Source organism: Phoca vitulina, unplaced genomic scaffold (assembly GCF_004348235.1).
Source record: "Phoca vitulina isolate PV1807 unplaced genomic scaffold, GSC_HSeal_1.0 scaffold2, whole genome shotgun sequence".
Taxonomy (NCBI): Eukaryota; Metazoa; Chordata; class Mammalia; order Carnivora; family Phocidae; genus Phoca; species Phoca vitulina.
In genome coordinates this window covers 100550299-100823765 of record NW_022589705.1, presented here as the reverse complement: position 1 = coordinate 100823765, position 273467 = coordinate 100550299, and the positions used below count along the sequence as shown (strand labels likewise).

The 273467-nt window shown below is 57.1% G+C and overlaps 12 protein-coding genes and 1 pseudogene across 17 annotated transcripts in view; 8 read left to right on the top strand and 5 right to left on the bottom strand.

The window, feature by feature from the left end:
* Window positions 1–5602: 5602 nt before the first annotated feature.
* Window positions 5603–9052, top strand: LOC116639194 (annotated as a pseudogene).
* Window positions 9053–44653: 35601 nt separating this feature from the next.
* Window positions 44654–65450, top strand: SAMD11 (sterile alpha motif domain containing 11). Its single transcript, XM_032395868.1, is given in 15 exon segments — window positions 44654–45375; window positions 46526–46617; window positions 50540–50721; window positions 52120–52170; window positions 56180–56304; window positions 59569–59658; window positions 59832–59966; window positions 61860–62022; window positions 63192–63307; window positions 63540–63618; window positions 63702–64216; window positions 64442–64566; window positions 64954–65064; window positions 65179–65322; window positions 65324–65450. Coding segments are annotated over 15 exon segments (2547 nt in total). The 5' UTR covers window positions 44654–44858; the 3' UTR covers window positions 65426–65450.
* An 86-nt stretch (window positions 65451–65536) lies between these two features.
* NOC2L (NOC2 like nucleolar associated transcriptional repressor) lies at window positions 65537–80180 on the bottom strand. Its single transcript, XM_032395880.1, has 21 exons — window positions 80041–80180; window positions 79518–79658; window positions 78683–79082; window positions 78380–78532; window positions 76765–76939; window positions 76556–76678; window positions 75754–75874; window positions 75577–75667; window positions 74567–74645; window positions 74329–74439; window positions 73774–73887; window positions 72853–73041; window positions 72426–72565; window positions 71676–71787; window positions 69952–70065; window positions 69484–69585; window positions 68373–68516; window positions 68136–68249; window positions 67012–67144; window positions 66541–66642; window positions 65537–66231 (listed from the first exon to the last, which is right to left on the bottom strand). The coding sequence occupies exons 3-21, from the start codon at window positions 78706–78708 to the stop codon at window positions 66125–66127; spliced, it is 2250 nt and encodes a 749-aa protein (XP_032251771.1). The 5' UTR covers window positions 78709–79082; window positions 79518–79658; window positions 80041–80180; the 3' UTR covers window positions 65537–66124.
* Window positions 80181–80249: 69 nt separating this feature from the next.
* On the top strand, window positions 80250–86575 carry KLHL17 (kelch like family member 17). The gene is made up of 12 exons (XM_032395891.1): window positions 80250–80484; window positions 81357–81616; window positions 81704–81825; window positions 81974–82195; window positions 82681–82797; window positions 82995–83208; window positions 83532–83676; window positions 83761–83928; window positions 84356–84444; window positions 84556–84629; window positions 84834–85015; window positions 85281–86575. Exons 1-12 carry the CDS (start codon window positions 80375–80377, stop codon window positions 85507–85509), a joined length of 1932 nt encoding a protein of 643 aa, XP_032251782.1. The 5' UTR covers window positions 80250–80374; the 3' UTR covers window positions 85510–86575.
* A 350-nt stretch (window positions 86576–86925) lies between these two features.
* Window positions 86926–95287, top strand: PLEKHN1 (pleckstrin homology domain containing N1). Its single transcript, XM_032395904.1, is given in 17 exon segments — window positions 86926–87210; window positions 87315–87414; window positions 90135–90281; window positions 90374–90454; window positions 90579–90651; window positions 90995–91122; window positions 91204–91335; window positions 91715–91795; window positions 92584–92659; window positions 92780–92928; window positions 93065–93133; window positions 93135–93215; window positions 93399–93539; window positions 93711–93851; window positions 94008–94217; window positions 94507–94555; window positions 94640–95287. Coding segments are annotated over 17 exon segments (1857 nt in total). The 5' UTR covers window positions 86926–87127; the 3' UTR covers window positions 94756–95287.
* A 456-nt stretch (window positions 95288–95743) lies between these two features.
* Window positions 95744–99368, bottom strand: PERM1 (PPARGC1 and ESRR induced regulator, muscle 1). The gene is made up of 3 exons (XM_032418895.1): window positions 97343–99368; window positions 96648–96773; window positions 95744–96390 (listed from the first exon to the last, which is right to left on the bottom strand). The coding sequence occupies exons 1-3, from the start codon at window positions 99366–99368 to the stop codon at window positions 96266–96268; spliced, it is 2277 nt and encodes a 758-aa protein (XP_032274786.1). The 3' UTR covers window positions 95744–96265.
* Window positions 99369–115256: 15888 nt separating this feature from the next.
* On the bottom strand, window positions 115257–120207 carry HES4 (hes family bHLH transcription factor 4). 3 transcript variants are annotated; one of them, XM_032395855.1, is made up of 5 exons: window positions 119928–120207; window positions 119751–119846; window positions 119561–119648; window positions 117930–119463; window positions 115257–115472 (listed from the first exon to the last, which is right to left on the bottom strand). In XM_032395855.1, exons 1-4 carry the CDS (start codon window positions 120033–120035, stop codon window positions 119078–119080), a joined length of 678 nt encoding a protein of 225 aa, XP_032251746.1. In that variant the 5' UTR covers window positions 120036–120207; the 3' UTR covers window positions 115257–115472; window positions 117930–119077. The 3 variants fall into 3 exon arrangements, with proteins under 3 accessions (XP_032251746.1, XP_032251728.1, XP_032251737.1); XM_032395837.1 differs by having other exon boundaries at window positions 119751–120207; XM_032395846.1 differs by lacking the exon at window positions 115257–115472 and having other exon boundaries at window positions 116655–119463; window positions 119751–120207.
* A 12845-nt stretch (window positions 120208–133052) lies between these two features.
* ISG15 (ISG15 ubiquitin like modifier) lies at window positions 133053–134147 on the top strand. The gene is made up of 2 exons (XM_032395829.1): window positions 133053–133158; window positions 133582–134147. Exons 1-2 carry the CDS (start codon window positions 133156–133158, stop codon window positions 134086–134088), a joined length of 510 nt encoding a protein of 169 aa, XP_032251720.1. The 5' UTR covers window positions 133053–133155; the 3' UTR covers window positions 134089–134147.
* Window positions 134148–136435: 2288 nt separating this feature from the next.
* On the top strand, window positions 136436–170853 carry AGRN (agrin). The gene is given in 40 exon segments (XM_032395824.1): window positions 136436–136717; window positions 138894–139155; window positions 151785–151832; window positions 156196–156411; window positions 156482–156706; window positions 156795–157019; window positions 157212–157418; window positions 158440–158658; window positions 158734–158928; window positions 159016–159216; window positions 159300–159448; window positions 159529–159634; window positions 160304–160335; window positions 160337–160421; window positions 160504–160668; window positions 160851–160994; window positions 161099–161223; window positions 161297–161402; window positions 161501–161830; window positions 161911–162048; window positions 162464–162591; window positions 162744–162858; window positions 162943–163062; window positions 163188–163544; window positions 163819–164011; window positions 164167–164382; window positions 164818–165047; window positions 165133–165267; window positions 165483–165579; window positions 165688–165852; window positions 165972–166083; window positions 166302–166313; window positions 166543–166659; window positions 166832–167024; window positions 167115–167202; window positions 167418–167441; window positions 168080–168112; window positions 168358–168582; window positions 169067–169170; window positions 169543–170853. Coding segments are annotated over 40 exon segments (6207 nt in total). The 5' UTR covers window positions 136436–136510; the 3' UTR covers window positions 169701–170853.
* Window positions 170854–173444: 2591 nt separating this feature from the next.
* On the top strand, window positions 173445–185246 carry LOC116641243 (tyrosine-protein phosphatase non-receptor type 11-like). Its single transcript, XM_032418883.1, has 15 exons — window positions 173445–173500; window positions 179099–179221; window positions 180292–180489; window positions 181188–181374; window positions 181454–181573; window positions 181794–181907; window positions 182069–182165; window positions 182424–182503; window positions 182947–183102; window positions 183365–183496; window positions 184261–184415; window positions 184520–184587; window positions 184679–184827; window positions 184900–184997; window positions 185109–185246. Exons 1-15 carry the CDS (start codon window positions 173487–173489, stop codon window positions 185161–185163), a joined length of 1746 nt encoding a protein of 581 aa, XP_032274774.1. The 5' UTR covers window positions 173445–173486; the 3' UTR covers window positions 185164–185246.
* Window positions 185247–187005: 1759 nt separating this feature from the next.
* RNF223 (ring finger protein 223) lies at window positions 187006–187734 on the bottom strand. The gene has a single exon (XM_032415352.1). It carries the CDS (start codon window positions 187732–187734, stop codon window positions 187006–187008), a length of 729 nt encoding a protein of 242 aa, XP_032271243.1.
* Window positions 187735–192997: 5263 nt separating this feature from the next.
* On the bottom strand, window positions 192998–217275 carry CUNH1orf159 (chromosome unknown C1orf159 homolog). Of its 4 annotated transcripts, XM_032395785.1 has the most exons (12): window positions 217249–217275; window positions 215796–215918; window positions 204207–204307; window positions 204037–204125; window positions 201851–201926; window positions 199035–199196; window positions 198674–198739; window positions 197613–197678; window positions 196988–197122; window positions 195725–195750; window positions 195597–195627; window positions 192998–194225 (listed from the first exon to the last, which is right to left on the bottom strand). In XM_032395785.1, exons 2-12 carry the CDS (start codon window positions 215831–215833, stop codon window positions 194128–194130), a joined length of 888 nt encoding a protein of 295 aa, XP_032251676.1. In that variant the 5' UTR covers window positions 215834–215918; window positions 217249–217275; the 3' UTR covers window positions 192998–194127. The 4 variants fall into 4 exon arrangements, with proteins under 4 accessions (XP_032251676.1, XP_032251703.1, XP_032251693.1 ...); XM_032395812.1 differs by lacking the exon at window positions 195725–195750; XM_032395802.1 differs by lacking the exon at window positions 197613–197678.
* Window positions 217276–261534: 44259 nt separating this feature from the next.
* Window positions 261535–273467, top strand: part of TTLL10 (tubulin tyrosine ligase like 10) — a 38693-nt gene continuing 26760 nt past the window's right edge. The window contains exons 1-3 of the mRNA XM_032415339.1: window positions 261535–261715; window positions 262001–262180; window positions 264384–264557. Coding sequence (XP_032271230.1) covers window positions 261535–261715; window positions 262001–262180; window positions 264384–264557 — 535 coding nt within the window. The remainder of the gene's footprint in view (window positions 261716–262000; window positions 262181–264383; window positions 264558–273467) is intronic.

Genomic DNA, 273467 nt, shown 5'->3' with positions numbered 1-273467 from the left:
GGGGGACATTGCCTAAAATAGTGCATCCTTTTCTAGTAATTTCTTTTTTTTAATCCCCTCTCTGCCTTTAAAATCCTTCCCCTCCCTGCAGCTCAAAGGAGCCCCTTCCTTTTTGCTAAATGGGATGCTGCCTGTTTCATGAGTTGTTCAATGAAGCCAATGGGATTGGGATCTTTTAAATTACTTGGTTGCATTTTTATTAACAAATTACATAGTTTTTTATAAGTGGGATTGAATAGACCTCTCCTATAAGAATTCCAAATAATAGATGTAGATACTCAACCATTCATCAAGGAAATGGAGCTAACTCTCCTCTCCTAAAGTGGGGGCTCAGAGCAGTGTCTTCCTGCACATGGGAAAGAGTAACTTCCTGGTGGGGAACCTGACCAACGTTGCCTCAGCCAGGTGACCAACGTTAACACGGACCGTAACAAGTGTTCCCTTGTTATAAAGTAATGACAAAGCACTTTACCTCCCTGATCTGCTTCCTCAAAACCCATAACCCTAGTCTAATCATGAGGAAAACAAGTAAATCCCACTGTGGGACTTTCTACAAAATGCCTGACCAGTCCTCCTCAACACTGCCAAGGTCAATGAAACAGAGCAAGTCTGAGAAACTGTCACAGCCAAGGAGAGCCTAAAGAGACATGATGAGCACATGTCACTTGGTGCCCTGCGTGGGATCCAGGAGCGAGAAAAGGCAGAACAGAGGGAACCTGAATAAAATACGGACTTTAGCTAAAAATAACATATCAATATTTGTTCATTAATTGTGACAGTTTGTAGAAAACTAAAAAGGAGGAGAAATTAGGGCATCTGGGTGGCTCAGTCAGTTAAGCATCTGCCTTCGGCTCAGGTCATGATCCCAGGGTCCTGGGATCGAGCCCTGCATGGGGCTCTCTGCTCAGCAGGAGCCTGCTTCGCCCTCTCCCTGCCGCTCCCCCTGCTTGTACCCTCTCTCTCTCTCTCTCTGTCAAATAAATAAATAAAATCTTTAAAAAAAAAAAAAGAGGAGAAATTAAAGGTCAAATAAGAGAAACCTATTGCATCAGACCAGAAACCTAGAGAAAATGGGTTATTTCTTAGTAAAGATACACATTAACAAAATGGACCCTAAAATAATGGGAAAAAAACGAGCAGACCAATTAGCCTTCCAGGGATAATTGTTCTCAGTGAGGTTCTCCCCTCACTATTCCGGGGTTTTCCTCTCCCAGGACAGAGAAGGAACAGGGACAGAACTGTTCTGGAGCTCCCCTGAGACCTGACCCCACCCACTTACTTCGTCTCCCCCAGCCATGCTCCTCCCAGTGAGGACACCTTGCACAGAGAGTCTCAGGAACTGTGGGTTCTGATGTAACAGCTAGGATTTTTTGGCTTGCAGGAGACTGGACACATTGAAGTAAAATAAATTAATATTTTTAAACAGTAGAAATAAATTAATACTTGCAAGAGACAAGTTAAGAGTGGGTTTGGACCTGGCAGGCCCAGGGGCTAACACTCTCAGAATGTGATCTGGACCCTCTCCAACCTTCCATCCTGCTAAGTGCTCTGGGGTGGCCTCATTCACAGGCACAGTCTCTCTCACTGCATCTGGGGCCTCCCACAACTCCAGGCTAACACCCACTCACCATCCATTACTGGGAAGGGTTTCTCTTTCTCTTCGGTTCCACGAAAAGTCATGGCTTTAAGTGTCTTTGGCCTGGTTTGGTTCACACTCTCATCCTTGAAGCCATCAGAGCACCCAGAGGATAGAGCAAGGGATTGGGTAAACTTGGATCATACACCCATCTGTGAGGTGGGTAGAAAGTGGAGTCTGCCCTCTGGATCTGTTTGGATGGGAGGCAGATGAGATATGGTTCCCAAAGACAAGCTGAGGTGCTGGACTTGGACGTGAGAACAGATGCCAGGCTGGGAAAGCAGCAGATTCTGCATCACTGGTGACTGACTGCAAGGCTGTGGAATCTGAAGCCCAAGGAAGGAAGAGGTCTCTAGGGTCAGGGGCTGCAGCCGCCCATCCAGTGTTCTTGTTATTCTCCCATGATGGCAAGAAGCTCTTCCAACTGCTGAAAAAGCAAATTTGCTGTTGGTAGGAAACTCAAGGCTCCTGCCCTGGGCATTGGATCCTCTCATCTCAGAGACTGGAAGGCACACAGACCTCACTCGTGTCCCTGGGAGGAGGGAGCCCCGGAGTCACACCTACTCCCCCCCAACATTAATCACCCATCCCCAGAGAACAAACTGGCTCATTTTCCAATCTCTTCTCTCCTTTACAAAGAGCAGAAACCAAATGTGTGGATGGTAAGGTTAGGGTTAGGGTTAGGGTTAGAGTTAGGGTTAGGACAACCCATGACCCGAACCCTAACCACCTAACCATAACCCCAGGGCGAGAGATGTAACTGCTCTATTTTCTATCACAAAGGCTATGAAAGCTCTAAATATCAAATTTTTATAGGATAGTTACAGAGGCAAGTAATCACACACAGAAAAAATTTCCCTTTGTGCAACATCTTTCTCATGAAAGGCCTTCTTTATAAGGCTATTTTGAATACTGTTCAAACTTCATGATTAAAACAAATCTTATTAACACAGAAATCACATATCACTGTACCCTTTGTATATATACAAAGGTTGGCATGAGTGCGGCCAGGTGGAAGGCACTACTGGGGTGTGGAGATCGATGACACATTCTTCTGGACAGCAATCTGTCAGCACTTGGTGTGATTAAGCACACAAATCCCATGGCATGACACTCCCGCCCCAGGTCAGTTTGAGGGCTGTAGGAGGGTAGCTGGGAGGGAGCTCATTGCAGCTTTGTGTGTGGGAGTTAGAAGCACCTTCTGGCCCATCATGGGGGTGATGATACAATGAACAGGGATCAATACTAAAACTTTCCTAAGCAAGGGGTGCAACCACCAGATCTATAGCTGGATAATATGTACATAAAGGAAAAGCACGTATACACAAACCTCACTGCATGACATACAAGGGTACATGCATGACCAAAAAGGCATTAACTCAGGCGTCCAAGAGGCCTGGGGGGACGTTAGAAAGGGTAGGAAATGGAGGGGAAAATAAAATAAAAACCAGGCGGGAGGATGGCATGTTCAAAGAATTGTGAAAGAAAGGGAAAGAGATTTTACAGTTTTTACATCCACAGTTCAAGCTTCTCCTGACAGAATCGGAAGATTCAACAACACTGGGTCCAGGTGCCGTGCAGCAGCAGTCCACTGTCCCATGGGGCCACATCTGCTCTCCAGTCTAGCTGTGCCACCCACAGCCTCCCTCATTCCACACCGCAAGTCTGGCTCTGCAGACCCCTGAGGTTGCTTCTGCTTGAGGACGTGAGTTTGGGGGGAGGGGGGTCGTTTGTTTTATTGCCGCATACTTGACACACAATGTCACACTGGTTTCAGGTGTACCACGTAGAGATTCGACAACTCTCTGTAATACTGTGCTCACCACAAGGGGAGCTCCTACCTGAGGACGTGAGTTTTGATGCCAAGGACCAAACAACAAGGTCAGACGGCAGGATCAACAGGTGCATTCTGGCTGCAGAGGGAGCAGCTGCTTGTCACTGGTGCTGGGGCAAGATCAGGTGGGAGCTGGACCATTCTTGGCAATGCATCTGAAAGCGCTCTTGGGTGGTTCACAGATGACACGGGTGTGGAGAGTGAGGCAAGCGGAAATGGGGAATAAGATCTGCATTTCACTCTTAATTAGCTGAGGAGGTGCTGATCCTGCTGGCAGAGACAAGGCACACTGACAGAGTATCTCCCAGTGTGAAGACTTTGAGTGCCATCTAGGACATGTTAAGTTTTAGATGCCCTTTAAGGACTCTCACAGCACTGAGAATTCTGCTATAGAAATAGACAATTGGACAGTGTTTTTTCTGAAACACCAAGAGAGGTGTTTAACTCCTTTGTGGTGAGAGCTATTTGGGACTTCCAAACCCCACTATGCCACGATGCAGTCACTGACTGCTTAAGCCCAGCCTTAACACATCCATACTTATGTAGAAAGAACACGGCCCAGCTGGCTCATATTGTCCTGCATTTCCAGGACTGGAGCCTTCTGGGGGGACACCACAATCTTCCAAGTGCAAAAGGGGCCTTTCCTTGCTGCGGCACATCCTGGAGGGCTGAAGTGCACAATGACACATGGCATAAGGAGGACAAATGTACGAGGAGGACGTTGTCATCTGTGTGAACCAACATGGCCCTTTTCGGGGCAGAGGTGGATAACATTTAGTCAAGACATGTGGACCCCAAGCAAGTCAAAGAGACTGAAGGGTAGTGCTGCCCAGTGGAGCCCTCAACCCCCCATGCAAGATCTTCCTAGACCAGAACAACATGAACTTCTCGGAGCACCAGTTTGTACAAAAAGGAGAGATCTCCCCACCGAGAATCTGCGAAGCAACCAGTAGATATGAGGCAGGGAAGCTCAGAGATGTGGTTGAGAGAGATTTCTGCCCCTCCCAGGAGAAGGGTCACAAGAGAAAGTGTGTTACTGAGTCCAGTCTGGGAACCACATAGCCTGAGATGATATCTGAGTGCAGGATCTATTAATGATGGGCCAGGCGGCTGGGATCTCCAAGGACAGTCCCAGCTGGAGGTGCACAGAGACAGCATAGAGATGCCCACTGAGGCCTCAGTTATGACCAAGGCCATCCAGAGAGAGGGTATAAGAAGACAGGAGGGCACCTACTGCAAGACACAAACATGACTGACAGGCAGGGGACAAAGGCCTCTGAGGAGAGCAGCCAGAGAGTAAACTGAAGGCCAAGGGCAGAAGAGGTTTCAGGAAGGAACTGGCAGTCTCACGATCAAAGGGGAAAAAAAATACAACTTATATCAAAAATAAAGGGCTAATCTTTCTAATATATAAAAAGCTTTTTAAAAACCAAGAAGGGGAGGCGCCTGGGTGGCTCAGTCGTTAAGCGTCTGCCTTCGTCTCAGGTCATGATCCCGGAGTCCTGGGATCGAGCCCCGCATCAGGCTCCCTGCTCGGCTGGAAGCCTGCTTCTCCCTCTCTCACTCCCCCTGCTTGTGTTCCCTCTCTCACTGTGTCTCTCTCTATCAAATAAATAAAATCTTTAAAAAAATAAAATAAAATAAAATAAAAATAAAAACCAAGAAGGGGTACCTGGGCGGCGCAGCTGGTTGAACGGCTGGGGTCATGATCTCAGGGACCTCCTGAGATCGAGCCCCCTGTCAGGCTCCATGCTCAATGCAGAGTCTGCTTGAGACTCTCTCTTCCTCTCCTTCTGCCCCTCCTTCCAACGCGCACCCGTGTTTTTTTTTCCTCTCTCTCTCTCTCAAATAAGTAAATCTTTAAAAAAAAAAATCAAGAAGAGCCGCTGCAGGCAGCTCCAAACAGTGCTTTGCCTGGGCACCTTCGAGAGCTCGGCCAGCAGCCTCTGGGAGCGCCCGCCCGAATGCCCCGGGAGCCGGCGGGTGGCGGCCCTCACCGGGGACACTGCAGCGGACCCAGGGGGACACAAGTGGCTCTGATTCCAGCACAGGCACATGAAAGCAAGTTAAAGGGTTTAATATGAAGCACAGAAGCTGATAGTGCCAAATAGCCGTACCTGGTACACATTTAGTGGGTGCGGCAGCATTTCCCTCTCCCACTGCTGCTGAGAGGGCGGAGATTAGTCGAATTCAGTATGAAATGGAATACACCGAAGGTATCAGTCAGCAAATGAGGGTCCCGGAGAAATTAAAGGTAGCACCACCAAATGCCGACCTGGAACGAGGATTCCAAGAAGGAGTTCCAAATGCTAGTGTCATTATGCAGGTTCCAGAGAGGATTGTTGTAGCAAGAAATAATGAAGACATTCCATTTTCAAGACCAGCAGATCTTGACCTTATTCAGTCAACTCCCTTTAAACCTCTGGCACTAAAAACACCACCTCATGTACTTACACGAAGTGAAACACCACTAGATTTTCTGGATTTAGAAAGACCTCCTCCAACCCCTCAAAATGAATAAATCTGTGCAGTTGGCAGGCTAAAAAGAGAGTTCTCTTTGAGTGAAAATGCTGTTCGCCAAAATGGACAGCTGGTTAGAGCTGACTCCATGCATGGCGGGTCACATATAGATACAACAACTGAAGGAACTTCAGACGACATGACTGTTGTAGATGCAGCTTCGTTAAGATGACAGATAATCAGACTAAATAGACGTCTACAACTTCTACAAGAGGAGAACAAAGAGCGTGCTAAAAGAGACATGGTCATGTATTCAATTACTGTAGCATTCTGGCTGCTTAATAGCTGGCTCTGGTTTTCTGCTAGATGTAGCCTCAGCTCTCAAAAATACTGTCTCAACACAGGAAATATAAAGAATTTGCAAAAAAAAAAAAAATCAAGAAGAAAAATGCTTTTAAAAAAAAACATAAAAATAGGGTGCCTGGGTGGCTCAGTCAGTTAAGCATCTGCTTTTGGCTCAGGTTATGATCCCAGGGTGCTGGGATCGAGTCTCGCATCAGCCTCCTTACTCAGTGGGTAGCCTGCTTCTCCCTCTGCCTGTTGCTCCCCATGCTTGTGCACTCTCTCTCTCTCTCTCAAATAAATAAATAAAATCTTTTAAAAAATAGACAAAAGACATGAACAGACTGTTCACAGAAAAGACAATGCAAATAGCCCTTGAACATATAACAAGATGTTCAATTTCACTCACAATAAGATAAATGCAAATCGTATCACACTGACTTCTCATGACTTATTTCTCACTTATCAAACTGACAAAAATCCAAAATGTTGACAAAATGTTCCATGGGTGATGCTATGGAAGAACAGGCACTCTGGGCATGTTGGCAATGCAAAATAGTAGGTTACCAAAAAGAAGGTTCTGGCTCCATCTAGCAAAGTTACAGATACATCTGCCCTTTGACAATCCCACTACTAGGGATCTATCCTGAAGATTTGCCTCCACAAGTGAAAATAACATATGCATAAGCTTTTCACTTGAAGCAATATTTATTTGTAAAGGCAAAATGTTAGAAACAACCCAAATGCCTATCAATAGGAAACTGGTCGAATAAAGTAGTTACATCCACACACTACGGTACTATGCACCATAGCAAGAAAGAGGCGTGTCCCTATGTGGAAAGGGAAAGGGATCCCCGAGGTACAACCAAAGTACAGAGCAGACCACACAGCATGCTGCCTTCTGTGAGAACAGGGGAGTGAATAAGAATGTACATGTAGACATTTGCTTCCAAAATAAGGGTACACCAGGAACTGATCAACCGTGTTGTGTGTGGAGGGCAGGTAGAACAGTGCAGGGACATGGATGGAAGCAAGACCTCCATGAATTCATCTTTTCTTTGAGCCATGTAAGCAACTACAATACTGGACAAAATAGGAACAACTGAGAGAAGGGAATAAAATAGTGAGCCCTAAAATCATCTTGGCTTTCTTTCTGTTCCTTATCTCTGCTTGGGCCTCCCTTATTCTGAACACCCAGAAATGAGGCTCGTTTACATGAGACTTCTCCACTTCAGAAAAGAGAAATAGCAGACACAATTTAACCTTCTCTTGATGACAGCCATATGTAATTATGAGAGATCCCTCTGATGAGTACAAGACTGGACAAAACACTGCCAAGTGCAGCCATCACACAATAACCCATCCTGAGAGATCTGGATGGTTATGGACTAGGGCATTCCCTGCATCTTTGCCAAGAAATCTGAAGTGGCTAGCAAACCGAATAATAAAAAAAACTACAGAGTCTCTCAAATCTAGCTGAGAGGCCAGGATACAAAATATCAAATCGAGATGGTCAGAAATATGCTCATGACAGGGTAAAGCCAGTTTAAAAACAATGATAATTGAATCAAAACTATAGAAATCTGTCTGCCTGGGGAAATAATATGTAAACAAAAGGGCAAAATCAACAACAGTTCTATCTAAAAGAAACCTCAGAGCAGAGTTGATGCCTGTCACCAGTCAGCATGCTCTGGACAATGCACAACTCTAGGCCACCTCTTATGGAAAAGCTTGGCCCTCAGGCGCCACTCACAGATCAGAACCCTGAATTTGATTCCCACCACAGAACACTTTGGTCCTGTTTTACTAGTCAAGGGGTGCCATGATCGAAATGCTTGTGTCCCCCCAAAATTCACATGCTGGAATCCTAATACCCAATGTGATCATGTAGAAGATGGGGATTTGGAGGTGACTGGGTCATGAGGGTGGATCCCATCCCTCATGAATGGGATTAGTGCTTTTATAAAAGACACCCCACAGACTTCCTCACCCTCCCACCACGTGAGGACAACAGTGAGAAAGCACTTGCTGTGAACCAGAAACAGGGCCCTCATCCAACTAGGCTAGCACCCTGATCTCAGACTTCCAGCCTCAAGAACTGTGAGCACTAAATTTCTGTTGTTTATAAGCTGACAGTCTGTGGTACTTTGTTAGAGCAACCAGAACAGACTAAGACAGGAGGAGAGCCACAGAATATGCCTCTTTCTTTCTCTTTCTCTCTTTCTTTCTCTTTCTTTCCTTAATTTTTTTCTGAGTTCTATTATATCGCTTTATTTTATGGTTGAAAATCTATTTTTAGCTTCATTGAATTATAATTGACACAAATTGTATCATTAAAGATGAGAATGTGCCTCTTTCTTCCCGGCTCGTATGTTGGCTCTAAGCCATCCCTGCAGACTTGCACTTTGCTCCAAGGCCCATCTGTTGTTGACCAGAGGAAATGGAACAAGGAAGCCAGCTCTGAACTCTGCCTAAGACCTGGACAGCGAGCTGACCAGAGGAGGAATGTTTGGGGCCTGACATTTGCAGGTTGCTCCCTCTGAGTGTCTTGAGTTCTTGTGTGTCTGCCCCTGGGTAGAAATCCATGGGGAAAGGGTAAGATAGGAGTGAGGCGTCTGTCACTCCAGGGTCACAGGTGCTCCGAGCACTTACTGCAGCCAGGCCTTGTGCGGGGCCCTGTAGCTGCGTTATTTGCTTTAATCGTCCCACAGTCCTGCAAACTAAATATGGCCATTCCTATTTCCTCCCCAGGTGAACAAGCTGAGGCTCAGAGAGGTTAGCTGTCTTGCCTGAAGCCACAAATCTCCCACATGGCAGAGCTAGATGCTTACCTAGGTGGGGCTCCTGTCCTTGCTGCTTTCCTAGCCAGAGCCTTCTACCTGCTGACTCGCCCTTTGGCTCAGTCTCCAGCTGCTTCTCCATCTCACTCACTCCCCAAGTGACCTCATTCAGCCTAGTAGCTTCAAAAGCTATTTATATCCAGATGACTCCCAGATTTGTCCCTACAGCCTGGACTTCCCCAAATTCCAGTCACATATCCAAATGCCTACTCAACATTTGTATCGAGTGTCCAATAGGCTTCCTGAGCTTAACATACCCGAACCTCAATTCCTGAGGCTTCCTAACAGCCAGCCTTTCCCAGGCTTCCTGCGCTCAGGAAATGACTCCATTGTCTTCCTGGTTATTCAGGCCAAAACTCTTTTATGTCACACCCTTCATCCAATTTCTCAGCACAATGTGTGGGCTCCACCTGAAAACCGGCTCCAGGACGTGACTACTTCTCCTGAGCCCCATTGCTCATGTTACCGGTGGGAGAGTCTAGGTCGTGTGAATGGAGGTTTCGGTTCTTGGATCCCCCCATGAAAGAGTTACATGTTCGTTAATTGTGACAATTCTGTAGAAAACTAAAAAAGAGGAGAAATTAGGGGCGCCTGGGCGGCTCAGTCAGTTAAGCATCTGCCTTCAGCTCAGGTCATGATCCCAGGGCCCTCTGCTCAGCAGGAGCTTGCTTCGCCCTCTCCCTGCCACTCCCCCTGCTTGTACTCTCTCTCTCTCCCTCCCTCCCTCCCCCGCCTCAAATAAATAAATAAAATCTTTAAAAAAAAACAAAAAAGACAGTACACTCGCAAGAAGGGAGGGTGGGTAGGCACAGAATGGCAACTGCACTGGGGTTAGGGGTGTCTTTTCTTTTTATGTTTGCAGAGGTTATGGGTCATAGCCAGGGCAGTCTCTGACTGAAGTTGTTTCCAATCATCTAAGGGACTCCTACAAGGTTCTTGCTGGAACTGTCAGGGCCATCTTTCCCCATGGGGGAGGTAGAAACCACAATGTAAATATATTATAATGAAGCTATAGGTTACCCTGGGGCAGAGGTTGAAGAGGAGAGTGCAAGTTCCACACCTGTGGCTCTTGGTCTGTCAACCCCCCCGGGGTGTTGGAAGCCACAAAGTCAGGATGTTGTGCCCTCAGCCTTCTAATGTGTCATCTACTTATCACCACCTTTGCCTTCAGCTCATGTCTAACTAACTGCCTGCTCTATCACTACCACCTGGCCAAAACCAGTTTTACCTCTCACCTGGCTGGTGGCATTGATTTTAATGATGAGAATTATTAAATTGTGCATGGATCTGTCTCTCTACTAGGCACTACTCTTAATAATTCCCCCTCATTACCTCTGTAAAAATAAAATTCAGCTGAATAAATTTGAAGACCTAATTGGCTTTATCAAATGATTTATAAATCAGGCAGCATCCCATCTAGCAAGCAGAGGAGAGTTTCCCTGAGTTAAGCATAGGAAAGGTTTTTAAAGGCAGAGAGGAAGAAGGAAAAAGGAAACTATTAGCAAAGAATCTTTCATTTTAGGCAAGGTCACACTCCTAAGGGGAACAGAAGGCGTCTATCAGATAGTTTCCTAATGCTGACCAACCATGTTGACTGGTTAAAGGTGACATTCCTGGGGCCTTGAAGCTGCAGTTACATTAGGTAATAAGTCTTGGTTTACTGACTTGGGGCCTGGGTGGATACTATTGTTATGCTCAGTTTTAGATGGGGAGACTGAGTCATGGAGGTGTTAACTGACTTGCCCAAGGTCACACAGAGAGAAGTCTTGTTAAATAATAAAAATTCAACAGAGTAGGGGCGCCTGGGTGGCTCGGTTGTTAAGCGTCTGCCTTCGGCTCAGGTCATGATCCCAGGGTCCTGGGATAGAGCCCCGCATCGGGCTCCCTGCTCCGCGGGAAGCCTGCTTCTCCCTCTCCCACTCCCCCTGCTTGTATTCCCTCTCTCGCTGTGTCTCTCTCTGTCAAATAAATAAATAAAATCTTTAAAAAAAAAAAAAAAAAATTCAACAGAGTAAATTGTAAAGATCTAATTGGCTTTATTAAATGATTCATGAATGGGGCTTCATCTCATTTAGCAAATAGAGAGGGTGTACAAAATGGAAGATTTTTATAGAAGGAAGGTGGCCCAAGGAACTTATCAGCAAAAGCAACAGATGGTTCCAGGCCACTTTCCCTTGGGGGAAAAGCAAAGGTATCATGCAGATTACCTCATCTTTCTTTGGAGGATGGAGAGGGCCCACCTGGCAGACTCAGGGGTGCCGGCTGAAAAATCCCTGACTGACGGGTTAAGACTACACTTCTGGGGGAGGTTGAATCCGCAATTAGATTACGTATCCAGCCCCAGTTTAGTCTAAGTGACACCACTTGGGGCCTGTGGTTTTCTTTGTAACAGTTTCTTAACGGGCCCGCCTCTTCAGCCCTTGCCCTTCTATAGGCCTTTTTAAATACAGTAACCAGAGTCTTCCAGTTAAAACTACATCACATTTGGCACATATCCAGTTAAGTGTTTGTTATCTGACTAAGCAGCTGGTGGTCAAATGCTGTTGAACCAATGAATGAAATGGTGTGTGCGGCCCTCCGTGGGGTGGTGTCCACGTAGAGATGGGTGACACGCCAGCCCGTAATTTAGGTGACAGACACCTAATGTAAATGTTCCCACGAGGCACCTGTGAAGGGCGCCTGGCCCACCCCAGGAGGGAGGGAGCCCCCCAACCAGGCGAAGAAGGCGGAAATCTGTTTCGAGAGTGGGTACATCGCTGGCAAAAGCCAAACAGCCAAAAAGTAGAGGCCCAACTTGGATCCCCAAGGCTCCGTATAAAAAAAAAAAAAAAAAAAAGACTGAGACGCATGGACTACACCTCCCAGAAGGCTCAGCGCCACCTCGGAAAGGACACGAACGACGCAGGAGGCGCGACGTATTCTGGGATTTGTAGTCCGGGGACCTGCCGGTCTGAGCGACTCTTGGGACAAAGGAAGCGGATTCTTCTCCTCCGGTGGGTCCCCGCAGCTTGCAGATGGGTCTCAGAGATGGTCTCCGGGATGGTAGAGGAGCCGCGGGTTGCGGGAGAGGCGTTCAACAGATATTTATTGCGTTCCTTGTATGCCTGGCGCTGTTCGTCATAAATAACAGAGGAGAGCCCTGCCCTCCGGAAACTTGCATTGCGCAGAGGCAGAGGGACAAATGCGAAAGAAGAAAGAAGGCCAGCAGGGGGCGGTCCTCGGGCGGAGAGGGAGACTGGAAGAGGTGAGGCACCTGGCAGAGGGGGCGGGGGCGGGGGCGGGGGCGGGGGCGGCGGGCAGGGCTGAGAAGACCAGAGTCCCAGAGGGCAACCCGGACTGACCTGCGGTCCGACGAAGTCAAGAACAGGCTGCGGATGGGACAAAAGCAGCGTGGCCCAGGGCAGTGGCGGTGGACAAAGAGAGGGTCAGATTCCGATAGAGGGGTGTAGAGTGCGACAAGAGAGAAGAGTTAGCGATAAGGCCAAACGTTTGACCTGCGCGACATTCAACTCCATGACATGGAGGTGTAGAAACCGAGGGTTGAGAATGGGCTTTAGGCTGGACTTGAGCACAAGTAGTTCATTTGGGCTCAGGATCCTAGGAGGGAGGTGGGCAGGCAGGTTATCAGCGTGGGCAACTGGACTCAGTCCTTTTGGGGACCTCAGGGAGCTGGAGAACACGCCTCAGATTTGCACCCTAGCGCGGAGGGCTGGGAGTTTGTTCACTGAGCCCCATGCATCTCCGTTAGGAGGCTGTTTCCAGGGCAGGAATTCTCCGGCACTTTGGACAGGCACATTCCTGTGACCAGAGAAAGCCCTGAGTAGAGTGCAGCGGCTTGCAGTAAAAAGGCCTGTGTGAGTGTGGAGGAAAGGTGGGTGGGCGCCCACATCCATGTGGAGGTGTGAGCAGAGAGCTGGGCACACAGATGCAAGTCCATGCGAGAAGGAAAGTGGGAGCCACCAGCGCATCTATACCCGGATGAGATCATCACAGTCAGTGTGAACAGAGAAAAGGTCCAGGGGAGAAAGAAGAATCAGGAAAAGACACTGAGAAGCCACCACCAGGGAAATAGGAGAAAAACCCGGAGCCTGGGGCATCCTGGAAATCCAGTGTAAACCAGTAACTGAAGAAGAAGGCATCGACTCTATGGCATGTTGCATGACCTTCCAGTAACAATTCTGGGGGATTGGGACAGGAACCCTGACTAGAGGGGGCTCATTCTTTATTCCTGTAATAGCTGCTCTCATTAAAGTCACACTAGTAATTTAAACACTGACATTTGAATGTAAAGAATTGTTGACTAGGAGAGCTGGGTAATAATGAAGGGGTAAAAGGCTCCTCCACTTCCTCCTGCAGCCCAGATTTGTGGTCTCCACTCTTCTGCGTCAAATGCCTTTTCAAGTGACACCAGGTGAGCCTCTGTGACCAAGGCCTCAGAGACCACATCTGGAAGTCAGTAAGGGGAATGGGGGCAAATGCCGGCCTCAGGTCCTGAGCTGCCTGCCCCATTAGTCGCTGCCTTTGTGGCAACACGGGACGAACAAGGTCCTCAAGTCTCCTAGACACAGCAGGGAGGGGCTAGGACCCTTCTTCTGTGAAAGAAATGCCCCCAGACCACCATGACCAACCGTACCCCGGCCTACAAAGAGCACTCTGTCCACCCTCCAGACCTGTAGTCTCTGGAAAGGGTCCCAGGGAAGAGATGCACTTGGAAAATCCCTCCCTTCCCTCCAAGTGTGTGGGGAAGAGTCTATGCGAAAGGAGAGTCTGCATAGGCAACCGAGGATGAGTGGGGTGAGGTGATGGGGACATGGGCACGTGTGTGTTCGGGGGGGCGGGGTATATCCTGTGCATATAATCTGTGAGTGGGGCCGGGTCCATGTGGACTGAGTATTGTGGGGCAAGGATGTCTGTGAAGGGGAAGGGTTACCTGTATGTGTGTGAAGGGACGCCAAGTACGTGCAGCCCCGTATAAGAATGTGTTTTTGCGTGCGAGGTCTCTAAGGGGTCAGCGTGTGTGACACTGAACAGAGCAGTGGCTGGGCAGGTGATTTTATTTGCTAAGAAATGTCAATGTGGAGGTGTCCTCATGTGGCTGGGGAAGAGTTCAGTCTTTGCGTGCTCCTCTGGGTTGAGGGACTGCCCATGTGTGATGGGTGTGAAGCAGTCTGTGCTTCATCCTAAGAGGGGAGGAGTCTTGGGGGTGGCTGTGACACCAAGTTAACCAGCAGACCCAAGAAAGTGACTTAGTATCTGGGGTGCCATGGGGAGCAGATGGGAGGAGCACTGGGGGGCTCTCCTGGCCCAGGGTCCTAAGCTGCAACTGGGCAAAGCCTAAGTAAGGGGCTCCTGCAGACAGGTCTTCTGCTCACCCTCAGGGTGTCATCCTAGCCGAAGGAGGCTGCTTGGGCCTGGTGACCCTGCTCATCAGCCTGCACTACCCCGAGAACCATGCTCCCCTGCACTCCCTCTAAGTGAGTGGGCCTCCCAGAGGGGAGAGGAGTGGGTTCGTGGGAGCCGGTTAGTAGCAACCCCTTCGCACCTGAGTCTGGGAAGTCAATCAGGGTTCCCCCTTTGAAAGGCAAAGCTGGTTTGCAGGAAATGGTGTTGCATGTGGTGGACTCTGGGTGTATATGGGCTGCTGAGTGTTACTCACGGTATTCATTTACCAGGCTGCCATCACAAATACCACAGATTGTGCGGTTTCAAAAACAGAAATTTATTTTCTCACAGTTGTAGAGGCTAGGAGTCCATTTCCGTTATTCAAGTCACCCAGTCTATGGTGTTTGCTTATGGCAGCCCAAGCCACTAAGACAGTGAACACTGGTTAACCAAGAGAGTCACATTTACTCTTTGGGCCTCAAAGCATTGGAGACTCTCCATCCCCACTGTGAGACCCCAAGCCATCCTCTCAAGAAGGTTCAGCAGGGATGGTGTCTAGATGGCAGTCCTGCCTGTAGGGTAGGGGAGGTAAGGAGACAAGTGATCCCTGCAGAGAGGCTATTTGAGCACAGTTTTGGGGCAGCTTCATTTGGGACAGGCCAAGCCTGGGTGTCTCCAGCCTCCAGATGTGGAAGGTCAGTGGGGGAGGGATCAGTGTGAGGCCATGTGTAGGCTGTGCAGCAAGCGTCCTGAGGAGCATCGCTCCATGGACTTGTCCCACCGAAGTCCTACTGCACTTGCCTACGGGTCCACCTTTGCATGTCAGGTCCTGGTTTCTGCCCAGCATTTGCCAGGACCCCTTGGCCATCGGCACACTGGACACTTGTTCAAAAGCAAGGGGCTATAACTTGGAGAGAAAGGAGGGAGCAAGAGACAAGACCCACGTGGGGTGTGACCCTCTGGCCACTGTCCCCCACCCCAGTAGGAGAAGCATGGCCATGATTTTGTGAGACTGTAGCTTCCAATCTCTGGAAAAGCAGATTGATGTCCTGCCAGCCCCAGCAGATGAGCAGGGGTACCTCATCTGTTCTCAACAGAAACCAGGCTAAAGCCCACTCCCTCCTAATGCCCCTCAGTCCCAAGCCCCCTTCTCATTCCCTGGGCCCCCAACACCCCCCAGGTCTGAGCTCCTAAGGCCCCCTTTCATTTTCTTCCCAACAGCCCTCCCTGAGGTGAGTCATTGAGAGAAGGGGAAGGGAGGAGGGGTTAAAGATGGAAGGAGAGTATAACGCTACCCCCCACCCCAGGCTACGCTCTGGGCAAGAGGACAGCAGGGTGCTAACCGCTGATACACAAGCAGATACCAGCACAGTTCAAGCAACCTGAGAAAAAGACAAGCTGAGAAAAAGCAGCAGGTGAGGAGGGTCCCATGGGGGCAGGTACACGGTAGACTCCTCCCAAGGGCAGCCAGGCCTAGTGGGGAGCATCCTGCTGCGCATCTGGTGACCTAACTTCAGGCATTCCTGCCTCTGTAGTGCCGTGCAGGAGCTGAGGACTCAGCCATGAGCATGGTCCTATAGACTGGGTACCACAGTGACTTTGGGAGCAGGACTGGAGCTTAGACACTTCACCTGTATAAGGAAGGGAATGTAGTTTTTTCCAAAGGAGGAAAGGTGAGTTTGGTGGCAGGGGAGCCTGGGGAGAGCAGAGAGGGGACATGGAAACGATGGGAGAGTGACCTGGCATTTACACAGCATGCGACAGTCTTGGAGGGTAAGAAACAGAGGGAGCTGCTTCGTGGAAGCTTTGAGAGGCTCTGGGCACAAGCAGGGGGCATCAGCTCTAGGGGATGTAAGCCCCTCGTGACTCTGTCCCTGATCACAAGACCTGGGGCAGCCATCAGCAGCAGGGGCTGTGCCCCGCTGCACTGTCAAGATACTGATGGGAATGTGAATTGGAGAGGAGCCCCAGGGGATCTCCAGGTACATTTGAGAACTTGCAGCTGGTGTAGACTCCCTGCCTGCTAACTCTCCTCCACAAGGCCAGGCTGTTTGATCTCTACCTTGAAGCATTTCAATACAACAGACTTCCTCTGGTGCCTATTGTGTCCAGGATTGGGGGAGTCCAGTGCCTTTCCTGCAGCCTGCTTCATGCATTCCTTTTCTGGAAAGGTGGCTTCCATTCCCTCACCTCTCCCATCTCTCAACACTGCAGTCAGGATCTGGTGTGGTGATTAGCAGCCTTCATGCAGCCAGTCCCAGACAATCCTCCTCCCTGACTTCTGGGCAAGGGTCCTGACCTTTGCTCACCACACAATCCTTGTGGGATACTCTTCCAAATGTCCCTCTGGCTTTCCTCCTCTGCCCAGGGGCTGCTGCCCCCACAGGGAAAAGTTCCCTGGCTACCTTTAGAGCTTTGAACACACACACACACACACACACACACACACACGCCACTGGAGAATGCACCCGTGGCTTCAACCACTTGTGGCTTTAATTTGCTGATACCTGCCCCCCAAATATGCATCTATATACCAGACTCATGTTCTAAACTCCAAACACACATATTCAAACTGCCCACTCAACACCTCTGCTTGGATGTCCCACAGAGAAACCGAACGGACAGCTTTTAGTACCCATCCTCTTCCTATAATAAACTGTAACCGTGAGCATAGCAGCTTCTCAGTCTGTGAGTGCTTCCAGCAAATCCTTGAACCTTGGGGTGTTCTTGGGCCCCAAACTGCAGTCTCAAGCCACACTGTTCACTTGCACCTTCCCTACTCAGAACCCATCCTCCCTCACCTGGTCCAGTGAAATTCTCTCCCTGCCATCTCTCTCCCCTTCATTCTCTACACTCCAGCCACACCAACTTTCTCTGTCCCTGAAACATATCGAGCTCGTTCTGATTCAGGGTCTCTCCCACTAACCCCCTTCCACCTTCCAATGGCTGACTCATCATCTAAGCTCAACTCAAACATCACTTCCTCACAAGCCTTTCCTGACCTTACAACCTAAATCACCCCACCTCCCAGGCCCTCTTTCTGTCAAGCCATTGGTCAGGGTCAAGGTCTCATCTAAAGGCTTGACCAAGCTCAGTCATGTGGTTGTGGCCTCTTCATGGGGTTGCTTCACAACATGGTAACCAGCTTGCTCAGGGTGAGTATGGGGCCAAGATGGAAGCTATAGTCTTTTTTATTATTACTATTATTGAGGTATAATTGACATAAAACACTATATTAGTTTCAGGCATACAATGTAATGATTTGATATTTGTGTGTGTTGTGAAATGATCACCACAAATCTCGTTAACACGTGTCACCGTACATAGTTACAATTTTTTTCTTGTGATGAGAACTTTCAAGATCTACTCTCTTAAATCTACTCTCTCAAATATGCAATACTGTATTATTAACTATATCCGTCATGCTGTATTTTACATCCCCATGACTTACTTATTTTATAACTGGAAATTTGTACCTTTTGACACCTTTCACTCACTTCACCTCCCCCACCCTCCACCTCTGGTAACCACCAATCTCTGTATCTATGAGCTCAGGAGTTTTCTGTTTTGTTTTGTTTTTGTTTTTAGATTTCAAATATAAGTGAGATCATACAGTATTTTCTTTCTCTGTCTGACTTATTTCACTTAGCATAATGCCCTCAAGGTCCATCCATGTTGTTGCACATGGCAAGACTTCATCCGTTTCTGTGGCTGAGTAATAGCCCATCTGTGTGTGTGTGTGTGTGTGTGTGTGTGTGATCTCCCACATCCTCTTTATCCATTTTTCTGTCTGAGGTTGTTTTCATGTCTTGGCTATTTTCAATAATGTTGCAATGAACATGGGGGGGGGGGCATATATATTTTCAAATTAGTGTTTCTGCTTTCATTGGATGAACACCCAGAAGTAGAATTGCTGGATCATGTGGTATTTCTATTTTTAATTTTTTGAAGAACCTCCATACTTTTTTCCACAGTGGTTGCACCATTTCACATTCTCACAACAGTGTGCAAGTTCTCCTTTCTCTACATTCTAGCCAACACTTGTCAGGTGTGAGGTCATATTTCATTTTGCTTTTGATTTGAATTGCCCTGATGATGAGTGATGTTGAGCATCTTTTCATGTGTCTCTTGGCCATCTATATGTCTTCTTTGGAAAAATCTATTCAGATCCTCTGCCCATTTTTTCATCTATTGTTTGTTTGTGTTTGCTATGATTTGCATGAGTTCTTCATATATTTTGGATATTAACCCCTTATCAGATATATGATTTGTAAATATTCTGTCTGACTCCATAGGTTGCCCTTTCATTATGCTGTTGGTTTCCTTTGCTGTGCAGAAGCTCTTTAGTTCGATGTTGTCCAGCTTATTTATTTTTACTTTTGATCCCTTTGCTTTTGTTGTCAAATTTAAAAATCATCACCAAGGGCGCCTGGGAGGCTCAGTTGGTTAAGCGACGGCCGTCTCAGGTCATGATCCTGGAGTCCTAGGATCGAGTCCCGCATCAGGCTCCCTGCTCGGCAGGGAGTCTGCTTCTCCCTCTGACCCTCCCCCCTCTCATGTGCTCTCTCTCTCTCTCTCATTCTCCCTCTATCAAATAAATCAATAAAATCTTTTTTAAAAAAATAAAGCACTGGTCTAATGGAGATGCTTTAAAAAAAATTTTTAATAAATAAATAAATAAATATCATCACCAAGACCAATGTGAAGGAGTTTTCTGTCTATAGTTTCTTCTTTCTTTATGATATCAGGTCTTACATTCAAGTCTTTAATCCATATTTAGTTAATTTTTGTGTATGGTGGAAGAAAGTGATCCAGTTTCATTCTTTGCATGTAGCTGTCCAGTTTTCCCAACACCATTTATTGCAGAGACTGTCCTTTCCCCATTGTATATTCTTGCCTCCTTTGTAGTAAACTGATTGAGCATATATGCATTGATTTATTTCTGGGCTCTCTATTCTCTTCCACTGATATATGAGTCTATTTTCATTCCAATATCATACTGTTTTGGTTACTATAGTTCTGCAATATAGTTTGAGATCAGGGAGCATGATGCCTCCAGGTTTTTCTATCTCAAGATTGCTTTGGCTATCTAGGGTCTTTTGTGGTTCCATGCAAATTTTAGGGTTGTTTGCTCTATTTCTGTGGAAGAATATCACTGGAATTTTGATAGGAATTGCATGAATCTGTAAGTTGCCTTGGGTAGTATGGACATTTTAACAATATTAAATATTTGTGTGGGGACACCTGGGTGGCTCAGTCAGTTAAGTGTCTGCCTTCAGCTCGGGTCATGATCTCAGGGTCCTGGGATGGAGCCCCGTATCCGGCTCCCTGCTCATTGAGGAATCTGCTTCTCCCTCTCCCTCTACCCCTCCCCACACTTGTGCTCTCTCTCTCTCTGTCTCAAATAAAGAAATAAAATCTTTTTAAAAAACAATATTAACTCTTCCAGCCCATGAGCACAAAATATTTCTCCATTTATTTTCATCTTCTTCAATTTATTTCCTTACTGTCATAGTTTTCACCTTCAAATCCAAAACAGGTTCCATGAGCATGAACTATCTTTCCATTTGTTTGTGTCATCCTCAATATCTTTCACCACTGTTTTTATAGTTTTCAGAGTACATATTTTCACCTCCTTGGTTAAATTTACTCCTAGGTATTTTATTCTTTTTGATAGAATTGTAAACGGGATTGTTTTCATAGTTTCTCTTTCTGATGCTTCATTATTAGTGTATAGAAATGCAACAGATTTTTCATATTGATTTTGTATCCTGCAACTTAACTGAATTCATTATCAGTTATAACAGTTTTTTAGTGGGTTTTCTATATATAATATGTCATCTGCAGATAGTGACGGTTTTACTTCTTCCTTTCCAATTTGGATGCCTTTTATTTGTTTTTATTGCCTGATTGTTCTGGATAGGACTTCCAATACTGTGCTGAACAAAAGTGGTGAGAGTGGGCATCCTTGTCTTGTTCATGATCTTAGAGGAAAAGCTTTCAGCTTTTCATTGTTGAGTACAATGTTAGCTGTGGGCTTGTCATGTATGGCCTTTATTATGTTGATGTACATTCCCTCTATACCCACTTTGTTGAGAGGTTTTTTTTTTGTCTTAAATGCATGTTGAAATTTGTCAGATGCTTTTTCTGCCTCTATTGGGATGATCATATACTTTTTATCCTTCATTGTGTTAATATGATATATCAGATTGATTGATTTGTGAATATTCAACCATCTTTGCATCCCTGGAATAAATCCTGCTTTATCATGGTGTATGATCCTTTTAATGTATTACTAAATTCAGTCGGCTAACATTTTATTTGGGATTTTTGCATCTATGTTCATCACAGAGTCTGCTTGTCCCTCTCCCTCTGCTCCTCCCCTCATTTTCTTTCTCTCTCTCTCAAATAAATAAAATCTTTTAAAAAAAAAAAAATCTGTTTTGTGTGTATAAGTATAGCTATCCCAGCTTCCTTTTGGGTTCCATTTGCAGGGATACCTCTGGCCATCCCTTCACTTTCAGAGTGAGTGTGTGTGAGTCCTGTAAGCAGCATATAGATGGGTCTTGTTTTTTTATACATTTAGTCATGCTATGTGTTTTGATGGGAGAATTTAGTCTATTTATACATAAAGTAATTATTTGATAGGTGTGGACTTACTTATGTGTTATTAATTGGTTTGTGGCTGTTTTTGTAGTTCCTCTCTGTTCCTTTGTTCTCTTGCTCTCTTCCTTTGTCGTTTGATGATTTTCATTAGTGCTATGCTTAGATACATTTCTCTTTATCTTTTGTGTACCTACTATAGGTTTCTGGGTTGTCATTACCATGAGGCTTACATATAATAGCTTATATTTTAACAGTCTATTTTAACTTGATAACAACTTAAGTTTGAATGCATTCTAAAGCTCTACATTTTTAGGGGCGCCTGTGTGGCTCAATCAGTTAAGCGTCTGACTCTTGGTTTTGGCTCAGGTCATGACCTCATGGGTCGTGAGATAAAGCCCCAAGTCAGGCTCTGTGCTCAGCAGGGAATCTGCTTGAAAGATTCTCTCCCTCTGCCCCTCCTTCCACTCTCTCTCTCTCTGTCTCTCAAATAAATACATAAATCTTTTTTTTTCCTTAGATTTTATTTATTTGACAGAGAGAGCACGAAAGAGCACAAGCAGGGGGAGCGGCAGAGGAAGAAGCAGGCCTCCCACTGAGCAGGGAGCCCGATGCAGGGCTCAATCCCAGGACCCCAGGGATCATGACTTGAGCCGAGGACAGATGCTTAACTGACTGAGCCACCTAGGCACCCCATTACATATATCTTTTTTAAAAAATAAAGCTCTACATTTTTACTCTCCCACATACAGATTTTATGTTTTTGATGTCACATTTTACATCTTTTTATTTTCTGTGTCCCTTAACTAATTGTTGTAGTTACAGCTCTTTTTACCACTTTTGTTTTTTAACCTTCATACTAGCTTTATAAGTGATTAATCCACTATCTTTACATGTTTCCGGTGAGATTTACACTTTCATGTTTTCTTGTTCATACTTAACACACTTTCTTTTGAGCTTCAAGAACTCCCTTTAACAGTTCTGGTAAGGTCAGTCTAGTGGTGATGAACTCCTTTAGTTTTTGCTTGTCTGGGAAACTCTGTATCTCTCCTTTAATTCTGAATGATAATTTTGCCAGGTAGAGTATTCTGGGTTGGAAGTTTTTTTTTCTTTCAGCACTTTCTTTTTTTAAGTAATTTTTTAAGTAAGCTCTATGCCCAGTATGGGGTTTGAACTCACAACCCCAAGATCAAGAGTTGCATGTTCCATGAACTCATCCAGCCAGGTACCCGTTCAATACTTTAAATATATCATGCCACTCTCTTCAGGCCTGGCAAGTTTCTGCTGAAAAATCTGCTAATAGTCTTGTGGGGGTTCCTTTGTATATAACAAGATGGTTTTCTCTTGATGCTTTTACTATTCTCTCCTGTCATTAACTTTTGACAGTTTAATTATAATGTGTCTTGGTGGGCGCCTGGGTGGCTCAGTTGGTTAAGTGACTGCCTTCGGCTCGGGTCGTGATCCTGGAGTCCTGGGATCGAGTCCCGTATCGGGCTCCCTGCTCGGCGGGGAGTCTGCTTCTCCCTCTGACCCTCCCCGCTCTCATGCTCTCTCTATCTCATTCTCTCTCTCAAATAAATAAATAAAATCTTTAAAAAAAAAAAATAATGTGTCTTGGTAATGGTGTTTTTGAGTTCATCTTATTTGGAATTCTGTTTGCTTCCTGGATCTGAATGTCTGTTTCCCTCCTCAGGTTAGGGAAGCTTTCAGGCATTACTTCAAATAAATTTCCTGTCACTTTCTCTCTCTCCTTCTTCTGGGAGCCCTATAACATGTATGTTAGTGCACTTGATATTGTCCTAGAAGTCCCTCAAGCTATCTTTACTTTTTTTTTTTCTTCACTAATTTTTCTTTTTGCTGCACTGATTGGGTGAGTTCCACTGCCCTTTTTTTTTTTTTTTTTTCTAAGAGAGGGAGGAGGAGGGCCAGAGGAAGGGAGAGAGAGAATCTTTTTTTTTTTAATTTTTTATTGTTATGTTAATCCCCATACATTACATCATTAGTTTTAGACATAGTGTTCCATGATTCATTGTTTGTGCATAACACCCAGTGCTCCATGCAGAACGTGCCCTCCTCAATACCCATCACCAGGCTAACCCATCCTCCCACCCCCCTCCCCTCTAGAACCCTCAGTTTGTTTTTCAGAGTCCATCGTCTCTCATGGTTCTTCTCCCCCTCCGATTTCCCCCCCTTCATTCTTCCCCTCCTGCGACATTCTTCTTCTTCTTTTTTTCTTTCTTAACATATATTGCATTATTTGTTTCAGAGGTACAGATCTGAGATTCAACAGTCCTGCACAATTCACAGCGCTTACCAGAGCACATACCCTCCCCAGTGTCCATCAGCCAGTCACCCCATCCCTCCCACCCCACCCCCCACTCCAGCAACCCTCAGTTTTTTTCCTGAGATTAAGAATTCCTCATATCAGTGAGGTCATATGATACATGTCTTTCTCTGTTTGACTTATTTCGCTCAGCATAATACCCTCCAGTTCCAGCCACGTCGTTGCAAATGGCAAGAGGGAGAGAGAGAATCTTAAGCAGACTCCATGCCCAGCACCAAGCCCAATGTGGGGCTCGATCTCATGACCCTGAAATCATGACCTAAGCCAAAATCAAGAGTTGGATGCTTAACTGACTGAGCCACCCAGGTGCCCCACCACTGCCCTGTCTTTAAATTCACTGACCCTTTCTTCTGCTTCATCTAGTCTGCCATCAAACCTCTGTAGTGTATTTTTCAGTTATTATATTCTTCACTTCCATGACTTCTATTTGATAGTTTCTCTCTTTTTTAAGGTTCTCACTGTGTTCATCCTTTCTGCTTGCCATAATATTTTCATAACTCATCTCAGAAGTGATGCTCCATCACTCCTGCCATTACACAGAGTATGGGCACCATGAGGGGGTCACTGAGGGCAGTTTAGAGGCTTTCACAGGCTCTCATCTTCCTTCATGCTCTAAGTCCTGCCTCTGAGTGGCCCCTACCATCTATACACACTGGGCACTTAGGAGCTGAGAATAAATGAACACCCCACGTCTATGCACTTCTGCCAACATATGTTCATCTCCCTCCTCTAGACTGTTCCCCCAACTCCCAAATGCAGCTCATCAATTCATCTTCAAGACCCTCATCAGAGACCCCAGGGCCTGTCATTGGAAAGGAGTCCAGAGGCTGGTGCTCTTTGGACCCTAGCTCAGCCTCCTCAGGCCCTAAGTGATTTTATGATTTTATGATTTTATGTTAATTTATGTAAATCGATACTTTTGTGGAGGATAATTCATAAAGGTTGGATCTTTAGCTAGAAAAACATTTCTAGGGGCGCCTGGGTGGCTCAGTCAGTTAAGCGTCCAACTCTTAGTTTCAGCTCAGGTCATTATCTCAGGGTTGTGAGATCAAGCCCCACATCAGGCTCCCAGCTCAGCAGGGAGTCTGCTTTTCCCTCTCCTTCTGCTCCTTCCCCCGATCTCTTTCTCTTTCCCTCTCTCTCTCTCCCTCATAAATAAAAATAAAATCTTAAAAAAAGAAAGAAAAACATTTCTAAAATGTTCTAAATGCCAAAGACAAGGTTGAATATGAGGCTTGTGCATGGGGACATGGGAGAGAGTCCAAGCCAGAGAGAGATCCAAGGAGAGGGATATCACAAGCCCTTTCCTCTGCTGGTGAGGAAAGAACCAACACTAGAGGGGGCACCAGCAAGCCACAGACAGCATCACCAGTGACCAAGCCCAAGAAAGAGCTTGGATCTGGGCTAGGGGAACCTAGAGTTTAGCCCAAATGAGGGGTTCTCAGCGAGACAGATGTGGCTCTGGACTAAACCACTGCAGCCCAAGTTCCCTCTGTCAGTGCAGCATCACCAGTGACCAAGCCCAAGAAAGAGCTTGGATCTGGGCTAGGGGAACCTAGAATTTAGCCCAAATGAGGGGTTCTCAGCGAGACTGATGTGGCTCTGGACTAAACCACTGCAGCCCGAGTTCCCTCTGTCAGTGCAATGTTCTCCCAAGCAGTGAGAATAACTGGACCATGCAAAGCCACCAGGGCTCATGGATGAGCACTGAGCCAGCCACACAGGATGGTGCAAGTCCCAGTGGCCCCAGATCCTGGTCTACGGTTTTGTGATTGAAACAAAGCCTTCTACCCATCAGAGCTTCAACTGCTGCGTCAGCAGGCTCTTCTGGGCAGCCAGGAAGAGCAGCAGAAGGGTGGTAGGGCCTACACTAGGTCACTACTCCTCTAGAGCCAGAGCCTTGAAAACATGAGTGTGGAGGCTCCTTCCCACCCTCAAACCTGTGAGGTCCAAAGAAGCCCCTGCTCCCCGGAGTTTGGTGAGGCTCCAGGGCCACCTGATACCCCTTTCCCCATCACCCAAGAAACCAGGGCCCCTGGGGCTTGGGGATGCTGGGCCCATGTGCCTGCTCGTATCTACCTTTCCTCCTCCGGTACCTGGATGATTGAGGAGCTGTCCGCTCCCAACCTCCTCCCATCGTGTCCTGTCCCTAGATACCACGGCGCTTGGCTACTGTCCCTGAGAGGGCGCGGGTCCCCATCTGTGGTCCTGATTTCCCAGGGTGGACCCGCTGTGGGTCCTCCGCGAAGGAACACAGCGCCGCCACGAGGGGGCGCTGCTCCTCCTTGAAATGCCGTTCCAACCTTCCCTGGATTTCGGGCACACTGTTGAAGAGTTCCAAAAAATAAACATGTGGAAATGAAGGTGAGCAAAAAGGAAGCTTGGGGCGGGGGCATCATAGCCATGGACAGGTTCCCAAAATTCTGGTCTTATTCTAGACCCCAAATTCACAGAAAGGGGCTCACATTCCAGAAAGTGTCTGCCTATAGAAATTTGGTTCTGACATCTAACCAGATCCCCCACTTCTGGGTTGGAATTTTGTTGCCATGGCGTGCAGGTTTGGCCATTTGAGCCCATCTGGAGACCAGCCTAATTCCTAAGACTTATAGGGACAGCAGGGAATAGAGGAAAAGGAGGCTTTGGAATCAGCAAAATTCTCACCAGTAAGAAGTTGAATGTCCCTGAGCAAGTCACCCACTCTCTGTGAGGCTATTTTGTCATAGAGATAATAGTGCCTCCCAGAAGGGTTTTTAGAACCATCAGAGGCAATGTGTACAGTTCTCACCCCATCACCAGGCAGCTTGACCCTCTCCCACCCTACTGGTAAACCACTGCCACCTGAAACCACTTTTTAGCTGAGAAAACAAATACATAAATAAACCAGGTACCACTCCACATCCACAAGAAGAGAGATTGAAAAAAAAAGAAAAGAAAAGAAAAGAAAAGAAAAATAACAAGTGCTACTGAGAATGTAAAATGGTGCAGCCATTGAGGAAAACAATTTGGTGGTTCCTCAAAAAGTTAAACACGGAATTGCCATATGATCCAGCAATTCCACTCCTAGGCATATACCCCCCAAAGAACTGAAAACTGGTACTCAAATACATATACATGTATGTTCACTCTTCTCGATGGACAAAAAATTGAGACAACCCAAATATCCATCAACTGATGAATGGATAAACAAATTGTGGTAGATCCACACAACAGCATTGGGATGGAGGGAGGGAAGGAAGGAGCAGAAGGGGGGTGAAGGGGACATTATTCCTGAGCAAGAGACAGGATCCTGTTCAGCTTTCTCCACTGTGACTTTGGCCAAGTCCTTAGCCTCTCTGGACCTCCGTTTTCTCATCCACAACCTGGGCAACACAGTGATTGTTGGCTTCATGATTTGAAGGAACAGCACAGTGCCTACCACACTAATAATGCTAGTAAAAATAGTCATGGTTATTGGTATGTCATTCCTGCTACCCTGTGATGTTGGCAGGAAGGACAGGAAGTGGATATGGGTGCAGAGAACCTAGGGGGATGGAGCAGGGCGGTGTATGGGATCAAGGAATAAGGGGTGGTCTCCTTAGTGACCGGGGAGATGGCACTGGCCGCAGATAGGGCCAGAGGACCCAGCTGGGCTGGTCCTGTACCTGCAGCTTGCTGAGGCTGCCCACCAGGATCTCTGTCCCGGCAGTATAACCAGGCCCCAGGGACACTCCAAGCTCCGAAGGCCAGACTCGGCCCGCCCCCGCCCCGACTCCGCGCCAAGCACCCGGGCTGAATCACCTGGGATCCGAGCAGCCAGTCCCCTGGCCCGCAGCCCGACCTGGAGGGGGACAGAAAGGGAAGGGTTAAGCTACCGGCGCGCCGGGTTGGGGGTTGGAAGGGGGAGCTGCCGCCGCCGGCGAGTCGTCGCGATTGGCTCGGCCGCAGGACCCGGGGGCAGCTGCGGGCGGACGGCCGCCCAGACTTCCCGGACGCGCCTGGCGCCTCCGCTGCGCCGCCGGCGGCCTCCGGGGACGCGCTGCCCGGCTGCCTGGGGACAGCTCTGCTCCTGCGCCAGCCCCCCACCCTCCCCCGAAATCTCCCGGCCCCGGTGGGGGGCGGCGGGGACTGTCTTTCTTGGGGCTTGTCAACCGCGGTGACAGCGAGAGATTGTCAGCGCGCTCCATCGCGTGCCCCTAGGAAGGACGCCCACCAGCCAGCCAACATTCATGCTCCTCCCCGCAGACTCCTGTAGGGCTGAATCTGTTTGTCCTGATGTCTAGCCACGGGGCAATCTGCCAGGTCCCACGAAGCTGGGGGTAGGAGCTGATCCTTTGACTGATCACATCTAGGAAAAAGCGGGGTCTGATGCTTTCATTCCCCCTCCCAGACCCCAGGAACTTCTCATACCATACAAATAGGGGTGGGCTTGTTCCCTGGGCACCCTGTGCCTGCCAGCCCCCTCCTGTGGAGCCCTCAGCCACCCCACCGTGGCCAGAGACCACTCTCACCCTGGCCACCATTGGCAGCCATTCAAGCTAGAATCCTAATTGGAGCTGGAAGAGGCTCCAGAAAATCCCAAACTATAGGCTCTAAATGTGTGTGACAATCGTTGATAGTCTTGGTTGTTATTCTGAAAAGTGTAGGTATGCTCATGCTAGTGAGACAGACACTGTTGAAAAGGATATCAATTCAGAGAACGTCATTGCAAATAGAAGACAAGGTTAAGACTAAGATGAGGAAAAGATTATGGAGGTTTTCAGAGAAAAGTTTTCTCCACTTTCTCTGTCTGGACACTGGAGCCATATACCTGCACCACCCCCAATAGGACCTTGTGGGCCTCAGCCCAGAGCAAGATTTGGGGGAAGGACATGTCCACTTCCTTACTTGGGCCTTGCCCCCTTTTCCTCACCATGGGTGTCCTGGACCTAGTCTTCATCCTCTGCCTCCCTAACCCCACTCCCACCCTGGCCCTGCCAGCCACCCAATCTTGGCTTCTCCCTCCTCACCCCCTCCAAGGCTACTCTCCCTCTATAAAAGGGCAAGAATCTCCTTCCAGCCTCCCTCTCCAAGGGGAGGGAGGCACTGAGGCGATCACCTGTCCCACTCCCTCATCTATCACCCTGAACTGTGTTTCACGATAAAATTACTCATCCTCAGCCGGTGATAAATGAAATCAGTCTAGAGGCGACCACACAGAGTGGAGGTGGGGGTGACCCATTCAGGGTTTCTGGGCTTGGGTGAGGGAAACCCAGGGGAATTGTCTCTGTGTTAGCACATACCCTGGGCCAAGTTAGTAGATTTGTGTACCCTAATGTGTACTCTTGGTAAAAAAGACATGTGTGTGTGATTCTGTGTTTGTGTGTGCTGAGCCAGCCTGTCTGCCCTGCAGAGTGATGATGGTGGGGTGGGGGGTGGGGGCTGAGCCTTGAAGCAGCTGGGATTCAGAGTCCAGGCAAGGCTGTAGAGAGAAGAGGCTATATCCCCAGAGGAAGGGGCTGGAGGGATCAGAAAACTGTGGTGAGCCACGGAATGGGGTGCTGGGACAGACAGGAGGAGGGGCTGAGTGTCTATGAGCTCTGGCTGGTGCTGAAAGAAGGAAGCAGGCAGCCATGAGCTAGAGGTAGGACGACCAGTGACCATGTAGCGGCAGGTGAGCACAGCAAAGCAGCCTCCAGCAGCTTCAGAAGTCAGATGAACGCTCGCCCATACTAACTGGAGCCTCTGGACCTTGAGGTATCCATAGGCAGGCAACGCTCAGCACCAGCCCCAGGCAGCAGAATGACAGCCGATGGCTCCTCTGGATCCTTCTGGATCCCCTGCTTTCTTCCGCTTTAGGCCCAGGAATCCATGAGACCTCCTTAGCTGATCACTAAAGGATTAATTAATCATCAAAATAATGAGCTCAGGGGCAGGTCTTGGCCCAGAGCAGCTGTGGGCTCCTTTGCTAAAGCACAGAGGTCCAGAGGACCAGACCCCAAAGCTACTCCGCCACCTGCCACCTGGTCTGTGAAGGACGCAGAAAGAGCACCTACCACACAGGTTGCTCTAAGGGCACCTGAGATCACGCTTGTGAAAGGCTGAGTCATTGTGACCCTTATTTCCAAGGCCTCCTGAGGGCTGGCTGGCCCCTGGAGTAGAGAGGAGACCCCTCTGGGGCTCACAGTTCAGGTAGGAATAGCAGATTCCCGTGCAAGTCAGAGTCAGAGTTCTGGAAAGGCAGGGAAGTGTGCTCAGAAGTTCAAGGGACAAGGGACTCATTCAGACCAGAGAGATCCAGGAAGCTTCAAAGAGGAAGCAGCATTTGAAATTGGCATGGAAGGATGAGTAGAATTGGACAGAGGGGACTGGTGTCAAAGTGCTGTTCTGGAATGTGGGTAGTCCAGCCTGCTTCCTTTTCCGATTCCCACACCCGGAAGAAAGGGCCGTGTGAACCATTCACTTTAGTCCCTGGGGGGTGCGACACCGTGCCTGGCACAGAGGCATACTTAGAGCCGACTGAACAAACCAGGGAGAAATCATAAATGTGTGTTCACCTTGCAGACAGTGGAACCATGGAGTTAATGAGTCAAGAAATGACAGGTTGAACATTCTGGACGGTATGGGAGAGGCCAGTGGAGAAACAGCGGGATCTTACGAGGGCCGCCTACAAGGCCACACTCAGGGGAGGCCTAAGACTCTAAAGGGGAGCAGGAGTGGGACAAGGAGGGGTCTCATCAGACAGACAGCTCAAGCCTTGGGAGGAAAATGCCTGGGCAGGGAGTCGGTGGTGTCTGTGCTATTTGGGCACTGAGCTTCCCATAGTCACTGCCTTTGAAAATAGTGCCTCCTGGGAACAGATGTCACCTCCCAGGAGTAACACTGGCTTCTCAGCCCCCCCGGGGGTGGCTGGGGGTAGCATCCTTCCCCCATATGAGCCCTGATGTAGGCTTCCCAGACGTTCTACCTTGATGATGGCTGTGCTGAAGGTGGGTGGCATTTTTTTTTTTTGTGGGTGGCATTTTTTTTTTAAGATTTATTTATTTGACAGAGAGAGAGAGAGCACAAGCAGGGGGAGCGGCAGAGGGAGAGGAAGAAGCAGGCTCCCCGCTGAGCAGGGAGCCCGATGCGGGGCTCGACCCCAGGACCCTAGGATCATGACCTGAGCCGAAGGCAGATGCCCAACTGACTGAGCCACCCAGGCCCCCCTGTGGGTGGCATTTTGAGCTGACACCAGGTTCTCTCTCTGAGAAAGAGGTTTACCTGCCACTCAAAGAATGTCTGGCTCATTGGAGCCTTTGGGCCCAATATGTCCCCCAAACAGAAGAAACAGAGCCCAGTTCAAGACCAAGACTCAGGTGGATGGTGCCCTCACTCCCTTCCATTCTGTCCCTCCACCCTGCTCTGGAATATCCCATTCCTGATGCTGTCTGCCCATCTATATTCAGAGCTCGAAGCCAAGACCCCGGTTTGCCTGCAGGTCAGATGTCCACCTCCTCCAGGTACCATGCCCCAGGCTGCTTTTGGCCCGAGGGCCAGCCCTGATGAATTCCACCCCTCCGAGTTCCCTGTGTCAGAAACACCCTGTCCTTGGAATCCCTGGGCAATGACAGGCCAAGATCTGAACCCACCTCTCAATGGGTTCAGACAATGTCCACTCCTGCCTGTGTTGTGTGTATACACACATTAGCGAATGCATGCCCTTGTGTGGCACATGTGTGTGTTTATGACCAAAGCTGCTGCTCATACAGTCCACAGAGTATCCACTTTCAGGTAATAAAACAAACCGGGCATCTTTAAAGCTTCTCTCCACTCCCAGGGACTTCCAAGATTGAATTTCCTCCCCTAGAGGCAGCACCCTAGGGCACTGGTGATGAAGCCCTCCCAGCTGAGGGATGGACCCCTCGTCCACGGCCCATCAGGCTCTCCCCACAGTGGACTTAGCCCCCACTCCCAGCTCTTCCTGCTCCAGGCATTGGTGCACCTTTGCAGTTCATGTGCTGTGGCCCATTTCCTCTTTCTCTGTCCTCCTTGTCCCCACAGCAAAGCTACTAGTCACCCAAGGCAGCAGCGATTGAACGAAAGGTCCTGGAGGTAGAAGTGGCCAGTGGATACCAGGCTGGGTGTGCTTCAGGAGCTGTGGCTCCCAGGACCCTGACCACGGAATCCCCTCTGATGCACCCTCCCTGGGAAGTTCAGGATGGCCCAGCCTTTACCAGGCTGCGGTAGGTCAGCAAGTGATGGGGCCAAGGGTCTGTCGTGATACAGATTGTATGGGCCACGGAGCTGGGTCACATAAGCAGTCCAGGCATGCTCGGGGAACATCCAGGGAGAGCCTCTTATGTGCACCCGCTATGGAACACGTTGTAGGCACACTCGTGGGACAGACGCTTGGACAAGACAGAGCAGCCAGGCTTACCCTCCTGCCCGAAACAACTCAAACACCAGACAAAATACAGAAAACATGGCCCTCAAAACACCGGACATCAGGTGATGAAGGAGGGGGAGTCCCTGAGAGGCCCCAGCTCACTTCCTGAGCATTTCCAGCTGTGGTGCAGGGAGGGGACCCAGCAGTTCCAGGGGTCCCCCCAAGGGCAGAGATGGAGCTGGGAGTCCTAGAAAGCCAAGGCAGCTAGAGTCTGCAGGAGGGGGCACGGGAGACGAGAGAGTCCTAGAGATCTGCAGAGCATGAGGAACGTGCTTGAGGCCGGGAAAACCACAGAGAGGGCCACAGCGAGCCCTGCCCAGAGCTCACACAGGGCTGTGGAGAGTGCTCGGTCCAGCGGTCAGCCTGGAAGACCTCACCTCACTGGGGCGGAGTACCAATTGGGTCTTGCAACAGTAAAATGGGACAAAATTATCCCTAGACCAAACGCTGCTCTGGTTCTCCCAGCAAAGCTTAAAAGCAAGACCTGAAGGGACCAAACTTCTTCGAAATGACTTCCTGATGTCCAGAGGAAAGTACAAGAATATTTTTGAAAATAGTCAGCACCCATCAAAATTCACAATCCTAGTCACCTGATTAAAAATCACCAGGCATGCAAGGAAGCAGGAAAATGCAACCCATGAGAAAGAGAATCAGTCACTTGATGCTGACCCAGAAATGACAGGGATGGCAGGGTGAGAGCACAGGGCATGAAAGGGCCCACTACAACCGTCTCTGGGTGTTCAAGAAGCCAGAGGACAGGCTGAATGTGTTAAGTGGGGACCTTCTGGGACTGCTAAGAAGAGGTCAGTTCTGGGAAGGGGTGGACTGCTTGGATGCAGACAGAGTAGGATCTCTGCCAGGGGGACTTGGGCTCAGACCCAGACCCTGCAGGCGGCTGCCCAGCTGGGATGAGCCGTCTCCACCCCACCCTGCAGACTTGGGGTGCCTAGCACACAGCAGGTGCTCGATACATATTAATTGTTTTGTTTAATTCTCCTTCCCATTTTACAAATTGAAACTCAGAGAGGTTAAAGGTCTTCCCAAGGCCAGGCAGCCAAGAAGTGGTAGGTTCAGGGCCCTGGGCATTCAGTCTCAGGCACTCTGTGCAGCACACCTCCAACCACCAGGTCACACCAACCTGGTGGGTTTGGGGTAGGCTTAGGGGTGCAACACCAGTTCCCCAGGAAGCAAGCCAAGACAGGAGGCACATTAGCTGGGAAGAGGCAAATGTCAGTGCCCACACCCTGAGTCCTTCCACATCCTCCATCCAGGATATCTGGAGTCTGGAGCCCCCACCCCAATTTCCCAACCTTGCCTCAGCCTCCCCAGGTTGTGGGCAGAGACAGGGAACCACAGTGGACAGGCTGGGAGCCCTGCCTGAGGGTGCTCATTTCTGTAATTACCATAATTGCCTTAATCACTGCTTGGGCTGGAACACTCCTCTGCAGGCTTTGCATTCAGCCCCCACCACTGCACACCTCAGCAGCTCCACCTGGGGATACGGATGCACAGCTCAGGGGCACAGCACACACTCCCAGCCACCCCAACAGGCCCCACCCTGCTGCAGCTTGGGCACCGGGTACCTCCATCAGCACCCTTGTCTAGACTATTTGCTCTATGCCGGCCCACCAGACCAAGTGCCCAGTGCTGGACCCAGGAAAACAAAACCAGCCAGGGAGTGAATGCCATGCCTGCAGGTGCGCACACTCAGGGACAGGCGCTTGCTCTGAGTCCCACCCAGGAAGGCACGTTCATCCCAAGAGGAGCGGACACACACCCAGATACAGACCTTTCTTTTCCCTCGACCGGGGGGTGGGCCAAGGTGGAGAGCAGTTTGTGGACCTCTGTGGTGTTGCTCATAATGACCACTGCCCTTTTTGAGCAAGTACCATGGGCCAGGAGTGTGCGGTTGCTTGACCAACCTCCAGTGGTTTGGCTTCACTTACAGAGAGGGAGGGCCTGAGGCTCAGAGCACAAGAACTAAAACCCCAAAGCTCCCCTAGCTCCAGAATAGGCCTCAGTGCCAGCTGCAGCCCCTAAGCAGACCCTGAAGGTCCAGGGTCCCGCCAGTGAGGGGCTGGGGGAGGGGCGATGAGGGGCCTCACCCAGAGTCTCCCAACAAACAGCAGCTGAGAGTCAGGCCAAGGCAGGCGGTGGGACTGCCGCTGGCTCCTGCCAGGCTCCTGGCAGCATGAGCGATGGCAGGCTGAGCGATAAGAAACTAATAATTTATGTTTCCAGCTCCCGCGGCCCCGGCGCCAAGGGAAGGCTGGGCCACAGCCTCCTCCTCACACTGAGCGGCCGCAATCCTTTATTGCACAAATTATTAACGACCAAAGAATGAATGACTCTGTAATCAGATGAGGGCTGCCAGCACTTTTCATTTCGTTTATTTGTATAAATTCTGAAGCCAGGGTCTAGCCTGAGCTCAGAAAGCCAGTCTCATGCTAGACGGGTGCGCAGGGCCCCACTTAAACAGAGCACACCCCTCTCTCACCCTCACCCAGGACTCCACAGGGTGCTGAAGACAGAGGGTGTCGAGGAGGGGGACAGGGAGGTTGGTCTGACTGAGCTGGGCCCCGGGGCCAGGGTCGGAACTCTGTCCTTCAGCCTGCCTCAGGGCCATCTCCTACCCGTTCTCAGGGCCAGGGGCTAGCCCAGGGCTTGGTGGTGAGAGAAAGCTCCCCTGTCCCTGCATGAAAACCTCTGATCCCTACCTGTCTTTACCCTTCTTCCCCAGTGCCTGCTTCGTCACACTGATGGTCCAGGCCAGCAGCAGCCCCAGGCTCCGTGCCCCACTCTGTCCGCTTCTCCTGCCTGGCCTCCCATCCTCTTTCCCCTTCTCAGGCTGATCTCTCCCCTGCCCTCCCTTTTCCTGTCCTGCTGCTGGGCTGTGCTGTCCTCCCTTGGGTGCAGGGACTCAGGCCATGAGGTTCCTGTGGCAGCATGGAGGACTGAGCTGCCTATGGCCCTCTCACAAGCCCACTTTTAATCCCATTGACCTCTCGTTATACTACAGAGCATAAATTCAGATTTGGAGAGCTTATGTTCCATCATAAATTGGGCTGGCAGACTTCCGATCAACAAGATAAAGCTGTCTCCTGTGAGGTGGGTGTTTTATTAGTCTTGGCCTCAGTGCTGCAGGCACTGGGATTGGGGGAGGGGGGTGAGTCCTCTGCTCTGGAACCCTCCCGTGCTGTTCAGAGCAGCCTGATGGTGCCCAGGGATCTGAGTGCTTCCTATCATCATGGGCAGGCACCAGGAACCTAGGCATCCCCCGGACCTGGGCTGTAAATGCCCTTAGACCCCCATCCCCACATCACCAATCTGAGTGGCCACTACTCAATCCCCAGGCTGGGCACTCGAGGGTCAAGACAGAGGCTCGGTGTGCACCCAGGCATGTGCATGTCTGTGCCCCACCCTCCCTGGTAGACCTTTGAGAACCTGGCCAGAGCCAGAGTAGGGTTGGGGGATGCGGGAGGTGGGGGGCAGCTGGACCTGCCTGGAAACCCTGGGGGCAAAATGGCTGCAGGAGGGGGGCCCAGAAAGAGGGAAGTCAGCCCCCGGCTCCAGAGATGTGATGGCCTGGTCCGGCTTTACCTGCAGGTGTAGACACAGGCAGAGTCCCTACAGGCAGAGATGGGGAGGTCTTGGCAGCTAGGGCCACTCTGGGCCTGGGCTCCTGCCACTCACCCAGAACTGGGAGTGATGTCTGCTGGCCTTGCCTGCCCCTCCCTAGAGGTCAGGTCTTTCTTCAAAATCTCAGTCTCTGTCAACACCACCTCCCTCTGCCACTGCCACTTCCAGCCCAGCTTCTGTACCAGCCTGCCAGAATCACTTCTCAGTGAAGTCACCCAAATCAGCATCCCCAGGGGGGCTCCACTTGGCCCTTCTGAGCACCCTCGTCTGCCCAGGGCCTCAGCAACACAGTAAGAAACCTGTGAGTCCAGGGTATGTGCTGGTGTTCTGGGGTACAGGACACCCTGACAGGAAAGGAAGGTAATCCAGGGAGGCTTCTTGGAGGAGGGGTTGCTGCTGTAAGTTTTGAAGATAAGTAGGTGGTAGCAGGGCCAACATTACCACCATCCACAGAGAGCATAGAAACTGGATCCCTGGTGCTTTTAGAGACTACAAAAACATTTTACTTTTAATTTCCCTTAAAACCAGAAGGAAAAAAAATAATAATAATGAATATTGAATAATATATCTACCATGGATTATATTTGTCTTTATATCAATAGAGTTATAAAATATAATTTAAAAATTTTCAATGGAGGAAAGGACTCCCAAATGCAGAAGTTGCTACACAAGTGGTAATGGGGCCACAGAATAGTGATATTAGGGAGTGGCGCTCCTGGGCAAAGGCAACAACTCAGCCATGCTCAGACACTGAAGAAGACAGGGAAACAGGAAGTTGAGCCCAGGGGCAGAGGCAAGGCCTGGAGGCCAAGGGTCCCAGACCGTTCCCAAAGGAGCCCCTGGAGAGCAAGTTGGCCAGATGTGCCCATCAGGCACTGGATGAGTGGGGGCAGAGTCTGGGAGTATCACAGAAATATCATAGGTGAGAGGGGCCAGATTAGGTATTTGAAGGAAAGGGATCTAGAAGGGAGCACATATGAGGTTTGCTGATTGGCTAATAGGGAGGAGTATGGTGCCTGCTCTCTGAGGGACTGTGAGCGAGATGGGGATGACAGCATGGTGGTAGGAAAAAGACTCAGGGGGCTGTGGGGTGGATGCATAGGGCAGGCTATTATATTATTTTTTTCCTTCTGGTTTTAAGGGAAATTAAAAGTAAAATGTTTTTGTAGTCTCTAAAAGCACCAGGGATCCAGGTTCTATGCTCTCTGTGCATGGTGGTAATGTTGGCCCTGCTACCACCTACTTATCTTGAGTGTCTGGACTGAAGCTAGAGATTCAGGTTCATAGCCTGTAAAGGAAAGCACAGAAGTACTTATGAAAGAGAAGAGTGCCTAGTGTAGGACCCACCCACTTACCCAGTCACCCATCATCCACTCATTCACCCATCAGTCCATCCCCCCACCCATAACCCAGCCTATGTTTGAGGGGTGGGTGAGGCAGGAATGAGAGGTGAGGCTGATCTGAGGGGATGGTCTCAGGGCATGTGCCCATGAGTGAAGCTCATCTAATACATAGCAAGGCGTCAACTAGAAGCACTAAGAAAAATCCCAATGTATTGAGGCCAAAATCACGGTATCAAGCAGAAGCTGACAAGTTTGCTGAGGACCATGTTCCCGGATGGAAGATGGGATAACCCAGCAGGAGTTCTGGCTTTGCCCCTCACCAGTCATTAATCACCCTGTCATGTCTCTGAGGCCCCAGGAGCTCAGGAGCCCACATATACCTGCTGGACCTTAGACACACAGTTACTCAACTGCCAACATGTGGCAGACTCATATTTTGGCAAGGCCACCCAGTCTAGAAGAATGGTCTGTCTGTTCTCCTGGAAGGGGTCTATAGCACGCTGACATCTGTTAGCATCTGCATGTACACAGAGCATCAAAGATCAGGATCCTTTGTCCTGAGCAGGGCATGAGGACTCCACATTTGGGGATGCCCATATTCCTCTATGCAGAGGTAAAACCCCCTCAGACCAGCCCCAGTCTCTCCAGCTGCCTCTTCTGCTCCCACTTCCCCCAGGCCTCCAAGCAGCCTGGCCAGTCTGCAGGTGGGAAGGCCCCCAAGGCCAACCTGGGACTGTTAAATGCCCCGGAGAAAGTGCCAGGTTGTGGCCTTGGACAGAGCCCTGGAATTGCTGCCTCTCCCCTGCCGGAGGTAAGTGTGGGTCTGGCCTCTGCCGATGGGCTCTGCTCAGGGTCTCAGCCCATACCAGGCTGTGCTCTTCAGCCTACCCACTTCTGAGACTGCACCTGGGGCACCGTGCATAACTTCAAACGGTTGGACATCACAGAGTTCCTGTTCTCATGGCACAGTGTGCAGGGCCACTCCGTTGTGAAATCACAGACATGAGCGCAGAAGATGAGTTGACCCCATGGAGGACTTAGTCGGTTGCAGTAATAAAGGAACCCTCACACCCAGGGCTGCCTGGGTGGCTCAGTTGGTTGAGTGTCTGACTCTTGGTTTCAGCTCAGGTGGATCTCAGGGTCATGAGATTGGGCACCCGCATCGTGCTCCCCACTCAGCATGGAGTCTGCTTCCCCTCTCCCTCTCTGTCTGCCCCTCCCCCCACCAAATAAATAAATCTTTAAAAATAATAAAAATAAAGGAAACTTCACACCCAGACAGGCACTCACAAAGATGTCAGTGCACTCAGTGCACCCCACAGGGATATCACCAACTCAACCAGCCGTTGGAGGAATGGGCCCACTGGCAAGGAGGACTGGGCCTTGGATGGGGTCAGGCTAAGTCGATGACCTCAAAAAGCCAGACTGGGCTGGACTCATGAAATCGTGAAATTCACTGACCACCTCGGCTTGCTACTTCTTGATGTGACAAATCCATGCTGTCAAAGTGACTGTTGGTCTTCCTGGTGACCCTGATGGTGGGACTGTGTGTGAGGTACACCCAGACCACCCCTCCTCCCAGCGTAGGCAGGCGCAGAGCTGCAATCCTGCTGGAGCATAGTGGATGAGGCCTTGCCAAGAGGCTTGAGAACTTTCTCTCTCTCTCTCTGATGAAGAGGATGCCTGTGGCCAAACTCTTAAGAATCTTCTGGGGACAGCAGGGTATTCAGAGTCCTGCCTGGGCAGAAGCCCAGTGGACAGGTGCTGGGAGAAGAGGTGAGCAGGGATGGGGCTGCCCCAGGTCAGGGAGGCCAAGCTGGGCTGAGTGGGCCACACCAGGATGGACCCCTGTATGCAGCCCTCAAATGCTGACACGTGGGTATGTCAGAAAACAAAAGTCCTGGTCATAGGGAGCTCACACTCTGCAGGAAGTCCAACATATTAACAGTTGCTCCCAGAGCCAGTCTGGACTCCCTTGCAGCCTGGGAGTCTTTCAGAGCTGGGCCTGGAGACAGCAGCTGTAGCCACCCACCCTCCTAGCCCTCCACCAACTGACCCCCCACCTCCAGTTTCCCTCTGCCTCCAGGCTTTCTGTGCTGAGGGTCCCCACCTGAATGTCCCCTCTTCTCCTTCAACTTCCACCTGGCAGTCCTGGCAGAGAGCCCACCTGAGCCCATTCTGCCCCATCATGCTCATCATGCTCAACTCCAAGGCCCCTCCCACATCCAAGCCCACTCCTCCCCCAACACCCACTCCCCCCCATGGGAGCCTGACCGCTGCCCTATGACTCTGAGGATAGCACATCCTAATGTCTCTATCAGGACTGTGGTCACAGGTCTGCCCAGGCCAAGACAGATGACCATGCAAAGAGTAAACATGTGACCAGCCGAGTTGGGATTGACCCTCCAGGGCCTATACCCCCACAATGAGGAGCGTGGGTCCCTAAGGCCTTCATGTGGGATCTACGCTGACTATGAGCTGATGTGGACAGCAAGACTGTGGTCACAGGAGGAGGGAAGCACATTCACGTATAAGTACACAGTATGGACACACACGAGCACATAGGAAACCCTACACTCTCAGGTAAGGGTCTCCTCGTCTCTCACACTCAGCCCCTGCTGGCACATTCCTGGGACACAGGGGTGTAATGGGACTGGAGCTGAGTCTGCGTGCTGCACCCAGCTCTACTACTCCACTCTGGTCATCTCCCTGACCTGACATCTGAAAGAGGGGGTGACTGGTGCTGCAGAGGCTTGTGCCATGAGGGATGAGGACCACATGGGGCTTTGGCACCCACATCCGCCCAGCAGGGCACCAGCTGCATCCAGGGGTCCCCCCAACCCCATTTCCACCCCAAGCCATGTCCAGGCAGTAGGCCAGCAATGTCCACAGGGAGAGAAAGGGGTGACACCAGCCCTCATGCCCATTCACTGGGATAGATTCTTTTGTCCCTAGGGGCCCTGGAAGACTCCTGCCCTTTACTTGGCCCTACCTTGGAGTGGACCCCCCAGGTCCTGCACTCTGGGCCCATTTATGGAGAAAGCATCTAGGCTGTGCTAGGCCTGCCTCACCGTGCTGACCAGGACACATGTAGCCACATCTTGCCCTGACTGCTCTCCTCTGGGCCAAAGGGAACCCACAGATTTTGAGCCCCTATCTCATTTTTCAGATGGAGAAACTAAGGTCCAAAGAAGGGCAGAGAAGACTGGGTCATTCGGTGGCTAGCCAGGAGGACCCAAATCTCAGGCCCCTGAACAGTCTGCCGTCCTTACCACTGGGTCAGCCCACCTCAGCGTAACCCGGGCCAAAAAGGGTCCACAGCCCCCGGCGGGCTGCTCCGAGGCAGGTGCTGCTCTCTGTCCCCGGTGATGCCAGCAAGTGGGTGTCTTCGTTCCTCCTCAAGAGGGGCCAAGCAAGCAGAACCAGCGGTAGCCAGACTCCAGCCCATGTTGCCAGACCAGCAACTTCCTCTGTACGACATCAGTGTACCCAGCGCACCCTGTGTGTTGAGCTCATTTGTGTCATTGTATTTGTGTCTGAGAAAGTGTGTGTGTGTGTCAACTTCTGTGTAACACAGCAGGTGGGTATCATGTAACCAGTGCTCTGGCAGCGTGTGCCCTGTGGGTGCCCCAAGTCTGCACACCCACGGGAGAACGTAAGGTTGACCCTAGGTCCTATCTCTCTCTCCTTTAAATGGCCTATGTTAAGGTCAGTGAACAGACTGGGCTTGGAAACATCTCTCCTCCCGAGACAGAGACGGCATGGCCTGCCGCCAGCTCCTGGCTGGCCAAAGGTAAGGCATGTCCTAGCAGGGCAGCCCCTCCTGCGTCTGACCTGCAGCTGGAAACAGACACATTCCTCCCGGAAGCTCTGGCCACTCTTGCAGGGAGTCTGAGGGAGCCCCAGCTGATTCACCACTGACCTTTGACCTCACAGGTTAACCCTTCCTGAACCAGACGCTTGCCCCAGCCACGCTGTCTCAGATATGACAGCTACATCCATCTGGAGCTCGTGGTGCGGGCCTGTGTGTCTACGGATGTTTGTGCACGGGTCTTGTGTCTTTCCTCTTGGCTGTGGTGTAAGTGAACACACACACTGTCCGTGCACGTTTGTGGTCAGGATGTCAGCATCTGTGCACGCCCCCGTCCTGTGCGTGCGCCTTTGAGAATGTACCCTGCTGTCTGTATCTGGTGCTGGCTTTGGGTACCTGCCTGAGTGGATGTGTCCACTAGGATGTACTTCCTCACACATGTGTCAGCCGTGCTCACACCTGTGTGGTCTGTCCCTGCATGCCTTCCCGAGCCTGGCATGTCTGGGCCTGCTCTCCCACCCTGACAGTCACCCTGGATGAGCTCTGGAAGACTAAGGCTGAGGGAGCAGGCCCAAGGATGCACCTGAGATCTCAGAGACATACTGCTTTCCTCTGCATCTCCCAGCCTCACCTCTGGATTCCTCTCCCTGGGGTTCCACATCTGGTGCTCAATAAATGATTGATTGGTGAAGGAATGGATGAAAAGGGGCTCTAAGGGGCACAGTCTGGAGATGGGGTTAGGCAGGCACTCCAGGATGGGAGGGAGGCTACTGGCAGGAGCGCCAGTCGTGGACTGGGTCGGATAGCTCCAGGAGAGGCGGTCAAGGCTGGCCGAGCCCGGGTTGGGGGCAGCAGGGTCTGCGGGCCGCCCCCGCGCTCCCCGGGGACGGCTCGGGTCACCGTCTGCACCGCCCGGGCCGCGCCGCCCCGCGGGTTATTTATGACCCCCTCCCCCTCCCTGGCGGCGGCGGCGGCGGCGGCGGCCACGGCGGGGGCTCCGGCCTCGGCCCAGCGGCAGAGGGCCCCCAGCGGGGGGACCGCGAGCAGCGATGGCGCCGCCGTGGCCGTGAGGAAGGCAGGGGCGGGGCCTCTGAGGGCCGGAGGAGGGGTTTTGGCAGCCGCTCCCACCTACGTTTCCCAAGGAAGGTGCCGCCAGGCCTGAACTCCAGGCGGGGGGAGATTCTAGAGCCAACATTCTGTCCTTCTGACCTCTGGCTCCAGTCAGAAGCGCAGAGCAGGTGCCAAACCAGGACACAGGTGGACAGGAGGGAGAAAGTGAGCAGATCCTTGTGGCAGGGGTATAATGCCCAGGAGTAAAGATGCCTGATCCCTGTGGGAAAGTGGCTCTGATCCTGTGGGCAGAGAGGTCTATTTCCCATGAAGAGGGGGAAACAGGTAGGGGTGGGGGTAGGGGTGAACTGATCAGCCAAAGCCCTGGAAGGTGGTCTCCTGAAAGTCAGGGAGTGGCCCTTGGAGGAGAAGGGGTCCTGCAGGGAGCTTTGAACCCAGTCATGGTCATTTTAGGAAGCCCCCTTGATCCTCCAGAGAGAGGTGGAACCAGATAGTAGCATGGAGGTTAGGCTGGGTGAGCTAGGTTAGTTTAGCCCCCTTACCTTGCCAGCTGGGTCCCACTTCCGAAAGCCAGAGTTGGGGCCTTCTTTGCCCCTCCTTCACCACTGTGGGCCTGTTCAGGATGAAAGAAGTCAGGGGTGAGTCAGGGGTGGTCCTGCAGAAGGGAAGGGAGGCCCCCTCCACAGGCTACATGGTACTTTCTCAGATCTAGAGATAAACTTCACTAGCCTTCCCTCCCCAAACCTCAGTTTAAAGGTCAGGGGTTAGGAGGCCTAAGGGTCAGTGAATAGGTGCAGGCAAACATGAGAAGAACTGAGTGGAGGGGACCATCTTTTGAAAGCAGTGTCAGGGCTGTAGCCAGACAGTTGGCCTCACGCTGAGCCCTGATAACCTCTCCACACTGTGCCATGACCACAGATTAGCATGATGGCTCCTCTGTGGGCCTTGGCTCTTGGGCAGGAACAGCCTCCTGCATCCATTAGACATGGAGGCAGCACACCTGAGAGCAAGACACGGACCACAAAAGGTGAGTGTGCACCTAGGGTCAGGCATGTGCAGGTGTCCAGTTTGCACGGAGGGCAACTGGGCTGAGGGTGGCACACCATATAGGATCACTCACTTTCACACCCACATTCACACCTGGCCCCTTAAATCCCAGCAGGCAGACGTACAAAGAGTAGAGCAGAAGGGGCATACAGAGGTTTGGGTGCATAGGTTCCCAGACACGTTCCTGGTCTCAGCCCAGACCTTGCTCCCCAAGTCAGTCTTGGGGCTGGCTGGTGCCTCAGTTGCAGATGATCTTGGCAGTGTGCATCAGCAAGGGAGAGCAGAGCAGTAGCCAATGGTCAGGCTCATGCCCAGCTGGTGCAGGTGCCCGGGAGGAGGTGGGTGAGGGTGGTGTGCTCCCTCACTTCCATCACTCCCTTGCACAAGGTGCTCATGCAAGCACGCCTGTGGTCCAGCTCAACCCCCCAGAGCCTGGTCAGAGAGATGCCCACACGAATGCCGTGCCAAATGCATCTCAGTGGGGGTCTAGGCGCTGGGATGGGATCTGAGGCTACTTTCTAGCTTGTTCAGAATAACACATCAGAGAAAGACAAACCTGTCTCATCAGCTATTAGTAGGTTTCTGTTTCTCTTCCTAATGCTTCTACTGCAAGGCTGGCATGCTGGCCTGCAGGGAGATGGGGGTTGAACACCAAGGGACAAGCCACCCTCATGCCAGGACTGGGCCAAGGCTGACCTGCTTCCTCAAGGCACCAAAGTGGACATGAGTGTAGAGGGTTCCTCTTCCCCAGACTGGCTCATACTAGGGAACAGAAATGTGCTCAAGTGTGCAATCTCGCACTCATCGGCCCCTCTTCCTCCCCACAACCTCCATCCCTCAACCAGACTGCGTCTAGCCCACCTTCCTGCCCCACAGCATGGCTCAGATATTGTTTGTCCTGGAGTCAGAGAGCCTGGATTTAAAACAGCTGTATGACATCAGGAGAGTTACTTGACCTCTCTGTGTCTCACCCTCCTCATCTATAAAATGAGAATAATGAGGAGAACTCATATTGAGATGATCAAGTGAACTAAGGCATGTAAAGTGCAGAGTAATAAGGCGGCAATAATTGACAGCATCGTTGTCGTTGTTGTTGACAGAACATGAAACCTCCCCAACACATTTGCAGAGGCCACACACCACAAACCCACAGCCTCACACCCTGCAGATGCAGAGGAGACCACCCACGCCCGACACTGATGCCCACCACCCACCGCCGCTGTGAAAACACTCCTACCCAGAACCGCCAGGCCAGCGGGCCCCTCCTAATCACAGATCCCTCCTGCGCCAGGAGCCCACTCTCGGTCCTGGGCCCGCCCCCTCCCCAAGTGTAGTCCGGGACTCCCAGCTGCGCCCAATGACTCCCTCAACAATGGCGCGGTCCGTGCGCGCAGCTTCTCGCTAGCATACGCTCCTTCCCACACCCTCGCGCGCTCGGAAATAGGGCAGGGGCGCAGCCCTGTCCCACCGCCCCCGCCGCCAGCCGTGTGAGCCCAGTCGGCCGTCACGCACCCCCTGCTGGAGCCCGCGCCCGCCCGCCCGCCGAGCCGGGGCCGTTTAAATGGGCCAAGTTGTGGCGGCGGCGGCGGCGGCGGCGGCGGAGGCGGCGGCGGCGGGAGTCTCCCAAGTCCCTGCCGGGCGGGCGCGCGCCAGTGTACGCGGGTGCGCGGCCGGGGCGGCGGGGCGGCGAGGCGGGGCTGGGGCCTGGGACCCCCGGGCGGGGCGGGGCGCAGGGCCGGAGACTTCTGGACTCCACTGCCCGGCTGGGCCCTGCTGGCGGGCCAGCGAGCGGGGCCGCCCCAGGGGGCGCGGGCGCAGGTGGCCCAGGGCCCTGTGGAGCCCTGGGGCCCCGGGGCTGCGGCGCTCGGCAGGTCGATAGGGGATCGATAGGAGCTCCCGCAGCACCATGTCTCGGGCAGCCGAGGCCCCGGCAGCCGGCCGAGAAGCGGTCCGTGGTGGCCCGGCGGGCGGCGCGGCTGCAGGTGCCGGGGCGCAGTAGCGGGTAGGGCGGGCGCGCGGCCGGGAGACTCCTGGGCCCCCAGCCCTCGAGAGCCAACTCCAGCCCAGGCCCGAACAAGTTGCGCCGGCGGCGGAGAGCCAGGCTACAAGGCCACCGGCCCGTCATGCCAGCGGTCAAGAAAGAGCTCCCAGGCCGCGAAGACCTGGCCCTGGCTCTGGCCACCTTCCATCCGACCCTGGCCGCACTACCACTGCCGCCGCTCCCAGGCTACCTGACACCACTGCCGGCTGCGGCCGCCCTGCCCCCGGCCGCCTCGCTACCCGCCGCGACCGCTGGCTACGAGGCGCTGTTGGCTCCACCACTCCGCTCCCCGCGCGCCTACCTGAGCCTGCACGAGGCCGCCCCGCACCTCCACCTGCCCCGGGACCCTCTGGCCCTCGAGCGCTTCTCGGCCACTGCGGCCGCAGCACCGGATTTCCAGCCGCTGCTGGACAACGGCGAGCCGTGCATCGAGGTGGAGTGCGGCGCCAACCGCGCGCTGCTCTACGTGCGCAAACTCTGCCAAGGCAGCAAGGGTCCGTCCATCCGCCACCGCGGGGAGTGGCTCACACCCAACGAGTTCCAGTTCGTCAGCGGCCGAGAGACGGCCAAGGACTGGAAGCGCAGCATCCGCCACAAAGGTGCGGCCGCGGTGGGGGCGCAGGCCGCTACGGTCCCTCCCCTCTGCTCCCCGAGGACCCCTGGGTCCGGACCCCCTCATTCTGCCACCTGGGAGACTCCATCTCCGCCCAGAGAGGGCGCTGCGACTCTGGGGCTGCCGCAGGGACACTCCCCGCCCCCCCCCCCACCGCCCCCAGCACGGTCGCCTTGGTGGACCCGAGCAGAGCGCCCTCGGCCTCCACCGTCACCCCAGCTTGAGCCGCGGTGCTCTGGGCTCCCGGCTGCACACGAGCTGGCCCCTCCTCCCACTCGGAAGGTCTTTGCGGGATTCCTGGGCTATGTGGCCCAGGGGAAGTTTAGGGGAACTCGGGAGACTGCGGGAGGCCGGCTGGGCGGGACACAACTTCCCTCCCGGGTCGGGGAGCCACCAGGTTCTAGCGGGAGTAGAGGGGCACACGGGCGGCCGGGGTGCGGGTGCGAGTTGCTGGAAGGAAAGGGAAGGTGTAGGGGTGTCGTAGGCAGGTGGGGGCCGCGGGGGCGCGCATCGGGGCGGGGGCGCGCGCGGAGCTGGAACGGCGGCGGGGCTGGGAGCAGCCTGCTTGGAGCATTCAGGAGTCTGGCTCCGAGGGCGCGTTGTGAGGGCGCCCGAACAGGCAAGCGGGGGAAGCGCAGTGAGCGACAGGGGCGGGGGTGGGGGATCCTTAGAAAGTTAGGGACCCAGTCGCGCTGGGCTTTGAGGCTCGCGGCTCTGCTGTGGCCGCCCTCTTCCCGCTGAGGGCTCAGGCACAGCCCTGGTCCCGGCGGCGCCGCTCACCTGCGCGCAGGCTCGACCTTCGCGAACCCTGTTCCCAGTTCCCCCGGACCGGCTTGGAGAGAGGGTAGAGAGCGGGAGGAGGGACGCAGGGGGCGGGGAGGAGGCCGCCCTTGGTCAGGGGAGGGCGCTTGCCGGGATCTTGAGTTTCTGAGCTCCGCAGATCCCCGCGGCGTCCGCGAGGGTGTGGTGGGCGGCAGGGCCAGGTAGCGGGTTCGGAAGTCGGATGTTCACACACGTGCTAGGAAGGGGAACCGACCTTGCCGCTTACAACGCCCCGAAAGCGCGCCCGTGTGTGCCGGCTCTACCTGTGCCCCAGCCCTGCTCTCTCACCGGTCCTGCCTCGGCTCTCCTCACAGGAAAAAGTCTGAAGACGCTTATGTCCAAGGGGATTCTGCAGGTGCACCCTCCGATCTGCGACTGTCCGGGCTGTCGGATATCCTCCCCGGTGGTGAGATGTGGGAGAAAAGTTGGGGTTTTGGGTCTTCCTTCTCCCCTGTGGAGCTTGTGCCTGTTTTCTAGGATCCAGAGTCCTAACCTCAACCCTGCCGGTGTGCAGGAGTGAGCCCCCCCAGGGGCAAATAGGGGAGACTTTGCTTTGGGTGGGAATCCTGGGGCAGCCCTCCCCTCTTTGGATGCAGGACCTGACCATTCCCTATCTTGGAGCCTCTCCTTGGGAGCCTTGGAGCTGCTGCTTCTCAGGTCTTGGGGACAGCCTAGGCTGTAAAGGTCTCCTCCCTGGACAGTGCCATCCACCTGGGGCCCGGGGACCCTGCCCTGTCACAGGTCTGGGGTGGGGGTGGGGGTGTCACTGTGTCAGCTGGCCTGGCTTGGGAGAGGGGCTGGTCCTAAGGTAACACTTGTTCTGGCATGTGACACTGTTGGCTGGCCTGGATGTACATTCTGGGGTGGTCACAGCTTGGAGGTGAGTAACATGTGTCTCTGGTATGCCAAAAGCTAGAACCCTGCTGGGCAAGGCCCTGGATGTCCAGGAGAGTCTCAGGATACAACCCTGTTGGGGGCAGAATCTGAGCAGTGTGGGCCTTTGGTGTCAAGATCTGGAGTTGGAGGCTGATGTGGGACCCCCAACCCAGTGTAGACGTATATTGACGCCCTCTTTGGCCTAGGGGAGCAGCAGAGATTGGGGTGCTGGGCCTGCCCCTGAAGCACTGTCTTCCACATCATATGTCCTCCAGGCAGCAATAGTTGGAGGACTGATCTGAAGAAGAAATTGCATCTTGAGAGGAACCAATTTTGAGCTGCTCGGGGAGAGCCAGTTAGGGCCCTGGCTCCTGGTGGTGGTTGGGATTGTTGGCATGAGCAGCAGCACCCTCACACAGGAAGGGGTGAGAGAGGACCCAAGACTCCACCTTCAGCTTCTTTACTTTGGACTGGAAGTAGGAAGGAGGAAGGGATGTTTTGGTTTCCTCATGGACCCTGGCGGCGGGTAACCTGAGCAGGCGGGGAAGCCACAGACACACCTGTGAATACAGACACCAGATCAGACACACAGGTTGGACAGGGGAACAGGGATACAGCCATGCCTCTCCTGTGTGCCTACCCCACACACCTGTCTGCCATGAGCTCGTCGTCAGAGTACGTGTGCACAGGCAGCCCGCCTCTTACCTGCTACTGCGGTACCTGCCTGGGGCTAGAAGCTGAGCTCCCGCTCCACTTAACGCCGTTTCAAGCGGCTAGTACTGGAGAAGAGTCTTCGGGGCACCCTCAAGGCTAGCCTGGGGTTTCTGTTCGGGTTGGAGGGCCCCAGCCTGTCTTAGCGCTCCCTTCCGGAGGTCTCTCACAGGACTGTGGGGTACAGGTGAACTGAGCCCAGTACCAGTTTCCCCAGGACATTGCTTGGGTTGGGGAGGGGTGGGGAGGCCTGGCAGGGATGAGGCCACGACCTTGAACTGCCTACCTGTCTGGGGCTCCCTGGTCCCTGTCCTGCATGAGGGATGCCTCAGACCTGGGCCTGCCTCTCCTGAACCTGGTCCCTCCCAGGCCCATCCCTGTACCCTTCCCTTGGGAAGGAGCTACACAGACCCCCTTGTCTTTCCAGCCCCCACTTTTGCCACATAGAGGTTGTCTTCCTCCATCCCCCACAGCCAGGCCCGAAGGTACATACACACCTCACAGTCACAGATACCCCAGGGGCACAATGTGGGTACGCATATTTGGTGCAGGGATCATGCAGACATGCAAGATGGCTTTCCTGTACCCATCCTTGTGTTCTGAGGAGCCAATGGTTGACTAGCAACAGAGGTTTGTCACAGAGTTCTCAAATCTGTGTGCTGCTGAGCAGGGGTGAGTGGTTGAGGTCTTGGGTGTGCGTAGGAGGAAAGTATGCTCCCTGTCCTTGGTCGGGGTCAGGGCTGCCCATCCTGGTCCCTCTTCCTCAGCTCCCCTCCCACAGGAGCACCTCCAAGAGCCACCGCAGGCCAGCATAGCTGGTCTGGCCTCATCCCAAGTGGCAGTATTACTGCCCTCATTTTCCTCTCCTCCTCGTCCTACAGATGAGAAGCAGAGGGAAATGCATTTCCTTTTCTTCTTAAGAGAATAGTTCAATTAAAGCAGAACGACAGGAGAGGAGGTCCTGGTGCTTGGGCCACAGGCTAGAGAAGGGCAGACCTGAGTGGGACTTCCCAGCAGTGCACACTTCAGACAGGCCAGGGGTTGTTGAAAACACTGCCCTTGGAGCCCGATAGCTGGCACAGAGAGGCACGGGACCAGACAGGCCATCACACCTGCAGCCTCAACCACTCTCTGCTATTGCTGGTAGAGCACACGGCCAAGGCCAGGGTCCCAGAAGGGGCCACAAAGCAGGCCATTTCATCTCTCAGGCCTACCCTCAGACTCCACGGCCCCACCCCACCCCACCCGGCCCCAGTGCGGTCCAGTGTCTCTCACTGAGTATGTTGCAGAGAGGAATACGGAGGGTGTCCCAAGTGGATTCATAAGGGCAGGTATGGGGGAGACTGTGGCTCGCAGGGGGGGGCCTGGAGAGGGGGGTAATTGTGGTCCCCAGACCCAGCGAGGGGAGAAGACTAGGGCTCCCTGACCCTGTTGAGGCCACTGCCCAAATCTGGAGCTGGGGTGGGCTGGGTCTGAAGGGAAGGTCCCTTATTCGGGAGGGCAGGACGATGGTGGCTGCTTAGCAGTCCTTCAGGTCCAGGATGACACGGGTCCAGGGTGAGGCGAGACCCTCCTCCACACTTTCCTCCTCAAGCTCGTGGGTATGATGGCATTGTCCTTGCAACAGGAAAGAGGGTGTCCGAGAGTCCCCAGGTGACTGAAGAGATGAGAGAGAATTAGATAATCCCAAGGTCCCTGCCACCCCCCTGAGACAGCAACCCCTTATTAAATAAGAAAAAGTTTCCTGCCCACCCGAAAATAATCAGTAACTTTTCTTCTTCCACTGGGGCAGCAGGACCTAAGGACACTGTAGGGAGCCTTGGTGTATAGTGACCTTGTGTGGTGTGTGCATGTGCTCTGAGCACGGACAAGCTCGGTGTGGAGTACCCTCCATGTCTGTGCACAGGACATGCCTTCCTGCTCTGATCTCCCAGCACACAGCACACATATGAGCTCCACATACTCACAACATGGGTGTAGGGAGGGGAGAAGGAGGTGTTGTGGAAGAAATGGAATCTCTGTTTCTGACCCAGAGGGTAGGCTCACTAGGGGCCCATGGGACAAAGGGTCTAGGTTGGTAAGGGCTCCCCATCAAGTGACCTGTGAACCCCAGGCCTGCAGTTCGCAAGGGGTCAGCAGGATCAGGCCCCAGACTCAGGCTCCAAATAACCCTGAACTGGACCCTGCATGGCACTAGCAGAATAGAAGACAGGACTTGGCATTGGTTGGGGGTTCATGCAGGAGCTGTGTGGGATTGTCCAGCAGACACAAGCACACAGAGGTAACTGCACGTTGAACATGTGGCAGAATGCAGACATGCTGTGTTGTGCACACATGGTCCCTTGCGGCTCCCTGGGGCCGAGAAAGCTGGGGTCTGCCTCCAGGTGGGCATCCCCACACTCAGGCTAGAGTGCGGAGTCTGGACAAGGCAGTGTCACGAGGAGCCTGGCCAGGGCCTACAGCCCTTCACTCCACCCCCCTCCCTGGTGGCAGACCCAGGCCTCATCTTTCTGCTCTTGTCTTCAGCTCCAGCCACTGGGACCCATGTGGACCCTCGGGCCTGTCCTGTGGGCTAGAAGCCCCGTAGCGGGGCCAGTGATGGTGCCTATTTGATCTTAGCAGCTGCTCTGAGGGCTTCCGTCACCTGCACCCTGCCTGAGGCTTGAGCCTGGAGTGCACCCCTCCCAGGACCCTGAGGGTCCTGGCTCAGCCTAACCTTCCTCTCTTCCCTCCCTGTCCAGAACCGGGGGCGGCTGGCGGACAAGAGGACAGTTGCCCTCCCCACTGCACGGGTCCTAAAGAAGGAGCTGACTCCCAGCTTCTCATCCAGTGATGGTGACAGCGATGGCAGTGGCCCAGCCTGTGGGCGGCAACCAGGCTTGAAACAGGAGGACACCCCACGTGTCCGTATCATGAAGAGAAGGTACTTTTACTGGGGACCAGGGTCGGGGGAGGCACACGGGCTCTGGTCAGGACATCAAGACTGGTGTCTCCAGGTAGCTGAAGGCCAGGCCAGGGTGAGGACCCTTTGCCCTGGGGACAGGGCCCAGGTTTAGCTTGTCATGTCTTGGTATCTGCCGAAGCTGAAACAGCCTGAACCCCTGATGCCACAAGACCATAGTGAGAACCTACCCTGCCCCCACTTGGAGGGAGGGGGTCGATGAGGTTCCATGTGGGGAAGGAAGGAGGCTCTAGGAACGGCCAGGGGCTCTCGGAGGAGGGCAGTCAGGGAGACCCAGGAAGGGAGGGCCTGATACCACCACAGCCAGGCAGAGAGAAAGGAGCTGAGCAGCCCCCTTCCCGGAGCAGTCCCTGAAACTCTCATGCTCATTCTCCTTGGCAGGCGGCAGCTTTCCTGGCTACCCACTGTCCCTTCCAGGCTTGGGGCCACTCTTCCTGACTTCCCACCATCTCCTCTCCTGGCAGAGACACCTCCCACTGTCCACTCACCTCTTCATGCCTCCATCTATCTGTCGTCTGTCCATTCATTTGTCTGTCCATCCAGCACATATTACTCACCCCCAGAGTTTCTAGGCCTTTTCTCTTCCCACCTAGTCTTTCAACGTGTTCCAATATCTCCTACCCTAAAATAACCCTCCCAAACCCCCAACACCCCCACTTCCCAGCCCTCATACCCACGCTTGCTAAGGTGACACACCCACACAGGCTTCCAACCACCATCCCTCAGCCTGAGGGTCTTCCTGGGAACACTGCTATGAGTGAGGGGACAGGCACAGGGCAGAGCTGTTTCCTTACTTGACCTCTCGTTTTGGCATCCCTCCTACCTACAATGTGTGGTGGTCGCTTTCAGGAGGCAGACTGGTAGCAGCTGGGACCCAGGAAGCTGCACCCACCTGGGCTGACACTGGACCATTGGTGCCAGTAGCAGCCATGGGGCTTGCTCCCTGACCTGTTCCAGCCTGGCTGGAGCAGCTCTAGCAACTAGGAATTTGGTTCAGCTGCATGGCTGATGGGCAGAAGAGGCTGCAGCTCCCCTCCCCCCACCCCGCCCCCAGCACAATGTGGCAGCTCTTCTGGGTTCACTGCAACAAGAAGGACAGGTGTGGCAGCCTCAATTCTGTCCTTCCCAATTCCTTTGTCTGGTGAGACCAGGAGTCGGCTCCTGCCCCACGGTTCTATCCTGGTGGCAGCCACTGGCTGGTTGAGCTGGTACCAGATAGCACTGGACACAAATCCGAGCCAACCCAGTTCCCTTGGGGCCAGCGCTCTGGGGCAGATGAGGGCTATGCCATACACACACCCTGCTGTTCAGGTACCAGATCCTGGAGGCCACTTTGACCCTCCGCTTCTTTCCTTGCAGAGTCCACACCCACTGGGACGTGAACATCTCCTTCCGAGAGACGTCCTGCAGGTAGGGTCCGGGCTTATCCCCACACACCGTGCGTGGGCAGGATGGAGACTTGTTGCTCCATTTCCTGTGGGTCTGCTTCTAAATCTTTCCAGCCTCCCTCCCTTCCTCCCCTCCCTAGTCTGTGGTCTGTCGGTCAGTTTGTGCCCAGGCCCTGACAACAGCACAGGTGTGGGTTCTGGGCAGCCTCACCCTCCCACATGGGACTGACCGTTTGAGTCAATCTGCCCAAAGATGAGGCCACGACCTCTCCCTCCCACCCTGCCAAAGACCCACCCGGAGATGAGAATGGTGATGTGTGCATGGGGTCTCATAGGATGCAGAGGCGTTCACTAGGGAAAGAGGATGTCTGCAAAGATGTAGAAGAACAAGGGGAGGGGATGTGGCTCTGTGGGGGGCTGGCAGGTCTGGTCCAACTGAATGCTAAAGACTTTGGATGCTGAGCCTGTAGGACACGGTGCTCCAGGCAGTGAGGAGCCACCCGAAGTTCTTGAGCAGAGGGGTGATAGAGTGTGTGTTTTGATGGGGTCCTTCTGGAGGCCCTGCCCAGGAGGTTGGAGGTTTGCTCCAGTCTGCAGTGGTTCAGGCTGTGGAAGCATGATGGAAGGCAGGGGGGCAGCGAACCCAAGACATAGCAAGGAGATAAAAATGAGGGGACCTGATGAGGAAGTTGGGAGGGCACTGGGGAGACCCAAGTTCTAGATTCCAGATGAGCAAAGGATGGTCAGTCTGTGGATGGAGCCCAGGCTGTGGCTTCTGGTCAGTGGGGTCAAGTCTTACCACAGGGCTTCCAGGGAGGGTACAGGAAGGGCCCAGCCTAGGAGACAGTGGGCACCCAGCACAGGCCCAGCTTCCTCAGCCAAAGCTGAGGGGCCAGCCCCCAAGGTGGGAGCTTGTCCTCCCCACTCCCAGCCTGGTTCTGTGCCATATGTATTATTATTTACGTCTTTGAAAATATCTGGGTCCTAGAGCCGAATTACAGTGAAAACATCTTTAAACTTATTTCTACCTCATTTTGAAGTTGCCTGCTCAACTGATCATTTTTATGAACCGTTATGAACATTGATGACATTTTATGAGCCTTTTGCTTGGGAAGCTACAGGATGAATTTGTCAGTGAAGCTTATAGCGAACCCAAGGGAGGTTCCTCCACTCCTGGAATGACTCCTCCTGCCTCCGGTAGCCCTTTCCTCACCCACCCCTGGCCTTGTAAAGTGAGAGAAGGTCCCAGGTGTCCAGACAGAGGCTGCCCCTGGTAAGGGGCCAAGTCCAAGTGCATGTGGGCTCCTTCAGTCCTGCGCAGGCACTAGGGGTGTCTGGGATGATTTTCTGGATTTTCCCAGAGAGGACACTGCAGTTTGGGGGCAGGGGCGTAGCGTGGCCAAGAGGACTTACAGGCTATCTGCCCCCCACCTGCTGATGCGGCACTTCAGCATCGGGCCAAGGAGGGCTGCAGCAGGCAGACAGCCCGGCTTGTCTCTTCCTGGCTCCTTTTGGCCCTGTCCCTCTGTCCTTCATCTCTGGTCTCCTGTCTGTTCTTTAGCCTCTGTCCATTCATCTCTGCTCTTCCCATCCTTTCTGTCTCTGCGTCCATCCATTCAGTAGTGCCTGTCTGTTCATCTGTCATCATCTCTCACTTTGTTTGTCCCTCTCCCTCCATCCATTGGCCTTCACCTGTCTGTCCATCCATCTGTCCATGAGTTCCATCCATTGGCCCACTTGCCTGCTTGGAGCTCCTGCTTCAGCACCCATGCACCCCAGGCAGCTGGCCGGAGATGTGGTCCCTGCCCTCCTGGGGCCCCTGAGCTGGCCAGGATATGGGCAAACACTGGACAGTATGACAGTCGGCTGAGGGAGCCTGGAGGAGCCCAGGGTGCCCCTCGGGGAGAGTTGGGGTCGGAGGGGCCAGACCCCTCTCCCTCAACCTCCTAGCACACACCCTCCTCCCTGCAGCCCCTTCTGTCACTCAAGCTCTCCCCCTCACCTCCTGATACACAGCCCCACCCCATGGTGCCACAGAGAGCCTCCCAGGAACCCTCGTGGGCTTGGTCCCTCATGCACAACACGGTGCAGACACTGTGTTCAGGGCTGTGGGAACCTCATACTTGCGATGCCAAATGCAGAGTTCATGTGTTTTCAGCCTGGTGTTTCTTTGTAGTTCTTTACGTAAAACCTGGCATAATTTGTTCAGTGAGTGACCAGAACATGTTTTCCAGAGCCAGGCCAGGCTGTCTTGGGGCCTGTGGGGTGAACCTCCAAGGCAGAGAGCAGAGCAAGGCTGTGGTGGGCGGTGGTGTCCTGATTCCCACCGGGCCTCACCTCCATGGTTTCCCAGCACCACCTGAGTGCCTGAATGACTGACCGCTGAGTGAAAGAGCTGATGGCCATGGCAGTGGTGGTGAGCTGGGGGGTAGAGTCCCCGGTCCCTGTGTGGGCGCTGGTCTAAGGGTTCATGGGGAACAAACTGATGAGGCCTTTCCTCACCTACTCAGTCTCCGGGGTGATCCACTTCCTGTAGGAGTCCTGGGGACACCAGAATTGGACCCCTCAGGGGAGAACTTGGAGGCAGCCTCTAGCCAGCCCCCCCACCCCCTCCCTAGTGCTGAGGACAGCACTTCTCTCCTCAACACCCTCGCATTGATGAGGATGATAGAGGGATGAGAATTGCTGCCAATTAATCCCATAAAGTACTTACTCCCACCCCACCTCCCCTCCTCTTTGCATGGGGGGGCACCTTCTCTCCTCCTGGGAGAGGGGGTGGGGGTGGGGAGAGAACCCGCATCTGGGTCTCCCAGAAGGCTCTAGAGCCCAGCCCTGGAGTCTTTGGGGCTGAAACTGATCTGCTTAGGGGCCAGCCCGGATTAGCCTGCTCCAGCCGCCCAGGCCAGGGGGGCTGGGGGCTATTTAATGAGGTTCAGGGTCGGTTCCCAGGTCACTCCGTGGAGGCCCCCTTGCAGCGGCCCAGCTGGGAGGCTGCTCTATTCCAGGTGGGCCAGGGAGCAAGGGCACTGGGGGGGGGTGGGGTGCCCAGGGCCCCCCTGCTCCTCCTCTCTTCTGTCTTGACTTCCTGCTGCTCCAGGCGGCATCTGTAAGGTGGCAGGTGACTCTCCTCTATGCTAAGAACACCAGGAGCAGATGGGGGGCCGTTCACACACAGCCACACTGACATTTTCTCACTCCACCCTTTCTCTGGGACTCTGGTGTAGGGTTGAGCTGCGTTAGCAGAAAGAGAACTGAGGGAACAAAAGAGTTAAAGACATGTTTATTCCAGGCCCACACATGCCTGGCGGCTGAGGTTCTTAGCTGGGGGCCTTGGGGAGAGCAGAGTGTCATGAGCACACCGGGGGGACCAGACTCCCCATTCATGTTGTGTGTCTGCGTGTCTGTGTGCGTGTGTAGGTGCATGCTCTTGCCAGTCCTTGTGAGAGCGTACATGCGTCCCTGTGTGCGCACACATCTCATTGGCTGCAGGACTTCGGTCTGAACCTTGGTTTCCTTATTTGAAGAAATTGAGCGTCTGTGGGTGGTTGCAAGCTTTAGCTGAAAGAGTGCATGCGACTTTCTTAATGAAGCAGCTAACACAGGAGTAAGCGCTAGATGCATGTGCAACAGTGTGAGTCCTCTCTGGTCACTGTTCCTCATGAGCAGACACCCCCTTGTCAGGCGATTGCTCTGGTCACTATGGGGAGAGCATGGCAAGACTGAGCTGGGTTCCCGTGCCCTGCACACACCCTCCCTGGGAGCTGCGGTGGGGCCTGAGTGTAAAGCCCCATGCCAGGCAGAAGCCTGGCAGGTCCTAGTGGTCCTGGGTGAGACCTAGAGAGGTCACACCCACCAGATGTTTCCCTTGGGCCCTGCTATGGGGATGCCTGCGTATGGTGCTGTCACAGACCACACAGAGGGGGGCAGGAGGCATGGCACACTTGCCCTCTGGCACTACACATGCCCACACTCGAGCTTAATCGGGCACACAGCCTTTGGGGGTCTCACCTTCATTGTCTTGCTTGCTGCAGCCAGGACAGCGACCTGCCCACCCTCATATCCAGTGTCCACCGAAGCCGCCACCTCGTTATGCCCGAGCATCAGAGCCGCTGTGAATTCCAGAGAGGTGGTGTGGAGATAGGCCTGGGAGCCTCAGGTGAGGAGCTGGGGGGAGAGAACACGGCTGCCAGGGCCACTGCAGCTCAGCCTGAGGACAGCCTGCCCTGCCACCACCCCCCCCCCCCCCCCCCCCCCGCCGGCGTCTCTGCTCAGCAGCTCTGCATGCCGCCACCTCCAGCAGCCTTGGCTGGCAGCCAGGGAGGCCAGCGGAGGCGGGAGGTGGCAAGGCTGGCTGTCCCCCGGGGCTCCGTGTGATGGTAATTGTGTTAATCCCGGCCAGCCAGGGAGACGGGAGGCAGAGGCAGCGGCTCCACCGGCTCCACCATGGCTGCTTCTGGCTGGGCTTGGAGCGGTCAAGGCCACTGCCACCCCCTTCCCATAGGAGCAGAAGCAGGGAGGACAGTCAGGGATGGGCAGGCCTCACACAGGCTCAGAAATGCACATCCTGAATGGCTCACTTGAGGGCAGGGACACGTTCTGCATGCATGAGAGTGCCCACCAACCCCATGGAGCACAGGCCCCTGGAGGAAAGGGGTCCATCGCCTAAGAGATGGGGGGCTGGAGCCCGGACCTCTGCAGGGGTGGGGCAGGAGAGTGCTGGCCCAGTAGCTCCTGAGGTCATCTCAGAGGGACAGCTCCTAGAGGTAGCAGGAGCTCAGAAGGAGGGGGCAGCTGGGGGACCCAGGCCCTCCCCCCGAGGAACAGGCCGGAGGGGACTTGGCCATGAGGCTTTGCTGCAGAGAATGGGGCATGGCTGAGCTCTGACTGAAAGGGGAGAGGTCAAAGGACCTGGCAGGGGTCCCTTGCAGTCCAATGGACCCAGGGCAGGGAGGTTTCCAGCAGGGGCTACAGCTCTCAGGAAAGCTGGCCAGGAGATGGTCATCTCCACTAGTGCCCCCAGGCGTGCCTGTGCCTGGGAAGGCCTTTGTGGGTGGGTGTGAGGGGGCTGCTTCTGGAGCCTTGTTGGAGGCTGCTGAGCAGGCAGCTGATAAAATCTAATTGCTCCATCGATCGGGCGGAGCCGCGGGAGCCCCACGGTGATTGAGATATTCTGAGCCAGCAGGCCCTCCCCCTGCTGCCCGCACACATGGAGACCTCACAGTACACGGGCACGGGTGTGCATGTGTGAAAGCAGGCATGTGCGCCCTGCTCCCTGCTAGGGCTGCGTGCTTGGGGCCTTGGCATGGCCCAGGCACCCAGCTCACACTCTGCGTCTGGGTGTCACCATGCCACACACCTGTGGCCTCACTCTCACTTTTTGCTGAGGTGCAGGTCGGGCGTGCAAGCACGCCAGGGGTCACAGGTACTCTGCATGAACGGTCGCGTGTGTGCACTGTGTCCAGGTTTTGTGAGAGTTTGCTCTCTCCTTGGGGCTGTCGTCCCCCATTGGCTTCCACTTGCTCCTGTCGGCCCTTGGGTGGGGACATTTGCCTGCCGTCACCTTCTCTTGCTTCCCCAGGAGCCACATGTCAGTCCTATTCCCACAGGAATGGATCCTGGACAGGAAAGGCCGTGGAGGACTGTGAGGGGCTCAACCTGGGTCCATGCTGGTGTCTTAGGACTGTGTATATGTGTCTATGAGTGAACATGGCCCTTATCAGGGACTAGCAAACTCCCAGATCGCCATGGCAAGACCTTACTGCAGCCAGTGGGCTGGGTCTCACTGTGGGTCCTCCTTCCACCTCCAGAAGCACCTCCCCCCCCCCCCCCCCCCCCCCCCCAGGAAGGGGAGGGGGAGTTTCCACTGTGGAAAATGGGAATGGGACTCAGGGAAGTGAGAGTGCTGGGTTATTTGCTAAACCTAAAAGGGGTGTGTGCAGGATGGGGCATGGGCAGCAGGTATGGACCCAGCCCAAATCTGCCTCCAGGCCTGGCACAGCTGGATGTCATGGCTCTCCTACCAGCTGGGCCCTGATGCCCCAAAGCTGTTGGGAGCCAGCTTTGGCTTCCTCAAGGAGCCCTCATGCTGGTTGTGCCCCTCTCTGTCCTGCCAGGTCACTGAGGTAGGGACCCTTCAGCCAAGCAGTAAGGACCTCGTCCCCCTCGGGGCAAGGCCTAGGGTTGGGCTGCCGAGGTGGCAGCGAGGTGGCTGAGATCAATAACTTATTAGCACCATTCTGTCAGCTGTAAAGTGGAGATTGATCGGCCTCTAGCTGCTGCCGCACTTCCCCGGCCTGATAAAAATGACAGATTAAGGGAATAAGAGAAAGGAATTAGGCTCTGGGAATTAGGCTTCTGGGAAGCCTGCCTTGCTGAGGTGTCATGGCAGGCCTGGTTCACAGAGGGGGTAGCCCTCACCCCACCCACCCAGGCAGCCTCCTCAGGGTGGAGAGGGGGCCAGAACATGGGCTCTGGCCTGGAGGCCAGCACTGTGGTGGGCCCGGGAGAACAGGACATCTGCTGAGCTGTTCATCAGACACCCTATCCCAGGCCTTGAGCTCAGGAAGGAAGGATCAGGGGCTGGGATGGAGAGGGGTGGATCTGGGGAGACAGAGGAGTATATTTTGGCTGTAGGACCTGAGAGAGGTCTTCAGAGAGGGGTGGGGCCGTCCCCCCCCCCCATACGCACATACACTACTATGGCCAGGCTGTGTACAGCAGACCAGACTGTCAGGGGTGCCCTCAAGAGCTCAGAGCCCAGGGGGCAGGTGGGCAGTTGTGTGACAGGCAAGGCCAGGGTGCTGGCTCAGGCCTTCTAAGGGCAGTGAGGAGTGTGGCCTAGGTGGAGGTCCCCAGGAGTGGATGTGGCAGGTGTGCCCGACCTTGGGGGCTTCAAGGTGTCCTTGGGGGCCTGCTGCCTAGCGATTTCCCTGAGTGGATAGAGGCTAGGGTCCTCACCCCTGGGAGGGAAGGTGACTTCCAGGCTAAACCAAAGCCTTCAGTTCCTCTTCAGCAGAATGATCTGGAGGGCCCGATCATTAATTTCACAGGAGACCAGTCTGGCTGGATAGGGGCAGCAGGATGCCTGTGGAGTCCTGAGTTGCCACCTGAGTCTGCTACCACAAATCTCCCATCACATACACACATACCCCAAAGTCCAGGATCAGAACTGTCCCTTGACCTATCCAAACCCTGGCAAGATGTCCTCTGGCTGAAGGCCTGGGACCCTGGACTGGAAAAGGCTTTGACTTGGCCAGGACCCAAGGGCACCCGAGCAATGATGGATTAGGTTCTGGGCTGAGCTGGGGCTGGCTGGGACGGAGGCCTGGGCTGGGTCCCTCTCTGCCCCTGGCCCTCCCAGCCTCCATCCCCTCCAAGCCCGGAGATGCATGATGGGGCTCACTTTACCCTCCCCCAACAGGTGACCTGTTGGGCAAGAGGCTAGGCCGCTCCCCCCACATCAGCAGTGACTGCCCATTGGAGAAAAAGGCACGAAGCAAGTCGCCCCAAGGTGGGAGCTCAACTTGGAGGTGGAGGGACAGGCCACAAAGGAGGGAGGGGGATCACTCAGACCCCATGCAGGGCAGAATCAGCCCAGCAGCAGGTTCTAGGAGGGGAGGTCCTGCCTCTCCTGTGGCAGCATCTGAAGGAGAATCCCCTCACTTTATGCTCCCCCCAACACAGAGACTCTGTTGCTGCCAGAACTAGGGCCCAGCATGGCCCCTGAGGATCACTACCGCCGGCTTGTGTCTGCCCTGAGTGAGGCCAGCACCTTTGAGGACCCCCAGCGTCTCTACCACCTGGGCCTCCCCAGCCACGGTATGTGCCCCCACCCTATGGCACCATCCCTTACCAAGTGTCTACCCGTGTGTGCTGGGCTCTTGCTGTCCCTGGAGGCCTCTGCTCACCCTGGAAAGAGGCTCTGGGATCTTTGGCTGCTGACACCAAGACTGGGTTTGGATGCAGATCTGTAGGCCCTTGTAGGGGGGCACTGAGGGGTGACTCTCCTCCTCCCTCTGCCCAGGCATCCACTTGTTTGGGTAGATCCGGGGGACCCCCCACCTGCATATCCCTACAGTCCACCCCCACCATCTCCCACAGACTCTCTAGCAGGGCCACCCCTCACTTGTGACAGGCAAGCACTGTCATTTCACAGATGAGGAAACAGTCTGGGATGAGCCCTGGTGAGAGTGGAAGGTGGGGACTGAGCCAGGCCCACCCGCCCTCTCCAGTACATGCAGCTTCTCATTGTCCGCTGGTCCGTACGGCCTGTAGTCTGTAAGCTGCCATCAGGGTGGTGTGTGAGAGCGTGCCCCACACCTCACCTGGGGTCAGCTCTACGTGGGAGGGGCCAAGAGGGGAGCGGTCGGGCTAGGACATCCAGAAGGGAGGATGGGTAGCAGTTAGGATGTGGCCGCCAGGACCTGCCTCAAGGGGTGCTCAGAAGCCCCGGCTGGAGGCACAGTCCCTGCCCCACCCAGCTCCCCACCCTGTGCTCTGTCCATCTGTCCTTCCTGCCTCTCATGGACACACTTCACCCACCCACCACCGTCTGGCACCCTGACCAGCTGCACCCTAGCCTGGCAGACCCCAGCCCACGGTGCTGCCTCTAGCTTGGCTTTTCAGGCGTGAGGAGTGCTGGCAAAGGGGGCAGGATTTCTTCTCCTTACACAAGGCACTGTCCCCCAGGGCAGTCAGGCACCGAGAGCCTGAATAATTCACCAAATGTTAATAATTTAAAAATCTTCCTTTTTAATTGCTTTCCCTGCCCCGCCTGGGGCCCGCTCCGCTGGCCTGCGCCGGGGAGGGGGCGCCGGCCACCGGGGAGCAGCGCCGGGAGCCGGGCTGTCAATCATGGCCCTGCGCCCCCGCCCCCGCCGCGGAGCCGACTGTAAATAACCGAGGCCGCCGGGCGGGCGCGGGGGCGAGGGGCCCCGCTGGGATCGATGCAGGCGGCCGCGCCGGCTGGGCTCTGCGGGCTGGCACCCGGCCCGGGCAGGACCCACCTCCGCTTTTCGGGTAATTAATTTATAAACAGGCGGCGGCGGCGGCGGAGCCTGCACAAATGGGGGGCTGCGCGGGGAGGGGGGGACCCGGAGGCCCGGCCGCGGGCAGGACGGAGGGGACTCCGATGGGGAGCAGAGTGCTAGGCGCCTTGAGGGTGCACTGCGTGTTACCTAGAAGGGGGTCACCTGGGCATTGTCAGTACAGGGTTGGAAACCCATTCCCACTCCTCCAGGAGCAGGCCTGCGCCCTCACTCTTGGGTCTTTGCACAACCCCGTCTGCAGCCTTGCTCTCCACAACCTCTGAACTCCTGTCAATATCAACATTCGCACCACAGAATCCCCTGCCTTCGGAGCCTTTCCCTCCCTCCCCACTGCATTTGGGTTACTGAAATCCCCATACCGCTTTCAAATGCTTACCTGCCCCCCTCCCAATACAGGTGGGTGCCTCCCAACCCCCATTCCTAACACCATATAAAGCTAGTTGCACTGTAATGATTTGAGTCTCCCCTGTCCTGTGGCCTTCTGTTCATCTTTCTGTCCCCATGACCAACCAGCAAGGTCACTGTAAGGATGTGCTCTCATTGGCTTCTGATCTCCTTGGTGTCCTTGCCCAGTGTCCTTCACTCAGCAGGGTTGGGGTAGTGAGAGACCTGGGGTAGCCTGGCCTCTGGGTCACCACTGATCACCCCCCCCCCCAACTCCCAGATCTCCTGAGGGTCCGGCAGGAGGTGGCGGCAGCAGCTGTGAGGAGCCCCAGTGGCCTCGAAGTCCACCTGCCCTCATCCACGGCAGGTCAGCGTCGAAAGCAGGGCCTGGCTCAGCACCGAGAGGGCACCGTGCCAGCTGGCACCCCATCCTTCTCAGAGAGGTACTGGGGTGCCCACATCAGAGAGGCCCCCATCTTCTCTTTGCTCATTTCTTGGATACAAAGCTGGGGTGGGCCTATCAGAAACCTAGTACCTGGTTTCTGCAGGTCACGTCCACAGCCTGCATCTCCTTACCTTGTCACCTGCCTTCAGTGTGCACACTCTTCCCCCCATCGCAGCCACACGCTGCCGTTGTCGGCACAGAGTGTGCCAGGCATTGTGCTGGCCCTAGGTTCATGGTCTGCAGAAAGGTCCTGACACCCGCTGAGCTGGTCAGAGGCCCAGAACACTCCTGGAGTAGAATGTGTGGGGGTGACCACCCCTCTGGGCAGGGTGTTAAGGGTGACTGCCGTGTCTGTTGAGCGACTGTGGGACTCGCTGAATCCAGGTGCCCCAGAGACAGCTGAGGGCTTTGCTCCCCCAACAGGTAGGTGAGGGGCTGGAGGCAGATTGGGGGAGTCCGTGGAAAGGGGGGTGTGGAGGGGGCCAGAAGGCAGCAGAGGGGAGCAGCGCGAGGTCTGGAAACCCTGAAGTCCGAGAGCTGGGGCAGGGAAAACACACACACACACACACACCACCACCACCACCACCACCACCACCACCACCACCACCACCACCACCCTAACCCCCCCCCCACCCCCGCGGTCCACCTGCAGAGGCCAAGGGGTGAGCGAGCTAGGCGGGCGGTAAGGGGCTGGGCGGCTCTCCGCGGCCTCCTGCCGGGCGCCAGGGTACGCCCCCCCAACAACGCCGCGCCCCCCGCCCTCCTCCCCGGAGCGCTATTTGCAGCTGCCTCCCCCGCCTCCAGGATTGCAGCTAATTGCGCCCCCCACCCCCCAGCCGCACAGGGTCCACCGCAGAGGGGGAGGCGGGGGCCGGGTGGGCCCCGCGCGGTAATTACCGCAGCAGTCGCCGCCGCCCGCCGGGTCAGCGCCTCCGCGCCGCCGCCGAGATTAATTGGCGCCGCCAGCCGGGGGCGGGGACGGCGCACGACCCGGAGTCGTAGCGAGCAGCCGCATCGACCGCCCGCGGGGCCGGCAATTAGTAGAGGCGGCGGCCGGAGGGGAGGGGGAGGGGGCGCGGGCGCAGGGTAGTTACGGGAAAGGAGGGGGCGCGCGGGGACTAGGCCGGGGCCTGCGGCGCGGACTGCTTACGGTCCTGTCTTCCACAGGGAGCTGTCGCAGCCGCCCCCCTTGCTGTCACCCCAGAATGCCCCGCACATCGCCCTGGGCCCTCACCTCAGGCCCCCCTTTTTGGGGGTGCCCTCGGCTCTTTGCCAGACCCCAGGTGAGGAGTGGGCGGGGTGTGCGAGCTCTTTGTGTCCTAAGGGGCTGTGAGTGAGCACGCCGCGAGGCCGTTGGTGTGGGCGCATCTGGGTTTGCCGGTGACAGACCCCGTGTCCCCGAGTGCGCCCGACTACCCATCCCCGCCCCGTCGAAGCCAAGGACAGACCAGGTGGGCTTGGGTGGCCCTAGACCACTCGGCCACCTGGCCTCGTGGTCTGTCCCCTTCCCACCAGGTTACGGGTTCCTGCCCCCTGCCCAGGCGGAGATGCTGGCCCGGCAGCAGGAGCTCCTGCGAAAGCAGAACCTGGCCCGGTAAGTGCGATGGCGACCGGTGAGGAGCAGGTGGCACTGCCGAGCTACATGACCCACACTACCGTCTGCTTTTCCCCGTCCAGGCTGGAGATGTCGGCAGAGCTGCTGCGTCAGAAGGAGCTGGAGAGCGCGCACCGGCCTCAGCTGCTGGCGCCTGAAGCTGCCCTGCGCCCGTCCGAGGGCGCCGAAGAGTTGCAGCGGCGCGGGGCCATGCTGGTGCTGAGACACAGCTCCGCGCCGCTGCTGGCCCTACCCCCCCAGGGACCCCCAGGCCCCGGCCCACCCACCCCTCCCCGGGAGCCTGTCCGCCGAGCCCTTCGGAAGGGGGGCCCCAGCCCTGCCTCAGCCCACTCCAGTGAGTCCAAGGAGACCACGGGGGCTGGGCTCTGGGCACAAGATGGCTCTGAGGATGAGCCCCCCAAGGATTCAGAAGGAGAGGACCCTGAGATGGTGGCTGCTGGGGGCCAGGGCCCCAACCTGGGCCAAGCCCCAACTGGAGGGGCCAGCCCTGAGGGGAAGGGGCTTCTCTCAGGGTCCATGCTGCCCCCTCCACTGCCCCTGGGCTTACCCTACGCCGTCAGCCCCTACTTCCACACAGGTGGGCATCCCCCCTCCATGCTTTAGAGCCCTCCATGGGGTGGAAGGAAACCCAGTCCCCACCACCACCCTGGGTCTTAGGGAGGGGGTCCATGGGGAGAAAAAAAAAATCCCTTTTAGTCATCAATCCATCTCCTCTGAACAATTTGGGCAAGTTCAATAGACATGGGTGGGAGAATAGGAAAGCGCTGGCCATAGTCCTAGTAATACCACCCCCCCAACCCAGGCACCATGGGGGGACTCTTCATGGATGGGGAGGAGGCCACAGCCCCTGAGGACCTCAGCAAGTGGACAGTGGACGATGTCTGCAGCTTTGTGGGGGGCCTGTCTGGCTGTGGAGAATATGCACCGGTGAGGGGGCGGGGTGGTCACACACCTTCCTGAGATGGTTCTGAGTTCATTCCCCAGTGCCTCTTCCCACCCCGAATCTCCCCTCCTCACTAACAGCGTGTGGGGAGGGGGAAGGATGCTGTTGCATGCCCCCCCCCCCCCCCGCCCTGGCCCTTTGCCATGTCAGCACTTCTGCCTCCAACATAGGCATATGCCCAACACAAAGATCTTCCTTTCATTTGCAAGTTTTTCCAGCAAACTACACCAACAGCTTCTCTTGGCCCTGCTCTCTCTGGAAAGCCATGAGGCAACCCCAGGCACTTAGCCCTGGTGGCCTGGAGGGATCCAGCAGGGGGGGTAGGCACTGGTCCCAGCACTCAGGCCCTGACATCCCCCCCGCCCCCCCAGGTATTCAGAGAACAGGGGATCGACGGGGAGACCTTGCCCCTGCTGACCGAGGAGCACCTCCTGACCACCATGGGGCTGAAGCTAGGGCCTGCTCTCAAGATCCGGGCCCAGGTGAGTGCCAGCTGGGGGCAGGAGTCTCCAGACAATGGTGGGTCAGCACTGAGGCTCTTTGTGGCTGCAAGCCAGCAGGCCAGCAGCCCCCCACCCAGGCCCGTCTCTCCACAGGTGGCCAAGCGCCTAGGCCGAGTCTTCTACATGGCCAGCTTCCCTGTGGCTCTGCCGCTGCAGGCACCGACGCTGCGGGCCCCAGAGCGGGAGCTCACCTCTGGGGAGCAGCCCCTGTCCCCAACAATGGCCCCCTCCCCCTATGGGGGGGGGGCACCCCCCTGCTGGCCGAGCCTCGCCCAAGCAAGAGAATGGAACTGTGGCTCTGCTCCCCGGCCCCGCAGAACCCCCCCAGCCTCTGTGCTGAACTGGTGGGTGAGCCACCCTGAACCCTAAGTCCTTCAGTGCCAGCAGCTGATGCAAAAGACCCCACCCCACAGCTTGCTTGCGTTTTGGATTTGGATGCAAAAACACAAAGAATTTTTAAAAGGAAAATGTGACTTAAGAGGAAAAGAGTTTTCAGAACTTTTTGGGGGTGGCAGTACAGCCAGGTGCAGACAGCCTGGGGACCCAAACCTGAGCCCAGGCACGGGCACTCTGCACCCTGGGTGCCGCAGACAGACCACAGAATGACAGAGGAGGCACATCATGCCACAATGGCCGCAGCCGTGCCTGCTCGCTCTGTCTAGCACTGGGACTGCTCCTTGCGAGGCTTTCCGCATCCTGCCATCGGGGGAGAGAGGTCGGGGCAGAGTCCCACTCCAGACCAGCTTCTCGCACAGGCTTGATGTATCTAACCCAACACTGTGGGGCGCAGCAGTAGACAGCCCCCACGGTGCTGGTTTCCATCCCCACAGCCACCACTCCAGGGATCTGTGCAGGGCTCGGTACTTTCTGGTCTCTCATGTTGTAAAAATAAAGCCCCATCCACCATCTACTGCCCTTCCCCCCGCAGCATGGGCCCTGACCTCCAGGCTCAGGGCCAGCCAAGAAGCTACAAGCCCAACTGCCTGGTGAGGTGGGAGCACTGCACAGCAGTCCCCACAGGTCCCCAGGCTGGCAGCCCTCAGTCCTCCTCAGAGAGCTGCAGATCCTGCAACTCATCCTCTGGTCCCTGGGCCAGCCGCCACAGCTCCCGAAGGTCCAGGCCCGCCTCTGTGTCTGGGCCTCCATCTGCAGGGAGAGACCAAGGCAACATAAATTCTGCTTTATCAGGAAGAAGCCAGCCTTGGAGATTCCTCATCACTAATTAATCACAGCCCTAATTAATTTATTGGTGCCGCTGTTACTGGCTGCCAGAACCAGCGGGAACATAGCAGCTGGCCTGGCATCCCTAAGGAGGGGTGTGGGCCCAGCTTAGAGCCATCCTCCCACCCGATGGCCCTGCCTGCCCATGCACCCACGCCCATGATAGCCTTGGGCTCCTGGACAGATAGGCTCAAAGGGCCACAGCACTACCCCTCACCCCCAGGAACCACTTACCTTTTGAACTGCCGACTTCTTCCTGGCTGCTACAGCTGCCATCCTCCTCCTCCTCCTCCTCCTCCTCTACCCTCTGCCAAGCTCTTGGGGACCCAGGCATCCCTGGGGACCAAGGAGAAGAGCCCATGGGAGTGGGCCTGCCAGCAAATGCACACTGGGGGAAGCTAATGCAGGAAGGTGGGCCAGGCTCACAACCCCACACCCACCCACCTTTCCCTCAGGCCCCCTTGGGGCAGGTGGAGAGGGCTCCCAAGTGCCCAGCAAGGAGTGGGAGTGAGGGAACAAGGTCTGGGGACACGTGTTCCAATTCCAGGAGGCCCTCACCTCAGAGCAAGCAGAGTGGTGGGAGAAGGGTCCCAGCAAACATGAGCGGTAAGGTGGGAGCCGGCACCCCCTTCTGGTTCCATGAGGTGTCTGAGGAAGCCTTCCAGGTCCACCTTCCCCTTCCCCACAGGGAGCTCAGGCCCCTACCTCTCTCTGAGAAGTCCATGGTACTATCTTCCTCATCACTGTCCAGGTCAAAGAGATCTTTAAATTCCACTCTGTCTTCATTCTTGTCTCCTACCTTCCGCCGCTTTATCTCTGGCAAGTTCAAATCTTCCAGCTGGAAGGACCCAGAATCAGAGCAGGAGGTGAGGGTGGTCAGGTGGTTCTGAGAGCCCACCCAAGCCTGGTCCCCAACCTGCCCTGTCTCAGCCCTGGGCCCCACCCTCCACCTAAAGGCTTAGCCCACAGCCACAGCTAGGTCACATCGTGCGTCACGCAACAAGAACCCTGACCACAGTTACTGTCTCCCTCTCCCTCACATTCCCAAAGACAGGCTTTATCCAAACCCAGTGCCCCATTCCCTCCTCCGTTGCCCTTCAAGCTTTGCCTCCCAACCAGTCTTCCATGCCAAGACTCTGCTTGGCCACTTTTTCTAGCCAACTCTTGGTCAGCATCACTGGAGAGGACTCCTGGACAGTCGCCCTGCCAGGCAGGTGAGGAGGCCCCAGCCACACACTGGCCACCAAGTGCCATCAAAAGTAGAATCACACCCACTGGCTGGAGGCCCAGCTGCAGCCCCTCACCTCTCTGTCTCCAACCTTCAACCATCAATCCCAGAAACGACAGCAGACCCATGACGACATGAGCGCAAAGACACAGACACAGGCATGCCACTCAGCATGTGCCCTCAAGTCACACCACCCCACACCCACTGGCCAGGCCCAGACTCAGAGCATAGCCCCTCCTGTGCCTCCTGCCGATCCTCTGGTGTCCAAGGTCAGTCTAGCCACTCCCTCCTCCAAAATCCCCAGCCAGTCTGGCCTCCAGGGACTCCTCCTGAAGGTCGTAAGAGAAGCGCCGATTACCCAGTTCTGCATGACGTCTGCCCCTTCAGAGCAGCCACAGGACAGGCTACAGCTGCAAACAGGCCCCAGCCATCCGGCTGACATTGTCCCTGGGACTGTCCCCTCCCACAAGCCCCCTTCCCCACTCTGATCTTAAAGTCACAGCCAGGGAGCTGGATCCTTGTCTCAGAACAAACCAGGTGGTCATGCCTGCCCATATCCCCCCCCCACCCGCCCCCCAGCAAACGTCCCCTGCAGACATACCCGCTCTTTGCCACTGATCTCCAGCTGGATCTCTCGCTCCCTCAGCTTCCGCCACTGGCTGTAGTACTTGCTGAGAGGGGTCCCTTCCTCTCGGGTCTGCTTCTCCCAGGCATCCTGTGGGGAGAGGTCCAGGATCATGTCCCATCCTGGGCAAACCTCCAAAGCCCAGCCCTGCCCTGACTAGTACGCTCAGGCAGTGCCACCCGCCCAGCCCCGCCCCCCGAGCTCCCAACTGACCACCGCGTGCTGGTCGGCCACACCGAAGGAGGCCCCCTGGCGGCGGCTGCAGATGTACCCTGCATTCTCCTGCACCTTCTCCAGCAGCTGCTGCAGCTGCCGGCAGTAGTTGGCCACCTTGCATTCCCGGAGGAAGGACTTCAGCTGCAGAAGGAAGAGGGGCTCAGTCAGGGTCCAGACACAGGCCTGCTCTGCACCCCACAATCTGTCTGGGTCACACATGACCACAGGGAGGTGGTGGGGGAGCAGGGAACATGGGTTCATGTGTCTCACAGCCCAAGTGCACAAGTCTGGCCTTGGGGAGCCCTAGTGCACACAGCTGGGGAGTGGGGCCCAAGTGCACACACCAGACTGTGGGGAAGGGGGCGCTGCATGACCGCTGTTGCTGGGGCCTACGGGGGCTGGAGAGCAGATGGCCCATCCCATAGGCCAGGCAGAGGCATGGAGGCCGCAGTGGGGCGACATGGATCTACCCTCCAGATCAAATCCCACCCTCAGCCTGTCTCTGTAAATAAAGTTGTATTGGTACACGTCCACACTCACTCACGTATACCTTTCTGTGGGTTTTTTGTACACCGGCTCGAAGACCTGAACAGCTGTATGAAACCACATGGCTGTAAAATCTAGAGTACTGACCCTGTGACGCTACCAGAACAGTTTGCTAAGCCCTGTTCCATACTACGACCCCCGGGACCTGGAGTCCAGAACTAGAGCCCTGCGTACACAGCCACACCTGTCCCTGGATGGGCCTCTGAGCCAGTGCAGTTCTGGCCCGAGCAGCCCACCCCTACTCACCAAGCAGGCCTACGACTGTGCGGGGCTGCCTCTGCCCACCAGGGCCAGACAGGGACAGGCAGTGCCACCTGGCCCTTCCCATGAGAGGCACCTGCCTCCTTGAGATGGGAAACATCTGGGCTGAAAGCAAACGGACCTCTGACAGAGGTTAGGTTCTGCTACTGGGCCTGTGGCTGTGACAAGGATGCCTCCCTCTAGTCACTACATAAATGGGGAGCTGAGCCCATGAAGACAGCTTCGTCTGCTATGTGGCAGGCCGTCGAGGGATCTGCGAAGGGACGGGAAGGGAAGGGGGAGCCAGACAGTGGGTACACACCTGCAGGACGGCGGGCAGCGCCAGTTCAGGGAACGCAATGCTGTGGGCCTGGCTGTGCAGGTGTTCCAGGGTGAGGTCATACAGCTGCTCCACCAGGCCATCCTGAGGCAGCAGGGAAGAAAGGAGAACGTCAGGGGTGGGGAGATGGGAGCTCAGCCCTTTTCCAGAGCGGTCCAATGTGTCCGCTCACTTTCCAGGGTGGAAACCGGAGGATGTGACTCCACAGCCTCCCCAGAAGCCACACTCACACTCAGTGTAGCTGAGGCCAAGGAACACTGCTCCCCCCCACCCCAAAAGACCCACGAAGGTCCACACAAACTCTGGAGGGCAGCGGGCCCCCTCCTGTCCACACTCATCTGACTCCTGTCACCCTGCACACTGACCTCAGTACCCTATGACGTCCGGCTGTGACCCCCACCCAAGGCATCTCCCCAAACCCCTCCACAGGAGGCCTGAGGCCAGCCTCACCCGGTACGCCTTCTCCTGCAGGTTGACTTTGGACAGCTTCAGGATCACGGTGAAGTTGATGGGCTTGGAGCTCATGCGCCCCGGCCTCTTGTTGAAGTCGACCTGCTGGAAAACCTGTCCCAAGACCACATCAGCCTGGCCTGCTGTGCCTCATGCCTCACTGTACCACACACTCTAGCCATAGCCTGGGTCCTTAGAGAGCCACTTTGGAACCAGGGACAAGCAGCCACATGCAGTGCCAGTCCTGTGGGGCCACAGACCCCCCTGCCTTGCAGAGCTCTGGCCTCCAAGGGAATCACTTTATCCTAGAGTGGGGATCTGGCTGATGGGAGTAGGACCAGGAGCACACACATGCTACTGACTCCCTCCTAAAACCAAAGAAAGGTCCTTCCTTTACACAGCCACTGTCACTGCAACGTCCTCACCCGTGACTGCACCCCTGAGGACCGGTGCCAACCCCAGGGCTGCATCCCTGGGAGGATCTCCGACGAGGGCCTGGGGAGCAACCACTCCCTCATCCTCCACGGAGACCACAGGCTGCGTACATCGGCCTCTGCCTCTTGGAGAAGCCCACCCCTAGGTCCGAAGGCTGAAGGCTGCAGGGTGCCCTGGGGGCAGCAGAGTGGGAGCCAAGCCTGGCCCCTCCTCACCACCCTTGCACAGAGGTGATCCAGGATGTTGTTCTGAAGGGGACGGGTGGCCAACACGGAAGATACCAGAGCTGGGGATGATGGTTCCCAGCTGAGCTCAACACAACTCCAGATGAAAATCACCCACGACTGTGGTATAACAAACTGTTTCCCTAAGGGAACATTGCCCTTTCTCAAACCTGGCTCAGCCTGGGCTGCGGGGGGAGGGGGGAAGGGTCGCTGCTCTCAATACCTCTTCCCACCCACCCAGGAAGGGCAGGGCAGAAACTGCCTCCTGACTTGTTTTCTCTGGGAAGGAGAGACCTGCACCCCTGGGTGTGAAGGGACATGCCAAGCAGAGCTGAGGCAGGGGTCAGTCAGTATGAGAGCTGTGCTAAATTAGAAGAAATCAGAATAGGAACCCTCCAGGGGCTCCCTTCTCTCTCCTACTTGGTAGGAGATACAGAGCACAGCCCTGTGACACACAGAACACCACACTGAGACACTCATCCAGCCCATCTAGTGGTGGGTGGCACTAAGGCTCTCTAATAGGGAGATGTGAAGTCCTAAGTATACGGTGGGTTGGGGCCTAACCCCTAGTGGGTTTCTGGGCTTTAGTCAAACAACCTTTCCCCACCTGAGCCACACGCGTGTGCAGGCATGCAAACACCCATATGCACGTGTATACATACAGACGTGCACATACACACAAATGCACACAGGAGTGTGCAGGAAAAGGAATGCAGCTTTGGAATCAGACCTAGGCTTCCAGCCCAGCTCTCCTGGTCATTATAATAGACCGGACAGACCCAAGTGTGTCCTAAAACCAGCCCCCTCAGGCCAGCCCTGCAGGGCAGCTGTCCGTGTCCTCACTGCCACTCCAGCCCACCAACACACACCACCAGCTTGGGCAGGTGGCAAGGCACTGCACAGAGCGATGCCCTCCCAGAACCTGCTCTACAAATGAGAAAACCAGCACTCGGGAAGTACCGTTATCTCAGAACACACGGTCCACATACGGCAAGAAGGGCCTCCGAGGACAGCACGAAGACACTGGACCACCCCACCCCACCCTGGTGGCGGGTACCCTCTCACCTCCAGCACGAAGGGCAGCACTGGGATGAAGATGCCAGTACTCTCCGAGAGCAGCGTCAGAGCACGTACACAGTGCATGCGCAGGGGGTAGAAACGGGCAGTGGGGACCAGCCTGGGAGCATGGGAAAGCAAGGGTGAGCAGAGGCCTGAGCCTCACAGACCCCACAAACCACCCTCCTGGCCTGGCTGCCCATGACTCAATTGTCAGGGTGAGGGAACACCCCAAATGACTTTTGACTTAATTTCATTTCAGTGCAGGAGGGCGGCAAAGGGAGATGGTTCACTCAAGGCTTCCTTTCTTCCCTGCTCCATGCTTTAAAAGGCTCCCCCTTCAGGAGCTCAGGGGCGACCCCTCCTGGCCAACAACGGCAGCCGCCCGGCCACATGCAGCTCCTCCACCCCCACAGACCAAAGCTCAGGAATCACAACGGACGTGTGGCATACCACACAGCCCTGCTCTGTCCAAGAACCAATTCCCTCCCACTGCACACAGCCCTTTCTACCCAGCATCACCCAGAACGCACGAGTCTGGGACACTGGGCCACAGACCGCACCATCCCCAGTCCCTCCTCAGGCGCTGCCAACTAACAGACCCCAGGGTCCAGGGATGGCCCAGACCCTCCTGGAGAAGCAGCTCCTCCCTGGCCCCCCAGGATGCCTCCCTGTGTAGCCCTGACCCTGACCCCCACAACAGCCCACGTGACCCCGGCCTCCCTCGGCCCTCAGGGCGACCCTGCCCACCCGACTCACTTGATGCAGCCGATTACCACCTGGGAGAGGGGGTAGATCAGGGGCTGGAGGGCTTCACCGGGGCAGATGGCACTGAGCGCACGGCACCACAGGTACAGGCAGTGGACGAACTGCCAGTTGTACACCGACTGGTAGGTCTCCTGGGCACAGCCAAGTCCGCCTCCAGGTCAGCGCGGGGCCCCTGGAACGGCCCAGCTCTTCCTCACCCACCACGTGCGCAGGATCCCAGCCAGCAGCAGCACTGTGCCCACCTACCCAACCTCCCCCCTGCACCTGCCACCTATTCCCAAAGCCCCCCCAGCAAGGACCCTGACCCCACCAAGATGCTGGGCTGTCTCTCCCAAGAGAATGAGGCTTCCAGGAGGCCCCAGGCCCTCAGCCGGGTGAGGCTGGGGCCATCCCCCACCCCACAAGCACAACCACACACCTTCTTGCGTGTGGTCATGGCATTGCGCAGGTGGATGGCGAGCTGGCGGATGTAGAGGAAGGCGTGCTGGTAGGCGATACCAGTGTCCAGGGCCAGCAGCTCGGTCAGGGTCCGCTGCATGAAGCTGATGAAGGGCAGGGTGCTGGGAGAGGTGAACTTGCAGTTCCTCACGTACGTGATGTACATTTGCTGACAGAAAGACCCCAGTCAGAGCCACCTGAGCTCCCAGGGTCCTAGGTACCCACCACCCAGCTCCAAGCCGCCGCCAGACACCTGGGCCTCTCCCTTACAGCTGCTGCCTTGGCGGGAACCACAGTCTGGCCATGTCTGCTGCAGACCCCTCTCCCTACACGGCACCTGCTCTTGGGCCCCCTGCTGCCGCTCAGCCTCCACACGTATACACCCACCAATCCCACACAAAGTTTGCAGTGCCAGGAGGAGGGGTCCTGTAGGTAGAGTGGAGTGCCAAGGAAGCTGCCACATGAATAACTGCAGGAAGAGGCAAGGACACCATGGAGGGACTGGGAAGGAGGGATGTAGAAAAGCCCCAGCTATGTGCCAGGCCTATGCAGGGGTTTCTAGAGGGACTCCATGTGGGAAAGGCCACCCCAAGCTTGCAGCCGACAGTGGGGTCCCCGTCCCTCTCCACACCTGATGTCCTCATCCACTGAGGGAGAGAGCTGTGCAGAATAGTCCATGTGGAGCCCCAGGGGGCCAAGAGCTCCCATCCCTGTCACTGTCCCCAACTTCTCAGGGAGGGAACTGTGATGACAGTGGGGGTCAGCCCAGAGCCACAGTGCCAACAAAGGGCACCAACCACAAAGGCAGCTCTCCAGCCCTCAGGCCAAGACTTTCAGCCCAGACCCCGATGGACACAGACTCGGGGGCACTAGCGGCAGGAGCCCCGGGCCTGAGCACTACCTTGAGGACAGGACTCAGGAAGACGTCCTTCCTGTGCCGGCAGACCTTGACGAGGACCAGGAAGGCCAGTACACGCAACGTCTCCTCACCTGTGCTCCACAGGACCACCATCCTCTGCAGAAGGCAAGAGGTCACTGCCTGCCCCAGCCTCCCCAAGCCCAGCCAGAGGCCCCTGTGGTCACTGCTGGGAGACAGCCCTTCCCAAAGCACCTCAGGAGAGAAGCACCCAGAACTCAATTAGGGAGTGACAAAACATAAAACTAACCCCGTGAAGGCAGTACCACAAAAACACACGACGCCCATATCCAGAAACGCACATTAGGGAACAACAAAAGTACGTCTTGCTTCATTTCTCGTCAGAAACATCAGAAAGCTGCCACCTCACGTGACTGGTCTTGCAGCCCCAAGAGCAGAGGGCCGACGGAGACAGAACCCAAGCAAGGGTAGGGTGGGGATGGGCACAGATGCCACCCGCACTCTGGCTAGGAGTGGGGCACGTGTGAGGGGCAGCGACACGCACCGCCACCCCACCGCCACAGCAAGGGGCCTGCGCACCTTGAGCAGCACGCGGCACTGCTTGGGGAAGGTCAGGTAGTAGGGCACGGAGCTGCTGACGTGCTGGAGCACAGCTGCTGCCACCGTCGCCTCCGCCACGCAGGCCACCAGCTGGGGAAGCAGGAGAACGCCGTGAGGCTCCAAACCCACGCGCGTCTGGGAAACAAGGAAGGACTGGACCACCGGCTGTGGCCAGCCCCGTGGAACACAGCAGGCCCTCTCCCCACTAGAACTGCACCTGTATAACTGAGCTCAGGTAGACCTTGATATCCAGCCGGAGCTTCCCCCACAGCGGGCTGCTGGACGGCTGCAGCGCCCTGCAGAGAGACCAAACCCACACCCACCTGGGTGAAGCCCCACACTGCACGCTTTCTGCCAAAACCCGCCACCCTTCATGGTGACTGCTCTCTCAGTGCAGCGGCCCCCTTCGTGCAAGAGTCCATGCCTGACCAATGCCAGCACCACCCTCACCTGTCAGCTTCCCTGCCCCCTTCCGACAGGGCCACCTCCACAAGGCTGCCCCCTCCTGATTACGAGTCCAGCCCTGGCAACTTCCACCAGACCCAGATACTCCTGTCTCCAGGTCCGCCACTGCCCCATGCCTCCCTTTCAGGTAGTAACAGCAGGATCCTTCCCCAGAGTCTTCTTTCTTCCTCTGCAAGGTGTCTGGGGGTAGTCTGACCCTTCATGCCCTTACTACCTCCTAGTCATGTGGCTACATGACCCTCTCAGGCAAATGTCCCTCCCCTTTTACCAAAGGTCTGCTGCTCTTCTCTCCCCTCTGAAGACTTTTCACAGCCTCCTCTACTCAATGTACCTCTAATGTGGAACTTAAGGTTCCCAAACTAGCTTTGAAGAGGCCCCTACCTACGGGCACACACACCTCCTAGAGCAAACAGCGAAGAAGTAGACAAGATATCCATTTAAAGAGAGAAAAAGAGAACAAAAAAGAGAGAATCCTGACCTAGAAAACTAGTGGTGCAAAGCCAAGCACACACTCTGGGCCCCCTAAAAAATTCTGGGTAGAGAATGTACCTTCTCAGAAAGAAAAGAGAAAGAAGGAAGGACAAAGCCACCCAACCGGCCGAGTGCCCAGCCTCTCCCAGGAACCCTGCAAAGGGCCTGGCTCTATCTTCAACATCCCTCTATCCTGGTTGGGTCTAGAAAGGACCCCTAGATCACAACGCCTCTGCCTTCCCCAATGCAGGGGCCTGACTACGCCTCCCTACCTCCCCTCTTCCCTTTCACCTGCTACTGTCCTTTGGGACTTTTCCAAACAGCAACTTCTGGAGACAGCCAAAGAGATCTCGAATGCAGAAGGTAACCAGGGCGTTGAACACTGCAGTGAAGGGACCACAGATGCCACTCACAGGACAGAAGATGGAAGAGAGAGCCTGCATCCCATGTCCTCTCACCCGAGCTCACCAGCACTGTCCGTGACCTGGAATTTGCTCGCTTCAGCACCTTCTTGGTCTCCTTGGGTGGTGACCACAGCAGCTCGGAATGCCTGCACAACTTCGTGGAACAGCTTCGGAGTAAGGTGATGCTAAAGGGGTTAAGAGGACCCAAAATGTTGGGGGAGAAATCAGCTGTGTCAGACAGAGCATGAGGCAACCAGAGCTCCAGAAACCTGCTCTATGAGAAAATGGCGCCCCTTGCCCACATTCTGAGACGTGGAAGCAATGTTATGGAGCCACATGCAGGGAACAAAAAAGGAGTCCAGAACGTTCCTGGAAGGGCAGGGAGCCTGGCTCAGGGCCATACGGGAGAGGCTGAGGGTCCCAGATCTGGATGGTGACCTGTGACAGGTGGTATCTAGAATTCTCCCTCTGTCCTTTCCTTTTCCTGCAGAAACCAATGCAAGACCCTGGGAAGAAGGGCTCTGGCTCCACTGACTGGCAAAGGCACAGACACTATGTCTTGCCCACAGTGGATTTCAGGCAGCAGGGAGCCTGAGAGAGAAACTGAGGGGAAGAGAGGAGAGCCCCTAGACTCTCTGACCGAAGGACAGAATGCAATCCTGGAGCCTCTCCGCATAAAGAAAGAATTAAATGAGATTCTCTGGTGCTAAATAGGACTCCAGTGCCAGTGCTCAGAGAAGGGCTCCTCCCACCTACCTCCTCCCAACTGCACAGATCCAAGTAACTGAAATGAGGCTAGGGCAGACTCCTAAAGCAGGGTGGGGGTGGTGGGGGTGTCCAATTGCCCACCCTATGCCACTTCTCACCTTTGCTGCCTGTTTCCATCTCTCAACCATCACAAGGGTCACAGGAGCAGAATCCCTTTTCTTCCCCTTCAGTCCTCTGGGGCCCCCATCCTCATCCGCATCTTCCCCCTCCACACTTGCTTCCTGTACCAGACAGAGGGCCAGGCTGGAGCAGGATGCAGAGGCCATAAGTGTGCCCCTGCCCCCACCAACTCTGCCTAGGCCCTCACTTCCAGCGTATCTGGCAGAGAGTGGAGCTGCTCCTCTTCATCCTCAGTGCTGTCTGAATCACTAAAGTTCAGCAGGCTCTGGTCGTTCTCCTGCAGGAACTTGTAGAACTCGGGATCTTTGTCCTTCAGCCGAGAGAGCTGGTCCTTATGCTCAGATGCTCGACCTTTATGCCGGCTGAGAAGGTGGGGGCATCAAGTACAATGGATAGGCACAGCCCACAGGGGTGGGGGAAAAGGGATGAGGCTTCCTGTCCTCCACACTGTAAGCTTGCCAGCCTCCACAAAGAAGCTACAGGGCTTGATCTGCAACCTCCACAAGAGCTACCGACAACTGTTGGTTTTCAGCAGATCCCCCCTCCCCTAAACTCCAGACTCACATATCCGACAGCCTCTCTACACACGCTTCAACACCTGCATTTCAAACCCCACACATACAACACTGAACTTGTGGTTCTCCCAAACTTGTTCTGCTGGCACTCTGCTCCATCTCAGGTGTCGGTAACCCTATCTTTCCCGGTACTCAAGTGAAAGACAGCCTCTCTATCTCTTACGCCCAGCATGCGAAGTGCCATGAGGTCTCCTCAGCAAAACCCCTTCAAAGCCCCTCATGCCTCCTCTTAAACCAGCACCATCTCTCAATTCTCCCAATTACCATAGTGGTCTCTCCCTATCTCCGTACCCACCAACTCCAAGCTATTCTCAACACAGCAACCCAAGTGACCCTTTGCGTTAGTGCCATGTGACATTATTTCACAGCTCAAAACCCTGAGATAACTTCCCATTGTACGGGTCTTATAAACGGCCTGCAAGGTCTGACTCCACCATCATCTCTCCAGGTTCACCTCCTACTACTCTCCCCCTCACTCCTCCTTAGACACTCACCTGTGTAAGATCCGCCCCCACTTCAGGAGCTCTGCTGTTCCTGATACCTGAAACACCACAGTATTCTTCCCCTGTCTGCGTGACTTCCTCCCTCGGGTCTCTGTTCAATTACCACCTCCTCAAAGGTCCTTCTCCACCAAACAGCAACAGGAACCCCCCAATATGCTCCCTATTTATCTAACCCTTTGTGTTTTTCTTTCCTGTTTGCCACACTTACCTTTTCTAATCTACCATAGGTCTGATTCACCCGCGCTGCATGAGCTCTTCTAGACCAGAAAAGGACCCTTTCATTATGCACCAACGTATGCCCACCACCTAAAATAAGGTTTGTCGGGGCGCCTGGGTGGCTCAGTCAGTTAGGAGTCTGACTCTTGCTTGCGGATCGGCTCAGGTCGTGATCTCGGTAGAAGGCTCCGCACTCAGCGGGGAGTCCACTTGAGATTCCTTCTCTCCTGCCTCTGCCACTGCCCACCCCGCCCCCCGCGCGCGCGGTCTCTCTCTCAAATAATCTTTTAAAAATGTAAGTAAATAAAATAAGGCTCGTCACAGAGCAAGGCCTCAGCAAACACTGGAAGCAAGAATGAATAAGCCGAAGGGTCTGGGGGAGGGGTCGGAGGTCCCTGGGCTTCGGTCCTGAGGCCCCAGGAGCGATCCCCATCCATCTGATGGGGTGGGCCAGGACAGTGAAAAGGGTCTGGCTTTACAGACGTCCCAAGGCAGACGCTCCTCTCACCTGGACGAGGGGCTCCCGCCTAGCCCATCCAGTCTCCGGTCGGCTCCAAACACCGCCCGCGTCTCTGCTTCTGGGGCTCCTTCGGACTCCGATTCAGACTCAGAATCAAAGCCCGAAGCCAAGAACTCGTCCACTGTCAGTTCTGCCAGGCGCCTGCGGGTTACGACGTCGCAGTCAGGACTCCCCGCCAGCCCGGCATGCCCCTGCCTTGCTGCACCAGGAACACGGAGATGCACAAGGAGAGCCCCTTTGGGTATAAGCACCCACCGGAAGGCCGAATGGGTCCTCAGACCCTCAACTTACCGCTTGCCACCCCGCGCCGCCGCCATTACTGCCAGACAGCAGCGTGCGCCCCACTTCCGGCCCCAGAATGCCGTCCGTTAGCAGCACTTCCTCTGGGCCAGCCCCGCCCCCGGGCCCGCCCCGCCGCGCCCCACTGGTGGCTTTCAGTTTCTCTAACGGTGGCTCTGGTGGCATCCAGGCGGGAGGGCGCGTTCACATCCTCTGTGCCCCGGGCTCCCAGGGTGGCAGGGCGGATGCAGGCTAATGGCGCAGGCCTGGTTCAGTCACGGTTCCCGCACACATCGCTGAGTGTCGGGCTGTAGATCTCGAAAATCGGGCAGGACTGCATAGGGTGGAACCCTGACCTGCTGCTCACAAATCTGTGTCCTTCCCGGTACAAGGGAGTAATAGCGGCACCTATCTGAGGGAAGGTGAGGCATGGGACCTGGGGCACCCTCTCCCAGCCCTGCCCACAGCCTCCCCAGAGCTCCATAAGCACGTGCCTGTGGGGATGTCAATGCACGACAAAATGCATTCAGGTGAACACATTTGACAGACAGGACTTCTATGCAAAGAGCTCTTACAAATCAATAATAAAGAGCCAACAGTCTCGCAGGAAAAGCAGTCTAGTAGAATAGGCAATGCCATGGGGGCGGGGGGGGGGGCGGCGGCAATTCGCCAAAAAAATGATACTCTGATGGCCAGGCCGGTCTCGACTGGATCAAATGAGGATCAGAATGATGAGAGTCACTTCTACTTCACTGGACAGTCCACAGCAAGGGGTGGGGGGGCAGTGGACAGATCCCAGAGCTGTTATTGAAGCCCGTTTGGCCAAATCTTCCCGAAAGTACTGCACCTGATACTTAGGTCCACCGAGTCCTCTGCTGGGAATTTGCCTAAATCCACAATATGGGGCCGGGCAGGAATGGCCACTTTTCCTTTGCCCCGGCTGTGGGAAGGGCAGGTACAAAGGCCCAGTGGCTGGAAGGTTGCCTTGCTAGAAGAAAGGAGGTGGGAAAACCAGATTATGCCCTCCTACCCCCCCCCACCCCCAAGGGCAAGGGTTTGTGGTCCTGAGACCCCAGATCCCACAGCCTTCTTGGAAGCAGGCGTGGCTCCTGGCAGGTCCCCCAGACCCTGCGCCCCCACCCCATCCCACCCTACCACCACCACCACCCCACCCCACCCCACCTCCCCGCAGCTAGCGCCCAATTCAAGGCCTGGTACGTGTAGGGGTTCATGGAGCGAACCCAGCAAAGGCCAGCCAGGCAAAGTGGTCTGTCTGGGGTCATAAAGGGGGCAAGGCAGGATGTGGTACCGGGCTGCCTCAGGCCCCAGGGGCAGCAGGGCCTTCCCACCTGCGGGCCCAGGGTGCTTACGGGGGCGGGGCTTCTTAAATGAATTGGCGGGGATGGATGGTCCGGGAGGCTTCTCCGAGGTAGGCAGCGGGGGGGCCTCGGGGGCTTCCTGGAGGAGAAAGCGGGCGGGGCGCCCGGACATTGACTGGGAAGATTGGAGTGCTGTGTTCAGTCCCCGAAGACGCGGGGAGCGCGGGAGGCGGGGCGGGCGGCGCCGAGAAACAGCGGCTGCGGGCGGGCGGCGGGAGCGAGGGACGCTGAGCGGGCCGCCACCGCCTAGCAGCCCTCCAGCAGTCAGTACGTCCGTTCGCCTGTGCGTTCTCCGCGGGTCGCGGCGGGTCCGATAGCCGAGCCCATGCAGCCGCGCAGCGAGCGCCCGGCTGGCAGGACGCAAAGCCCGGAGCACGGCAGCCCGGGGCCCGGGCCGGAGGCGCCGCCGCCGCCGCCGCCGCCGCAGCCACCGGCGTAAGTGGGCCGAGGGGCTGGGGACCGTAAGCCGGACCGGGGGCTGAGTGGGTCCGGGCAGGAGACAAGGAGGGGCGTGCGCCGACCCTGGCTGGCTGCCCGGAGGAGGCGGCCTCGGCGCCCCGCAGGCTCGGCCCGCCGGTGAAGGGTACAACTCCCCCTCTGTTTATCGCGCACACAGCGACGTGGGACAGGGCGTCCAGAGGTGGCTGCTTCCTGGAGGCTCTGTCCTCTCCCGCCGCCCTTGAATTCCGGCTGCGCTTAGACTTAGGCGACTTGTCTGCACGATGGGGGGCAAGGGGGGGCGTTGAGCCGCTCCCCAGGGTCAAGTGAGGTTAGACCTGCTGGTGGGCATAGGGGTCTTCTTCAGAGCTGTCATGAAGCATTAGCCAGTTGCACTTCATGCACATCCTGTGTGCCCAGCCCGTGCTGAGGACACTGGACTCTGATGGGGAATGGGAAGGGTGGCCAGTGACAGAGGAGCTCCTGGTCCCAACGAGGGCAAAGGGAGCCTGGTTCTTATGAGAGTTACAGGCAGAGAAATCCTATTCTATGGGGACCCTTGGGCAGAGGGGAGTATGGTGCCAGGAGGGGTCCTGGCAGAGGCAGCTGTGTAGGTTCAACCACGGCATCAGGTGTGTGACTGGACCTCATGCTAGGAGCAAGTGTGGAGCGGTTTTGCTGCACTCCGAGGAGGCTCCCCGTATGTGAGGGAGAAGAGTTGGGGGGGGGGGTTGGTCCTTGATGGAAGCCAGGTATGGGCTGTCAGGGAGAAGGGTGGCCTCCTAGGTGCCCTGGCCCTGCCTACGGTTTCAGGGGTGGGTGAGCAGCTCCCTGCAGAGGGCACCTGACCTGGCACTGCCCATCCGCAGCCCGGAGGCAGAGCGCGCACGTCCTCGGCAGGCCCGGCCCACGGCCCCAATGGAGGGTGCAATGCAGCTGCTGAGCCGTGAGGGCCACACTGTGTCCCACAACTCCAAACGGCACTACCACGACGCCTTCGTGGCCATGAGCCGCATGCGGCAGCGTGGCCTCCTGTGCGACATCGTCCTGCACGTGGCGGCCAAGGAGATCCGAGCACACAAGGTGGTGCTGGCGTCCTGCAGCCCCTACTTCCACGCCATGTTCACAAGCAAGTACCACCACCTCCAGTCTGGGCACTCGGGGGGCTCCACAGATCTCCCAGGGCAGGGACTGGCCTGACCTGCTGTCCCCACAGATGAGATGAGTGAGAGCCGCCAGACGCACGTGACGCTGCATGACATCGACCCTCAGGCCCTGGACCAGCTGGTGCAGTTTGCGTACACGGCTGAGATTGTGGTGGGCGAAGGCAACGTGCAGGTGAGGCTGCCTCAGCTCGCGTCGCACGCCTCTACTGGGCGCCTGTGCCTCAGCTCCCGGTGTTTCCTTGGGCCTCTCCCTCGGTTCCTCGTGTCCCGGTTCTCTGTCCCTGCGCCCCTGGCTCTCTCTGTCTCATCTCACCCCACAGACTCTGCTCCCAGCTGCCAGCCTCCTGCAGCTGAATGGCGTCCGTGACGCCTGCTGCAAGTTCCTGCTGAGTCAGCTCGACCCCTCCAACTGTCTGGGCATCCGGGGCTTTGCTGACACGCATTCATGCAGTGACCTGCTCAAGGCAGCCCACAGGTACGTGCTGCAGCACTTCGTGGATGTGGCCAAGACTGAGGAGTTCATGCTGTTGCCACTAAAGCAGGTAACATGCCAGCTGGGGCACGGCCTTGACTCTGACCCAGTCCCTGGACCCTGGACCCCAGACCCAGCCCTTGGACTCCTGGCTCCCTTCATCTTGGCCCTCAAGACCTGGCCCTTTGGCCCCCAACCCTTATTTCCAGCCTCTGACCCACATTCCTGCCTCACTACCCATCCCCTGCCCTCTCCCCACCCTACCCCCACCTCACCCCCTTTTTCTGATCCACCCAAACCTTCAACTTTTGACTTTTGATCCCATCCTGTCCTGACCACATCCCTGCCTACAACCTCCAGGCCCTGGTTCTACATCCCTAGGATTGTTCTGGGCCTAGGCCCCCAGGAACCAAATCTGTGGTTCCTGACCCTGCTTGGCCCCTTCTCATAGGAACACTGGGCTCCCCATTGGACTCTCCCTCCCGGGCACCTTCAGGGCTCCACGGGCCCCCAAGATCCTCCCTAGATCTCAGGTCCGAGGGTCCCCACCCCCAGGTGCTGGAACTGGTCTCTAGCGACAGCCTGAACGTGCCTTCAGAGGAGGATGTCTACCGTGCCGTCCTGAGCTGGGTCAAACACGACGTGGATGCTCGGAGGCAGCACGTCCCAAGGGTGAGGCAGTGCCTGGGGCCACTGTGCTCAGGAGGGGACACACAGTGGCTGAGGGCCTGGGTGCACTTGGGCTCTGCCATGGCCAGAAACCCCTCACAGGAGTGATGCAGACACATGTTTCAAGAAGGGTCCAGCGTGTCTGAGGGGGATCTCTTCACTGGGGCCTGCCACCTGACAGTGGCACCCCTCCACCCCAGCTGATGAAGTGTGTGCGCCTGCCCCTGCTGAGCCGGGACTTCCTGCTGGGCCACGTGGATGCTGAGAGCCTGGTGAGGCACCATCCTGACTGCAAGGATCTGCTTATTGAGGCCCTCAAATTCCACCTGCTGCCTGAGCAGAGGGGTGTTCTGGGCACCAGCCGTACACGGCCTCGGCGCTGTGAGGGCGCTGGCCCTGTGCTCTTCGCTGTGGGTATGTTCACCTGTCATGTCTCCTCATGTCTGGGCCCCTCCCCCACATACCCTCCCTCTCCCCTCCCATCCCTGACCTGTGCTTTCTCTCTGTGAGCCCAGCACAAGCCTATCTCACACTATGCTGGTTACATCCTGTACCCACCCCGCACCTGCTCCTCTGTCCACCTGTGGAGGAGGACCCCATGTGGTATGACCCACTCAGCAATCCCCATCCCCACCCACCTTGGAGCCTCCATACTCTTGACCTTGAGCTGCGCTAGAGACCCCCAGCCATTGCCTCCCTGGGTCCCTTGTCCTGCCCCGTCACCTCCCCTTTCCTAGGTGGTGGGAGCCTGTTCGCCATCCACGGGGACTGTGAAGCATATGACACACGCACTGACCGCTGGCACGTGGTGGCCTCCATGTCCACGCGCCGGGCCCGGGTGGGCGTGGCAGCAGTTGGGAACCGGCTGTATGCTGTGGGTGGGTAAGTGTGGAGGCTGGTTTTGGGTCAGGGGCTTAGCATGTGCCCACTGGGCCAGTCCTGACCGGCAGCGGACCCCTCCCCTAGTTACGATGGGACTTCAGACCTGGCCACCGTAGAGTCGTACGACCCTGTGACCAACACCTGGCAGCCCGAGGTGTCCATGGGCACGAGGCGCAGCTGCCTGGGTGTGGCTGCCCTGCACGGGCTCCTGTATGCAGCTGGTGGCTACGATGGGGCCTCCTGCCTCAACAGGTAGTGGCCGGGGTCAGGGCCGGGTGGCCTCTTGGGGTTGGTTCGGCTGCAGGTGTGGCTGCACCAGGACTGCAGAGATCATGCCTGAAGGGAGCAAAGAGGGATCCAACCTGACTCAAGTCACCAGGGCACCCTGGGCCTCTTCATCTGCACCAACCCAGCTGCCCCTTCTTTCCCTCTCAAGTTCTTCCCACCAGCCCAGGGGCTGGGCACCACATGGACACTTGCCCAGGATCATGCAGGCCACCAGCTAGGGGCCCATGTCCCCACCCAGAGGGCCTGCTACTTGCTCCAGTGGGATTCTGGGGTCAGTCTCTGTGACTGGCCAGGATGGGATTTTAATCATTCCATGGGGGAGGGCAGGCCGTGGGACCAGGGCAGCCTTTCTGCCACTGCTCAAGGTCAGCGGCAGGCCTGGTGTCCACAGTGCTGAGCGTTATGACCCTCTGACGGGAACATGGACATCCATCGCTGCCATGAGCACCCGGAGGCGATACGTGCGTGTGGCCATGCTCGGTGGGTGACAGGGCCTGCTCTGTGTAGTGTCCACCCCACCCCCACCCCTACCTGCCCCCCCCGAGACCCCACACGTAGCAGGCACACCACGGGCACGTTGACTGTCTGCAGATGGGAACCTGTACGCTGTGGGTGGTTACGACAGTTCATCACACCTGGCGACTGTGGAGAAGTATGAGCCCCAGGTACGAAACACACCCCAATCACATGAATTTCCCTTCCAAGAGCTACTTGAGGTCATTGCTCTGTTCACCCACATCACCCAGATGATCAGCCCTCTAGGTCCCACCCCATCCCACAGATACCCTATCCTGGAGTAGGTTCTTGCACTGTAGAGAAGGAGGGAGGCTGGTGATGTGTCTGCCCCCAGCTGGTCCCTTCAACCGCAGGTAAACGCATGGACCCCCGTGGCCTCCATGTTGAGCCGACGAAGCTCAGCAGGGGTGGCGGTGCTGGAGGGGGCCCTCTACGTGGCCGGCGGCAATGATGGCACCAGCTGCCTCAACTCTGTGGAGAGATACAGCCCTAAGGCCGGTGCCTGGGAGAGTGTGGCACCCATGAACATCCGAAGGTGCGCCGGCCCCTCCCCCACAGGCCTGGAGTGTCCCCATGTCACCATCACCCACCAGAGACACAGATCTGTCTTAAGGCCTCCAGCCCGCGTGGTGTGTCCACGCCTCCCATCAGTATACACACCGCCCAGCCCCAGGGCCCCGCCCAGCCCCAGGGCCCCGCCCCCGGAGGCTCCTCCCAGGGCCCCGCCCCTGGAGGCTCTTGGAGTCCCGCCCCCACGGCTCACCGCCCCCCTCCCCACCCCCACCCCACCCCACCCCCAGGAGTACGCATGACTTGGTGGCCATGGACGGCTGGCTGTATGCCGTGGGGGGCAACGATGGCAGCTCCAGCCTCAACTCCATCGAGAAGTACAACCCGAGGACCAACAAGTGGGTGGCCGCGTCCTGCATGTTCACGCGGCGCAGCAGTGTGGGCGTGGCAGTGCTCGAGCTGCTCAACTTCCCGCCTCCGTCCTCGCCCACGCTGTCCGTGTCGTCCACCAGCCTCTGACCCGCGGCGCGGACTGCACAGAGGCCCGGCCCCGCGGCCTCCCACATGCCTTAAGCCCCACAGGGCGGCCCCAGCGCCTCACGTGTCGGGGGCAGGGTGCTCGGCCCCCACCAGGAAAGTCCTGCCCTGTCTGTCCTTGTCTCTGCGTCGAGGCCGTCCGTTTCTGTGTTCATTTCTCAGTGTCTGTTTATGTGTGTGCCATTTATTTACTTACTAGTTTGTTTATTTATTATTTATTGAACCATGAGCAGCGCAGCACTAACTAGTTTACACGTTTCCCCTTGAAGTGTCCTGTGTCTCTGGGACCAAGCTGCCTTCCCAGGTGTCCTCCTGCCCCACTGGGGGCACCAAGGAGCGATGGGGGTGGACACTTGCATTGCGCATGGGTCAGAGGCGAACTCAGACCTGTAGACCTGGAGGGACTGAGGGGGCAGGTACTGAGCAGCAGGCCAGGGTTAGTGGGGTGAGGGTTTTCTGAGCAGGTGCAGACCCTTCCAGCCTGGGCTTTGCACACCACCCCTACCTTGCCCAGCCAGGCACGCTCCCAAGAAGGGCATGAAGCAAGCTTCCTTCTCCTGGGCATGGTGTCTCTTCTGGATCCTGCACTGAGCTGAGCACAAGCGTGCCACAGACCCCACATAGCAATATGAGCCAACTTGAACAATAAACATGTTTCCTGGGCTCTGTGGGCTTGAGGCTGAGTGTACATCTCCACCCTTTGGGGTCTTATCTGGGGTGACCAGGAGGGCCTGGGGACAGCTGTGCAGCTGGGCTGAGGCTCTGCTTTGGCATCTGGGGGCTTTGAGGCAGCATCATCACGTCCAGGTGGGTCAGGGATGTGAGGTCGTGGATGAGCACCCAACCAGGAGTGTGGTTCGCTGTCAGCCTGGTCCTGAGAGGCCCTTGTGGTCCCATCTCATCCCAGGCTCTGGAGAGAGGGGAGTGCACAGTACTACCCCTACCTCACCATGATGGTCCCGGGTGCACCCAGGAGGTTTGTGGCCTCCTTCTTGGACTTTGGCCTGGGGTGAGGTTTGGGCTGAAGCAGGAGAAGTTGGGGGAGGGTCCTGGCTTCCCCTTCCCCAAAGTCATAAACTCCTGTTTTAGCAGCTGAAAGCAAGCACACACCCCCTTGCAGTCAGTGGTGACTCAGACCGTGGCATTGAGGTGGAAACAGGATGTGTGCTCTCCATGGGGAGGGGTGGTATTGGGGGGAGGGAGCCCTAGGCTCACAGAGGTCCAGCCCCAGGCAACCCCAGCCTGAGTGCGGGCAGGCCAAGTACTCACAAACCTGGCCTTTGAGGCTCCTCCCATACAGATTGGAGGCTGAGATGGGTTTTCTTGGCTGGACCAGGGGAGAAGACTTCTCACTCCCCACCCCCCCCACCCCCCAGCGACTCCAGACTGGCCTGCATGTGTGGGGGACCCAGGTCAGAGAACTGAAAGGCTTGGGCCCAGGTGAGGGGCGGGGCCCTCCCAGAAAGGCTCCACCCTCGTGGCCCTTAGGCATAGGGCAAGACTTCCCAGAGCTCTGCCTGGGAGGCGGGACAGGAGGCTCAGTACAGAGGGACCCAGACCTGTCGACCTGCTCAACTTGGGCCCGCCGCCACCGCCGCCCATGGGGAACAGCCACTGCGTCCCTCAGGCCCCTAGGAGGCTCCGGGCGTCCTTCTCCAGAAAACCTTCGCTGAAGGGAAATAGGTGAGGGGGGGGTGGGGAACCCAGCCTTGGTCCCTAGGTCACAGGGGTGTCCCCCAGTCTGCCTCGGGGGCCAGGCTGTGAGCCCCCCCTTCCCTTATCCCCAGAGAGGATGGCGCAAGGAAGCTGGCTGGCCTGTTTGGCTCCGAGGCCGGTCCTGACCTGGACGCCACTGCTGACAAGATCTTCTACTACATCCCTGGGACGGTGAGCAGGCGGGTGGGCGTGTCCCAGCTCACAGCGGCGCGGTGGCGGTGGTCTCTGTGTGACTGTGTGTACCTGTCCTATCTTCACTTAGCTCAGGGTCTTCCCCTGTCAGCCTGGGTGGGAGTCAGATCCAGCACGAAGTGAGGAAGTAGACACTGCCCCGCCCTGGGGAGCTCATCTGGCCGAAAGTCTGAGCGGAGAGCGAAACTGAGAGACACTGAGTCAGTGGGGTGAGGGAGCACCCGGCAGGGGCGGGCCACAGGCGGGGCCTCCAGGAGTCTCTGCTACACCAGAGGGGGCACCATGGCCAGGCTATCCACTCAGAGCCATACCTGGGGTGTCTGCCCGCCCCCGCCCTGGACTTGGGTGCAGGACAGCATGCCCAGGCACAGTCGAGGTGGACCAAGCACATATATGTGTGTTGCTGTGGCTGCCATCGCTCTGAGAGAGTAAGGGGCTTCAGGTGAACGGTGAGCCAGCCCAGGCCTCAGGTTCTCCCGGGGGGTGTCTCGGCATCCACCACTGCCTCATTCCACAGCAGCCCGCTGTGATTCCCCCCTACCAAGGCCACACAGCAAGGACGTGGCTCCCACATGCTAGGCTACCTCTGAGCTGAATACCGGCCCCTCTCACCCTGCCCAGCTTCTGAGGGGCTAAGGGTTAGCTGAGAGGGGAGAGACACCCAGCCCTTTTCCCTAACCTGGATAGCATTGGGTATGGTGGGAGCCTCTGCTATCTGCAAAAGCCCCAGAATGTGAGGGAAATGATACCCCAATATCTTACCCCAGGCCAGAGAAGGAGGAACATTTGTCACTCTGGGTCAGGGATCCCACCCTGCACTCTTCTCACACTGCTCCTTTGAGACCTAGCAACTGGTGGTGGCTTCCAGAGCCCACCTTTCTAACTAGTTCCCATCAGGCTGGGAAGCCCAGGCCTGTCCCCTTTCCTGCCCTCTGAGGTCCCAGGGCTCCCTGCAGGCAAGTGCTGGTTTGAGAAACCATGCTGCCCCAGAGGTGGACAGGGCACTTCTGTCCAGGGTCTGGCTGGGCTGCGATAGAGTCCCTCCATGTGACTGTATCTCAGACCTCAACTCTGTCCAAGCCCGGGACACATCATGTGACCCTGGTGGACTCGCGTGAGATGTGGTGGCCCCGGTGGTCCTCACTTGCCAAGACGTAGTAGCAGGAGAGGGGAGCAGGCCTGTTGAACCCGGGAGGGGCGGGGCGCCGGGGAGGAGCCACTTCTTAGGCCCTGCCCTGTGGTGGGTTCTGCACCTCCAAAGGGGCCAGCCCTGCCAAGGCCCTGAGCTGACTCCTCCCTAGGCCCTAAGGCTGAGCCTGGGCCACAGGAACAGCGACATGGCCCTTCCTGTTCATGGCCTATTTTTCATGGGTCCCATCCCCAAGTTGTTCCCCACACTGGGTGTGGGCACAGGAGGCCCCACCCAGAGGCAGGGAAGCCTCACATTCCTGGGCTTGCCCAAGGGGCAGCTTAGCTGGGCCAGGGCTCAGCAGCCCTCAAGGCAGCCCCTGCCAGCACCCAAGTGGAGCATGGCCCCTCCCCAACTCACCCCTGAGCCCCTAGACCTCAGCCCTTCCAGCCAGAGTGTCAGGTCAGTACCCATCCCTATCTGACTTCCAATCTGATGATCAAGGCCCCGATTAGAGAGGATTCTCTGTGTGGCAAGACTGGCTAAGTGTTTGTGGGCCCCAGCACTCCCTCCCCTCAGCAGACAAACATCGGACCCCCAGCACATCTCAGGCCTGGCCTGCTTCTGCGGATACAGCAGTGGGCAAAACAGACAAAGACCCTGTTCTCTTGGTGTTCCCATCTCCGTGACAGAACCAGGTGATAAGACAGGTAAAAGACACGATAAGCCAGAAGTGGCTAGTGTTGAGAAAAATAAAGGAAGAAAGGTGTGCGGAGGGGTCAGGGAAGGCTACAATGTTAGGTTATCCAGACAGGACCTCACGGAGAAGGTGACATCCGAGCCATGTCCTGATGGTGAGAAGAGAATGGGACTGAGTGGTGTGGGCAGAGGGAATAAGTATAAAGGCCCCAAGGCAGCCTGTGCGTGATGTGGGCAAAGAGGACTGGGCGGGGGGCAGATCAAAGAGGACCCCTGGGGCCATTGCCAGGACCTCAGCCTTCTCTGTGGGTGAGGTTAAGGGGCCCGCTGCAGTGTGCTGACGCAGTCAACACGGGCTCTCAAGGGCTGATGTGATGCATCTCTTTCCAGCTCCCCATTAACTGACATGCTGGTAGCTTGAAATGGGCCATGGTGGGAATATTAACATGGAAACACACCCCCACCCTGTGGGACCAGGTATTAAACACGTCTAGCCAGCACTAGAGGCATGGGAGAGCTTTGAGCATCATCTCCCTCAGACACCCAAAAACCCCTCTGACCAACAAGTCTTGGGAGGCTGAATAATCAAAACGCAGGTGCACAGGAGATATCAAAAATACGGGTCAAATATCCGTTGAGTTCAGACTTGGCCATCTCTACACTAGACTATGTAATGTTATGACAGCTCACATGTGTATGCTGCCACCATTTCCATATTAAGAGGCTGTGAGTGCGTATTGGGGTTCTGTACCTATGAGTGATGGTGTGGGTATGTTCCTAACCTTTGTATTATGTAACTGGGGGTGTGTGTATGGGTGGGGCAGCTGGCCCCAGGTCAGACGCCCCCCTCCCTGACCTCTGCTCCCCACAGGACATCCGGGGCCTGGAGAGCCAGCGAGAAAACCTAGAGCAGCCGTTCCTGAGTGTGTTCAAGAAGGGGCGGCGGAGGGTGCCTGTGAGGAATCTGGGCAAGGTTGTACACTATGCCAAGGTCCAGCTGCGATTCCAGCATAGCCAGGTGGGGCCAGGCTGGGCCGAGTGGGGGGTGCTTGGGTACCAGCCTGGGGCCTGGCCCCAGCCCCTCAGACCAGCAGCCCTGCTCTCCCCCAGGACATCAGCAACTGCTATCTGGAGCTGTTCCCCTCCTACCTCTACTTCCAGGCCCATGGTTCCACAGGACTCACCTTCCAGGTGAAGGGAAATGGGCAAAGGGAGGAGTCTAGGGGTAGAGGGAGAGAGCAGCCTCTTGGGAGGTGGGTATCCATGTCTCACTAGGGGTCCCCCAGCCCTCCCCTTCCCCCATGTGCTCTGGCAGGGGCTGTTACCACTGATGGAGCTGAGTGTCTGCCCGCTTGAGGGGTCCAGAGAGCATGCCTTCCAGATCACAGGTGTGTGGGGGGCATGAGTGGACCTGTCCCCCAGGAGGGGCCTCAGCTGGGGCTGCTCAGTGGCCTTGGCCTCGGGTTGAGCTTCAGAACCCTGGAGGGACCCTGAGCGCACTGAGGGCTCCTGGCTTTTCCTCCAGTGGGCACATAAGCACTTGCCAAGCTGGGGTGCAGGACAGTGGGCAGGAGACCTCCAGAGCTGTGAATGCGGCCCTGTTAGTGGCCGATGGTCCCAGATGGTGCCACAGGGTCCTCCTGTCCCAGGCCCTGGGGTGCCCATGGAACCCTTGGGTGGGGCCTTTCCTGTGGGCTGCAGGCCCAGCCCACTCCACCCCTCTACCCCCAGGCCCGCTGCCTGCTCCCCTTCATGTGCTCTGCCCCAGCCAGGCTGAGCTGGGCCTCTGGCTGTACCACCTGGAAAAGCAGATAGCCCTCGTGGGAGGGCTGCAGCACTGCCACTCAGCACCCCCGCAGGTCAGTCCTGGGAACCCCCACACCCCCTTCCTGTCCCCTCTGTGCCAACACCCTCCGCTGCCCCTGACCCCCCTTCACCAGGGCCCCCCTGAGGACGAGCTGCCCTGGACTCTGCAGCGCAGGCTGACCCGGCTACGGAAGTCATCAGGGCATCAAATGGTGGGCAGCGCCGTCTGTGCCTCGAGGGTCAAGCTGCAGCATCTGCCCTCACAGGTGCGTGGGGCGGGGGGAGGCGGTACCCAGGGGGGAGAGGAGATGGGGCCATGGGAGTGAGGACATGGGGGCACAGGGTGGGTGGGAGGAGATGGAGGGGTGAGGACACGGAGGAGGGGTGAGGAGATAGGGAAGGGGGGTGAGAACATAGGGGCACAGGGTTGAGGACATGGAGGCACAGGGTAGGTGGGAAGAGATGAGGGAAGGCGCCGAGACGGGGGAGGGATGAGGAGATGGGGGCACAAGGGGAGGAGAGGGGGGGTGAGGAGATGAGGAGAGGGGGGGTGAGGAGATGAGGGAGGGGTTCAGGAGGCAAGTGGGGGCCAGGCCCTCACACACACTGGTCGAGCCCCCACTCTGCCCTTTGACCCCCTCACAGGAGCAATGGGACCGGCTCCTGGTCCTGTACCCAACATCCCTGGCTATCTTCTCCGAAGAAGCAGATGGGCTTTGCTTTCAGGTGGGTCCCTCCCCGCTGTGGACCCGCCCGGGAAACGCCCTGTGTGTGGGGGTGGGAGAGGGCAGAGGCCCAGGAGGAACCTGTATTTCGGGGCCTGTTGAGACAGAGTGTGCTGGCCCCACCCACCCGGCCTGCTGCCCTGGTCAGTCTGGTCTCAGCTGTGATGTGGCCAAGGAGAGGTCCCTGCATAAATATCCCTTATCATCCTAGAGGGTCCTCCACCATCAGCAGGACCATCACCTGGGGCAGGTGGCATGGGGGCAGAACCACTCCTGGGGGACACTCTTGTGCTATACCTCTGAGTGGACATTTTCCTGGTGCCTGAGGGGCGTGTGTGTGTGTGTGTGTGTGTGTGTGTGTGTGTGTGTGTAGGAGCGTCCTCTGGGGCTGGAGTGTGTCTGTTGTGTGCATCACAGTAACTTTCTACTCTGGGGGTGATCATGGCCCTCAGTCGCTGAGAAAAATGCAGGGGTCTTCTGCATAATTCCGTCCCAACCTACACCCAGTCTTAGTAGGTGACCCAGTGGACCGGTCCCCAGAGGCATCCATCTGTGCCTGCCATTGGCTGATGAAGGCCCCACCCAGAGCCCGGGGGTAAAGAGATCCCTCAGGACAGACAGGGAGCGCTGGCCCCCCTCATGGATGTCAGCCTCAGCCCTGTCTTGCCCTCTGCCTGCCATCTGGAGGCCCAGCCCAACTCTGGAGGGTGAGACAGAAGTATGGGCCCAGGCAGAGGCACAGGGTTTTGCCCCCAGACCCAGGCCCGTCTTCCGTCACTGCCCCCACAGGGGGAGCTCCCACTCAGCGCCATCCACATCAACCTGGAGGAGAAGGAGAAGCAGATCCGTTCTTTCCTGATCGAAGGTGGGCCGAGGCCTGGCCTGGGAGGGAGGGCATGAGCCTGGTGGGTGCCCCAGCTCTTCAGTGGGGCCTTGCAGGGGGCTTGCTGCTTGCCAGGCCCCCCTCACAGTGTCTGTGTGCTAGGCCGCTTCATCAACACTATCCGCGTGGTGTGTGCGAGCTACGAGGACTACAGCCGCTGGCTACTGCGTCTGCAGACCATCTCGCCCAGGGATGGAGCCGCCCCTCTGGCGGGCCCTGAGAGCTTCGCGGGCCCGCGGGTGTCCACACAGGTGAGGGGTCAACAGGGGGAGATGCTGCCCCCACATCTCACGTCTGGGCAGAAGGGTAGGTCTAGGGCATGGGTGGTTAGGGGCAGGGGTCCTGCTCTCTGTCTCACCTCCTCGCTCCCTGCCCCCTGCTGTCCAGGTCATGGGTGGTGGCCGAGGCTCACTCTCCTCAGATGGACAAACCAGCTGGGACTCGGGGTGCCCAGCACCCCCCCTCCACCCACACCAGCCCCTCTGTCCCTGAGTCCTCAGTGCCATCCACCACCCACTGCCCTGCCCAGGCTGTACCTGTGAGTATCAGGGGCTGGGGAGGGACAAACAGAAGAAAAGGGCAGGAGGTCATGAGGACAACCTGCCTGGGTCCCCATGGCACTCCATCCCAGGCAGGACCTGGAGGGAACTGTGTGCAGCCTCAGAGGACTGAGTGGGTGAGGGCCCTTGGGAACCTTCTGAAAGGTCTTTGGTCCCCACAGGACCAGGCCAACCCTGGCTGCACCAGCGTCAGCAGGCAGAGGGCAGAACTGAGATGGAGCAGCATCAGCCGGTCACCCAGGAGTAGGGCCCGGGGTGAGGGGCCCAGCCTGGCCACCTCGTTGTACTTGGACCTGACCAAGGTGGGCCCAGGACACTGACCCAGTTCTCCCTCCCACCCTCCACCTCCCTGGCCTCCATCTCTCTGGCCCAGGTTGTCCTGGGGCCCCCTAGAGGCCTTCTTGCACAGAGAAGGGAGAACTCAGGCCACCTCCAGCTCCAGGAAGCCTGTCTCTTCTGCCTCTTGCCTGCAGCTGAGCAGGCAGAGCCTAGAGGACAACCCTGAGGCCCCAGACCACCCTCTGAAGACCCCACACTCCCCACTCTATGCTGATCCCTACACACCACCTGCTACCTCCTACCGCAAGATCACAGACGTCCAGGGCCTGGATGAGGTCAGTTCCCTGTGGGTGACAGAAAGGGCTAGATGTGTTCACAGCCTGACGTGTGCTCAGGTCATGATGAGTGGCCAAGGGGTTCTGGGGCAGGGATCCCTCAGCTCCATGGAGGCTCTGGTCCAGGGCCTCAGGTCCCCATCCCTCTCCTGGCAGTTCCTCAGCGCAATGCAGAGCTCACTTGGACCTGAGTCCTCGAGCCCCTTCCCCTCGGTCCCCGTGTCTGTGCCTGTCTCTGACCCCAGCTCTGGACTCTCCAGTCCCCACTTGCTCTCCAAGAAGGGAGCCCTGCAGCCCAGAGCCTCTCAGCGGCACCGAGGCTCCATCAAGGGCCGGGGGCCGCCACCCCCAGACTCCCCTCAGCATGTGAGTAGCAGCCCCCACCCCTGCCAGGTAAAGGGTTCTGTGGGGAGCTGGAGGTAGTGTGGGGGCTCTGGGACCCTGGGGGAGCAGGAGAGCTGGGAACGGGGAGGTAGGGCGAGCTGAGACCAAAGACAGGAAGCAGTGCTGGGGAGGGGTGGGGCAGGTGGAGGCAGGAAGGGAAGATCCACAGCCAGGAGGAAAAGGTAGGGCTAGAATCTGGCAGCTTGGTGGGCTGGTCTCCAAGCCTCCTCCCCCAGGGCTCAAATCTCAGACTTGTGGTTGGGGTCCCCAGGTCTCCCCAGCGAGGAAAGTCTCACCTGACCCCCTGCCACCTCCCTCAGGTGAGTGAGGGCCCTTGCCTCTTTCTGAGGGGAGCTCTGTGTATTGCTTCCCAAAGGCACATGCATCTTTGTCCTCCCCACCAGGTGGCCATCCCCCCAAGAGCTCTGGCAACATCTGGGACAAGGCTTCATCTCCCTCCCACAAGCGGTGGCCCCGAGGAGGACCTGAGGCTGGGGGGGGACTCATCCAGTGGATCTGATGGCCTCTGGGTGACTGGTTCTCAGGACCACCTGCCAGCACGGACCCTGGAGTGGGGGTTTGCAGCAGAGCCTGGGTCTTTCTTTGTAGGGCCACAGGCCGACCAGCATCCAATACTTGAACCCCATCCAGTGCTGAGTCAGTGTCTGATCCCAGCAGGGTGAGGGGTTCTCCAGAACTCTGAGTTTCCCTGGGCTCTGGAGGGGCCAGGAGGAGAGCCTCATACTGAAATGGCCTGACAACATGGCTACACCGCAGATCAAAGCAGGCCTCACAGAGGGACCAGATTTCATCCTTTCCTCCAGGGAAGGAATGAGGGAGGCCACTCAATGCAGGCTTTACCTGGCGGTGGGAGAACGGTGCAGGTGGGAGGGTCAGAGGACTGAGAAAGTCAGGTTAGTGAGGGTCAGAGCACGTGAGACCAGAGAGCACGAGGATAGGGAAGCCAGCAAGGTCTGAGACGTCACAAGCAGAGACAGAAGGGTATTCTGGGCACATGTCAGTAGGCTGCAGCTGGTCAGGAGAAACTGACAAGAGACTAAACAAGAAAGAAAGAGATTTTATTTGTGCTGTGTGTCCATGCATTTTCCACTCAGCAGTCAGGAGTCCCCCATCCTGGGGACCCTGTGCCCATGCCCACCTGGCACCCAGCCTGGTGGCCTCCACTGCTCTGCCACCACCAGCTTCCCACCCACCTTCCTGCCCCATCTCTGGCTCCTCAAAGCCTTGGGACAATCCCAAATGTCCAGTCCCTTTATGTGCCACCACCATATTCCACCTCTGCACCTCGTCGAGGGTTCCCCAGAGGAGGGGCTCCAGCTTCCGCCCTACAGACCCCCACCCTGCAGGCACCTGCTCACTGAGGCAGGAGCCAAGGAGGCCTTGGCCATAGGCCCTTGGGGCTTAAGGGTCACAGAGGCCTCAGAGGCTTTCACTACCCCAGCCCACTTGTCAACAAGGCAGAGAGTTCCCGGGACACCCCCCTCCAGCCTGAAGGCCATCTAGTCTCCTCACTCTTGCCCCCTGCCCAGATTTCCAGCCGGGGCTTTCCTGCTGCTCTGACACCTTCTAGGTTCCAGAGCCTTATCCTGCCTCTCTCCCGTAACTAGATAACCCAATAAAATATAGGACACCCAGTTAAATTTGATTTCAGATAAACCACACAGAATTTAGTATAAGTACATCTCAAATACTGCATGTCTGAAATTCAAGTTTCACTGGTACCCTATGTTTTTATTAGCTGATCTGGCCACCTTACTAACCAGCTCCTTGCTCAGCATCTACCCAGCCACCTTCCAGAATCTCCCTCCTCCCAGGTGTGAAGCACAGTCTTGGCCTTAGCCCGTGGTTAGACCTTTGGGTGGAATCCAAGGAGCAGGACCAAGAACACTGGCTCCTTCCTAGACACCATAGAACACAGGGGTCAAAGGGCCAGACCTGAGGGCAGCACCTCGTCCTCAGCACCTGTGGCCATTTCTTTGTCCTGTGTCTTCCTGGACCAAGCCTGGGTTCTAAGAGCTGGGGCTGCGGCTGGGGCTGGGGCTGCGGCTGCGGCTGCGGCTGGGGCTGGGGCGTCCCTGTGCCTGCCGGCGGAAGCAGTGGATGGCAGAGATGGTACCGATGCTGGCCAGCAACACTGCAAGAGAAACACAGGGCCTCCTGAGTGCCGGCTCCATCCCGGCCTGGTCACCACCTTCTACCCGCATGGCCTGGTCCTCAAAGGGCAGGGGGAGGCCAGCAGGGCGAGGAGTGGGTCAGCAATGAGAGGAGCAAGGTCACGGGAGAAATCTTTGCTTCCCCATGCACCCCTCATCCCTGCTGGCCCAGCAGGTGAGACTGGACACCACTGGTCCTCCTGGGTACCAGCCCGCTCCTCCCCCAGGGCCCCCAAACCTGTTTTCCAGGCATCTGGGGTATGCAGGTCTGATGTTCTCACAGCCCAGGTGGCAAAGGCCACAAACACCAGGCACATGTCATCCTGGCTGAAGGTAAATGAGGTGAGAGGATCTCGGGGCTCCCCTAGGAGAGAGAAGCATGCTCTGTGCTCTGGCAGCTCCACTCAGACTCATCTGTCCCAGATATGCTGTGAGTCACATCTTCCCGATGACACCTCTGTCCCAAGACCCAGGGTAGTGTGTGGCATAGTTGAGTCAAGCTGACTTGAGCCAGTTGCCTCTGGGTACCATTCCCTGGTTTGTAAAATATCTTCCAAGGGGAATGTGAGATGAAGTCTGTTGCGTGCCTGACCTGGGAGGCAGCAAGGCCGGAGTGGGAGCTGTCCCAGTGTCTACCATGCTAGAGGCGGGGGGGCAGGGCACTGCTGTCATCTGGGCCTGGATACAGAATGATGGTCAGTGCAGACAAATCCCTGAGTGGCTGTGGTGTCTGGCCTAGTCTGCCCCACCTGGACTATGTCCTGCGACGGCCAGGAGCTAGTCCATCCTTCCCAGGTCATCCCTAAGCAGCCCCCCCACCGGCTCATGGCTCGGGGTCCTAGCCTGCCCCTCCCCAGTGGTCCTCCTGGCTGAACTCCCTGGACAGTATGTTCCCAGGACCTGGACAGCCCGTGGGGCCCACGCGACACGCACCTGCTTGCCTGACTGCCCAACTGCACTGCTCTGCTGTGTCTGGGGTAGGCTCTGGTGGGGTACCAGGCCCCATGCCCCAGGGGACCAAGCCGGGGGGCTCTGTGGCCTGTAGCTGGAGAAGGGCAGCCAGCTCCAGCATGCCCCCCGACGAGTCCTCCCCAAGGAAGTGTTCATAGGCCTCGGGGATGGAGATGGGCACAGGGTCTCCAGGTGGAAGGGTTGGCACAGGCTCAGCCTGTGGGGGTTGGGCCCCCCAGTGCCCAGACCTCTGGGCTCGACGGTCCTGGAAGAAGAATTCACACATGTCTGGCCACTGTCCTTCAGCCAGAGCCTGGTCAGCTTCTGCCACCTTCTCAGCATCTTCATCTTCCTCCTCAATAGTGTCACAGAAAAAGAACTCATAGGCCTCTGGGAGGGTCACTGCAAAGCTGCTCCTGGGCCTGTGCCCCACTGAAGCAGAGGGGGAAGGGGGAGGCAGGTGTTTGAGGATCCGAGGCTGGGGAGACCGGGGCCCAACTGCCATGGCGTCCCAGCCTCCAGGCCCCCCTCGGCCCCCCACTGCTGTCCTGGGGGGTGAGGGCCGGGCTGTGGCTGGTGAGGGTGGGCCTGAGGTCTCTCCTGAACCTGGCTCCTCAGGGCTGGGCACAGCCATGGAAAATCGCACTTTCTTCTTCTTGGGTGCTTGGACAGGGCCTAGTGGGGGCTCCCCTGAATGATGTCCAGCGGCACCTGCTGAAGGCTCCTCTCTGGGCTTCTCTCGGTGTCCTCCTGGAGACACAACAGGGCTTAAACATGGCTTGGCCGTTGGGGCAACCTCCACCTTCACCACGTCAGGCCCCGCCTGGGGAATGGGAGCAGGTGTCGACACACCCACGTCAGATTGGGCCTTGGAAACAAGGTGAGGCGGAACAAGTGTAGATAAATCCACCTCCTGCTTAACCATTGGGCCTAGCAGAGGCAGGTCCGTGTCCAGCCTAGACTTGGAGGCAGGTGTAGACAGAGGTGTGTCAGGTTGAAGCTTGGAGGCAGGTGTAGACAGAGGTGTGTCAGGTTGAAGCTTGGAGGCAGGTGTAGACAGAGCCGCATCTGACTTAGCCATTGAGATATCTGGATGAGTCTCCTGGGCAGGTGTGGACACAGTGTGTAGCTCAGCTCCGGGGGTCATGCTGAGTAGGTTTGTACCTTCCTCGGTCATAGGGACAGGTGTAGACAGATCCGGATCTGTTCCTTGCCTGGTTACCTGCACAGGGGCTCCTGCAGACTCTGGACACAGTTCATCCTGCCCGGTTCCTGCTGTCTGCTCTGCTGTCCCAGCTGAGAGACCCTTCCCTCTGGACCCAGCCAGGCCAAGGCCCTCCTTGGGCCTGACCTCAGCAAGCAGCAGGGAACCCTGCTGGGTGGGAGCAGAGCCTGGGGTACTCAAGCACCCACCCCCCTTGGCTCCAGCAGCATGCCTCTTCTTTCGGCTAGGGCTGCGTGGCGGGGCTCCAGGGATTCCAGGGGGCCTCTGGGGAGCTGTGCTGCAGCCAGGAGACTCAGAGCTCTGGGGAGGCTCACCAGGTGGACTAGGGACAGGGCCCTGGGGGGCTGGCCCCTGCAGAAGCCTCTGCATCTTGTCTCTGGAAGACACTGGCCCTAGAAGGGACAAGCTCTGGCCTAGGGGGGCAGCGTCAGATCTGAGGGACAGCAAAGCTTCTGACCGTGCAGACGTGCTAGGTGTCTGCTGATCGGCCCCGAGGGCCAAGACAGGCTCATGCCAAGACCTGCTGACCAGCGACCGGGTAGCTGCCTTGTCCTCCTCCTTGAAGCCAGGCCAGCCCCTCCCCCTGGAAGCTGGCTGCCCCTCGAGAAGGGGTGGAGGCCCAGGAGGCCTGCTGCCACTGCTGTCCCCTTGGTCAATGTCACTGGACAAGAGCTCATCCCCAGAGGCCAGGCTGGCCTGCAGGAGGCCACACTCCTCCGTTGCGGCCGAAAACTCAGCCCAGTCCTGGTCACTCAACTGGATGCTGTACTGGAAGTTTTCCATTTCAGGTCAGCAGAGGACTTGAGGCCAGGCGGGGTCTTCATGGACCCAGGTCCTGGGCACCAGCCAGCATACAATCATTGGGGTGCCCCCCACCTCCTTGGCTCGGGGGCCGGCACTCCATCTGCTTCCTGAAAGAAAGCAAAACGGGGAAACCTGAAGGAAGCTGAGTGGCTGTCAGAACCGACCCCTCCTCCAAGTTAGAAAACCTGTAACTCCCACTTTCCCTATTTCCAAACTGACCCCAAATAATAACCTTGTAATGATACATTGTTACATTCCTAGAATCAAATATGGCTTAGATTAATGATGTACACTAAAAAATAGGGGTTCCTCCTGTTTGAAATTTTGTCCCCAGAAGTGGTTTTCTTCACATCTTTGAGCCTTTCCTGTTCCACTGGGTCAGCTCCGCCTTCTCCAACCTTCCTCCAGAATTGCAGGCCCCAAGGTAAACTTTATACAGCAAAGCCCATTTCAAGGGTCACTCACTGGGTGATGGTCAGCCCTGGTCTGTCCCAGCACGCCTCAGGTGGCAGCAGGCCATGGAGGAGGGGCCGCAGCGTCCAGCAGGTGACCAGCCTTTGGTGATGACCTTCCACCAGCCTTGGCTGGGACAGGCTTCTGGGCTTCCACTGAGATCATCAAGGTCACACTAGTGCTGGCTAGAGCCCACTCAGGGGTCAGCAGGGAGTGCCTGGCTCTGCCCCCTGCCTAGGCAGGAGGTCACAGAGCAGAAATGAGCCTCCTAACTCCCGGTGGACCACTAGGGCCATCCTCAAGGTCTCTGCCCCTCACCCAGGCCTGCCCGGCTGGCAGAGCTCCCTGCTTCTGCCTCATCTCAGTGAACAGAGGTGACCCTAACTGCTTGAGAGTCCGTAGTGTCTTGGCCTCCTATGGGAAGAGCTCTTTGGCCTTTGGTCAGCTACCACCACACCCAGGGAGGTGAGAGGTCACTCTGGCCAGGCCAGTGCTGAGATGAAGATGCCTTGAGACCAGAGCACTGTGCCTTCCTGACCCCTGAAATTTGCCCTCCTCACTGGCCCTTGGGGAAGTCCCTCTGTCTGACTTTGGGACTTCTTAGGGTGGGAATGAGGGACTAACAGTGTCGTACCTGGGACCCTGTGGCCAGCCAGGGCAACAGAGCTGGGCGTCCGAGCTGCCTGTCCCAGAGCAGCATGGTGCTGGGCTCACCACGTAGGCCCCACCCCCACTGCCAAAAATACCCCATCCCTGTGGTCACATGTCTCCTGCCAGTGGTCAGCGTCCAGGACACAAATAGATGGCATTTGAGGAGCCTCCAGCTTTGTGAGGGATGCCATCCTGATCAGGTCAGATGCTGGCCAGAGAATGCTGACCTGCAATCAGTCCTGCACGGGCCTCCTTTTCCCAAGCTGAAGGCCACTGTGCACTTCATCTCTTGGCCCAGGCTGATCTTTCCTCTTAAAGTGGCCCCACCCACTGCAAAACCTCAGGCCCTGTGCTAGCAACTCCATCTTCCATCCCCCCATCAACCGATGCCCTTCCGGGTCTTAGGGCTTTACCCTGTTACCTGTGTGGAATATAAAGCATTGCAGAGTGGTAAGTGGGAAATTACCATTCCAGAATGTTCCTAGAGGTCCTTTGGAGGTGGGCTGCTGTTGACTGGGGGTGGAATAGGGAAGCAAGGCTTGTACCTCTCTCCTCTGGCCTCAAAAGGCTCACTGGCCCCTTCCCTGGCAGCACTGCTGAATCTGCCGGTGGGGCTCAAGGGACAAGTGGGGTCATTGAGGGCTCTTGGTGGCAGGAACCCCAAGGAGTATGGGCCTTGGGCCTCTAGAGAGGGTTGGGAGGGTTCAGGGGTGGAAAGTGGGCTACACCCCACCAGCACCTCTCCTGACCTAGGCTCCTGTAGATGGGCCCAAGAGGCAGGTGGCAGCACAGAGTCTGATCCTCCAAGAAAGGGAGCCTGGCGCTGCCACCCCCAGCTGAACCAGTCACCAAGAGTAGGCAGGCAGGGATGACAGGGCCTCAGAAATGGGCCTCCAGAATAACACCTCCTATTCCAAGCCCTCATGAGCACTTTTCCTAAAACTTGTCCATCCTGAGAGGGGGCACAAAGAGGACTCTTTTTTCACAGTTGAGCTTGGTGGGGCACGGAGAGGGTGAGTGACTTACACACGACCACATGGCTGGCAAATGGCAGAGTTGGGTCCCAAAGCCCCTACTCCTAGCCCTTCTCCAGGCCATCCTGATCTTGGGGGGCTGATATTGCCCATCCCCATGCAGGTCCCTGTGACACCCACGCCTGTGGCTTCCAGGCTAGGGGACATGAAGAGGGAGTAGGGGAGCCAGGCAGCAAACATCGAAACAAACAGGTCAATGAGATCATTTCTGACAGAAACATAATGTAAGAAGGGAATATTGTGGCGAGAAGGGGTGCCCTGGATGGGCCAGAGACTCTTCTCTGAGAACAGGGCCTTGGAGGGCCCGAGAGGGTGGGAGACAACAAGGGCCAAGGCTGTGAGGGTGACGATGACGGAAGCAGCTTCACAAAGGATGAGAGAGGCTGGGGCGCTTTGATTCCCGGTAAACTAGTCAGCATATCACACATGCAGGAAGGGCACAAATGGGGAGCGCAGCATGTAGCTGCTGCTGGACCCCACCCGCGAAGGACCCCACCTGCTGGTGTCTGCCACCTGGCCACAGTGCCCAAGCCAACCTGGCCTGTAGTGAGCTTCATACGAGTGGAATTGGACCCTAAGAACATTCCTGTTCTCGTCTCCTTCCTGTGTTCTCCCGTGAGTGTCCCGTACAACCCCCACCAGACATTTCACTTCTGTGTCTCTGACACCAGCTGGGTGTCCTACAGTTTCACTCAAGTCTGACACCATTTACCTGGAGACACAGCTGAGTGCTCAGTCCCACAGGACTGCCCCCTTCAGATGCCAGTCACAAGCAGCAGGTCCTCAGGGTACTGGCACCTTCTGTCCAACTTGGCTACAAACCAGAGTTTCCCACGACCTCTCCGTCTTGGATTCGATTAATTTACTAGAGTGGCTCACAGAGGGCAGGGAAACGCTTACTTACGTTTACCAGTTTATTGTAAGAGGATATGATAAAGGGTACAGATGAACAGCCAGATAGAAGAGATGGATAAGGTGAGGTATGTGGGAAGGGCATGGAGCTTCCATACCCTGTCCAGGGTGACACTCTCCCCGCACCTCCGCATGTTCACCAACCTGGAAGCTCTCCGACCCCCATACTACTGGGATGTTATGGAGGCTTCCTTACATAGGCATGATGGACCATTAACTCCACTTCCAGCCCCTCTCTCCTCTCTGGAAGATGGGGGGCTGGGGTTGAAAATTGCAAGCTTCTAATCATGGCTGGTCTTCCTGATGACCATCCCCATCCAAAAGCCTCCCCGGAGTTGCCTCATTAGAACAAAAGATGGTCCTGGTACTCTTATCACTTAGGAATTTACAAGGGTTTCAATAGCTCTGTGCCAGGAACAGGGCAGAAACCAGTATGTGTATTTTCCATGATCTCATAGTCGGCCTCCTTTGAGCCTCAGCAGGCTTTGGAGTCGGACGTCTCAGGGGCTGTGCTGGTCAGCTTCACCACCAAGAGTGGTCCCACGTGTGAACGTACACATCCCTGCATCATTTTTCTGTGGATGGAAATTTGGGTTGTTCCACTTTGCAGCCGTTATAAATAATGATGCTGTGAACATTCTAGAACATTTCTTTTGGAAAACCCGTGTCCTTGGTTTTGGAGAGGTCAGTGGGTGTGCTTGTTCAGCAGTTTTCCTGAGCGGCCGTGCACTCGCTCTGACAGCAGGATGCACTCGGGTCGTCTGCACGTCCTCAACGGCGGTCTTTGTCACCTCGCGTTCTGGAGGCTCCGTGGTGGTGCCACACTACGGTTTTAATTCACGTTCCTTTGGTGTTGGCCACGGGCATTCCTTTTCTGTGACGGTGTGTGTCTTCTTAGTGCTTCCGCCACTTCTATGTGCCTCTTCCTTATTGAGCTGTAGGGCTTGTGCATTCTGGGTAAGAATTATTTATTGATGTCTGTGCGATCAATATCTTCTCCCTCAGTTTTGTCTTGTCACTCTCTTCACAGTGCCTTTTGATAAACAGAAATTTTATTTTATTTTTATTATTAAAGATTTTATTTATTTATTTGACAGAGCAAGAGAGCACAAGCAGGGGGAGCAGCAGGGGGAGAGGGAGAAGCAGAGTCCCCGCCGAGCAGGGAGCCCAACATGGGGCTTGATCCCAGGACCCTGGGCTCATGACCCGAGCCGAAGGCAGACGCCTAACCATCTGAGCCACCCAAGTGCCCTGATAAAAAGAAATTTTAAAATTTTAATATAGTCCAGGTTATCAACAACTTCCTTTACATTATCATCTTTTTCTATTCTTTTTAAAAAAGATTTATTTCATTTATTTTTAAAGATTGATTTATTTACTTGAGAGAGTGAGAGAGCACGTGCGAGTGGGGGGAGGGGCAGAGGGAGAGAATCTCAAGCAGACTATGTGCTGAGCGCAGAGCCTGATGCAGGGCTCCATCTCACCACCCTGAGATCATGACCTGAGCCGAAATCAAGAGTCAGAGGCTCAACCAACTACACCATCCCGGTGCCCCTCACCTTTTCTGTTCTTTTAAAGAACTCTTTGCCTGCCCCAAAGTCATAAAGATTTTGTAAAGATATCCTTGCATATTTGTTTAAAGCTTTGTTGTTTTACCTTTCATACTGGATCTGCAACCCACTGGTGTTGATTTTCGTGGATGGTGGGTGATGGGGGTCCTGTCATACTTTTTGTTTCCATGTGGACACCTAGTTGGCCCAGTGCCACATCAAGGCTCGGGGGCACACGCGGTGGGTCTATCTGTCTACTGAGACACAGCAGCACAGCCCCACGTGGGGTTGGAGCCCTGCAAGGTGAGAAGTTCGGAGGGTTTGGGGCAAGAGCTTTTCAACAGTTGCCCAGGCTGCCCTGGGAGAAGAGAATACAGAGCTTGAAGGGAGGCAGGGAGGCCAGCTCTGAGGCTGTGGGGAGGGAGCAGGGATGGAGGGAAGGGTCTTCCCTGAGGACATGCGAGGACTGAGCTCCACCCTGAGGCCCTCATTTCCTCCTCTCCCACCCGATCATGGAGGACCTCATGGTAGGGGGCAGTGGAGGGATGTCTGCTGTAAGATGAGGAAACCAGGCCAAGCTCTATAGCATCAGGATATGCTCCACAGAGATGTTACGTTGCGGGGGAGACCTGGGCCGGGGGAACAGATGGACAGATGGGCAGTCGGACACACATCCCATGGAGTGGGGAACAGAGGCCCAAGCAGGAAGAGGTGTGCAAGGAGAGAAGGCAGCCTGCTGTACCCCTGGGGGCCACCTGAGGGCACCAGGACTCCACTGGAAGCAGACAGAGCTCAGCCCTTCTGCCCTCCTTGCCCTGGTCTGGGAGGATGGATCCTTAGGGGATGCTGGACCCCCTTTCCTGAAGCCATGTAGTCCCCTTTGAGCCCTTGGCCTTGCAACAGTAAGCACTCAAAAATAAGAGAGTAAGAGCCAACTTTTAATGAGTACCTATTTATGCTAAGCAGTATGTTTTACACAGATTATGGGCTTTTAACTTTAAAAAAATAATTTTAGGGCGCCTGGGTGGCTCAGTTGGTTAAGCAACTGCCTTCGGCTCAGGTCATGATCCTGGAGTCCTGGGATCAAGTCCCACATCGGGCTCCCTGCTCAGCAGGGAGTCTGCTTCTCCCTCTGACCCTCCCCCCTCTCATGTGCTCTCTCTCTCTCTCATTCTCTCTCTCAAATAAATAAATTTAAAAAAATCTTAAAAAAAATAATTTTATTGAGGTATAATTTACGTACAATAAACTGCACATATTTGAGTGTGAAATTTGCTAAGTTTTGACATTTGTGATGCCCAGGAAGCCATCACCACAATCCGGAGAGTGAACATGCCCATCACCCCTAAAGGTTCCTGTGCCCTGGGTGATGCCTCCTTCCCCTACTCTCAAGCTAACCATCAGTCTGCATTTGGTCACTATAGTTAGGTGACATTGTCTAGAACTTCATGTAAATAGGATTATAAAGTATGTACTCATTTGTACAATGCAAAACAGTACAGCATGTCTGAGTTCTGTGACTCAGCATAACTTGAGATTCATCCATTATATTGTATATACCAATAGTTCTTTTTTTAAATAAGGATTTTATTTATTTATTTGAGAGAGAGAGAGAGCATGAGTGGGGAGAGGGGAAAAGGGAGAGGGGGAGAGAGAATCCTAAGCAGGCTCCATGCCCAGCACAAAGCCTGATGCAGGGCTCGATCTCACTGAGATCATGACCCGAGCTGAAACCAGGAGGCAGAGACTCAACCAACTGAGACACCCAGGCACCCCTCTTCTTTATATATATTAATACAGAGTATTTCATTGTTCGATATACCACACTTTGTTAATCCATTCACCTGCCAATGAACATTTGGTTTATATCTAGTTTGGGGCGATTATATATAAAGCTGCTGTGAACATTTGTGTTTAAGACTTTACATGGACATGTGCTTTCATTTTTCTTGGGTAAATACTTAGGGTGGAATGGCTGGATTATATGATAGGTATATGTTTAACTTTTAAGAAACTGCCAAACTGTTGTTTAATGTAGGTACAATTTTTCATTCCCATCAGAAATGTTTGAAGGTTCCAGTTGCTCCACATCCTTGTCAACACTTGGTATGATTGGTCTTTTTAACTTTAATTATTCCAATAGATACACAGTGGTGTCTCATTGTGAATTTAATTTTAATTCCCTTAATGACAAATGACGTTGAGAATCTTTTCATGTGTTTATTTGCCATCCATAGATCTTCATCTATGAAATGACTGATCAAATCTTTTGCCCATTTTCTTAATTGGGTTATTTGTTTTCTTATTGTTGAGTCTACAGAATTCTTTATATGTTCTGCATATAGGTTCTTTATCAGATATGTGATTTGAAAATATTTTCTCCTAGTCTATGGTTCATCTTTTTGTTTTCTTAACAATGTCTCTTGAAGAGCAGAGGCTCTTAATTTTGATGAATCCAATTTATCCATTTTTCTTTCATGGAATTTTTTTTTTTTTTTTTTTTTTTTTTTTGGTGTTGCAGCTAAGAAAACTGCCTAACCAAAGTTCACAAAGATTTTCTAAGTTTTCTGCAAAAAGGTTTATAGTTTTAGATTTTGCACTTAGGTCTATAATCCATTTTGAGTTATTTTGTGTATATGGTGTGAGGTAGAGATCCAAGTTATTTTATTTGCACGTGGATGTCCTGTTGTTCACACACTATTTGTTGAAAAGCCCTCTTTCTCCACTAAATTGTCTTTTCAACTTTGTTGAAAATCAACTGACCATACAGGTATGGTTGAGTCTATTTATAGAATTCTAGGTTAATAGTTTTGACTTTTAGTATTTTAAAGATGTTGTTCCACTGTTTCCTTGCATGCCTTGTTTCTTTTTTTTTAAGATTTTATTTATTTATTTGAGAGAGAGAGAGAGAGAGAGAGAGAGCATGAGGGGGGGAGGGGCAGAGGGAAAGGGAGGCAGGACCTGAGCCGAAGGCAGATGCTCAACCCACTGAGCCACCCAGGCGCCCTGCATGCTTTGTTGCTAACAAGAAATCTGCTGTAATTTTATTTTTGTTTCTCTATATATAACATGCCTTTTTTTTCTCTATCAGCTCTTAAAACTTTCTCTTTGATGCTGTTTTTGCAGGGAGGGGGTTAACAGCTTTATTGATATATAATTCACACAACATACAATTCACTTATTTAAATTAAATGGTTTTTTTTGTATAGCCACTGGGGTGTGTAATCATCACCATAATCCAGTTTAGAACATTTTCATCATCCCACAAGGGAACCCTGTGCCCACAACTGTTGCCCCCTATTCCCCTCAACATCCACCCCAGCCCCCGGCAACCACTAATCTACTTTCTTTTTTTTTTTTTAAAGATTTTATTTATTTATTTGACAGAGAGACAGCGAGAGAGGGAACACAAGCAGGGGGAGTGGGAGAGGGAGAAGCAGGCCTCCCGCTGAGCAGGGAGCCCGATGCGGGGCTCGATCCCAGGACCCTGGGATCATGAACTGAGCCGAAGGCAGATGCCCAATGACTGAGCCACCCAGGCGCCCCACTAATCTACTTTCTATCAATTTGCCTATTGTGGGGCTTGATTGTATACTGACTGTGTGACTCTCAAGCCTTGAGATGCATCAGATGATCAGAGCTGCAGATCAAGCTGACAGAGTGCCCCTTCTGGATTCCAGCCTGTGTAAAGGCCTTGCCTCGGGCTCCGCAACAGAAGGGAACAAACAGGGTTCTATTATGGTGTTCCTGGGCCTGGGGTACTTTTGCCTTTGTGGGCCCCTTCCTCCCTTAAAAAATGATTGAAAATTGGGGCGCCTGGGTGGCTCAGTCGTTAAGCGTCTGCCTTCGGCTCAGGTCATGATCCCAGGGTCCTGGGATCGAGCCCCGCATCGGGCTCCCTGCTCGGCGGGAAGCCTGCTTCTCCCTCTCCCCCTCCCCCTGCTTGTGTTCCCTCTCTCGCTGTCTCTCTGTCAAATAAATAAATAAAATCTTAAAAAAAAAAAAAAGACTAAAAATTATACTTGAAAAAAAATTGCCTATTGCGGACATTTCACGTAAATAGGATCACATAATACATGGCTTTTTGTGACTGACTTGTTCACTCAGCATAATATTTTCAAGGTTCACTCATGTAGCAGGTATCAGTGCTTCACTCCTTTCTATCGCCAAATAATATCCCATTGTATGGATATAGCTCATTTTATTTATCTATTTATCACTTGATGGACATTGGGTTATTTCCACTTCTTGGCTATTATGAATACTGTTGCAAGAACATTTGTGCACAAATTTTTGTGTGGACATGTTTTAATTTCTCTTGGGTGTGGAACTAGGAGTGGAATTGCTGGATCAATTGAGGGACTTCCAGACGGTTTTCTAAAATGGCTGCACCATTTTACATTCTTATCAACAATGTAAAAGTGTTCTAATTTCCCCACAAGTTCACTAACACCTCTTACTATCTGTACTTTTTTTAATTTTAATTTTATTTTATTATTATTTTTTAGGTAATTGCTACATCCAATGTGGGGTTCAAACTCATGACCCTGAGAGATCAAGAGCCACATGCTCCAACTGAGCCAGCCAGGCGCCCCTCTGTGTTTTTAATTGTAGCTATTCTAGTGGGTATGAAGTGGTATCTCATTGTGGTTTTGATTTAAATTTCCATGATGACTAATGATGTTGCTTCTTTTCAGGTGCTTATTGGCCATTTATATATCTTTGGAGAAATGTCTGTTCTGATTTTTCACCCATTTTTTTTTAGTTGGGTTATTGAGTTGAGAGTTATTTATATACTTTAAATATATATATAGATATAGATAAAACACCTATCAAATATATTTATATATTATACATATGTTATGCAATGTTTTTCTCCTATGTCTTTCACTTTTTTTTGATAATGTACTTTGAGGCATTTTTAAATTTTTATGAAGTTCAATTTACTTTTTTTTCTTTTGTCACTTATGCTTTTAGTATCATATCTGTAAAGGCTTTGCCTTCATCGCCCAAGATCATTTTCTTCTAAAAATTTTATAAAAGTTTTAGCTTTTCCTTTTTTTTAAATTTTATTTATTTATTTGAGAGAGAGCAAGAATAAGGACGAGAGGCAGAGGGAGAGGGAGAAGCAGACCCCCCCACTGAGAGGGAGCCCGACATGGGGCTCGATCCCAGAACTCTGGGATCATGACCTGAGCCGAAGGTGGACACTTAACCAACCGAGCCATCCAGGTGCCCCAAAAGTTTTAGCTCTTCCATTTATGTGTAGCATCTATCTTGAGTTAATTTTTGTGTATGGTGTGAGGAAAGATGTGGATAATCAGATGTCCCAACATTTGTTGAAATGATTATTCTTTCCCCCATTGGACTGTCCTGGCATTCTTGTTGAAAATCAATTGACTGTAAATATGAGGGCCTATTTGTGAACTCTCAATTCTATTCCACCAATCACTATGTCTAACCTCAACCTCATACTAGTGCCACACTGTCTTGATTACTGTAGCTTTGCAATGAGTTTTGAAATCAGGAAGTTTGAGTCCTCCAGCTTTGCTCTTCTTTTTCAAGACTGTTTTGGATATTCTGAGTTGCTTGAATTTCCATATTAAATTTTTTAAAGATTTTATTTATTTGATAGAGAGAGAGAGAGTACAAGCAGGGGGAGCAGCAGAGGGAGAGGGAGAAGCAGGCTCCCTGTGGAGCAGGAAGCCTGTTGTGGGGCTTGATCCCAGGACTCTGGGATCATGACCAGAGTCAAAGGCAGTCGCTTAACCGACTGAGCCACCCAGGCGCTCCTCCATATGAATTTTAGAGGCAGCTTGTCAGTTTCTGCAAAAATCTTAGCTGGAATTCCGATAGAGATTGCATTGAACCTAAGGATCAATTTGGGAAGTATTAACATCTTAACGATATTTAATCTTCTGATCCATGAACATGGGATATCTTTTCATTTATTGATTTTTTAAATATCAATCTTGTACCCTGAATCCTTGTTTAATCCATTTATTAGTTTTAATAGTTTTTTTAGTGGATTTCTTGGGATTCTTTATATATAGGGTCATGTCATTTGAACATAGACAGTTTTACTTCTTCCTTTCCAATCTGGGTGACTTTTATTTCATTTCCTTACCTAATTAGCCTAACTAGAACTCCCTACACTGCTGGACAGAAGTGGCAAGAGCAGACACCATTGTTTTATCCCTGTATTGTAGCAATTTGATTATGTGGTTCCTTGATGTAGTTTTCTTCAAACTTTTTTTTTTTTTACAAGATGTTATTTATTTATTTGACAGAGAGAGAGCACAAGCAGGGGGAGTGGCAGGCAGAGGGAGAGGGAGAAGCAGGCTCCCCTGGGATCATGACCTGAGCCTTCTGGGACTCCAATTACATGTATACTAAGCCACTTCAAGTTGTCCCACAGCTAACTAATGCTCTTTTGTCTTTCCTTCTTTTCCAGTTTTTAAATGTTTCAATTTGAATAGTTTTTATTGTTATATTTGCAGTATTTTAGCTTCTTGAACACATGAAGTGTGACTATCACAACCGTTTTAATGTCCTTGTCTACTAATTCTATTATTTGTGACATTTCTAGGGTTCCTTCCAATTGATTGATTTTTCTCCTATTATGAGTCATATTTTCCCTGCTTCTTTGTATTCCTGGTAATTTTTTACTGGCTGCCAGTCATCATGAATTTTAATGTGTTGGGTGCTGGATATTTCTGTGTTCCTATAAATATTCTTGGGCTTTGTTCTGGGGCGCAGTTGAGTTACTTGGAGACAGTCTGATCCTTTGGGGTCTTGTTCATAAGCTTCGTTAGGCAACACCAGAGCAGCACTTACCGTAGGGCTAATTATCCCTCACTACTGGGACAGGTCCTTCTGAATACTCTACCATGTGCCCTATGAATTATAGGCTTTTCCAGTGTGGCTAGAGCTGACCCTGTGTGAACTCAAAGGATTTTTCTAATTTTTTTCTGGTGGTTCTTTTCCTGGCCTTGAGGAGTTTCTCTCAGCATGTTCTAATCAGCCTTGAGGGAGACCCTCTGCAACTCTCCATAGTTCTCTCTCTGGCACCTCTTTTCTTGCTGACCCTAGCTGCACTGGTTCTCCACCACTGCCCACAGAAGTCTGCTAACCTGCAGAAGTCTGCTAACCTGGACACCATCTTCTGGCAGTCAGCTGGGGCAATACAGGGCTCACTTCATTTCTTCCCCACTTCTCAGGGGCCACTGTCTTTCAAGCCTGCTATTTCATATATCTTGTCCAGTTTTTTAGTTGTTTTAGGCAGGAGGGTAAATCTGGTCCCTGCCACTCCATCTGTGGTGGAAGCAATTGTTTCTATGCAGGTTATTTATTTTATTTAATTCCTTCAACCACACAGCACCAGAGATAAGTAGTATTATTAATCCTATTTTACATTTGAGATTTTGTGACTTGCCCAAGGTCACACAACTAAGTGACAGCAGAAATAAAATTCAGCCCCAGTCTGTGCTAGAAGCCTTCCCTGAACCACTCCTGTGCTGACAAGACCTTGAGGGGGTGCCCAACACAGGAGCCCTACGCGAAGATTGTGGATGTAGGGTGTATGTCTGTGGCCTTCCCAAACACAGAGCAAACTGAAGGAAGTTCAGAGACATGGGAGAGAAGGTCTGAGTCTGTATGTCTTTGTGGGAAAGGCCCTGGCCACCCCTGAGGGGGTTCTCTATCTGTGTCCAACTCAGTCTGTATCTCTGACCACGGGATTGTGTGTCTCTGGCTCTGCATGTTTGTCCTCCTCAATTATCTGCCTAGGTGGAGCTGATTTCTAGGTGGCACAATTCCTGGAAGCCCAGAGGCAGGTGCTGCTCTGGGAATAGCTGGTAACTGCTTCGCTCCCCGTTCCCTTCTCCAAACTTCCCCCGATGCCACAACGCAAGCCTGAGGGGACTGTGCACCCCAGACTCCAGTGGATGGCAGCCAAGAAACCCACAGCCTGGTCACACATGCACTCACAGTCGCAGCCACACGCCCTGCAGTTACAGCTGCCAGCTCTAAGCACTTCTTGGGGACTGGAACATTCCAGCACTATCTCATTCACTCCACACAACCCTCCCAAGTTCCAGGCTGGGGTGGCCCAGACATTCCCCAGGGTTCTGGGCTTCATGCTGGGTGTGTAGGTCTCCCCACCCAGGAAGACGCTGCCTCGCTGCATTTGGGCAAGAGGTCAAATTTGAGGCTGAGGATGAGGCTCACGGCTCGGGGGGGGTTTCATTTGAGGAAGCCCACTGGTCCTCAGGCTCCACCCTCCCAGCTCTCTGTGCCTGTACACCAAGGAGGTCCCCGTATGTCCATCTGGGGAGGGTCCCCTGTGTACCCTAGTGCCAGGGATCAGCCACATACACACGGGAGGATCAGCCTAGACACCTGAAGCTTAGTTTCTGCCCTCCAGAGGGGTAGGTATTTGCCCCTGTGACTTCTGGAAAGTCAACAACAGCCTCCTGCCACCAATCTACTTGGTAACAGTAAGCTCTGGTATTTTAGTCCTTTGGGGTTACTATAACAAAATACCATAGACTGGGTGGCTTATCAACAACAGAAACGTATTTCTCACAGTTCTGGAGGAAGTCCGAGATCAGGGTGCCAACAGGGTCTGATTTTAATGAGGGCCCTCTTCCAGCTTGTGGATTGCCACCCTCTCAGTCTTGTTACCTGGCAGAGAGTGAGTGCAAGTTCATATGCCCGTGTCCCTTTTATAAAGACACCAATCCCATCCCATTACAGAGGGCACTACCCATGTGACCTAATCACCTCCGAAAGGCCCCATTTCCTAATGCCATCACCTTGGGGGATAGGTTTCCACATATGAATGGGAGGGAGAGTCGGTCAGTCTAGAGCACCTGGTCTCTGCTCAGGAAAAGTCTGACCGAAGATTTCCAGCTCTAAGTGGGCAGACTGGTCAGTTCAGATTCTGGGTGGTGACTCATACCTCTTAATTTTGCAAACCAAATCCCTAGAGACACATTGATGGAGCTTTTTCTCTTTTCCTAAAGCTGAACAGGAGAGGAGGAAATTGCTTGTTGACACCACCGGATGATGGCCAGTTCTACCCAGCATTTCATTCAAAGACCGTCTCTGGATGTGGAAAAAGCAGCTCAGCCAGAGCTTACAGAACACCTTCTTGACCCTTGCTGCTAGGGGAGCTGAGGTCCATGGCACCGCAAGAACAATGAGAGGGGAGGGTCAGGAACCCAGTCAGCCCCCAGCTCCTCTGGGTGTATCTGACAAAAGCAGTGGTCAGCTCGTAAGTTGGGGGGTGAGAGTGGGAGCTGGGGGAGGGCAGTGCTGCCTCCCTACCCCCAGGGGCTGCTGACCTCTCCCTCACTGTGTTCAACAGGGCAAGGGGTGCTGGGGGGACCTAAAGTGAGGGGAGGGGTAGAGCTGGAGAAGCCCTCCTTCCCACCAGCCTCTGTCTGGTTGGGACAAGCAACTGCAGGAAGGTTCCCCTCTCCCGGCCCACTATGTGGGTAAGGATGAGAGGGCAGGGGGTGGGATGTTCCTGCTGGTTCAGGTGTGTGCACCTCCCTTACAGTAAGGTCAGGGGTTGATGAGGGCCAGGCATAGGGCTTCAGCCTTCCAACACTGACCTTCTACTCCTTGCTGAGCTCCTTTCTCCCCACACAGGCATTGGGACTCCTCACTCACAGAGGAGGCCCAGGAGGTAAGCCCAAAGCTACCAGGTGGGTGTCAGGGTCAGGGGGGACACCAGGAGGAGACACATTTGAGGCAGCAGCAGACAGGTACTTTTTGGTAACCATGGTTACCAGGCTGCAGACAGAGTTGATGCACCCCACTCAGGGTGCAGGGCAGTGTGGCCCAGGAGTTTCACAGTGCCAGGGCCAGCTGAGGCCAGGCCCACCCACAGTGGGGGTACTATGGCTCTCAGCAGGTAGCATCTCTCACACCTGTCCTTGTTGGAAACCTGGAGCCTGTGACTCCCCAACCCCATGCTCTGATCCGGGGTGCCCTATCAGTTACTGCCACAGAAATGACCCCCAGCTGTCCTGGATCCCTCAGGGACAGACCCAGACTGTGGCTCGTCAGCACCACGGCAGGGCCCTGGGCCTGTCCCTGCACCCATCCAGTTGGGGCTTGCTAGGAAACTGCTTCCAGGTCAAAGTCAGGCCAATCCACTCTCTGCTTATGACAATAGTTGCAGGGACTATTTCTGGGGTTACTCTCACCAAGAGTCCAGTCCTCACCCCCACCTAACCTCTTCCACAATTCCATTCTCAGGAAGGCAGGTGGGGGCAACTGGTGACCGGGTACATTAGTTGTTTATTGCTATTGTTATTTAACTTTTACAACTTATATTGTCGTTGTTGTTATTTTACAACTTACTGTTATTTATTGCTGCCTAACAAATTAACCTACAGTTTAGCAGCTTAAAATGACAAAACGTTGCTTATCTCACACAGTTTCTGAGAGATAGAAATCCAGGAGCTGCTCACCTGGGTGGTTCTGGCTCCGGATCTCTCTTGAAGTTGTTGTCAAGATGTTGACAGTGGTTGGGATCTCATCTGAAGGCTCAAGGAGTTGGAGAATCTACTTCCAAACTCACTCTCCCTCAGGTCCACACTGTTGGCCTCTCCATAGTAGAGACAGCTGGCCTCTCCCAGAGTGAATGATGTGACAGAAAAAGACACAGCAAGACGTACTTGCAAACTAACATTAAAGAGACATCACATCACTTCTACAGGGCCCAATCGGTCGTGAGGGCCAACCTCAGCACATTTACGAAGCTGCAAACCAGAGGGGGATCACTGGTGGCCTTCTAAGAAGCTGTCGACCCCAGGGCCTGTTTTCTTGACCATGGCACATCCCAGGATGGAAATAGTCCCCAGCGCTCTAGGGAGCAGAGACAGAGCACAGCTGTGGGACACTTTAGGTTCAGCTTCCTGCTCTGGAAAGCTTGCCAGGTGATGGGAGGAGGCTGCGGAGGCCTGGAGATAATCAGGGAACCACTGGAGCTTTGGTCGGGGAGCTAAGGCCTCACCTCTCACAAACCAGGGCTCCAAACAGCCCAGCCCTCCCCCCACTCTGAATTTCCAATTGACCGCAGTTTCATGGGCCGACTTTTGTCACCATAGGGACCGATTCTTTCTCCAAATTTCTAACACCCATGATTTGCTGTCATTGTTCAGTCCCCAAGCCCTGGCCCCACAGGCAGATGGGACACAGACACACAGGGATCCCATACCCACAGAGGCAGGCAGTTCTGCTGACCATGCACATGAATTTAGCAAACATTTATTGGCTCTTGGTCTTTGCCAGGAACTGGGCTGGAAGGAGACCCCAGACACTGAACGAGACTCCACCTCCCGGTGGAGGGGAAATGATCAGGAGGCCTTGTAGCCTCCTCCCCAGGAGGAGGTCCTGATTCCTCCCCCACCCCTACCACATAGCCTTGACAGGAGAAGGTGCTTCATCTATTATTCAGCAGGAAGTGTCTGTAAGACAAAAGCCAAGATAAAAATAGCTGGGTGGGTGGCTACAAGATCAGGGACAGGGAAATAACCAGGAGCCCATCTTGGGGCAGTGAAGGGGAGGGGCGGAGCAGGAAATGGGTGGAAGAGTGGGGAGGGTAGAAAGGAGAACCCCTGGTGTGAGGGGGTTACTCCCACGTTTAGGCCAGAAATCTCCCCACTGAGGTCTGTAGGAAAGCACTTGAGGGGGTCCACTAGACTGGGTGTGGGGGGAGGTGGGGTTCCTTCCACAGCTGGAGACAAGGATGCTGTTTGTTTGTTTGTTTTAAGATTTTATTTATTTGACAGAGAGAGCAAGAGAGCACAAGCAGGGGGAACAGAAGAGGGAGAGGGAGAAGCAGGTTCCCCCACTGAGCAGGGAGAGGGTTGAGGGACTCTGGGATCATGACCCGAGCCGAATGCAGACGATTAACCATCTGAGCCACCCAGACGCTGAGGATGCTGTTCTGAAGACCCAGGTGCCCTCAGCTGCTAAAAAGGGGCAGCCTGGGGAGAAGGCCAGCTTCAGCCTGAGCTGTGCTTCCTCAGACCTCCCTAATCTAAGCAAAAACGACGCCCTTCTCAGCCAGGGGCGCTGTGGTGGCTCAGTTGGTTGAGCGGTTAAGCATCTGACTTTAGCTCAGTTCATGATCTCAGGGTCCTGGGATGAAGCACCCCCACCTCCACCCCATGAGCCCTGAGTCAGGAGTCTGCTTGTCCCTCTGGCCCTCCTCTCTCACACACACACACACACACACACGTGTGCACGCGCTCTCTCTCTCAAATAAATAAAATAAAATCTTTTAAAAAAAAGACACCCCTCTCAGCCACAAAAAACAATGGAATCTTGCCATTTATGACAACATGGATAGACCTAGAAGGTATTATGCTAAGTGAAATAATTCAGACAGAAAAAAATAAATACCATATGTTTCACTTATATGTGGAATCTATAAAACAAGACAAGCAAACAAACAAAAAATACTCTTGGGGTGCCTGGCTGACTTAGTTGGTGGAGCATACAACTCTTGATCTCGGGGTTGTGAGTTCGAGTCCCATCCTGGGTGTAGAGATTACTTAAAAATAAAATCTTAAAAAAAAAGTACTCCTAAATACATAGAACAAACTGGTGGTTCTCAGAGGAAAGGTGGATGGGGGATGGGTGAAACAGGCAAAGGGGATTAGAAGGTACAAACTTCCATGTATATAATAAATAAATCACAAAGATGAAAAGTACAGAATAGGGAATATGGGCAATAATCCTGTACCCTGACAGATGGCGACCACTCTTATGGTGGTGAGCACGGTCTAAGGTATGCAATTGTCGAATCAGTGTGTTGTGCACCTGAAATTAATGTAACACTGTATATCAACTATACTTCAAAAACCCTTCCCAAACCTCCTGACTCCGTCTTTCATTCAGTTAATCAGGTCAGTATGAATCCAACTGTTCCGAGCAGGTGCTGGGGACAAAGTGAGTGACAGACATGGCCTTAGCCTCTGGAGCCCACGGAGCCTGGGGTGGCTGCCTCCAGTGGGAAAGTGGGGAAAGAATTCCAGCGGGGAGGTTGAGTTCAAAGGGACAGACAGCAGGAGGGAGCTTGCCTGTCTGAGGAACTGTGTGTGGTCCCCCACAGGGCCTGAGAGGTCCTTGATGGGTCCTCATTCCAAAGCTCCCTTTGGCAAGTGTTGAGATTACCAGAAATAAGAAGTAAAATGTGGCATGGGAGTGGGGGTGGGAAGGACAGGAAGTAAGGCAGGGAGGGAATGGGAGCCCAGGGATCTGGTCTAGAGTTATCACTGCCCTGTCATGGGAGGAGGGAGAGCATGATGGCCCAAGTTCCAGGTGATTTCCCCAGGTGGCCCTTTTTCCTTTAGCCACACAGGCAGGGAGGTCCCTCTTTTTCCTGCAGGACGTGTGGGCCCCAGCTTTGTACAGACCCTAAACACCCCCCTACCCACCCCCCCAGGCTTCACATCCCAAAGCACACCCCCCCAGCTTCTGCACTGAGGCCCTGAGCAGCTCCCCTTTCCCAACCAAGCTGAGCTTCTAGCTTCAGCAATAGACCCTGTGCTAGTCTCCTGCCCAAGAGGGTTTCCCAGGCATGATCAACAATTCCTCCCCCACATTACTGCTGATGCCACAGCTCTGAAGAAAGAAGACCTTCCTTCAGAGTTCCCCTGGGCTCCCCCAGGGCCAGGATCACAGAGTGTGTCTATGTCCAAGGATACAGTACCTGGCCCATGTGGTTGCCACCATCGAGGACCACTGACCCAGGCCCTTGAGTCTTGGGGTGATGGGCAAGGAAACCAGAGGGCAGGGGGTGACTTGCTTGGTGGGGATCTGGAGGTCCCTGCAGGAGAGCCCAGGTGAATCCTGCCTGTGACACAGCCATGGAAGCCACTGGAGAAGAAGCAGGCTAACCTCTAGCAGTGACTCACCCTCTTTCTCCTTGATGGGCCCTGGCCAGGCAGGCGGCCGGCAACCATCTGATGAATTCAGCTGCAGTTGGGAAATGAGTCTTGGCTCAGCCTCAGATGGGCTCAGGATGAGACACTCCAGTCTCAGCTTGTATGACTCAGATCACCCCCTCATTGCAACTGGAGTCCAGTGCCCAGCAGCAGCTCAGGGAGACCTGGGACCGCAGGACGGTGACTCCAGGGCTGATGTCCAATGCTGCTCAGCAGTACTGCCCAGGACTGTAGGGCTGCCACACAGCGGGTGCTCAGAACAGAGGCATGGGCAGGACCACCCTCCAATCTTTCCCCACCAGGGGGGAGACCTCCCCTCCCAGGGCACACAGCAGGACTGGACTCTGGTAGGAGAGTTACCACCACCCCCCCCAAATCTTGGCACTAAGTGCTCTTGGCCAGTCTTGCCCCAGTTCCCTGTCCTCAGGACTCAGTCACCCTCTCCTGCTGGCACTCATCTCCTGACCAGACACTGGCCTGGGGCAGGCTCAGTCCAGGCAGCTTTGTGTTGAACCATGAGAATAAAGTAGGAAGCGGACCAAGCCAGAACTGAAGCCTCAGGGCATGATCACCTCTCGCCATGCCCAGTGGCCCAGGACAAGAGTGTGACAATGTCTTCACCTTCCAAGGTCCACAGGAGTGGGAGTGGGATAAGGTACCTTAAAAAACAAACAAAAATCCTTGCCCAGTGATGCCACCGGACTGGTTTCCAACATTGGGATACGTTGTGGGAAATGTGATGACTGTCACTTTCCTGAGTGGCTTCCCACATCGCCCACACTTCCAGGAGGGTGGCTGGCTACTGCACAGAGGCAGGTCCACCGACCAAGCCCTGGGCTAGAGGACCGGCCGGCACGAGGTACAGAGCCTGGGGAAGGGCCACCCGCAGGCCCACCCCAGAAGTCCAGCACAACGCAACCAGCAGAGCCCCCCACCCCCACCCCCCACCCCAGAACTAAAGGCTGAAAGAAACGCCAGACTAGAGTCTTCACAAAGACAAAAAAATATCAAAACTCTCTCGACGTGGCCTCTGGAAACAAATATTCTCTGGTACACTCAGCAAAGGCCACGGCCCTAGAACGGGGTGCAGCCTCCCTTACAGTCTGAGGGTCGAGGCCTCACCGCAGCCACGGCCTCCATGGCGCGCCCCGGTTCTGCAGCCCCGCCCTAGGGGCGTTGGGGGGCGCCCCAGTCAGGCCTGGAGGGAGCCGCAACGCGAAGGCAGACCCAGGGCGCAGCAGGGGTAAGGGGCGGTCGAATGCCAGGAGCGGCGGGCAACCGGCGTAGAGCTCGGGCGCCCGGGCCTCCGCAGCGGGGGACGGTGGAGCCGGGCGGCGCGACGGCCCCAGCTGGCCCAGGCAGGCGGCCAGGTGGCCAAGCAGGCGAGAACGCACGTCGGCCGGGACGCCCTCGCAGCCGGCCAAGAAGCGATTCACCTCCGCTAGACACTCATTGAAGCCGGCGCGGTACTTGCCCAGGACGGCGGGGTCAGCGCTGAGCGCGGCTGCGGGGGCGACAGGGGACAGGCGGTCGGTTCCCGCTGGGGTGGTCTTGTGCGCCCCCCGGTCACCCCCCCCACGTCGCTGCTGCCCGCGCCTCACCTGTCACCTGCACACGTCGCAGGCTCTGCAGGTGCCTCACGGTCATCTCCAGGATGTCTGCTTTCTCCAGCTTCGAATGGCGGGAACTCTGGGGGTAGCGCGGGTGGAGGAGGCTTGCAACCCATTAGTGCGCCAAGACTGCGAGCTCCGCACCTCCGCCCCTCGACCTCACCTCCCGACCCCGACTTACATCCTTCCTGAAGGCGTCCAGGATGAGGGTCTTGAGCTGCGCGAGGCTTTCGTTGATGCGCGCTCGGCGCCGCTTCTCCATGACCGGCTTGGAGGACTGTGGGTCGGGCTGTGGCTGAGTCCTGCATCCGTCCGTCCCACCCCACGCCTCCCAACCCACGCCCCGCCAGGTCCCCACCTTTCGGTGCTCCGCCGCGCTTCGGGGCTTATTCGGGGTTCTGCTGGCGCTGGCCGGCGCTCCTGCCAGCGGCGAGGCTCTCGGCTTCCCTGGGGTGTCTGCAGGCATGGTGCGCCCCCGCGCCTCCGGAGCCAGGCGGACTGCGCCGCCGGGGGCTGGCGGGCGCGTGGCGTCCCCTGTTCTTCTCAATCAGGTCCCAGGCTGCAGGCCCGCGCGAAGAGTTGCCAGCCGCTCGGCTATTTAAGGCAGCGCGGCCGCAGGGTGTGTGAACCCCGCTCGGCATTCTTTCCCACACTCTCGCCAGCCAATGAGAGGCTGCGCTCCGCCCGCCCGCCCCCCCCCCCCCGCGCCCCGGGCCCTGCGCTGGGCCGCCCACCCCCGGCTGCCACCCCCGCCAAATGTCAGTCACGCCTAGGCTCCCTGCCCACCAACCCGGCCCGCGACAAAGGCAAGCAGAGGCGCCCTGCCCGCGCCCGCCTCCAGCTACGCCGGGACGAAGCGGGAAAATCGCCGGGCCCCCTCCTCTGCGGCCGCGTCCCGAGCTCTGCGCCGGGACGGGGCCTCTTTGGACTGCCCGGGGCAGCGCATCTCCCGGGCTGGGCGCGAGGCTCCCATTCAGACCCAACGGGGCCCGGGGTGGAGATGGGGCGCAGAGTTCGCGGCGGGCGGCGCGGGAAATCTGAAAGGAGAAGTCGCGAGGGGGAATTGGGTCAGGCGCCCCTGGGGAGTAGGCGAGGCTTGGCCCACGTGCCTCTTCCGTTTTCCTCCGCAATCGCGGGTCCCCGCTCGGGGCCAAGGGTCTCTGCACAGCCTCATCTGACCTGCCGCGGGCTCGGCCTCTCAGGACCCCCACCACCTGCACACCTACTCAAGGCCTATTACACAGTGGACGTGGAACACCAGCCTCTGGGCAGGAGAGAGGTCGGGTGGCTGAAGTCTTGAGGCGGGCAGGGTGGCGTCACAGGACAACTAAATTACGGCATAGAACGATGAGGGTGATATTGCAGGACAGGTAGAGCGATGTCACGGGTCAGGCAGAAAGATGTCACGCAACAGAATGTAAGGGTATCACTGGCCAGGCTTGCAATGCCACCAGATAATCAGAGGTGACGTCTCAGGGTAAAGGGCAGTGATGATACAAGCCAGATGAGGTGATGTCATGGAGCTGCAGATATCACACTCTTCTAGATCACACAATAGTGGGCTAAGCACCAGCAAAGTAGGGCTCACAAAAAATGAGCAGCAATTGTTAAAATCTGTTTATTTTGAAGTGGCACAGCGGGAGAAACAGGACTATATTATTTTCCTGTTCGATATTGTTTTCATTTTGAATTATGTCACAGGGCCATAGTCTTTTGAGTACTCGGGGTCCCCAGTCCACTGTGGCCTGGCAGCAGTGTGACATCCATCCCATAGACATTTCCGGAGGCCCACTGTGGGCCTGGCCAGCTGCTGGAGCTGGGGAAGCCCCTCCCGGGGCTTCTAATCAGGGGCTGGGGGAGATGGCAAGCAAAAATAATCATTCTGTTATAAGTGATAGAAATGGGTGGGCTGCTGGGGGAGAGGAAACCCTTCTTTTGACGGGGCGTCCGGAAGTCTTCTCTGCGGTGGGATCTTCTGGGGAGAAGGCAGCTCTGCAAGGCCCCAGGGAGAGGGAATGGCATCCCCAGGGTGGCAAAGGGGCCATGGGGGCCGAGGGAGGTGGGGAAGGGGCAGGCAGAGGCACAGGGACCTGGAGGCTCCTGACCCCAGGAGTGGTCTGGGAGAGCCTTGCGGGGGCTTTTCTGAGCAATGAAGTGAGCCGAATGGCGAGCCTCGATGGGTCAGCTCAACTGCTGTGGGTCTACATAGTGGGTGTCCACGGCTGGCCCCTGTCCCAATCAGTACCCATTTCCGGGTCCCACTCTGGCCCCCACCAGAGGCCTTCTTTCCTTTCTGAGGCTGATTCTAGTGTAGTGTCAAGCTAAGTCCCCGCCTGCCGTCCACCGATGCCGCCCCCCGCCCTCCGTCTGCCTCTGGCGCCGGGGCGGGGCAGGGGGCAGCTCAGGTCCTCCCCACCACACAACCGCTTCTGCACAGGCACCTAGATGAGGCTACCCATTTTTCCCCTTTCCCGCCTGGAGGAGCGTGCGGGGGAGTGGAGGGGCCTTGGAAAGCAGCTGGGGTCAGGAAGGAATCTGAGGAGGGGCCACTGCTAGCACAAAGAGCCCTGGGAGCGCCGATTGGTCCAGTGCAGGGGCAGCTGGAACCAGTCCTGCTGTCCAGGAGGGCGCGGAGATTGCAGAGGACAGAAGCCCGCGAGCGCCCCCAGTGGCCACTGGAGACTCCTCCTCCTCTTGGGAGTTGTCAGGTGCGGCTGGGCTCTGGGCGGCCCCCAGCCTTGCGCGCAGGTCAGACAGGCAGAGGTTCAGACGGGACGGAGAGGCCTGAGGAACGACGTTCTTGCTATCCTTTTCCTCACTAGCTGTTAGGTGGGATGACTTACCTTCCTGTACCTGCTTCCGCACCTGTAGAGTGGGTCATCTATTTATCCCAGGATTATTGGGAAGATAAATGAGATCTATTCTGAAGGTACCCAGCATGTAGTGAGAACTGGGTACGTGTCAGCTACCTTGTTGTTACTGCCTCAGGGAAGCGGGTGGGATAGAACTGAACAGAGGGGAGACTGAGGCAGGGAGGAGATGCGTGTACTCAGCTTCATCATATGCCCCATAGTGCTCTCCACACTTTGAGCACCCCCTAGGCTCATCCTCAGAGGCCTGCCAGAAAGGAAAGGATGCTCCCCATCCAGGGTCTCCAGGGGCCTGTGTCTTGGCCTTCCCAGCCTCAGTCCCAGCAAGGAGCCCTCCAGAGGCCAGAGCAAGGTACGCTTTCCCAATATTGTAATCACCTACACCCCCACTGTGTCTTTCCCGCAGGGCCACACCCCCACGGTCTGTATGGTCATGTCCCTCTGGGCCCTTGTCCCTCAAACTGTCTCTGTAAGGAAGCACAAACTGGCCCCATGGACAGGCCACGAGGAGAGATCCCGTGGAAAGGCCTTGTGTGGGCGTTGCAGCCAGCGGCCCAGTGGTCTCAGCTGCCAAACGCATTAGTGAAATGCCTCCAAATGACCCTAACCTGAAGTTGCTGTCGCCACTCATTTCACATCTTCCCAGCTGCCCCTGCATGCTCTGTTCCAGTTCTGGATTCACAGAGTAGGACAGTTGTTTACTATGACGTTTGTTACATAGCAGTAGTAACTGGAATAGCTGGGATGGACCAAGCCCTGGACCCAGGGACAGTGGCCTTTTCCTCCCACCCACCCCTTCTTCCCAGTCCTTTTTCCTTATTTTCTTTTTTTTTTTCCCAAAGATTTTATTTGTTTATTTGACAGAGAGAGACACAGCGAGAGAGGGAACACAAGCAGGGAGAGTGGGAGAGGGAGAAGCAGGCCTCCCACCGAGCAGGGAGCCCTATGGGGGGCTCGATCCCAGGACCCTGGGATCATGACCTGAGCCGAAGGCAGACACTTAACGGACTGAGCCACGCAGGCGCTCCTTTCCTTATTTTCTTTAGCATTTACAAATGTTCAGTGGCTTTGAACAGTGGCTTTCCATCTGATGAGATGCTTCTTGGGAGCCATCAAAGGCCTGTCTGTCTTCCTGGACCCAGGCCCGAGTGGGCCAAGCCCCAGAAGGCTGATGGTCCAGGGGGCATCTGCAGGGTCCACTGATGGCCATTGTGGGGGGAGCAAAGCAGGAAAGTCAGTGGGGGAGTTTGTGAGGAAAGACAGAGGTATCTTCTAGGCCAGACATGGGGCTCTAGCCTTGTGGGGGTGGAGGTCTCACATCTGGCCACTGAAACAGCATTCCACGTGACAACATGCAACCCACGTCCTTGAGGGCTTGTGAAGTGCTATTTGTGCACACCCCACCCCCCAACCTCTGACATGGGGATGCCAACTGCATTTACACCCTGGCCCTCACATTCCTCTGGCACATAGATTCCAGTACATCAGGGACACCATAGACCACCACCCGCCCCTGTCCCCCCATGCACCCTTCTTAGAGTCTGCTCCCACCTCTCCTGCCAAGAGGCATCAGCCCATCGACTCAGGCAGCTGGGACCAGAGCTGTCAAGTGACCAGGCTAGAACCGTTGTAGGTTCTCTCCTGCAAAGTGGCAGCTGGGGGCTAAGTCTTTCATCAGTGTTTGCTGGAATCCAGCAAATGACAAAGGCCAGGGCTGATGGAAACCAGGATGCAAGATAGCGACAAGGTAATCAAATGCCCAGGACCCAGGTAGAGGCCAGGAGCACAGCTTGCTGATGTTGAGGTTTGAGGTTCCAGGACAGTCCTCATCCTCCGTGGCCAAGAGGGTGTCTTCCACCCTTATAGGCTATGGACCTGACACAACTTCCCTCAGCTACCCTGAATAGTGGGCAGGGAGAGCATTCCCTCCCCACCCAGCACATGCTGAGTGACAGCATCTTCCCCATGGTCTGGGCATTGTTAATATCTTTCTCCAAAATCTGAGTGCTGACACCTCTCCATATTTGGGAAGTCATATCTCTCCAACCTGGGAAATGACAGAATCTCCTCCCAATCCCTGTCTGCATAGGATGGCTCCTGTGGGTACTGCTGTTGACCGTTCTTGGACCACTGCACCTGGGGAAAGGTGAGCTTCCTTGTCCTTCCTCTTTGGAACTTCCAGACCAGTTTCTTCTCTACCACAAAAGCCCCAGCTTTCAACCTTGTATTATCACACCTTACCTTGTTGAAGTTGTCTCGGCGCCTGGGGGCCTTGTCTCATTTCCCATGTGTTTTAGTCCTGATTCCGTCACTTTCCCCAACCACTCCTACCATAGTTCCTGGTGATTTCAAAATCCACAAAGATGATTCTCCAACCTTCTGGACATCCTCCCCTTCAGCAGTCCTTTCACTTTTCCACTTGGCCACTCACTTCCCTGGCCAGGGTCCTTCTCACAACTGCAACCACTCCACGGCCTAACCTCAAGGCTCACATTCCCTGATAACTTCCCAGCCTCGAAGCTCACGTCCTCCACTCCCCTTCGGCCCCGCTGAGATCGGCAGTCCTTGGATAAGACCGAGGTTGGTGCTTCGTCATCCTCTGATGTCTTTTCCCCTGTCTGGATCAAGAGAAACTTATCTGGCCAGCCATCGTGCCTGCTCCCTAACCCTCCTCTTGCTTCATCATATTCACTTGGCCAAACCGTAACCTGTGTTAAATCCCAGCTATCTTCGTGGCTTGACAACCCCTTGCCAGTTCCTTTGCACAGTTGGTGGATCTGGGTGGTGCTGGTGGCTTCCCCAGGGCCTCACTCATGCACCTGCTATCAGTTGAGGGTCAGCTGGGCTTCGAGGATGGAAGTGGCACCATGTATGGACACTAGAGTTGTGGTCACTGGACTTCTGACTCTCTGCCATGTGGCCCCGTCCTGCACAAGCTGGACCAGCTTCCTCATATGGCTTGGCTAACATTTCAGAAGGGTGAAGTAGACACTCAGGGTCTCCTGAGGCCTGGGCTCCAGAACTGACACAGTGAAACTTCTGCCACATTTCATCAGCTGAAACAAGGCCAGCCAGATTCAAGAATAAGATGCCATAGTCATGCTTCTCTGTCAGTCACGTGAACCCTCTGGCATCCTGGAGCTGCATGTGGCCAGAGATGCGCCGAGCCTCTGATCGTCCTTGCTTTACGCTCTGGACCATGGGCCTTAGGTGGCCCTGATGCTGCCCAGGCATCTCACATGTCCTGGCCACTCCCCACTGTGCTCCTGAACAACTCTAGCACACTTTTGGTCCCTGTCCTCAAGCCCACACTGCCTCCTCCTTGTCCTGCTCTCATCTGATGTAGAGCTGAGGCCGGCAAGTCATATTGTCCCCTGGTTGAGCCCCAGAGCTCTGCATGCATGGGTGCTCCCTACACTAGACAGGTACCTAGCACCCTCCCCTCTCTCTGCATCCTCAGTTCCTCTCCCTGTGGGTCCATGCCCATTATACTGCTCATGTTAGAAAAGCACGACACGACATCAACTTCTCAGGGCCCACTTGACTCTCCACCTCCCGCGGCTTCTCTGTGGCAAAGCTCCTGGAACAACCACCTACCATGTCAGCTGAGCTCCTCTCCTCCCCTCTCGAACTCTCTGTCAGTCTGCCCCAAGACCATGGAGACCACGCTCAGCAAGGTCACCAGGATGTCCCTGTGGCTGGTCTAGTAGTGACCAGGTGGCTACACACCCCTCACTGGCTTCTTAGACGTATCAACCCAATTACCCTCCTCCTGCATTTCTGATTTCTCCATGACTCCTCACCCTCTCTGTCTGTGCCCATCCCCTGATGCCCCGATTGGTATCCCCAGCCTGGACTTATTCATGAACCCCAGGCCATATCCCTTACCTGATTTTAAATCTAATAGGCATTTCAGGTGCAATGTGTCCATAACCAAGTTCCTGATAGTGTCCCATGGTGTTGGGTTTTGACTGTTGCTCTCAGTTTCACACCCACCCTGGCCTCCCCCCATTCCCACCACCAGGAGGTCCTGACCACAAGGACGCAGGTGGGGAGGTCAGGCTCCACCCTCCGTAGCGCCATCCTCTTCTCTCCAGCCCAGCCTCCTACCACCACTGACTCAGCAGTATCCCCGTATTCTCCTATGACGTTCAGTCCTCTGATACCTGGGGAACAAGTTTTTACACTAACTTTTCTGTTCAGATAACTGGGGCCGTCTCTGCCTGGTGAGTGGGCCTGACTGAGGCTCCTTGCCTCCTCTACATCTTACCTTTCTTGGAATTCTCAGACCAGCACCACCCTTGACACTTGGAGTCCATGTTCCACCCTGGCCCATCGGGCCTCCTGCAGCTCTAACTCCCTGATATCTCCAAACACCTACTTCTGACCCCTCGCTCCCCTTGGCACTGACTCCATGCCACCACCACCTTTGCCCTGAATTTCCAGAGAAGCTCCTGATTGGTCTCCAGCTCCCTTCCTGACCTGAGGTCTTTTACTTCCCACAGGTGTCCTGATGATCTTGTTAGGCCTGAACAGAATCAGGTCAGGCCCCTCCTTGGGGAAAGCATAGTGTGTTCAGTGGCCATCCACACACCCTGCTTCTCCGCACCTGCTCTTTGTTTTTAGCCTGTAAGGAGATGATAGACATTACTCTCCAGCCTCACTGCCCCCCACATGAGCAGACACACTCCTGCCTCAGGCCTTTTGCAGCACCTGTGTCTCTGCCTGGGACTCTTCAGGACATACATCCCCCTTTCCTGCTCTTTCTTCTGCATACTGGCAGCACATGCTTTTTTTTTTCTTTCAGATTAAGTAATCTCTACACCCAACATGGGGCTCAAACCCACAACCCCGAGGCCGAGAGCTGCCTGCTGTACTGACTGAGCCGGCCAGACGTTCCGCAACACATGTCTTCTGGTCCAACTTATCCCAGGCAACGTGTGTCTACCACATTTGAATGTGAATTCCATTTTGTCCAGGAGTGGCACCTGGCACAGAGTGTGTCCTCTATAAAGACATGTTGACCAAATGAATGAGTAACAGAGATGGCACCTCCCCAAGCTCCAGACAATGATGCCATCTTTTTCCAAAATCAGTGGTGATAACATCCCACCAACATCCAAGCAATGGAGGCATATCTTCCAATATCTGATGTCAAAATATGATTTTCAAGGCAAAAAAAAAAAAAAAAAAAACCATGACTTCCATACAAATACAGAGTAAGCACAGGTCAAGTGTTTCTTTAGGTCACCAATGGGGAAACCAGCAGGTTCTAAGAGGCTTTGAGGAAGGAATACAGGTCAGGTACAAAACTGGCAGATGTCACATGGGGCAGCAAGACCATGTTTCTCCAGGACAGAAGTCTCCATGTCTCGTAGGACAGATGTCTACACCACGTTAACCTGTAACCTCAAGAATATCAGCAAAGGCACCTCCAGGGAGACCTTCAAGGATAGGAAGGCTCCTTGTGCCTGATTTCCAAGTTTAGGATAATTTTCTTAACACTGGGGACTGGTGGCCTTTTCCCCTCCATCTGGCAGTGGAAGCCTCTCCCCCAACCTTCCCTGAGTCTCCCCCTCCCCACTTGGGCCCCAAGGCCCAGATCCCAACCTGGTGAGGTGGGAGATTGGGGTGTGGCTCAAGGCAGGGGCTCTGGACTTCATGGGGTTGTCAGGGCTTTCTGTCCTGGGGAAGGGAGGATAAAGCAGCTGATCTTTCCTTCTCTTCCCCTCCCCACCTCTTTTTCTCCCCTCAATGGGTGGGCAGAGCAGGTGGGGCCTGCAGATGCATCCCATCGGGTTTTCTCTGTTTTGTGTCCTCCACCATTAGCCTTGGGTGTGTCAGGTGTCTGCAGCTTCCCTGCTGGGTCTGGAATGAAAGGATGAAAGTGCCATTTAGTAGCAAGGGACTTTAGGGAGCCTGGTTGGGCACATTCTTCCAGCACAACTGGCCCTGGGTCTCCACACTGAAGACTCCAGAGCTTGTTCTCACGTGGGCCTGAACTCAGAAGACTTGTCCCTAACACACAGTGACCACATAGGATTATAGGGCAGGCCTGGCCCTTGAGCCACTGGCAGCCCTAGCACAGGGGCCATGTGGGCCAGAGTCCAGCTGTGCTCCTTTATTGCCCTCACCAGATCCTGTGGGTTTGAACTAAGTTGAGTGCCCCCCATCTTGCTCCTCCCATACCACAGCTCCAACTCACTGCCTCCCCCAGGTTAGAACAGCCCTCCACATCTCAGGTCTGCCTTCTACTTCTCTCCCTCCCTATAAGCCATTCCTGCAGCAAGGGGAATCTTTCTCATCTGCAGACTACCTCCTGACTCCCCTGAGGGCCAAGCCCCCCAGCCAGAGTCTGTTTTGGGGAGAACCAGACACGGGGCTGTTTGAATGGCCCTCTAAGCCTGCTGGTCAGTGTGGGGACAGCAGGCTCATTTGCGTTTCTGGTCTTCACTGAGTCCTGCATTCCCTAGACACCCATTACAAGGGGCTGTGGCTAGAAGAGGGATGTGCCCACCAAGTGGGTGGTGAGGTTCTGGCATGAGGAGGGATGGGGTCCTGGACAGTGAGACTGTGGCCCAGGTCGGGGTTGCTCAGCTTTCCTAGTGCTGGGTGGAAGAACAGAGTGACACTTCTCCCTCAGAGAACATGGAAAGGAGGGGGCTGCCAATTTAATGAGCCCAGCCAGCAGATATTTACAGCTAATTACACTTCAACAAAAATCTTCCTTAAGAAATTTGCCCACCCCCGTTCCAGGGTCTCTGACGACACTTTTTCTGGTCAGCCACAGTGACCCACAAGCTCTGTGCTACTTTCTCAGCAAGTCATGGTGTGCCTGGGGCCTCCAACATCTGTCCATCAGGAGGTCTGCGGGGGCAGCCCACCCCCATCATTCCACAGTGGCCCAGGGTGACCTCAGATGTCATCCAGTATGATGGTCTCAGGAGCTGTGATTGGCCAGGTGGAAAGGTGGGGGAAAGGAATCAGATTTGAGTGAGAGCAGAGATGCTGTTGTGTCTTGTTGAAAGGTAAAAGTGGTAGATTTGCGGGGCGCCTGGGTGGCTCAGTCGGTTAAGCGTCTGCCTTCGGCTCAGGTCATGATCCCAGGGTCCTGGGATCGAGCCCCGCATCGGGCTCCCTGCTCGGCGGGGAGCCTGCTTCTCCTTCTCTCTCTGCCTGCCACTCTGCCTACTTGTGTTCTCTCTCTCTGTCAAATAAATAAATAAAATCTTTAAAAAAAAAAAAGTGGTAGATTTGCATCCAATAGAAGAATTGGCTGTGAGACTAGTACCTCTGTGCAGTGTAAGTGATAAGGACTGTGGACACTCTTGGAAAGGTTTTTTGTTGTTGCAGTTATTAGATAGTCGAATGGCTTAAAAATAAAAATCAAGTATATTAAATGTTACAGATGCTGTTTTAAAGGTTTAAGGAAGTTTAAGTTAGTTTGTAAATGACATAAAATATTAACCAAAAGTCCCTTTATAGGTGGCTGTTATCATTTCATAAATAGAATATTAATATTTGTGACTAGAGCTTGTATATTTTGTGGCCATATTATTAGGTGCATACAAGTTTAAAATTATTTTATTTTACCAGTGAACTCAACTTTTTATTGTTACATGACATTTTGTGTCTCTGTAACACTTTGCCTATAAAATTTCTTTGTTCACATGTTAACAGAATTGTTAATATGGCCGTATTTGTTTCATTTGAATTAATAGCCACGTGGTATGTTTCTTTCCATCCTTCTACTTTCAGATTTCTTGTATCCTTGTATTTCAGATGATTCCCATCTTCTGCAAGCCAGATAAAATTAGATTATTTTTAACCAGCCTGACAATACTGGTCATTTAGTCCCCCTGGATTTCAGACCTCTTGCCAAGGTTTCAAGTCTCCAGTTTGTGGTAATTTGTTATGACAGTCCCAGGAAACTGTGACAGGTTCTGTCAGCTTGCTTCCTTAATGTGTTTGCATTTAGTTCCTCCTGTCAAAAGCAGGAAGACAACTGGTGGCATGGGATGAAGTAACTGAAAGAAAATGAAGATTCTAGTACCATATGTCAGTATTAAGAAATCAGAAGACATCAATACCATGTTTAATAATGGCCATCTGGGGGAGATTGGGGGGGGGATTTTCACATTCTGTATTCTTTATTTCAATAAACATTTGTGGTTTTCTTTTTATAATGGCAATATTATTTATACAAGGAATGAGTCGAGCTATACAGTTAAAATAATAAAAAGAAGGAAATTTAAACCCTCTGTTTTTTGTGTGTTCACAATTTTGGAGCCCTATGAAATATTTTTTGGGGGTGGGGAAGTGAAATGGCCAAGATTTATATTCAAAAAATTTATTTTTCCACCCTTTTACTTTTTTATTTCAAAAATTATTTATTTACTTTCTTATTTATTTAAATTTTATTTATTTATTTTTAGCTAAAGTATGCCTGTTATGTGCTATTTGCAATAGCAAAAAATTGGGAACAACCTAAATATTTAACAATATGGGATTGATTAAATTCCACTCTATACTATAACGAATTCACTATGCTATGGGGAACATATGCAGCCATTAAAAAAAACTTGCATAGAAGTATCTATTAACATGGAAAAATGTTTATGATATACTGTTATACTGTTTTGAATGAAGAAGTTTACAACATGGTGAGAGTAGGTTGAGTTAATTTTTTTTTGGCTTTGTTTTTATTGAGGTAAAATTAATATAACAAAATGTAACCATTTTAAAGTATATAATTCAGGGTCAGTTAGTATATTTACAACATTGTGCAACCATTACCTCTATCTAGTTCCAACATGTTTTATCACCCTCAAAGGAAACCTCATATCCATAAAGCAATCACTCCCCATTCCCTGTCCCCACCAACACCAGGCAACCACTACTGGATTCTATGGATTTGCCTATTGTGGCTATTTTATATAAATAGAATCATGTAATATGTGTGGCCTTTTGTGTCTGGCTTCTTTCACTTAGCATAGTGTTTTCAAGGTTCATTCATGTTGTAGCAAGTATCAGTATTTCATTCCTTTCTATGGCTCAATAATATTCCATCGTGAGGGTGTATCATATTTTGTTTATGCATCCATCTGTTGATGGATCTGGTTGTTCCCACAGTTTCTCCCTCTTGTCTATTGTTGTGCTGCTATGAATATTTGGGTACAAGTATTTGTTTGATAACCTGTGTTCAATTCTTTTGGGTATATACTTAGGAGTGGAATTGCTGGGTCATACGAAAATCCTGTTTAACTTTTTGAGGAGTGACTACACTGTTTTCCACAGTGGCTGCACCATTTCACATTCCGATCAGCAATGCGTGAGGGTTCCAATTTCTGTACATCCTCAACACTTGTTATTGTCTTTTTTAATTATTTTATTATTATATTATACTAATATATTATAATTATAGTCATGCTATAATAATGGGTGTGACATGGTATCTCATTGTGATTTTGATTTAAGTTTCCCTAATGACATTTCCCTAATGACTAATGATGTTGAGCATCTTTTCATGAGGTTTTGGCCATTTATGTATTTTCTACAGAGAAATATCTATTCAAACATTTGCCCAATTTTTTAAAAAGATTTATTTATTTGAGAGAGAGAGAGAGAGAACAGGGGAGAGGGAGAGAGAAACCCAAGAAGACTCCAGACTGAGCGCAGAGCCCAACATGCGGCTTGACCTCACAACCTGAGATCACAACCTGTGCTGAAACCAAAAGTTGGCTGCTTAACCGACTGCACTATCTAGGTGCCCCCATTTGCCCAATTTTAAATTGAATTGTTTATCTTTTTATAGTTGAGTTCTAAGAGTTCTTTATATGTTATGGACACTAGACCCTTATCTGACATATGATTTGCAAATATTTTCTTCCGTTTTGAGAATAGTCTTTTCACTTTCTGGATAGTGGGCATGAGTTCATTTTTATAGAAAATAAGAGATACATCTCTTTCATTTAAAAAAAAAACAACAATCTGGGGTGCCTGGGTAGCTCAGTCGTTAAGCGTCTGCCTTCAGCTCAGGTCATGATCCCAGGGTCCTGGGATCGAGCCCCACATCAGGCTCCCTGCTCTGCAGGAAGCCTGCTTCTCCCTCTCCCACTCCCCCTCCTTGTGTTCCCTCTCTCGCTGTGTCTCTCTCTGTCAAATAAATAAAATCTTAAAAAAATAAATAAATAAAATAAAATAAAATAAAAAAACAACAATCTGAATAAATACCGTCTTAAACCAAAGGTGATTATCTCTGGGTAGTTTGGATTGTCACTATTTTGTTATTTCTGAATTAATTGAGGCAATGTTTTCCTAGCTTACTAATTCTGCAGATTGGTAAATGGAAAGTGAAAGTTTCCAATCGTTAGTTCATGTTATTATGACTTCCGTGCATCTTGTAAAGAACCTGAAGTGCTGGACATTTAGGGGGTTTCCGGGGCAAGGTGTTGTCCTGAGTCCCTGGGCAGATGGATAGTCCCGGCTCTTATCCTTGTCATTCTGTTTTGTTTCTGCTACTCACTGGGGCACGCCTTGGGAAAAGGAAACTGAAACTGAAGCTAAATTCAGCCACTGGTGAGGCTCTCTCCCCGACACTCCCCGTGACGTGCACGGCTCAGGTTCATAAAAGGGCCGAGCAGCAGAAGAGCTGGAAGCTGAGAGGCAGCCCACTTGTCTGTGCCTGTGGAAGATCCGGTGCCAGAGACCACAGTCATGGTGAGGGGTGTTTGATGGGGGGGGCAGGTGGGCTCTGTACCAGTCTCTTTTCCTACTTCACTGCTGGGGTCATCCAGGGGCGGAACATCCACTGTGTGCCGGGCGAGTGGAGTTGCTTGGAGCTCCCACAGGTCCCTAAGCATGAGGGGAGGGACAGGTCTCTTTCTGATGTCGGGTTGGGGTCTGGATCTTGGAAAGCATGTTCTGCCCAGTGTTTAACCCTGAGATCCCCTTGGCATTGGCACAGAGGGGCATCTTAGTGGGTTAGGGGAGGTGAGGTGATGGTTGTGGGTGGCTGGCCTTTCTTCTGGAAACGCTCCCTGCTTGCCTCCAGCCCCTGGGGTCCCTTTCCTGGAGGGTGGGGAGGAAAGAGCAGCATTCCCAGGACCGATGCCGGGTTCTGAGTCTGTGTGATGCCCACAGGCGGGGAGCCTGAAGGTGAAGATGCTGGGGGGTGAGGAGCTCCTGGTACCCCTGAGGGACTCCATGCTGGCCCTGGAGCTGAAGCAGCAGATAGCCCAGAAAACCGGCGTGCCTGTGTTCCAGCAGCACCTGGTCACCCACCCTGCCGGCCAAGTGCTGAAGGATGGGGTCCCCCTTGACAGCCAGGGCCTGTGCCCGGGCAGCACGGTCCTGCTCGTGGTGCAGAGCTGTGACAACCCGCTGAGCATCCTGGTGAGAAACGACAAGGGTCGCAACACCGCCTACGAGGTCCGGCTGACGCAGACCGTAGCTGAGCTCAAGCAGCAGGTGTGCCGGCAGGAGCATGTGCAGGCCGACCTGTTCTGGCTGAGCTTCCAGGGGAAGCCCATGGACGACCGGCACTGGCTGGGGGACTATGGCCTCACACCCCAGTGCACTGTGTTCATGAATTTACGCCTGCGGGGGGGTGGGGGTGGGGAGTGGGCAGGACCAGGAGGGCAGCGCTGAGGGCCACCCACCCGAGTCCCTGATCAAGTGTGCGTAATAAAAGTTGACGCAAAATTAAATGGCACCTTACGTTTGGTCCTTCCCCCAGCACCCCTTGCTTCTGCATCCCTGCTGTTGAGGCTGGGGGAGGGACAGAGGACGAAGTGGGATAAGGAGACCCAGGGTCACTGGGTGGTCACTAGGCTGGGGTTGCCAAGTTAAGGGACAAGTCTAGTGAGATCAAAATAGTGATCCACTCCCACCCACCCCTTGGACAAATTGATGAGGTCCCCACACCTTTGGGAAATTAACTTCTAGAGAAAGAAAAGAGGCACCTCTGCTGGAGCCCAACCCTCGCTCCATCCAGATTGAGCCCTAGTCAGCCTCTGCACAACTGGCTCCCAACCCCCACATCTGGGTCAGCAGACGTACGGGGAGGGGAAGATGTGGTCAGGATCCTGCTGGGACCAGCACCCCTGGAAGTGGGCAGAGGATGAGGCCCCAGGCCCTGACTGGGTGGGCTGTGAGGTAGGCTCCTCCACACCAATCAGGGCCTTGGGGCCTCTTGGCCCTCCAGGACCCATCAGCCTGCCCTGTCCAGTCTGCACTGGTCTAGGGAGGGGTGGGGGCAGGGCCTTGAACACACGTCACCATGGAGCAAGCTGCTGAATGGAGACTATTCTCCGACAGACACACCTGCCTTCAGGGCTTCACGTAATGGAGAGGCCTCCAAGAATGAGGGGTGCCTCCAGTCCATGTGGAAGAGCTTGTCCCAGATGGGGGCACCTAATTTGGCAAAATCTACAACTGCTTTCACATAGAATGCTTCTTTCTATACCAATTTCCCCAGAGCTCCATGGGAGCCAGATGGAGTCAGTCTTGGGCACAGGCAAGATGGGGGTGGTGGGCAGGGCGGGGTGGAGGGGGGAGATGGGAGACACAGAACATACACTTCTTTGGGCTAAAGTCCATGACTCTGGGGACACTCAGACTTCAGCTTTCAGACTGTTCAGCGTAATTTGGCTGGAGACCCAGAAGCCCATTTCCGGTCTGCGGGGGTCTGTATCTAGGCCGAGGGACTTCTAGGTCTGGCTTGTCTGCGACCAGTAGGTGTAGACAGGCAGCTGTGTGTATGTGTGTGGGAGGGGTGCTCCCCTGGTTCCAGCTTCATTTCCTGGGTCCCCACCCTCACTTCTTTGTCATACTACAAATTAGCAAGTGAGAGCACTTCCCCTTGGAGGGGAGGTAAGGTCCTCCTCCAGAAGGGCCTCTTCTACCACTCACCCTCCATTGCTTCAGAGATCTGTGGCTGGCTTGGAGTGAGGGGGTGTGCCGCAGACCCAGCCCTGGAGGGACAGAAGGGGTCTCCTCTCCCTTCCCCTCAATCTTCAGCTAAGCTAGGCTCTAATTTGTACCCTCTGGATCTCAGTTCTCCCCCCCTCCCCGCCCCGGTACCTAGACCGGCTGGCTGGAGATGCGCCCACCTGGGGGCTGAGGAGGGGGCGTGGCTGGCCGTCCACCGCGAACCCGACATTGTCTCAGCTGGACTGCAGAGGGAGCCCTCCACTCCGCAGTGAGCCCCGAGCTGACCCGGGAACGGGAGGTGGGCGGGTCTGCACTCCGTTCTGACCAATCACCACAGCCCCCAGACCACATTGGTCCTAGCCAGCCGGGGGCGCGGCCTGCAGGGGCCGCCTACTCGCCTGAACTGGCTGGGGGTCCCGGGCCCGGGCGAGTTTCCGTCCCCAGTTTCCTAAGAGAGGCTGTAGTTCCCCCATCAGGTTCTTCCCGCCAGGGGAGGGGCGCAGCCCTGCAGGGCTCGAGGGACGGCGGGGTCCCAGGATTTGGCAGCCCCTTCCCGCGGCCAGGAAGCTCCCGCAGCTCTGGCCACGGCATAGCCTGGAACCCCTTGGAAGTCCCGTCACGTCGCCTCCAGATTATGCATTAACCCGATTGCAGCCGCATTTCCTGGGCGGGGTGGGGGGAATGGGGTGGGGTGGGGGAGAGACGTCCGCGCGAGAGGGGGAGGGGAGGCCGTGGTGGTGCGCCGCAGAAGAGAGCACCCCCCCGGGCCCGCCCACCCCCCTGCTCGGTCCGCCCTCCGCCCTGGCAAGTCCCACCACCCACCTTGGCCCGACCCAGTCCGGCCCCCTCCCTCCCACCAGCCCGGCCTCCGCCCGGCGCCGCTGTCCCGACGCTTTGTTCGCGGCCGGCGCGGGTCGCAGGGCGCCGGGCGGGCCGGGGACCGGCGCGGGCTGGGGAGCTGGGTTGGGGGGAGGTGGGGAGGCGGGGAGGGGGCGGGGCTGCCCCGGGTCCCGCCCCCGCGCCGCCCGCGCTCCCACCGCCTCCCGGGAGCTGCGTCCCGTCCTGTCTAGTCCCGTTCCCGGCGCGGCCAGGCCCGCGCGCTTGCTCTGGCCGCCTTCCGCCGTCCTCGGCCCGCGCCATGGCCAGCCTGCGGCCGTCCGGCTCGGCCCCGCTGCAGCCGCTACTGCTGCTCCTGGTGGTGGCCGCGCGCGCCCTGCCCAGCGCCGACGGGACGTGCCCGGAACGCGCGCTGGAGCGGCGGGAGGAGGAGGCGAATGTGGTGCTCACCGGCACCGTGGAGGAGATTCTCAACGTGGACCCGGTGCAGCACACGTACTCGTGCAAGGTGGGCCCCCGCCGGGACCCTGAAACCCTCCCCCCCAAAAAAAACTCTCCTGGAAGCCTGGGCTGGGGGGTCTCTTCCCCCGCCATCCTGGACGCCTAGTCCGGAGGCCCTCCCTTCGAGTAACTGGCCGCCCCACTGAGACCCCCGCCCCAGGCCGTGGGAACGGGCACCAGACGCTCTGCAGCTCCCGCTCCCGCTCCCTTGGCGACCGCCGAGCCCCCGGGTGGGGAGCCGGGTCCCGGAAAACTCGCGAGCGCCAGAGGGAAAGTTCCTGCGGCACCGCTGCAGTCCCACCTCGCGGTGCCCGGGCCCGGGAGACCCGATCATGTCTGCCCCAGCCCCCACCCCAGGCCCACTACCTTATTGCAAACAGTGCACCGCCCCCCAGGGAAACTGGATGGCTACCGCACCCCTCCCCAGTAGTTAAAGAGAAGAATGGGATTGAGAGGAGGTGACGCCTTCTGCTTGGAGTGAAAGTGGGGATTCGGCCTATGGTCAGTGCTGTCACCCCTTCCCAGAGGCCTTTACTAAGGCAAGAGTGGGTGGTCAGGAGAGAGAGTGGGGTGCACATCTAATCTCCCAACCCCAGGGATCCTTGGGGGCTGGGGCTGCAGTGACTAGGTGCGGGAGACAGGAGCAGAGAAGTGGGCGGGACCGTTGCTCAGCCTCAAATGCGGGGACAGGTGCCCCATCCTGCTTCTAGGAGAACTGGATCCCCCTGGCCACAGGAGAGGCGGCTTGCCCAGCCGCTCCCTCAGTTGGATCTTGGAGCCCCCCCGGGATAGGTTTGGTGGTTTGTTTGTTTGTTTTTTTTTTTTTTCCCACAGTATGTTCCTAGGGAGGGCTCAGGGGACCTGGGCCCGTCCCCGCTCTGGCCCCTAAAACCACCTCCCTGACCAGAAATCGGATCATTCCTTCTCCATGGAGATGGGGAGGGGTGGCAGCTTCTTTCAGATTGGCCTGTGCAGGCTACAGCTGGGATCCCCAGCCCAGCCCCCTCCCCTCCACCACGCCAGGGCACTTTGCCAAGTCCCTGCAGGATTTTCCCGACTTCCTCCCCGCTGCTCCTGGGTGTGGCTGGGGTGGGGGGAGGCGATGAAAGCGGCCCAGCCCTCTCCCTGCTGGTTATCATCCTTCTAGAGCCTACTATGTGTCTGGGGTTGGGAGGGATAAGGTTGGACAAGGCTTACCCCCCAGCTGGGCCACTGGAAGGTGGAGGGGGTCCCTACAGAAGCTGCAGTTCCAAGGCTCCCAGCAGGGACCTGGCAGGTGGGGAGGCCACCATTGTCTTTGATCATCCATTCCAGAAGTCTCAGCTCCCCAGAGCTCCTGAAGAAAGGGGTTTCTTCTCAGAGAGTGTGTGGGCTCACGTCCCCTGGGCATATGTCCCCATGGACATCCCGGGATAGCCTGCAGCTCCCGCAACCCCCCCACCCCCCACCCCAGCTGTGGGTGTCTCAGGGCTTGGTTCGTCAGAGCAGGTACCCTCAGGGCCCCAGGAGTGAGAGTGTGTAGGGTGGGGCCGCCCTGTGTGTGCTGCCCAAACTTGATTTTGTGGTTCCAAGTCTGCCTTGACTACATTCACTGTAGGAGCCTGGCAGGAGGAGGGGTCTTTCACCTCTTGGGGGGGGGGGGTGTCTTAGCCCACCCACAGGGCTGCAAGGAGCCAAGCTGACCCAGAGCCCTAAGCTCAGAGCCTGTTGCCCTGAAACTCCATTGTCCATGTTAGGTGCCCCTGGCTCTTAGTGGGTGGGTTGATGGGGAAAGCAGGGACATGGAAGGCGGGAACCTAGACCAGGTGGATCCCCTTCCCATATCCAGCCTGAGCTGAGATGGACATTACTGGAGGTGGCTGGGGTCAGTTAGACCCGGGGGGTGGGAGGGTGTGTGTTCACAGGCTGCATGTTCTTCTGTGTGACACACACAGGCAGTGTGGCATCCATCGCGTGTGTGTGCTTCCCTGCAGCCTCCTCCTGGGGGGCTGACCCAAAGATCTCCATACATCTCTGCCCCGGGGTTTGAGTCTACTCTGGGCATCCAACCTGAGCAACTGAGGTGGGAAGAGAAGAAAAAGCCCAGGTGCCCAGTCTGGTGCTTGTCCCTGAACTCTTTGGCCTCATCTCCCCAGTGGAAAGAGGACCACTGATATCTGTCCCCCCCACCATGTCCACCCCAGGTTCGAGTCTGGCGGTACTTGAAGGGCAAAGACATGGTGACCCAAGAGAGCCTGCTTGACGGTGGCAACAAGGTGGTGATTGGCGGCTTTGGAGACCCCCTCATCTGTGACAACCAGGTGTCCACTGGGGACACCAGGATCTTCTTTGTGAACCCTGCACCCCCATACCTGTGGCCAGCCCATAAAAATGAGCTGATGCTCAATTCCAGCCTCATGCGCATCACCCTGCGGAATCTGGAGGAAGTGGAACACTGTGTAGAAGGTATTTAGGGACTCACCAGGGGAAGAGGGTGACTGAAGTGGGCAGGCTTGGAGGAGCTCCATCATGCCCTGGTGGGCAGAGGAGAGTTCACTGTAGGCTAGAGCACATGTGTCTTGTGGTGGTCTGATCTCCTTCCTATCTCCCTGATCTCCCAGTTGAGTCTGGCCATCTCAAGGTCAGCTCCATTCTCTGACATTAGCAGGGATTCCCACTATCCACCCCCCCCCCCCCCCCCACAATGCCACTGTCTGCTGTCTTGGAGCCAAGCAAGTCTCAGTCCTGCAAAGGGACAGGCTTCCCCCTCTTCTGCTTACCCCCCCACCCCCCGCCAGCTCCACACCCCCTCCTGGAGGGTCCTTTTCTGAGTGAGAGGCGGGGACCAGGTGAATGAACACCAGCTGTTTATATTCCTGCAGAAGCCCAAACATCTGTCTGGACGGGTCCCAGATGTTGAGCAAACCCCTCAGAGTGGGGCATAGGGATTGGAGGAGGGGATGCCCCCTTATGTGTTCCAAGAGGCCTGTCATTTCTGGAAAGGGGGAGTTTTGTGGGGTGGTGTGGAATTCCCTAACTGAGTTGTCTGTTGTCCACACAGCACATGTCTATTCTGGATGGCCCAAGAGCACCCCTCCCCCAGCCCAGCCTCTGTGAGGTGAGCTGGAATCACATGACCATGGCTTCCCTGCCGCCCCCCCCCCCCCCACTTTGCCCCAGGAGAGTCCCAGTTGGGGGCTGAGATCCTTTGCTGGGGAATGTGGCAGGGAGAATGTAGGAACTGCCCCTCGCCCCCACATCCTGTCTGTCCCCTCCTGGCTGCCTGGGAAGGGATGCATTGGAGGGGGGCGGTGGGGAGGGGGAGTGGAAAGAACATTTCCTCCTCAGGGCAGTGGGAAGGGTCTGTGACTTCCTTTCTCTGGAAGGCAGCTCTGTCCCTCTGTCTCCTTTTGGCCAGCAGGGAAGTCCCACCTTCTATCTAACTTGGGCTGTGATGCCAGCTTTGTTTTTGTGGGATCCTGGATGGTGGTCTGAGAGGGACTGTGCAGGAGTAGGGGCAGCCCTGTGGCATGCTGCCCAGCCTATTGTGATCTGTTCCTGGGGCTGCACAGATGCCAGCAGGTCCCGTCCCTGCAGTGGCTCAGATGAGGGGTCCCAGCCTAGCCCTCACACCGAGCAAGGACTTGAGACCCTGGCCCTGCTCTGGACAGGTCTAGGGGAAAGATGGGAGGGCGGCATGGCGATGGGGCAGTCTGTGGGATGGTGCTGCCAAGTTTTGGGGATGAGTTGGGGGGGGCGTCTAAGGAGAAGCTGTAGAAGAAGAGTCAGGGTACAGAAAGTCCCCTGTCCCTGTAAGATAGAGTGAATTATCAACTCTACAGCTGGGCGGGTCCAGCCTGAGGGTCTGTGACTCAGTAACTGGCCTTCTGTGGGGTCAGAGGGCATGTGGCGGGAGGGCCACCCTGGACAGAACAAGGTGTGGCATCTTGCCAAAGCCTGTTCTATCCATGCCAGCCCCTGGCTCTGGATATGCCAGGCTGGGCACAGGGACAGCTAGAAAGGAGGGTACCTAGGGAGAGCCCCCCCAGCCAGGACTGGGTGAGACCTGGCCTACTGTGTGCCCTGGGCAGCCAGCACTCAGATACTAGGCTGGGACCTGAGCTCCAAGGGGAGGTAGGGTGGTGCTGCCAGCACTCAGATACTAGGCTGGGACCTGAGCTCCAAGGGGAGGGACACATAGGCCGGTGTACAGCAATGCTGTGAGCACCAGGAGGGGCTGAGGCACTGGACTCCCCTGGGCTGGGCCTGCTGGGGAGGATGGTTTTGGGGAGAGGGGATGCAGAGAAGGGCATCAGCCATGACTGGCTTGGGGCCTTGCAGGGGGAGCCAGGGGGAGGGGAAGCACCTTTGGGGGAGGGTGCTTCCCTCCCCAAAGGGAAGGGAGGAGTTCAGCCTCCACTGTGCGGTGCCTGGAAGTGTTGAGCTGGGTGACATAGATCTCTGCTTTGAAGGCAAACCAGGGTGCCATGGGGGGTGGGCTGGTAGGCCTGGGTTCTAGGACAGGGTTGAGGTACCCCAAAGGCCCAGGGTGAGGGGGGTGCCTCGCACTTGAGGCTCCCTGAGACCTGAGGCACAAGATCCCCCTAGAGCTAGGACCAGGCTTGGGGAAGGAATAATTCTGTGCCCACCTTCCCAAGCTGGGTGAGGGTGGGAGGATGTCCTCCTCCTATTCTGCAGGAGATAAGGACCTCAGACCCCACCCCAGGACTCCATCCTAGGCTCTCTGGGAGCCAAGGCCTCACCCTAGTGAGGGGGACAGATGGACAGTGCTTGAGCTAAGCTGACTCTTCCCCATCTGACTCTGACCCCTTTCTGTTCCCAGGGGCTCCGTAGTTGTCCGAGCCCCACAGGGCCGAGGGAAGCCTGGGCAGCCCACGTCACCCTGAGACCACCAGCTCCCACTGTGTGCAGGAAATCCCTGTCCCTAGCACACTTCCCTCCCCAGCCCCCCCCTTTCCTAAAGGCCCAGAGCAGCCAAGGTGGGGGGCATGTTCTCCCAGGCCTACCTCCTGGGGTACACCCTTGGTCTGCTCCCTCCTCATCCCTGCCTAGGCACTCCTCCCTGCAGTGTCCTGAAGGGACACCTGCTGCCGGGCTGCACAGGCAGTCCCTCCCCCCAGGGCCTACAGGGTCTTCCTTCCCCAGCCTCCAGCCCCCAGGAGGCCTCCTCCCCCCCTCCTCCTCCTCTTCTTCCTCCCCCTCCTCCCCCTCCTCCTCCTCCTCCCCCTGGGGAACCACATTCCTGGCATAACTGAGACAGGTATGTGTCCCTCCCTCTGCGCCACCTTTGGGTGAGGGAGGCCTGCTGCTCTGGGGCAGCCTCTGCCAGAAGGAGACCCCCACCCCCTGCTTCGTCAGGGAAGTAGCCTGGCCTCTTCCAGTACCAGCTGCCCACGCACTGTGAGCCTGCCCAGGCTGGCAGCTGAGCGGGCATTTCCTCCAGCCCTCAGCCCCCACGCTCCCACCACCCTCCCCACCCTCCCCTCATGAAGACTGGTCCTAGGGCTTCTGCAGCCCCCAGAAGGGACGTGGGCCTGGCTGAAGGCCGGGGGCCCTTCCCTCCGCACTAGGAGCCAGAAGCAGAGAAAGGAAGTGTTGTCTGCCCTCAACTGGGGCCTGGCACAGGGACGGGGTCAGAGTAAGTCTGGCACTGGCCCATCCCAGCCCTGCCCGGCCCTGGAGGGGGTCCTGGCAGGCCCGATTCTAGCGAGTTCCCTCCATGCCTCCCTGCCAGGCCAGCTGTCTAGGACCTGAAGGAGGGCAGTGCTGCAGGTCAGGATGGAGAGACAATAGGTCCTGAGCCCCCTGACTTCTTTCAGGCCCTACAGGCGTTGGAGCTGGGTGTGGGTGGCAGACACATCCAGACAGGGACCAGCTCCCCACAGTGTGGGGCAGGAAGATGTCCAGGGAGGTTTCTGGGCTCTTCCCTCTGTTGCCTGGCACTTAGCTTCTGTACTCCCCCCATTCCTGCCCTACTGCCCTACTCCCCCCCACATGCCTCCCTGCTGAAGTGGGAGGTAGGTAGCTTCTCCCTGTTCCCTCTTCTGCCCTCTTCTAGACTGTGGGTTCTCACCCCACCCCTTTGCAGACCCCACCCAGTGTCCTCCTGGGCCCCTCCCCCAGGCAGGTCAGCCAGGAGGGCTGAGGGAAGGCAGGCCCAGACTCGAGGTTGCCTGCCCCACTCTCTCTCCTTCCCTTCGCTGGGGGAGGGAGTCTGCCCAGGTGGGGCATGACCCCCCACTGTGCTGGGGGAGTCCTTGGCTGGAAGTCAGGTGCTTCCAGGGCACCTGCTGGCTTTGGCTTTGATTTTGGTGTGCATTTGCTGGGGCAGCCCCAGGGTGGGGGGCTTTGCTAGCCGAAACCAAAGGGCTTACTCTCGTGTCACTTCCCTGGGGATGTCTTCCCTTTGGGCAGGGCTAAGCTAGTAGAAACAGCTCTTGGCTTTTTCCAGACCCCACCCACCCCCTCGCTCCCCAGCCCCTGCAGATTGGAAATGGAAAGAAAGGTTGTTTTGGAACTGTCCTCCCTCTCCCTCTGTCTTTGCTGGCCACCCCGAGCTGTGCTGGGCAGAACACGTTCCGGTGGGGCTGGCTCTGCCCTTGCAGCCCCTCTGTGGGTGCTGGGACCACACTGCACAGATGAGGATATGGGAGATCTCCTGCTCAACACTAGCTGCCCTCACCCTGCCAGTCCTCACAGGCTGGGGGGCAAGGGTGACAGGATGGGATGGGGCTGCCCCAGGGAAGTCAGTGGGACAGGCGCCCAGGCCTCGGGGCCAAGGGTCTAGCACAGCCTCCTCCATCGAGGTTGTGTCGCTTCCTTCCTGAAGGGTTAATCCCCCCCAACCCCATGAGAATCAAAGCCTGCCGCCCATCACCGCAGGAGGGTGGAAAACAGCTGCAGAAACAGGCCTCCTTCCCACCCCCCACCCTTTGCCTCTGCCTGTGGGACCCAGGCCAGTTGCACCCCGTCTCCCCCTCGCCCAACAAGTTCTACCCTTGCTCAGAGACCGGGGGGTAGGGTAGAGAAGGGACCCCCTTTCCTGCTCTGCCCTCCTGGCCCTAGCGCTCCCCTTGCCACTGGGACAGGGGCATCAAGGCTCCGCACTGTGGCCTGGCTGGGGCCGGGCTGGGGCTGTAGGTGCAATCACCACAGTGGCCCACATGGTGCTGTACACCCCGGAGTCCCAGGGAGCGCCCACTGGAAGTGCTCACTGATCAGGTAAAAGGGGCTGAGAACCGAGGCGGCCGCAGTGACAGGTACCCTAATGATAGTGACGCAGTTCGGTGAAGGGGGGCAATGTGCCCCCCATGGGTCTCTACTGGGGCTTAGGAGGGGTCATGTTCAAGGCCTAGGCTGTGGTCAGGATCTGGAGAGGGGGTGACCTGGGCCTCTGGAGGGGCATTCAGTGGGGAGAGAAGCTCCCCTCAAAGGGGCCTCTCTCCCCCCAGAGCAGATCCTGAGAACTTCCTCTGAGGAAGACCCCCTGCCAGGGGCTGCCTCCAGCTGGACCTGGGAAGGGGAAGATGGCCCCTCCTAGTCCCCCCTCCCCCTCCCCCTCCCCCGTGGAGCAGAGGCTCAGGAGAGGGGGAGCTTTCTGTCCTCGCAAGCAGCCGGTGGCTTCCGGCTGTGTGGCCCGCACACGTGTGTGCACGTGTCTGTACGCACGTGTGCATGGTGCCCGTGGCCTCAGATGTACTGACCTGTGCCCATGACAGTTCTGGTCAGCCCCGGCCGGTGGCCTGTGCTTTCTGCCACCCTAGTTTCCCTGGGCTTGTTCTGGGACAGGGGCCCTGCAGGGACTCTGACAGCGGGGTCCTGGCCTCTGCTTGCTATGGGTTGTCCCATTTCCCGCCTGTTGCCCACCCTGGGCCTGGCACAGGGCTGGGCACCTCCTCCTGCAGGCTCTGCCTCTGGGAGTGACCACAGTGGTTTCTCAGCACTGAGATGAAAGGGCTGTGGTGACAGGACAGAGTCCCTGGGGGCCACTCAGGTTCACTATCCCAGCATGTGCCTGTGGGACCCTGAGTCTGACACAGGGCTCTGGGAGCGGCAGGGCAGTTAGGGAGTCACGCTGGGCAGGTCCGGAGAGGTGGGTCTGAGCCTTCCCTGCTCCTCTCCTTAGTAGCTTCCTCTCAGTCACCCCACTCCTGCCCTGGGAGAAGCAGGCAGCCTGGTGTGCCTGCTGGAGGCACCTGCCCTTCTCTCCGTAGATAGGAGGCTCCCGTGCACATCTGGGAGAAATAAAAGCACAAACATCTGGGCCAGACTGTGGCCTGCCCTAGCCTGCCGGAAAAGAGAGCTTGTGTGCCCAACTTCTCTTCCCGGAAGGGGTGGTGGTGAGGCTGGGTCCATTCACTGCTTCATCCAGTGGCTCCTTCCTCAGCCACACATCCATTCACAGCCCAGCGCCAGATCCTCACCAGAAATGGGGTCACCTGCACAGAGGCCTGCCGGGGTCCTGGATGGGCTTCTCAAGGAAGCCAGGTGTGAACTATGCATTGAGGGGTGAAGGCAAAGGGGGAGGGGAGTTCTGGCCAGAAAAGACCGCACAAGGTCTAACGGGTACAGGGAACAGCAGGTGTCCCCGTAGCTTGGCTGAGCGGTGGGAGAAAGCTGCTCTGGGCATAGTGCAGGACAACGAGCTGGAAAACCAGAAACAATTGCTATAACCCGCTGGCTGAGAGAGCAGGCTGATCCTCACCCTGGGACCCTCCACCTTCCCACCTGATGACAGCACCCTCTGTGCTAGTCCCATTGCTCTCCCCCTGGGGAGAAGGTCCCCCTACAGACTCCAGGGCTGCCTCCATTTTCTGTCCGCCGCTCTCTCCTCTGGGTTTCTGTCTTTCCGCCCCTTTGTTTTCTGAACCTCCGCCCCTCCGAGTCCCAGCGAGCGTCTGTCTGCCGACACCCACCCAGTCATCACCTGCATCGAGCACCCCCATTCAGACCTCGGTGCCAGTGTGTGCATCCCTCATTGCCTCCCAAGGTGCCCAGCTCAACACAGTCAGGCCCTCAGCAGTAACACAGCGTGTCCTGATTCTCCAGGCACTGCCCACACCTCGGTGCCTCCCTGGCTCTCCCAGCTCTCTCTTCCTCCTGGAGATGGGCAGGGCCGGATGGAGAAAGAGGTGGAGTTGGGGCTGTCCTGGAGAAGAGGGACAGGGTACGGATCAGCCCCACTCCACCCCTGCTTCTTCCTCCGGGCACCTACTCTCCTCCTCCTCTGTTCAGATGGCTCCCCCTGGTGGCTACAGCCGGTGTCCTGGCAGGTGTCCAGGCCCTGAACTGGGCTCCCTCCCCCAGGGCTCCCCAGGCCTGAGGATCTGCATCCCCTGGCTCCTCATCTCTTACTCCTAACCCTTGTCACCTTCAGGCCTCACCACGCTGGCATCACCTGGCTTCCTGCAGTCCCCTAGGACTTTGTAGTTGCGTCCGTCTGGAAGCTCTTTCTACTGATCTGTGCACCCGCTTCTCCTCGTTACCCAGGTCTCTGCCACAGTGTAACCTCCCTGTGGGCAGACAGTTTATCTGACTCAGGACCCACTTAGCCTGCCCAGTGGAGGAGCTCAGACAGGCTAGTGAGACAGGGCTGAAGGGACCCTGGACACCAGTGGGCGATAGGTAAGGAGTGAGGGACAGGTGCGCAGGCCGGTGGTCAGGCCCCTGGCATCCAAGCATCCAGCCTTGCTGAGCTGCTCCTCAAAGCTGTCATTTAATCCCACCACCCTGCAGCGTGGACTAACAGGCAGAAGTATGGGCCTTGCCTGCTGGCCAGGCGGGTGGGCGCACAGCCTACAGTCAAACGTGACTACCTCCTGGCCTCACCTGAGGTGAGAACTGGAGGCTTGGGCCTGACGTGGCCTCCTTCCCAGTGGCTGGCCCTGGGCCAGCAGCAACCTCCTGCTGTGAAATGCCCATTGTCTGCTGAGGCCCAGAGAGAGGGAATGGCTGCAGCTAGAGAACAGATACCAGGAGACTGGGGACTGGGGGTGGGGGCTGCTCTGTCTGGTCCTCTTCCCCTCCCCCACCAGGGCAGCCTGAGACTCTGGGCCAGCTAGGTAGCCTACGCTTGACTGACCCACGCCAGGGCAGCCGCGTTTTCTATCCTCATGCTGTGCGCCTCAAGATCCCCAGAGAATGGGGGGACAGACAGACTGGAGGTGGCTCTGGCCAGGGGAGGCCCCAGCATTAGAGGTGTGTGTGGGCATGTGCACTGTGACCATGCCGAGGGGAAGGTGGTGCCACCCCACCTCCACCCCATCCTTTCTTGGGTAGCTGGGCCCAGGTCCCCCCAGAGTGAGGAAGGGGTCGTCTGCATAAGAAAGCGGCCATCAGGTTGCTGGTGGGCTGGATACCCCATCTTCTCCAGATCCCATCCCCCACCTTCCTTCTCGGGTCCGAAGAAGTACCTGGAGATACCCAACCAGGGCCTTCATGTGTGCACGTGGGTGTACGTGGGGGCAAACCCAACGTGCGTTGTGTGGGTGAGGGACAATGTGTGTGCGGTGAGTGCGCGCGCGTGCGTGATGAGGCCTGAAGGTGAGAGTGTGTGTGTGTGTGTGTGTGTGTGTGTGTGCATTCACGCCAGTGAGTGAGGAAGGAGTGTGGGACACCAGTGCCAGTGCAAACTTGGGTGTCTGCGTCGGAACCCCCAGGACGCTCAATGTGCGTGTGTACATCTGTGCACTCACATGTTGCTGAGTGTGAGCCCAGAAACCAGAGGGGCTAATTTCTGGCTCAGAATATCCTCTGTTCCTTCCTAGGGCATGCGCCTGCATGGGCTGGTCAGGGCTGAATGATTTTGAGTCTGAAGATCCCAAAATAGCTCTGGTAGCCTGTGTTCCCCTCCCCCTGCTGGGCCTGGGGCCTCAATGGCCCTTTGTCTCTCTGAAGGCCTGGAGCCCCTGTCGGGGGCTCAGACTCTGACTGGGGCCAGGAAGGACAGGCTGCCTGTGGGTTCCCCTCCTCCAAGCCAGGCCCTAAGCCCCACCCCCATGTCGGCCGGTGGGCCAGTCTTCCCCTCCATATGAGCATCTGAAGGCAAGCCCATTTGCCCACAGAGACGATCCTTTGCCAGCCCCCACCCCACCCCACCCAGGGATCAGACTCACACTGATCCCTGGGCATGCCCCTCCCACACCCTGGTTCCTTTATCCCGCTCCTCCTGCAGAGCCTACCCGTGATGCTGTGGCAGCGGCAGACAGGGCCCATGTGTGTGGGCATGTGAGCATTGCCTGGGGTTTGACCCCGGGCCCTGTCCATGGGGCCCTCTCTGAGCCAAGGGATGTGGATCCTGGGCGACTGCAGTGACAAGGAAATGGGAAACTGTGTGAACCGCCTGGGCTCACCACACGGTCTCTGGGCTCTGAGCCAAGCCCTGCCCCAGGAAGATACAATGTCAGACCCTGCCCTGGGTGCTCCCAGTCCAGGGTGGCGCCCTGGGGAGCTGCCGGCACTATCTGTATGGTGTGGGCAGTGCCAAGGTCCAGTGAGGTGAGGTAGAGGATGGGAGGCACCCCTGAGAAGGTGAGGCTGACCAGGGGCCAGGGTGTCCAGGTGGTTTGGTGGACTGCTGCTCTGGGTCCATTGCAGTGCGAGGTGAGGGAACCACGTTGTTTATTGGTTTTTCCTGCAAAGTTTCATTAGGTTTCATTAGAACCTCAGGTTCCAGGCTCTAAGAGGTTTGGAGACCTCCGCTGTGGGTGATGGGGGACCCTGACAGGATGGGCTAACCCTGAGTGGGATGTGGTCCTAGTGTGCCTGGCCACGGGATGGAAAGGAGTCAAAAGAGATGGACCTCCTAGAACTGGACCCTGGCTGGCTGGCAGGTGGCTGCTCTGGCAGAGGAAGTGGGGGGACGGGCAGAAGGTTGTGGGGGGAGTGTGGAGGAGCCTACCTGACCAGGAAGGTGGGGAGCTCTAGGGACATGTTTGTGACATAGCTGAATACAGCATAGGGTGGAGGGACCTTAGGGAGAGTCCAGCTGGATGCTTGGTGGGCGTTGAGCACTAAGATGTCTGTTGGTGCCTTGAGGTGCCGTCACTGTGGACGAGTGGAGAGTTGGCACCAGGAAGGGCTTGTGCCAGGACAGAGCCGCCGCACAGACCTGAGGGAGGGACTGCAGGAAGGGGGTGTGGTCCGTGCTTCTTTCCCAAGGTGGACTGAGACGCGACCTCAGGGGGACCAGGGGTGGCTCTGCTGGCTGTGGTAAGAGCAGTCTGGCTGAAAGGGGGACCTGCTGACCCCGCGTGCAGATAGTCCTCCGGAGGCCTGAGTGCAGTGAGTCTGAGTGAGTGGATGGCCGTGTCTGTTGAGTGTGGGATTGTGTGTATATGGGCATGACTGAGCATGTGTGGGGGTGTGGGCAGCGGGGCAATTAACGTCTTTTCAGCTGGGGTGGGGAGTTGGTCAGCAGTCCTGGGACGGGGCTGGGTGGGCCCTGATCCCAAGGAGAAGAGGGATCCCCTGTGCCTTGGAGGCCAAGCTTCCTCTCCCTGTCTCTCCAGAAAGGGCTGGCCGACTCTAAGAGGGACAGGCAGAGGTCACTGCAGGGCCTCGAAGGCCTGTGACCAGGTCCAGGCTGGAAGCGGCCAGACGTGGTGCGTGTGGCGGTAGGCGCTTAGGGGTCCCTCCCAAAGGACTGTGGGCGGTGGAGGGATGGGGGTGCGGGGGAGTGAAGGTGTTGGTCATAGAGATGACCACCTAGGAGATCCTGGCTGCAGAGGGTGCGACGTGACCGGTGTGGATGATGGGGACGGCGCACGACCCTCGCCCTACCCCCAAGCCGGCAGGAGCTAGGGAAGGGGCGTCCTCAGGGGGCGGATGTGGAGAGGCCTGACTCCGGCCTGCCAGGGTGGGCCACGCGCCCCGGCCCGGCTGTGACGTCACGGCCCCGACGCTCCCTGGTGGCCTCTTGGGGGCGCTCCAGGCTCGCGGGACCGTGCTGGGAGTACCGCGACTATTTACATAATGCTTCTTTACAAGGAACTCATTTGCATGTTCTTCTCACCGTCCCAAGGGGAGGTGGGAAGTACGCGGGTGGTTTGAGGTGTTGCCATCAATTCCTAGGTGGGGGCGGGCCTGTCTCTCCGCCTCCACCCTCCGTGTTGGACCCAGCCCGCTCACCACCTGTGTGTGTACCTGGGGGACCCTTCCCCCCACATGCACACTGCCAGGGCGGGGCCAGCAGAAGCACACACGGTGACACGCACACACAAGCACACGCACACCGCAGCCTAGAATGGAGCCCTGCAGACGGGCCCGAGCCCCACTGCGGGGAATCAGAATGACCCTCCGGCCCTCCGCCGCGTCCTCGGCCGCTGACACACTCAGTCCGGCCCAGCTCCGCCGGGTGGGCGCGGTAGGGGACCCGCCCAGCCCCTGACCCCGCCCCGCCCCTTCTCCCTCCGCCCACGCCGTTCCTAGCCCCCCACCCCCCCAGCACCTGCCTCCACTCCCCTCCCTCCCCCCGCGCCCACCCGCCCCACGACCCCTGTTCCTTTCCCAGCCCCGGCTCCCACCTCATCCCCCGCCCCCCACCCCAGCGCCCCCACCCCTGCTGCTGCCCTCGTCTGCCCCTGCGTTCCCTTTTGTGCCGCCGCCCTCCCGTCCTCTTCCGCCCGGTCCTCTGCGCCGCGAGCCCCGACTCCCCGCGGACACCGGGGTCCCCGGAGGCGTCTTCCTTTGTCTCTGCTCCCCGCCCTCCTTCCGCGGCGCCCCTCGCCCCTCACTCACCGCCTCAGCCCTGGCGAGGGCGACGCGAGCTGGCGCTGCTCGCCCAGAGGCGGGAGCCGAGGCGCGGCCCTCCGAGGGCCGGCTCTTTCTTCTCTCCCTTCCGACGCGCGCGCGCGCTCCTGCTGCTCGCTGCCATCGCCGCTCCCGCCTCTGCTGGGGACTGGAGACCCTCCGCGCCGGCACCCCGCCGCGCCTCCCCGCGGCGCCAGTGCCCCTCGGACCGGCCCCTCCAGGGTAGCCGGGCGGCCGGGAACCGGGGCTCCGGAGCCCCGCGGAGAGCTCCTGGCACCTACGGCTCCCGGGTTGTGGACACGAGGGGTGGCCGCTGGCTGGCCGTGGTCTCTCCTCCTCTTCCTTCTGAGAATTCTGCACACCTCCCATTATGAGCCTCGGGGGCTGCGGTGGGGTCCTGGTGCTCTCCGGGCAGTGACTGGCACTGAACTTTGAGAACACAGCTGCTGTCAGCTGCCCCAGGGGTCCCAGAATGGGAGGAGTTGCCCCGAAGAGGCCCAAGGGCACCCCTTGAGGAACCCCCACACCCTGAGAGTGGGGACTGAGGAACCCAGGGCCATGCCTCCGCTACCTCTGGAGAGGGACCCCCGGCAGCAGCGCGGGGTCTCCCTGCTGGTGCGATATTTTATGATCCCCTGCAACGTCTGCCTGATCCTGCTGGCCACTTCCACGCTGGGATTCGCGGTGCTGCTTTTCCTCAACAACTGTACGTGGTTGCGGTCCTGAGCCAGGCTCATGTGACCCTCCTGCTGGCTGAGTTCCCCTGCCTCAGCCACCACGAACTGGGGGACAGGCAGGGTCACATAGAGGCTACCAGCTGAGATGTGGCTCAGATGGGCCACCTGCATCTTCTGGGGACAGGATGGGCCATTCTCTGGATCCCTGGGCCCCTCAGAGCTTATCCTTGGGCTCATATGGGGCTGACCCTTATCCTGAGCTGCAGAGACAACTTCCTCTGGGAGCTGGGGAGGAATGGAGCAGCTGACTACACTGAAGTGGGGGCTTTGGGGGGCCTGGGGCTGGGCTCATCTAGGGAATAGGTGGATGCCCACACCCTTGCTGTTAGGGCCCTGCCTGACAGGTGTCAGGCCATGACCATACAGCTGGCAGGGCAGAGAAAAGCAAGGGCCTCTGCTTTGACTACCCACAGGCTTTGGCCAATCCTCAGGGCTCAGAGTGGGGCCAAGGAAGGGATGGGGTTGGGCCCTGGTAGAGGGGGCAGGTGTGGGAGGGCAGAGGTGGCTCCTCCAGATTGGGCAAAGGGACGGGCTATGGAAAGGCCTGCTCAGAGAGGACTAACTTAGATATTTGTGTTTTTTTTCCAGACAAACCTGGGACCCACTTCACACCAGCGCCCCCCACGCCTCCAGATGGTGAGTTGAGCAGGGGGCCTCAGGTGGTGACATGCTGTACTTGGGAGACCGTGCCTGGAGGGGGCGGTGGCACTCTTGGCCATTCTTGGGGTGTGCACACCAGACATATTAGGTGTATCTGGAGCAGAGAGGAGGCTGAATGACGGAGCCTGGGTCCTTCCTGGGATGTCCACAGTGGTGGACAAGCAGAGGGCATGTGGGGTCCTTGGGCCTGGGCCTGAGCCTGTGTCGGCCATGGGCCATTGCACACAAGCATGGCTCCAACTTCTCTGGGCCTTGGCCTTCCTGGCCGAAAAATTGGGAATAAGTCCTGGGGCCTGCAAGTTGTAAGATGGGTCAGACAATATGTGCGAGGGGTGGGGGGTCATGAAGGACCAATGACTGAGGAGGGATTGGAGAGCCTGTCCCTGGACCGAACAGCCTGGGGTTGGCCTTCGTGACCTACTTTGTGGGCTGGGACCTCGCCTCCCTGAGGGGCCTGCTGGTCTGTGGGCCACTGTAATTAAGCTAATGTGATGGGGGAGGGGATGAAGCTATTAGTGCCACAGGAAAGGGCAGTTTGGGGTTCTCTCCTTGGGCAAGGACAGTGAGAGCTTCCAGCTTTGTGCTCAGTACCTGGGCCCCCTGCTGGGTGGGTACCTGCTCAAGTTCATAGAAGTCACTTATGGAAGGCTATCCATATATGGGATCGAGGCTATAGTGGGCTGGGGGCTGGAGACCAGACTGAGTCTCCCACAGGCTGTGGGCAAGAGGCCTGGGGCTGTCTGGATTTAAAGACTGTCCTCAGCCTCCTCTCCTGAAGCCTAAAAGCCTAGAGCATCTCCTTTGCTTTACGTACCTACCAGTCTTCCCTGCAGCTGCACATGTGGGCCCCCACACCCGCATTCTGATCCTACTGCACACTGGGGGACAGCTCCATGCCATGGCCATCATCATCCCTTGAGGCATACACACTGTGTATTTGTGGCCACGGGCAGGGCTTGGGGCATCCATTCCATCCCCCAGCTCAGCAGAGACCAGGAGGGGAGTTAAATATACCCACGCCAGCCGGTGGCTATAAAAACCACTGCTGCCTCCAGCATGGCACATTGTGAGGGGGCCCCTAGGCACGCGGGGAGCAAGACTGTGCAGAGGAGCTGAGTGGCCGGAGAAGGCCTCCTGTAGGAGTCGGAGCTGGGCAAGTGTGGCAGAGCACGTGGCTCGTGGGCATATGGGTGCTCTCCCTGCATTTATGAGGGGCAGTGTACATATGATTAAGGGCTGACACAGGTGTGGGACTGGTGGTGCCTGGCACGTGCTGGGCATGTGCTTGCATGCCTGTGAGTGCCTGTGTACTTGTGCATGTTTTATGTCCAGTCAAGAAACTCGTCTTGAGCCTCGGTGATTCCCTAGTCCTGGGGGGAGCGGAGAGCACACATGTAGACAGGCGGTTGTGAAGCGGGCATCAAGACTGTGCATGGGAGCAGCCCTCCCCTGACCTCACAGCCTGAGCGTGGCTCTGGGGAAGGAACCCATTTCAGCCTGGACAGGGGATGAGCACCATGTACTCCAAGCTTCTGCTTTGCCTACGTCGCGTCACCAAATGCTGTAGCTGCCCTGGGAGCCATGAGATCTTCCCCCCCCCTTTAGAGCCAGGAGGCTGCCCCTTGGGAACTGCCACTCTGACGGGGGTGCAGGCTCCGCAAAGTGGTAGGAAGTGGAAGGGCTTGGACCTGGACCCACCTGTCTGACTTGGGAGTCAGTGTGGGGGCCTCAGCTTGATGGCCCCCAGAGGCACCCTGGCCTCTCCTCTGCCCTCAGCCACCTTCAGTCCAACAGCTAGTCCCAAGGAACCTGTCCCCAAGATGTTTCTGGTCTCCTGCCCCCAGCCCCTCCCCTTGCAGTCCACCTTCCATACACCTGACCCAGTGCTCCAGGCTCGCTTATCACAGGTTAGCTGTCCATCGTCATCATCACCGTCCTTCCCTAGTTATTGTCTTGGGGGGGACAAAGCAGAACCCTGGGCTTTGGAGGGAGAGTGCAAGTCTTGGTGGGCAAGGAACATGCTAGTCATCCAGGAGTAGATGTCTTTGTCCGAGGGGTCTGGCTGGACAGAGGTGAGCAGAAGGAGAGTGGCCTGAATCCAAGGGCACAGACACTCTGCCACCAGCCCGGGAGCCTGAGGTGTAATGAGAGAAAGACCAAGTCTTTGGCCATGGGGTCAGGACTCTGGGAGGGACCTTGGTCAGCAGCTCCAGTTGAAGCCAGATAAAGGAATCAGCTGGATATCAGCAAGTGCCTGTGAATTTGGCCTGGGGGTCCCAGGGGCCTTGGGCAAGGAAGACGAGAAGAAAGTGCTGAGGGGAGAGGAGAGGGAGACAGAGGGAGATGGAGGGAGACAGAAGCACGAAGAGGCCTCACAGTGGACAGGCTTTGAGTTTGGTCTGAGCCGGGACAGAGGGGAGGCCAACGTAATGACAGCTCTTGTTCCTGTTATTACTGGGGCAGCTGACACTCCGCCCAGAGCTGCATGCTGGGCACCCTGCAAGCCTCTGCGGGTATTGGCCCACTCAGCCCCACAGTAACCCTGGGAAGTAGGTCCCACCGTCCCCACTCACAGGAAGAGGTACTGCAGCATGACGGGGCGGTAACTTGCCCACGCTCACTGGGCAGGTGAATGCAGAGCTGGTGGTAGCCTGGCTCTGGGATCTGCAGGAGCAGGGACACAGGGGAGCTAGGGCGGAGGAAGGCAGGAGCCTTGGTGGCAGGGACTTCAGGCTGGGGTGTCCACGCTGGCCCCACCCTTGCCTCAGGCCCCTGTTCACTCAACCTGTGTGGGGTGGGGGTGGGGTGGCCAGTCAGACCTGGAGGAGCCTGTGGGCCGTTGCTGCGGCAACAGCTAGCTTCAGCTCCCTTGGGGGCCCTGCCCTCCCCCAGACGGAGGTGCTTTCTCCCTCCTGCCCCACTTCCTGAGCCTGCTGGGAGGCAATGGGGGGAGCCACCCCGCCCTCTCCACCATAACTTATTAATGATAATTAGACCCAATTAAACATGTATTAGATGTAGACAGCTGCAGCCTGTAATGGGCCCACACGCCTGTGGGTGTGCAGTCCTGGTGGGGGTCCTAAGGAGTCAGCCTGCCTCTCTTCAGGAGGGGCTATCCCTGACAGCTCTGGGTTTAAATGTCTGAGAGCCTTCCGCATTTCTCCAATCCGCAGGACTGTGGTCCCTCACCGGTGGGGGTCAGGAGCAGCCACTTCCTTGGGATGTGCTGGGCACGTGGCAGTTTTTAACTGCAGAGTTAGAAACTAAAATGTTTAAAGAGGAAAATGACGGGTCTGCGGAGCCCCTGTGCTCAGCCTCCCAGAGGAGGTCGCTCTTGAGTGTGAGGTGGGGCAGCAGGACTGGGGAGGAGGTGTGGGGAGGTGAGGACATTTACTGAGGTGGGGGCTCCGGAGGATAGGTGGGGAGGTGGAGGCATGTGAGAGCCTGAGGGGCCTCAGAGAGAGATGCCCCATCAGCTTTCACCTGGGGAGACCTGGGAGGGCTGGAGGACTAGGAACGTTCAAGAAGGCCACATCAGGAAAGCCACAGCTGAGGGACCTGGGGGAGATGCAGGAGGTGAGGGGGCCAGGCAGAGAAAAGCCCAAGAGGCAGGGCCCACATAGAAAAGATGTGGGAAGAAAAGAGGAACATGGGGGGAGGCCTGGGGTTAGGGTGCCGAGGAGGGGCCCAGAGCCAGAGGTGGAGCATGTGACCTGGATCCACAGACCTCCCACCCATCTGCTCGACAACCGTCTGACCTCAGACCAGAGGTGGTGGGGGTGGGGCTGGTGTTGGACCCTGGAGCAGCTCCCAGGAAGGAGCTGGGGCCACGGCTCTGGGGGCGTAGGTCAGGGGTCGGATGAGGGGCTTTGATTCTGATTTGAGGAGAGGGTGGGCCCCTAAGCAAGGTGAGGCAGATTGCCTGCGTGAGAGTTGGCCTGAGGGTTGGTTTCTCGCTCTGTGTGGGGGGCTCAGGACTCCCTGGTGCTGGTGCACGGTCTGGGAGACGACCCCTCCACAGCGGAGAAGCTTCTGCCGTGAGCAACAGTGCTGGGGCCGGCGGGGTTTGAGAGGGGAAGGGGCCGGGCCCTGTCAGCGTGCGCAGCGGCGTGTGGACGCGGCCTCCCTGGGCACACACGTGTTCCTGCGAGTGCCCAGCACAGAATGCGTGGCCATGCGCGGCGCGGGTGGAGGTGTCCCTGGGGTTAGTGGACGAACACGGTGAGTGCGTCTCGAGGTCTCAGCAGCTGTGTGGACACAGGGAGTGTGCCCAGGTGCCCGCGGCCCGGGGGGCGAGCGGGCTGGGCCCTGACCCTCCCTTCTCCTGCCCCGCCCCCAGCATGCCGAGGAATGCTGTGTGGCTTCGGCGCCGTGTGCCAGCCCAGTGCAGAGGGCTCCGGCCGAGCCTCCTGCGTGTGCAGGAAGAGCGCCTGCCCCGCCCTGGTGGCCCCCGTGTGCGGTTCCGACGCCTCCACCTACAGCAGCGAGTGTGAGCTGCGGCGGGCACAGTGTAGCCGGCAGCGCCGCATCCGCCTACTTAGCCGTGGGCCCTGCGGTGAGTGCGGGCACAGGCGGGCACCCGGAGGGCGGGGGGACGGCTTCGTGACCCCAGCCTGCCCCTCCAGGGTCCCGGGACCCCTGCTCCAACGTGACGTGCAGCTTCGGCAGCACCTGTGTGCGCTCAGCAGACGGGCACACAGCCACGTGCCTGTGCCCGGCCACCTGCCAGGGGCCCCCCGAGGGCCCCGTGTGCGGCAGCGACGGGGCGGACTACCCCAGCGAGTGCCAGCTCCTGCGCCACGCATGCGCCCGCCAGGAGAACGTCTTCAAGAAGTTCGACGGCCCTTGTGGTGAGCCGTGCCCCCTGCACATAGCGCGGCCTCTGCGTGTGCGTGCCCGCCTGGCCCCGCGCCCTGACCTCTGCCCTCCGCCTTCTAGACCCCTGCCAGGGTGCCCGCGGTGACCTGAGCCGTGTCTGCCGCGTGAACCCACGCACGCGGCGCCCCGAGATGCTCCTGCGGCCGGAGAGCTGTCCTCCTCGGCACGCACCTGTGTGCGGGGATGACGGGGTCACCTATGACAACGACTGCATAATGGGCCGCACGGGCGCTGCCCGCGGCCTTCTCCTCCAGAAAGTGCGCTCTGGCCGGTGCCAGCCTCAAGGTGGGTGGCTCCTGGAGGAGGCCCAGCCCTGCCACGCAGTGTGAGCTCCGGGCCTGCCTGTGCCCACACTGTCCTGCGCTCCTCCCCGGCGCCCACTCGCCACCCCGTGCGCCCGTGGATGCCCTGCGAGCCCCGAGGTGGGGGCTGGCGGGGCTCCCTGGGCTGTCTGATCTCCTTGCTTCGCCCTCCCAGACCAGTGCGCAGACGTGTGCAGGTTCGGTGCCGTGTGCCTGTCCCGCCGAGGCCGTGCCCGCTGCTCCTGCGACCGCGTCGTCTGTGACGGGGCTTACCGACCCGTGTGCGCGCTCGACGGGCACACATATGACAGCGACTGCTGGCGCCAGCGGGCTGAGTGTCAGCAGCAGCGTGCCGTCCCCACCAAGCACCAGGGCCCGTGTGGTGAGCACCGGGGGTGGGGGGGCGCCCGTGCTGGCCGCGGGCCGGCCCTGTGTCGCTCCCTGCTGCCTGTCATCACTTACCATCTCCATCCTGACTCACGCTCCTCCTGGGGCCCTGGGGAGGCCGCAGGGCTGCTGTGCATCTGCAGGCTCTGGGGCAGTGGGTTCTGTTAGGGGGTGCCTGGCAGAGACGGGGGTCCTTGTGCAGGCTCCCCGGTGCCCGCGTGAGGCCGTCTTGCCCCGTCACCCTCCAGGCCCCTGGGCCCCCCACCCTGGGGACGCCAGGGCCCCCACAGAGGCAAAGTCTCAGGCTCAGTGTGGGGATGGGGCGTGCGGTGGCTCTGCCAGCCCCCCACTGTGTGTCCGTCGGTCGGTCTGTCCGTCCTTCCAGCTCTCTCTCTGCGTCTGTATTTTCTCCTCTGTCCTTCCTTCCCTCTCTGCTCCGCCTCTTGTGTCTTCCAGCCTGACCTGCTGGCAGGATGAGGTACCGCGCCTGCCGCCAGGAGCCCACGGCCCGAGGTCTGCCCCCGGCTCAGCGGGGGGGTTGGCTCGCTGCTGCCTGGCCTTGCGGTCCTCAGAGCAAGTGGACAGACACCTCCTCCCCTTGGTGGCCCTGGGTGTGACCGCGGGCCACGACTCCTCCCCGCCACGGGGAGAGAGCCCCCCCTACACGTACGGGCGTCCCAGGGCTGCTGGTGGCCAGTGGTCAGTGGCCTGGGTGGCTGCAGAAGCCTGGCCCTCCCTCAGCCCCCTGTGGGCAGCCAGGAAGTTCCTGTGTCGTGGGGGCAGCCCCTCCCCGCACTCAGGCAGGGGGCTGAGGCTGTTTGGCTCTGTGTCCCTGTCTGCGTCCGTCGTGTGTCTGTCCCTTTCTCTGCTGTGTCCTGAGCGTTCGGCTCTTCTCCCCGTCCACTTTCCTTCTGCTGCCCCCACCCTGGGAGAGGGTCTGCTGCGTGGAGCTGGGGGCTTTGTGCGTGAGCCTGGGGGAGCAGGAAGCGCCCCCTGAGTGCCCCTGTTCTCCCCAGACCAGCCCCTGTCCCCGTGCCTTGGGGTGCAGTGCCCGTTCGGGGCGTCGTGTGCTGTGAAGAACGGGGCCGCCGAGTGCGTGTGCCGGCAGGCGTGTTCGGGCGTCTACGACCCCGTGTGCGGTGGCGATGGCGTCACGTACGGCAGCGTGTGCGAGCTGGAGGCCACGGCCTGCGCCCTGGGACGGGAGATCCGGGTGGCCCGCAGAGGGCCCTGCGGTCAGTGGAGGGCAAGTGAGTCTTGCTACGGGGTGGCGAGTCCTGACTGCCACGCTGATGGGGCCTCTTCCGCAGACCGCTGCGGGCAGTGCCGCTTTGGAGCTCTGTGTGAGGCCGAGACTGGGCGCTGCGTGTGCCCCTCCGAGTGCGTGGCCTCGGCCCAGCCCGTGTGCGGTTCTGACGGGCACACGTACGCCAGCGAGTGTGAGCTGCACGTCCACGCCTGCACACAGCAGATCAGCCTGCACGTGGTCTCGGCCGGGCACTGCCGTGAGTGGGGCTGTGGGGCGGGGCAGGTGGGGCCCTGCGCCCCCCTCGCCGGGGCTGCCCTGATCCCCGCCTGGCTCTGCCCTCCAGAGGCCTGCGGGGACACGGTGTGCGCCTTCGGGGCAGTGTGCTCGGCCGGGCGGTGTGTGTGTCCGCGGTGCGAGCGGCCCCCACCCGGCCCCGTGTGCGGCAGCGACGGTGTCACCTACGACAGTGCCTGTCACCTCCGGGAGGCAGCCTGCCGGCAGCAGACGCACATCCAGGAGGCCCGGGCGGGGCCCTGTGAGCAGGGTAGGCTTGGGGCCGGCTGGCCTGGGCTGCTGCGCGCCAGCCTTGGACAGGACCCCGCGGGTGACCCAGCCCCCTCCCCTCAGCTGAGTGCGGCTCTGGGGGCTCCGGCTCTGGAGAGGACGGTGAGTGTGAGCAGGAGCTGTGCCGGCAGCGCGGCGGTGTCTGGGACGAGGACTCGGAGGATGGGCCATGCGTCTGTGACTTCAGCTGCCACGGCGTCCCGCGGAGCCCGGTGAGCCCCCCACCTCCCCCCGGCTCTGGGCGGGCGGCGAGGAAGTGGCTGTGGCCACCCACACTGACACCGCCCCCCAGGTGTGTGGCTCGGATGGGGTCACCTATGGCACTGAGTGTGAGCTGAAGAAGGCCAGGTGTGAGTCGCAGCGAGAACTGTACGTCACAGCTCAGGGAGCCTGCCGCGGTGAGTGGGCCGTGTGCCTGCGCGCATCTCTTCTTCTCGGGGGTTCGTGTGTGCCGTGGGGGCATGGAGCACGTGGGGTTCAAGGAGCGCAGTGCATGTTCGTGCGGTTGCGAGCTGTGGGAACGAGTGCCCCCAAGCAGCAGGCGTGCATGACGCACCAGCCTGCGGTGCACCGGACGGGGCTTCATGCACTGGCGAGGCCTTCCCTCTGGACAGTCTTTCTTCTGGGGGGACCCGGGTGGCGGTCCAGCAGATACGCTGCATTTACTAGACTTCCACGTGTGCACGGGTGCTCGTGTGGGTACGTGGACTTATGCGTGCACACACACGTGTATCTGTGGGTGTGTTTGACGTGTGCGGTTTGGGAGGAACGTGGGTAGATGTGTCTACGTGTATGTTTTGTATGTGTCTGTGCCAGCTTGTAAAAACACACTAACCAAGCACACTTGGTCCTGGTCGTATGTGTACGTACGCGGCGGCGTGCTCACGATCTCTGGGTGTTCTGCATGTTTTCGGTACTACGTGAACAGATGTGTTTTTGTAAGTGGTGTGGGGTCCTCACCTGTGACCCAAGCTCCAGGTACCAGGTCCCGACAGCCAGGGGAGGTTGTGGTGGAGTGGCCAGGCCCAAGGTGGACATGTGGCACTGCGTGTCGCCCCTCCCTGCAGGCCCCACCTTGGCCCCGCTGCCACCTGCAGCCCCCCCCGCACTGCGCCCAGACCCCCTACGGCTGCTGCCAGGACAACATCACTGCGGCCCGGGGTGTGGGCCTGGCCGGCTGCCCCAGTGAGTACTCACGCCCAGCCCCAGCCCACAGCCCGGTGGGGCCGTGTAGCTGCGGTGACCCTACCCCGCCCTGGCCTTGCAGGCTCCTGCCATTGCAACCTGCACGGCTCCTACAGTGGCACCTGTGACCCAGCCACGGGTCAGTGCTCCTGCCGCCCGGGCGTCGGGGGCCTCAAGTGTGACCGCTGTGAGCCTGGCTTCTGGAACTTCCGTGGCATTGTCACTGATGGCCGGAGCGGCTGCACCCGTGAGTGACAGGGGCCATGGTCAGTCCCCAGCCGAGCACTCGCACCTGTCCATCTTGTCACCTGCTCCTCGTCTCACCTGCTCAGACCCTGGCCTGACGCACACCAGGCAGGAACTGGGCCGGGCCCTGGAGCCCGTGGGGAGGCCAGGCGCAGAGCTCAGGTTCTTCCCCCTGCCTCCCAGCCTGCAGCTGTGACCCCCGGGGCGCGGTGCGGGACGACTGTGAGCAGATGACCGGGCTGTGCTCATGTAAGCCTGGGGTAGCCGGGCCCAAGTGCGGGCAGTGTCCAGAAGGCCACGCCCTGGGCCCCGGAGGCTGTGAAACAGGTGAGAGCCAAGCCTGGCGGGGACCTTGGCTCCCCGTGCCAGGGGTGGGGCCGTCATAGGGGTGAGGCCTCTGGAGCCAGCAGGGTCTGCCATGTCTGCCCCAGATTCCTTGGCGCCTGAGACGTGTGCTGAGATGCGCTGTGAGTTTGGGGCGTCCTGTGTGGAGGAGGCTGGCTCCGCACACTGTGTGTGCCCAACATCCACCTGTCCAGAGGCCAATGCTACCAAGGTGAAGGCTGGGGCATGTGGAGGGCGGTGGGGTGGGGAGGGGCCTCCCCCCAGCAACCTTGCCCTGTGCCCAGGTCTGTGGGTCGGACGGAGTGACCTACGGCAACGAGTGCCAGCTGAGGACCATCGCCTGCCGCCAGGGCTTGGACATCTCCATCCAGAGCCTTGGCCCGTGCCAGGGTAAGGCCCCACCCACCACCTGAGAGCTGACCGAGAGGGCCTGACTCTGGGCTGACGGCCTGGCCTGGCCCTCCGCTCAGACTCTCTTCCCCCTGCAGAGGCTGCTGGTCCTGGTGCACCCCCAACATCTGGACCCGTGGCCACGTCAGGGCTCAGCGTGAGCAAGGCGCTGCCGTCCCCCCCCGGCGCCCTGCCCCGGGCTCCCAGCAGTACCCCTCCCAGCCAGCCCACGCCTCGACCCTCACCGGGGCCGTGGACCACTGCCGGCATCCCCAGGACGACCCCGAGGCCCGTGCTGACCATGCCCCCCACGGCCGCTGCCACGGCCAGCCTCGCCACGTCGGCCTTTGGCGAATCTGGTAGTGCTGACGGGAGCGGTGATGAGGGACTGAGCGGTGACCTGGAGGCCAGTGGGACTGGCTCAGGGGGTGAGCATGGGCTCAGGGATGTGGGGGACGGGGCCCAGGAAGGCTACCTCTGGGGCCAGGCTTAGACTGCACCTCCCCAGGACTCGAGCCCCCCGAAGGTGGCAGTGCTGCGACCCCTGGGCCACCCATGGAGAGGGCTTCTTGCTACAACGCACCTTTGGGCTGCTGCTCAGACGGCAAGACGCCCTCGCTGGACACAGAGGGTTCCAACTGTCCTGGTGAGTGGGTAGCCGGTGGCTGGGGTGGCACGTGAACCGTGGCCTGGACACGCCAGGAACGCTGTCTCCCCTCCCAGGCAGGAGGCCTGCCCGGCAGGTGGGCACTCAGGGCTTACGGTGTTCTGATTTTGGCACACACATGTGCGAGGTCTTGGGCATTCAGCATGGGCATGCACACGTGTGGGTGCCCAGGACCCTGCAGCTAACTTGTCTTTCCTGTTGCAAGCCGGCCTGGAGCTCTGCTCCAAGACGTCTGGTAACTGATACCAGCCCCGCCCCAAGACCCCACTAACCTCATGACCATCTGACTAACCTGCCCTGCACCCCGTGTGGCTTGCTGCTGGGGCCTGAGCCTGTGGCCCACCCAGAGGCCAGGCAGGTGCCGGGCAGGGCCTCACTGCCCCCTCCCCCACAGCCACCAAGGCGTTCCAGGGTGTACTGGAGCTCGAGGGGGTCGAGGGACAAGAGCTGTTCTACACACCGGAGATGGCCGACCCCAAGTCAGAGCTTTTTGGGGAGACCGCTAGGAGCATCGAGAGCACAGTACGTGCAGGGCCCACAGGGCAGGGGTGCAGCCCTGCCCAGCCACTGGCCTCCCCCCCCCCCAGGACAGACCCAGAGAGGCGCTGGAGAGGGAGGGCCTGACAGCCTGGCCTGGGCAGCTCCCCAGAGCCCTCACCACTGCCCACCCACAGCTGGATGACCTCTTCCGGAACTCAGATGTTAAGAAGGACTTCCGAAGTGTCCGCCTGCGGGACTTGGGGCCTGGCAGCTCAGTCCGAGCCATTGTGGACGTGCACTTCGACCCTGGTGAGTCCCCTACCCCGGGCCCTCCCAGGAGGTGGTAGGCGTCTGTGCGGGGCTCCCCCATGCTCCGTGTCCCCTCCTTCTCAGCCACAACCTTTAGGGCGTCTGATGTGGGCCAGGCCCTGCTCCGGCAGATACAGGCGTCCCGGCGCCGGGCCCTGGGGGTGCGGCAGCCCCTGCGGGAGCACGTACGCTTTATGGACCTCGGTGAGTGCTCAGTCTGGCCAAGTGCTGCCGCTCGCCTGCCCCTTCCCCGCTACCCTCAGGACCCTGCCCTGGCTGGCCCTCCCTGAGCTCTGCTTTCTCGGCCCTGACTGCCCCTCTACCCTCAGACTGGTTTCCCGCGTTCTTCCTGGGAGCCACCACAGGAGCTGCCCCTGCTGCGGCCACGGCCACAGCGACCACTGTGGCCCACGTGCCTTCTGCTGTGACCCAGCGGGCCCTCGACCCCAGCCACACAAGCCGGCCTGTTGGCAGGACCACGGCCCTGCCCACCACACGCCAGCCCCCCACCACTGCCCCCCGTCGCGTGCCTGGACGCCGGCCCTTGCCCTCAGGCCCCCAGCAGCCGCCAAAGCCCTGTGACTCCCAGCCCTGCCTCCACGGGGGCACCTGCCAGGACCAGGACTCGGCTGGAGGCTTCACCTGCAGCTGCCCAGTGGGCAGGAGGGGTGCCGTCTGCGAGAAGGGTAAAGGTCATCCACGCCGGAGAGAGGCGGGGAGGCAGATGGAGGGGAGGGGGCGAGGGTCGGGGCCAGGTCGGGCCAAGCCACGGTGGAGAGCTGGGGACTAGGCAGAGGGGACCCAGGTTGGGGTGAGGGGCAGGTTGGATTCCCTGCCCCAGAGCTGGGGCCAGGGCCAGCTTGGGGATTCAGGGCTGGGGCTTTCAGGCTGGAGGAGAACCCCGAGCGGGGCCGGGCTCCTCCGTGCCCCTCCAGCGGGTCCCTCCCTGTCTCCCTGCAGCACTGCACCCCTCTGTGCCAGCCTTCGGGGGCCACTCCTTCCTGGCCTTCCCCACCCTCCGTGCCTACCACACACTGCGCCTGGCACTGGAGTTCCGGGCGCTAGAGCCCCAGGGACTCCTACTCTATAACGGCAATGCCCGGGGCAAGGACTTCCTGGCACTGACTCTGCTGGGGGGCCGTGTGCAGCTCCGGTGAGTGGCCAGGGCGGGCCAGGCGGAGGGGGCTGTGGGGGTGGGGGCGGTCAGGAACGGGGCCAAGGCGGGTGAGGGGTGAGGGCGGGAGGCTGAGGTTGGGTGGTGGCCCTGGGCCCCTCCGGTTGTCCTGAGGGCCTGCTCCCATCCCCCAGGTTTGACACCGGCTCAGGGCCTGCAGTACTGACCAGCTCGGTGCCCATAGAGCCCGGCCGCTGGTACCACTTGGAGCTGTCTCGGCACTGGCGCCGGGGCTCGCTCTCAGTGGATGGGGAGACCCCTGTTCTGGGCCACAGCCCCAGCGGGACTGATGGTCTCAACCTGGACACAGACCTCTTTGTGGGCGGCGTCCCGGCGGACCAGGCTGCCGTGTGAGCACCAGGGAGGGTGGGGCACCCCAGGCCCTGGGCCCCTGACCTTGGTCCTGACCCCTGACTCTTGGGCGGCATCCAGGAGGCCCAAGCGACTTCTGAATAGCAGAGTGGGTGCAAGGATGAGTGTGGATGATGGCAGTGACCCTGATTTGATCCCGATCCTGATTCTGTCTCCTGGGTGGCATCCCTCAGCCCCAGGCTGCCGTGTTACCACCAAGGAGGGGCTGGGCTGGCCCTGACCTTCAGTCCTGAGCCTTGACCCTCAACCCACTTCTTGGTTCTGTCCTGTTTGTGGGACTGGCCATCCTGGGAGCACCGACAGTGGGGAGCAGCCCTGATCCTGGCTGGTTGGGGGGTGCAGTGTTAGAGCTGGCTGTGAGAGGGGGCCTGTGGTTTCTGGCCTCTGGTGCCTGACCCTCCTCCTGGTGGCAGGGTGCTCGAAAGGACCTCCATTCGTGTTGGCCTCAGGGGCTGCATCCGCCTGCTGGACGTCAATAATCAGCGGTTGGAGCTCAGCAGCTGGCAGGGGGCTGTAACCCGAAGCTCCGGTGTGGGCGAGTGCGGGGACCACCCCTGCCTGCCCAACCCCTGCCTCGGCGGGGCCCCATGCCAGGCCCTGGAGGCTGGCATGTTCCACTGTCAGTGCCCACCTGGCCGCTTTGGTGAGGGTGGAGCCTGGGCTGGGCACAGGGTGGGGGGCATGCCTGTGTGTCTGTGGGCATGGGACCCCATCGTGTCTCCTTCCAGGTCCAACCTGTAGTGTTGACAAGAACCCCTGTGAGCCCAACCCCTGCCATGGGGCAGCCCCTTGCCGCGTGTTGCCTGAGGGGGAGGCCAAGTGCGAATGCCCCCAGGGACGGGGGGGCACCATCTGCCAGACAGGTGGGGGCACTGGGCTGTCAGTACAGGGAGGAGGGTGGGGATGAGGAAGTCGGGGTTAAGCATTAGGGTGTGGGTTCTGGTTGGGGTTAGGATCGGGGTTCAGGCTAGCGTTAGGGCTGGAGTTTAGCCTGGGGCTGGCAGGTCAGTGGAGTTACAGGGAACCCCAGGGGTCAGGGCCCAGCCCCCCCATGTGACTGCTGTCTTGTCCTCCACAGTCTCTGAGCGGGATCATTCCCAGCCCTTCCTGGCTGACTTCAGCGGCTTCTCCTACCTGGAGCTGAAAGGCTTGCACACCTTTGAGCGGGACCTAGGGTCAGTAGGACAGAGGGGGGGATGAGGGGAAGCATCCCCCCAACCCCTGTCCAGCCGGGGGGTAAGGGGCCGTTGCGAGGCCCCCACCTGACCGCACCGGACCCCCAGGGAGAAGATGGTACTAGAGGTGGTGTTCTTGGCGCGTGGCCCCACCGGCCTGCTCCTCTTCAACGGGCAGAAGACAGACGGCAAGGGGGACTTCGTGTCCCTGGCCTTGCGTGACCGCTTCCTGGAGTTCCGCTACGACCTGGGCAAGGGGGCAGCGGTCATCAGGTGCGCCCTCACCTGTGGGCATGGGGTGGGGCTGGGGGCACTTGGCTGTGTCACCCAGGCTCCTGGGTGGGCACTCTGGCAGGGCCCAGAACCTGCTCATGGCACCCCCTGCTCGCCAGGAGCAAGGAGCCAGTGGCCCTGGACACCTGGACCAGGGTCTTACTGGAGCGCAACGGCCGCAAGGGCGCCATGCGGGTCAGTGACGGGCCGCGCGTGCTGGGGGAGTCCCCGGTGAGTGTCCCCAAGGCCGTGGGCCTCCCACCAACTCCCCTGCCTCCTTCCTCCTCCCTCTCCTCCTGGGAGGCACGGCAGCCCCCACCCCACAGCTGGCTCTCACTGAACTGTTTTCTCCCCCGTCTGTCCTGTGCCTCTGTCTGTCTGTCTGCTCTCTGCCCCCACTGCTCTCTGGCCCTTGCTCTGCAACCCCCACCCTGCTCTTCGGACGTCAGAAATCCCGCAAGGTACCGGTCTCTGCTCTCATTCTACTCATTCATCTTCTAGAGTAGCTCCTGCCCCCACTAAGTCTCCACATCGGCCACATTTGTGTGATTAACTCTGCCTCCTAGATAGGCTGGTGGGCGAGGGGGTGGGCCCCTGCAGGCCAGTGGGGCCGCTGATCTGGGGCCCAGCGTCCTTGTCTCTGCCCAGTGAGCAGGCTCCACAGCCCCCTCACCCGGCCTCTCCCCCCAGGTGCCACACACAGTCCTCAATCTGAAGGAGCCGCTCTATGTGGGAGGGGCCCCTGACTTCAGCAAGCTGGCCCGGGCAGCCGCAGTGTCCTCCGGCTTCGACGGCGTCATCCAGCGGGTACCTGGGGCAGGGGTGGGGCCCATCCCAGCCAGGGGCTCTCTGCAGCGTCAGGGGTGGTAGAGCCTCAAGGGGGGGCCCATCCCAGAGGGGCCTCTGTCCTGGGGTGGGGGCTACTGTGGTAGGGAGGACAGCAGGCCAGACAAAGGTTCTCTACCTCTTATGCCCCCAGGTCTCCTTGAAAGGCCAGGAGCTGCTGACCCAGGAGCACGTGGTTCGGTCCGTGGATGTCTCGTCTTTTGCCCACCACCCTTGTACCCAGGCCTCAGGCCACCCGTGCCTCAATGGGGCCTCCTGCCTCCCTCGGGAGGCCTCCTACGAGTGCCTGTGTCCCGGAGGCTTCTCCGGGCTTCACTGCGAGAAGGGTAAGAAGGGTGAGCGGTGCCCGGCACCTGGCTGAGGCTGGCTGGGCTGGAGCCCCACCGGAGGCAGCCCTCACCCCCACTATCTCTCAGGGCTGATCGAGAAGTCAGCAGGGGATGTGGACGCCCTGGCCTTTGACGGACAAACCTACATCGAATACCTCAATGCTGTGACTGAGAGGTAACGTGCCACCTGGGAGTGGGCGCCCCCTCCGCCCTCTACCGTCTGTCTGGCCCTATCTGTGCACGCTGTGCAGGGTAAGACGCCGGACCCTCCACACCCACCCTCTGCTTTGTGGCCGGGAGGGGAAGGCCCAGGGTCCCCCCAGCTCGGCCGGCCCACCACCCGCCTCCACCCTCCTTCCTTCTCACCACCTCTGTCTCTTTGTTTCCAAGCGAACTGACCAATGAGATCCCAGCGTAAGTAGCACCTTGGCCCCCACCCCACCTTCACTCTGCGCCATTCTCAGCTCCTCATCCGCGGCAGCACATCCCGAGCCTCACCCCCACCCCACGGAGGGCGAAACTTTCCACCGCGGTGGAGGAGAGTGGGCTTAGGGGTTGTCTGTGCGCCGTGAGGCTCAGTTTCCTAGCTTGGGAGCGGGGAGCCGTCACCCCATGCCCCCCGGAGCCCCTGCCTCGACACGAGGCCCCGGCATCGCGCGTGTGCGTGTGTGCCGGTGTGCATTAGAGTGCGGGCGTGTCTGAGCGTGTGGACGCACGTGCGTCTGTGTGCGTGCACATGTATGTCATGTGCATGCGTGTGTACACACATGCACACGTGTGTTCAGACATCCAGGGGCCTCTCCCAGGCAGGTGAGCCCTCAGCTTCGCCTCTCGATCTCTTCACTGGGCCCGGGTCATGCCCACCAGCCCTGTGGATACACACATGTCATGCCCCGGGGTCCTGTGTATCTTCTGTGGGTGCTTGCTCTCTCACTCTCCGTTGCTGGAAAGGGGATGTGGGGAAGGGCTGCCGGGTACCCCCACCCTCCGACCCTACACTACAGCCTGTCTGTCCCCTGCTCACCTGCTTCCCCTCTCTTCCGGCTTCTAAGTCCTGATGCTCCGGATTCCGGGGCCCTTCCCAGGTGAGCAGTGGCACCCAACCCCCGCTGTCTGTCTGCCTCATTCGTCTGCCCGTGTGTCTGCCTGTCTGGTCCCACCTCCTACCATCCATCTCTTGGCCTATCTGTCCCATGTGGGTGTCCACCCACCTGCCCATTCAGTCTCCCCGGGTCTCCTCACAGCTGCCGTCATGGCCCTTGCCCTCCCACCTCCCGCACGCCGTCCCTGGCTGCCCTCCTGGAGGCCCTGACCGTCTCTCTCCCCACAGTGAGAAGGCCCTGCAGGGCAACCACTTTGAGCTGAGCCTGCGCACGGAGGCCACCCAGGGGCTGGTGCTGTGGAGTGGCAAGGCCACGGAGCGGGCGGACTACATCGCGCTGGCCATCGTGGATGGGCGCCTGCAGCTGACCTACGACTTGGGCTCCCAGCCCGTGGTGCTGCACTCCACCGTGCCGGTCAACACCAACCGCTGGTTGCGGGTCAGGGCACATAGGTCAGCGGGGAGCCCAGGGCACACCAAGAATAGCGGCGGGTGGTGCCTGGACTTGCCCAGCCAGGGCGTGCCCGGTCACTTGTAGCTAGGGCCCAGGTTTGAGGTGGGGGCAGGGCGAAGTGCCCGACTCGAGGCCACTGCCAGTGATGGGGGAGGGACAAGAGGACAAAGGAGAAGCAGTTATGGCCAGGGACTTCCTGATCTGAAAAGGGAGTCCTTGCTCTGCCCGCACGCTGTTTGGAGACCTGTCCATGGTGTCTGAGCCTGGTCACCCCCTACAGCAAAGTTTAACCCACATGAGTTCCCCCTGCCCTAGCCACCGGTGCTCTCCTGGGCATCAGTGCCACCTCCTTCTGGCCCCCAGGCGTGATGGTGGTGGGCCCCAGGGTGGGACTTCTGGGAGGGATGTGGGGCTCAGGATCTGGGGGTGGCAGCGGTGCCTCTGGAACCACCTGATGATGGCCTCATCCCACCCCACCCCCAGGGAACAGAGGGAAGGTTCCCTTCAGGTGGGCAACGAGGCCCCTGTGACTGGCTCTTCCCCACTGGGTGCCACACAGCTAGACACAGATGGAGCCCTATGGCTGGGTGAGTGTTTGGGGGAAGGCCAGGGGAGGGGTACCCAAGGGTCTCAGAATCTCTGAGGGACAGACCCTGTCCCCTGGGGCTGCAAACTGGGAGTGCCACCTGAGTCAGCCCGTCCAGGACAGCAGACCAGCTGGCCAGGGTAGGGCCCTGTCCCCTCCTGTCTTAGGCCCCGCTCTTCCCTGGGTGACTGTGGGGCCGGGAGGCCGGAGCCTGTCTCCTGGTCACGTGGTCTCCCCCTCCCCCCAGGGCACTGACAGGCTTCGGGTAACTCACTTGGTCTTTCAAGTACCTGTGGGTCTCTCTGCTGGCTAGTGCCCCAGATTGCCCATCCCTGAGTCACAGCCGGGTGGCCTTCCTTCTGTCTTCCTGCAGGTGGCCTGGAGAAGCTGCCCATGGGCCAGGCCCTGCCCAAGGCCTACAGCACAGGCTTTGTGGGCTGCCTACGGGACGTGGTGGTGGGTCAGCGCCCGCTGCACCTGCTGGAGGATGCTGTCACCAAGCCGGAGCTTCGGCCCTGCGCCACCCCATGAGACACACCACAGCCCACCACCCACCCTGTTGTCATTATTTTCTATTTTTGTAAACTCATTGCTTTTTTGATATGGTTTTCTTGCCTATGTGTTGGCCAGAGGGACTGCTGGACCAGCCTCCCTACCGTCCAAGCAGACAAGCTACAGAGACAAACTGTGTCACGGGACTTGCAGGGGGAGATGACGCGGGCAGCATGGAGGGCTTGACTCCAGCGGCAGCCTCAGGATGTGTCCCTCTACCTTGGGCCACTGTGTCTCGGCCCCTCGTGCTGTGCCTCCCCCGTGTGTCCACCCGTGCTGGGCCTGTGTCCCCAGAGCAGGAAGGCGCTGCTGGGGCTTGAGGGGGCCCTTCCTCCATGCAAGCCCTAAGGGGCCTTTCTGGGTTCCCATTTGAGCTGCTCCTCCTCCCTGGGTGTGCTGTAGGCCAGGGCTAGCCTCGAGCCCAGACTGGCCCCTCCCAGGCCTCCTGTGCCAATACTGTGACTTCACAGCAATGTTACTATTGGGGCTCTACTGTACCCCTCCCTTCACCCGCGTCCACCAGTCCCAGAGCGCTGGGGAACAGAGGCCAGGCCCAGACCTGGTCAGGGCACCTTGGCCCTTCGCTAGCCCTGCCTGTCTACCCAGCCACCCTGGACATAGCTGTGCCCCGCCCCCAGATACCCCAGCTCTCATTAGCAGTCCTAAGAGGGAGCAGGGCTGCTGTGTGATGCGGTGGATGCCCACTGCCTCCTTGCTTGGGTAGCTGGCATCCCCCTCTCAAGGATGGGTGTCTGGGCCTGACCACCAACCTTTCTGCATTGATTTTAGTTGATACCTGGGGTGACAGGGCCATCGTCCCTCCCGGCCCGGCCCAAGGGCAGCTGAGCACACCATACAGCAAACTCTCTCTCTGGTTCTGGTGTGAGGGGTGTCACTGTCCAAGACCAAGGCCAAGGGCTGGGTGTAGAGGCAGCAGAGAGAACTGCAATATTACGCCCATCCCACCTGCCCCCCCACACACACCCTGCCCTCCTGTGGGAGTGGCAGCCCTAACCCTCCCACAGCTGGGAATGGGCCATTGAGCCCAAAGGCTGGAGGGAACATATGTCATGTTACTAACTCCAGTCTGTCTGTGTCTGTGTCAATCACCGTGAAATAAAGTCTGAACACTTTAAAAGAGGTGCTCGCATCTGTCTACATCAGACACCGTCCCCGAGCCCTGCCTGGCCCAGGGACCACCCACCTTGCTGGCTCCTCTCCTGTGGCTTCTTGTTCAAGTTTGTGATACAGCACAGGCTTTAAGCTCTCTTAGGAAGCCCTGGATGGAGAAAAGGGCCTTGCATTGAGGTGTAGGGCTGCTTTTTTGCAGAGTGCACACTGTTATGCACTGGGGTAGGGCCCGTGGAGGCAGCACACCAGGTGGCCTTGCAGGTGACCGGTCTTGCCGGCAGCAACCCCCTATGAGTGCGTGTGCATGTGTGTGTTTGCACACGTGTTTTCTACATCAGTACGTGAGCACAGGATGGGAAGGGGGGCTGTGAGGAGAGTGGGAAGATTGTACTAAGGGCAGGGGGGTTGGGGGCAGGGTAGGTGGGGGGTAGGAGGGCCTGGGGGTGCAGCCAGGGTGAGTGGGGCGGGCAGCCTTTTTCATTGGCCCAGGTAGGAGGGCCACTTGGCTCTGCTGGGAGACCAGCAGCAGGAAGCCCTGAGATGGGCTGGCCCCGTGGAGCTGTGACCGACCAGCCCCACAGCAGCTGTGAGCCTCTAACAAGGAACAGGGGAAGAAGGGAGAGTGAGTGTCCTCCTCCCTGGAACTCCTGACTTTTATAAAGGATAACTGTTCCTTTTTTGTTTTTTTTTTTTTTTGTTAATAGAAAAAAAGCAGAAAATGAATATAAGAAAACAAAAATACCCATACACTCAGCACCCGGGTGACCTGTTAGCCCATGGGCATTCACATTTTCATCCATTATTCTTTAACTTGTTTGTTCAGGCGATGTGTGTGGAATGGAGGCTGTCAGCTGTCAGGTGCTGTGGATGGGGGAGGAGCGTGGCCCTAAAAGCCAAGGTGCTAAGGAGAGATAAACAGGTGATGATGCAGGGTACAAGCGGCAGGACTAGCCTGAGGCTCCAGGAATACCTGGTACTCGACCGAGACCTGAGGGTAAGCAAGCTGCTGGAGCAAGGGTGTGAAGACCTGCGGTGGGGCAGGAGGTATCTACATCCGAGCAAGTGCCCTGCGGCTGGAAGGTGCTCTGAGCAGAAAGAGGAAGTGCAGGCCCAGCCCAAACAGCTGGAGGCCCGGTAGGAGCAGGCAAAGGTGGGCAGGACGGATCCTGTGGGACCCAGCTAGGCTGGGGATCTGTCTGAAGAGCTGCAGGGAGCTCCTGGAGGGGTTTGAGCCAGAGTCGGTCAGACTTCATGAGATGTCCTGCTGTGTAGGACAGAGTGCTGGGGCCCAAGTACTAATAAAGAGAAGAGAGGATTTTGGAGCAGAGTGGATAGGCCTCTGCGGGGCTGGGCGGTGGGGCCCTGATGAAGGCACTGGAGCACCTGGGTGTACCACCCTAATGCATCTGGAGGGGCTGGGCTGGAGGAGCTGAGAGCCAACTCACCAGAGACCAGGAAGCCATGTAGTACCAGGCGGAGGGGACGCTGAACATAAGGGAGCCCAGCAAGTGGGCTGCTCTGGGAGTCAAGTGAGGGGAGAAGAGGCTCTCACACCGGGAGGTCACGGAGAAGGTGGGCCAGTGGGGCCAGGAGGACCAGGAGTGTCTGGGAGTTGATGGTTCCAGAAGGAGGGGGCTCTCAGGGCAATTGCTGCTGAGGCTCAGGCCCGGCAGGTGGCTAGTGAGGTGACCCAGGTGAATGGGAGAGGAAGGAAGCAGGGCAGTCAGTCAGCACTGACCCGCTCTCCACAGCGGTGGGTGGGGATCTGGGCTCCAGGGTTGGAAGCTTCAGGAGAAGTTTCCATGCCTTGGTGTACCACTCCTGGAAAGGTGGTAGAGAGGAGTTGGACGGGAGAGGGCCCTGAAGTTCCTAACCAGGGATCTCAAGGTTGAGAGCCCAGATGAATTAGGGTGCTGCTCCCCAGAAACTGGCTTATGAAAGGTGGTTTGGCCAGTGGGGGACAGGAAACAAGCAGATGGGGGGCAGCTGTAGCAGGAGCAAAGGTGAAGGGGGGTCAGCATCACTTAGGAAGGGAGGGCACTGTCTAGTGTGGGTGGCCGAGGTGGGGAGGAAAAGAGGGAAGCCCCCAAGGTAGAAAAGTAAGAGGTGGTTACCTGGTCATCGCATTGCAACGGCAACACGTCCTCCCACCTTCGTCCCCCAGGGGTCTCCTCCTCTAGCTCCGAATTCCCCCACCTCCCCGTGAAGGGAGCGCAGCCCCTCACCGCCCCCCTCCCATTAAGGAGGCAATGCGGAAAGGCCTGCGGGCTCTGGGACAGCGCGCGGTGGGACTGATGTGCCGTTTATCACATTTAGGCGCTGCTGTGCGGAGGCGGCCGGCCAGGCTGGGGGCCGCTCGGTCCCGGCTGCCCCGCGCCCTCGCCCTCCGAGCCCGGGACGCCCGCGCGAATCTCTTGGTTCTGAAGTTTGGCGCCCTCGAAAACTGTTGTTTTTATCGCAACTTCTCCTACGCGGTGGTGAGACGTGTGGACACGGCGCCTTTAAGGAAGCTCCCGGACAAGGCTCTGGGTGGGCGGGGCCCTGAGTGGGCGGGGCCCTAGGGGGCGGGGCCTTCTCGAAGTGGCCCGAGGGCGCGGCCGCCTGGACCCGCCAAGCGCCCAGCGCGGAGCAGACATGACCTCGCGCAGGTGAGCCAGGGCCTTTAGGTGGCTGGACTCCGCGACCCGTGGAGATGTGCTTCGGGCCCGATGGGCACCGACGGGTAGCGCCGAGACATGCCCCCAGGCCTGACCTCCTGGCACAGACCTCTCTCCACAGCCAGGGCCTGATGCCCGGGGTCCCAGGCCCACGAGGCCGGGCCTCACCCAGGCGGTTGAATCTTTCTAATGGGGGTGGGAGGTGCCATGGTGGAGGTCAGAGGTACCCTAACCGTAAGGAACAGAATATGCCCTGCAGGTGGTGGGTGGCAGTGGTTGGAGCCTAGAATGGGCAGCAGGTGTCAGGACAAAGCCAGACCCTCCCACTCTCCCTCCCCTGGACGCCGTGCCCTGCTCCAGGCTCCCTTCTGGCCACTGGGTTTGTGTTCTGCCAGGTGCGGGGTAACTCTTGCTTCCCTAGGACCCCTCAGGGCAGGGTCTAGTCTCCTCTGCTCTAGTCTTGGTCCCTTGACGCTAACTACAAGGACCAGCCCTCTCTAGATGGGCTCATCTTTCCTCCAGACCCTCTTAAGGGCCAGGATTAAGGGACAAGCTCCCTGGTAGGGACGTGAGAGCCTAGGCAGCGGCAGGTCAAACCAGCTTCCTGCCTCCATGGGGAGGGAAAATGGGAAGTGTGACAGGAACTGGGCCCTTCCTGCCCTTTCTGCTGGATCCCTGCTCTCTGGGTATGAGCACACACACGTGTGAGCTCAGACTCTAGCATGCATGTGGATGTCCAGGGGGGGTCACGCAGGTGTGAGACACATCACTGGGGGCTTGGTGAGGCAGGGGTTCACAGTAGGGGTCATGCTATGACCCTGAGTGACTTCCTAGATCAGTGAGGGGCTGGACAAGGTCTGATCTTCAGGGTCCCCAGGGTGTCTCTGGACCCAAGGAGCAAGGTCCTTAGCCCCAGGCAGAGACCCCTGCCTCCCCCATCTCCCACCAGCAGCACCTCAGTGATGAGGGTCCCAGGATCCCTAGGAGGGATGTAGTGAGGAAGCAACTAGGCACAGTGGCCTCTGTCAAGGTCACAGGCCCTCTTAGCTCAGGAATGGTGGAAATCAGTTGGATCTCAGGAACTTGTCTGTGATTACAGTCCAAATTCAGGGAGGAGGGGGTTTTGAGGTTTGGTTGGATGACCCCTCAGACTCCCCTCAGCTTCACTCTTAATTGTCCCCCAGGCAAGTTCTGGTCCTCAGAGAAGGCCATGTCTGTGTCATGCGCACGTGACCTTGCTCCAGCCTGGGAAAGCCCCCGGTGAGGCTCTGCCTGCCCTTGCCAACCCCTCTCTGCCCCACCCTGTGCTGACCATCTGGACTGTCACTCCTCTGAGGCCTGGGCAGTAAAGCCTATCCCCCTGTGTCCATCCCCACCTCAAGTCCCCTTCCTGTGGCCCTGTGGTTTGTGGGTCAATGGGCACGTCCATCGGCACTGTCTCCCAAGGGCCTCCAGCACTGTGCGGCAGGGCTGGGTGCACGTGCATTGATACTGATGCCTGGGGGGGGCTGGGTCCCATGGTGGGGTGGTAGGCATGCAGAGCCCCCTCAGGCTCACCTTCTGTTCCAGGGGTTGGAGAGGACAGCGTATCTCTGGTTAATTTGGTTCTATATAGACAGGTGGCCCTTGGTTTGGGCCAAGGTCTTGGGCCAGAAGGGTCAGGGCCTAGGGCCTGGGGGCAGGGAGATGGAGAAGGACACTGCCTGTGCTCTGGGGTCCTCAGGCCTGGAATTCCAACCGGGAACCCTTCTCCACTGGTCTGTGGATTCCCCACCATCACAACAGTGTCTTCCCTGCAGGAGTCTCCAGCCCCTGTATCACGGGCGTAGGCGTGTTGACTCCCCGGTTCCAGGGTTGGAGCAAGGCCACACAGGGAGCTAGGCCAGCCAGTGGCCAGGCTGATTGGTTAGGTGGGCTGTTCCTGGGCTCCTGGGCACTGACTGGGTTCAGTTGGGCCTTGAAGGGCCGAAGCCATGAGACCTGTTGGGAGCCTAGTATGCCCTGTTCACCCTACCTGTCTTCCTTCCCTGGGACTGCAAGACCGTGTCGCCAAGGCAGAGCTGAGTCATTGACCCATCACAGAACAGGGAGCTCTTTGGCACAGAGGTGACCCTGGGGGGCCCTGGCACCGAGGGGTATGGGGATTGGAGATGGGGACCTGTAGCCTCCCTACCTCCTCCCACCCCCTCAGCCAGGGGCAGCAAGCCTCACTGGCCTGCTGGGCTCTCAGCTCCACCTCAGGCCTGGTTGGGGGGATGTGAGGCCCTGCGTCAGCCTGGGATTCTGGAGGGCGGTGGTGTGAGTGACTGCAACCTCTCAGGATGCCCCACCCTGGAGATTTCCACCTGATAGACCCAGTGGCAGTTTGTGGGGAGGAGAGGGGGATGGAAAGTATGATTGAGAGTCCCTGAAAGGACAACAAGGTGCCCTTCACCCCTCTCTGTGGCTTTGATTCTGGGCCTCCACCCTCTACCCCTGCCCCCACACTCTGGGCATTGCCCATCTTGAACTGGAATCTGAGGCTACTGGGGCTGGGGGGGCAGGGGGCATCTGGGCACAGGATGTGGTTCAGCAGAGTAGGTGGCCCATGGCAGAGGGGGAGTTGGAAGCTTTCTTCTGGGTTCCACTCCCCGCCACCCACCCACCCCCCGCCCCTGCCCCACACTATCTCATCATGGGTCCAGGGACAGCATGAAGCCCTTGCCCTTTTCCTGGAGGCCTCGCCTACTCTCCTGTGACTGGCTCTAGAGGTCACCATGTGGCCTCTCCTCCTCTAGGAAACCTTCCCCGGCAGCCTTACCTGCTGGACCACTTGACCAAAAATTGCCCCCAGGTCTGGCTCCCCTACAAGCCAGCATGGGAGAGGGCTCAAGACACTAGGCTCAGAACATGCCCAGGAAGGGCCTGGATGACGGTAACCCCGATTCCCCCAGGGAAAGTGTGAGCAGGCTGGGTGGCCCCGGGGAGGTCGTCTGAGGTTCCAGGCCTCTCTAGACCAACACATGGACCCTGGGGAGCCATCAGCGTCAGATCCGAGCCTGCCCTCAGTGAAAACACAGGGTGACAAACACAAAAGTATGTGTGTGTCTATGGGCTGTTAACACAGTAGGGGCAGCAGTGGGATTGCTGGGAAATGCAGGGAATGTGAGCCATGCCCAGCAAAAGGGGTTGGTTCTGGGTGCATTTGGAAGGTAGGACACAAGGTTGCTGGGAAAGAGAGTGCCAAGGGGCTGCAGGCTGGTGACCTGAGCTACGCCTGAGCAGTGGCCCCCTTCATGGAGTGGGGACCGGGTAAAAGAGCAGGGCTTTCTGAGTGTGTCCAGGAGTTCTAAATTTTGCAAATGTTAAGATAGAAATGTTGTTACCTTTCCAAATAGAGGTGCCAAGAAGAGAAGCATCTGTGAGTTTGAAGCTCAGATCCCAGGTGAGGCTAGAGGTGTAGAAGGCACATGGCCGTGTAGACACAGGGCCAGCACGGGTGAGGAGCTCTGACATTGAGAGGTCAGAAAGAGGAGGGCCCAGCAAAGGATCCTGACCAGGTGAGGCAGAAAACCAGGGGAGGGTGGAATTCTGGAGAAGGGCCGAGTGGAGGCATGGGTCAGTCAGATGCTGCTGAGGACTGAGGCCTGGCCACAGGCCCCGGAGACGGATGAGCACCCTGAGAGCAGAGGTCTCTATGGGGCTGGAGGGCAGAGGGAAACAGATCTGTGAGGACTCAGGCAAGGACGGGCAGTGTAGGCCAGCGCAGACCAGAACTTTCCGTGGTGATGGAAATGTTTCCTACCTGCACTGTCAACAGTCTGCTAGCCTCACGTGGCTCTCAGCAGTGAAACGTGGCAGTGTGGCCACGGAACTGGGTTTTGATTCTGTTGAATATTAATTCATTTACATTCACATTTCACACATGCTATAGACTGCTGTGTTGGACACACAGGGATAGACTACGAGCACAGATGGTCCTTGGAGGAGAAAGGACAGGCTGAAGGCCTGGGGCAGAAGGAGGCCTGAAAGAAGAGAAGGACCTGGAGGGAGAAGCATCCAGGCTGGCGTTAGACATGTGATCTGAGTTCCATTCTAGAAAGAGCTCTACAGGGCAGGATCATCCTTCCTCCTATCTCTTGGGTCAGATTTAAACCTGGGCCAGAAATTCCTGCCCTAATAGAGGAAGCAAAAGCTACCAGGGGAAAGAACCCAGCAGTTATGATCTTGGACATGGGCTCATGCACAACCCTGAGTGAGGGCCCTCCTGGCCAGTCCCTCCGGGAACCTGGGGCTGTCCCCCACCTCATGGGGGAGGCTGTGAAGAAGGACAGTCCCAGGGAGGCAGGGCTGGGGACAGAGGCAGGGTTGCAGTCCCTCTCAGCTTGCAGCCCCCCCCCAGTCCTTCAGCAACAGGATTCAGCCTGTGTCGAGCCCCACAGTTGGCAGAACGTGCCAGCCACCCTGGTACCTGTACCCCCACCATCCATTTACTTATTCATTCGCTTTTTTTTTTTTAAGATTTTTTGTGTTTATTTTAGAGAGCGTGAGCATAAGTGGGGGGAGGGGCAGAGGGAGAGAGAAAATCTTAAGCGGACTCCGCACTGAGCACAGAGCCCAACGCTGGGCTCAGTCTCACAAACCTGAGATCATGACCTGAGCCGAAATCAAGAGTCAGAAGCTTAACAAACTGAGCCACCCAGGTGCCCCCTTATTCATCCACTTCTTAATTAATACCCAGGCACTGTTTTCGTCCCTGGGATACTGCATTACACAGAACAGGTTCTGCCCTTTGAAGCTCAAATCCTTGAGTGGGAGATAGACAGTAAGCCTACAATATATCATATATGTCAAGGAGGCAAATACTATGAAGAGAAATAAAGCCGAATAAGGGATAACGAATGAGAAGTGAGAGGGGTCTCCCAGCCATACGAATGTGGGCCAGGGGAGCAGAGAATAGCTAGTACAATGGGTCTGTGGTGAATGAGCTCCTGTGGGTGTGGAGCCAGGGCTGGGGAGAGTGGTCCGGGCGGGACGTAGAGCTGAACCCGTAGATGTGCTGTTGTTCTGGGAGGGCTAAGTGACGAACACATTATGGGGGGCGGGGGCGGTCCCTGGGCTGGCAGCACATGCCCCATGAGAGAAGGTGGTGGCCAACACCACACCAGGAGGGGTAGAACGGGGTCTGCTGACGGGGCTCTGAGGGCAGGCAGGAGGCCCTGGGTGACACCGGGACACCCCGAGTACTTTTGGCCAAGCTGCGATGCCCTGGCAGGGCCAGAGGGACCAGGCACAGAGTGTGAGGTGAGGTTCCTGGTGGTGGCTCTGCGGGGGTGCTGGAGGGTGTCTGTCCCACTCACCCCCACCCACCCCCCCAGCGGCAGGAAAGTTTCTGCTCATCTGTGTCCCCGGGACCTTATGGCCCCACCTTCTTCCCCACAGACCTCAGACCCAGTGGTCACTGCCCATGGCAGGTTGTAAGCATGGGGCCCAGAACAGGCACCATGGGTGGAGGTTGGGTGTGGGCGAGGACCTCGGGTGGGGGAGCCCAGAGTATGCTCAGTGTCACCCTAGCTCTCTGGGATTGCCAGCTTGTGGTCCTCATTGCAGGTGGTTTCACCCCAACATGAGCGGAGCTGAGGCCGAGAAGCTTCTCCTGTCCAGGGGCCAGCATGGGAGCTTCCTGGCAAGACCCAGCAAGAGCTGCCCAGGGGGCTTCACACTGTCTGTCAGGTGGGTGAAGGGGGGTGGGTGCTGCGGCCAGGTGTGAACAGGCCTGAGGCTCCACCCTAGGCTGGGGGACAGGTGGGGATCGGTCTTCCCTGTCTTCCCAGAGGGGTGTGGGGCATTGTCTTGGGAAGTGAGGATCCCCGCTGGGGGCTGGACATCTAAGAATCTGGGTTTTGTGAGGGGTGGGGAGCCAACAGGTTGGCAAGGGTGGGTGGAAATCTGGCATTCCTGACCAAGTGGCTTCTGGACAGGAGGGAATCATTTAGAAGGGCTCAGTGAGGTAGGGAGTTGGCAGGACCTCCCTCCTGCACTCTGAGGAGTCTGGTGTGGTGGACAGGGGGCCTCAATGGCTGTCATTAGGATCCCGTCTCCTGGGGATGCTGCCCACTGGGGGTCTGGCCTGAGGCCATGAAAGGGCCATTGTGTGGGGAGGAGGAATGGGGAGGGGCTGCAACCAGCAGAGTAGACAGCCAGATCTGTCGGCCCTAGATGGGAAGGGGTCAGCCTGTGAGAAAGAGTGGTGATCTGGGGAGGGGGCTTTCAAAAGGTCTCTAGATCCTTCCAGTCTCTCTGCTAAAGCTGAGGCAGCAGGTGGAACTGAGCTTACCTCTCAGGATGGACTTCTCTCACATTGGAGAGGCTGAGGTCCTCCCCTGGGGCTTTCCTGATAGCTTCCCATGCTGTGAGGCCTGGGGAAGCTGTCTTGAGGGCCCTGTTGCTGGTCGTCAGGAGCTCCCAGGCGGGTGGGCTGGGGTGAGGCGGAGCCCATCATGGAGGGCTGCTTCGGCATCTGCCTCCAGGCCAATGGAGAGTCAGGCCTGTGGTCTGCAAGCCCAGTCCTGACTTCACAGGGGGAGCAGTGGGGGCGGGATGCCCACCGCCCAGGGTGGGACTCTCACACTGGCTGATGGGGAAGGGCCTTGGCTGCTCTTGGCAGGGGAAGGGCAGAGGCAGAGACATCAGGGCAGGAAAAGCTCTGGGACTGTTCTGGAAACTGCGGGTGGTGATGGGAAGAAGGGGTTGGTGGGAGCAGCCCCCCCACCACAGCAGTGCCTGGTGCACCTGCCTTCCAGGCGCCACGATGAGGTGACCCACATCAAGATCCAAAACACAGGCGACTACTATGATCTGTACGGAGGGGAGAAGTTCGCGACGCTAGCCGAGCTGGTGCAGCACTACACAGGCCAGCATGGGGGGCTGCTCCGTGAGCGCAGCGGGGCCCCCGTTGAGCTCCGGCACCCGCTGGGCTGCCAGGACCCCGTATCTGAGCGGTGAGCTGCAGACACCGGCATGTTTGTGACCACGTGCATGCCAGGGTCCGGGGGAGCAGGGTCTGCTGGGCATGGGTCCGGGTTTCCTTTGCCCTCCGTGGCTCAGGGTCAGGCTTGGGCACAGCTGCAGCACAGTTGAGGGAGTGTCCTGCGCGCCCCCCTCCCCGGGCTTGGGGCCGCATTTCCTCTGGGTCTGGGGCACTGGCCACAAGGGTGAGTGGGCAGCAGGAGCCCTGCAGCCAGTCTTACACCTACCCTCCTGCCTGGTGACTCCGGTGAGCAGTTTTCTCCAGCCTCAGTTTCCCTGCCTGCACTGCTGAGACCTGAAGAAGCTGCATCCGCCAGGGAGGGGTTGTGGGGCTGGTCTGAGAAGGCGGCCCTGTCCCTCCTCGCTGGGGACCAGACTGCCACCTGGTGGCCACCCTCGGCCCTGCAGGGCCCGCCTGTCTTGCTTCCAGCCTGCCCGCTCCTGGGCAGGGGGAGAGTCAGAGAGTCGGGCAGGGCAGACTGAGGCTGGCCTGGGTGAGGGCACTGCCCGGGCCCTTGAGATCTGGGTGGGTCCGTCTGTCTCTCTCTGTGTCTGTGTCTTGTCTTGGAGCCTTCTGGCTGCATGTGGGTCTGTGTCCCCTCACCCGGCAAGGCCATGGCCCCCAGGCTCACCTGGGCTCCCCCACCCCATCCCCACCACGCTGGGCCAGGTGGTACCATGGACACCTGTCTGGCAAGGAGGCCGAGCAGCTGCTGATGGAAAAAGGACGTCCGGGTACCTTCCTGGTGCGGGAGAGTCAGAGCAAACCGGGGGACCTGGTGCTGTCTGCGCTCACACAGCAGCCAGACAAGGCTGACCGCCGGCCACGGGTCACACACGTCATGATCCACTTCCAGGTGGGAGGTGGCAGCAGGGGTAGGGGTGTGACTCAGGGGAGGCAGGCAGTGGCCAGGCGCCTCATTGTCGCCCCCACAGCCAGATGGGAAGTATGACGTGGGAGGTGGGGAGCAGTTCGACACCCTCACAGACCTGGTGGAGCACTACAAGAAGAACCCCATGGTGGAGAAGTCAGGGACTGTGGTGCATCTCAAGCAGGTATGCCCGGAGGCACGTGACCCTTGGGATCCTGAGTGAGCTTCACCCCTGGGGTGGGGACGGCCCAAGGGACGTCGGACCCAGGGAAAAGGGGGGTAGGCAGTGCTGGGGCGGGGTGGCCTAGGGAAACCGTGTGGGGTCAGGGCAGCTGCCCCTGGGGGGAGGCGCCGCGGGGTCTGCTGGACCCTGTTAAGTGTGGACACAGACCTCTCCCGGCCAGCCCCTGAAGGCCACGAGGATCAATGCCGCAAGCATCGAGAGCCGAGTACAGGAGCTCAGCAGGGCCACTGAAGCCAGCGAGAAGGCCAAGCAAGGCTTCTGGGAGGAATTCGAGGTGCCCGCCCCCCTCGCCACTGTTCACCCTCCCACAGACTCCCGTCCTTAGGGGCTTGGGCGAGGCCCCGCAGAGGGGTGAGGTTTAGGGGAGGTAGGATGGTCATTGAAGGCTCTGGAAAAGTGTGGGACAACAGGCTGAAGCTCCCCACCCCCAACCAGATGCTGCAGCAGCAGGAATGTCGGCTCCTGTATCCACGGAAGGAGGGGCAGCGGTTGGAGAACAAGCCCAAGAATCGCTACAAGAACATCCTTCCCTGTGAGGGCCAGGCGGGGGGGCCGTGTTGGGGAGCCAGGGCTCCATCCGCTACATGTGGGGCCCATCTGGCAAGGAGGGGCCTGTGGAGGTTGAGGCAGGGCGTTGTGTCCCACCACCGGGGTGACTTTCCCTTCTGCGCATGCACGGCCCCTTCCTGCCTCATCTTGCTCACCATGGGGTCCGCGGGCAAGGAGGCGGGTGAGGTCCGTTTCCTCCTCCCTCTCCCCTGGAGACCTGAGCAGCATCTTTCCTTCCCAGTTGACACCACCCGTGTCACTCTGCATGACGTGGACGACAGTGTGCCTGGCGCCAACTACATCAACGCCAACTATATCAGGGTGGGTGTGCAAGAGACAGGCATGTATGGCCAGCTGCTGTGTGGCCTAGCATGGATCAGACAGGACACCTTGAGCCATGCCTGGCCACGCACCAGTCACCCTATCCCCCTATTAGGAACCTGGAGCTCCTGCTGGCAGGTCCAGGAAGATCCAGGTGCCCCAATGATCCATGGGCCCTGGCAGGACAGTAGACATTGTTGGGGGAGAGGGGCTGTGGCGGTTTCCAAGGAGTCCTCAGAGTGGGCTGCACTAAATATTGGTCCTAAGCTCCTCCCTAGCCTAGGGCAGGAGGGGCTGTGTGTGAGACACCTGGTGCTGCTTTGCACATCATTTGTTTGTGAGCCACCTGGTGCTACGTTGTAAGTCATCTGCATAGACTTGCACTGTCCTCTGGCATTTTAAATCCTGGGAACAATGGACCCCCGGCCCCCACCCCCTTACAGAGTGATCCAGAGGAGAAGCCAGGTCATGGACTGGGCAAGGCATACATCGCCACCCAGGGCTGTCTGCAAACCACAGTAGCTGCCTTCTGGGCGATGGTCCTCCAGGAGAACACACGGGTCATTGTCATGGCCACGAGAGAGGTGGAGCGAGGCCGGGTAGGAGCTTGGGCTCGACAGCCCCCTCCCCATGTGCGCATGTGGATTTGTGCTGGTGGCTGGCCCAGCCTTGCTTTTTCTTCAGCCTTCGGGATGCTAGGGGGGGAAGTGTGTGTGTGGGGGGGGGGGGGTTGTGTGTGTGTGGGGGGGACTCTGGAAAGCCCCTGTGTATGCATGTGCATGTGTGAGTCCCCACGGGGCACAGGGGCAAGGGTGCCGGTGGTCTTCCAGCACAGCTGATGCAATGCACCCTCCCTCCCAGAACAAATGTTTCCGGTACTGGCCAGAGCTGCATGGCAGCCAAGAATATGGCCGTGTACATATTTGCAACTTGGCTGAGTACCAGGCCCAGGGCTACTGTGTGCGGGAACTGCAGGTGTGGCGGCCAGATCAGGTGAGCCCAGAGGGCCACAAGACATGCAGGGCCAGAGTCACAGTAGTCAGGAAGTCCCCAGGTCTGTGCTGGGGGTGAGGAAGTCCTGTGCTGCCCCCCCACCTCGTGGCTCCACCCAATCCCATTGGCCTCGGTGGTATTCATGTCCCTTAACCCAGTGGGCACAGTCCCGGCCTGGGCTCTGCTGGGCAGTGCTCACAGGCAGGTCACATTCTCAACCCCAGGCCCCAGGTCCCAGTTGCCTGGCTCCAGGGTGGCCTCACACCCACATGGCCTCTTCTTCCCTAGTCTCTCCCTGGGCCACCTCAGCAGATTCAAGGTCCTTCGTAGGCCAGTGGTACATATTTCTGTGGCAGGAACAGATTCCTTCCGGTGCCCCCCACCCCCACCCTGTCTCTTATGTCTCACCACCTGGGGGGCCCTGTAGGGCCCTCACACTTGAATCTTCCCAAATAGAGGTCATTGTCCCTGAAACCTGCTCCCTCACCCCATTGCTCCCTCTTCCTTTCCCCAGGGGTCTGAGCCACCTGGGGCTATCTGAGAGCCCCCAAGCTCTGAATCCCGTATTTCCCTCCCATCCCCTTCTCGGCCTTGACCCTGCTGGTCACAACTTCTGGCAAACTCTGCCTGCCTCCTCCCGGTTCATGCCCCGTGCCCCTCTTACCCTGGGGCTCACAGCAGCTCCGCTGTGACCCTGCGGCCTGGTCCCACCTGGGAACTGTCCAGACTGGCCCGGCTCACGCTCACCAGCCCGCCCTGCCCAGGAGGAGCCACCGCGCACAGTGAAGCACTACCAGTACTTCAGCTGGCCAGACCACGGGGTCCCGGCCGAGCCCTCCGGCGTCCTCAGCTTCCTGGACGAGGTCAACAGGGCCCAGAGCAGCACGCCGGGGGCCGGACCCATGGTGGTGCACTGCAGGTGCGATCGGGGACGGGGTGGGCGGGCAGTGCAGGTGCAACCCCGGGCAGGGCCACGGCCTCCTCGCCTAACCTCGCCACAGGCCTCCTGGTCGGTCCCCACAGCGCCGGCATCGGACGCACCGGCACGCTCATCGTGATTGACATCCTGGTGGACCTCATCCGCCGGCAGGGTGAGCCGCCCCGGCCCCTCCCTGCCGGCCCCGCCCCTCCTGTCTAGCCCCGCCCCGGCCCCCGCCCGGTCCTGAGCGCGCTCGTGCCCAGGTCTGGACTGCGACATCGACGTTCCCAAGACGATCCAGCTGGTGCGGCGGCAGCGCTCGGGGATGGTGCAGACCGAGGCGCAGTACAAGTTCGTGTACCTGGCGCTGCAGCGGTACATCCAGGGCGAGCAGCTGCGTCTGCGCGAGCAGGTGGGGGCGGGGCCGGGCGGGGGCGGGGCCTCGCGCGGACGCCACCTGGTGACCGACAGGCCCTCCTCCCAGCGCGAGCCGCGGGAGGAGCGCGACGATCTGGACGTGGGCATCGGGTCGGCGGACCCCGGCCGCAACGCTGGACCCCAGTCGTCTCGGGCGGCGGCGGCGTGAGTAGGGTCGTCGGGGAGCGGGACCGGGCCGGGGTCCCCGTCGGGAGCGGGCAGCGTACGGGGCGGGATCCCGCGTGGGCCCCCGCCGAACCCTGTCTCCGCCCGCAGGACCCCGGAGGCCCCCGGCGGCGAGTACGAGAACCTGCGGGGCCTCGCGCGGTGAGGGGGCTCCGCGTGCGCGCGCCCCGGGTGGGGCCGGAGCCGCACTGGAGGCTGGGAGCCCGCAAGGCGGGCCGTGGCGTTCCTCGGGACTGTGTGTAGGACATACAGGCTGGAGCTTGTCCCTGAGTGCCGGGGGACCTGGCCTGGACGCCTAGAAATGGGGAGGGGCAGTCGGGAGACCCTAGTGCCCCTGCCCCTTCTGCGGCTCCCAGGTGAGGGAGGAGCGGGAAGGCAGGGCTTCAGGGCTGGGGTTTGTCTCTCGGTATGGGAGGCCACCAGTCATGGCCGGCACAACACAGTGACCACGTGTGTCATGAGTGGCCAGTCTGTGCTTGACCTGACTGTAGCCACCATCAGTGTTTGCCTGCCCCACCCCCATCCTAAGCACCCACCCCTGCTTCGGAGCTGCCCACAGCACAGGTGCATGTGAGATGCTCCTGCGAGCACGTGTGCGACCCCGTGTGCCTGGGTGAGGCTCACGTGTGGGCATGACTGGTGTGTGACCGGTGTTCCCTCACTGGCATGTAGTCTGTGCCCCTCCCATCGCGGATGGCCCTGTGGCTTTGTTGTACCCTCAATAAAATGACTCGTTTTCAGTTCTGTGTCTTTGTTGGGGTCTGGGGCCCAGCTTCCCAAGGGTCTCCCTGAGCACTCTCCCCATCCCAGCCCAGCCAGAGCCCCAGCCATCCCACCCACCTCGGGGTGAGGGGTGAGGAGTCTGGGGAACCAGAACCAGCCTGGCCTCTCTTCACCATGCTAACTGGTGGTGCAGGATTCCTGGGACCGACAGCAGAAGCCAGTGGGGGTTGGCAGGACTCCTGCCCATCCCTCGAGCCCCTGCACTTGGCCCCAGGAGGATCTGCTAGAGGTCTTCAGGATCTTCAGGACACACTGGCTGTCACCACTTCTGCTTCTGTGCGTCCTTAGGCTTTGGTTCGCAGAGAGTCAGTCCTGGGGTTCTGTGGCCCTCTTGTCAGGACTCTCAGCAGGGCTGTGGAGTCATGACTTCTTGGGGGGTCCAACTGGGGCGTGTTGGAGGAGGGGTCTGGACCGTGCCAAGGCCCCACCCCTTCCTGCCCACCCCACCCTGCTCCAGCTGCCCTCCCCATCTTCCTGGGGGAGGGGGGCAGGACTGCTCCAGCCTATCCACAGCCCACAGGGAACAGGAGTTGGACACCCTAGAACCTGGGGGCTATCTGCCCTAGGGGCTGCTGGGATTTCAATCCAGTGGGAGTGAGACAGGGGCAGACCATGGCTTTTCGGGAGGGAGAGGCTCAGTGGCATGGGGAGGAGGGCACACAGGGTGAGGACCCCTTACCAAATGTGGATACAAAATCATTTATTTAAAAATGTGCAGCTCAGGATGGGCACTGGAGGACTGGGCCTCCTGCTGCTGCCCTTTGTCCCCCTAGTCAGAGGGCAGCATTAGCACCCCGAGCCAATGGAAGGGGCCAGCCCTGCCTGGGGAAGGGGCCTGGGAAAGGAGCCATGGGTGAAATGTGAAAATAAAATTAAGATGGTGAGTGCCATCCCTTCTCAGCAAAGGGCTGCTAATGCAGGTAATTCACAGTGAATAGAGAGGGGGCCTCATCAAGGCTGTCTCTCCGTGATGGGGGGTTAGGGAGGTAGTCTCTGGGACCCATAGGAGCCTGTGATTCTTGGAAGCTTCAGGGACCCTTTTGTCCGTGCCATCAGGATCCAGCCCCCCAGAGTAGGGGGAAGGTGAGCTGAATGGGTATATGGGGTCCTCAGAGATGTTGGGGCCCCTCCGGGGTTGCCACACCTGTGACCCCAACTGTGGGCCAGGGACCCACACCTGGCGCTGGGGCAGGGGTGGCTGAGCCTAGCGGTCGACCAGGGGCCCAGGAGAGAAGGCAGCGGCGGTGGTGATGGTGGCGGAGGGCCGGGGGACGCAGTGCAGGTTCCCAGTCTTGAGCGCGCACTGCACGGGCCAGAGCACCACACAGAAGAGCACCAGCAGCAGGGCCGTGACCAGCGCCACGCGCCTCCAGTCCCCGCAGCGCGCCCAGCAGCGGGCCAGACGGCCCTGGCGGCGGGCAGGGCGCGGGGTGGGTGTGGGTGCAGCGGGCTCCGCAGGCTTGCTCAGGCCCACATCCACACACACGAAGCCAGGTGCTGGAAGGCCGGGTGTGGAGGGCGGCGGGCGGCAGCAGAGCTTAGTGCCCTCCAGCCACACGGGCTCCTCCCGACGCAGGTGGGCCGGCATCCTGGCCTGCAGCTGGCGGCTGGTGCGCAGGGCGGGGGCCCCGGCAGCCGGCACAGCCGTGGGCTGCCGGCAGAACGGGCAGGGCACAGCCTCGCTGCCGGGCCGGCCTGTGGGCTGGGCGGCCGCCAGCCGGGCCAGGCACTCCAGGCAGAAGACGTGTGTGCAGGAGAGCTCCTTGGGCGTCTTGAAGATGTTGTCGTAGCCGGAGAAGCAGATGGAGCACTCCAGTGGGGAGGCCACCTTCTCCGAGCCAGGGGTGCTGGGGGACCTGGGCACCGTGGCTGTAGGGCTGGGCCGACCGGGGGCCGGCGTGGCTGAATGCCACACCTGCTGGCCTGACGACATGACTCCGAGCTGCGGGACAAATGGAGAGCCCTGTGAGTGACCGCAGGCTGCCCCTTTTCCGCACAGCCTGCTGCTCGCACCCTGTGTCTCTTCGCGCGGCCCCAGCCCCAAAGATCTCTGGAAGGACACTGCCCACCTGTGGGCACCTCGGGAAAGGCCCGTCTATACCAGAGTCAAGGTCTTTCTGTTCAAGTTGTAAGCCTGCCCCCCACCTCCTCACATGCCAAGACAGGGGTGAGCATCCGGGGGGGCGCTCTAAGGAGGGTCTAGGAATGGAGGCCGTGTGCACCAGGGTGTCGTGCTGACCGCTCAGTGGACACCCCCTGCTGGGCCTGTCCTACCTGGCAGTGCCACCTGGGCATAAATAAAGTCAATGGCAACAGCCCACAGCAGTTGCTATTGACGTCCGGGCTCTGCCAGGCTGGGCCCAGGTCACGGGACACACAAGAGCCACAGCACAAAAATGGCAGCTCAGAGGGCGGGGTGACCAGCCAGGGTCACCTGGCCAAGACATCGGCAGGACCTGGGCTCTCACTGGAGGAGTGTGACTCTGGGTTGGGTGAAGTGGGTTTGGACATGGATCCCAGCGTGGGCGCCTGATTTGGTTGGTACACACCCAGTTTTCAGGCAGCTGCATGAGGGTGGGGCGCCAGGCCTGGCTGGGTGAGGGTCAGGACTCCGTCTGGGGACCCGGGTGAGCTGGCAGGTGCGGGAAGTCGAGGAGGGCCTGAACAGGGGTGGGGGCCGGTGTCCCAAGGAGGCTTTGTTTCCCAGCCTCGCCCGAACCGGCAGGGCCAGCTTGTCTGGCTGGTGATGCGGGCTTTCTGCTGGCCCTCAGGACCTAGAAGTGAACCTCAGCCTGAGGAGCCCCAGCCATCCTCTGGGACGACCCACCACCCTGCAGGGTCACGCAAGCACACAGCTGCCGTCCTCCTGACCCGCTCCCATTTCCACAGGAGACCCTGCCTCTGTCTCCCTGGCAAGGCTCAGGGGACCTACCTGACCAGGGCCCTGTCCGGCCCTGCCCCTTGCCCTGCCACATGGGTCTCGCCCGGGGGAGGACAGGTAAGGAGGACAGTGGACAGACCCCATGGAGCCCAGAAGGACCCCCCAGAGGTGACCCTGACCCTATCTTGCTGGTTAGTCCCGGTGGGTGAGTACAATGAGTTTGTGGTGAGGTGTCGTAAAGGTTTGGGTGTTGCTGCATGATGACTCTGGCCACCGTGAGTCACAGTGACATCACTGTGATGTCACGAGTGCTCCCAGCATTGCAACATGAGGTGTCACCACATTTGGGGATCATGGTGGCCGCAGGCTAGGCAGCAGCCTCAGCGTAGTCTGGGGGTGACCACAGGCTGGCCTCCTCCAGGCCCGTGTGCCCCACACCATCAGTCCCTTGGCACTGAGGTCCCAGCCCTCCTCAGAGGCACCCCACCCTGAGCCTGTACGAGTGAGAGGGGAGTGCCCGAGCTTGGCCTTACCTGGTGGCCGGGGGTCGTCAGCAAGGCCTGAGCATGGTCCTCTTGGGTGGCCACCACCAAGCTGTGAGGCTCCGAGCTCTCCTGTCCAGCTGTGTTCGCTCCCTCTTCTCTGGGCTGGGCCCACCTGTGCTCCACCTGGCAGGTGTCCCTCCACGGGGCTGGCTACCAGCAGCTGTCCTTCCTGGGGGCACTGGTCTGGCAGGCGTGCCCTCTGCTCTGTCCCAGGCAAGCGGGGCTCAGGGGGATGGGTGCGCTCTTCCAGATGAGAGCACTGTCCGAAGCAGGTGTGAGGTCTCTGGGTGTCAGCTTCAGGCAGGTGTATTTATACACTCGAGGTCATATAGGCCAGGGGCGTGGCCTGGGGCCTCCGGGATTGGCTGGCCTCCCGTCCTCACCCTGGCAGGCTGGGCAGCGGAGGGCAGGAAGTCGGAGGTGAGAGATCAGAGCCTGGGGTGAGGCTGGGGGGTCAGTGTGGGTTTCCACAGCCTGGGCAGGTCTGGGGTGCTGGAGTCCTGGGTAAAACCTCCCCCTGGCAGCCCCTGGGATGCTGGGGCAGCCGTTCTAGAAACAGATCCGCTCACTAACCCCATTTAAGGCCCCGGTGGCACCTGAGTGCTCAGGTGGGCCTCCCAGAAGGGCCCCTCTGAGGAGCACCCCCAATCTCAGCCTAGCTTGTCATCCCCACCTCATCCACACAGCCCACTTACATGCATGTGCCACCCCAATGTCCACCACACGAGGGAACTTCCTGCTCTGGGTCTAGGGAGTCGGGTGAGAGGTCAGGGCTGGGCACCCCCAAGGGGTGGAGTCGGGGTGAGGGTGAGTCAGGGATCAGACCAGCCACAGGACTTTGGGTGAGTGTCTGCTGGGGGCACCCTCAGTTACACACGTGGGGTAGGGGCACTGAAGCCCAAGGAAGCCCCCGACACAGCCGGGGGTCCGGAAATCTTCCTGGGCAAAGGGGTAATGGCTCCCGCCAGTCAGTGTGGGACCCTTGCAGACCCCAGGAGCAGCCTATGCAAAGGCCTGGGGCTAAGGCAGGGGGTGTGGGCGGAGGGTGTGGGGGCTGAGGCTGGGGCTGGGGTCTAGCCAGTAGTGGGGTTTTGTGTCCTCACAGCCCTGTCGCCGCTGTTCTGACAGTGGGAAGCCTACCAGAGAATCCAGCTCGTGGCCAGGGGAGGGGCTGCTCAGAGAGGCAGTGGGGACCCAGAAAGGGGGCTGGGGGCTCAGTGTGGGGAGCTGCCTTGTGGGCCAGGCCCAGCTTGTGCATGACACGGCTCTGGTTCCCACGGCGATCGTGACTCGGGGTCACATGCTGCCTCCAGGAAGTGTTGTCTGTGCCTCTGCTCTGAGAACACCCTCCCGAGGGCTCCTGGGAATATCCGAGTTCTGAGGTCACTTGAGCTCCTCAGTGGACAAGTCAGTGCCCAGAGGCACAGGGAAGACCTGAGGAATGTGCCATCTGGGGTGGCGGCCAGGCCTCCTGCACGGGAGCAGCACCCAGCCCCCGGCACTGGGACCTTGGCGGCTCCGGACCCGGCGACCCCCCTGCCCCCACACACCGGCTCATCCTCCCTCCTGGCAGGTGGGCAGCCGTGCTGTGTAGGTGCGGGGGCCGCACATGGACCCCGTGTAAGGGGGTGTCGCGCACCAGCAGGTTAACCTGTGTTTGAGCATGAATGTGTCCACTCAGGCGCAGGTGCATACCCACGTGTGGGGGGAGCATGGCTCTCAGTGTGTGACCCCACAGCCCTGGGACTCAGCTGTGGAGAACACAGGTCCCCAGTGAGCACCCCACCCCTGTCCATTCGTGGCTCTGAGATGTGGGGGTCCTGAGTCCCCAAGACACCTAGGAGTTCTGGGCTGGACACAGAAGTCGTCCTTGGCCAGGTGAGAGGACTGTCTCCCCAAGGCCCACTCTGGCTATGGTCCCCCCACCCCAGGACTGGGCAGAATGAGTTTCAAACCCCGAGTGCTGCCAAGGACACACAGGATGGCCACTGCATGAAGAGGCCCTTCAGGGCTCATCTGGGGCCCAGGTGGCCTGGGGGTGTGAGGGCTGAGCCCCCCACCCGTGCTTGCCCAGTGCTGGGTGATCTGTCAACTGTTCTGCTGCCCCACCCGTCAGCCGGGGACGATGATACGGGAGAGACTGGGACACATCCAGGCTGTGAATCCGACATGGGCAGAAACTGGGCCCCGGGCTCTGGACAGGCTCAGCCTTGCCCTACAGGCCTGAGGCAGCCCTGCCGGGACATCCAGTGGACTCAGCCAGTCCTGCCCCTCCCATGCCCAGGACTGAAAGCCAGGTCCCCTAAGGTCAACTGGTGTCCCCTCCCCATCTCGCTCTGGCCAGCTCCTTCTGGGGTCTTGTGCCCAGGCTCCTGGCCAGGACGTCTGCCCTCACATCACCTCCTCAGGCCTCATGCGGCCCTCCTCTGTGCACCCACCTCCTAATGCTGCTGACTTCTGACCTCTGTTCTCAGTGCTTCTCCTAGTGCTGAGTGAATGAACGAACGAATGAATGAGCTGCCGGCTGTGAGCCCAGGACTGTGCCAACTGCCCATCCCCCATACCATGCTCCCCTCCTAGGGTGTGGGGGAGCCCCACAGCAGTTGACATGGTGGTGGGTCAGAAGGGGACAGGTGCCCCACCTGCCTGTTTGGGCCTAAGCCGATGGCCCCATAAATTGGTCTCAGTTTGGCCTCCTACGTGAGGGCTGGAGTCGGGGTAAGAGGATGGCTGAGGACGGAGCTCGGGATGGAGGCCCACTGTAGATGCCTGACCTACCAGCCGCCCCACAACGGCTCAGGTGCCCCGCTACCCCACTGCATCCACTCACATGCTTTCTAGCCTGAATGCCCATCAGGGTCCCGGGGCTGGGAAGTCCCGTGACCCTACCCCCCACTATCTGTGGGCCTAAAGGACAGTGGCACCCAGGCCCAGGGGATGCCCAGTGGCAGGGGGAAGCCTGGCGGACTGAGGGCCCCAAAGACCAGGCCCCCCCCAGGCCTGAAGGTCAGGGGAAGCACATCTCGAGTGGGGGAGCCAGAGGTGGCCGCAGGGTCAAATTCAGAGTTGTCTTTGCTGCCAGGAGTGGGGCAAAGCTGAGGCTGGGGGCTGGGGGAGTTTGGGGAAGGGACAGGGAGATGTTGGAATAACCCCAGGTTTCCAGGTTGTACCTCAGGGTGGGAGGAGATGGAGAAGGCCTGGGGTGGGGGGCCCTCATCTGTGCCTGGCCTGGGCCTCCAGGGCCTGACTGGCTGGACCCGCTCTCCTGGTCAAACATGGCTCTGCATTTTCTGTTTTGTCCCCCAGATTAGCAGCCAGGCTTAGTGCAAAGGTGGGAACAGGGGCAAGGGAGTCTCCTCCCATGTATGCTTCCCTCCCCACAAGGATCCACAGGATGGGAGAGGCTCCCCTGACCTCGGGGGCTACAGAAACCAAGGGAACCTGGAGGGTCCTGCACATTCTCCCCTGGCTCCCAAGCCCAGCCTCCCAGATGGGCACAGATTGGCGGTGGAATGTCCTCTCCCTTCCCCGTGGTCCCTGAAGCTGGTGGGGACCCTGATCCTGGTCTCCCCACCTCCCTCTTGGTCCCCTTCTCCTCAGACCGAGGGGACAGACGAATGAGAGGCAGTACCCATGAGGGCACGTCACTGTGCCTGGTGAGGTCAAAGAGTCCATGTCAGCCCGGCTGACAGGGCCGCCCCCACAGCAGGCCAGGTGGGGCTTCACCCTTCCCGAGGAACAGACGAGCCTTGGAGCAGGGAGGATGGGGGAAGAAAGCCCTGAATAGTTTATTGACACTGATTTGAAGCCGGTGCCCCTCTCAGCTGCTGGACCAGTTGTGGGTTCAAGTATCCGCAAACTGTGAATGCTAGGGACAGCCATCACGGTGCGGAAGGGACACAGGAGCTGAGCACGCAGGCCCTGCCTCGGGCCCCTGGGATGTGGACCAGGCGCTGAAGGAGAGACACAGTCCCGACTGAGAACCTGGCAAGGTCAGTGTTGAGCCCAGTGCGTGAGAGGTGGCCACGGATGCTCCTCTCTCTCAGGAACCCCTGTCTGTCTGTAACCAGCCAGGGCCAGCAATGCGTCTCCAGGCCTGGGGCAGTTGGGACAGGACCGCTGGCCAGCACTGCCCTCCGTAAGTCCATGGAGACCAGGCTAGCCAGGCAGGAGTCACAGGTGAATGTGAACCTGGACGGACATGGCCCTGATCTCCAACAGCTTCAGGACAGTGTCCGTTCCTTGGGTGGACAAGAACCTGCAGCACCTGGACCCAGTGTAGGCAGCGGGTCAGGGGCAGGTGACAGAGGAGGAAAGCAGTGTCTCTCTGGCTTTTCTGCTTAAAACTGACAAAAGTCAGTAAGAAACCAGGAACCTCGCCTCTGCAGCTCCTGGAAACGTGTGGTCTTGGGCTTGGGGGAGTGAGGGTGGGGGGTCTTGGCTACACGACAGCCCTGTGGGCCCCTCACCCTCGGAGGGGCCAGTGCTCATGCCACGCCTCCCCTCGTCTGGGCACCGTCCCGGAGAGGATGCCAGGAGGCCAACTGGCCTGGTGGTGGGGGATGTCTGCCCACTGTGGGCTCGGAAAGGCGGAGGGGCATGGAGCAGCCCAGCGGTCCCTGTAGGCTCTTGGCCGCTGGGGGCGGTCTCTCCCGAGGGGCCCAGACCCCACCTGGCTACACTCTCGAGCCTGGCTCAAGGACGCAGCTCCCAGTCCATCACACTGAGCAGCTGTGGGGAGGGAGGAAGCACCCTCGGGCAGCACCTCCTGCTGGGAGACAGTCACGCGGAGTCAGGGGCCGTGTCCAGACCTGTCCTGAGGCCTTGCTGGGCAGTGCCTGTCCTTTGTGTGCTGGGTTCTCTCCAAGGCGGTGTGCAGAGTTGTGGGTGGGTCCCCGGGTCAGACGTTGCTGACCCGGGCCTCCACCGAGGAGATGGCAGTGGGGCCCGTGTCCCTGTCCAAGGGCCGCTCACGCCTGACATAGCGCGGCTTCCGCACTGAAACAGGGTCAGAGACAGGCAGGGTCAGAGTGGGGCCGGGGACAGGCAGGATGGCCCCAGGTCTCAGCCCTCCCCAGAGCTCCTGGGAGTGGGGTGTGGAGCAGCCCAGGGGAGGAGATCCCACTGAGCCCCAGCTTGTGCGCGGAGAGCGTCTGATGAATGCTCCACTCACTGCAGACACTCGGTGCCCAAGCACCTTGGCCTGGGTGAGGGCCTTGCTTTCAAGAGACACAGAGGCAACAGGTCCCATGATGCACAGCAGGGCTGGATGGTGGCCCCCAAATGAGTCCATGTCTGAAGCCCCAGAGCCAGCAGATGCGACCTTACTTGGAAAAAGGGTATTTGCAGATGTGATTAAGGATCTTGAGATGAGATCCTCCTGGATTATCTGCTGGGCCCTAAATCCAACGACCAGCGTCCTCACAAGAGGGAGGCAGAGAGAGGAGACCCGGGAGAAGCACGTGAAGATGGGGGCAGAGACTGGGGTGGTGTGGTCACAAGCCCACCAGAGGCCGGAGGAGGCAGGAAGGACCTTCCCCTAGAGACTCTGGAGGGAGTGCCCCCCAGCCCCCACCTTGACTTCTGACTTCTGGCCTCCTGGACTGTGAGAGAATACATTTCTGTTGTTTCAAGCCCCCAGTTTGTGGTCATTTGTTATGGTGGCCCTCGGGGACTAATGCAGGGAAATTCAAGATGCTTGTAGATGGTACCACTTTAGAGACATCAGAGACAAGTATTCTACAGAACAGAGCAGATCTAGCCTTAGCCAATAACTTCTCTGTCCCCAAAGAAGAGGGACATCCTCCCCTGTCCCAGGCCAGACCTCTGCACAGTGGCACACCACAGACTGGGGAGGCCAGGAGGCTCCCGCTCCAAGGCCTGTAGCCGTGTAACCACGGCTCACTTAACCTCTCTGTGCTCATGGGGTCATCTGGAACAGGGCTGATACGGGCGCCTGTTCCTGGAATCATCTGAGGTGGGGCACGCCCGACCCAGCAAAACTGCAGTGCCAGCCACTCAGGAGGGACCACGGGAAGGCCTTATGCCTGGGCCAGCCTGCTCCCCACACCCACCGCCCAGGTAGAGCTGGGACTTGGTGAGGGCCAAGCGAAGGCTTCAGGGGTGGCCCCAGACCCCGTGCTGGGGATTCTCGTTCTCTCCCAACAGACTCAACATGTCAGGAGTAGAAAGGAATAAAAGGGAAAAGGCAGGCGAGCCGTGGTTGACTGGGGGAGGACCTGGCCCATGTCCCGAGAGCTGCAGGGCCAGGTGCCCGCAGAGCCCAGGCCTGCAGTGTCTCTGGAGAGTGGCTGATCCCACGGGCAGGATCATTTTGAAATTTTCACCCTGAAATGAGGGCCGACATACCTGAGGGCTGTGGCGGGGGAATCATGGCAGCCTTGAAAAGGAGAAAAGGCACAGTGAGAACAGCGGGCGGCCCCCAGCACAGAGGCCCACGACAGGGGGCACTCGGCCCATCCTTCCAGGTTACTTACGGCTTCGCCAGGCTGCAGGGCAGGGGCTGCGGGCAAACACGGGTGTCACCTGGGGCAGGGGTCCCTCGCCTGGGGAGGGGGTCCACGGGGCCTGCAGAGGCTCTTCCCCTGCTCCAGGCTCAGCCCAGTCCCACCTCCACACACTGCCCAGCAGTGCCCGGGGCCCAGCTGTCTGTCCCGCCCCATTTCCCACCTGCTCTTGGGGCGGTGGGCCCCCAAGCACCCAGGCGGAGCCGCCCTCCTGGGCCCTTTGGCAGAGCGACAAGCCAGCCCTCAGAAGGTACAGTGCTGTTGGTCTCCAGGACCACCAGGAAAACAGGCAAGAGCATCCTTCGGCCCCAGGGGAGGCCCAGGGCTGGGGGCAGGCCTCAGGGAGACCTCCACTGGGGAGGTTGCTACGCACCCCTGCACTCTTGGTGGCCACCTCAGCCGACCAAGCCCAGCCCTGGGGGTGTTCGGGAGGAGAGACACTGAGTGGGTCTGCCCCAGCCACTGCACTGACGCACCAGGACCCCCGTGGCCCCTGCTGAGGAGCAGCCTCCCAGAGCTGACCCGGAAGGGCCCCCCCGACTGGCCTGGGTCAGGACCTGGGAGCTATAGCAGCCCCACTCAGGCACCCAGCACTGGCTCCGGGTGGGGGGACAGAGGTCCCACAGAGGCCAGGCGAGGAGGCTCTGGCTCATCACCCACTAGCTCTGTCCACGGAAGGGTCCGACCTGGTGGCCGGACCACCTGCCCGGCACACCCAAGGGCACAGCAGGGTGACGCCCATCTCTTCCGGAGGGGGGCAGATCCAGCACCCAGGCCCAGGGTAAGCTGGGGTGGCAGGGGGCCCCACGGTCCCTGCACCAGCCTGCCTACCCCCACTCCCGGGGGGCAGGATGGGAAGAGGGCACCGCTGGCTGGGGGAGCTGCGGGCAGGTGGCCCAAGACCAGGGATGTCACCTCCTCCCCAGCCCCCTCCCACCCCTCATCAGCAATCCCGCCATGATGCCCCACGATGGAGTCACGCCAACACCTTCACTCTGAGCCCCACAGAATCCACATGGGAGCATCCCTAGGACGTGGCTGCCCCTCTTACTCTCAGACACAAGAACCACGTGGCAACCCAGTCCCCTTCCTGTTGTTTTGTGAGGACTCTATATGGCTGGACAGCCTGCATCTTGCACCCCAGCCCCAGCCCCCACTTCTCTGTGCCCCCCAGGCAGCCCCGTGGCTCCACAGGGGGTGTGCACTGGTCAGCACCCTTCTGGCCTGGAATACCTTTGTTTCTTCCGTAGAAAACCTTGGGGAGTTTACTGGTGCGCTTCAGGTAGAAGAACCCAGCCACGGACAGGATGAGGCCAGAGCTGATGAAGAGCGTCCCCAGGAAGAGGGAGGCTGCCACCTGAGGGCTCCCTGTGAGCAAAGTGAGTGGCTAAGCCTGGGCGGGCCTCAGAGGACCTCCCCAGGCCCCTGTTCCCCGAACACGCCTGGGCCCTCACAGGGTTCCGCACTCAGGGCTCGGGTCCCCCCGCAGACCCAGAACCTGGCTGTGGGGTCTGAGGTGCTCCAGCTTCCTAGGCCTCAGGCTTGTCACAGGGAGCTGGGGTACCGAGGGGGTTAAAGATCCCAGCCCCTGAGAACGCCAGGCCCTGGGGTCCCCATGTCCCTCCTGAAGACTCAGCACAGACTATGGGGTCCCAAATCCCTGGCATGCCAGGTCAGACCTCAACTCAGAGGCAGGGGTTGCCTCTACACCCTCGCCTCGTGGGAGCTTGTTCCTTGCCCCTAGATGGCCTTCCCAGCGCCATGATGCCCGTCTTTACCTACCCGGGGTCGGGATGGGCTGGCGGGCCCATGGCTGGGGGCTCTGGATGGTAATTGTGGGGAAAGTGCTCTTAGATACCTGTGGGGAGGTGGCCTTCTGACCCTGAGACACAAGCAGGAGGTGTGGCCATGGCTACGTTGGAACCTAGAGGGGGGATGAATTCCGGCTAATTTGGCGTGTCCTGCCCCAAATTTGCGGCAATGAAAATGGGCTCTAGAGCCAGATTTGCCGGCCTTCCTCCACCGGTACCCCCACTGCCAGACCCAGCACGGTGTCACAGGAGGTCGGGGCCGTCTGCGCTGACCCCACCCTAAAACTCTGCTGCTCTGGTGGCCGGCCTTGGGGGTCCAGGTCAGCACAAGGCCATGTGCTTCTGGTCCTGAAACTTGTGCAGAAAGCAGGAGCCCTCAGTCCAGGTCCAACACGCCCTCTGCTGAAGGCCCAGCGTCTGGGGGACACACAACCCCCATCACAACCTGGTCACCTGACAGGAGGTGACCACTCCTGGGGTAGGTCCTGCTCCCTGACTGCAGAGGCCCCTGTGGCGGAGCTAAGCCTCCGTGGCTGGCGGACCACATCTCAGATAGGATGGGATGCAAGCTGAGGACAGAGTCTGCAGGAGGTGGGCCCTGTGTCTGCCCCATGAGGACCAGGCGGTGTGGTGGGCTCTTCTGCCTGGCAAGCAGTGTTTGCAGTCTGAGCCCTATATCCTCAGAAGAGCCTCAGGGGATGGGGGCCAGGCGGCCTCAGGGCGCCCTCCCATCTCCAGACAACCGCAGGTCCCGAGTTCCCGTGCACCGAGGTGCTGGGTGGGCCAGGACTGAGGCAAGGAGTGAGGTGTGCAGCTGTGAGGGTTTCCACTCACTGGCACTGCTCAGGGGCACGTGTGAGGGCCTCCTACCTGTGCCCAGTGAGCCCCGGCCCGGGGGCCGCCAACTCCACCAGCCCTGCTCTGTGGTCAGGCTGGGTCCCTGTCCATACATCTCTTGCCTGGGGTGCAGCGTGACCTTGGCCGTGGCTGTGGCCCTCCTGAGGCCAGCGTAAGTGGTCGTGTGCACTGGGAATGGCAGATGATGGCCCCCTCCTCCACCAGGACCTGGGCAGAGGCCCTGCTCCCAACTGGTGAACCAGAGACTTACCGAGATTTGGCTGCCCGGGCGTTCCCGTGCTCCTGTTCAGCGGGAACTGTGCGCCCCAGCCGGCGACTGTGGGGAAGCAGAGCCGTCAGTGCGGCCGGCTCCCCGGGCACATCTGGACCACGCGCGGGGACGCTGCTGGAGACTCCCAGGGAGCCAGAGACGCCGCCCAGTGGGGAATCACGGGCCAGAAACCAGAAAGGGAGGAGGCCTGGAGACAGAGCCGCCCTCAGCCCACAGTCCGCACAAGGACTCAGGGAGAGAGGGGACCGGGTGTGTGTGGGGGGGGTGTCCCCTCGACGGACGGTGGTCCAGGGAACCGTGGGCCGCCCGCTGCTGTGGGGACAAGAAGGGCAACTCCCACCCGTTCCTCCCGAACTTGGAGACGTGGCCCCTCGGTGGGAAGCGGGCCAGGTGGGCCTGGCGGGCGGGGCCGCGGGACGGCCGCGACACTGGGAGCTGAAGGTGCCGTTCCTGCAGCGGACGCAGCTGACACTCCCGTTCTCGTTCCGGTGCCTGTAGCAGCCTGTGCGGGAGACAGTGACTCAGCTCTGCCTTCGGGGGGCTTTTCCATATCCTGAGTTTGTGAGATTGAGAATTCGTTCAAGAATGCTAATTAGCTCGTTCTGGAAGTCTGGACCGAACGTCAGGTTTGATTTCAGAAAAAGACACAAACGTGGTGGGAGCCGCAGCGAGCTCTCACCCAGGGGCTCCGTGGGCTCCTTTCCGGGGCGTCCTGTAGAACACTCGGAGAGGCCGGGAACCCGAGGCAGGCAGGTGCCGTGCGCGGCCCCATGCTCCGGGGAGGACCCCAGCAGCCTGACCACCGGACCCTCACCCTGCCCCCACAGGTGCCACAGGGCACGGCCACCCCCTTCAGGGGCACTGTCTCCAGCCCAGGTGTGACCCTTGCCCTCTGCCGCCCCCTTCCCCGGGGAGGTCCCACACTGACGCCCCCGCCCAAACCCCAGGCTCCCCCGGTGCTGGGAGCAGCCGAGCTCCCACTGGCCAGTGGTTTGCGGACAGTCCGTTTTGCCAACTAGCCAGGGCACCCTTAAGGGCAGGACTTGTGTGTTACACCTTTATTGCTTCTTCACGTCCCCAACATATGGCACCGCGGCTGAGCAAACACGTGCCCGATCGGTACTGAGTGCGGGTACTGAGCCGGCCCTGAACGCTAGCGCCGGCCCCGGGCAGTGTCCAGGGACACGTCCTTCATGATGAACTGCACTGATGTTTAACCCACACACAATGTCAGTGTGAGGTGAAGGCCTTTCCGCAGGGACACCAAGTGGACGGCAGGGTGCGGAGACTGACCGGTAGCCGTGCCCGTGATGCTGTGGGCAGACAGGCCCAGCGCCACACCAGGGGGCCTGGCACGCACCTGGCGCCCGTGCAATGGTTCTCCCGAACAGCTCCCCTCTGGCTGGCTCCAAGGTAACTGGGAGGCCCCGGGCTGGGCTGTTGTGTGCAGGGACAAGGGACAGCTAGAGAGCCAGGACCAGTGACCAGAAACACTAAGGAGCTAAGGTTGACTTTATGAAGCCCCTTTGAAAAACCACCTGACACCTGGCTTACTGGCTTCCCAGCCTCACAGGTGAGCAAGGAAAGTCACTTCCGGGGAAGTCCAGGAAACTGAGGATATCTGGACCTTGAGAAGACAGGAATTCACCAAAATCTATACGTATTGCAGGTTAGGGCTGATGGCGAGTCCTCAGCTTGGCTTCCTGGCCTTGGGAGTCCAATCTAAGATTCCTTGTGGAAAGGTCCAGCAAGGCAGACTTAAAAAGAGTCTGAATGGTCAATCACTATTCTTGCTGCACTATGTAGATGATCAGGCCACGTTTAGCGAGGCTAGACTTATTTTAAAAGCCAACTCGCGTCTCGCTGTGATTATCTTTGGTAGAAGTGGGGGTGACGGTGTCTGTAACGCATCTGTGTGGGTATCAGACTCCACTCCTGTTCGTGTCTGAGGTTTTGTCACCTACCCGTAAGCTGCACCGGCCCCTGAAACCTTCCAGTCTCTTCCAATATTTGGCTACAACTCTCCAAACTAACATTTCCACTTTCCTCCCTCCCACCCTCCTGACTTGGAATCACTAAGAACTAAAACTGCCCTTTCCCCAAAGCCCCGCAAGCGGAGGCTGGATGTGTGGGTATGAACTTCGGAGAAACCACCTCGACGCCTCATGCCTGTTCCCGTGTGGGCCTCTCAGAAAGTGCACAAGCAGCCCCATGGCCTCAGCAGGACACTCACAGCACGACCCTGGAGTTTGTCAGACCGCGCCTCTGCCATCCTCACTCCACCTAAATGGGCGCTGAGTCCAACACCCAGAGGGTACTTAGCTGACTGCCCTCTAGATTGAGAAACTAGACTTACAGTTTGCTGCAACCATTAACATTTGTTTTTCTTTTGTTTCCATAGAAATGCCTCTTACTAAATACCGATGGCTCGCACCACAGAGGCTTCACTCTGGGGGAGGCCCACCTGCCACACCAGCTCCTGACACCTGCGTGTCAGCTTCACCGGACTGACCACCGCCAGGACTAGAGCCCCTCCGGTGAGTGCGGGACAGCGTGCTCAGGCCCGTTCTTTTCTTCTGGTTCCACCTACGCCTTTTCTCCCCCTTTGCCGGTCTCTTATCTCACAACTTCCAACCCAATTCTCTTTGCAGCTTGGCTTTTAATATGTGAAACTTTCTGAGGGTAAAGTTTCAAATGGGGGACGGAGGGAAACCAGAATATGCCTCTTCACACAAAAAATATTTCCAGCTAAAGACTCTTAAAAAACAGTAGGAGCAAGAAGGGCCCGGACCTCCCTTTTTCTCCCTAAGAAGCAGGAGACAAAGGCCCCACATGGAGGTTGCCCACGCAGCAGGAGGAAAGAAACACACTCGTTGCCAGAGACCGAGGGCCAGGCGGACTTACCCACCTCCGCCCAAGAAGAAGCGGCCAGGCTGCCAGCCAGGAGGGAGGCTCAGATGGGGTCCTGTCACTTTCCTGCTGCTTCTGCCCATTCTTCCGGCCCCTCGCCTACCTCCCAGGCATCTCCAGCGTCCTTCCCAAGGGGCCTGTGTGCCCACCTGCTCACACCAGCTATGGTGACCCCCACAGGGTTCGCAAGAGCACTGTCCTCATCACCAAGGCTGGTCAAGGTTGGCTGGTGCCAAAGCAGCTTACCTGGACCACACAGGCTTGTGCCCCCGCAGGTGGTGTTGACATCCACCACGTCCACACAACATTCAGGCTGCTGGCCCTAGAGGGGAGAGGGTGGTGAGTTTGCAGAGCCCACAGCTGGGGCTCGGGCAGGACAAGTAGGCCAGGCTGAGAATGGCATCTGCAGAGGGGGTACCTCACGAGCTTGACCCAATGCCCATGGCCCTGGCCTCTTCTAAATTCCAAATCGAAAAAAAAAAAGTTCCGAATCAGGTGACCATCTCTTGCTTACCCAGAGCGAGGTGAGGACAGACAGTCACACCACATGAACACTTCCTGGGACAGAACTTCATGTGCCCAGTGAGTGTTTGATGACTGAATAAACATAAGCATGTTCCTAAGCACTCAGATTCCCAAAAGCCAGGAAGGGGGATCCCTGGGGGCCCACTCAGAGATTCTGACCAGGGGCCTGGGCTGGCCCAGCCTGGGGGGCAGGGAGAGGTCCTGGGGACACCTGCCGGGCCATGGGTGCTCGGCGGTCTGTGCAGCCACTTCCCTCCCCTGCCTGCCTGCCTGACCACTCGGCCTCGCCTGGGAGCTGGGAGGGGCCGTGGCGCTTTCTGAAGGTGGGTCTCTTGGGTTCAGGGCAGAGCTACTGCCGCTCAGCCCCATGGACACTAGTGGATATAGGGTGGGGCACTTCAATCCAAAGAATTATTTATAGGCATACCTCGGTGATACTGTGGATTCGGCCCCAGTACACGATAAAGTAAATCAAGTGAATTTTTTGTTTTCCAGTGTATGTAAAAGTTACGTTTATACTATAGTCTCTGAAGTGTGTAATTGCATTGTGTCTAAAACACAATGTACGTGCCTTAACTTAAAATACTTTACCGCTACAAAATGCTGACCATCACCCGAGTTTTCAGCGGGTCATAATCACTGATCAGAGGTCACCATAACAAACAGGATAGTCATGAAAAAGTCTGAAACGCTGTGAGGATTACCAGCACGTGGCACAGAGGCATGCTGTGAGAACGACGTGTGCCCGTACGTTACTCACCACCTGCCAGACGGTGGCTTTGAAAATTAAGCAATTAAAGGTGCTAAACCCTACTTCAGCGCCACATGTGGACTCCTTCCCAGAAAAGGAAACACACGTTTTTCTAGACTGTAATAAAATATGAAGATAAACCCAGACACCCATGGCCTCCCCGGTGAGGCGTGTCTGCCCTTTGCGCCCCAGAAAATAGTCACCCCACGGGTCCTGGTTGCTCTTCTCAGTGTTCTGTGGCTGCCCTCCACCAGGGGTTTCCAGCAGGGCCCCTGCAGAGGAAGTGCCCAGAGCAGGGCAGGTTGTGGGGCAGGAACTCACGCCTGCTGTGTGCATATGCGGGGGGGGGGGGGGGGGGGCACTGAGTGGGGAACAGATGTGCCAAGTGCTGGCATTTACAGGACCAGACTCGAGGGGCTTCCCGTGGGAGCTTGGCTCAGTGTGTGTTTATCACAGCTGAGCTTTTGTTTCTTGTGACAAGAACACAGTGAACAGTGAGGGGTGTCTAAGGAATGGCGTGGACACTCCGTGCCACCACAGGAGGGGCCCAAGGCCAGTCCGTGGCTGATGTCAAGCCCACGAGGGACACTCCAGCCATCCCATCCCACCCAACCCTGGCAGAGGCAGAGCAGCTGTAAGGTCTCACCCTCCGGAAGGCCTGGATGATGTGCGGCTGGGTGCACATGGGCATGGCCGGGGCACAGCATACCCATGTCAGCGGCCTGGGAGAGCCAGGACACCCGGCCACAGGAGGCCTGCGGCAGACCCTGCCTAATGCTGCTGCTTGCCTGGACACGCAGTCTCCAGCCACCCCAAGCTGGGCGGGCAGCTCGCAGGCTCCCCTCAGTGCCAGTGGGGGCAGCTCTGCAGAGACCCTTTTCCAGCTACAGTAACAGGTTCAGTTTGGCAAAGAGGAAAAGAAGCTTCTAGGGGACATAACAGAGCAGGTGCCAGGTGGGGGGCATGTGCTTCTCTCGGTGAGGAACGGGCTTCTCTGACCCCAACAGCGGGCACAGTTGGTTGTCCCTGGGGCCAGGGCAAGGGTGACCCCCGAAGCTTGCCAGGTGAAGGGCCCACTGCCTCCATGAGGGGCTGGGAAGAGAGGGTTTTGACTTTACTTCCTGGCACCCATGCTGCTGTGTGACCAGACACCTACCGTGCTTTCTGAGGATTTGCTGGCAACTTCCACCAGGAGGCCCGCCAGGAGGACGGCACGCTGGAGCGCCATGTTCCAGAACACAGGGTCTGCAACAGATAGGGGCACCGTGCAGATGTGGGTGCCTCCTTCCAGGGCACCAGGTGGGGGCCGAGGTGCAGGACCCTTACCTGACCCTCTGGGATGGGAGCTGCAGACATCCAGAGGCGGGGCCCAGGGCTTAGCTGGCAGGGCGGGGCTGCTAAGAAACCGCAGATCCCTGGTCCCAGGCCTGCAAATCAAGGCAGTCAGTGAGGCCCATTGTTGGTAGGCTCAACTGACTTACCATAAGGAGCCCCCAGAGCTGAGGGACTGGAGGGGCTGTGCTCAACCCATCTGGATCTGGATCTGGATCTAGATGGACTACTCCTTCCTCCAAAGCTTTCAGCCATTCATTGCCTCCTGAAAGGACGAAGCAGAAGGGGGTTCTACTCATGAGCTTGGACAGGACTTGTCCATCTGCCATCTTGCTCTGTCCTAGGAAAACCCCAATTCAAGCATTTTCACCAAGAGACAGAACACCTAGGCAGTGAAACACCTCTGGGGCCAACACAGGCCAGTCAGGGACCCTCAGCCTTATGATTTTCTAGTATTGCCCCTGCTCTTGTCATGGAAACTGCAGGAACAATGTCATCTTGGGTGATAAAAGTACCATCGAAAGCCATGACTGAGGACAACCCCAGAGCAGAGGCCTTCTGATGGAGTAACAGGCAGCAGGAACACCAGACAGCACAGTGCCACACACTGCAAGTGCATTTCCTGACGCTGGCAAATGCAAAACTCAGCAGCCTGAGTTAGGACTTAAGCTGTCACATTTCCAGTGTGACCAGAGAAAACTAACCTGCACAAACCCTGCAATAAATTGTTAAAGTTTTAAACAAATTTCTGTTAACATGCAACATGGTAACCATAATTATAATCTGTCCGAAATGCAGCTGGCTAAATATTTTGACATCAGCAGGTGGGTGGGTAAAAGCAACGTTGTACACCCTCACCATGGAATTATCATTCAGCCATAAAAGGAATGAAGTGCAGATGAATCTAAGGATCATTAGTTCAAGTGGAAGGAGCCAGGCACAAAAGTGTATATACTGTATGGTTCACTTACATAAAATTGGTGCTGATGGACGCCTGGATTGTTTCTGGATTTTAATGGCTATAAATAAACCTGCTGTGGACGGTTTTTTACGTGTCTTTGTGTGGACATTTAATTTCTCTTGGGTAGATCCTTAGGACTGGAACGACTGGGTCCAGGTAAGTGTGTGTTTACCTTTCTAGCCTGCCGACCTGTCTCCCGTGGTGGAGACCCCATGCACGCTCCCACCAGCACTTGGCATGGAGTCTGCGGGCGGGTGGTGGTAGCTCACTGCTGCTTTAATTTGCATTTCCCTGATGATTAATGATGGCTCTTAGCTCTCATGTGTTTATATGTCTTCTTCAATCATTTGCCCATTTTGTTTAATTGGCTTTCTATTATTGAGTTGTAATAGTTCTTCACATGTTTTTCGTCAGATATATGCATTTTTCAGATATAAATATTTTGTAAATATTTTCTCCCATCTGTGGCTTGCCTTTTCATTTTCACATGGGTATCCAGAAGAGTAAATGTTTTCACTTGATAAAATCAAACCCATCCATTTTCTCTTTTATGATTCTTGCTTTTTTGTGTCCTAGGGTTAATCTCTGCCTTGACCTCATGGTCATTCCTATGTTTTATTCTAGAAGTTTTAGAGTTTTAGCTTTTACACTTTGAGTTACTTTTGTGTATGGTATGAAGTAAAGATCAAAGTTTATTTTTGCCATATGCATGTCCAGGAGTTGCAGCACTGTTAAGACTTTCCTTTTCACATTATCATGACATCTTTGTTGAAAATCAACTGAGTGTATGTGTGTGGATCTATTTCTAGACTTTCCGTTCTGCTCCACTCACCTATGTGTCTATCCTTCACGAACACCACAGTCTCAATTATTAAAGCTTTACTGAAATCTTGAAAACTAGGTAGCATAAGCTTTGCTTTGTTTAATTGCTGTCAAGTCTAGGTTATGTGCATTTCCATATTTTAGAACCACTTTGCCAGTTTCTATAAAAAAGTCTGCTGGGCTGGGGCGCCTGGGTGGCCTGGTCAGTTGAGCGTCTGTCTTCGGCTCAGTTCATGATCCCAGGGTCCTGGGATCGAACCCCACTGCCTTCGGCTCAGGTCATGATCTCAGGGGTCCTGAGATCGAGCCCCGCATCAGGCTCCCTGCTCAGCGGGGAGCCTGCTTCTCCCTCTCCCTGCCGCTCTGCCTGCTTGTGCTCTCTCTCTCTGTCAAATAAATAAAATCTTTAAAAAAAAAAAAAAAAGCCTGCTGGAATTTTGGCTGGGATAATCAACATTTTAACAATATTGAGTCTTCCAATCTATGAATGTGCTATCACTCCCCATTTCTTCAAGTTTTCTTTTCAGCTCTCTTCTGAAGTTTGCAGTGAAGAGGTGGTCCTGAGCAGAAAGGGGTTCTGGACAAGCCAGTCCTATACACGAGCTCAGACTACTTAACAAATAAGTTTGTTAAACTTATTACTATATATTTTATTTTTTGGTATTATTGTAAATAGAATTGAATTTCTAATTTCATTTTCCAATAGTTTGCTGCCAGTACATAAAAATACAATTAAAATTTGTCTATTAGCCTTAGTTTCTGAAATTTCATGAAATTCACTTGATAGTTCTAGCACTTTTTGTAGATTTCTTAGGATATTCTACATAAATAATCAGGTCATCTGCAAAAAAGACCCAGCTTTACTTCTTTAGTTTTTTGAAACTTGTTTTAGGGCACACACTTGGTCTATGTTAGAGAATGTACAATATGCACTTAGTAGGAATTTGTACTCTGCTTTTGATGGGTGTAGCTTTCTACAAATAGCAATTAAGTCAGGATGCCTGAGAGTAGTGTTCAGATCTGCTATGTCTTTACGAATTTCTTTTGGGTTTTTGTTCTAATATTTGGTGAGAGAAAGAGATGTTAAAATCACTTATTATAATTGTGGAACTGCCTAATTATCTCTCTAGTTCTGTCAATTTTGCTTCATTTATTTTGAGCTTCTGTTATTAGACACATTTATAATTGATAAGTCTTCTTGATGAAATGACCCTTTTATCATTAGACATTTCCCCTTTATCTTTGGTAATACTCAACCTCCTGAAATCTATCTTATCTGATATAAATACAGCTACTCCAATCTTCTTATGTTCACTGTTTGCAAGATAGATAGATGGATAGATCTTAGATCTACAGATATATTTTGCATCTATATATCTTATTTTCAACCTGTGTTTTTTATATTTAAAGTGAATCTCCTATAGACAGTATGCAGTAGGTCTTGCTTATTTATTCATTGTGACAATCTCTGTCTTTTAATTGGAGAGTTTGGTCCATTAACATTTATGTAATTATCACTATGGTTAGACTTAGGTCTACCATTTTATTACTTCTTTTCTACTTGTCCCTCTGTTTTGTCTTAATATTTTTATATTTTTTAAAGATTTATTTATTTACTTGAAAGAGAGTGAGCAAGCAAGCGCAGGGGGAGGGGCAGAGGGAGAGGGAGAGGATCTTCAAGCAGACTCCCCACTGAGCACAGAGCCCAACCCAGGGCTTGATCCCAGGACCCTGAGATCATGAGCTGAGCTGAAACCAAGTCGGACGCTCAACCGACTGAGCCACCCAGGTGCCTATAATACACAAAATATTTTTAGAGCAGTTTCACAGCAAAACTGAGCAGGAAGTAAGAGTTCCCATACTCCCCCCCACCACATCCTGTACATTTGTTACAATCAGTGAACCTACACCAACACAGCACTGTCACCCAAAGCCCGTGTTTACACTATGGTCACTCTTGATGGTGTATATGTGGGCTTTGGCAAATGTCCAAGGGCACTATGGGTGGATTTAGGGCTACTATTGTTTTCTTTTGGTCTCTCTGGTATTTTGGCCCTCTGTTCTCTCTTTCCTGCTTTCTTTTATATTATTTGAGTATTTTAAAAATTCCCTTTCAATTTATCTTCCGGTTCTTTGGTTATACTTCTTTGCATATTTTTATAACTGTTGCTCTAGAGATTGTAATATACACCCTCTCTTTTTCACAGCCTACTTAGAATATGGCACTGCTTCTTCTAAAATGTAGAAGCCTTGAAACTCTATAGTTTCATGTATCCTTTACTATTCTTCGTGCTGCAACTGTCATACCTATTACATCTGCATACATTACATACACAAGAAATGTTTTAATGTTTTAAAACAGATGCACTTGAAAGAAAACATCTCTCCCAGATACTTACTGTTCTTGATGATCATCATTCATTCATAAGATCTGAATTTCACTTTCGTACTTACCTGCAGTCTACAAAAACTTCTTTAGCATTTTTAGCAGTGCGCACTTGATGGCAACAAATTTTATCAGTTTCCCTTTCTCTGAAAACACTTTTATTTAGCATTCACTCTTAGAGGGTATAGGATTCTTTTAGTATTTTAGGGTGCAGTCCCACTTGCCTCTCACCTCCATGGTCCCCGATTCACAGTCTTTACAATGCTATACTGTATGTGATCTGTTGCTTTTCTCTGTTTTCAAGATTTTCACAGTTAATCTTGAGTTTTCAGTAATTTTAAAATGATGTGTCTAAGTGTGACTTTATTCATATTTATCCTATATGTCTTTCACCAGATTTGGAAAGGTTTTAGTCATTATTTCTTCATGTATTTCTTCTGCCCCACTATGTCTCTCCTCTCCTTCTGGAGTCTATAATTACCCATGTGCTAGACATTTACCCCAATCAATCCCCCTTTTTCCTTTAAACTAGATGATTTCTATTAATCTTTGATGTCATCAATTATTTCCTGTCACTCCCATTCTACTATGACCATTCAGTAAAGTTCTCATTTCAGATGCTATGTTTTTCAGTTCTCAAATTTCCATTTGGCTCATTAAAAGTATGTGTGTGTGTGTGCATGTGTATGTATGTATGTATGTATATGTGTGTGTGTATATATATATTATTTCCTTACAGAGATTTCCTATATTTTTGTTCATTATGAGTGTATTTTCCTTTACCTCACTGAATATAGTTATTAAGACTGTTTTAAAGTGTTTGACCAAAATCTATAAAGAACTTATCAAACTCAACACCCCAAAAACAAAGAATCCAGTTAAGAAATGGGCAGAAGACATGAATAGACATTTTTCCAAAGAAGACACCCAGATGGCTAACAGACACATGAAAAGATGCTCAACATCATTCATCATCAGGGAAATACAAATCAAAACCACAAGGAGGGGCGCCTGGGTGGCTCAGTTGGTTAAGCGACTGCCTTCGGCTCAGGTCATGATCCGGGAGTCCCGGGATTGAGTCCCGCATCGGGCTCCCTGCTCAGGAGGGAGTTTGCTTCTCCCTCTGACCTTCCCCCTTCTCATGCTCTCTCTATCTCATTCTCTCTCTCAAATAAATAAATAAAATCTTAAAAAAAAACAAAAACCACAATGAATACCACCTCACACCTGTCAGAATGGCTAAAATTAACAAGTCAGGAAACGACAGATATTGGCAAGGATGTGGAGAAAGGGGGACACTCTTGGACTTTGGTAGGAATGCAAACTGGTGCAGTCACTGTGGAAAACAGTATGGAGGTTCCTCAAAAAGTTAAAAACAGAGGGAGGCCTGGGTGGCTCAGTTGGTTAAGCATCCGATTGTGGTTTTGGCTCAGGTCATGATCTCATGGGTCATGAGATCGAGCCCCATGTTAGGCTTCATGCTCAGAGGGGTCTGCTTGAGATTCTCTCTCTCCCTCTGCCCCTCTCCCCCTTGAATAAATAAATCTTTTTAAAAAGAGTTAAAAATAGGGGGCACCTGGGTGGCTCAGTCGTTAAGCGTCTGCCTTTGCTCAGGTCATGTCCCAGGGTCCTGGGATCAAGCCCCGCATCGGGCTCCCTGCTCTGTGGGAAGCCTGCTTCTCACTCTCCCACTCCCTGTGCTTGTGTTCCCTCTCTCGCTGTGTCTCTGTCAAATAAATAAAATCTTAAAAAAAAAAAAAAAGTTAAAAATAGAACTGCCCTATGATCTAGAAATTGCATGACTATTTACCCAAAGCATACAAAAATACAGATTCAAAGGGATACATGCACTCTGATATTTATAGCAGTATTATCAACAATAGACAAACTATGAAAAGAGCCCAAACATCCATCAGCTGATGAATGGATAAATAAGATGTGGTATATATATACAATAGGATATTACTCAGCCATCAAAAAGAATGAAATTTTGCCATTCGCAATGACATGGATGGAGCTAGAATGTTATTATGCTAAGCAAAATAAGTCAGAGGAAAGACAAATACCATATGATTTCACTCATGTGGAATTTAAGAAACAAAACATAGAAACATATGGGAGAGGGGAAAAAAGAGAGGGAAACAAACCATAAGAGACTCTTAACGAGAGAGAACAAACTGAGGGTTGATGAAGGGAGGTGGGTGGGGAATGGCCTAGATGGGTGATGGGTATTAAGGAGGGCACTTGTTATGATGAGCACTGGGTGTTGTATTTGGTGATGAGCCACCAAATTCTACTCCTGAAACCAATATTGCACTGTATGTTAACTAACTAGAATGTAAATAAAAATTTGAAAAAAAAAAGTGTTTGCTTGATCATCCAGCACCTGGGTCATAATATAATTAGCATCTATTGATTGTCTTTTCCCTTGAGAATGGCTCGTATTATTGTGGTGCTTCATGTGTTCGGTAATTTTGGATTGTATCCTATAAACTGCAAATGTTATGTTGTGGAGACTCTAGATTTGATTATATTCCTCTGAAGAAAGTTAATGTTAAAAACTCTCAGCAAACTAAAAATAGAAGGAAATACAGCAAACCTGATAAAAGACATCTATAAAAAACCTGTGGCTAACATCATACTAACAATGAAGTATAGAACATTTCCCCCTAAAGATTGAAGAAATCGAGGATATCCCATCTTAGCATTTCTATTCAATGTTGTCCTACAGGTGCTAGCCAATGCAATATGGAGAGAAAACCAAGAAACTGTCTCTGTGCAGATGGCATGATTATTTACATGGAGAATCCTAAGAAACCTACAGAAAAAAAACTAGTATAATTTATGAGTGAATTTAGCAATGTTCCAAGAACATAAAGTCAATATACAAATCAATTGTTATTTCTACTAATTGTAACAACTAATTGGAAAATGAAACTTAAATATTTACAGTGGCATTCAAAAACATAATTTGCTAGTTCTTGGGGATAAATTTATTTTAAAATATGTAAGACCTGGGGCGCCTGGTGGCTGTCAGTTAAGCGTTTGCCTTCGGCTCAGGTCGTGATCTCAGGGTCCTGGGGTCGAGTCTCGTGAGTCCTACGTTGGGCTCCCTGCTCAGCAGGGAGTCTGCTTCTCCCTCCCCCCTGCCCCTCCCCTTCACCCTCTGCTTTAAAAAAAAAAAAATATGTAAGATCTGTATACTGAAAACTATAAAACACTGCTGAAATTCAAGATCTAAATAAGGGAAAGACATACCATAATGGCATATATTATGTATACCATTTTATATGTAATGGAAATATCCATTAACCCATGTCAGTAGACTAGAGAATTCAGTATTATTAAGATGTAAATTGTCCCTACGTGATCTTATACTTAACACAATACCAATCAAAATTACAGAAGCCTTTTGAGAAATTCACAACCTGATTCTTTTTTTTTCACAAGCTGATTCTAAAATTTATAAGAAAATGCTTAGAACCTAGGAGAGCCAAAGCAGTTTTTAAAAAGAAGATGGAGGATTTACATGACCTTACTTGAAGACTTACAGAGTCACAAGACAGTTGGACTGATGAAAGTATAAACAGATCAATGTAACAAAACAGAGAATCCAGAAATAACATAGATGATTTTTGACAAGATGCCAAAGCAATTCAATGGAGAAAAACAGTTTTTCAACAAATGGTGCCAGACAACTGGCTACTCACATGGAATAAAAACTAGACTCAGATCATATGAAAAAATTAGAGATGGATCATGAAGCTAAATGCAAAAATGAAATCTATAAAGCTTCTGGAAGAAAATACAGGAGAATATCTTGGTGACTTGCTTAGGCAAAGACTTTTAGAAAGGACACTGAAAGCATGAACTGAAAAAGAAAACCAATTCATAAATTAAACTTTATCAATATCAAAAACGTCTCATCAAAATATACCATTATGGTGGATACAAGACTATGCATTTTTCAAAACCCATAGAAGCATATATCACAGAGAATAAAGTTTAACGTATGCAAAAAAAAAATTAAACAGAATGTCAGGGATCTCAAGACGAAACACAGACTGTGACCACTGATACTGTGTCAGAAGTGTATGACGTCAACACACTGAAGGGGTGGAAAAGAAGGAGCCGACCTCAGCACCTCTGGAAAATGATGTTTGACTGGAAGGCTAAAGATGCAAAGAACCACACATAAACACTGTACTCTAGTTGGTAAATTTGTTTCTTGTGGGGATGAAATGTGGGTGAACAATTCTGAAACTGCCTTATGTGCAAACTGGGGCTGGGCTGGACAGATACGAAAATGGATAGTGGGGGGGGCGCCTCAGTGCTGCAGTTGGTTAAGCATCCAACCCTTGATTTCAGGTCGTGATCTCAGAGTCCTGGAATCAAACCCCATGTGGGGGTGTAGAGTCTGCTTGGGATTCTCTCCCTCCCTCTGCCTCCTACCCCCCACCACACTCTCCCTCAGTTAAAAAAAAGGAAAGGAAAGAAAAAAAGAAAGAAAATGGATAGTGGATGGTGGGAACCAGGTTCTGACAGGAAGGTTACAAATAAACATGTTACGGATCACAGGTTACAGATACACACATACAGATAACAGACCCACACGTCATCCAGCCCCGCCCACCGGGGGACCTCAGGCCCGGACACCAGTGCCCAGATCCCAGCTTCTAAACACCATCCTCCAATGAAAGAAACCAGGGCTCCTTGGAGAAATGGCTGATTTCAGGGCTGAGGCAGGCACACAAGATGAGCCTGGAGCATCTGGAAGCGCCAACAAGAAAGGAAGTGCCCCCAAAACACACAAATGAAAGAGCTCCCAGTTGGGGCGCCTGGGTGGCTCAGTTGGTTAAGCGACTGCCTTCGGCTCAGGTCATGATCCTGGAGTCCCTGGATCGAGTCCCGCATCGGGCTCCGTGCTCGGCAGGGAGCCTGCTTCTACCTCTGACCCTCCCCCCTCTCATGTGCTCTCTCTCATTCTCTCTCTCTCAAATAAATAAATAAAATCTTTAAAAAAAAATAAAAAAAAAATAAAAAAAGAAAGAGCTCCCAGCAATGTGCACAGCAAAACCACGCCGGGCTGGATCGCACCCAAAGTACACGACAAACATCCAGGAGCCCCAGCTGACGGAAGGAAATGACCGATAAATCCACACATGGGGGACAGAGAAAGCCTCCTTACAGAATTCCAAATGATACGGTGGATCTCCCCTGCCGCCTCCACACGCGGGAGGCCCGGCTCATTCCCACCCCCTGCAGGGCGACTGCCTCACTGAGTGGCCACCAGAGAAGACAGGAGGGAGAGAGGAGACACGTGGCACGCACCACCTGGACCAGGTGGCCAGGCCAACGGGCCCCGTGCTGTCCTACAGACGCCAGCGCCCCCGACAGCATGTGATGAGAGGGCCACCTCACCACCGCTGGGGTGTTCTCTCCCAAACCCACCACACCACTCTAAGCACCAGAAAACACAGCAGACAAACCCAAAATGAGGGACATTCGACACAACACCTCTGCAGTCCTCCTCAAAACTGTCAGGGTCATGAAAAAGTAAGAGAGTCTGAGACACCAGCCCATCCCAGAGGGAACAAAGGAGCTGGGACACTCAATGCGGTGTGGGACCTGGACAGGGATGTTGGGACACCGAGTGAAATCTCACGTCTGCGGTGTAGACAATAGGAACATAGCACTGCTGTTTCTCAGTCTCCCCAAATGCACCGTGGTTGCCTAAATGTCGATATTAGGGAAAACTGGGTATTTTTAACACTTTTCTGTAAATCTAAAACTCCTGCAAAAATTTTTAAGTGAATTTCTAAAATATACCATTAATAAAATGAATAAGCAAGTCAAAGAATGGGAGATAATATTTGCAATATGTATCTGACAAGCATGTATCCAGAAGATAAAAAGGGCTTTTACAACTTGATAATTTTTAAAAGGACAAAAGACTTGATTGGACATTTCAGAAAAGAGGTATGAATGGTGACAGGTGGAAAAGTGCTCAGCATCACTAATAGTGCTCTAGGAAATGCAAATTAAAGCCACCATGAAAACACTGCTCTGCTCAGTAGGCCCATTAGGCAGGGTCACTCGCAGGGATTTTCCCAAGAGAAAGGAAAACACACCCACAGAAAATGTGTACAAGACTTACCATAACCTCTTTAGTCACACAAACCAAACCCAAGAAACCCCACCAAGTGCCATCACAGGACTGATAAATGCACGGTGGCACATCCCAGGAGTGCCAACACAGCAACACCCAGGGTCTGAGGCCAAGACGTCCAGGTGCTGGGAGATCCCAGAGACTCCGTCTGGCGTGGGCCCCTCCCGGCCTGCAGCTGGTGCCTGCTTGCTGTGTCCCATAGCCCTTCCCCGGGCCTGTGAGCAGAACTGCTCTCTCTCTTCTCATAAAGGCACTAACCCCACCATGCGGCCCACCCTCATGACCTCATGTAACCATAACCACCTCCCAAAGACTCCTCCAAACATCAAAACACTGGGAGTTAGGGTTCCAACCTACGGATTTGGGGGACACGACCATTCAGCCCACAACACAAGGGACCTTTCAGGGGTGACAGAAATGTTTTCTATCATGACAGGTGTGCAGGTTACACAGCTGACGCATTTGTCAAAACTGGTCAAACTGGACCCATGCATTTCACTGCATGTGAATCACACCTCAACTGAATAGGTGGGATTCATTTTGAAAATCGTACTGGAGCCAAAAAGTTAAATAATTGGGTAAAAATATTTCTACATGGTAATGAAAAATTTGGTGAGAATTTAAATTGTACTGTATGTTGTCTCACAACTCATTTTTCCTTAGAATTGGTTTCGATGAAGAAATAAAGCTTCCAGGTTGCTGTGATTCTAAACAAGTAATGCATCCTGGTTACCTGGGTGGAATTATGTGTGGTCGGTAAATAAGGGGTTACTGCTGACAGGACAACCTTGTAAACAGGCCCTCCAGCCGGAAGCCTTGCCTGAGTGACCACACAAATACTCACTGCAGCCCTGGCCCCCAGCCTTCAGGCAGCTGCGGCTGGACAGGAGTGGGGGGATGGCTGGTCCTCAGCTCTGGGTCTGAGGCACTGATGGGAGCACGACCAGGCCCACTGGACCTCCCCCCATCAAAGTAGGTACTGCTGGTTATTTTCTCAGCAAGCAAAGGAAGCAGACACGGAATCTGACTCCCAGGAAAAAAATAAGAACATGCTTCTCGATCTAAAAATCTCATCTCATGCTGGGATGGAAAATAAATGGTGCTGACGACTTGACTGGATGTAAAGGAAACATTCCAGTCAGCTGACATGTATGGCAGATGCCGGGAATGGCACGTGGGCACCCACTGCCCACCACTGTGTGGACTCCACACACCTGAGAGGGGTGTGCGCCCCCAGGAGCCTACCTGAGGGGTCTGCATGCTGGAAAACCACTCAAAGGCATCCTTGACCTTGGGGATGCAGAGCTCTCAGTGCCACGGTGACTAAAGTCATTCTTCCAATGAGTTAGATGACAAATCACAGCTTACCTTGGAGTACAAGAGTAAGTGAAGGGTTGGGAGGTGCCTTTGGGGTCCTGGGGCGCTGCCTATGGACCAGCCCACTCAGGTGATCACCCACCAAGACATCTGTTTGCTCTGCTTTGGGGAGGAATATACCAGGGCAGGGGTGGGAGTGTGCATGTGCTAGGAAAACAAACTTTCTGGATAATTCAGATTTTATTTCCTTTTAGGAACTTCTGAAAACAATGTGGCCATTAAGATTCTGGCTGAACACGGGCGCCTGGGTGGCTCAGTTGGTTAAGCGACTGCCTTCGGCTCAGGTCATGATCCTGGAGTCCCTGGATCGAGTCCCGCATCGGGCTCCCTGCTTGGCAGGGAGTCTGCTTCTCCCTCTGACCCTCCCCCCTCTCATGTGCTCTCTCTCTCTCTCTCATTCTCTCTGTCTCAAATAAATAAATAAAATCTTTAAAAAAAAAAAAAAAAAAGATTCTGGCTGAACACAGACTACTATGCAGTGGCTCTTAGCTGGGAGTGGGACGGGAATAATCCAGGTGGGCTATTAAACTTCCCCAGCCCAGGCCGCCTCGACCACCCTGTACGGAGCCTGTTCCAGGGCTCCCCCGGGTTAAAAACCACGAGAAAGACAAAGCCCCAAGTCAGCCTTCTCCGTCAAGTGTAGTCGTACTAAGAAAAACACAAAACAAAAAACGGGGCCAAGTTTGACACCTTCGAATTTAATAGGACGAAACGGTTAAGAATTATCACAAAACAGTTTTTTGCGGGAGAAGTTGCATTTGCCAAAATGCTATTCCTTGAAATCCTTGAAAAACTATATCCAAATGTATCCAAACGACCTGGTCTTAAATTATACTTGAACTAATATATCAGTCAAATTGTTACGGTGACAACACACTCCTTGAAAACCCACGTTACGACTCAACCTTGACTATTTCATGGCGATAAATGGACTAATAACCCGACAACCTCAAGGGAGAGCGCGCCCGTGGGCATCCGGCGGCCTCCCACTTCACCCCGCCTGGGCTCGGTCCTGAGGGCGAGGCCTTCTGGGCTCCGCGACTTCGGGGACGTGCGGGGGGGGGCCTAAGTCTAGCTACCGACGGGCTCTCCTAGCGGGCTGCACCTGCGGGAGGTTCGGTAGCCCTAGGGGAGCCGGGTCCCCGCGGACCTTTGTCCCGGCTCCGCGCCCCGCGCCGCGTCCGAGACCGCCCGGCCCCGGCGTCCGCGCCCCAAGGCCCCCTCCACCCCCACCGCCGAGGCCCTGCCCCCGCCCCCGGTCCGCCCCCGGTCCGCCCCCGGCCCCTGCCGCCCGCGCTCCCGCCCCCGGCCCCTCACTCACCGCGGCGCCCTTCGCGTTCCTCTTTCGTACCCCCCGCCCTCCAGGCGGTCGCGCCGCGCTCCCTGGGATTTGTAGTCTCTCTACCGCCTCAACCCCGGTACCAGGCCGCGCGACTCCCAGCTTCAAACTACAGCTCCCGGCGGTCCCCGCGAGAAAACCCTCTCTCCAGATGTTCCGGCACAGGGTTCTCGCGAGGCCGTGGGAGGCGCGCGCGGAGCAACCTAGGAAGTGTAGGCTAGGGTGCCTCGGTCTTAATAGCTGGGCCCCAGACCAAGCTGGGAAGAAGAACCACACTCCCCAGGAGTCCACGCGCGCCGGCCATCTTTGGCGTTGCTAGGAGACCGGGAAGCCGGGGGGATGCTGGCCAGCAGGTGGCGGCGCCCGAAAGGCGGTGTTCCCGGCGGCACGGCGTCAGCCGGGATCGGTGCCGGGAGTCAGGGACGGGCGCTACCCGGAGGGGGCGGAGGGGGGAGGATGTCCCGGATAACTGGGGCTTCAGCCCGTGTCCGCCTCAGCGGAGGCTGCCTGGAAAAGAAGACCGCAAGTCCGTCCCCAAGGCCACGACGTTTATCAAATACTGTTGGTTTTAGGCGCGGGTAGAAAGTTCCCGTTTGTGGCTGAGGCGATTCGAGGTCTACCTTTCGGTTTTACGAGAGTGACAGGACGAGGCCATTTTACGATAGGAAGCCCCTAACCCATGGCAAAGCAGAAACCCCTCTGGGAGGCGAGAACGTGTCTCCTAAGAAGCCGGCTGTAAAATCTAACTCCCCACCTCAGGCCCGGGGCGTCCCCTCGCGACCCTCAGACCCCTGTGTCCCGGCTGTCTGGACAGGAGGCCAGCGCTGGGTCCCAGCGAGGAGCCGCGAAGGGACCCGGCCTCGGAAAGGGTCGCTGTTTGTGGAATTCTTGGTGTGAAGCCCTAGGGAGGAAGCTGTGTTCTTGGCTCACCTTGCCGACTGGCTCCGCCACTTTGGAGACCTTGGGCAGCTTTTCTCACGGGGCGGGGTCAGGATGAAATAGGGTATCTCGGTGCCTGGCCCACGGCAAGGCTGGCCTTTCAGCACCTCTTGGGCATGCAGAGCAGGGCGGGGCCCGGGGAGGGGGGGTGCCAAGGAGCTTCCCGGAGAAAGGAGAGTAAGACTGACCCCTCGTCTTTGCATGTCCAGCACGGTTATACCGTCCTGAGGGTGGGGCTGGCCCCGCAGAGCTCCGCAGACAGGCAAGGACGCTGGGTGTGCTCAGAGGATGTCATTATGAATAAAGAGGGGCTGCTTTCGGTGCCATTGGGCTGGGGCTGGTTTTCCTCAAGGGCCTGTAAGTGAACAGAGAGATCTGTGACCTTGGCCTGAACCAGGAAGGGCACCCATAGCCCAGCACAGGCACAAGGAGATGCCTGAGAAGACTCTTTTCAGCATGGGCTCTCACACAGGCTTTTCAGGTCTCACCTGCATTTGGCACTTCCGTATCAATAGGGATAGATGGGAAAGAGACAGGTGTGACCTGGGGTTTCTCTGAGCTGGTGAGGCCAGTCAGAGGGGTTACTCTTCACACTAAACTACCCCTGCAGCCATGAGGCCTCATGCATGGGGAGGGGGCTGTGAATGCTCCCCACAATTAGTTCCAAAGTCCAGGTGGTCTATGTAGGTGACTGACCCGTCTAGCAACCTAGGCTTGGCTTTGTCCCAACAGGATGACACCGTGGCTGGTGGAATTTCCACAAGTGTGGTCTCGGGCTCTGCTTCTGAGCTGCCCCTGGACAAAAAGAACAGTTGTGTGCATCCTGCAGCATTCATAGTTTTGCAATTATTTAATAAGTCTCTTGTGTGTTAATAAAAGGGTTTGGAGCCTGTCAGCCTCCCTGGGGGTGTCTGAGTGAGAGGTGAGCGTGGGTTAGGGTTAGGAGTTGCAAGTGTGCTGGGGCATGGATGCCACTGGACTCTGGCACCCAGGGCTCCCTAACTCTGGGATGTCCATGTGGCCTCCTTCCCAGCTGGCCTCTGTGCCTGAGTCCTGGGGGTTCTCTTCCCTTTGGCACGCACCTGAGGACATCCCTCCCAAGTTTGAACGTCCAGAGTCTTCAGTGGAAATAGAGTGCCAGCCTTGCAGCATGAGGATATTTCCAAGAAGAGTATTGGTAACAGCAGGGAGAGTCATGTCTGTGTTTCTATCTTGGAGGACAGCATTCACTGAGCTTCTTTAATGGGAGGTTTGAGTGCTGCCCAGGGTGCCCCTCGGGGGCCTCTGTGGCAGGAGTTGATGTGTCACAGGCCTGGCTGTCAGCTGGGCAGGCCAGTGTTCCAGGGAGACTGGGGGACACGGCTTGCCACGAGAGCCCTGGGGGCTGATGGAGCTGGCCAGGGAGGCTGCCATGGGAAAGTTCCTACTAGGCCTAGTGGTGGGCTTCCACCTTTCTGTCCATTCTGGTTCTGATTGGTTCCAGGCTTGGGGGGCGAGATCACGCCCAGGGGGGCGAGATCAACCCCTAAAAGGGTTTAGGCCCACACCTCCAGGAAGCTGCTGCAGGTGTGGAGGGAGGAGTCCCATGCAGGAGCCACACCCAGGATCCACCTAAGGCTTAGGGCTCTGAGGGCAGGATCCTGAGGGCAGGAACTGGCCTTAGGGACCCTGGCAGGGGCTGTGCTGTAAGCCAGGCCGACTCCCAACCAGCCAGCTGGGTCCTGACCTGCAGGAGCCCCCATCACCCAGTCTCCCCCACCCCCATCACTGCTGGTCCCCCACAGGTGCTCCCTTTGCTCACATGTTCCCAAGAGTGGCAGGACAGAGCTCAGGACTGACTGTTTCTCTGCTCCCACCCCCTCAGCTCATCTCCTAAATTCAGACCCCATCTCCCAACTCAAACCTCCTCCCCAGCCTTCCTGGGCATCCTTTGGGAGCCTGACCCCCAGGAGGGGTAAACTTACATCTGCCCCTCACCCCCTGCCCTCTGGCTGGGGTCCTGGGTGACTCTCTTGTCCCCCATGTGTCCTGGCATGGCCTAGACGTTGCTGTCCAAGTATCTCCTGTCTCCTCCCTCATTCAGGCACTCAGGGAGGTCTTCTCCCCAGTGTCAGGGCTGGGCTGCCCCAGGCTGGTGTCCCCGTTGCCACGAAACTGCCTAGTGGTGCACAGCTATTCCCCCCCCCACCCACTCCCAGTGCCACTCCCTCTTGTGTATTTGTGTAAGGCAGGCAGGGGCAGCCCAGCAAGACCTGTGAAGCTGTTGTCAGTGAGGGCACCCAGAAAACACGGAGGAAAAATCTGCATCAGGTAAATGTTCTGGTGGTGGGTGGCCCCCTGTGGCCCAGAAAAGGCTAAGAGAGATGTTCTTGGAACATTCTAAGTAACCCTATGAGCTAGATGGTGCCGAGAAGATGAAAGAATGCAAGATTTTATTAGGTTAAGTGCATAATATAAGGACATCTCTTAAGGAGCCCATCAAGTTAAAATTCTCTAGACTAAAACAAAAAATATATTTACTTGACTATCTCAAGGGCCACAAAAATGCAAAATCCCATTCAGCAGTCATGTGGGGGATGCTCCCTGCAGGCCACAGGGAGCAACACAATATGGGACATGGGCTGGTGCCCATAGAAACCCACCATGGTCAGGGAGGGGATCCCACCAGCATCCCGCAGAAATCTCGGGGTCAGGGGCACCACCTTGGCCTGCTGGGCTGGCTATGTCCCTGCATGGACACCGTTCTACCCTGCAGAGATTTCAAATTCAGTATGGGGAAGGTTGGGAGAGTCAACAAGCTACACGAATGTTTGTGGCATTGAAATGGAACCAGGACACATTCTACGTTTGTTTTTTCTGTTTTGTTTTGTTTTTACATTCTACGCTTGTAATGCAGAAAACTCATCCGATGAGAGTGTCAGCTTTGCCACTGAGTCATTGTTCACAAGAGGAAACTTCTTAGACTTGGTGTTATAAGGTGAAACCCAACAGTGTTGGAAAAGTTAAGAGACGCTTTGGAATAACCCGTGTATAAGTTGAATACAACTTGGATGGATCTCATGGGCATTTGCTGGGTGAAAAAAATCCAATCTCAAAAATCCAGTCCAATGTGCTGTGATTCCACTTACCTAATATTCTTGAAATGACAGAATTATGGAGGTGGAGAACTGACAAGAGTGGTCGCCAGGGGTTAGGGATGGTGGGGGTGGCGAGAAGGGGCAGCAAGATGGGTCTCTGTGGGGTGGAACAGCCCGAATCTTGATGGCAGGGTGGTCACAGGAACCACACGGGGATAAAACGGCAGAATAAACACACCGTGTGCCAGTGTCACTCCGCAGTGGTGACGGTTGGCGCCCCAGCCCCTCAGGACCCTCCCTGCTGAAATCTGAAACCGGCCCCAAATGTGAAGGGCAGGAGAGACAGAAGAAAGAGGCAGGACGCTCCAGGTTGGTAGGTGGCAGATTTAATAAACAAAGGAACTTACACACGAGGCTGGGCTTGGGCGGCAGCAAGATGAATGGACCCCCGCACCGATGCACCAGATCTTCAGAGTTCATGCAGAGGCCTTAACCGGCTCAGTCACACCTACCCTGCGGGTGTTCTCAACACCTCGCCATCTCTAAGCTGTGTCCTGGAACCCCCTCGGAGCAGGGAAGGCGAGTGCAACCCACACTCCAGGGACGGGGGATGGGGGAGGAGCCTCGCACTGTGTCTTCTCAACAGTGATGTGCACCACGTCTTTAGGAAGGTACTACTGTTGGGGAAACCTGAGTGGCCAGCATGCGGGACTCCGTAAGGTCTGCTGCTTATCTACCCTCTGGGTCTTTGGTTTCTGTCCTGTCTCCTGACACGGACGGACATTGCTCAGGCTCAGCTTTTTCCTATAACGTGGCTGTTCAGACAAAGCGGGCCTGCAGCTTCTGAAAGAGGAGAAAGCCTCACCAAGCTGCCAACAGAGCCCCAGACTAGCCACACTCTCTGGGGCCAGGATTGTCCCAGAGGAGCCTGAGCAGAACAGCCAACTTCCCATCTGAGGCCTTTCTGATGTTGCTCCAGGAAGGCAGCTTCCTGGGCCAGCTTGAGGAAGGAGGGGTGCCTGAGCTCACTGCTCCTCCTCCTGGTGGGTGGGAGCGGCCCTCCCCCTCTACCCCGCCGCCCTGCTCCTCAGCTCCACTGAGAGTGTTCTCTGCAGTTACTGGGCAGGTGGGCAGGTGGGCAGGTGCTCTGACTTCCGCACAGCTGTTCAGGGACGTGTGCTGAGGCAGGCAAGCTCAGGACTCCCAGCCTGCCCGGTGCCCCGTCCACCCCCCACCTGCAGTGCTCCTGCACAGCACAGGGAGCAGGGGAAGGTCGTTAGCTCTTCCCAAACAACCTAATGCTGTGGGAGGCTCAATTATCAACTAATTGCCTGCAATTCGAAGGAGGCCTGAATTGTCACATTTACAACTCCCCCCACCCTGCCCTCCTCAACCGGGCCCATTTCCCTAGGCTGTGGGCTGTGGGCTGTGTGGTGGACATCTGTGCAGAGACCCGGGGGGAAGCCAAGCTGGATGCCCCAGACTGCCCTACCTTATCCTTGCTTTTCAGGTGTGTAAGGGGAAAGCCTTGCCAGGGGACCCATGTGTACTCACCTGCAGCCACCAGCAGGCCTGGCACCTGCCTCAGGAACCCAGCACACAGCACCCCCGGGAGCCATGGGCTATAAGGACACAGTGTGAAGACCTGTCACTTGGCAAAGCACAAAAAGAGGCCTTGAGTTGGCCACAGGGCTGGGTGGGGATGGGGCCTGGAGGGTGCTGGCCTCATGGACACTGCCTGCCAGGCTGAGCCCTTGGGCCCTGAATGCTCCCTACTCACAGCTGAAAGCCAAAGAGCATTTCAGCCTTTACTGGAACGTTCTCGGAACTCCAAGAAACCAGCCTTGCAGGGAAGCCAGTAATCCTGTTTGTTATCAGCAAACCTCTGCAGCACATGTCCCACCTCCATGGTGGACTCTGACCAAGGTCACGCTGCCTTTAGGGCTCGGCCACCCCCTAGCTGGGGCCTGGGCACATTGCAGGGGACTGCCCTGGTGACCTCCATCTTCGGTCTGCAGGGCCTCACCTGGTCACCTGCTGCAAGGCTGAAATGGGACCCCTTCCTCCCTTTGGGCTGGGGCAGCTTTGCACTTGGGCCATGGGATCGCTGTGGCCAGCTCCCGATTGATTGCCCACTCCCCCGGGACGGCACATTCTCAAGCCGGCCTGCAGGTGGCGTCCCTGTCCAGTGGGCGGCCATCCTGGACCACTGCCCCAGGCCATTCTGATGTGCAGGTGAGAATCTGGGCCCTTTCTCAGGGAGGTGCTGAAATGCGGGTTCTCAGGACCTGAACATTACCCCCTCCACACTGAAGAATGTCAGAGTGCTCCTGAGACTGGCGCTGAGGCAGCCCCTCCCCTGGCGGAGAGGAAGGAATCCTGCCTGCAACCTCTAACAGCCCGGGCCTCCCTGTCCCAGGCATCCGAAAACACCAAATCATGGGTCCCCCGGCTCCCAAAACCCTCACCAGCACCTCCGAGGAGACCTGGCAAGCTCGGGGCCATCACACCTCCCCCCCCACTGCTCTCTTACTTTCTTTACTATCAACAAAGCATGTGCAGAGCAGGGAAGCTGTCTTCCTGCTGCTGGAAAGCCTGCTGAGGCCCCTCTCATGACCTCAGAGTCCTACTCTTCTGAGTCACAAGGTGCCCCTCACCCCCCACCCCCCCAGAGGGTCCCTCACCAGCTTCTGGGCCTGAACGTGAGGCCGATGCACGCGTGTACAGCAGCTCGCAACCTCCCACCCAGGGGGCCAGCAAGGGTGGGGTAGATAGCCTGCACCCCTAAGGTGGGAAGGCCCACCCACCACCCCCTCGGCTCCATTAGATGAGCCAGATGCCAACCCAAAGTCATTCGTTCATGAAAAAATATGGTTGAGTATATACGGGTCAGGGGTCTCCAGAGGAACAGAACCAATAGGTCGTACACATTCAGAGAAAGATCTATTGTAAAGAATTTGCTCACCAGACTGTGGAGGCTGAGAAGTCCTGAGATCTGCACTTGGCAGGGTGGAGACCCAGAAAGCTGCAGTTTTAGCTCCGGGCCGAGTGCAGAGGAGAAGACAGACATCCCAGTTTGAAGGTCATCAGGCAGGAGAGATCGCCTCCTAGTGGGGGAAGGTTGGCCTTCTTGTTCTATTCGGGCTCTCCAGGGATCAGATGAGGCCCACCTTCACTGGAAAGGGCCACCTGCTTTCCTCTGTCCACCAATTTACACGTTAATCTCTTCCAAAATCACCCTCACAGAAACACCTGGAATAACCTTTGACCACATATCTGGGTCCCCTCGTGGTCCAGCCAAGTTGACACAAAATCAATGCAGACACTGACTTGCCTTGGAGACTCGCGGCCAAGTCCAAGGCGCTGCAGGGTGATTTAAGTGATAAACGGTTGGAATGACCACAAACATGGAGCTGTTCTTATGAAAATTAAGTTTACTTCTTGAAAAGACCAGCTAAGGACAGCATGTGGCAACATTTCTGTGGAACAAGACGTTGTCAGAGCCCAGGAAGCAGGGACCTCTGTGCAGGTTGTTTCCTGGGGTCTCTGGAGAGAAGGCCTGTCCCCATGAGGGTCATGTGCGCCTATGCATTTGTATGAATTAAGTTAAATGTGTATCTTTTCCAAAACTCTTCCCGCTTTATATTCTTCACCAACCAATCACCAGTCCATCAGTAAACACAAACAAGCAAACCCATAAATGGGATGAATCACTTCCAGAAAAAGCAAAACCAAACCAAACCGAGTGGGCGGTGACCCTGACCAGTGGCTGATTTAAATCGAAGCACGTGTGGCCGTCCAGCTCTGAGATCCACAGGCGTCCCCCTGTGAGGTACTCGTCCCCTGTGCCACCCCTCCCCTCCCTGACTCCGGACTTGCCTCCAGGTAGACCCGATGCAACAGAAGTTGGAGGGCAGCACTTTCCAGACGGGTTCTGAAAAGGCCACAGCTCGTCTCAGGGCTCTCTCCAGGACTGCCCGCCCTGGGGGTCGCCAGCCCTGGTGGGCAGCCCCGTGGGAGCCTCCTGCCTGCTCTGAGTTGGTGCGGCCCCACCCCCTACCGCAGGGGCTGCCTCCTGCTCCGTCAGCGGCTCTGGGTTCTGGACAAAGGCCTGTCGTTTCCCCCCACGACGTGTGGGGTCACGTGCTCTGCAGCAGTACGGTAACTCATACGGCCGCCCTGGGAACTCGGTGCTGGTGGTTGACACGGAGCCCTTTGCCTGCACACCGTTCGCCTTTGGGACCTGCCACATTCTGGCTGACCTCCGGTACGGATCTTCTGTGCACCTCACTTTCCCCAGATTCCCCACTGCCTCCGTTCTGCTCAGCCCCTTGGCTGGCCTTGGCCTGATGTCAAGTTGGCTGAGGGGCAAGCTCTGCCTCCCAGTCTGGATAGGGAGGCCCAGAGTGTGGCATGACAACGGGTCTGGCATCCCCTGTGCTCCCCTGGCTGCTCGGGCCCTTATACGGCCACCGCCGGATCCTCTGACTTTAGGCCCATTTAATACTTAACCCTGAGCACCAAGCCCCACCCTGCGCAAATATTTATTTGGCAATTAAGGGCTCACCAGGACAAAGGCCACGAGAAGCTTCTCAGAGCCACCGCGGCCGTACGTGAGCAAACTGCCGCAGAAAGGTGGTCAGGGTGGGGACAGAGGGAGGGTGGGAAGCTAGAGGCCCCCGAGCCATGGGAGAGGAGCTGGGATGTGTCTGGAGGATTTAGGACTTCATGGTTATAAAGCAAAAGATGTCCTACCTGGCAGGAGGCCAGGGGTGCTTGGACACCTATCTTCTCCTGTGCAGGATGCGTGGGATGTCATGGCGCCGGGAGCTGGTCGGTGGCCTGTCGGGCACAGGACGTGTCCTGGTGCTGAGTCTCTGTGTGCTGATGATATGATAGAGGAGGCAAAGGTGACTAAAGAGACCCAGAGCCCTGGAACGCCTTCACTGTATGAGGTTTGTGGTCTGGAAAGATGCCTGCAGCTGGCTCTCAGTGAAGGAATGTCCCCGGGTGCAGGACAGCCACCCTTGGCCCAGAGCTCAGGAATGGTGGGCAGGGGCTGGTAGGCTGTGTCCAGTCGGAGCCCCTGGGGATGGTGCAGGCCTCTCCTGGTGGCACCACCCCCAGGCCTTGCTCTCCTTGGGAGGGGCTGTTGTGGCTGAGGAGTGTCCTCTAGAAACCCCGGCCAGGTGGACTCAGAGCAGCCCCTGTCCTCTCCCTGACCCCCTGGGGATCTCCTGGGGGTCATTCCTCTCTGCTGTCTGGGCACACAGGGGTAACACAGCACCTAGAAGCCCGACTCACATCCTTCTGGTTCGCTGTGCCATCCAGGGATTGAGGAGCCTGGTCCCAGCTGAGGGCCACACTCCTGCTGACAGAAAACCCCTAGTCCCCTGGTGCAAATATGAAGCACACAGCCACCTTCAAATTAGCAAAAGCCCGTTGCAGACCCTAGAGGTGTTCCTTATCCACCAAAACACCCTTACTGCTGTCTTGTTTGTGAGACGGATGGAACACCACCTCTCACCAGGGAGGTGGAGGGCGAGGCAGAGGGCACAGCCGAGGAAGGGCCAAGGGAGGCCCCACAGCTCTGGCTGAGAGCAGGGACCCTGGGCCACCCTTTTGGCCTGCAGGGTGGTCCCAGTGTCCCCAGGGAGCAGCACCAAGGGAGGTATGGGGCCTGCCCCTCAGTGGGGACCCCAGGATGTGGCCAACCTGCAGAGCGTGGGGCCGGGTTCTTAGTCCCTGCCCCTGGCCAGACCTGGGATGAGCGACTCGGCTTCCCCGTGGCTCATCTGAAAGGTGACGTAACCCAGCATACTGGCTGCCTGGGGCACTGGTCCTCTGAACTCCTCCCTAGAATTCTAATCAGAAACAAGAGATGAGGCGCTCGCCTGACACCGCAGAAACCATGTTGAGCCAACCCTGTCGTGGGCAGGTAATATTATGACATGCAGCTACTAAGCCATGTCCAGTGAATGCGTAATAACAAAAAGGGAGAAAATACTCACAGTGAGGCCTTGAATGGGAAAAGCGTAATTGGTTTTCAGCCATATATTTGTATCAGTGCATAGAAAAAATTTATAAGGAAATGCACCAAAATGTCAGCGACGGTATCTGTTGGATGTGGATCTGCACTGGTGATGACTTTCTTTGAACAGTTGCATGTATTTTCCACGAGCAACTACTTCATTATCAGGGGAAGCCCGCCCGTGTGCTGGCATGTGATGCGCGGGTGCGCTCGGCACGTGCTTGCCCGCACTGGGGCTTCCAGCTTCGTATGCAAGTGGGAGACCAGTCCCTCCACCACCCGGCTCTCGCCTCCGGGCCCTTTTGGTAAACGTGGGAATTGCTGGCCACTTTCAAGAGCTGGTGCTGTGTGCCTGGGGCCGGCAAATGCCCTCTTGCCAGGGCCAGCTGAGGTCAGGGGTCTGGGCTGAGCTGGCTCTAAGAACTCATGCTGAACCTCACATGTCGTGCCATTTGTCTGGTTCTGGAGGCGGCTACGGCTGGGAGCAGATTGTTCCCTTCCTGGCTCCCGCAGCCGACCACCTTGCTGCTGATGGCCCCCAGAAGGGGCCCCTGGGGCCGAGGGCGGCGAGCACTGCACTCACCTGAGTCTCTCAGAACCTGCGTGGGCTGAGTGCATCAGGTGCCTTCCCGTTTATTAAATGGAGTCGGGCCGGATTATGGCCATTCCAGCCCACTGGCTCCCGGAGGCCACACTTCATCCAGAGGGAAACGCTCCTTCACCGGCTCTCAGCGCATCCCAGGTGTCCCTCCCATCTTGGGGGGAGTAGGTGGTGGTCAGCTGTGAGCCTTTGGCCTTTCGAGGGCACAGAAACCCGGCACACCCAAGCTTGGCGGGGAAGGCATTCCCCACCACCAGACTCAGCAGCTGCTCTGCCCGGACCTCCCGGGCTCTGCCTGGCTCGTTTGGTCCCTGCGGCTGCCCCCAGCCTGTGGGTTCTCACAGTCCTGATCCTGTGTCCAAGCCCAGGCTCCCTGAACTCCAGACAGCCTTGGACCTGGGCAGACTTCCCAGCCAAGGGTTGGACCTGGTCCTCCATCACCTCCCTGGCAACGTATGCGTGTGGGACACACACACACACCCGCAGAACCCTCTCTAGGCAGTGTCTCTGCCACATACATGCTGGGGGGTGTTGGGAGGTCCATTCCCCCAGTGTCCCTGTCAGTCCCATGGGCTGAAAGAGCCTCCCAGCTGACACTGCCCTCCTCTGTTCTGGACATTTGAAAGGTCCCCGCAAGCAGAGGGGATGGTCCCAGAGGCGCAGGACAGAAAGCTGATGGGGGCAGCGGGTCACAAGGTGGAGGCTCATGTCAGGGCTGGCTCTGACACCTGGCCCTGTTCCCAGGCCTCGGGGCAGGCCCAGTGCCCCCTGCCTTGGTGCTTGGGGCACACACAACCTCTCTGGCCCCTCGGCTGTCTGGGGACATGGTCGGGGTTCCAGCACGACTTCTCTCTGACCCTCCTGGCTGGACCTGCTGGTCACCCTCATTGTCAGACCTGCTCCCAGGAAAACATGGTTCCCCCTGGCCTGTTTGCTGTCCCCACTCGTCACTCCCACCAGGGCTGGGGACATCTTGTCCCTTGCCAACCCTGTACATTTGTGGCTTCCCTACAAATCCAACCCTTGACCCCAGCCAGTCAGCAAGGTCCCACCCCTAGCAACACCTGTCCCCCAGATGTAACCGTTTCCCCCAGCTGTGCCTGCCCCTTGGCCACACCTGCCTTCCCTGGACATAACTCTTCCCCCAGAGCTGTGCCTGCACCCCTAAGTTGTACCTACCTGCTCTCTCCCCCCCACCCCTGCCCACTCGGTCCACTTTCCCTCACAGGCCATTTCCTTTGCTGGGAACCCTTCCCGAGACCCTCACCCCCTGCCTCTTTTTCTTTGCTCAGTCTACATGTTTCCCCGTGACTAAACCCCCCCCCATCTCCCAAGACCAGGTCTGGGTCCTTTACTGACACAGCCTCCCTGCCTGGGACTCACCTGCTGCTGGTCAGAGCTCATGGGTCCCATCCAGGGGTGGCTGGCGTCCCTCTCCGCTCCTCTGTCCCCCGGGTGCTGCTGCAGCACTGGTAGGCTTCCCAGAGATGTGGGTATGAGCTTTCCTGACCTGATCGCAATAAGCACGCACCCCAGGACGCACCCCATCTGTTTATGCTTTTTACTTTTCCTCATGCTGCACCGGCACCCATAGCCGTTTTAGTATTTGAATAAACTTTAACTCACGGGCGCCTGATGCTTCTGTTTCTCTAACTCTTGGTGCTGCTTATTTTCCCAAGTGCAGCCTCCTGCAGGTGCTTCCCTTGTGAAAGGGAGTTATCATGAGAGCCTGAGGATTCTAAACTTGTCAGTTCTTTAAATGTCTTATGCGTTGGACAGTAAGCTCTTTTTCTGTTGTGTCTTCCCTTGGAAAGGGTGAGATATGTTCCCTGCATGTGATGATTTGTTTTCTGAAATGTTGTCTCTGTTCCCTTTGCTGGATTCTCTGAGACCTACATAAACATTTAAATGTCGTTAGAATCCACATCTTACAACATAACACCTGCCATTGCCACCTGCCATGGAGTCCACGGATGGTCCCCCAAGTTCCAAGGGGCTTCATGATGCCCCCAGGATGTGGTTGCACATCATGTGAATATGCTAAGTGCCACTGGAAGAGACACTTTAAAATGGTTAATTTTAGGGGCGCCTGGCTGGCTCAGTCAGTAGAGCATCCAACTCTTGATATCGGGGTCATGAGTTCAAGACCCATGTTGGGTGTGGAGCTTACTTAAAAAAAAACAAAAAAGAGGTGAATTTTACATAACATAAAATTTTCTTTTAGGGGGCGCCTGGGTGGCTCAGTTGGTTAAGCGACTGCCTTCGGCTCAGGTCATGATCCTGGAGTCCCGGGATCGAGTCCCGCATCGGGCTCCCTGCTTAGCAGGGAGTCTGCTCCTCCCTCTCCCTCTCCCGCTCCCCTCTCTTGTGCTCTCTCTCTCTCAAATAAATAAATAAAATCTTTAAAAAAAAAAATTTTCTTTTAGGTAGGCTCCATGCCCAGTGTGGAGCCCAACATGGGGTCTGAACTCACGACCCTGAGATCAAGTCCTGAGCTGAAATTAAAAGTCGGTCACTTAGCCGACTGAGCCACCTGGGCGCCCCTCACCTCATTTTTAACAATGAAAAAAATCAGTAGTATTCTATATACCAGCATTAACCAATTAGAAGAAAAAAGAGAATTCACAATAGCAAGGAAAATGATAAAATATCCGGGAGCTAACTGAAGCAAGAGGATACACAACATCTATGGAAAGAACTGAGAGCCTCGAGCAAAGCCTACGGATGCTGGTCTGAATCAGTGAGAGGCACTCTGTGCTCGTGGGTGGGGAAGTGAGCATTATACAAATCCCCGTTCTTCGCACGGATCTGCAAAGTCCGGGCAATCCTATGCAAAATTACAATCGGAGATTTTTCAGGAACTAGGTAAACTTACTCTAAAATTTGTGAGAGGAAAAGGCACGGATAACTAAGTAGACATCACAAACAGAGGGAAGAGGGGAGCCAGCTCTTCTGGGTGCTACGGGCATATGGCAAAGTGACAGCTTTACAAACCAGGTGGTTTGGGCAAAGTGAGACACAGACAGGAGGGAGCAGCAGAGCCCAGGACAAGTCAGCCGGGATGGGGTCAGGGAGACAGGATCATGATATAGAGCAAAACAGAGCTGGATCCCCCCATAGCACATGCAAGATAGGTGAGTACCAGCCAGCATTGACTTGCTGATGCCCGGTGGCCTAGGACGGCCGGGGAGGGAGACCCGAAAAAAACCTCAGGCGTTCAAACCATCAGGCCAACAATGGATGCATTTGATTATATCAAAGTCAGGCATTCAGACAGGACAGAACCTGAGTTTGTTGAGCAATCCATAGGGACCGTTATCTGGGATATCCAAGGAGTTCGGCAATTTAGCGGGAAAAAGAAATCCCACCCAAAAAGTGAGAAAAGGAGCAGAGGGTATGAATGAGCCTGTCCCAGAGGGGAAGGCCCTGAGCCTGGAGGCTCCCGAGGGAGCACGGTCAAGCACGTTGGCCGTTGGAGACATGTGACCTGACTCATGAGGGTTCACCATCAGACTGTCCAACAAGGGGCACCAGTGTGCGGGCAGATGTGGACAAGAGTAAGGGGGAGGCGGGCAGGTGTGGACATGGCAGCCTGGCTGGGATGTGGCCAGGGGGGAGGGGGCATCCCCACGGAGCTGTTGGGGAAGCTGCAGGCATCCCAGCACGGGGGCCAGCAACCCGCAGAGGGCAGCACACAGGGTTAGGAGCATTTCTGCTCAGGGTCTAATCGGTGCATCTTGAAACCGGATGCAGGCTGGACAAATGGAGGAAGGGTCAGCCAGCTCCGTGCACAAGGGGCTAACTACGCCCACGCCCAAAGCAACCATGTGGTCTGCAGGGAGTGGCGCTACGGTGGGCGCATGACCTGCTCCCCTCACCCAAGGTGAGAAGGACTAGGGCCCTCTCGTCCAAGGAGCCCCGGCCACCTGCAGCCCGAGCCCATGCCCCGACAGGTGGCCCTTCAACTGTCGGGGGTCCTGGCCTGCGGCCCTGCCTGAGCTTGCTATGTCCCCTATTCCTTACGCCTTGGCATCCACTGTGTAAGAGGGTGGGTCCTGAGGGGAGCCCCTGCCCTCCATGCATGCTCCTGAGGTTTACTCCCAGCATAGGCCTGGAAGAGTATCCTCCCTGCTTGGACGGAGGGCCTGTAGTGGCCCTGATCCCCCTAGCTGGATCATTGCAAAGAGAGCCTTCTGCTGTCCCTGAGCAGGCCTGGGGTGCTCAGGATCACACAATGCTTTATGAAGAGGCTGGGAAGCCTGGGTGGGGAGGGTGGTGGGAGCCAACCCCTCCTGACCCACCCGCCCAGGACCCTCTGCTTGGCCCCGCCTCCAGATGCTGGACAAAAGCCCCTCCCAAGCTCAGTCCCTCCAACACACAGGGTTCCCTATGGCGATTCTCGGGGAGCTGAGCCCGTGACCCACTCGGCAGAACAGAGCTGGGCCACCTGGACACTTGTCCTCTGCAGTGGATGGTGATGCCCCCTCCCATGGCTGCCTGGCGCCCTCCCACGCGGGTCTATAGGCCTCTCCTGGGACACCGACAGGTCAGTGATGCCTGTCCCAGAGCTAGAGAAAGTCGAGGTCTTTTCAAGGAAAACTTTGGTTTCAGGCTATGAGTTTCCTGGCTCACTATATAATGGTTACTCTGCGCAGGGCCAGCCAGGCTGTCCCCTCTCCCATCGTCCACAGGCCCCCAAGAGTTCTGTGTGGACTCTGTCTCGTCCAGCCACAGGATTACAGGTCCAAGCCTTGGATGAGTACAGACCTAACCGCCAGGAGCATGGAAGGCAGGGTGTGCAGGTCGCAGAGGTTTCTGAAATATGAGGCTGTTAAGAGAAATCGCAGTAGTGGGCGTAGGGTTACAGGGCAAGGGAGGTGGGGGGCTGGCGGGTGGGGGAGTGGTCGCCAAGCCGGCTTTGTACCCAGAGAAGTGTCAGGAAGGGTTTCTGCCCACACCCCGGGAGTCAGTCCCCCACCTGAGATGCCCGCCATCCACTCCATTCCAGCAGGGGCGGTAAGACCTGGCCTGCAGCCCAGCTTGATGGCCAGCGAGGTCCCTAAGCCCCCACGACTGCTTTCTTTTTCTGTTCTTTTTTCTGTTCTTTTCTTTCTTTTTCCCCAAAGCAGGTTTCCTTGTGATTATTGAGGTATTTATTTTTAAGTGAAAGCCGCTTGGCATTCCTATGTAGACAGACACTATATACAACCCTGGTTTTCTCTCAGAGCAGAAGTTAAAAATTATTCAACGCAAAATTCCTGGGCTGTGTTGCAGAGGCCGGTTGTACCAGGCAAAGGTTTCCACCGCATTCCGCCCAGCCAGGCCACGATAAGGCAGCCCCGGGGAGCCTCGCCTGCCGACGCCGCACGGCCACCCTGCTGTCCTCCCAGGGACCAGGTAGGACTGAGGCTTCTGGGAAAGCACCCGGGAGAAGTTTGTCTCGTGGGGTCTATGGTGACCTCACCGCTTCTGATCGGGGCTGGCCTGAAAGCCCCCGCCAGCTCTGTGGTTTTTCTTTCTGAGCTGTGGTCCAGCCCATGGTCTCCGGGATGTCCTGGTGTGGCCAGCAGCACTGAGGCATTGGGGACCATGGGGAGGTCCCCAGTCCGTGAACCTGTGGGAGACAGTGGGGGCCTTTGGAAGGGGCTGCTTCAGCTGAAGGGGTCTTACAGAAAGCTGGTGGTGTTTCTGCTATTTGTTGGGGGATGGGGAGGGATTGTGCCCAAGACACAGCTTTGGGAGTGTTGGAAAATATCTGGGAAAGCTGGAGGGGGCCGGTGGGTCTGTGCCGGCCAGGCAGGCAGCCTGAGATCCCACAGCACCATGACCTGTTGGAAATCCAGCAGATTTCCAACTGGCTGCATGAAAAGGCCACACGGTGACCCATGGGCTCCCCGGCAGAATGGGGGTCTTGGACCTCTGTGATAGGTGTGGGTTTTTGAGTGTCCTCTGGGGAAGGATGATTGTTAAGTCCTTAAATTGTTCACTTATGACCCAGCCATCTCTGAAGATGACAGCCAGAATTCTGAGGGCCCAAGGAGGGAGGGAGCAAGACTGAGATCCTTCACATTCCCTAGACATGACAATGGCCAGAAAGCACTCGCAAGAAAACCAAATTTATTCCGTTTCACAAGACACATGTATACCATGCCCTACCCTAAAGGTATGGAATTCGTGATTGGCTGGAGTAGGGCCAGCTTCCTCCATCAAAGCTGAAATTGAACCCTGCCGAGATTTGGAGCCCAGGGTGTCGTGGTAATGTGGGGACACAAAAGAAACAAGACATGACCTGAAACACAGGACAGCTCCACAGTGGGGTTAGGCCTTGAGTGGTCACATGGCAAAATGGTCAGAATGTGGTGGAGACTGTGCCTGCCCAGGAAGGTGGACTCAGGGTCAGGGTGCTAGACTATGTGTGACCTCATCATGGGAAATGGATGTCGTCCCTGCTGTCTATCAAAGGAGGAGGTGGAGAGTGTGACAGGCATTGTAGGATAGCAGATAAGTTCACAGCCGAGTTTTAGCTAGCTTTAATTACAGGTCATTCAAACATTACTGAAGCGATTCCCAGGCTTTACCAGGGAGGGGAGGGTATACCAACTGAATTTTTATTTCATTTTTGATCAAAGTTATATTTGTATGTAGTATGAGTCGGACATTCCTATAAGGCTTGGACAAGTCACCCCCTACGCCATCCCAGAAGACAATCACTTCCATATTCCAGACAATTCTTGTGCTATTTACCTGCATCTGCGTAACAACGTGATTAAACAACAGCTTCTTGATGTTTCAGTTTTAGGTATTAATACTACTGAATTCATTCTATGGAAGACAGCATTTTCTTCTTCCACCTCTCCCCACTCCCACACACACTTGCATCCCCTATATTTTCAACAGAGTTATGTCATAATTTTAGTTAGCTCTGTATTCAGGGGTTAGATTTGTATTCATGCCAGGCCAATGGCATGCCATAGTTATTGTTCCAACCCACACACGTGTTGTTTTCCCTGGAGTTAATAATCGCCTTTCTTTTTTCGTGCTTGCTGAGTTTTCTCTGAACTCATTACTAATTCATCCTCAGATTCTTGCCAGTGGCTTAAATTCAAACACATGGAGGTATTTCTGAGGGGGTACCTCCAGAAGCTAATGCCCTGCTCCAGTACTGGTCAGTCCTCCTGTGTTTGTGGCAGGGCTGGCATTTCAAAATGTCTTCATCCTGAAGATTCCCTTTGCTTCTCCCCTGGGTTGGATTTTCCTGGATCTCATGTCTTCCTCTTTCTTAATTAGTCCTTGTTCTGGTGGAGTATGTCCTTCAATAGCTTTCTGAAAAAGGATACATGGCAGACACATGAATTTAAAATACCTTTAATCCAGGGGCACCTGGGTGGCTCAGTCGGTTAAGTGGCTGCCTTCGGCTCAGGTCCTGATCCCAGGGTCCTGGGATCGAGCCCCGCATTGGGCTCCATGCTCAGCGGGAGGCCTGCTTCTCCCTCTCCCACTCCCCCAGCTTGTGTTCCCTCTCTCGCTGTCTCTCTCTCTCTGTGTCAAATAAATAAATTTAAAAAAAAATAAATACCTTTAATCCACTGTCACTTACATGATAGTCTGGTTGTGTACAGAACTCCATTTTTCCTCCAAACTGTGAGTACATTATCCCAGTGTCTCCCAGTTTCTGATGCTGCTGTGGGTAAATGTGGTGCTGTTTTAACTCCTGATCTGTGGTATGAAAACCACTTTTTTTTTCCTTGCTGGAAGTGTTTAGGGGCTTCTTTTTGTCCTCAGTGTTCTGACAGTTCATGAAAATGAACTTTGTATGGATTCATTTCCAGGCCCTTTTGCTAAGTGCCCAGTGACTCTTTTGGTCTGGGAATTCCTGTCCTTCGGTTCCAAGAAATTTTCTTGAATTATTAATTTTAAATTCTTTCTTCCCTCTGTTTTCTCTGTTCCCTCTTTCTGTGGTAAATATTGGGATCCTGGACCTCAGACTGGCCTCTAATGACCTTTCCTAATTCCTTTTCCTGATCTTCTGGCTTTACTCTCAAGGAAATGCTTTAATTCTGTGTTCCAACTCCCTTATTGAGCTTTTCACTTATTCTGTAATATTAATTTCCAAGAATTCATTTTGGTTCTCTGAATATTTGTTTCTATAGCACTCTGATCTTTTACTGTGGTCACAATATTTTCTCTTATCTCTTTGAGGATATTAATGATTTTTTTTTAAGCTTTCCTCTCATACAGACTCTGGAGAAACAGAGTAAATATATTTTCCCCCATATTTCCTTATAGTCACACTTACTCTATCAAATTTAAATCAGAGTTAAGAACTCATAAATTGTCAAGAAAAACACAAGAAACTCTGTGGAAGGATGGGTATGGGCTATGGCCTGGTGAGCCAATGAGCAAATCCATGAGCAATCAGACTTGAGAAAAGTTCAGATTCACTATTTGTCAGGAAGGTAAAAATCAGACACAGGTCCATTTTCTGGGAGCAGAGCCTAGGGCAGGGGACCCTGTGTAAGAGGAGTACTGGGGGAGGGGTACCTCAGGGAGCAGGGAAGCCAGACTGGGTAGGGAAGGAGCTTCTGGCCTTGGGGAGCAGGCCAAGCTACCCTGCTGAGTGTCCGTTATCGTTTTGAGGGTACCCACCCCCAAGAGACAGCTGAGAGCCCTGGGCAGTGGGGGCTGTGCACCTGCTGGAAGGGGGCCTGGGTAGGCCCTGGCTTCACTGGAGGTGAGGGGTGACACACTTGCAACACTGAAAAAGCGAAGCAGCAATAGCTATAGAGGTGGACACGAGGCAAGCAAGCTCTCGTGTTGCGGGACACGCAGGCTCTTTGGCCCTTGGGGAAGGTGGTCTGTTCACATCACTAGATCAGGAGCATCTGTAAGGTGCCTGCAAGGAGGCATCCTGAGGCACCCCACAGCATATGATGGGGGGCAGAGAGAGCACTCCATAAGGGCTGGCTTGGCGAGTTGAGTGTGTGTAGTCTGTCCACGGTGCGCTGGTGGGTGTCCCGGTCTGTCTGCAGTGTCCCTGCTGGTGGGCCTGGGTCTCCTGTCTTTGGTTCCTGGTATGCCCTTCCCAAAGGGGGTGACCCTGAGCGTGATGCCCCTGTGTGCACAGATGTCATCTGCTGTGCTGCTCAGCGAGGCCGTGAGAGGGGAAGGCTGGGAACGGGCAACACACGGTGTCCTCCCCCCGAGCCCAGGGCCTCAGTAGACCCCAGTGTCAAGCTGGCCACTCCTGGCAGCGAACTTCTGCGTTAGAGTCAGAGTCTCTGCTCCCGGGCGGTGGTGGGAAGGCAGCCAGGGGACAACTGGCCTTGCACTTGAATGTCTCACTCCCTGCCCTGCTTGAGTAACCCTGGGTGGCTTTAGCTGTTTCTGCAGAAACCTGCCTCTTGGGTCCCCCCAGGGACAGAACAATGGGCTTTCCCTCTAACCTGTCAGGTTTGTGCCAGGGTCAGCAGGAGCCTGGGGGACACTCACAATGTCTGTCTATCCATGAAATGGCTCAAAAGGCTAGGCCGGGGATTCCTGCGTCTGTTTGGGCAAGCGCAGAGTTTTTTGGAGTTTGACCCAGTGGGTCATTGGTCTGGGGAGAGGGAAGTGTCCTGGAATGTAGATTCTGTGTTTGGTTTCCCCGGAAAAGAACAGCTTCATTAATTTGCACATCTTTGTTGTGAGTTCCCTTACTTGGTGCCTATGAAAAGCTGGTTGTTGGGAAGACACCGCTGTTTTCTCTCTCTCCTAAGAAACAGATCCCTAATGTAATAGCACATTGAACATCGGCTCACTGGGAAATCCCAAGACCAGGCTTGCCCTCTCCCTGCACAGACCCTTCTCAGGCCTTCTCCTGCCCTCTCCCTACCTCCCCATCCCACTCTGAAAACCAGAACAGATCAGTCACTTCCCTTCATAAACCCATTCCTCAAGTCCTGTTAACACCGATAACAACATCTGAGATGGGCTGTGCCTGCCTCGCAGGATGTCACTGTGTGGCACCCCAGCAGGTGAGGCGGCCTTGGGGGAGGGAAGGTCCCTACATAAGCAGGCCTGCAACACTGGGGCCCTGGAGCTGTCATCACACCCCGGGCATCTCTGAGAACTTCTCATGGTCTTGGGGGCGGGTGGTGTCTGCAGGGCTTCCTGGGTCCCCCACAAGATGGGTGCCAACTCTTTCCAGCATCCTGCAAACAGGTGCCCAGAATGTGGTCACACAGAGCGCCCTGGAGAAAGTATCGGTGTCAGAGGCCCACGTTTGTGCTGGCCTCCAAGAAACAGTGTTCAGGGGCAGAGTATGGGATTCGGTGGCAGGGGTGAAGCCCCACAGAGACCGGCCCCACGAGAAGGACTTGGGGACGACAGGGTCCTGTTGAGGAGGGGTCAAATGACCCCCAGGCGTGGGGAAGAGGACACAGGGACGCTGGGGGCCTGGTCCGTGGCTGACACTGACCCTGGCTCAAACCCAAGCCTCACTAGTGTCCCCTCTGGGGGTGTGTGTGGTTTTTTTTTACCAGGTTCCCTCCAGGCCAGGAGGGATTGGTGTGGAGGGGGTGAGTGGGCTGCCTGACCATAGTCACACTCCCCTCCAGCAGCTCCCCCAGGGGGCTGCTCCAACCTGAGCCCAGACCAACATACCTGCGGCTTCAGAGGGTTTTAATGTCCAATGTGCTGGATGCCTGAGAGAGCCCCACCCCGTGACCCCACCTCCCAAGGCAGGTGTGTTGCCCTACAGCCTCTGACCATCCCCCAGGGCCCTGTGGAAAACCAGGCCCCAAGGCCACTGTCCACTGCTCCAGCTGCCCTGCTGAGGGGCCCAGGCTGCCCAGGGGCTTTTGGGTCACGAGACCAGCACCCTTACACCCCTCCACACCTTCCTGGGCAGGGACTGGAGGGTCTTCCACCTCCATCCCCAGGGAATGGGATGGTCCCAGGCCATGATGAGCTAGTAAATGTTTAACAGATGGCTCGGGGGTGGGGGGGGGCACCTGGTTGTGGCATTTGTCCCCTTCCACGGTGTAAACACCCACCACAGATCTCAAGCTGCCAGGGTCCAGCCAGTGAACACTGAGCTGGGAAGAGATGTGAATAATCTACCAGTGGGAGTGCTTCCTGAATGCATCCCATGTCCTCCGCATGTGGCCCTGTGTGGGATGTGTCCCCAGGTCAGAAAGGAGGGCCTCGGGGTTATTGTGGTCTGTGGCCACAGGGTAATGGTGCGTGCCCAAGCCTGGGCTGAGGGGCCTGCCATGTCCCCCTTCTAAGCTCAAGGGTGCCTGTAGAGGGGACTCAGGGAATGTGCCCAGACCCGTAGCTTTGTGTCCACACACACCCTCTGAGGCCAAGAGAGCCATTTATTCCCCGGCCCTCTGTGCCCTGGGGAGGTGGGGGGTGGCAGCTGGTGAGAAACACATGGGCCAGGGATGGTGGGGGTGGAGGAGGCAGCCCTGGAGGGCTCTGGGCTGAGCAGAGGCCTGCAGGACACAAGCATTTGGGGTGCGGTGAGTGCAGAACTGTGGGGCCCCCCTTGCCCCGGGGAAGGCGCCATGGATCCACAGCAGGTGGGCAGGCTGGGCTGGCGGGTGGTGGGCAACTGCGGCCACCCTGTGGCAGAATGGGTGGGGTCAGAGGTGTCTGCCCTGGAAAGGCCGCAGGGGAGAAGGGCTGCTGATGGCCCGTGGGGTGTCAGAAGAAACAGTCTCTGGTGTGTGGCTGATGCTTGGAGGGCTTTCACCCTGAGAGGTAGCTCTGATCACTCCCAGACAGCAAAGGGGGAACAGAGCCTGGGGTGGGGGGAGTCTCAGCTTTTGGGGTACAGGCCTGGACAGCAGCTCCCAGGGGGGAGGGTGTGGGGCACAGTGCTGAGGCTGCTTGCTTGCCAGTGGAATCCAAATACAGAACTTTAAACTTCTCTGATGTGAGCAGACACCTGCCTTCTGCTGCAGGCTGGAAGGGGGTGGGGGTGGGCTCTGGTCCCCTCGGTGGGGGGGTCTCTGCCCAGGCAAGGCCTTGTGAGACAGACAGGAGGGCGGATCCTTTTTCTGGTGGGACTGTGCAATCTCACCTTCATTTGTCTGGGTTAATTCAAGAGCAGGTGCAGATCTCTTGCAAACAAAGGTGCCACCCAGGCGGGCTTAACCCTTTCCCCGCGGATCTGCTCTGGAATCTGGGGGCGGGGTAGCAGACCTGTGGGGGTAAGAGGGCCAGAGGCCGCCTGCCAGGGGAGGTCGGTTTGCCCTGGGTACTTGGCCACAGGCACCTTTGTGGGGATAGCGGACCTCACTCCTGCTGACCAGCTGGGTCCAGTTGAGAGAAGGAGGGGACCGAGGCAGCCCCAGCCCACTCCCTCTGCAAGCGCACTCGCACCAGGGCCTCTGGAGTCCGCGCACCTGTCCGCGACCCCTCAGCCCCGCCTCTTCTTTGGTTTTCCAGCTAACAATGCGGGCAGGGCGCTTTGTGGTGGCCTCACCCTGGGGACCGTGCTTGTCCCGGGAGGGTGGGAGGGTGCGGGTGGGTGGGAAGCTTAGCTTTGCATAAGGAAACCCGAGCCCCGCCAGGTGCGGGAGACAAAGGCGTGTGGCCCGCCCCGCCTGGGCTGGCTCTGAGGGGCGGACCCTCCACGCGGGGTCTCTGCAGGCCCCAGCCTCGGGTCTGTGCGCAGAAGCGGGGAGGGGAAGGGAAGGCATCCAGCCACGTCCCCCTGGCGAGCCCGCAGAGCTGAGTGGGAGGATGTGAGTGTGGGGTCTAAGAGGCTCAAGGTTGCCCCAGCTTCCTGCCCCACCTCTGGGTGGCCCCCTCCCCAGCCACGCAGGCCGGTCTGTGGACTGAAGGGGAGCCTGGAACAGGGCAGGCAAGCTTACTTGTCACAGCACATCTATTTGTCACTATCACGAAATCAGTCCTTGGAGTTGGTTTCCCAGAAAAAGGGCAGGTGCCCTCCGTGAGCTCTCCCTCTGCCTCCTTGCTTTCCCTTCCGCAGCCCTATATTGGGTCGGGGTTGGGGGGTGCATTACAGGACCACAGCCCTATGTTGGGTAGGAGGGGACCCCCATCCATCACAGGACCTGGGGCCTGTGGTCCTCTGCTCCCCAGCCCCTGCAGTGTCTGTTGCTGTGGGTCCTTCTGGGGCCTTGGGTGCACGGGACGCCCTGAGCCTGACTGCAGGAGCATCCCCCTGGGGGCTTTGGGGACCTACAGAGGGAGGGGCTCCTTGGAGAGGGGACTGCGCCAACCCCCACCTGGCCACTTCAGGGGTGTGGCACAGCCTTTGGCCTGCGTTCAAATCCCTGTGACCTTGGGGAAAGGGCTCAGGGTTTTTTGTCACAGGAGTTAACAGAGACTTTTTTCCCACAAGCATTAGTGGGAAGGAGGGCTGGGGTCTCCCTGGCCTCTCGGGCACAGCCCACCCCCAGAGGGTCAGGAGCCTGGACCACGTGCACTCCCCTGCTCTCCTGGGGCCCCTCCGACTCCTTCCTCCTCTGGGCTCCACATGCTTGTGCATGCACACATGCTGGTCACACTTGTGTTTGGTAACACGTACACACAGTCACACACTCCCAGTCCCACATTACCCGCACGAGCGTGCACACGCACACAGGAGTGTGCACCTGGAGCTGGTGGCCAGCATTAGAGAGCATTCTCTGGCCCCATCCTGGGCGATCCCCCTCGTCCCATTCAGTTCATTTCCAGACACGTCTGCCCCTGTGGCCTTCCTGTCTCCCGCTTGTCCCGCTTGTCTCGGGGGCACTGGGAGGGGTGAGGCAGACTGTATCAGCCCCACAGAGAAAAAGCTTTAGACCACAAGCTTTGCTTTCTTGGGCCTCATCAGGACTGGAGCGGTCTTGACCTGCCGCCAACCTCCCCGGCTGGCCAGGCCAGGCTGATCTCACCCACACAGGCTGCCCCGGGCTGGACGCCAGGAGCGCCTTCCTGCTTTCCACCTTCTCCAGGAACAGGGCGCGGCCCTTCCTCTCCCTGATCCCGGGGTCTGACCGCTCCCTGAGCTTCCATCACACCTTGGACATTCAGCAACCTTGTACTCTGGGCAGGCAGTGGGGGAATCCACGAGACAGAGGGAGGGGAGCGAGCCCCACGCCCCGAGCGTTGGCGGAGCAGGAAGCTGCTCCAAGCACGGAGCCCAGGCCACAGGGGGCACGCAGGAGGGCCCCTGTCGGAGCTGAGTCAGCTCCCTCCCCACCAGGGGGATGGCCCTGACTTTGCTGGTCTGTGCAATGCAGTGCATTTTCCAGAAAGCTGAGTTTAAACGTGTGCCATTTCAAGGAGGCGTCCTTCAGCCCAGATGGCGTCCTCTCCACTGACTGGTGCCAGAGACTTGTTGGCTTGGTAAAATGAGAGGTGCTGCATGGCAGCATTTTTGAACGCCCTTTGCGTCAAACAAACACATGCTAGTCCCCAGCATCCGGGACAGTGGGGCCAGGCCTGTGTCTTTTGAGGGGAGGGGCAGAACATGGCGGCCCCTGGACATTTGGAAGACGGAGGGGCCTCCCGCCTGGGTGTTGTGAGCACACAGTGAAGGCGCGCACACAAGTTGTGTCTTTCCAAATGTCAGCTTTATTCAATCGTAAAGCAAAGTTAATCACAACCATAAAGCGGGTTCGGGATTCCAAACTCAATGACATTTCACCACGTGATTCAGTTTGGCTTCTTACACAACACACAGAGCAGGACAGAAGACAAGCCACCCAACAAACAAGATAACAGAGGGGGGCAGGAAGTTAACAAACCAAACGCCAAGTCAGTCTGTGGGCGTGCAGTGGAGATAAGGCTTCGGTTGGGTTCGGGTCAGCTCTCTGGTCCACTCTGGCCCTGCAGAGCCCCCTCCAGGAAGCATCTCATGACTGCCCCATGGGAGGGCCCTGAGGGCGGTGCCCATCAGCTCCTGGGTGAGGGAGTTCCTGAAGCCACGGGGGCCATGCCCCTCCCAGCCACCCCAGACCCCCTGCCCAAGGCCCAGGGTCCGAGCTGCTCTCCTCTGGGGGTCCCTGAGGACAAGAACACAGACAAAGCACAGAGGCTCCACCAATTGGAACCACCTCTCCCCTGCTCCTCCGAGAGGCCAGAGCACGACTGCACCCCAAATGCCTTCCCTGCTACCAGCTAACATCCCAAGGAGGGGGAGAGGCCCAGGGACACTGAGTGTGCATGTGTGTGTCCCCCCTGCGCACGCATGCCTGCGTCACACACCTATCCTTACACACCTGTCTACCTGCCTACATATGCCCACCTGCATTTCTACACACGTGTTGCACACCCATGTGCGAGCCTCTCCTCATGAGGCCCCTACCCATATCCTGTCTCCCAGCCCTGACCATCTGGTCAGGTCCCTGTGACCCCAGACAAGCCCCTCGCAGATGCTCCCTGAGTCCGGCCACGGGACCCAGGGGTGTTCACATGCACTCACGTGCACTCACGCGTGTATGCATGCCTGCCACACAAACCCCTGAGGCCTGACCAGAACCTGGGCCCAGATGTACGAAGAGGCTGATCCCCCAGAGCAGTCTGGGGGCAGCATCCCTGGATGGGAGCCATGCCATTGGAGAGCAGGACAGGTGACTCGAAACCCAAAGGGATGGAGGGGGCCTCTTCCATGGATGTTTGATGATGGGGGTGTGGGCCATGTTTAGGGGCAATGTGCTTGGTGGGGAGGGGTGCAAGCTCCTTCCTTCTGCCAGGGTTCCCTCCTCATGGGGTGCTAGACTATCCTGAGATGGAGGACCCCCATCTGACCCCAAGGAGGGAGGACCCCCATCTGACCCCGAGGAGGGAGGACCCCCATCTGACCCCGAGGAGGGAGGACCCCCTATGTGACAGTGAGAAGGAAAGGCAGCCAGAGTTGGGCCAGGGGTGGCAGCAGAGTGACATGGAGTAGAAGCTGCCCTCTCCACTGCTCCATCCTTGAAACAAGACCTGGGGTGCCCCTGGTGTGATCCCAGCACCTCTCAATGTCCAGGCAGAGCTGGGGGACACGTGAGTGAGGCTCTGGGAGTCTGTAGGGTGAGATCTGAGGGGAGAAGTCCCTTGGCGGGGTGCAGCCATGTGGGGGAGCTATTGGGACCAGAGGCAGTGTCCTGGGGTGATGCCCTGGGTGGGCAAGTAAATTCTAGGGTCTCACCTCTTGGACAAGGGGCAGGGATCCTCCTGGGCCATGGATGGGCCCAGACCTGCTGGTTCACCGGGGCAGGGACCCTATTTAACAAGATAGGTGTGCTGCCCAGAGATCCCAGCCCAGAGGCACACACCCAAGAGTGATGTGTGTCCCCAAGGAGCAGTGGGGCTGGGGCCTGGGGAGCTGTCCAGGATGTGAACCAGGAGTGGCTGTGGGGCAGGGGGTCCCTGTGCATCAGGTCGAGAACTGCCTTCATGGGGTAGGTCAGGGAGCCGCCCAGGGCCCGCTGAGGGCAGCAAAGCAGCCAGGGTGATGAGCATGGGGAACCCTCTGACACGTGCCCCCATCTCTCAGGCAGCAGCCTTAGGGCTCAAGCCAGAGTGAGGGTGAGAGAGACCCCTCTGAGCATTCCAGGCATCCAGACCATCCCCTGGGTCCCCTAGTGCCTTCTACTTCACCCCGAGCTCCCAGGTCAGCTGGACATGGTTGCTATGGGTGCCTCTGGCCTCCTCCTGTGGCCGAGGCAGGTTCGAGGCATGGAAAATCCCCAGACAGACGTTTTCCTTGAAAGCCCTGAGCCCAGATGGTATTCATTAGCTGAAAATCGAATACTGTCCTTGAAGCCCGTTCCGTGTCATGTTGTGCTTGGCCCAGCCAACGGTGGACGACTCGCACTGTGACAGTTTCCATCATTCTGCCTCGTGTTATGAATTAGAACCTGTGCGGCTTTATTGCCACACTAGGGCACGGTGCTCTCCTCGAGTTAGGTACTGCGCTCGTCCACGGCGTCCGTGTTCCCTGAGGGCCTCTGCCCTGCCGACTACCTGAGAGCTGCTCATAATTGACTTTTGTACACATCATCTCCAGCTTTCACGGTAATCACTACTTGGGCAGCATTTTACTTTGGCCATGGTAAGACACTTCCGCACTTTGCTTGGCTAGTTCCAGAAGCCTAAGTGGCCACGTGGCCATACTCTGTCCCCAGCACAGGCCATGGGGCATCCTGCCCCACCCAGCTTTGCAGCCCAGTCCCCCCTGACAGGTTAGTTTAGCATCCAGCCCTCACCCCCACAGACAGAAGCCCTGGGGGACGGTCTGCCTAGTCTCCTTACACCTGGCCCCAGGAACAGCCCCCAGCAGGCCAAGATACCCATCAGTCAAGGCCAATAGACAATCAAATGGGATGGAGGGTCTTCAAGAGGCTCCCACATCCCTGGGACCCTGGCCCAGCCCCCACCCAATTCTGGGGGCGCTATGGCTACTGGCAGAGATGGGTGGGGCCGTGGAGACCCACACACCCTGGTGTGATGCAGGGGTCCCCAAGGCACCATACAGGGTCATGTCCCAAGCCTCAGTTAGACCAGAGACCCAGAGCATGGGGGAGGAGAGGTGGTCCCACCCCTGGGACAGGTGTGGGCACCAGAAAGGGGCCTGTGTTGCCCCCCAGACTGCATCTAGACCCAGGATGGGGGCAGGTCCACTTCCAGTGAGGACTTCAGGGGCCGCCCAGGCCACCCGCCCCATCTGGCTGGGAGGGACATTAGCCAATCACTGTAATCAAAGCAGCCCCAAGCTTCTCCCTCAGACTGTCCCCACTCCCTCTCCTCAAGGGCCCCCGGGTGTCCTGGACTCCAGGTCCAGAGCTCAGTGTTGGCACATGCCCCTGCCCAGGGCCGCACCCATCGATGTCTTCCACCCACTTCCTACTTCCTCCATCCCCATCCACACATCCCTGCTTCTCAAACAGTGCTCACTGCACCCACTCCTGTCCCCACTCCCCTGGGCCAACGGTCTACCCTAGCCCTCCCTCTGCTTGCTGCACCCACAGAGGTCTCTCCGCTGGGCCCTTAGACCCCAACCTCCATGAACGGTCCCCAGGTCTGGCCTCCAGGGCTGCAGCCTGCAAGGCCTCCACCCCTCCCAGCTCACTGCCCCTCAGGGTCAGTCTGTACTGTTCCTCCCTGGCCTTGGCAGCACATGCACCTGGCAGGCCCTGGGACCGGACCCAGCGAGATGCTGTGTGGTTTGTGAACCCCACTCCTCCCCTCCCTTGGCAGCTTCTGCCGGGTTTCACCCCTGGCTCCTGGGGCCCGGCCTGCTTCCTCTATCCCTCCACCTTCTCAGCTCCCTGCTGACAGGGCTTCCGGAAACACCCAGTCTGGTGGCCTCGTCTCAAATGGTGGTCAGGTTGGAGCCCTCCCTCAGGATGAAGGCTGTGTTCCTGGCCAAGGGGAGCCCCACTGGACCTGTTCAGGGCCCTCCTGGGAGCTCCACCTTCCCAGTGTCCACCTTTGTCCCCACTGTGTCAGCCCCCTTGGTTCCCTAAGGCGCCGCCCCTCATCTTTAAACAAACCCTCCTTGGCCACAGTCTCCAGTTCCTGCCTATTTCTCTGCAGCCCTATGAGCAAAGCCTTCACTGCCTCCCCACTCAGCACCTCCAGAACCCACAGCTTGGCTCCTCCCTCCTGCAGCCAAGGTCACAGCGACCTTCTCCCACCAGTCGGACCTCCACATGGCCCTCCCCCTCATGCCGTGCTCTGGTGCTGCCAAGACCCCTGGGCTCCCCCCACCTTTCCACCAGCGCCATGTCCACCTCCTCCTCCTCCCGCTAACATGCAGGCCCAGGCCGGTCCCCAGGGCCCCTCCTTCTGGGCGATTACACCCGAGACACCAGGCCCAGCCAGGGATGCTGGATTCCTGGGATAGAGTTTCTGAGTGTCTTGGAAAGGCCCGGTCCAGACGCAGTGGAGCCACCGGCCCTGTGACAGCAGGCCTACCCACAGTTCCAAGCAAAGTCTCACACGACGTGGCGGGAAGTTCAGCAAAGCCCTGACCCTTCTCATCAGGGGCGACCTCTCAGCACCTTGTGCAAATAACTCACAGACTCCTTCGCAACTGCTGTCCTCACGTTTTGGGGACCCATATGCTCTTCATATGTGCCAAGTGAGCTTGTCAAAGGGCGTCGATTCTCTTCTCATCTCTCTCTCATGGGAGCTGGTCCTCGGGTCACCGACACCCCGGGGTTTGGTTTGGGTGGCCCTCCTGTCACAGTTACCTGCCCAGAGCTACATCCTCCATGTTTCCTCCCCAAACCTGCCCTGCCTCAGGTTTCCGCTGCCCCCCACCCTGCCAGCTCCATGGCGCTGCATCACCCTCTCTGGTAGCCCAGCACCCCCTCCCAACCAGGTGGAGGAGCGGCTTCTGCCGCCCCTCGCTCTCAGGGGGCCCTGCATGTGACCCTGGCCCCAGCCCCGCTGGGTTTCCCTCTGCTGCCCACCAGTGTCGGGCCTACACCGTGAGCAATCGTCTGAATGGACTCCACATTTCCTGCTGTCCACCGCAAAGGGTGGGCGCTGGTCAGCTGCATGGGGGGTAGGAGAGAGCAAACTCAGCCGTCGTGGGGGGTCGCTGGTAGGAAGTGTGCAGACTGGCGAGCGCATGGACACGGGGGCACACTGGTGGTTCCTGGGGTCAGGGGGTTACCTAGTGGGTAACATTTCAGGGGACAAAATGTTCTGGAACCAGATGCAGACGGTGGGTGCACAACATGGTGAGGACACCAAATGCCGCTGAGCTGTTCACTCTAAAATGCTTAGTTTTATGTTATGTGAATTTCACCTCAATTAAAAAATACTCCCTTGGTAAACACCACCCCCATCAAACCAAATCCCACCAGACTAGGATCCAGGTGTTGCTTGGGTCCACTGGGCCCTCTCAGCCCTGCGGCGGCTGCCCCCACCGTTTCTGCTCGAGCAAGGCCTGGAAGGCTCAGCTGGGGAGGCATTTGTGCCCCTGGGAAACAGGGGAGCCAGTCTCCCCTCCTGCGTGCGTCTGAAAAACAAAGCTGCTTGGTGCCGGGTGGGCGGCCCCAGAGCACAATCAGACTCCGGTGAGTGGAAAAAGAGGGTGGTAATTTTCTTGAGCCCTATCCCTGGTGGCAGCCTCAGGCGTCTCCGTGACACTTTTCTGCCTTTGGAGACCAATTACCGAGGTGGAGGGGGAGAGCTGGGCCCAGCGGCCTCGTTAGCTTGCTTTCTCTGTCGGAGGGGGCCCAGTGAGGGCGGCTGGTCCATGGCCCAGGCAGCTCGGCCGGGCCCCAAGGACCTGGAGATGCAGAAAGAGCCTCACCATGCCAGGGCCCCCAGGTGGGGTCAGGGCTCTGCCAGTGGGAACCAAGGGCAGGTCCCTCCTTGGGGGCTGGGGTGCCCAGTGGTGCAGGACGGCAGAGCTCCCTCCCTGCCATGGCAACAGCCCAGCTGAGGCCTGCCTTTCCTGGGCCCCCCGGTTGCATCAGACCAGTGGCCCCTTGGGGGCTCTGGCAGCACCTTAGAAGCAGGGTGTGCCCCGCCCCAGATGCCCAGCCTCCCCGCGCCAGGCCGGAGCTGGCCTGCAGGTTGGGCTCCGCCCCCTTGGGATCGCCACAACCACCCCTCCTGCCCTGACCTAATAAACATGGGGTGTCCCGGTGGTTCTGTCTCCACGGTCTGCAAGGCAGTCTGCTCAGACTTGATCAGGGACAAGGCCAAACCAGAGACTGGTTCCAGAACAATTTCCCAAACAGGCCACTGACTCCCTGGAGGCCTCAGGGTAATCCCATAGCAGGAGCCAAGATCCATGGCCTTACCTGACCCCGTGCCCACCCACCATGGGAGCAGGAGGGGCCCAGGGCCTCTGCCCCCTCACTCCCCATCACCCCTGAGCTGGTACCTCTGTGTGTCCTCTTCTGAAACATGTACCTCTTCTGAAGGCCAAGGAACTGCCTCCCTATTCACTTCGAAGCAGAAAACCTGAGGCCCTGACATCCTTATTTCTGCTTGCTTGCACAGAGGCATCTTGTGGGAAGAGTTGGCTAGGGCACCCAGAAAGGTAGGGGGGCCTCACCCACAGCACCCCTAGTCTCCTCCTTAGAGGTCACCCCCACACCCTTCTTGACCAGCCCCTGAGCCCCCTGCTCCCTATAGTCGTATCTGAATCTAACTCGGGACACGGGACAAGTCTCTCCCCAGCTGGACCCTGGGAGGAGGCCCCATAGGACAGGCCCCTGCAGGGAGAACAGGACAGAAACAACCAAGGGGCCACCCAGGACGGGGCATCCTCAGGTGGGACCCCAAGGAAAGGATGGAGGAGGGGCCCACAACCCAGAGTGACCTCCTCACTGACCCTGCCTGACCTTCTCCCTTATGTCACTTGACCTCATGACTGACCCCCTCCTGACCTTCTCCCTTACCTCATCAGACCTCGTTGGCCCCACCTGACTTTCTGGCTGACCTTTTGCAGACTTCATCTGACCTTCTTGCTGACCCCACTTGACCTTGCTGACCTTCTCACTGACCTCATCTGACCTCTATGCTGACCTTACCTGACCTTCTCCCTCTCCCTCTTCTGACCCAGATTTCCTGAGCCCTCACTTCCTGCCACTGCTGGGGACACCTGGGGGCTCATGAGGCCTACAGCTTGTTGGGAGGTGGGGTGCCCCAAATCCCAGGGGCTAACCAGTAAGGGAGAAGGAGAACCTTCCAGAAGAGAGGCAGCATGTCTCCAGCCAGGGAAGCCACCAGGAAGGCTATGGCTGAGGTGGGGGCAAGGCTGGGAGTGAGGGTCAGGTCGAGCCAGACAGGGCAGTCAGTGGGGCAGAATGGCCACTTGGGGCTTCGCTGTCTCCTACAGGCACTGGGAGCCGCTGAGGACACTGGGTGGGAGAGGACCGAGAACCAGCAGCAGATGGGAGTGCCAGCGGCATTCCCTATCCCTGCCAGGCGCTGTGCTGGGGCCGCCACTGTCCCCGGGCCACCGCTGTTGTTCAGGGAGGCCAAGGGGGGTTGGGGGCTGCAGACAGCGGGCTCTCCCCATCATGACTGTGACCGTGCTGGAGAAGGCAGGTCAGGGGTGAGGGGAGGCCCAGAAAGCAGCATAACCATTGCAGCTGAGCTAGACCAGGACGGGTGGGGGTCTGGCCTGAGGACAAAGAGGCCGCAGACATCCATCCTGGCAGGGCCCGGCTGGCCCAGGACCCCACTGAGAGCATCGAGGGTGGGAGGGAGGTGGGACATCCCCTGGAGCCCACCGTCCTCCCAGCGCTGTCTGAGGGCTGGTGGGCAAGTTTCCCACAGCCTGCAAAGGCCCCCTCATCCTCAGTTTAGCTCTGGAGCCCCACCCTCTCCCCTGAATCTGAGAATTTTCACTCAAATTAGATGCTAATGCCGGCCCGCAGCTGGTGATTCGGAATGCAAATCTGCTGTGGTCCTGGGGCTCCTGGGGCAGGGTTGGGCGGCAGGAGTCAGAGCGCGGTCTCCCCAGGCTCCCCGAACACAAAGTCACCCCTGCTGGTAGAGGCCTGGGAGCAGGGAGCTTCGGACTCCTTCCAAGGGTGCCTCCTGCGGGTGCATGGGGTCCTGGGCCGGGCCTCCCGCTCCTGCTCCTCCCGTGGAGGCCACCCCAGCCTGCAGGAAAGGAGGGAGGCCAGTGCCAGGGTCAGCTCCAAGGCCACTTTTATTTATTTATTTTTTTTAAGATTTTATATATTTATTTGACAGAGAGACACAGCGAGAGAGGGAACACAAGCAGGGGGAGTGGGAGAGGGAGAAGCAGGCTTCCCGCTGAGCAGGGAGCCCGATGCGGGGCTCGATCCCAGGACCCTGGGATCATGACCTGAGCCGAAGGCAGCGCCCAATGACTGAGCCACCCAGGCGCCCCTCAAGGCCACTTTTAAGCAAAGCCAGCGCTGGTCACAAGCTGACCATGTACATTTTGCTGTCATTTTGCCTCCACATGGGGAAAGGTCCCAGCAACTTCCCTGGTGCTGGGCCCAGCCCGGGAGGGGCCCAAAAGCGGATTCAGTTGCATCCCGAACCCAAGACCTTCCCTTTGTCCTCTGACCCCAAAGCACTGGCCTGGGCCATGGGCATTCCGCCTTCCCAGTTGTGAGCACCCCTGAAGTGCACCTCAAGATTCAAATGGAGCTGGCATCATTCATTCATTCATTCACTCATTCATTCATTCTGCAAAGGCCCATGGTGCCATCTACGTGGGGCCGCACCTCGTCTGCTGGTTAGCCCTGAGCAACACAGAGACTCCAGCCTCTGGTAGTGAGACCGACAGCAGCCTGCACGCACAACCGGCAAGTGAGTGCTGCGTGGAGTGTGGGCCAGGCTCCGGGGTAGCCGGTGCTGTGGGCCTCACTGGGGTAATACGTGAGCAAAGAAGCCAAAACGGTGAGGGGCCCGTGAGGAACCCCCAGAAAGAGGCGGGAGGGGCCGGGGGATGGGGCAGTGATGCAGGCCAGGCCGCGGCGGGCTCTGAGTGGGGCCTGCCTGCCAGGGCGCAGGGGACGCTGTGTCCCCACTCGCTGCAGGGGGAGCTGAGCCTACAGCCTCTGAGGGCGGTTCCAGGAGCCAGTCGGGGTCACAGCACGGGCCCAGGACGGACAGTGGTGCGAGACCGGGCAGGGACACAGGCCAGAAGGACCTCCAGGTCTAGGTGCACTGTAAATCCTGAGGGCCGGGGCTGGACAGAGTGCCCCGGAAGGACGGAGGGCCCCCAGGGGACACATGTCCATTGGACGTGGCGTGGCAGGTGGGTAGTGCGTCTGGGAGCTGTTGGCACGCAGAGTGTCCAGTCTGGGGGCCGGAGAGAGTGTGGGGGAGGGGAACAGAGAACATGGACAGACTGAGGCCCAGCCAGGTTCAAAGGTCAGGAGAAGTGCCCAGGGACAGGAGAGGAAGCGAAATGAAAGAACTGCTCCGAGGGGGAACGGCTGAGCCCTGGTGTCAGAAGGTCAAGGGCAATGGCTGAGAACTGAGTGCTGGGCGTGGGAAGGAGACAGTGGGGGATGGGCAGCCCTCAGGGCTCACTCTCCACTGAGAGGCACCCAGCTGCTTGGAGAAACCGGCGTTAGGGCCACGCAAGGTGACTGCCTTCTGATGCTCGAAGTGTGGGATGGAGGGGAGCCAGCCTGGCAGCCCCCCCGCCCCCCGCCGAAACAGACACAAACGATGGTGACAGAGGGTACCCAGTGAACGGAATGTGAATGTGGGGGGAGGACAGGGAACCGCTTTTCCTCTCAGGAGCAGAACCATGACAAGAAAATCGCAGTTCACGACACCAGTGAGCAGAGCTACTGCTGAGCGCGAGATAGGCGGGGGTCTCTGGCACCCACGTGGGTGGCTTTGTGCAGAAGGACGGGCCTGGAACCTTCAAAGGGGTCTCAGCAGTCAGGGACAGGCCGAGGAATGTTCTGGACCTGCAGAGACTAGGGGACCCCACAGCTCAGGGCAACGTGTGGTCCTGGGTCAGATCCTTTGGGAGGACAGCGCTGGGACAACTGGTCAACAGGGTGTGAGACCAGCCCGGAGGGCATAGGGGCGGGCGGCAGGATTTCCCAGACTCCATGGAGTGGATCGTGCGCCCAAATCCATGGGCGGAAGCCCTCAGCCCTCAACGTGTTGGTAGTGGGAGGAGGTCGGCTTAGCCGAGGGACGCCATGAGGGTGGGCCTGCAGCGGGATTAGCATCCTTGTAAGGAGAGACACAGAGGGGCCTTCCCTTTCTGCTCGCACGCACCGTGCGGACCCTGAGACAAGGTGCCATCGGCAAACCAGGACGGGCCCTGGCCAGATACCACGGCTCCTTGATCTGGGACCTCACAGCCCTGGGAACCGTGAGAAACAAACGTGTAAGCCGCCCAGCTTGCGGTGATTTGTCACGGCAGCCCGAGACGACTCAGACAGTATTGTACTTGAAATCTTTCTGTAAGTTTGAAATTATTTCAAAATAAAAAGGAAAAAAATATCACGAAGGAAAGACTGAAGACAAAACAAGGGCTGGGCCCTCCCCAGGCTTCAGGAGGCCTGTGCAGGGGAGGGGCCTTCAGGGAGTGAGGGAAGGTGGTAGGACCCCTGCTCCAGGAGGGTCTGGAAGCTGGGAGTGGAGAGGGGTTGGGAACTGGGGTCGAGGGCCGCAGCTACTGACGCGGCTGAAGAATTAGGACCAGCGGCTTTGAAGAGCATGGGTTAGAGGCATCTAGAGATGCAGGTGATGGGTGAGGAGGTGATGACAAGAGGGGAGCTCCAGGAAGGAGGGGGATTGGGGGGCTGGGGGGGCCCAGTTGCCACATGGGTGTCAGGCTGGGAGGGGCCTGGGAATCCAGAACCCTAAAGGGTTGGTTTGGGCACTATAGTGGCCTTGAGGCTGTGAGGGCTACGAGGGCGTCTGGTGCTCCTCCTGAACGAGGCAGAGGCCTGGGGGGTCTGGTTTGCGACCCCCCAGGGGGCCAAGTATCCGCTGGAGCTTCCCACTACTGCTCTAGGACCCAGCCGTGTGGCCGAGAAATGAGGATCTCAGTGGGTCTGCTCTGAGTGCAAGGGCTACAGGCCCTTTTCCAGAGGGTTCCCACAGAGCCGGGGGGTGTCAGTGGAGTCCTGGGGCTCCCTTGCCCAGTTGGTTCCCAAGTCTAAGGCTCCCTTTGCATTTGGAAGATGGGGGCCCCTTAGACCAGGCCTCCTTTCTTGAGTGCTGAGTGGGGGGCTGATGCCCACAGAAGGCGGGCTCTCAGGGGCAACATGACATTCATAAACCTCCAGCTTTGGCCAAGGGTGGGGTGGGTGAGGCCAAGCCACCTGTTTCCCTGGGCAAGTGTGTGACCTCGGGCCTCTGGCCACACCCTGTCTGTGCGGTGAACACAGATGCCCAGGTCACGTTCCACATCTAGGGGATGGTCCCCTGGTGCCTTCGAGCTCTTAGTTTCTTCCTGACAGGCCACTGAATCACTGGGCCTGGCCCCACCTAAGGGCGCCAGATCCTAGGCCAGGCCCAGCCTGGCACGGGCCCTGCAGAGCAGGGGAGGACAGGAGGACCCCCCCCCCCCCGCCCCAGCACCACCAGTGCCCTCAGGGACAGGAGGAGCTCAGATTCCCAGCAGGCTAAGGGCAGGAACCCTGGCCCCAGTCTGGAGCTGCTCAGTCCTAGCAGGGCAGGCCGGAAGCCACAGCTGACAGGAAGATGCAACCCCACCCCCAGGGCCCTGCTTAGCCAGCACTGTGGGCCCATGGACACAGGCGGAGCCAGGATTCAGGGCCCCACGGAGCCCCACTGAGCACCCCCAACCGCCCTCAGGCTCTGGCCTCACCTTTGCCACCAGGGCCAGAAAAGCTGGAAGGAAGCGTCACATAGGGTCTGCCGGCCCCTCAGACTGGCTCCACGTGGGGCCCTCCATGCCCAGGGCCTGCTGAGCATGACCTGAGGGTCCTGGGGCACCCACCACCTCGAGAACCCCCCGTGGAGGCAGATGTCCTGCCAGGTCCGCAGTGCCTCGCAATTAGTGGGGGGCATGATCAAGAGCAAGCAGCCGGCCCAACCCCTCTGCAGCCCCATGCAGGCCACAGGGGAGGGCAGGGCCCAAGGTTGCTTGTCAGTCACTCCTCAACATTTGTTCTGCATTGACGCGGGGCACCCCGTTCTCTCCTGGGCCTCACAGCTCTGGCCCCTGTTGTCTTCCTCGAAGACACCTGTCAGTTATGACCGGGAGATACAGCTCTAGGTGATAGCACTGGGGGTGGGGCCTGGGGGGGCCTCCTCAGCCTGGGACGCCGTCCCTGCCAGGGCCTTGGCCTCTTCGAAAGGAGAGCCAAGCAGATGGAGGCCAGGGGTCAGCAGGGCAAGGGGCGGCTTGGCTGAGGTCAGGGTGTGGCAGGACTGAGCTGGCCTTCCCCCACCATCACCTCTCCCCAGCCTTCTCCAGCAAGGGGGCTTTGAGGGGTCCTGACCTGAGGGGCTATGAGGGAGACAGGGTGCACACCCTCCTTGCCACCCCTCCAGGGGGTCCACACCAAGGCCCCAGGCCTGTGGTCAGTCCTTGTTGCAGGACAAAAGGGGCCACCCACCAGCTGCTCAGACCACAAGCCAGTCTTTGCTCAGGGCCTCTGGGGGTGCAGGGCACTCAGACTCCTCCGGAGCCCCCAGGAACACCTGCCCCCATCAAGCCCTGTGTCTCCAGAGCTCCCTCTGGAGGTTGGAAGAGAGGAGGTGAGGAGGGCAGGGTGGTGGAGAGGGCCGAGCACCTGCTGGGCCCGCATCTCCGTTCCCATGGCTGCCTGGCTCCCTCCCCGAAGTTCTGGTTCTGGCAGGTGCTACACATCTGGAACTCCCAGGGTGACCGGGAGTGCCTACTCAGTGCCCATGGCAACAAGGATCCTAGCACATCCCTGGAAGGGTTCTTGGTTTGGTCTCGAGGGTTTGGTCTGGAGGTGCCCTTGTCCAGAACCTCACAGCTGGGGATGTGCTTGAGGACCTGGCCAGCAGCACCGGGTCGGGTCCCTGCCGGTGTGCTCCATCATAATCTGCTTTCTGACACCGGCCTCTGGAGATGCCCGTGCACAGGAAGATGAAGGAGCCTGTGTCATCAGCCTGACACCTGGGACCCCCGGTCAGTCCCCTCCAGGGCCTGCTCCTGAGGTTTGCCTCTCACACAGCTGGCCTTGGCTATCCAAGGTGTGGGTCTGTCTCCTGGGCCTCAGTCTCTCAGAGGCAGGACCTACTGGCCCTGAGCAGCATCCAGGTATCAAGGCTGCCAAGGGGTGGCCCCACTTGTGGAGGCAACCGTGAGAGTCTGGAGGTCAGGTCAGAATCCCAGGAATGTTCAGCTCAAGGCGGACCAGAGGTTTAGAGCCCCCGGTGCCCCACACACCAAACCCAGGCTGACCCCAGGCAGGTGCGGAGTGGAGCGACCTTGGCCACAGCCCTCCCTCATGGCCCCAGCCAAGGCTAGAGGTGGCCTCAGACCCAGAGGCCCCCAGACCTATCCTGAGCACTGTCCCGGCTTAGGGCCCACGGCTCATTTTTGGCAACATTCATGTCCCTGTATCTATTCCCTCAGCTTCCCCTGACACCTCACCTGAGCAACTGCTTCTGTCTCCTGCCACAAATGGGACATCTGCCAGGGTCACTAGCAGGACTCTTCAAAATATATTTAAATAAACTTTCTATTTCCAGAATTTTCAGATATCCAGAGAAGTTGCAGAGATAGCACCAAGTTCCTGTGGACCCCACCCCCAGTTCCCCCCGTTGTTAACATTCTACCCTCGCGTGAAGCATCTGCCACAACGAACCAGAGTCTATATGTTACTATTATCTCAAGTCCACACCTTATTCAGATGTCCTTCGTTTTTCTGAAATATCCTCTTTCTGTCCCAGGATCCGATTCAGGATCTCACATGACATTGAGTTGTCAATCTCCTTAGGTCCCTTTGGGTCGTGACAGTCTCTCCCTTATTTTTGTTGACCTTGACAGTTCTAAGGAGTACTGATCAGGTGTTTTGTGAAATCTGCCTTGGTTTGGGTTCCTCTGATGCTTTTCTCGTGGATAGACCAGGGTGTGCGTTTTGGGGAGTACTGCAGAGGTTCAGTGCCCTCATCGTGTCATGTCAGGGGTGCCCGTTGTCACTGTGACCCTGATCTACCCAACTAAGTCTTTTCCACCAGTGGGACTTCTTTAATTTCATTTTTTTTATTTCAATTATCTTTGAGTTCTATTGCTCGTTGTTGTTATCATTGTTGTGTGACGTGAAAATTAATTCAGATTGACCTACCTTTTACACCTCGAACCTTCTACCTGGAATCATTCTCCCTCAGCTGATGTGTGTGCTTTGTGGTTCCTTTATAGAAGGCTGCTGGCGGCAAATTCTCCCAGTTCTTCTCTCTTGGCTTTTGTTTGTCTTGCTATCCTCCACCTTTGTTCTGAGAAAAGACATTCTGGTTGATGGTTCCTTTGGACTCTGGTTCTACTCTCATCTGTTTCCATCATCACCGTCCAGACGTCAGCAGTCCCTCCCACTGTTGACCTGTCTGTTTTTCTCTAGCTGCTTTTAATGGTTTGTCCTTGGTTTTCTGGAGCCTTCACTTCAATGACAAGGTGTGGGTTTCTGTTTATTTATCCTAGTGGAGATTCACTGGGCTTCTTGAAACCGTACTTTGATGACCTTCAACAGTTCCAGAAAATTTTCAGACAATACCCTTCCTTTTTTTTTTTTTAAGATTTTATTTATTTATTTGACGGAGAGATAGAGAGCACAAGTAGGCAGAGGGAGAGGGAGAAGCAGGCTCTCCGCCAAGCAGGGAGCCAGACGTGGGGCTCGATCCCAGGACCTCAGGATCATGAACTGAGCCGAAGGCAGCTGCTTAACGACTGAGCCCCCCAGGCACCCCAAGACAGTAACCTTTCAAATATTAATGTCTTCCATTCTCTCCACTTCCAATTCTGTATATCTTACCCTCCCTTCTGTATTTTGTGGGTCTTTTTTTTTCTTTTTCCATTTCTAGCATCCATTCTGGATTTCTTCTTTTTTTATTTCTTTTTTTATTTTTTTATTTTTTTTCTTCTTTTTTTAATTTAATTTTATTTATTTATTTGACACACAGAGAGCACAAGTAGGCAGAGCAGCATGCAGAGGGAGAGGGAGAAGCAGGCTCCCCGCTGAGCAAGGAACCCAGTGTGGGACTTGATCCCAGGACCCCGGGACCACGACCTGAGCTGAAGGCAGACACTTAACCGACTGGGCCACCCAGGTACCCCTCAGCTACTTTTTAAAAAATATTTTATTTAGGGATGCCTGGGTGGCTCAGTCGGTTAAGTGGCTGCCTTCGGCCCAGGTCATGATCCCAGGGTCCTGGGATTGAGTCCCACATCGGGCTCCCTGCTCAGCAGGGAGCCTGCTTCTCCCTCTCTCTCCCTCTGCTTGTGCTCTGTCAAATAAATAAAATCTTTTAAAAATGTATATTTTATTTATTTTGGGAGTGCCTGGGTGGCTCGGTCAGTTAAAGGGGCTGACTCTAGATTTTGGCTCAGGTCAGCTTCAAGCTCCACACTCAGTGGGGAGTCGGCTTGAGGATCCTCTGTCCCTCTCCCTCTGCCCCTCCCCCTGCTGGCTCGCTGTCTCTCTCTCAAATAAATAAATAAATCCTCTTTTTAAAAAGATTTTTTTTTTAAGATTTTATTTATTTACCTGACAGAGAGAGACACAGGGAGAGAGGGAACACAAGCAGGGGGAGTGGGAGAGGGAGAAGCAGGCTTCCCGCTGAGCAGGGAGCCCGATGCGGGGCTCGATCCCAGGACCCTGGGATCACGACCTGAGCCGAAGGCAGATGCTTAACGACTGAGCCACCCAGGTGCCCCTAAAAAAGATTTTTTTAAAGATTTTATTTTTAAGTAATCTCTATGCCACATGTGGGGCTTGAACTCAGAACCCCAAGATCAAGAGTCACATGCTCCCCTGACTGAGCCAGACAGGTGTTTCTTCTTTTTAGCTATCTTTAACCTGATGTTAAGCCTATCCATTGAATTTTAAATTGTGATTATTATAGGTTTTCATTTCTAAATGTTCATTTGTTTTTTTAATTGACTATATAATTTTTATAAGTTCCAGCTGCCTGCAGATACTAAACTTGTCTTCTTTTTCTTTTTCAACATAGTAATTTTTTGGTCTGTGTCTGATAATTTCAAAATCTGAGGTCCTTGCAAGTCTTTCTGACCTCTGTTGTTTCTCCTGGTTCTTGCTCATGGTGTCTTATATTCTTGCATGCCAGATTATCTTTGACTGTGTGCCAGTCATTGTACTTGAAAAATTATTTGTAGGAATCACTTGATGTCTAGGGTGAAGGCGCCTTCCCAATTTGTTTTTCTTCTGCTGGGCACCAGGGCCCTGCCTACTCTAGGACCACCTTGACTTGAGAAAGATCCCAGCACTTGAACTGGGCTGTACTTACACCTCCTCTTCAGTGGAAACCCTGGGAGTGGAAAGTTCCCAGCTCTCTGTGGGGAGGGTGTCCTGTTAGACCCACACCCTCACTTAGTGGGGACCCTGAGCTTTCATTTCTGTCCCTCAGCTCCTCAAGGCCATCAGAACAAAAACTCACATCTGACCCCACAGAACAGTGGCCTTTGTGCACATTTGCCTCTCCAGAGGACAATTTTCCTTTGGTTGCATCCTGAGATGCCCTTACCAAGTCCATGGCTCACCAAAGCTTTAATAAAAGAGCTTAGCGTTTTGATTGTTTTCAGTGAGTAGTTGTGCCTGAGAGCCCCCGCCTTTCACTATTGCCAAGAGGCAGCCCGGTGCTGGCCACATTCTCCTTCATGGGGCTCTCTCTGCCTTGGTTCTGGGGCTCCTCACACTCCTTCTTGCTCCTCTGTCTCCACTGTGGGTCTGTCAATCGCTTCCCAACCAGGAATCCTGGGACTCCTCCAGCACAGTGGACCCTGACTGTAGCCTCCATTCCCACCATCCACAGGAGCCACCAGGTGTATCTCCTGCCCAGATTCTCCACTGACTTCCAACAGCCAGCATGGACTCTCCATTTGAAAAACTCCCACTTAAATTCCACCTGCCCAATCAGAAACAGGAGGGTGTCTGAGCTAAAACCACTGGACACTGGGAAAGAATGTCCTGAGTCCTCCCCAACCTCCAGATGTTGGGATGCCAAGGGCTCTGTCCTCAGGCTCCTGGTCTCCACCTGCATCCACTCCCCTCCCATGGCACTGGCACCCTGACCCAGAGTGTCTTGCACTCTAGTGGCCTCGTGGAGTAGAGGCTCTGAGAACACACAGTGACCAGCAGCTGACAGGCTGGGCCAAAGGGGTCTGACACCCCAGAGGCCTCCGGAGACCTCAGTGACAGTGGTTGTAGAGGACTGGGATGGGTTCGTGACGAGCAGAAGGCCATGGGTCAGAACAATGCACACAGGTTTTTCAGACTTCTGATGCTATCCAGATGCCATGACCATGTGTGGCCTTCCAGAAGATGGACACAGGGACAACATAGGGGCTTCAGGGTCTCAGGCAGAAGGGGTCAAGGTCAAGACTCAGACTGCAGGAGTATGCCTTGGAGTTGGGGAGGCCTGTGGGTGTCACTGCCAGGCCCCACCTAGACAATGGGGCCTGAGATGGTGGTCCAGAGCAGGATGGGAGGGAAGGGGTGGCCAGGCCTTATTCAGGAGATTCGGAGAGGGGTCCCCGGTGTGGAGCTAACCTTAACCCCATCTGTGGGCATGTGTGAGGCCTCCTGTGATGACCAGGGCTGGAGAGGCACCTCAGGGTGAGAAAGGAGCTTTCTGGCTGTAGCCCTTGTCCCCTTGCACCCTAGTGGCCTCGGGTCCCTGGGCCCTTGCATCAGCTGAGAAGAGCCAGGGCTTGAAGGGGTGGAAATAGATCAAAAGGTGGGTGAAGAAGGGCCCCCTCTGTGTAGCGTCTAATTAGGGTGGGCCCACCTGCTTGAACCAGGCTCTGCTTCACTGTCAGCGCAGCAGGAGCGAGCCCCTGGTCAGGGGCAGGAAGCTAGGCTGCTGGGCAGGTGTATCCATCCTTGCTGGAGCACAGTGGCCCCTGTGCTGGCGGCGGGGGGGGGACCTCTGCCCCATCAGACAGCTCCAAGTGGGAGGGGGGAGGCGAGGGAGCTGGGAAAGACGTCCTGGCGGGCCCTGAGGAGGCAGAGCTGGTGCCCAGTGGCAGAACCTCCAAGGCTGAGCCCCAAACACTAGGGTCCAGCTCTGCCGGGTCTGTGACTTGACCTCCTTCCCAGTTTCTCCACATGTCCTAGGGCAGTGCTGGGGGGGGGGGCCTTCCCCCATCAGCCAACACCCCAGCATTTGCCCCCTCTCCTCCCATGAGGGGCACTGACCCCAGGGACAGCTGCCCAGGGGAGCCTATGTGAGCTGGCAGTTGGCCCCCAGAGTCCCAGGTGTTTGCTCTGCTGCGGCCAGAAGGTGAGTCACACAGAGGAGCCTGGAGATGCAGGAAGACACCCAGCATGTGCAGATGAGCAAGAGGCTGTCCCAACCAGAAATGGAGGGACCCGTGCGGGCATCTCAGAGTTTGGGTCCCCTCAGAGCCCAGAGCTCGCTAAGTGCTCAAAGAGCCCCCCTGCCCCCTGACTCCAAGCCTCTGGAGGCTCCAGGGCCCTCCCCCTGCCCCAGCACAGTCCTAGTGGGATGGCGGTCCCCCGGCACTGAGGCGGGACCTCCCCAGCAGCCTAGTTTCCAGGCCAAAGCTGGGCCTAGGGGTGCGGAGACCCTGAGGCCGTTTGTGGCTGTCCGCCATGCAGGAAGTAGCCAGGAGTCACAGCACAATGGCCCTTTGTCCTGCCTGCCCCACCCAGGCAGTCCCTGGCAGCCGCCAGGGCTGGGGGCTGGAGGCTGGGCCCCCTCAGCCCAGCTCTGCCACCGGCCCGTGTCCCCAAGCATGGGGGTGGCCTTTATCACCCTCCCAAGTCAGACCTCCCTGTCCCTGGAGAGCCTGTTTCTCCCGTCCCACCCCGTTCACGCTGCCATGGCAACGTCCGCACCCAGCAGGTGTCCGGCGGCCACGGGTTTCTCCAGTGGTCCTGGCACCCCATGCAGCTGCCTCCCTCGGGGCCAGGACGACACAGGCCTGACGTTCTGTGTGGGGTGGCCCCAGGCTTTTCATTCAGGGCTTGGACACCTGGCTGGCACCAGCTGGCCCGGCCCCCATGGCTCTCACCTTGCAGGAGACCAAAGGCTCCAGGCCTGGCCCCACTGCCCTGCTGTCCACAGATGTCCTTGAGGGGTGGGGCGTGCTGCCCCCCCGAGAGACCTGTGTGGGCAAGGGTCCCAGGCCGGCCCTCCCAGCGCCTCTGCACGGGCAGGAGCTGGGATCTTGCTGCAACAAGAGTGGGTGGCCGCCCAGGGCTGCTCGGTTGGGAGTGAGAGCCCCGAGCGCAGGGTCTCGAAGCCGTTCGTTGGCAGAGCTCAGAAGCACCTGAGGGTCCATGGGGCCCCGCCGTGTGGGCAGCGGCTGTCCGTGACAACCATTAGAGCAAAGGGAACGTTCCAACTGACCATTCGTCTGCAGCCAAGGGAACCCTGCCTGGGGGCCCCCCTGCCAGCACAAGGGGGCAGACAGTTCGGGTTCCACAGTCCGACTTTGGGTCACTTTTACGCTCTTTGGGACTCAAGCAAAACAGTGCAAGGAAAACAGCGAGCGGTCAGTGCAGGGTCAGAGACCAGAGCAGGACCTTCCTCTTCACAGTGATGAGCCAGCGGACACAGCCAACGTAGCTGTTCTTGGCCGGGGGCCCCCTGGCCGTGCAGCCAAGCAGCTCAAGACCTGCGGCGCCTCCACCCACTACAGCTCCGGTGAGCGAGCGGGCCTCCACTCAGGCAAAGCTCAGCCGCTCCCTGGCCTTCCCGCTCCCGGGCTAGGAGCATCCCTCAGCCACCCCTCTTCGGCCAGTGGGGGCAGCCTCTCAGCATGGACCCTGTCCGTGGTGGGAGAGGAGCATGCCCGGAGGTCTCTTGCAAGCGAGGGCCGGTCACAGCACCGTCCGGCTCCTCGTTCAACCTCCTGCAGAAAACTGTGGTCGTTTGACTCAGAGCTCACTGTGACCCCGGTGTTTCTGAGTGTGTGTGAGCATTAGAATCGACGGAAGTGCAGGTCCCGCTCGCCCGGCCGACAACAGGATCAGAGTAGTCAGACCAGGCCAGGCTCCGCTGCAGCCGCCGGAAAGGCAAGAGGCAGCCGCCAGCTGGGCCTGCGACTGGGCAGAGGCTCACTCCTGCCTCACTCCGGGTGCACTCTTCCCCAGCAGGTGACGGTCCCTGGCCCCGACCTCAGCCCAGGCGCCTTCCCTGGTGGTCCCAGACATCAAAACTGAGTGGAGACCCACCTGGTCCTCACCACACCCCGACACTTGGGGCTCAGTGAACACTGGCCACGGCCTCCTCCAGACACCCCTCGTCCTCCCGGGAGCTTCCGAAATCTGGCGACACCACGCCCGCGAGCCCAACCCAACATTTCGGGCAGAGCCGCGCGGTTCTGACGCACGGTGGCACCGAGCTGCTCTGTGACAGAGTGGATGGTGCAGCGTGCGGGGGACGGGATCTGAGCCTGAGACGGGGGTCGCGGCAAGCAGCCCTTCCTCCCACTCCCATCCAGCGGCAAACCCCTCTGGCTTTGTTAGTGAGCAATGCCTCTGTCTCCCCAAAACACGGGTGCCACTGGCCAGGTGCGTCCCGACCCCACCCCACACAAACACAGACACCCTGAGTGAGCATGGGGGGTCCTGACAATCCTGAGGAGGGGTGAGCCTGGTGGGTCACCCTCGTCAGCACCACCCTAGGGGCTGGAGGTGGGAAGGTTGGAGGGTCAGAGGTCACTGATGCTCCAAGGACTGGATTCCAGATGCCCTCTGGGGGCCGGGGGGAACCAGACCAACTCCTGGCTGCCCCCTTTGGAGGTGAGGGAGGAGCCCTCCCCCAGCACAGCCCTTTGGGGCAGGAGGCCAGGCTGAGCTAGGCTGGGGAGTGGACTCAGAGCCCCACCCAAAGGGTTTCAGGGTCCTCCACCTGGACCCCAGTGATCAGGCCCATGGGGACTCCTGGGCAGGGGGTGGGGGGTGCCGTGCCCTCCTCTGGGACCCCCGTGCGGTGGGGACAGGAGGCCGACAGGGCGGCATCAGAGGGACAGTGCCCCCTGGAGTGGTGCAGCCCTCGGGGAGCCCTCCAAGGCAGCCACCGACTCTTCTGGCCACGTCCAGTCCACCCCTAGAGGACAGCCTTGGGTCTAAAGACCAGGCCCTGGACGGGGAGATGAGGCTCCACAAAGCCGGGTTCCTGGGGTGGAGCAAGCCGGAGAGCTGGCAGCCCGGGGGACAGGCCCTTTGTCATTGGGAGTTTACAGTGGAAAACAGTTGGGCCCTTTGGGATCTCTGCTGGTGGCGCTAATTACCGGTGTGGCTGTCTTTCATTACGGGACCGTCCACCGGGAGTGTCCCCGAGTCACCTCCCCAAACTGGCCTGAGGCCCTGTTCCTCCCCACCCTGCGGCCATGGCCCCCAGACCCTTCCAAACCCCAGTGTGCAGTCTTGCGTCCCTTAGCCCAGGGGCTCCAAAATCGGGGCATTCCAGGGGGTGCCATGTCCTCAGCCCCCAGACCAGCCCCTCCCCTGCAGGAGGGCCCTTCTTCCCAGCAGCCTGTCTCCCCCAGCGTGTGGGTCAATGTGACACGTGCCCGCCCTGTTCTGCGGCCTCCTGCCTCGGGGTGTGGCTGGGGGCACACAGGCAGGGATTCTGAGAGACTCAGGCAGAGGAGACCCCTCCGCCGCTGCCAAGGGCTGAGAGGGGCAGGTCCAGACTCGGGACCTCTGTCAACGGGAACCTCAGCCCCAGGGGCAGGGGGCCACTGCTGGGGCCTCCGCTGGGGCAGAGCCGAGAGCGCAGGGAGTGACCTCGCCGAGCCCTCCCTGCCGGCAAGGCGGTGCAGCCCCGACTCTCCCGGCTGCGGGCTTGCACGCTCCACGGCAGCTCCTGCAGAGGCTTTCCTCCCTGGTTTTTGTTCGAGCTGGGCCCCAGCAGCAGCGGGCGGGCGAGGCGGGCGAGCTGGGCGAGGCGGGGGCAGGAATGTGTGCGGGGCCTGCCGCCCGCCTGCCCCTGCGTCACGTCGCTGCCTCCCTCCTGGCCTATGGGAGCCCGGGGGACACACCTGTTGGCGGCCAGGAGCAGAGATTGGTCGGCAGTGAGCAAGCACCTGCACGGGGCGGGGTGAGGCCCTACATGTAAGGCGAGCCCAGGGCCACCGTCTCTTCCCTGCCCTGCCCTTCACAGCTGCAGAAGGGCCCGCCACAGCCTCCATTGTTCTCCGGCGCTCTCAGAACTTCCCTGGAAGACCAGGCCCCCTGTCCACCTGCACACGTGTGAACTTCAGCTCTTCCTTTGTGAGGAGCCTCAGCTGAGGGAGGCAGGAAGCTGGTCTCTTCCAGGAGGCAGGCAGTCCTCGCTGGTCTCCAAGCTGCTCCAAGTTTGGATCTTGGTTGGGGGCAGGTTGGGCAGAAGCCAAACCCGGGCACCCAGGCTGTTCACCACGGGCTGACAGGTATTTGGGGCGACTGGTGCCAAAGCTTCTCTGATGTCTGTTCTGAGGCCTGGGGGGTCCTGGGTGCAGGGACAGTGCTGGACATGCCGGCCTGGCCACCAGGCTGGGATCGGGAGCGGCCTCCCACCCGCCTCCTCCGGGCGCGGAACCTGTCTGGGCAGGTAAGCGCAGGAGGTGGAGGTGGAGGAGTGTGAGGAGGCCGCTCTGTGGGGAGAGTCCCTCGAGGGGCTGACCCAGAGAGGACAGAGCGATGGTGGCAGATGGGCTCAGACGCGGGGAAGGTGGTCCTTCCCCTCGGAGGAGGTGGGCCCCTCAGGCCGAGCGTGCTGGGTGTTGGATGCAGAGCCATCTTGGGCTAGCGGGGGCCGCTGAGGGTCCGGCAGGCAGGAGCAACGGGGCAGCGGGTGTCTTCCAGCCCACCCAGCGGGCAGCCCGGGGTCACCAACCGTGAGGGTTCCCGCCTTCTGCCTGGTGACAGGACCTTCTGGAAAGCTCCCCCATCGGCCACTGATGTGACGGTTCCTGAGGTACCTTGTTCCCTCAGAGCTGGGTGTGGGGAAGGACTTGGGGGCCGGGGCTCAAGAGCGCCCGCAGCTCTGGTGGTGGGTTTCCGGAGTTTGCTCTTGAAGGGGAGGGCTCGGCTCTGCCAGAGGCCGCACTGGTCCTGGTGGGAGCTTGGGGCCAGAGCCCGTCTGGCCTGGATTCAGGCTCTTTCTCACCCGCCTGTGTCCGAGGCGCCAACAAAGCCGGAACCACCTTGGAGAAGGTGTAGGCCGGGCCCTCGCCGACACCATTGCTCGCGGTCAGATTGCAGGCTGTTCTGAAGGAGCAGTGATCACGGCCCCCGGGACCCCGCGTTCTGGCCAAGTGCGGCCCGCGCCGCCGCGGCCGTGCACACCCCGCTTTGAACTTGCCGCGTGGCTACCCGCGAGCAGCCTTCGCAGCCCGAATCACTGGCTTTTTCAGTCTTACAGTTTGGGAGGCACGAAACTTTCAGGGCACAGGAATCCGATGTTTTCATTCAGCCAGCAGGAGCGTTTTAGGCCTTTTTAGGCTGGTTTGGTTTGGTTTGGTTTGGTTTTCTTCTGGTAGCCCAGACGAAATGCTTACAAGTCAGAGCAATCGGCAGCATGTCGAACCGGCCAAGTAAGCGCTAAGCGTTTCACTTACAAAGTGCAAAACCACCGCACAACAGGGACCCGGCCCACTGTTAATTTTCCGACATTTTGGTAATTTGCAAATACCTTCTTTGCAAAACCAGTGCGTAAGAATGTCTCTGGTGACTTGGAGAGAAGGTGAACGGCCTAGCGAAAGTCACCCACCTCCTGAGGAGTCTGGCTGGGTCTCGGGCGGGCGGGCGGGCGGGCGTGGGCGGCGCGCCCCGAACGAGGGCCCGGAACCCCGGCCGCCTGTGGGGGAAATGGCGGCCCCGCGGCGGCCGGGGAGGTGCCCTGCGTGTAGACAGCCCGCGCGTCCGCCGCGCCCCTCCCCGCAGCCTCGGGCCCAGGCTGCTCCCGCACCACGCACAGGGCTTGGGTTTCAGCGCTTTGTTCCCTGCGCGGCCCTCAACATTGATTAAGGCCCGTCAGGCAGGTTAACCGGCAAGTTAGTCTTTCACGCTGGGATCGCGTCCCCCCCCACCCTGTGCCTGGGCAGGTGGGACCCGCCGAGGGCAGGTGGGGCATTTGCCCTGCCAAGAGGAGCCTGGAGGTGCTGCTCTGGGCCTCTTGATTCATTCCTTGATTTTTCCCAAGCTAAGCCTGCTTGGGATGGTGATGATTAACCAGGCCCCGCATCTGGGACCGTAAGGCTGGCCTCCCTCCCTGCCAACAACGGACCGAGAAAGCACCATTTAGGCACTCTGAAACGGGGGGTTGTTCTCACTCTTCGTATCAGCCCCTAAAACCTGCCACTCCTCCTCCCTGCCCCGGGCGCAGGGTGGTGGGGCTCTTGACCCCACGCTGAGCTGCACTCAGAGGCCAAGGCCGGGTTCTGAGTTCAGGAAGAGTGGGACTCTGTCCTAGAACTTAGGAGGGAGCATTCGGCTGCCCACCTGCCTGCCCAGGCTCTGTCCGCGTGTCTGCCTGTGTGTCTGTCGGCACACCTCTTCACCTCCTAGGTGAGAAGGTAAGGGCTGGTGAGCTGGTGGGCAGCAGAGAGCTGGGGTGGCCTATTCAGCTGGCTCTCGGTCAGGCCTGTGGGGTCTCCAGGGCCTCCGGTGCTCCTGAGGTAGGACTGGCCCTGAGTGGCCAAGGACACTAGGGACTGCAGGCTCCAGCTCCAGAGGCCACAGTGGGAGGCCAGTCTGTGCACGGTGGGCTGGCTACAAGGGAGGGACACTGGGCACCCAGCCCCCACCACCTTCCCCCTGTGGCCTGGCAGCCGAGAGCAGAGCTGAAATTTAACTCAGCTCTGAAAGTAAAGTTGAGACGGCTTCACTTAGCTCAGAGAAAGGTGGGACTGCATTCCTAAAGCACACCGATTTTACAGGGCTCGTGGGACAGACCTTGAAAGGTGAGCTAGGAAGCCAGGAGGGGCGGGAGGTGGCGATGGGGCCACAGGGCAGGAGCCTGACCGTGGGACCCACCCTCTGAGCCTGGACACAGTCACCTGGAGGGTCCGGGCTCCTGTGACACCTCCTTCCCAGTGGTGGACAGGCATCCCCCCTGTCCCCCCAACGCTGGGCCTAAGTTAGGATCAGGTCCTCTGAGAAATGTTGGCCGTTCCTGAGGACAAAGCTCAAGAACCGGGTGAACCCCGCCTTGGCCAGGCAAGTGGACACAGTCTTTGTTGTGGTCAGCCGGGTGGCCTGGGGGAATCAGCATGGGGCCCACACCCCCTCCCTACATCCTCTGTGGGTAGAAGGCGCTGGAAAACTTGAGGGGTTGCTCTGGCCCACTCTCCAGGTGCCAATGTCATGTGTGACAGGCAGAGAAGAGACGAGAGGGAGGATGGGACCCCTCAGTCTCCCCAGGGCAGGGGGCCGGGATCTCTCAGCTCCATGCAGGGCCCCAGGTGTGGGCACAGAGTCACCTACTTCCTTGACCCCACTGTGAACTCCAAGGACTGGCTTGGCCTGTGCAGGCGTGGGGGAGTCGGGGGGGGTGGGGGGCTGGCTGTGGTCTGCACTCGGGGGCAGGACGGACTGCCGGGTACAGGCTGGGCAGGGCTACCCTCTTACACCCTCCTCCAGGCCCAGCGCCGGCTCAGCCTCAGACCTCACGGCCAACAGCGGCCAGCACTCCAGGGCCACGGAGCCGTGGGGCGGGCAGAGAGACCCCTCTGTGAGCTGGCTGGTGAGCCAGGTAGAGGACCTGGGCCTTGGGGAACCCCACCCTGCTTGGTGGGGACTGAGGAGGGCCCCCAGTGCTGTCCTGCCTCCAGAACCACATCCCGCTCCATCCTTGTCCCAACACCCTTCCATGCCCTTGACAAGGGCAGGAGGGGGCTGGGCTGGGGACAGCCATTGGGGCGGCGTCCCGGAGACAGAGGCTCATTGTCTGGCCTCAGCAGCCCTTCTGGTCATAGACACACTCACACTCACACTCACCCGGACCCTGAGGGGGCAGGGCCCGATGTCCAGGCCTTTCCCTGGGACCCCCCGAGGGAGGATCCCACCCTGTCCTTGCCTCTTGCAGGCCGGACAGGCCAGGCCTCCTCGGGTGCGCACCCCAGGCCCTGAGCTGACGGCCCCGTGGAGGCAGCCAGAGCTGGCTGGGCAGGAGGTCACCCTGTGGTCCCGTCCCGGCCTTTGGGGGCGTCCTGGTGCTGCAGCCCAGGCTTCCCCGGGCTGGGCCCCTAGAGCTGAAGTCTGCCTGGACCGTGGCCTCTTCTGAGCCCCCACCCCAGTGCCCTGCTGCTCGCCTCCCCATGGAGTCCCCAGCTGGGCGGCCCCCAGACCCAATTGGGGGTGGCCATCGCCATCTTACTGGGCAGCATTGGATGGTGTCAGGTTTCTAATACTGCCTGGTAATGATGACGGCGGGGCCCTGCGCGCAGCGACCGAAGGGGCCGCCCTCCCCTCCCCCCCCCCCCCCCAGGCCCCCGCTCAGTGCAGGGGGCCGCCCTCCCCCACCCCCCCGGGGCCACGCGGGGTGGCCACAGAGTCAGCCCATGCCCTCCCGCCAGGCCCAGATGTATCTGAGCACCCCTCCTTGGCCCCCCCAGAATGAAAGCTGTCCTGCAGCTGCACTGAGCAACGCCCTCCCCAGACTGACCCTGGATTAGGATGCTCGGGTATCTGGGCCCTGCCCACAGCACCCGAGCCGGGGCTGCCACCGCACCTGGCAGGTGTGGGCTGAGCAGGCAACAACAAAGGGCTCTGGAGGGCAAAGGCCCAGCCTGGGGTGGTGAGGCCCAGCCTGTGGACGGGCCACCCTGCAGACTGGCAGCCTCTCGGGTCTTGGTCCTGGCTCCTCAGCCCCAGGTCTCCTCGCTCTGCAGAAAGCAGGGAGGAGCACTCAGGCCTCCCAACCCAGGGATCCTCAGCCACTTCCAATGGAACCTGCCTGCTCAGGGCTGGGCACCAGGTGTCTGTCCCTGTCCTCGGGCCGAGGTGCACCTGGGCCTCTGTGGGCATCTTACCGGACAGTGCTGGATTTCTCGGCTTAACTCTAACACTGTCTGGTAACGATGTTCAAAGGTGACCCACCGCCTGCCGGCCAGGAAGCAACCCGAGGACACGCCGTCCTGAGCTCCTGGACTCCAGGGCTGGCTTAGGGATGGGCAGACGGCCTGTCTCAGCTCTGCAGCCCAACCCATCGGGCGGCGCCCACCAGCAGATGGGCGCCCCTCTGCTGTCCCGCCAAGGCCAGGCTCGGGGCCCCTGGCTCCCTTCCGAGCTGAGTTCTCAGGTTGCTCTGATCCCCGGGAGAGACCATTAGGATTAGGACACTAGGCTGGAGAGGGCCACCAGTCCCGTCCTGGACATCGACATCATCCTGGGGGCCTGGCCCACACCCCCCCGCACACACCTCAGCCCCACCTGCTTTGCTGCAGTGTGTTTGCCGTGGTTAGACTCTGAGGGCTGAAACGGATGTTGGGCCCAGGTCAGCAGCCACATGAGGAAATGCATTTCTGGCTGGACGGAGCTGGGAGCAGGCAGCCCCCACCTGCCCTTCTCAGCCCCTCCTGTCCACCATCCAGGGTCAGACGTCCACTGTGGCTGTCCTAGGGCACCCTGGCCGGCCCCTTGGGAGCTGGCCCTGCCCAAGTGGAGCCAGCCGTGGGCAGTGGCCTCTCTTCTCATACCAGAACTCTTACTCTACAAAGGGGAACTCACTCCCTTGGTCAACCAGGGATGCAGGAAGGACAAGGGTGTGTCTGGGTGCCCCGGCCCAAACCCACAGGCAGAGTGCAGTAGACGTTCTGTGCTGTTTCCCAATGAGGACAGAGTCTCCCTCTCCCCCCACCAGCCCCCACAGTGTCGCAGTTAAGAATGGGAACATTGTCCGAAATCGGCGAGGCCAGGATGGCCCTTTGTTTAATCTTTTTGATCTGAAGCCAGGATGCCGGTCTCCAGACCTGCCCAGCTGACTTGCACAGGGGCGGCCCTTCTGGGGCCCCGGGAACCCCACCCTGCACTGGGTCCCAGCTGGCCTCTTGGGAGGGAGGAGGGGGTCTGTCCCTGGCCTCACTGTTACTCATTAACCAGCCAAGAGCCATTCAGGAAACCGGCGAGGGTGCCACGGTGAGCACTCGGGGTCAAGTGCAGGGAAACCAGATCGCCCTCTCTCCAGCTACACCCACAAACACACACGCCTGGAGGCTGTGCGCTGGGGTTGCTGGGGTTCGGGTCTGCAGGAAAGCCCTCCTCAGAGCCGCCCTGGGGCAACGCGGGTCCTGGGAGGCTCCAGCCAGACACCAGGTGACAGGGGCCACTCTGCAGACTCGGGGGGTCGGGGGTCTCACGGGGTCTCCCTGCTTCCTCAGGGTGCTGCAGGATGGGCAGTGCCCTCCCGTCCTAGAAGCGCCACCGACTCGAGGCCGCCTGCACCACCGCCTGCCGATGGGTGTCTTACCAGACACGGTTAGATCTGGGTTCTGTTGTCTAATACTGTCTGGTAATGCCGTTCATCCATGGCCTGACCACCGCCGGAGGAGGAGCCCCTGGAGGGACAGCAGGTGGAGGGCGAGGCCCGTGGTCCCATGAGCCCATTCGCGTACTCCTCGTGTCCATGCAGGGACCTCCCCAGCCCCCATGAAGGGGGGGAGGGAGGGCCATAATGGATTATCTGCGTAATAAAGGGTGTGAGGTACCTTGGCAGCTGGCCTCTGTTCATCGCAGGTGCACGGCTGGGCGGGGCCGTCAGGGCACCGAGGGTCCGCAAGCAGTGAGGCAGACACCATGCTGTCGGCCCTGCCATAGAGCCAGAAGGAAGCCCAGGGGCTGCAGTGACCCCCCCCGGAGCCCCACCTAGGACCCTCTCCAGGGAAGTGACCTCATTCCCTCACCCCCCTACACACCTGTACCCCCAAACCTCCAACCCAGGGCCCCAGCAGCGCATCCAGAAACCTCCCTGGGCCGCTCTCTCCCCCACCCAGGCAGCACTAGGACCCCGTCATGGGTAAGACCCAGCCCTCAGCCCAGAGCGAGCCGCTCAGGGGAGGGGGTGAGATGGGGAGAGTGCAGGCCACCTTTGCTTCCTTTCCATGCACCTCTTATCAGGGCCCCACCACGTCCCCACAGGCCCGTCTCCAGGGCTTAGGCAGTCAGGCGGGGAGCGCCCTCCAGGTGCCAGACCATCACCATGGGGGTTTAAGGGAAGGCAGCCCTTAATCTTGGGCTGCCCTCAGGCCCCCACCCTGCGGCTCCCTCCCTGCTCCCTTCTCCTCTACCCCCATGCAGATGTCCTCTAAAGCTATCCCCAAACCAAACTTCTGGATGCTGATCCCATCCTGAGCCTCATGGCTGCCCCCCCAAAATCCCCTTCCTTCCCCTGAGAATTCCAAGCAAGTCCTAGGGTCTGCGTCTGGCCCAAGTGCTCTGCAGCCAGAGTCCGGGAGGAGGGGACCTCTGGGGGCTCTGGGAGAGCTCCTCCCCACCTTCCCTCCTTCCATTACCAAGTCTCTCCTGAGCACCTTTTGCAAACTCGCGCAGTCCTGGACACTGGGGAGAGGAGGAACGTCCCTGAGCGGGAGTAGCAGATGGTGACAAGGCTGGGGGCAGGACATGCCAACCAGGAGGGCTGCCAGTGCTGAAGAAGCCAGAGCATTCAAGAGGTGGTGGTTGGTGGGGGGAGGGGGCTAGGGCGGCCCAGGAAGGCCTCTAGGAGCAGAGGACCACGTGGGGACCATGCAGACACCTGCAAGAGCCGAGCAGAGGTGGCAGAGCCACCAGGGGCTCATGAGGCCCGGCAGCGGGACCTCGGGCCCAGTGTCCCGGCGGCACAGCCCGGTCCCAGCAAAGGCACCGACTCCGCAACCTCGGCTGCAGGAGGGGTGCTGGGCCTTTCCCCCACTCCCCCTGGCCCCGGAGGGAGGGCTGGACCACCACCTCCTGCCCCCAGCACACCCCCGGCTCAGAGGCCCTCAGCTACCACCTGCCCCGTGGCAGGTCAATGATTCTCCCCCTCGCTCCAGGCTGCCCAGTGATGTGCCCAGCCCCAGGCCATTACCATCGTGGAAAAGGCTGGGGCGGCACCCACACCATCCAGTTTGACAGGTTATGAGGCAGGGCTCTGGAGTTTGAGCTCCTGTGTCACCTCAGGCAGGGGCCGCCTCCCCAGAACCCATAGGGACCCAGAGTGGTGGGCTGGGCCCAGGAGCCTGGGAGCCTCCAAGGGGTCTGGGTCCCCAAAAGTGATATGGGGAGGGAAGCACGGGTTCCTGAGGGAAGACAGGTCTGGGGGTCCTGTGCTCAGGCCAAGGAGAAGACCAGGGGCCCCACTCTCCCACACCCACTGCTGCCCTGGCAAGCCCAGGCCGGGGGGTCACCAGCCCCAATCACTCAGTCCAGGGCTTGGCTGGAGGAGCTCTCCACCCTCCAGACTGACCCATGGACACCTCAGGGCAGAGAGTCAGAGACCACAGTCCGGCAAGACTGACCCCTGAAGCCCCTAGTGTCGGTGCAGGCAAGCGAGGGGCCTGGGAGCGCATCCGCCCCTGTGTGGGGTCAGGGAGGCCTCCCCATAGTGGGGTCACCCACGGGACACTCAAAAGGAGCGGTTTAAGGGGTGTATTAGTCTCCAAGGGCCACCGTAACAAATGACCACAAACTGGGGGCTTGAAACAACAGAAATGTATTCTCTCACAGTCCAGGAGGCCAAAAGTCAGAAGTCAAGGTGGGGGCTGGGGGGCACTCCCTCCAGAGTCTCTAGGGGAAGGTCCTTCCTGCCTCCTCCGGCCTCTGGTGGGCTTGTGACCACACCACCCCAGTCTCTGCCCCCATCTTCACGTGGCTTCTCCCGGGTCTCCTCTCTCTGCCTCCCTCTTGTGAGGACGCTGGTCGTTGGATTTAGGGCCCAGCAGATAATCCAGGAGGATCTCATCTCAAGATCCTTAATCACATCTGCAAATACCCTTTTTCCAAGTAAGGTCGCACCTGCTGGCTCT

Excerpts from the sequence above, each read along its gene's own strand:
- NOC2L (XM_032395880.1), bottom strand. The coding sequence starts at position 78,708 with ATGGCGGCGGCGCGGGGTGGCAAGCG. Across the intron at positions 76,679-76,764 it reads CTCTGCCAGATACGCTGGAA|GAAGCAAGTGTGGAGGGGGA; the intron begins GTGAGGGCCTAG and ends TGTCTGGTACAG. Across the intron at positions 68,250-68,372 it reads TGGCCGACCAGCACGCGGTG|GATGCCTGGGAGAAGCAGAC; the intron begins GTCAGTTGGGAG and ends CTCTCCCCACAG.
- KLHL17 (XM_032395891.1), top strand. The coding sequence starts at position 80,375 with ATGCAGCCGCGCAGCGAGCGCCCGGCTGGCAGGACGCAAAGCCCGGAG. Across the intron at positions 80,485-81,356 it reads CCGCCGCCGCAGCCACCGGC|CCCGGAGGCAGAGCGCGCAC; the intron begins GTAAGTGGGCCG and ends GCCCATCCGCAG. Across the intron at positions 85,016-85,280 it reads GCACCCATGAACATCCGAAG|GAGTACGCATGACTTGGTGG; the intron begins GTGCGCCGGCCC and ends CCCCACCCCCAG.
- PERM1 (XM_032418895.1), bottom strand. The coding sequence starts at position 99,368 with ATGGAAAACTTCCAGTACAGCATCCAGTTGAGTGACCAGGACTGGGCT. Across the intron at positions 96,774-97,342 it reads TTGGGCAGTCAGGCAAGCAG|GGGAGCCCCGAGATCCTCTC; the intron begins GTGCGTGTCGCG and ends TCTCTCTCCTAG. Across the intron at positions 96,391-96,647 it reads CCCAGATGCCTGGAAAACAG|TGTTGCTGGCCAGCATCGGT; the intron begins GTTTGGGGGCCC and ends TTTCTCTTGCAG.
- HES4 (XM_032395837.1), bottom strand. The coding sequence starts at position 120,035 with ATGCCTGCAGACACCCCAGGGAAGCCGAGAGCCTCGCCGCTGGCAGGA. Across the intron at positions 119,649-119,750 it reads TGGACGCCTTCAGGAAGGAT|AGTTCCCGCCATTCGAAGCT; the intron begins GTAAGTCGGGGT and ends CGCTACCCCCAG. Across the intron at positions 119,464-119,560 it reads GCGACGTGTGCAGGTGACAG|CCGCGCTCAGCGCTGACCCC; the intron begins GTGAGGCGCGGG and ends TCGCCCCCGCAG.
- LOC116641243 (XM_032418883.1), top strand. Across the intron at positions 181,574-181,793 it reads CTGTGGTGCATCTCAAGCAG|CCCCTGAAGGCCACGAGGAT; the intron begins GTATGCCCGGAG and ends TCTCCCGGCCAG. Across the intron at positions 184,588-184,678 it reads GGACCTCATCCGCCGGCAGG|GTCTGGACTGCGACATCGAC; the intron begins GTGAGCCGCCCC and ends GCTCGTGCCCAG.
- RNF223 (XM_032415352.1), bottom strand. The coding sequence starts at position 187,734 with ATGTCGTCAGGCCAGCAGGTGTGGCATTCAGCCACGCCGGCCCCCGGT.
- CUNH1orf159 (XM_032395785.1), bottom strand. The coding sequence starts at position 215,833 with ATGCCTTTGAGTGGTTTTCCAGCATGCAGACCCCTCAG. Across the intron at positions 197,679-198,673 it reads GCCCGGGCAGCCAAATCTCG|GTTCCAACGTAGCCATGGCC; the intron begins GTAAGTCTCTGG and ends TCCCCCCTCTAG. Across the intron at positions 197,123-197,612 it reads AGAAGGCCACCTCCCCACAG|GGAGCCCTCAGGTGGCAGCC; the intron begins GTATCTAAGAGC and ends CTTTGCTCACAG.